The following is a 288,358-nucleotide window of genomic DNA, read 5'->3' on the forward strand; positions in this document are numbered from 1 at the left end:
CCATATTTAGGCACCTGATTTTCAGTAGTGCTGAGAACCCAGCTAAAGTCAATGGAAGCTGCAGCTGTTCATCACTTGTGGAAAGCATTAGGCCCAGATAACCAAATTCATTTTCACTTGTTATGTTGATAGACTTGGGATGTCATGCAGAGAAATCAGGTGTGAGTTGGCATTGGCCATTGGGCCATTAACCTACAGAGACTGAGTTAGTGTTTGCTGAACCTACTGCCTTGTCAGGAAGCGCCACAAACCACATGTGCAAAGAGAAGACCACCATCCCCAGTGGAGGCAAATCACTTTTTTATCTTGTTATTTTTCTCCTATGGGGTATGTTGTTTCCATGGGAAGTCATTGTGTAAATTATTTGTGTGCCTGTTGAAATTATATGCACTGCAGTTCAAGCATCCCCTAAGCCCACTCTATGACTGGCTCTCATTGAATTGCAGATGATTCAAACTGATTTTAATTGGGAATACTTTTCAATTACTCTATTCTTCTGTCTCCTTAACAACTTGTTCCTGCAGGGGTGTAGTGCAGGAAGTGGGGGACATTTACAGTGGAACCCAGAGAAATAAAAACTAGCAAATATGTCACTAGTGTTCAGTCCCTCTGAACAGCAGATACCCATTCAGGGCCAAGTATTGCCAGTTAAAACTCTTGAGTCCAAAACTTTATCTGTTACATCAGAGTAAATCTGGAGTAACTTGACAGAAGTCAGTGGAGTAACTCCCAATTTACACCGAGGGTGGGGGTCAGAGAGCAGGATCAGACCCAGGACTAGCAAAACAGACTTGTGCCACCTCAATCATGTCATGTTTGCTTTCTAGGGAGCAGAGATGTGACAAGTCGCTGGTACCGCTATGCTTTTGACACTTGGAAGCCTCAGGATGAGTCATAAACAAAGCCAGGTAGGAACATTTTGAATCGATAGCCATATGCATCCTATCTCAAGCATCCGCACAGTTGACAGAACACAGCCAATCAGCCACAGATGGGAAGAGCCTTGTCACAGGTAAAGCAGACTGGTTTGCTAAGGATTCATATTTGTATCTCCAGCAAAGACAGCCCCCTGCTGCTTCATCTGCTGTTGATTAGAAACTGAAATGAATGATGAGAATCTGTTTGGCTGATGTCTTAGGAACACTCTGTCCAAACTAACTGAAAATATATTATCCATAAGAAAAAAATCCATATGCCTGTGAGATTTTCCTGCTGGCGCCCACCCTCCATGTTCAGCTCATAATAGAAATAACTTTGGCACAGGCTGTTTCCAGGGGATTAGTGACCCACTGAGCTTAATGGCCCCTGTCATGGCTGTGGTTGAAGTGTATCAATTCCTCCCAGCTGGTCATTAATCCCCAAGAAAAGCCCTGTGCTCTATGGCTTTAAATAACACTCTGCCATAGAACACAATTGAGACCTGTTGTTGCTCCTACATTATCAAGCCCACACATCTCCAGAGCATCCAGACTGGCCTCCCTCTTTCCCAGAGCCTGGAGGTGGGAGACTAGAAGAATAAGACTCTCCCTCCAAGCTGCTATATAGTAGCTAGTATGAGATGTGTGTCCTCACCCCCCCGCTTCCAGGAACAGGGAGGATTGTGTTATTAAAACACAGGACATTCTATTCAGACTCCCAGCCATTAAAATGTACTTTGCTGGTGTATAACTGAGTTTTTTAAAATGCTTGTAGTGGTTTGGTACAAGCACAAAAAATAGCAAAGTTAAGGTATGTACAAAGGCCTCACATAAAGGATTATTTATATAGCGCCTTTCATCCTGAAGGATCCCAAAGAGCTTTGAAGACTTTGTATTTAAAGCACCACTAAAAGAAGCCAACACTGGGATGGAGGGCATTGTGAATGCAGACGACTGGTGCAGTGTGTACTGAACGACAGTGGAAATAAGGGGAAATTTTAGCCAATGAGAGAGACAGACAGTCAGTGCAGTGTAGACAGGACCTTAGGGTTTAAGGCCATATGAGTAAGTGTTGCAATGAATTTAATGTGTGTGTGCACTAGTGCCCTCCACTGAATAAAATCAGAACTACTCAGCTGCATGGATTAGACTCTGTTCTGCTACCATCTGAAGGAGATTCTCCTTTAGCTCAAGTGGGTAGGGACTTTCAGAGCAGAAGGATCTGAGCTCTATTTCCATGGCTCCAAAGTGGCCATGCACTGCAGAATTATGACAACTACTTGAATTCTTATATGGCAACAAGATTTGTCACAATTTGGTGTTACTGTCCTTGTTAATGGCTCTACATCTCATCCTGTGATCCATAATCAGTCAAAACATTCATTCACTTTAGTGGAAATTTTGCCTGAATGAGGATCACAGGACCTGGCCTACAGAGCTTTCTCTCTAAGGTGAGAATGTACTTGGAACAAACGTATCCAAATACATATTAAAGTGTCTTTTAGTGTGTTTGCTAACAAAGGACTTAAAGTGAAGCATTTAAGTGAATAAAGGTGATGGTGTCATCCACCTTCTGAAATAAGGGGCTAGAGCCTCAGCTGGTGTAAATATTCTTTGCTCTATTGCAGTAGTTCTCAAGCTTATTTGATCGGGTCTCCCTTATTTGTGTCTGTAGTCATTTATGTCGTCCGTCCCTCCCACCCCGTACATATACCACCACCCAGTTCTGAAGGCAGCACTGTGCCAATAGCAGCACAGAAGTAAGCGTGGCCATGTGAAAAGTGATATTTGTAAATATCACTTTTCACAGCAGATGTAGTGCCCCATTGCCACCCTTCTGCGCTGCCACCCTGGGGCTGATGGCTGGAGTCCCACCATCTCCAGGTGAGGGCTTGGGAAGGAGCTGGGAGAAGGCAAGCCAAGCCTGGGCTGCCTCCTATTGAAGGATGAGGGTGTGTGAGAGGAGAGCCTGGGCTGTCAGCCCTGGGACATGGGGGCTCCAGCTGTGCCCTTTATCCCCACCTCCTGGTTGTGCACAACCTTTCTGCATGAGCCCCATGACAGACAGAGCTCTTAAAAAAACCACCCCCACGCAGCTTGCCCCTCCCTTGACACTTTCCTGCACCTCCCCTGGGAGGCCAGTCCGTCCCCGTCCCCCCCCCCCAGCTTGAGAACCGCTGCTTCTATTGATATCAGTGTCAGATCCTCAGCTGCTGTAGATCCTTGTAGTTCCTTTGAAGTCAATGGAACCTCACCAATGTACACTACTGAGCACCTGGCCTAATGGGCTTCTTCACAGGATAAACCATATTGGCTTATGACTATAAGGTGGTAGCAAGGTCCAAGGGATAAAGCAAAGGACCCAGGACCTGGGTTTTGCTCCCAGCATTACCAGGTTCCCTTTCTGATCCCAGCCACACGGCTTACCTTCTCTGTGCCTCATTTCCCAGCTGTAACACTGAGATGATACTTCCCCTCCACTGTGAAATGCTTTGAGAGCTAGGGCTGAAACGTGCCGCCGTAATGCTAGGAATGGTGATGATTATTGTCTTAGGCTCAGAATGCAGTGGAAGGATTTCAACGGGCTATTACGAGTGTTAGAATAAAAAATAATAAGGCTGAACCCAAAGGGTTCCGGGCTTGCCCTGGAGGGATGAAGTCGCTCCCACTACGGCTATCGGTGAATTGAAAGGGATCTTTGCTGGGAACTTTGCAAGCTGCCGCATTCAACTTCTCCCTCCCTTCGCACTCTGCACGGAGCCCCCCGGCGGGGTCCAGAGAGCGGCCCCCAGTGGAGCCGGGAGACCAGCGCAGGAGCTGTCCAGCCCAGCTGGTTCTGAAGTGTAAATTTCACCAACTTGCCGCGTGTCTAATTGGGGTGGGGGCGTGGGGGGACGGCCGAGGGAGGGGAACGGAAGCGGAGAGCACAGCCCTGTTCCCCGAGGGTTACGGGGCAGGCTAGGCAGAGGCGCTAAAGCAGAATCTCCCCTCGGTCCAGGCTCAGGGCATCTTCTTGGAGCCGGTTCCGTTTCAAGCCCGGCAAGTGCAGGGCGTGTAGGTGAGGTCAGCGCTGGGCTCCCCCAGACCTCCGCGTACCGGTAGCCGGCACCAATCAAAGCAGCAACCAGAGATCCCCTTGCCAGAGACTTCCCTGCCCACCTGTCCCAGCCCATCCCGTAGGGTCTGCTGCTGCTCTCAGCCCCGCCGGTCCCCCGGCCCGCACTTACCGGACCCGTTCCTGGGAGCCCAGGCGGAGCAGTTCCTTGGGCACTGGGACAGGGAGTTTTCCGAGGCCATCTGGCATCTAGAAGGGGAGCCACGAGGCGAACCTCAGCCGGATTCCTCGCCTTGCCTGGACGCCTGCCCGCTCCCCGGCATCTCTCTGCGGGCCCCGGGGTGTGGGAGAGGGAAGGGGCCGGCGGCAGGCGGGGCAGGGTCTCTTGGGCAAGTTGGCAGGGAGCCGGCCCCGGGGGACTTCAGCGGGCCGCCGGGCTGGGCGGCTGGAGCCGATGTTCCGGGCGCTGCACGGGTCTGGCGGCTGCGGACATGAACTTGGCTGCTCCGGTCCCGGCTCCGGAGAGAGCTGCGGGGGCAGCCGAGCCTGCAGCCCCTAGCGGCGGGCGCCGCGTCAGCCTCCAGCGCCGCTCCCCTGCGCCCGCAGCTGGATCGGCCCCGCATTCACTGCCGCCGCCGCAGCGCTGGCTGCCCGGGAGGAGCGGCGGCCGGGGCTGGTCTCCCGCCCCCTCCCCGGGGCGCTCAGCGCCGCAGCACTGACATCAAAGAGCAGCTGACTCCGGCCGCCACGCACACGCGTTCACACACAGCGGTGTGCTGCGTGGCATTGGCAAGCGGCGCCGCCGAGAGCCGGGGGCGGAGCGGGTCCTGCCCAGGAGACAGCGATCCAGCCAGGCAGCCGCTTCCTTCCACAACGGGACTCTGCCCTGGCAGGCTGGGGGAAGAGGACGCGGGCACAGTGTTCAGCCTGGTGTCCCCTGTGGTAAACCTCGCTGGGCTTTGGATCAGGCGGCGTGGGAGGTATGGGGGGGGGTGAGGAACCAGCTCCCCCATGGGGGATATTTTCTCCATTCTCCTTGTGTATTTCCCCTCTCCCCACACTCCTCCCACTCCCAGGACTGACCCCCAGCTAGGACATGGTCCCAAATACAAGGAAATAGCACAAGGATACCCAAACTTTCCCTTACTGGGTCCCTCTCATCTAGCTGGGATTCCCCCGCCCCCCATTTACCAACTGGAGAAGGGCAGAGTGGTCAGGAGTGCCTGCATCCGAAGAAGTGGGCTGTAGTCCACGAAAGCTTATGCTCTAATAAATTTGTTAGTCTCTAAGGTGCCACAAGTACTCCGGTTCTTTTTGCAGATACAGACTAAAATGGCTGCTACTCTGAAACCTGACATTGGTTCATGACCCTCCCCAGAGATCATGAACCCCAGTAGACAAACCCTAAATTAGCACATGGTGCCACCCCCTATTTCCCCTTCCTGGAGCTGAAATCCTAAAGAGATGGTTCTGCTCAGCCCCTCAGACACGTACATCACTAGCCATGGATTTTGGTGTATTGTCGATGAGCCCCATATGGATTGAGGTTGAGCTCAGCAGTGCTCCCTTGGTTGTAATGAGTCATTTTCTGGCCACCAGTGAGAGTTTGATATGATCCGTTTTTTTCTTTTTGATTGTTCTGCTCTCCTGGCGGCAAACGGGCAATATAGATTTCTCTCTCTCACACACACAAAGTCCTTTTGTCAGTGAGTCAGAGCAAGCACCACTAACAGATTTGAGAGAGTGCTGTGGGCTGTCAAGACACCAGATAAATTACCCACTGAAAAGTGTGTAAACACCAGTTTCATCCTCTGATCCCCCTCACCTTCCTCTGACTCAGGCTGCATGTTTCAGTCCACGTTTGAGATAGTTCTTCTTGTAATCAATTCAACATTTATTATTGAATTATTTATTGATTTGATTCCTGAACCTGGAATTATTTTTTTTAGACTTTAATTTTAGCTTTAGCTCTCTCCATGTACCATTGTGAGGGCTGAGATCAGCGGAGTGGTTGCTTTTCAAAAGTGTTGTGCACCCACATCCTTAGTTGAAGTCAGTGAGAGCTGCAGGGACTCATCTCTTAAAATCAGGCCCTTGGTGTGCACTTCTCATGACTCATACATGGATTGTCATTTCGGCAGAGTTTGACCCTAGCACCGCAGCTTGGCCCTCCAACCACTTAAGTTAAAGGAGTATATCACCATTAGCTGGCAGCAGCAGTAGGCTGTTATCCTCTAGTGGATTAGCCACTAAAAGGGAGATGTGACACTTGCATTGCCGATGTGTTATGCACACAGAAGGACTGGAGGCAGGAAGTGGCAAATTCTCCACTGACGTTTTACTGGTGTAAGTAAGTGGAGAATTTGACCCAAGATGTTTCTCAGCAGTTGGATACCCATGGGATATGAGAATGTGTGGAATCAGTGAAGCTTATGGAAAAGTGACATTGTCCAGAAGGTAGATATGTTTCTTTAAACAGCTTTTTCCAGGCCCAGTTTTAAAGTCTGTCTTACTTTTCCCAGGGGAGGAAGTGGCTTTCTGAACAGACACCAGTTTTTCTACAAAGTGAAAGTTTGACATTTAAGCTTCAGCAGGTTTCCAAAGCAAAGAATTGTTTTGGCACTTACACCTCTAACATTATTGTTCACTTGTGAAACAGTTGCAGCATTAAAGGAAAACTGCAATACAACTTCTCAGATACCTGAGGTATGATAGACCACAATGTCAATATCTCCCAATGCACAAGTGGAATGGGCTTATCTTCCTGTAATCTGGTACTCTGTACTTGGGATTCACTTTATCATCAACATCATAATTTTATGGTATTATTCCACGTTGTATTATTCATAATTTCTCTTAAGGCCTCAGCAACATCGGGACCCTATTGTGCTAAACCCTGTACAAACATACAGTAAAAGGCAATCTCTGCCCCCAATGGATTTATAGTCTAAAGGACAAGCTATAGCAGGTGGATTAAACCAATGGGGAAGAGAGGATGGGATAACAAAACAATCAGATGTGTTAGCATAGACTAGCTGCATGCACAATTCATAGCCCATCAGTAGAAGCAATAGGAGTAATCAACTCACCACCTGCCTGGCCATTGTGAGACAGCAGTTTTCTGTGTGCATTATGCCGGGTTATCTAAATCCGGATCCAGTAGGCAAAACTGCCATTGAAATCAATTGTAGAAATTGGAAATGCAGTATAAGTGTTAAACTAACCACTTTGTCTAATTGCAATGAAAATTGAGTCACTAACCCACAGTGAAAATGTGCCTTACATTAAAAGAGAGAGTAATTAACAACCAAACAGGGGGCTGCCATCTTGCTAGTTTAATGAAGTTGGTTAAGGCACAGGAAATGGAGGAAAGCCATTTGAATGCATAAGAAAGGTGGAGACTTCCAAAGTTGTTGAAAGGCAAATTCTATTACTGGGAAACAAATCTGGTTGCTTTAACAACAGTTTAACACTGAAAGTCTCTTGCATTCCAGTGTTGAGTTGCATTTCCTGTGTCTCTACCTATGTCCCTGTCTTATGCGGTATGAGCAAACCTGCAGCAAGCCCTGGGGGAGATGCTGGCACAATCCACTGTTACAAAACTATTATAACAGTCTCTCCGACCGGTTTTGCAAATGAATTTTTAAATTCATTCTTCCTTAGTAAATATTTACTTAATACCTGGATACTACTCTGATTGGCACTCTATACACTAGCTAAGGGCCTAACCCTGCAAATCCTCATGTACATAATTAGCCCACTGGCATCACTATTCATGCAAGTCGGGGTTTGCAGGATTGTGCTTGATGATATTAATACTAATCACAACCATTTTCCTTTAAACTGATCAAATGAGTACTGTGGGTAAAATTCAGTCCTGTGCAGAAAACCAGCACAAGGGCTATGCACCACTTGCATGTCAAAATCAGACTTATATGGTTCATTGGCCCTCAGTACAGGGTTGCATTTCACCCTGTTTGAGCTGGTGGTATTTTGCAATCTCTGTGTAATATTCATATTTTGCACTTTTACAGCCCCTTCTAGCCAAGAATCTCAAAGCACTGCACAACCATTCATTCATTTAGCCACTCTCACCCCGGGAAGTAGATAAGCATTATCACACACATTTGACAGATGAGACAAGTGAGACGCAGAGAAGTTAAGTAACTTGCACAACGCCATGCAGTGAGTCTGTGGTAGAGCAAAGTGCAAACCCTGTGTTCCTAACTCCAGGTCTGCCCTTAGCTACAATACCATCTTCCCATCTTGTGTTTTTGTGCATTCCTAATGAATTTTTCAGAGTGAATTATGTTTTTTCTCGGCTGCTCAATAAAATAACCTGTATACACACACATATCCGTTTACAAGCATGGATGCTGGCTAACTGGTCACTTCAAACTTCTTTTTATCTGAGATGAATGTCAAACGGGGCATTCATTTGTATCTAGAAAATCACTTCATCTCTCACTGCCACTTTCTTGCCATTGAAATGAAAGATTAGAACTGTCTGGTCAGCCCGTTAGTAATTCTAGTCTCAAACGGCTAATTTGAGGCTTTGGTCTTTATGCCCTGCTTCCCCTGGCTGATTGCAGCGAGCCAAAGGCCAAGGCAAGTGGCTTCTGCAGCTTTCTTTTCCTTGTTAAAGGTTAAAAAATCCGAAGACAAAAGAGCACCGGGCTGCCATGGCTGTAACTGTCTCAGTAAGGTCAGGGATATGGATATGTGCTCAGCAAATGGACACATTCCGCTGTTATGATAAGAAATTCCAGGGTTGTACCAGTATCTTGTATCAACAGCAAGGAGCCCTGAGGGAGGCAGGTATTGCCTCAGGGTAGAATGCTAGTTACTTCTCATTTATAAGAACAGATAGGGCGAGGAGGCAGCTGCAGTTTTAAATGCTGCGAAGTCCGGAAATGAAAATGTTTGGGGTTGAATAGTAACTCATCTACAACTGCGTGCACGAGGCCCGATTTTCCCTTCACTTACCGCACCATACTTCTACTGCCTCCAGTGGATCGACATTCCTGATTTACACCAGTAAGTCCGAGGTGTAATAAGTCCCTGTGCTACATCTGAGCAACTCCCATCAACATCATTTGAAGAGGTGGGTGCAGATCTGAAGGCAGAAATGGGCCCATTGCATATGACATATATCAGCATCACTATTAGTCCACAATACTAGATGCACAAGTTCCCCTTCTCGCTTACCACGGGGCATCCCCATTGACTTTTGATAGCGTCACACCAGTGAGACTTTGAAAGGAGAATTTGGGCCCACAAGTGTAATGTGGACAGGTTAAGGTTACCAGGGTAAACTTAGCCTCTGTATTTCCTATAACTGTAGCCTTATCGTTATGTTAACATGTGGTGGTGTTTTTAGCTTGGAAGTGAAGTGACTAACGTTCAACACTGCTGCAATCAATACCTGCCTCGCTCGGGGCTTATGTCTTGATCCAAGCTCTGTCCTCATGCATCATATGGGGGATTGTCTGCATTCACAGCAGCCTGACATTCAAACCCTACCCTTTGGTGTCCGAGATTTCATGGGAGCAGAGAGCTGCTCTCTCTGTATACCTGCTCATAAAGGGTCACATCAGCAATAAATGCAGCCAGCCATAATATGTCATCACACTTACCTTCTCCCTGAGCAGTGAATACAAATTGCTTGCTGCCTGCTCACTAGCAATAAAACCTGTAATTGATCAGCTGTGTCCTCTTCTTGCATGGGGCAATTGGGGGCCGCATGTTAGGACTTATCAGGTCACATTGCAAGGCCAGCCCTAAGCAGATTAGTGCCCAGCTTGGAATTGTTCCCCCACGTCAGTAAAACAGATTCCTCCATCATTCCCCCTATCCCTGGTTTGCCTCCAATCTACCATTTCCCCCCAGGGCAAACTGACATATCTTTCTTGCCTTCCCTTTGCTAGGGCAAGGAGTCCATCATCAGGCTGGCCTGCCTTTTGCCACCCCCCTGCCCTCCTAGGGATGGAAAAATCCCCAGAGCATCAAATCTTCTGGCCAGCCAGCCAGTTTCAGGGTCTCTGGACAAACCTTCTGGGCATCTTCTGAATCTGTCTGGCCTGTCTATCTCTACTTGCACTCCTGGGATGAGGTACCAGTGTACAGAGGGGTTTCTCATGGGATTGTGTCCTCAGAAGAAATCCTTCCCAAATCATCATACCTGTAACATGGCACCTATGCCCAAATCAACCCCTGCCTATCACAGTTTATAGTTGCCCCTTTGGGTCCCACTGATTTCACAGTAACTTTTAGCTCTTTTAGCTTTAGCTCTCAGAGTGCTTTTCCTTGCTACAACTTGATAGGGGAAGGTAAGTGTCATCCCTGTTTTACCAATGGGGAATGCACAGAGAGAAGAAATGACTTGTCCAAGGACACACAGCAAGTCATTGGCAGTGCTGGAATTCAAAAGTGCCCTAACCACTGGATAGCGCTGCCTCCCAGTGCATGGCCCTGATTCTCCACTATGTCCAAGCTGTGCTCATCTGAGGGTGGCCGCAGGCAGTGGCTTCCTTATCCATGATCACCTGTCTCCAGAGGAAGTTAGAGCAGCAGGTGTCCAAAAGGTCTGGAATGGATCTCACAGCAGAAGAGGATCAGGTGTAGTGATCCCACCCATGCCCTGATCCCAGAACACCTCTGACACAGCCCATCCCAGCCTTTATACTGGGAGGCAGGGAGCGACTGGTATAGTTGCTTCTGCCTGCTTTCCATCAGTAGACAGTTCCCCAACACAAGGGGACAGCTCTGTCAATTTAAGGCCACTTTGCACCACTGACTTGGCATACACTGTCCTTAATAGACCAGAGACTCTAGCCCTGACTCAAGAGCCACACTTTCCTTTATGAAGAGCTGCTCGGCAGTGAGGAAAAACTTAGCCAATTAAATCCAGCTTCTGAAAAGACTTTCTAAGCCGTGCTAGAGGGATAACAAAGCAAAAGCCCTCTCTATAATCCTGCTCTTTCATCTCCCAGGAGCTCCTTCCCGGCCTTTCTTTTTTGTGTGTGTCTCGATCGTGAAGAGAAATGAGAAATAATTTCCACTTAAAAAATCCCAAACAACCAATCTCTGCAAAAGCCAAGCTGGAGGGAGCTGAAAGGATAGAGGTTTTAATGAAGCCTCACTGGGAGCTCTTCCAGCCTGCATCATTAGTCTGAAGGATCCACTTCATGCACACTCACTCAGGGATGATTCAAGCAAAATTGGGGCCCCTTGCAAAGCTATTCAGTTGGGGTCTGATCCAACACCCATTGCGCTGAGTGGAAAGATTCCCAACGGGCTTTGGGTGGGGCCAGTTGCCCAAAGATCAACAGTCATTGTGTGACTTTCTGGCCACCACCTTCCCCAGCTCCTGTGTTGTGTCAGCTGGTAGGGGTGGGCAATTCAGGCCCATGAGGAAAATAGCTCTTGTATCCAAAGCGGGGGAAGCTAAAGAGGGGTAAAATGCAATGTGCCCTAGCCAGGACTGCGATGAAGGGAGAAATGTCCCAGTTCTTCAGGGGACACAAGTTATCTCCCCAGAGCTCCCTGTCAATATGAAGCAGCTGGTGCCTCACACTTTATGGCTCTAAAGCAGCGTTTCTCAAATGCAGCCACCAGTGACTTTTTTGTGGCCACAATAGCCTCCTGGGCAGTGATTAGGGAGGGGGCAAAGCAACGACCCCTCCCCTTCTTATTGCTCCTGTATGCACCTTGGTGTTTGCTGGCGCTGCCAGCAGGGGACAGCGTCCTGCACTGCCTCTGGAGACACATGGGGCACAATGCCGGAGGAACCTTGGACTCCGCAAGGAGCCAGTGAATTCCTGACCCACCTTCCCAGGGCGAAAGGGCTCCGGCCATGAGGCCTTGGGCTTTGGCCATGGGGCGGCGGGGCTCAGCATCCACCTCCCATCGCCCTGGCCCCCGCTGCCTACCCCACATCCAGTGCTTCATTTGTGCCAGGCACCTGTAGGCTTGGCAGGTCATAGCCAAGGCACCTCTGGGCTTGCCGCGTCAGTTACCAGTCCCAGCACAAGCAGCGGGAGGCTTATGTTTAGTAATATCACTTTTCACAGCCTCCCAGCTAGCTAGCAAGTCTGCGCTAGTATATGTGCATATTTTTTTCTAAAGTTAATTAATTATTTTAGGAAAAAGTGTCAGAGCGGCCACCAGCAAGAGTTGGTGGCTGCACTCTGAGGCCACCAAAAGAATTTGTTATGAGCCCCCCTGTTCTAGAGAATGAGCAGCGACTTCCCACTAGCAATCCATCCTGTCCCTGATAGATTGCAGGTTGAACAGCAGTCCCTGACGGGCACCTCCTCCCTGTTTGGCCAGATCTCTCCGTGTTTCCCAGAACCGCTGGCACTTCCACAGGCACTGGCTCTCTCACGCTCCAGGAAAAGGTTAGCGGGCTGGTAGTTCATTCAGTGTCTAATTCAAAGATCATTAGTAGGGACCTGTGAAGGGAGACAATGCCTGGGAAGGGAGAGGGAAGGAAGGGGCATGTAGGAAAGGAACATGAGTGAAGAGAGTGTGGGTGAAGGGGAGAAAGGTGCAGTGGGATGAGTGCACCGAGGATGGAAGCAGAGGAGACAGGAGTGTGATGGATGCTAGTGTGGGAGATGGAACTTGTGAAACAGGTGCATGTCAGCAAGGTCCAGATGGCAGAACTCACTCATCAAGGCTGACGCGTCCAATAATACCCTGTGTCTGTATCTAGTGCCCATATTTCTCTTTGTCTCAAGCCAGCCCAGATACGCAGGTTTCCTGAGCCTGGCAGATAAAGGAAGCAGCTTCATTAATCAGCAGGCCTGGAGAATGGGGGTCACGTGAGGCAGGCGCACTGCGAGTTAATCTACTTTGCTCCAGCATGAAGGATGGAGCTCATTTCAGGCACTAATCTAGTCTGTGTGAATGCTGGACAAAAATAGATTAGCCCCTGCCTGGTTGGCAGAGGAGCTTCCAGAGCACTTGGGACACTGCAAGAGGGTTCTCAATGAGGTGGGACACTCTCCAAAGCCCTGGAATAACCCTGTGAACACTGGGCTAAGTGAGGTGATTCCAGCAGTGCTGAGGTGCAGGGCTGCAGTGGTGAGGGCTGGAGGCACTGTAGTTGCTCTGGACAGAGGCAAGCAGAATTCTGCCTGAGCACTGTGTGGAGCATGCTTTGAGGAGGCTCCTTAAAACTAGTGCCACATGCGCTGGTCCCAGTGCCAGCCACCAGGCGCCAGTGGGGGACAAGGAGTTTGCCCTCCACCCCACATGGATGTGCCTCCTTTTTGGGGTGCACAACTCCCACTGCCATGTTTGCCAGCCCCCTGCTGCTCAGGGAGTGCTAGCTGCAGCATTCTTGCGTCCTCCTCTGTGAGGTGCACTGAGGTGTGTGTGTGTGAGAGTCAGGCATAGTGAATCCATTTATTGGCTCATTGTCTGTGCTTCCATTGACTCCTGTAGTTCCTGGGAGCTCCCTGTCCATGGGTCCATCATCTCCCAACAGTCACTGCAAGCTCCCTCTCTGTGGCTCTGTTGTCTCCTTACAGTCACTGTCCATAGCTCCATTGCCTCCCTACCATCACTGTGGGCTCCCTGTTGGTGCTCTCAGACTCTCCCCTTGGCAGTCTCATGGCCCAAGGAGCTGAGCAGTGTCATGCATTTGTGAAGTGACATTTCAAATGTTTTTGGGATGTGCCCCTGGAACATTAATGAGGCCCCTGGAGTTCCCGAGCTGCTGCCTGGAACCTCCGCGTTGTTCTCCAGTAGCTACAGCGACTCTTGGATGATTTAGGCCACTGCACAGTGTCTCTGACTGTTAGTTCCTCTACAGTCGCTAGGAGAGCTGGTTTCCCAGGTATCTGATCGCAGCCTTTTGCTATACAAAGAGATTGAGCCACACTCATGCCAGAGGATTCCCTTGAGTCTATTATGGTCTGAATGCAAGCTGGGTCTCACTTTCCTGAGCTGACCTATGTGGCAGGCAGTGCCCAAGAATCACTGGACCTCATGAGCCTTCCATTAAAATCGAAGGCACAACTGCCCTCCGCTGCTGTGAGAGCAGGATCAGGTCCACTCAATCTAAACAGGGACTAGAGGAGTTAACAGGTTATTTAGGCCAGTGAGGATAACGCCAGCTGCACATTCCCTGTGGAAGGCCCAGGGAAGAAATTCAGGCCTAATCAAGTGAAACTCCAGCCAAACCACTCCAAGGCCTTTCCCTGGCCTTGTTTCTTATTTAAAGGTGGCCCAGGGGCTGGCTAAGGAAAACCCAGATGGGCACTTTCTCCTTAACTACCTTTGCCATGTATTCCCAGAGCATCCACTCCTGTCCTTGCTTCTCACTTAAAGGTGGCATGGTGCCTGCTCAGGGTAACTCCAGGCATGCCTTCCCCTCAGGGATTCTGAGGGACAGATCTCTCTATTGAAAGTGACTCCGGTGGCATATTTGCTCCCTGCTGGGTGACTGCTGTAGGTTATAATATCTGCTGACACTCAAACAAGCCATGTTTTCATATGATTAATTACTCCTTGCCTCCTAACGGGAGCCGATAAGCCCCCAAAGTGCCTCATGAAAACGGAATCAGGAGTGCAAGCCAGCGGCTTATGGAATAACAAACAGCATAGGGACAGAGCGCGGCTGGCTGCCATGTCGCGGGGTTGGAGCAAGGCACGCTCTTTGTCCCTCCTGCAGACTAATCCGAGTGGAAGGGGAACCCGCCTTTATTATCTGGGCGGCAGATAAATGTCTCTGACCTTCAGTTGATGACTGGTGTGAGTGGATGTGCAGAACCTGCAGGGCTTGTGAACAGACATTTTAGTTTCCCCCTCTCTGCCTCAAGTGCAGAGCCCAACTGACATCAAAGCAACAGAATGTCTAATCCTGTTTTGAATCAGCGCAAGCACATGCAGAGAATGTTAAACAGGGAATCCGGCAGCAGAAAGGAAAAAAAAAAGGATTATCTTTAATTTCCTGAGAGAGCAAGTGAGCAAGGGAGACAGAGAGAGAGAGAGAAAGAAAGGAAAGGAAGAAAGAAAGACATAGGGAGAGGAGGAAGTGACTGTAGAGACAGACTCACAGATGAGTAGCAGGAGGAGAAAACCAGGCAGAAGGGAGCAGGAAAATCAGAGAGAGCCAGAGCACCACAGCAGATGTGTTCTGATTGAAAGGTGAGTGTGAGCAGATAGCTATCTAGAGCAACATGGAGCCAAGTGCTGGAGCATGGGAGGTCCGGTCCTTGCCCAGGGGAGATCCTTCATCAATTACCTGCCAGAGTCCCACGCTCTGAGCTGTAGATCCGCTCAGAATTAATTGCTAATGGGGTTTGATATGTTTGAGCAGAGTTTCAGAGTTTAATTTCTGTTCCCTTGCCCCATGAAGTGCTGTTAATGCCACAGAATTTGTTTCTGTCGTGAGCTCAGTTAGCGCAGGACACTGGCTGGAGTGAAGTAGAGGGGTAGCCCCATATTGTTTCAGTGCATGGTGAGGGGCAGACTGCAGTGTTGGGTAGAGGGATGTTGTTTAGGGTAGGATGGGGGAATGCTTTTGTTTAAAGAGACTTTGGCTGGGCACTGCCTGCCTGAGTGGAGATTCCAAAACCACTGGGAGGTGGATGGGAGCAACTCCCCATCCTTTCCCCATCTTTAGCAGAGATGACTAGCTAGCTAGGTTCTTCTGCTAGTGCCCATGACTGCAATATTGCCACCGATTCCGTACACAGCAACTGCCCAAACTCTGTCCCCTGGTTGGTGTTCAGCAGAGTCCTACAGGGCTTATGCTAATGGAGCTGTCTGGCCACAGGGAAGTAGAAAAGCTGGACTGGGGCGCTGAGGCCTTACAGAGTCCAGGCCTACCACATCTGCTCTTGTCATCCGCACGACCAAGCCTGCGAGCAGGGCTGGAGTGCCCTGGCCTCGGTGAGGAAGGGAGTCACAGCTGCCAGACAGGCCCAAACGCCCATCTTCACTGCAAGCGTTCGACTTCCAGAAGGAACGCATTCCCCGGCTTGGAAGCCTCCGGTACCTTCTCATTCACCTGGAGGGGACAGGGAGCAATCAGGGAGGGAGGGTTGCATCCACATGGAAAGTTTTAAGAAAGGGAAAATTCCTGACATGAGGCCTTCCCTCTGGGATCCAGTTGTTTATTTTTCATAAAAGGGGCTGGATTGACAGCCCCCCTTCCCTGGGGAGCAGAGCCCTCCCACCCCAGCACAGGCAGCAGTACGGCAAGCCACTGCTGCCAAGCCAATGAGCCTCACTGCTGACCTGGAGGGACCTACCCTGGGCACAAAAGGAGAATTAAGTCTCCATGCCTGGAACAGGGTGGCCGGCCCCTGTACGGTATTTCTGTTTAGCATTTTGGTTTGAGCAGGAGCCAGTCTCCCAGCCTGGATGGCCAGACTTGGTCTAACAGGGCTGGTGTTAGGATAGCTGGATAGGTACCATGGTGAAGTTGTGGCTTTGTCTGGACCTTGGGCTCTGAAGCCTAGGGAGGTGGTGGGCTTCATATCCCAAGCTACAACTTCAAAGTGCTGTCTACACTATTGTTTTTAGAGCACCAGCAGAAACCCCATTAAGCCAAGAGAGGAGACTCACTCCCACTAGATCCAAAATGCTTGCAGACTTATCCCAGGGGGCCCGGGCTAGCCAGCCTATTCTGAGGTAGGGCCCTTTTAAGATCAGGTGTTTGGGCCTTGGAGAGAGCATGATCAGCCCCAGCTGGGAAGGGTCTGGTGATTACCCAATGAGCACTTTGATTTCTGGGACGGCTGAAAGAGCTCAGGTAGGAGGGGAGCACCAGACAGCAGGTTGGTGTTTGTAGCAGGAGGGTTGGGGAAAGGTAGATATATGTTGAACTGTATCATTTTAGAGCTTGCTTGTGCAGTTGGTAACTGGTGCCTGAAGAAAGGGCTTGAACAGACTTGGGGCATGGTGTTAACCCTTCCTGTGCTGGGGAGAGGGGGCAGGCTAGCAGTCTATAATGACCCATTTAATCTGGGGCCTCTATGCCCATTAGTGCTTACTACAGAAGAGACTCTTATAAATGCTGTAGCTATAGCATTGTAAATGTATGTGGCACTCTACAAACATGCTCCCTGCCCTGGAGAGCTTATGGGCTCAGGGACCTTTGGACCTCAATAAATGTTTTGAAATTGAGTTCAGGGAAGTGAGAATGAGCCCTAAACCCAATGAAACATATGCATTAGGTAGTGCATGGCAGGAGCAATAGGGAAGGGTGGGGAGAGATGATCTGGGGAGGGGAAGACTGCAGGAGCAGGTAGTGCCTTGGTAACCAAGAAGAGAGACTTTCATTCATGCCTCCCCCCTTCCACCTGAGAAAGTGACAGAGCAGGATGGAGAGAGCCTTGAGTGGAGTGAGGAGGGGGGATGACTAGAGACATGAGTGGAGTGGGATTATGTGGGGACTTGAAGGGAAGGATGAGGAGTTTGATGTGGTAGGAGACAAAGCCACTGAAGGAAAGCTGGCACAGAGCCATGGGAGACAAAGAAGAGGTGACTAGGAGCCAGTGTTAGACCTGCAGGGCCACCCTGTGATAGGGTTTGGGGAACCCAGCCCCACCTGGAGCAGGTCACTGATTGGATGATATGCTGCCCTGGGACACTCAGCAGGAATGTGCTTGGGCCTTGCAGTGGGTTAGGCAGCACTGAGTTTCCTGGCAGGTGTCCTTCATTACCCTTGCAGTTAATGCTGCCACCTGCTAATTGCTCTGGGAGCCTGCTGGAAGGGCCATAGCCCAACACAACCAGTCCCTATTATCCCCTGTTATAGCCCAGAGCGCCTTACAGCCCTGGGCTGTAACATGAGATCAGAGGGACTGGATTCTCCGGTTATAAACTGGGCACTGTTTCTGCTGGGCTAGGGCTGAAAGAAAATCATCCCCTGGATATAAACCTCATCAGTAGCGTTCAACAGAGTAAATTAAAATAGCAAACACCAAGCTGCCGTTTGCCCCCTCCAGGCAGATGAGTCATGGTGTAGATGAGTTTGGATGGAGTTGGAGTTTGTCTTTCTCTCTCATATCAGTGGAGGCAACTTGCGGGAGCACAGGAGTCTCACCCCCTAGGCAGCATCTGGATGGCTCAAGGGGCTGGTTGGGGATGAAGCAAGAGTCCAGCCTGCATAACCCCCCCCCCCCCCCCCCCCGAAAAGCAGTCATTGCATGTAATAGAGTGCAGCCTTGATTCTGGGCAGCAGCTGTAGGGACTTGAGCTTGTTTAATAAGTGAAGCCCAATTATTCAACCTGGGGGCCTAAGGTAGGATGGTTGTCTTCACATTTAGGTGTTCACGGTGTCACTTAAGGCAGGTCCTGAGCCCCCTACATGCAGATCTAGGTGCCCTTGTGGGGCTCTGGGTATCTGGACTTAGGTGCCCAAGTTCAGTAACTGACTCTCAGCCTGCAGATTACTGAATAACTGGGCAAATGTTTAAAACTGTCCCCCTGGCATCAGCAGCTGCAGCCCCCGAGCAGTCACTGTCTGTTCGAGGATAGAGACAGGAGAAATGAAATGAACAGATACACCCCTCTGGCTCACAATGTGCTATACATTCTGCCTACCCTGCTGCCTTCTGCTCAAATACCGTACTCATGTGGCAGGACCCTTCTGCCTGGATTGTTACAGTAGAGTCAGGATGATGGCATTACAGAGACACTCATGCATACAGGAGACTTATAGCTGAGCACTATGTATCTGGGCAGCTAGCTTCTTCCAAGGGCAAAGTGCTTTGCAGACAGTGGGCTATGTGCTGCATGGGGTAGTAAGGTGTGGCTGGAAAAGCACCACAATGTAGGGAGAGAAGCAACATCACTGCATTCTCACCTTGGGCAAAAGCCCCCCAATGCAGTGGTGGCTCTGTGGCATTGGGGGCAAAGGGAAGAGGGTGTCTGCAAGGAACAGCTGCTGCTTTCCATGGCATGTTCCTAGGGAGACTTGTACTAACTAAAATGCTCATTCTGAATGCACAGAGAGTCCACCTGAGCTTGGGCTCCATGGCTCCTGGAGCAGCCAGGCTGTCATGGGGAAGAGAGAGAGAGAGAGAACCAAGGGAACTATGCAGAGCACCTAAGGCTCCTTGTAGATTCCAAGCTGTTGGAGCTATGTGAGTCTCAGGACATCAGGGTATTCTGTTAGCCAATCCTCACTCCCCTCCCTTGGGGGAATGATCCAAAGGAAGCACTGGAATGGTTTCTCCCTTGTATGGAAGCATCTGCCCTATTACTGGTCCTCTTCAATGCGGATGGGAGGTCTGAGGCGGTACAAACTGCCGAGCTATCACTTGCTCTATATCTGTTTCATCAGACCCAGGTGGTGCTGTTGGCTGGCTCTCCAGAGGAAAAAGCTGCCAAGTCAGGGATTAGCCTACTTTTTGTTACTCAAGTTTGCAACTGTAGATTCTTGTTGGAATTTCAGCTGCTGGATGTCCAGACAGCAGCACCCAAATGTAGTTTCATCCATCTGTGCTAGACAAGAAGGTTGCAGCCTTTCCTTCTGAATCTGAACCTCCGGGTTGGGTCACTGTAATATGCCCTGCATGAACTATATCTGGAGACCGCTCAAACTTCAGCTGGTGCAGAAGGTGGCTGCTCAATTACTTATCAGAGCCTCCCACAAGGAGCTTGTTACACCTGTTCTCCAGAGTCTGCACTGGCTCCCAGCTTATTTTCAGGTGCAGTTCAAGGCATTGGGGTTTGATCTGTAAATTCCCGGATGGTTTGATTGCTGTATTTCTAAGGAGCTGCTCTTGTCTGACAGCTGAGATCAGATGGGACATTTGAGTGGCCAGTCCCTGGCCGTGTTCATCTGGGTAGGCTATGCTCAGTGGAGGGCTTTGAGCTCCAAATCCCACTCCCTCAGCTTAGTCACATCGAGACCACATTTAGTAACCTTCAGGCCATATAGCAATGCCTCCTTCCCCAGGCTTTCTCTGAAGCTGTTGAGGAGGGATGAGGGTTTAGTTATGTGGGGAGACCTATGAGAGCTTTGTTGAAGGTGCATCAATTGACTGGCTCTGTGTGCGCCTTTAGGAAGTTAGAATTGTACATGTGCTTAGATGTGCATGACTCAGCACCAGTCTATAAACCTGAGTAAATAAATGTGGCCCTTTAGCCAACTTATCCTCACAGCCACCCACTGGGAGGCAGGGAACCATCTCCTGCCTCTTACAGTGAGCTTGGCTCAGTCTTGGAGCCAGTGATGTCCCAGAGAGGCCTTGCCTCCCACCATTCCTTCACCAAACCAGGAGAGATGTTCCTGCCTGGGATGGTTTATTTTGGAGTTGTGGGGGTTGTCATAAGAATACTGCTGAGGAGGAATCTTCTAATGTTTAGAATGGAAAAGATAAGATTGTACCAAGAGTTGGGAGTGTTTAAAAATAGGGATAACCTTCTGATTTCCCCCAACAGCATCTTCAGGCCACTCCGCTGCCCTCATTTGCCTGGCGCAAGCTGCCCATTGTGCTGGACTATCAGAATCCTCTATTGTTTTCAGAGGTTGGGTATTTCCAGCCAGTGCCCTTAATCTGTCACTTTCACTGAGCGGTGCCTCCACCTCTTAGCCTGGCCCTGGTTATAAGAAAGCATTTTAATTTAAATTTGTTTAAATGAATTCCCCAGCCTCTTCCTTCCACCCGCCCCTCTGCAGCATGCACACCCCTGGGATGCAGGGCTTAAAAATAGCAGCGGCACATCACTGACTAGGTGTTCCTGATGGTCAGACCACTAGACCACACTGCTCCCTACGGTATTTAAACAGAACAAGAGGGAAAGGTGGGGCTTTGACTGAGCTGTGACTGAAAAAAGTATGTTTCCATCATGCTGTTTCATAACATACTTACCATGTTTTGGAAGTCTGTCTATTCTCAGCCTGCCACTAGGTGGAGATAAAAGTTTCAAACTTTCAAAGCCTTGCAATCCATGAGCAAATGAGAGATTTTTAACGGAAAGTTTTGTGCTCTTGGGCCCAGACTGAGAAAGGTATTTAGGTACCTAAATCCCAGTTTTAGGCTCCATTGTGATTCACAAAGCCCTTGTTTGGTTGGTGTCTAATCTTACTTGGTGCCTAAATTTTCAGGGTGAAAGGCACTTTCGTGTCCGCTTCTGAGCATGCGCACTGCGGCCTCATTGCCAGCATTCAGACCATCATCTTTCTCACATGGAAGCCCCAGCGGACTCCACCTAGTGGGGGAAGACAGGTGTTCCCCCATCCAGTAGAAGTGCTCTGAGCACACGTACTGGATTGGGCCCCATTCAAAATCCAGGAGGAGATGGTGCTGGCCCCCATATAATTGTTAACTGAGGGGTTAGAGCACTCAGCTGAGAGATGTGGGGAACTAGGTTCAACCCCACTCTCTGCCTGAAAGAAGGGAGAGGTTTTGAACAAGGGTTTCCCACCTCTCAGAAGAGTGCTCTAACCAGCAAGCTCTGGGATATTCTGATGTGGGAGTTCCCTCAATCTCTTCTGTTGGAGCTGTTCCACTGTGGATAAATAATTAGAGTAATGGGACTGGACTCTGGGTCTCCCACCTGCTGGATGGGATGCCCTAACTCCCTGGCCATAGGATCACTCTTTGGCCCACTGACTATTTAAGGATTTATACCCAGTGGAGCAGCTGCAGCTAGAGAGGTTGAGGGAGCTCCTTGGAAGTGGGAGACCCTGGTTCAAATCCTTTTTCCCCATGGGGGGAGGTGGTATTGACCTTGGGTCTCCCACATCCCACTCTTACCCTTGGGCTAATACTTAGAAGGTGGCTACTACCAACACCGTCTCCTCCATCAACACCATCTCCTTCTCCGGCCATTTTGTGTGGTATGAGGCAGGCACCTCATTCATTCTCTCAAGAAACAACTTAAGCATCTACGGTGCCTGGCTCCAGGAGAAGGGTTCCCAGCTGTGGATCACAAGCAGACAGGCACCCAAGTCTGTGAGAGGGACGGGGCTTAGGACCAACTCCTTGTCTGCACCTGTCACTGAGCAGTTCAGGCAGCTCCCCACCTAACATACTGGCTCTCATGGATTGCATTCTTAGACATCTATCTCTCCCCATGCAGTGTATAGGGAGCCTAGGCAACTTACTCAGGCTTTGTAGATCCCATTGTTATTCCAGAGATTTTCTTGGTGCCTGAAGGTTAGGTGTTGTGATGCCTATGTCCCTTTGTGGGTCTGGCCTTTAGTTTTTAAAGCTCTCTCTTGCTCGCAGCTGGGGCTAACAAAGACGGCTGGGGATGCTCTGGAAGTCCTGCAGGATATTTTGCTCTTGGTCAGCAGGGCTGATTTTTTTTTTCTGACAACAAATAAATCATTTTATTTTGACTATTGGAAACAAATAATGAAGGGATAATCCCAGGAGTGAGATGAAGGAATAAATAGCTGCAGAGACTGATGGAACAGCAAAGATGAAGCGAGGCCTTCAATTGCCCCCCGCCTCCCCCCAAATGTGGGCTCCAGGGACATGGCAAAGGAACAATCATAGCTTGGGAAAAGGGGAAATCTCTGTCTGGTCCTGTGTTGGCATTCCAAAGGGCTGCTGCTTTCTCAGACTTCCAGTGACCTACATGTGAGGGGTAAAATGATCAGTGGATGAGTCAGATTAAAGGCTTGGTTTAAATATGCTGACTGGAGAATGAATTCTGCTCTTGTTTATAGCAATGTTTAATGCCCTGGAGGGGGGCTGTATGCATATGCATACTGAATGGCACTGGAAAGACACATCTGTGTGTCATAGGTCTTGTACTTCTGTGAGTCTCCATTAGTTTCCATGGTAGGGGGCTTTGCTCTTGGAGAAGGAAGATGAGAGTTCTAGCCCCTTGAAGTTCTGAGCTGCACACAGCAACATCTGCAAGGGTGAAGGGGAAGAACAGATCTGTTACAATACGAACTGTGAGTACTGTAGTATATGAACTAAAGTATGTTTTCTGTGTACATCAAGCCAAAATATATTTCCTCAGATAGCAAATTCTCTTTTCTTCTGCCTCCCTCCCTGAAAGGTGCTCTCAAATAACTCCTTGTTTAAAAAGAATACTGTTCCAGTATAATCAATCCCTACCAATAGCCTGCAACAGGAAGGTTGTACTACTCACCTCTAGATGGCAATATTGTTCCAACTAGACAGAGCTTCTCTTTAGTGCAAAAGGGAAAGTCCTTGAGGGAATCTGAGCACTTCTGTCCCATGTACATAGAACTCACTAAGGGCTGGATTTTCAAAGCCGTTGACCCACAGTTCTAGCTGAAGTCAATGGGAGCTGCAGGTGCTCAGCGCCTTTGAAAACCAGGCCCCGGGAAAGGGAGGACTTGGGCTGGGGTGAGCTTTTAGCTGTGCTCCTGCATGTTCCTTCCCCCAAAGTCGCACCAGAAATGCAGCAGTAGAGTTCATTCAGCTCTGATCCACCGCCCAGATTCACTCCAAGGAAAAGAATTTTTAAAAGGAGCTTGGAACCCACTCCAGTGCAGTAGAGGGGGTGATTAGTCAGGCAGAAAAGAGCCCTTTCTCCCCAGCTCTGGACAGGAGATCTGTCCCACTTCCCCAGCCTCTCGGGATAGCTCTGGACAACACACAGCTCTCTTAATTGCTATGAGATATTTAGCTTTGAGAGGAAATTTTGTGCAGGGTTTTTCTTTATTGATCATCATCCCTCTTGGAACCTGTACTGTGGATGCCATGAAAATAAATCAGACATCTTGATGCTTTGTCTGTAGTGCTACAAAGCGCCTACGCTGGAGTCTGGTGTTCTGGGACACCAACAGTTCTTACTAAATGATCAGGAGGGAGAAATATGAGCTTTCCAAGGGTTAAAAAGCTGTGTGGTTTACTGATAGGTAGCGGGACTCTACTGTCTTCTAATCCCGATTCCCAGCCCTGCCACAACAATTGCTGTGTGCCTTCAGGCAAGTAACTTAACCCAAAATTTTCAAATTTAGTTACATAAAACAAAGCACCTAAATACATGGCTTAATGTTCAAAGCTGTCATTGGGAATTGTAGTGGCTCGGTACAGCTGAAAATCAGGCCAAGTGCTTAATTGGCACCCTAGTTTAGAGATTGTTGGCCTTGACTCCTGTGTCTTAGAACTTGTCTTCACACATAAATTGTACCACTTTAACTATACCATTATAATTAATCGCACAACCCTCCTCGTGGGGAGACAGTTATTCCAGTGCAAAGGTGCTTATACCAGTGTAGCTTATTCCTGTATGAGAATAGAAGTAAACTGTACTACTATAAGGTACCGTTACAATCGCTAGCATGGGATTATACCAGTATATCAGTGTAACTATATTGATAGAAAATCACATCCCTGAAGGAAATAGTGACACTGGTACAAAAACTGTGTAGACCAGCCCTTAGTTTCCCATCTACAAAGTGGGCTTATCTGCTTCCCAGGGTGTTGTGAAGCTTAATTAAGATCCTTAAAAGGACAAAGGTACTACATAAATTCGGGGGATTAGTATAAATGTCAATGCGCTTTACAAGCTCTGACAAAATCACATAATGAATAACAAGACCTTTAACTTCATGTCGCTTCCTAGCAAGATTACTTATAGCGCCGCGCTTCAAAATAGCAGCTGTAAAATGTTGACATTTCTAATCAAATGTGCATAATTTTTGTTTTAAGTCAGAACTGCAAAGACAGCGTGTATTTTAGAACTCCAGCTCTTCCTTCTCAGCCAGCCCTGCCATTTTCCTCATTATTCATGTTGCTCAATAAATTATAGTTTGGTGTAATTTTTTAGGGGCTGATCTGGAGAAGTGCTGAGTACTTAGACTCCCACAGAAGCCAACAGGAGCTGTGGGTTGGGCCCTTAGTGAATTAAGCCAATGTATGGGTTTTTAATCTGATTAGCTGTTGATAATCCAGTGGTATCGTGCCGTGAAAGCTGTCCAGTTTTATTAGGCAACCTCCTGTTCTAAGAAACCCTCTGACAAGGCAGTCCTACTGACTACAGTTCTGCTCCACTTTTGTTAGGAAGCGGCCTTCAGTAACTAATTTTTGATGTCGCTTATTTTCGATGGCTCACTGTAGTAAGATGAAAGGTGATTAACTATTACTTGTATAGTGCCAGAGGGACATAGAATGTTTTACAGACAAGGAAGAAGGCAAGGTCTTTGCCCCAAAGAGCTGATGGTCTAAGGCCCCAATCCTGCAAGGAGCACTGCACCCATGTGGAACCCCACCAAATCTCATTTGTGCAGGATCCTAATGCGCAGAGCTTGTTCTGGGATTGAGATTGTGGGTAGGGTGATCAGATAGCAAATGTGAAAAATCAGGACATGGGGTGTGTGTGTGTGTGTGGGGGGGTAATAGGAGCCTATATAAGAAAAAGACCTCAAAATCAGGACTGTCCCTATAAAATTGGGACATCTCGTCACCCTAATTGTGGGACCTGAGCTCTGCATAGGTGGATGCCTGCAGTAAAGGCAACATCTCAGAGGATTGGGGCCTATCCTCCAGCTCACACAAAATCCACAGAGGCTAGTGAGGGAAAGGGACTGCATCACATGTACAAAGAGGGATGTCTCCAGGTGTGATTACAGAGTTTGAAATGCACCTGGGACCCTAAAGTTCTAGACTTGTAAACACCAAAAAGCAGTAAAACAATTGCATCAGTGCATGGCTGGCACTTAACAAATCTCAACCAGTAATGAGCTACTCCAGCAAACCCCCGGTAAAGAATCCAGCGTTGGGAGGGAGGCGCAGGAACTCCTTGGAGCGGAGATCTCACCGGGGCTGCCTACCAGCAGGGACTAAAGTGGCACAGGGAGCACTTCGCTCGCATTGTTTTAAAGCGTTTAAACTGAATCTCAGAACTGAGATGGAAGTTGCAAGGAAACAGAGGAACCGGTTTGCTGTGAAGCTCTTCCCAGCCCTGTAGTTCTCCCTGCTCCCGTAGATAAGCCAGCCGCCCATACACCCTGGGCTCCCTGCAGCTGGAAGGGAATGGCACAGGCTAGTATTTAAGGGCTGGGACGCCTCTCTCGACCTTCCACCAGGCTCTGGCGGGGGAGAAGGCTCCGGTCCCAAAGCGCGCACACCTGGGCACATGCTCCCTGTTGCAGTTACACTAGAGTCTCAGGTAGCACTCTCCACACGCCCCTTCCCTTGCCCAAATCTGGAACCGCATCACCCTGACTGACAGCAGCCCTGGCCCTGCCCAGCTCGTGCAGCCCCCTTCGCTTTTCCAATCAGGAGGGACGGACCGGAGGCTGGGAGGGATTTCCTGCAGGGAGACGGACCGAGCGGGCAAGGGGAGGTGGCTTGCGGGAGAGAGACTTTTCAGAGTTCCTAGGCGCCCTGTGAAACTGACTAGACGGGTCAATTTCAGCAGCGGGGTCGGCGGTGCCCGTGGGAATCCCTAGCAGGCCAGGCAGGGCTCTGAGGACCAAGGGGGATATTGTTGCAGTAGCAGCACAGCTCTGCTTTGCAGTTTCAGCGCCTGGGGACTTGATCCCCTCCTCCCTCTACCCCCCCCCCCCCGAGTCCGGGACTGTAAGAGATCAAAGGCATTTTTGTGTGAAAGTGGAGATCTGCTCTTGGCTTTTATTACACCAGCTCTGCGGGGTGGTGGTGGTGGTGGTGGGAGAACGCTCCCCAGCCGGGGGCAGACGTGGCTGAGAAGGAATTGGATTTGCAACTTTGCCTGTTGGAAACGCAGGGGAGTTCCTGGGGAGGTGAGTTATGGAGAAGAAAGAGCGGGGCGGGAATTGGTGCGGGTTGTTTGCTGCCCGCAGAGAATGACTTTCCCTTATTCCCCCCCTACTGGGTCACTGATGCCTGTGCTGTAGCTTTCAAATTCTTTTAATAGGCTCCGCTCCGCTCGGGTCCCGTTCAGCGTTTTGATCTGAAAATATTTGTTTAAAGCCCCGAGTAAAAAGAGGAGTTCAAATATCCCCTTTGTCAGAGCTGCCTACTAACGTTCTTCTGCCCCAGGTTAATTTTTTCTTTACTCTTTTATAGTTTGAGTCTCTTAAGAGAAGTGCTCCAGGTTGCCTTTTTTTCTCTTTTTCATTAGACTGTTCCTCCCCCTCCTCCTTCCTTTATAATCCCCCCTTTTGGCTTTTGTTGCAAGTTACTCCTTGTGTGGTCTTGGGCAAGTGCCTTGAACATCCCAGCCTCAACTTCCCCATTTGTGGTACGGGGGGTGATTAAGAATACTTGTTTTTGTTTTGGGAGGGGGCCTAGATTTTCCTAGGTCTGTATAGTGCCTGGTAGAGGAGATGCCTCAGCGCTAAGTGTTTACTGTTATGATTGTAGTGTGTTTCCATCGTAGTAACCTTTGCATCAGGTTTTCCCCTTCTGAAGGCAGGGGGTGTGGAGAACTTCCCCAGACTGCCCTTTAGGGTTGGGTTTTTTTTTGTTTGGCTTTTTGTTTTTAAATTGCTGTTCAGCATCTCTACTCCTCCCCTTACATAATTCTACTGTTTCCCCTCCACTCTGAGTTGTTTGAAGGAATATTTCAGATTCCTGGGTTCTCCAGGTGAATTCCTGGGTTGAAAGATTAGCTTTCTCATGTAGGGGGAGGCTTGTTTGCTATCACTGTATACAGCAAATCACATTCCAGACTATTGCCAATAAACACCGACCGGGAGCGAAGGGATAAATACTTCTAGCTCTGGACTACATCTGATACTGCTGCACTCTTTTGAAGCTTGAGAGGTGCAGATTGTTAACCCTTGGTTACACAGAGTTCCTGGTGCCTATTCTGGATCTTGGCAGCGTCTTGGATGAGGTTGGAGGAGTAGCTGGCATTCAGATATGAGCCTGCTTCCTAGTGTAGATTGACTTAAAATCTTCAGTATAAAAAAGTCAAGTGTCAGTGTGTTCGGCTGATATCAAAGTGAAGTTGGGTAAGATGTGCTGAAGCAGACTGAAACCAAACAGCTTTAAGCTGGTGCAGTAACTGAGGTTCCAGGAGATGTTCTATTAACCCAATTCATGTTTGTTTATGGCAAGAAGCAGTGAGGATGGACACAAGCATTAGACTTAAGCCAAGTGGCCGCAACTTGATTATAACGTGAGGATAGAGAGAAACCCCTAAAGCAGCCTGACCTAGCAGCAGTGAAGTGGGGATGTGACCGCCAACCTGAGTTGTGATGCACATCACATTGCAACCCACTTCCAATGTGCAAGTTCAGAACAACCTATCTGCCCAGGGCCTAATCGGCCAGCATAAACCCAAGGCCTGTAATCCCATGTAGGCTACTGCATGGGAAAACCCCAAGCCTCACCATGCAAGTCTGGGCATCCCTGCAAATCCAACCCCTTCAGCACAGAAAGTGAGCTGGCCTCTAACTTGTAGGAAAGGCTGCTGCCCCTGCCCTGGGATTTGGAGACTTGGTGTCTCCAAATATTTCTAAGTGTACCAAGCAGGGAAGAGTCTAACCCCTCTGCCAGGGCAAATACAGATGCCACTAGGCATGAGTTTAGCTGGTAAATTCTACCAGCAAACCAGTTCTCAATTTCTGACAGTCTGTCCAGGTTGAAAAGATCTTCTATTTGCACGATGTGCACCTATAAGGCCTCACAGGCTGAGGTTCAGCATCTCAACACCTGCTGAATGTGCAGATGTCCTTGATGCCTTTCTATGGCCATTTGACAACCATTGGTCTGCATGTGCCTCTCCAAACTGCTCAGACCAAGATGCAACATCTGCTGGGAAGAGATGCCTTGTCACAGCCCAGCCTCCCTTCGCTCCTAGGAGCAGTTCAAGCCCCTTGTCCACAACGAAAGAGTTTCCCCCAAGATGTATGATGACGACTTCAGGAGTAGAGAGAGTTGTTGCCAAAGCTCATAAATCAAGGGCATTGGCTAGTCTCATCCCACACCCTGGTCCGCATTAATCACCTGGGGTCACAAGGGGAACTCAGTGGCAGGGGTATTTGGCAGCGGTGCGGGGAGCAGGAAGAAGCCCAGTTCCACCTGGTAACACCTTTATAGACAGCACCCTGCCAGTGAGAAGCCAATCACAATATTAGTAGTGCCAAGAGTGATTGATGGTGCCCCTCCCCGACAATGTCATTGCCTGGCGGGTGCCACTGTGCCGCCCAGAGGTGTGGCTACCCTCTCAGCCCTATCCTGCAGTCACGCACTGGTGTGTCCCCCTTACCAGGCAATGATCTTAGCTTTCTTGGTTTGCCCTCTTCCCTTTGCAGTGTTTTTCCAAGAGTCCGACTCGGTGCTAATATGTGAGGGTGCAGGAGGCTAGATTTGTCTCTCCCCTGATCTACTTTTCATCACCATTTGTTAGCCTAGGTGGTTATAACATCATATGAAACTTTCATATCATTTTTACAGTTGATTTTAGAATGTGGGTAGATTTGTAGTCCCAGTTATTACAACAGAACCCAACATTATAAACAGCCAAGGATGCTTCTCAGGAGCTTTCAGAAAGGGAGATCTAGGAGAATCCATGGCTCATGTGACTGGTAACAGAAAGTGGAGCCTTGTAGCACTAGTTTGCTGGTTCTAATTTGGTGCTAATGAAGAATTGTAGCTATCTGACAGCAGTTTGGCAGCTTCTGTCAATCTTTCTTATTTTCTCTCTCTCGCACACACTCCTCCCAAGATTTTATGACAGGGTGAAGAGAAGCTGCCAGATGTATGGCTGAAACATGGGAGAAGTCTAGAAATGTACAGAATGCCATTTAAAAAATTTCATGTTTGGATAAATCTAAATTTAGAGATTGGGAGTGGGGAGACTTTTGGCGGGTAGGAATGAGTGTGGTGGGGCCCCCATCCTGTAACATTGGGGGGAGGGGGAACCTCAGTTTCTGAAAGGATGCCCTATGCACTGAGATGGAGACACAGTCCACCAGCAGGGAATTGGCTTGCTGGGAGCTGAATTAAATTTTGATTCTCCTCTGAGTACAGTCACTCTGCCAGCTTGTGCTCAGCTCATTGCCGGAGAATGCTCGTGCGCTAATAACCTTCTTAATGGGTATCTTTTAAATCCCAGTGCACTGGATCTTCCCAGTTAATTCTCAGGGCAGTATCTATGTTTGCAAGGCAGACGGAGAGAGGAAATGTTCGGCAAGGCCAAGGCGGCCTGACTAAAAGTAACGGGCTGAAATGCAGTCCTCCTAAATGTCCAGGGAAAGGGCTGGAAGCTCATCACTGGGATTCTTTAAACCTGCTGGGAGAAAAAGTAGCCGTAGTGAATATAGATTACAGTCCTATCCTGTACTGGCTGGTGGAGTAGTTCTCAGTGAGGCACTCTGATACCGTAGTGATGGCCATATCAGTATCTAGATAGACATTGAAGTCCATCACACTCCAAGAGGGTTGCTATACTTTGCACTTCCATCACACCTAATTACAGCTCCCCTAAGAGAGGGGATTCTTAAAGCCACATAGAGATGTGCACAGAGAGGTTAAGTGACTTGCCCAAGGCCATGCATTGAAACGGTTACAGAACCAAGAGAAGAACCCAAGGGAGTCCAGACTCCCTGTCTCCAGTCCCTAGACCGTGCTCCCACTGTAGTCTGTCTCCCCCACGGCCAGGGCTCTGCTGGAGTCGGGAGGAGGCACAGCACTCAAGTAGTGGTTGAGGAAACATTCTGCCTCCTTGTGTCCTATGCAGGCAGAACACTTCAAGGGCGCCGGGGGGAGCGCACTCCCTGGAGGCTCGTGACCCACCTTTAGAAAGGGTGTAGCGGTAGCGTGCCCAGACAATTGCTGGTGTGCAAAGGGGGGGGGGGCAAGGCTTGTGCCCACACTCTTGCTCCTCCCACTGCTGGCCCCATTCCCTCCTGCATGCATGTGTGCCAGGACAGGGCACTCGTGACCTTCCCAGCGCATCCATGCTGGGGGTCCAATCTGATCTCCTGTTTCTTGTGCCCACCAGGCCAGCCCACAGCACCTACTGTTAGGACGTCTCCAGTACAGGGCCTCTCCCCCTCCGCTCCTGCAGCCCTTTTAACATGAGGATAGTCTGACTTCTGCCAGTACTAAATATAGTCAAACTATTTGTTCTTCGGCGTGGCCACAGAAGCAGTCGCAATGGACTGTTTTAATGAGGCTGATAAGTAAATAGCCTTTGAAACCTGACCCTGCTGTTGATGTTCACAGGTACTGGGAGCACCACTACAACCTCTCCGCTAGGGCTCTGTGACCAAGGTTCTGATCGCCCAGCAGGGGGTCTGCAGCGTGGCTGGCAGAGACGGCACCGAGAGGAATGCCAGCATGAGGGGGATAACCGAGAGAGAGAGGATCTATAACTTCCAGATGGAAAGGAGCACATAATCCCTTTGGGAAGAATTAGGGAATCATCAGCGCAGCTCAGCCTGGCGCGAAGGAAGCAAAACATGACCCTTCGATCTCTGAGAGCTTTACACAAGTTCGGTTAAGAGGCCAGACTCTTCTCAATGCAAACGCTCCCGGCCCCCTCCTCCAAACTGCCTGGCTTTGTCTTGTGGGGCCCTGTTGCTGCTGGGAGTCAGTCCCCAAGCACAGAACTATTTTTTGTTTAAGTGATTGCATGTTCTTTAACCAGACTGCATCCCCACCTCCGTCCCCTTCAAGAGGAAAGTGGCTCCTAGCTGCATTTATCACCATTAACGGAGAGATCTTTTTATAAAGGCTTTTTTTATGTCCCGTGGGATTTTAAAATATTTTTCTTGCTGGGCTTTTCCTCCATTCGAGAGCATTTTGAGGAGTTGCTACGTGCGCGCCCATGGCTTTATGAACCGGAGGGATCTGAGGACCTCTTCCTTTCACTCCCCTACCACTCCGACCTGTCCATGATGGGACGAGAGCAGGAGCTGATCCAGGCTGTGAAAAATGGGGATGTACCTGGTGTGCAGAAACTGGTGGCCAAGGTCAAAGCATCCAAGAGCAGTGAGTACCTTTGCCTCTTAATGCAGCAGCAGGGAGCTGAAGGAACCTGGGCATTGCTGCTTGCTGCATCTCCTGCCAGTTGCTGTGAATTCTACTCTTAGGGCCTTGGTGTGTGAGTCCTTGGGAACAGGGCATGTGAAGCCTGGCATTCGTGCCCTGGAGTGAATCCAGAGCTTGCTGATAATGTAAAAGATGATGCTTCTAGTAGCCTCTGTGTGGGAACCCTGAAATGTGGGGGAAAGATGGGGGGGGGGGGAAGGGTGGCAGAAAATCACCAAAGGAAAGTGAGCACCACAAATGTGGGGCATGCTGGCGCAGAGGGTCCTTCAGTCATTGCCACTTACTTCTGGTCAGATTTATCTTGTGAAAAATTACCATCCAAGCCAGTCAACTGGAACCAATTGTCAGGCCTTGAATTTCAGATTCTTTAAGTCTGGTAATGTTTAACCCTTCAATAGTGCCCGTCTCTTTCCTGTATGCTCTTAAAGGTCAGCTGCAGAACTGAAGTCGGAATGAATTTAAGGCCGTTTCTGTGTGCTTGCACTGACCAGGCTGTGATAAAGGGGGAGACCCCTGTCACTGCAGCAAAGAAACTCATGGGGACTGCTTATGTGCGTTCATTGTTGGCCTGTTGAGTGGGAGCCCAGGGGGCCCCCCCAAGCAGCATTCAAGGGCTGAAAAGATCCTAGATGAAATATGGAAGTGGCAGGGGAAGGAGACACAGGTGAGAGTTGGATTACTGTGTATAAAGGAAAGCAGGATCACTGGGATGGGGAGAGAATTACACAGCCCTATTGAGCACAACCCTCCTTATGGGGAAAAGACATTGAACTACACCCAGGAGAGAGCAGGCGATATTGGTAGGAAACACCATGGTTAGAGTTGTGGGTGGTACATTGTGCCGTCACACCCCAATCATGCGCTGATTCTCCTAAAGATCAGGATACAAGAGATTGTGTCCTCAGTGGACGAGTTCCTGGTTAGGAGCAGGGAAGAAACCCCTGTAAGTTTTTGGGCCAACAAAAGAACAGGGCGTTGATAAGACCTTGTCAGCAGCCCATGTCCCAGACATCCCCATGCAGGATAGTAATTGGAATGAAATAGAGGTGGGTGGGTTTGAATTTTATCCTAAAGCTGGTGCCCCAGGGACAAAGGTTAAGATCTGAACTCCTCAAAAGTGCAGGTTGTCTAGTTCCAGAATCTTGGTTCAGCTCCTTCATTCTTGGGGTTCTTCCGGGAGTAGGTGGGATATGTGAGACAGGTGACACCCAGCGCCTATAGGTGCACCAGAGTGTTGGCTAAGAAGAAGGAAGACTGAGCTATAGGAATAGCTCATATGAGTGTGAGACTCAACAGACGATGGCAGAAGGGTAGTGGGAGGAAAAGTGAACTAACCGGACTAATCAGCTGAGTGGATAAGGAAGCTGTTAGGATGAAGAAGTAAAACAGGGTAGTCTAAAGCACGTGAGATAACTGAGCCACTGGGGAACAGTTGGTGACTCGGGGTGTGTCTGTTTGCAGGGGAAGTTCTGAATATGCCTTATGGCTTTTCCTTTGACTGTAATGGTCTGGGTTGGTAGGGTGCTGAGGGTGAAGAACCATACTCTGGATCTACAAAGCCATCCTGCTAAAATGCTCTTTAAGGCTAATGTTAAGACTCTCCTTTCTTCAACCAGAAGGGATACGGATTTAAGCTGGACTCTGGGCCCAACTGGTGGGGGGAAGAAAGTTAATGTAGGGAAAGAGGGTCCTGGTCCAAGTCCCCAGAGACAGGTGTTCACATCATAAAAATGACCACATTTAATGGTGCTCTTGGGGCTGAATGGGCCAGGGATAGCCAGCAAACCTTTCATCCTGGGAGGTGTCCATCCAGGGCAGGGTTGTGGTGCAGCATAGGGGAAGCTTGCCCTCCTGCGGCCTGTGCTGTGCTTGTGCTATGAATACAGGCATCCTGTTGCCAGGTCTGTCAGGCTGGCACTTCTCATGAGTGCAAAAGAATTCATGTGAAAAGCTTCATAGGAGGAGGAAAGTGTGTGTGTGGGGGGGAATGATTGACTTGGAGAGACTAGGAGCAGCTCTGGGCTGTGTGTTCAGTGCTGGGAAATCTATGTTAGTGAGGCTGGGGATTCTAAAAAGAAGGCGGGGATAAATTCTGCAGGGTGAGACACTGCAAAGCTCTGAGCGGGAGGAGGTAGGGGTTAAACTCTGAAAATCCACAGCGCTGGGGTTACGGAAACAAAACGCTCCCTAGACGGCTGCACCAAATGCAAATTGGAAAGAACTTTCCCAGTCAGTACAAGGAACTAGCCCAGTCCAATGGGAACATCACGCACAAGTCTGCTCACCTGCTTATCGCAAGGCCAGGTGGCACGGGGCAACCTGAATGATACAGGTTTGGCAGAGGGCGGAGAGATACTTTGCTCTCAGGAGGAGGAGGAAACAAGGATCTACAGCTATCTGAGAAAAAACAACGAGGAGTACTTGTGGCACCTTAAAGACTAACACATTTATTTGGGCTTAAGTTTTCGGCAAAAACTTAGGCCCAAATAAATATGTTAGTCTATAAGGTGCTGAAAGTACTCCTCATTGTTTTTGCTGATACAGCTACAACTCTGAAAGCTTTCTGAGAGAGGCTGGTGATGGCTACGAAAGGAGAGCAGGAGCTGACATTAAGAAAGGGCTGAGAATAAGGACAACCCCAGTTTCCATCTCCAGATTAAATACTAAGGAAGAAACTAGTGAAGCCGGAACTGGCACAGCTGGTGTGCTTGGCTTGAAAAGGGAGCCTGATGAGGTGTAACATGCAATGGGGTGAGAATGCCCCCATGCTAGGAGGGGAAGAAGCAAGGCTGGCCTCCTCACCTCCATCCTAGGGCCTTAATCACCTGATGACTCTATCTCACTCAAATGCAATTGGAGAGCGTTCTCTATTGCCTTGCTCTGGCTTTGTCCCCTCCTTGCTGCCCCCAGGGGCTGAACCCCCAGCCAGAGATGGGATCAGTCTATTACATGGTGGCAGGAGAGGTCTGAAGTTTCCCCTGCTGCATGAGGCTCTGTCCCTCCACCAGAAGAGCCTTCTACTCCCAACCCCTTATGATTCATTCTCTCCCTCTCTCTCTCTTTTTGTTAAGATGCCGGGTGAGCAGAATGCTAGCTGCCTTTGTTGCTCATTAAAGCGCCTTTCCATATGACAGGCCGAGATGCTGATTTTTAAAATCCCTCTAAGAGTCCTTCTGCTGTCTCAGTGGATTCGGAGCCGCATCTCTGTGATTAGCCCTCGGGGATCTCCTGTGCCTAAAAAAAGTCGCTGCACGTAACCAAGAATCAAGCGCCAGTCCCGGCAGCGGGAACTTCAGGGACACACAGTTAAATATTCAATGTGCATATTCTTAGGCAGTGCATGGCGTGGAAAATGTTGGTGCACAAATGGGTCAGAGCACCTATTATTTCAAAGCCCTGGGGGCACATGATGATTTTTTTTCTTGGTGGGTGAGAGCCCATTAATCCTGCAGCTCTATGGGGCTGGGGGACATCAGTATGATATTGTAAGGCAGCGGGTGTGGGGGATGCCCATTGCTAGAGCTACTTCTGCAAGCAGGGAGGGGTTCTCTCTCTCTCAAACCATATACCTCCAGGGAGGGCGTGGGCCATTGTCCGTGGACTCTACTGCTGTTGGGGTTGTCACCTGGAGCAGTGGTAGAAGTTTTAATTTCCTTCTCTCTCTCCCCCCCTTCAGTGTCTAAGTGCTGCAGATTTTAATTGAAATTGTTAAACGACCCGTCGCGGCTTTGGCCTTTCTCCCTAGTGATCAATCACTTTCCTGGCTGGACGCGCTCGTTAACAATGAGCCAGTTGGCTGGGCAGGGACCGGCTCAGTAGCCCTAGGGAAAAAAAAGAGGGGGATTGGGGAGGGGGGGGGTCACAAGATTAGATTCCTGGGGGAGGAGACCAGTAGAACAATTGGGGCTGCGGCCATTGTCCCTTGGAAAGGGGGAAGTCTCTCAAGCTGTGCCAGCCGTTATGAGGGGAAGACAGAGTTTAATTCAGCTGTGCCACAAGAGCAGGCTCCTGGATGGAATTTACCAGGGGGATTTGTCGTTCATCCTGAAGAATCGCAAAATGTCTCTAAAGTTTGCATGCTCGCAGCTTTGCTGAAATTTAGCCACTTCTGGGGTGAAGGCAGTCAACTAGTTTCTCCTCTACTTGCATGGAGGAGGAGAAACTTTAGACCAAGCACGCTGGGACAAATCCATACTCTCAGGGAAAGAGCTTTAATATCCATGCAGAGCAGGCAGGATCCTGGATTTTAAGGCAGAGTCCAAGAGAACGGGTATTTCCTGCTTCCAGGTTCCCAGGAGGTCTGTGAGGTTCATTTAATTCATGTATGTAAAGTGCTTTGAGATCCTCAGATGGAAGAGGCTCCAGTCGGGCAAAACAGTATTAACTTGGAAGGATAAAGAGCTACATCAACCCTGTTAGGCTTTGAACCTGATTCTGTGCAGTCTGGATATTTTCAACCTGACGCTGACCTTAGCCATCCACAAAGCATTTCGAGTGGCTTTCTGAGCTCCCAGACCTCGTACGTATCGAGTGTCCTTAGTTAGAAGGCATGATACCTGTATTTTAGCAGGTTATTTGCCATTGTTCTAGTCCAGGGGTTCTCAAACCTTTCTATCATGTAGATTCTGTTCTAATCGAGTACTAGTAAGCTCTCCAGGGCAGGTCTCTGTTTTGTGTTTGAACAGCACCCTGTGCAGTGGGCTCCTGGCCTATGACTGGGGCTTCTCCGGGAATGCAAATAATTCATAATGAGCTTGTCCAGTGGTCTCCTCCCCTTCCAATGGCCACTTCCTCCTCCATTCAGTCACATTAGATCCCTGTGGTAACTATAGCAGTCCCTTGTGTGGAATAGTAATGTTAGACATGTATTTTTAGCCGCTTCTAATGTGATGCAGTAGCTGGAAACAGGCGAGCTAGCACCATGTGACCAGCGAGCTCTGCACGGACCTCACTTTGATAACTGCTTTGCTAGTCTGTCTCTCCAGAATTTCTCAATGGGCTCCTCTCCTGCCTGCTTTCCAGCTGTGGAGAGTTGGCAGGGGTGCAGTGCGGGGCTTACCCCTCTGGCTGCTGGTGCCACCATTCTCTTTCTGCCATTGACAGAATCGCATGGGTAATGCCCCTGTAGAGCGTTAGCTGTCCCACAAGCTATCTAGTCCAGTATCCAGTCCTTGACAGTGGGCGGCGTTAGTTGCTTCAGAGGATGGTTTAAGAACCCTGCTGTAGGCAGATGTGAGGTAAGCTGATCCCGCAACTGGCTATCTCCTAATCCTTAGTAGTTAGTTTGGCTTAAGCTCTGAAGCATGAGGCTTAATATCTCTTCCAGTATTCGTAACTTTAACTATTGTAACTCTGGATGTTCTTGTCATCCATATAAATATCCAGTCTCTCTTTGAATCTTGTTGATTGCGTTTGCCTCAGTGACATCCTGTGGTGGAGAGTTCCGCAGTTTGTATTATGTGGGGGGAAAAAGTATTTATTTTTGTTGGTTTTGAATTTGTCATCTTTTAATCTGGTTGGCTGGCCCTTTGTTCTTGTGTTGTGAGATGGTGAGAACAGATCTACCTTCTTGATCGTGTGCTATTTTATAGATTTTTTGCGCCTCTTATTCGCCTTTCTAAGTGAAGGAATTTCAGTCTCTTCATGTAAGAGTTTCTCTAGGTCCCTAATCCTTCTCATTGCCCATCTCGGATCCCCCTGTAATGCCATATTCTTTTTGCGATGGCGTGACCAGTAAGGCACATGTTATTTCAGAAGAGGCGAAACCATTAATGTGTGTGTCCCTGCTTAAAAGCTAGTCCTCTCCTAGATGGTGTGTGCTGGCTTCCCTGCTCCATGAGCTGGAACAGTCAATTATCTGCTTCCGCTTCGGATTGCAGCTCCATTCACTGCTCCATCAGCCCCATGTGGGAACTCATCCTCTTTCTGTGTGTGGAGGAAGGATGGAAATCATCCGAGTCTACTGCTGCTGAAGCCGCAGAGTCCATAAACTTGGGCCAAGCCATTCTTTCCTATACAGATCCTCTGCCTCTGTCGGGTAACAAAGCAAGAAGTCGCATCTTCCACCGTGGCTTTCTGTTAAATCTGAATCACCCAGGCCATTAGGCAGCCAGGGCAGGATTATTTCCTGTTACGTTATGCTTGGTTTGTGTTTCCTCTAGTCTAGTTTTAAAACCCCGAGGCAGCCTAGTTTCTATTCCTGGGCCTGCCATCGACTCAGTGTGTCACCTTGGGCAAGTTCCTTCACATTCCTAGGCTTCAAGGGTTAGCACCTGACTCCTTAGTAAAGTGCCGAGAGAGCTACAGAAGGAAAGTGTCCTAGAAGTGCTAAGTATTAAGTGACAGAGATTCCACTGCTTACCTTGAGCGTCGATTTAAGAGCCTTCTAAAGTGTATGGCAGTATTACATGGATCCCTGTAAAAACTTCTTGATGTGAGTGAGAAGGAGAGAGATGGCCTGGAAAGGTTTCTGTATGTACATCTCCCTACTCCTAAACCACTGCTTGGAATAGAGTAAACTGTAAGGCGGGGAGACTAATGGTGTGTTTAAAATTATTTAGTCCTCCTCTTCCTCACCCCCGCCCCCTATCCCACGGAGGAGGTCTATTCCAACGCTTGCCTAGGCGTGTGCCAGCCGTCGAGGTCGCTTGGCATTCTCTGTGTTGGGACCTCTGGAATGCCAGCTGCTTCTCGCGGTGGGCAGGGTCCTGCTGACCGAAGGAATGCGTTCCTCACGCCTACTGCATGCTTCCACTTGAGCGGAGAGTTCAGCTATTTGAGCTGGGAACGATTTTTATCCCTCGTTTCCAATCTCTTTACGGGTGGTGGGGGGTGGGGAAGAGAGCAGGAGCAGAGTCTGCAAAAGGAATCAACTTACTGTGAATGTACGGTGTCTGTTCAAAGCCTGCCTCTAACGTTTGTTGTGCTTGGAAAAGGGCCATCCCTGGCCTTGGCTAGTCGGGCCCTGGCTGGGCTGCCTTTGATGGGCCGAACGAACGCTAGCAAAGCTGTGGCTGCACTTGTTAGCACAATCAGAGACGCCTGAAGCAAGTAGGGAGATAAGGGGCCTGCGGGAGGGGAGGTGGTTCTGGGATAGCGCTCCCTTCCTGGGAATTGCCCAGCTCCATGGGGGGAAGCGGGCTGGGATTGGGAATTGCTGCTGTCCCTGTGAAGCCACCAACGTGTCTGTCTGATCTTCCGGGTGGGTGGCCGGGGAGAGCTGTCCTTGTGGCGATCAAGGTGCAGGGGCAGTCTCTGCCCTTTGTAGAGGCAGCTGGAGTTAAGCTTGGTGGGGGGCGGGGGAGGCTGTCAGCCCATGCGCAGGTTTCCCTTTGAGTTAGTGCAAGAATTCAGCTGCCAGCCGCGGAGGGCAGGCGAGGGGCAGCCGCTCGCATTTCGCTTGACCTCTCGTGAGAAGCATCAGAGCGCCTCACTGAACGGGCAGGGCTGCCCCTTGGCGCCAGGCCAGCGCTGCCTATAGCTCCGCAGGAGGAGGAGCGTGTTGCTAGCAGGTTCGCACCAACTGCAGCAAGGCCTTTTGGCAGCCGAGGCCCCATTCGGGTCCTGTACGAACTCCCGAGAAGCAGCCAGCGCTCTCCTCTCCTTGGGTGAGAGACAGGCTCCCTTCCGCAACCTGCTGAACAGGGAGTTGCTTTATTAAACGGGCCAGTGGCCTGGGTGAAAATCTAGCACTTTACTGACTATGGGGCAGCCCTGAGTCAGACCTCTGTGCTCACCTGAGCATAGGCAGGCATTGCTGTGTTTGAGGGAGGATGACTTTACCCCGCATCGTTCTGCAGTGCCCTGCCCTGTATCACCTCCCCCAAATACTCTCTAATGGGTGTTTTTCTGGGTACCTCTGGCAGGCAGGTCTTGGCATTGCTGCTGTTGAAGGGTTGCCCCTCATAGGCGTGTATTGGCATTGCAGTCTCTGGGTTTGCACCCTGAGTGAAAGCTGGGCAGAGCCATCCATGGTTTCTCTTCCCCCCCCCCCCCCCCCCTATCTGGACACAGCCAGTCCCATCTCTTGGCTTCCCTTTCCCAGCAGTGCTTTGCAATACCAAAAAGTTCCTGCAGATAGAAGATGAAGTTCTACTTCTGGCACTGCTCCCAGAGGGTTTGGCTGTCCTTATTCCTTATTATAGCTTAAAACATCCCAGGGCAGAGCTGGGCCACGCTGTACTCAGGGAAGGAGTATTCTGGGGAGCCATACGTGTGCGGGTGGCTGAGTCCGGAGTGTGCCTACCCTGGCACAAGGAGGCTCGTGGAGCTGGATTCTGTGCTTAGGGCAGGGAGGAGATTGTGGGCTTCATTCTGGGCACTACCTCCTGTCCCTTTAAGAGCTGCATTCACACTAGCCTGGTGCAACCCCATTGATCTTCCTGAGTGCCTGCACCAACAGGAGGCAGGGCTCTTGCAGCTGGTGGGAACTACCTTGATGGTGGGTATTTCCTATGCAGCGAGTGCAGGATCTGCTGCTTTGGGGCTAGCTGGAAAGTCGATCTCCTCTTCACTCCCTCCTGCTCGACTGTTAAACTCCCCATCGCCCCTGAATACAGGGTCCCTGGTATGGATGCAGCACTGTGCAGTCGACCGATGGGGGTCTTGCTAATTTGGGCATCTCTAAGCGCCTCCCAGTGGCACTGCCCCAGACATAGGCTAAGCTAGACAAAAACATCCTGCCCCCTTTTCCCCAGGAGCCATATGAGACTACTTGAGCAAACACCTCTGTAAAGAGGGCAGATCCCCAGAGGGCTGCGTTTGAGGAGAGGGCAAAGACACAGGCAAATCCTAAATGCCTCCCCGTGACTCCTCAGTTCGCTGGCAGGCTAAGAGATCCCTGCCACTCTGTTCCGGCGGGCCCTAGAGCAGCAATTGGGATGTGCAGATGACAAGGATGATACTGATCAGGCTGCAAGCTGAACGAACGCTTCGCAGGTGTGCAGCCTGCAGTCTCCAAAGAGTTAACTGCGTTACGGGGCCTGGCACGAGGGCGTAAGGATGCTGTTCTTCTGCATCCACAGTGTGGCCCATAGGACAGTAGAAGAGCTCATTATGCAGCCGTGGGAGCAACCGGAGAAGAGGGAACTTGCTTAGCTCACAAAGGCCAGAAGCCTCCTGTTCTGTCAGGCTTTACTAGGGGCATTCCTCACCTCATCCACACCAGGCTGGGTCAGGGGGTTGGAACTGCGGACGTGGAACTGTCTTGTTTCCTCTGAAACAGTGATGCAGAAGCCGAGAGTACCCTCCTGCACCCACCTGGCCTACCAGGGCAGGGGCAGCTTGGGATCCGGGTGTACGGATCTTGCCGGTTCCAGTGGCTGGCAACATCCCAGCTGTCAGAACAGCAGCCGCCAGTGGCCTAAAGCTTCGCTGCCCGCAAAAGTAACTCCCCTGGCCAAAGCCTATCTCCTAGCAGCTTTCCCAAGGAAACCTCCCTCGCTGAAGTGATTCCTGGGTGGCCGCATGACAGCTTGGAATTTGCTCTGAAAAGAGAGACAATTGCCAGGCTGCAGGGTGGGCAGCGTCTGAGTCTCCAGTGGGCTGGCTCCAGGTGGCTGGGGCCAAACGGACGGAGCCACGGACGCCGGGCTGGCAGCGTGGTGCCAAGACCTGGGAGCTTGGCTGCTGCCCCGTCCCTAGAGCCCTAGTGCTTTGTGCTCTTACCAAACAGATGGGATGGTGTTTGCATTACAAAGCAGCGGGGGAGGGGCTGTCCCTAGCATCTAGCAGTGGGGCCCTGCATGCAGATGGGCAGGCTGCAGTGAAGGGAGTCCGAGGAATCCCAGCTCCCTAGCATGTGCACGATACTGCTGCCCCCATTTGTTCCCAGGTATGATGAAGCTTGGCCACCTCACCCCCCCACCCCTGCCTCAGACAGCTGCGCTGGCTCCTTATTGGTCCAGGGTGGGGATCGAACCCTTCCATAGGTGTGCACCAGCTGACCTCCCCAACCTCCTTTTCTTCCACCTCCCTCTGCTCACCTAGCCCTGGCCTCTTCTCTGTCCCCGCTGTAGGTGCGAGAGCCTTCTCCTCTGCCACAATCCCCATCTAGAGCAGCATTCTTGTACCTGTTCCCCCTGGCTGACCCTTCATTTCTCCTCTTCATTGCTGTGTGGCCCTTAATTCCTCTGCTCCTTTTCCAGCTGCCTTTTAACAAAGCGGGCCTTGAGGGATACGTCTGGGGGGGGATGAAAGGTGCTAGGTCAAGTGAAGGTCTCGGCATCACTTCCACGCCGGGTGTTCCAGCTGGGTCAGACAGTCTGGCCTGCTTGGTTTGGGGGTTTTTGCAGGGAGGCGCTGAGCGACCCTAGCTCCTGGGGGCTGCGCTGAGCTCTTCTCCCAATTAACTTTGGTGGCAACTGTAGCTGCTCAGCACCACGTCCTCTCCCGGGGGTCTAACCTTGAGCATCCTTAACTCAAGGCACACACAATTAGCGGTCACGCTTGAGAACTGGGCCCTAAGGGACTTGCCTAAGGGCGCCCCATGAGCCTGTGTCAGAGCTGCGAGTGGAACCCAGGCCTGCTGACTCGGGCCAGTGGTTCTCCCCTCCCATGCTTGGGGGCCAGGATGAACAGCACTCCTCTTAAGAAGTCGTCATTCTACCCAACGCCCCTCTCGCTCCATGTTGTGTCTCTCTCCTCTGGAATTTTATTTGCATCTCCAGTAATGGACGGGGAGCAGCATGGGACATCCGTGGCCTAATGACTGCCAACAAGGGGCATGGCAAGGCTCAGCCAGAGACCACAGGAGTGGGGATGATGGGCAGCTGTTGAGTACAAAGTCTGACCCTTACTGGGATTAGGGGGAGGGGGTGTGGTGCTGCTGGAAGCCTGAAGTATGGAGGGGTGTTAATGCTGTGGAGCACTGCCTGGCCACGAGATACAATAGCACCTCCCGGGGATCAGTGGTCGGGGGATGGATAACCGGGGGTCATGTACTGGGCTGCGCAGGTGTAACCCACAGACCTTCTGGGTGTGGTGTTCTGCCCTATCTAGTGGCAGTGAGACCACTTAAAAGAGAGAGAGTTAAATGAGTCTGCTCTACAACCTTAGCTAACAGCCTGTTGGCTTTTCGTTCATGCAGTAGAGGCTCGTGCACTAAACTCCAGAGGCCCCGGGTTTGATCCTGACGACCAGGGGTCTGTCGGCGTTACACAGGTACTAAACTACCTGTCCCAAACTTTACCGTGGTGAAAAGACCATTTTATCCCATAAGGCCCTGGGCGACCTTAGGCGTTTTCTGTGGGATCAGTATTATGAAGTATATGATGTCCAGAGCATCGTCTGGGCTCAAAGACAGCGTGAGTTCTATCGCCTGTTACATCCCCTAGTGGGGCAGTGTGGGCCAGATTCTGCTGTCAGTGACACTGGTGTAACTCCCAGCATTTCACATCAGAATCTGGCCCATTCCCTTGCTCTGGCAGAGCGGATGGACATAATGTTCTAATGGGTCTTTTCTAACGCTGGCTCCTATGATCTTTGGATAGGGGCATGGTTATGGAGGAATAGCAGTCACTCCATGCTCATTGAACCTGAGTTTCCATCGTAAGCCTGATTTTTCTGCCCTCCTCAAATGCACCAGAAAAGCCTTATTGGCATCGCAGCTGGCGGGTTGGATTTGGGGTCAGGGTAGAATTTCTGAAGTGACTCAGACACAGAGTTCCTGAAGCGTGACTCTGCTTGGGAAATCCATCCTTGACTCTGCCCTTCTGGGTTCCTAACATCCTTGAAAGGTAATGTTCGCCCAAAGCACTCATCTGTGCCTGCAGCCTTAACTCCACCTTAACAAAGGTGTGTGTGTGTGTGTGTGTGTAAATAAATAGTATTGCCATTGCAGTCTCTCAAGACTACTTCCGCTCAGAGCATGAGGCAGCTTCCACCCTTGGTCTCTCTCCTCTACGTAGATTGTAATATGTTCTGCCTCCTGTTCTCCTCTGGGCTCACTATGCTGCTTTGGGACCGAGAAGTCAAGTCCAGGTAACTGCAGCTAGGAGTTCAACTCAAGCCGTGGCGTCTGCTGTGGCTTCTCTGGGTCTCTCACCTCCTTGCCAGGATGCTGCCCGGTTGGCTGCTGCCCTCTGCTTACTGGGGGAAAAGATGCCACCAGACGGTCAAGAACTGATTTAATTTTTCTTCCCTCTCCCTTGGATTCCTGACCACCGTCCAAGTCTGAAAAGCTCAACCATGCCCCAGAAACGCTATCTAGGGCGCGCCCCAGTGGCATCAGCCTCGTGCTCTGTTGTGCTGGAGACTCCCGCCTTCCAGTTTTCTGTTTGCTCCCCCACCCCGCACCTTCTCCAACAGCTCAGTGGAATCTGCCAAAGGCACCAGCTCACATGGTCCGTGGGCCTGATCCAAATCCCACAGCGCAGTGGAAAGGCTCCTGCTGGCTGGAGCGGGCTCTTGAAGAGTCTGACTGGCAGAAGGCTAGGGAGAGTGGGAGGAACTTGTCCTTGGGAAGGTTGGGGGAGCAGGAGGTCTTGCATTCTTGCACTGCCTCACCTCCACGCGCTCAGGTGGTAGAGCTACGTGGCGCACTCTGCTTGTCCCCATGTGATACCCTAGGAGGTGTTATGAGGCCCAAGACAGCAGGACTCTTCACTGGCTCCCTTCACTCCCCCTTGTCCTCTGTGCTGCTGAGAGGGTCTTGGGGGAGGGGAGGTCTCCTCTCTTGCATCAGGTTCAATTTTATTATTGAATTCCAGTGTCGATTGACGGAACCTCCTGCAGAAGATGGTTTCCATCTGGAACAGAATCTCTGGAACGTGCAAGGCCGGGTCCCCAGCCACACTCTGGGAAGGCCGGGGAAGAGTTAATACACTGAGTTACTTTATATATTCATTTCCATGCTGTGTTTTGTTTTAAAAGAACCCAGCCTGCCATGGCATGGTGCCAGCCCTGGAGCTGCTGGCGGCAAAATGCAGCATACAAGTATGAAAGTGTGTGTGTGGGGGGGAACAAACCACCACTGTCCCCTACTCTCTGAGGGGGTCCTGGCTGGGGGAAGCAGGGACTGTACCCCAAAAGTGCAGAAGACGCATGCCTTCTCACCCTCAAGTCCCCCACATCACATTCCAGCAGGGAGGCAAGGGGTGACCCGCTTGGAGCTGGGGTTCTAATGCAGCGTGGGCCTCGCCTGAGTCTCTAGGCGCCCCAGCAAGTTGCAGGTCTGGAGATGCCCAGCACCTCCCGGCTCCAAGCAATCTAATCTCCTGGCAGAAAGTTTGAGTGTATTGCCGCGATTCAGGGCTTACCGGAAAGCTGAGCAATGCTACAGCTCACGTGTCAGGCACGGTGAGCATGCGAGGTGAGCGTGCGAGGAGCCGTTTGCAGCCGGGGATAAAGGCTTGAGCTGCGAAGAGGCGCTGGAAAGATAAAGGAGCAAGATGTTCCCCTGGGAACGCTCTCTCTGGGTGCATAGTAGGTACGAGGATCCCGCAGGCACCAAAAGATGTCTGGCGTGAGCTGAAGCATGTTCCTTACAGCCCTGCCGGACTCGCTCCCTCGCAACATGGGAGTGTGAAGCCATCCTGTGCAGCCTGTGTATCTTACAAGCTGGTTCTTAGCCTGAGCTCCGACCCCACTGTCTCAACGGGGTCCTCCAGCTGTGCTATAAAGCTTGAACGTCCCTTCTCTGGATGGGCTTTGCCCTGAGGAGCAGTGGCAGCAGCAGCTGCGGAGCAGGTGATAGAACAAATATTGACTGGCGTGTCAGGCCCAGGGCAGCAGAGCACTGCCCGGGGTGTGAAAATTCCCGTGGTTTTGTAATGCTGCCCTTTGCCTCTGCCTGTGGGTGCTGCAAACTCGCAGAAGTTGCATAATGTTGTTTGGCTTCTGCGTCTGCCTTCAAAACAAATCCATAAGCTCACCGTATAAATGTCAGTGTGATCTAGTGAGGAGCTGCCTATGTATGTGTGTGAGGGCAGGCTGGCCTAAAATGACTTCTGAATTCCCTAACCATTTACCATGTACCTCCCCTGGACAGTGCTCAAGCCCCCCGCTTCCCTCTGGCCTGCAAGAAGGGATGCCTATCCAGGGACTTGGGGGGTGTCCATGGACGGCCTCCTGCAGGGCAGGTAGAAGTGTCAGCCTGCAGGCCTGTAGTTGCCATTGTCTCAACCTCCCTCTTGTAGTATCAGAGATGCAAGGCCTATTAGAACAAGGAGAGGCCAGTCTGGCCTTCCAGAAGTGTTCTCCAGTCCCACTGCCTTGCTGTTTCCATCCCTCCATCCTTCATTCTCCTCCATCTCCAGAAGCACAGCTAGGTGTCTCTTGGTTATAGCTCTTGGGTCTGCTTTAGGGCAGACCTTCCAGGCTGAGATAGAGGCAGGCAAGATTCAAAAAGCAGGGGACCATAAATCAGGAGATCTGGAGTCAGTGGCACTGCCACTGACTCACTGTGTCCTTGGTCAAGTCACTTCATTTCTCTGTCTCTTTATAGCACCACTTGTAAAACAGAGGTGCTGCTTAATTCCTCTAAAGCAGCGGTTCTCAACCTTTCCAGAGTACTGTATCCCTTTCAGGAATCTGATTTGTCTTGCTTACCCCCAAGTTTCACCTCACTTAAAAACTACTTGCTTACAAAATCAGACATAAAAATACAAATGTCCTAGCACTGAAAAATTGCTCAATTTCTCATTTTTACCATATAATTATAAAATAAATCAACTGGAATATAAATATTGTACTTACATTTCAGTGTATAGTATCTAGAGCAGTATAAACAAGTCATTGTCGGTATGAAATGTTAGTTTGTACTGACTTCGTAAGTGCTTTTTATGTAGTCTGTTGTAAAACTAGGCAAATATCTATATGAATTGATGTACCCCCTGGAAGACTTCTGTGTACCCCCAGGGGTACGCATTCCCCTGGTTCAGAACCACTGCTGTAAAGCTCCTTAGATCATCCACTGGTAGAAGCTGTTGATGTTACGGGTTGTCATGTTTCTTGCCCAATAAGGGTACGTCTACACTGGAGCTGCAAAGTGTGATTTCAGGTAGACGTAACCCTGCTAGCTTGGATTGAGCTAGTGCACTAAAAATACCAGCGTAGCCGTGGTGGTGCCAGCGGTGGGATGGGCTGGCTGCCCCGAGTACGATCCCACCCAAGACTCTAGGTATGTACTCAGGGCACCTCGCCTACCCTGCCACTTGCACTGCAGTGGCTGCACGGTTATTTTTAGCACAGTTGTTCGATCAGGACACGCGCTGATATGTCTGCTCAAGCTGGAAGTTACATTCCCAGTTCCAGTGTAGCCATAACCAGAGCCTGGTGCCTTCCTGTGTATCCTGCTTCTCTCTCCAGGCCACACCTGTGCTGTCCCCACTCAAGCCCTCTGTCCAGGCCTTGGCTCCCCAGCTACTTTTCTCTCTTTGTGCCACATCTGTTTGTTCACCAGTGCCTCAGCCCCCACCAGTCCCTCTTTCGTTTCAGCCTGTGCATCTAGGACCATTTGCAGCCCCTCGCACGTTTCTTATTCCCCAGTCTTTTGGCTCTTGTGCTGCATCTCCAAGCTTCCTACCCCACCAGCCGGTTACACTATTCGGAGTCATCTGCTCTGCAGAATAACGTGTGTGAGACACACCCACCGCTGAAGGAAATTATTTTAATGTTGGGAGTGTCTCGCTGTCATAGGGACAGAAATAAACTGAGGGTGCAATTTGTCTGGCTAGCAATGTGCATACTCAAATTCTTCCAGCTACAGTCCCATGGGCTGAGTCGTGGCCATGTGACCTAAAGCCCTGCACTTCTGCCCTCAAAAATGGTCCAGAGTTCTTGCACGCATTGGCTAATCATTGCCTAAGAGGGCAAGCGTGAGCCTTGTGACCTAAGGGCACTCGGCACAGGGTAAGGCTCGTGCCACAGCAATTAGGGCAAAGAGATCTTGTAGTTAAGGCAATGAAACTTACTCCATGCCTAGCTCCTGTCTATGATCGTTTGCCCGGGGCATCCATTTTCTTAGGACTGGTCTACACTGGGGGGAGGGATCGATCTAAGATACGCAACTTCAGCTACGCTATTATCTAAGACGGAATTACCTGGGGGTCCACATGGCGCGGGATCGACGGCCACGGCTCCCCCATCGACTGCGCTACCGTCGCTCGATCCGGTGGAGTTCCGGAGTCGACAGGGAGTGCGTTTGGGGATCAATATATCGCGTCTTAACGAGGCGCGATATATCGATCCCCGATAGATCAATTACTACCCGCCGATCCGACGGGTAGTGAAGACGTACCCTTAGCAGGTGTTGATTCTGCTGTGAAAGGGTTAAGTGGATTCTGCAGCCTCACTGGGGCAGGTGGCTTGTCTATCCTATCTGGATATGAGGGAGGTGGGAGTGAATCTGAGGACACATCTGGGGCATGGCGTGATTAGCCCTCGGGGAGGAACCCTGGGCCTAGGTATACCCAATCCTGAGGAGAAAGCGTGAGCTGAACTTGAATGCTGCTGTTAATTTGTTAATAAATCCAAGCCGCAGGAAGGGGGTAAGGTTTGGGAGGGGAGGGGGGTTGTTTTGTTTTTTTACAGCGTGGGGACTTTATTTTAGGGCCAGTTGGGAAAGGCGCCGGCTTCCAGATTGGTTATGGAAATGGACCACCGAACTAAACCCTCAGATCTAGATGCTTTGGGTGAATTTTGGAACTGGGTCAAAAGTCAGGAGCGTCTCTAGCTTTGTCTGTGCTAGTCCCTTTCCAGCAAACCGTGCTTCACCTCGGGTCTTGCCAGAAAAGCTCTACCATCGAGAGCACAGTGAAAATGGGGCGTTAGGGCTTGGCTGGGGTACATATGCAGCCATATTGAGGGGTCTGGTTACAATGGCAGTGTCCCCTGGTATGGTTAAATCTTGCACCTTGCAGTGTAGATGCTACCTGAGACACATCTGCAAGCTGTGCTGAAGCCTAGACTGTCCTACAGCCCCTTGATACTGTAGGCAGCCCCCCTATTACCTCCTTCGCTATGCTCCTTTGCACACAGCCCTGATTTTTAAAGCTCTCTTGCCCAGCTGACCTAGAGTCACTGATGCATACACAGGTCTGGCCCAGTTGCTGGGAAAGGTTTGCCACTGATTGCTATCCATTTGGCAAGGGATAGGATTTCAGAGACCAATGCAGAACAGGCTGCCCCCTGGGGCTGACTCCCCACCCCCAGCATCCTTATTCACATGCAGTGGGATGTTTACCATGCTGGCATTAACCTGCCATCTCCAAAGCTCCATTCAGGATCTGGAGGCAGGATGTGGGGAGGCACCAGAGTCCATCTGCACATGTTCATGCGTGTGTGCAGTGACATGCTCCTTTGAGTTTGCTCTCAGCCCTAGGAAGGGAACACGCCATTTCCTTGTGCACTGCTGGTTCTCTGAGCTAATGCTCTATTTTTCCCTAATAACCTCATAGCTCTGTGTCTCCCAGCATCTGTTTCCATGTCTATATTTAGCAGCACTTGCTGGATCACACATGGAGGGGTGTCTTGGAGGTGCCTTTCTGTTCTCTTTCCTGTTCCCTTCACCCCCAGTCTGGAACCTGGGCAGGGATGTTTCTGGATCCCCACCTCCTTACTCGCATGTTATGTCTGTGCTCCATCCTGGCTTGATCACAAAAGCAAGCCCCTCTGCCTTTTTAGCCGCGCTGGCCTGGAGCCCTGAGAATGCAGGGCTAAGTCAGAGCCAGGCTTCCTCGTCTCCATTGAGTGTTCTCTTAAGTGAATGTTGACTGTCTCCTGCTAGATGGGAGGCGTCACCGGGTCCCTGTAGTGGGGGAAAGGGCCTTTGCTGGTGATCAAGAGAGGGAGCTTTGCCTCCAATCATTTTCCTTGTTATGCTGAGAGCAGGCAGGTGGCTCTGCACGTGCAAGTCGCACATGCTCTTTCCCAGCCTGGGATTGCTGTGACTTTCAGGGCTTGTGCCCTTCAACTCCCTCTTTCTAGAGGGGCCGGTGCAGATCCCAAAAGTGTCTGCTGACAGGGTGGGGGTGCGGGGGCTAGAGAAGCTGAAGGCAACCTTCCCCCGTGGGGCATCTCACTGAGCGTGGGTGCACTCAGCTGCTTATGCCAGAGGAGCCCGGCTGAAGGTCGCTTGTACACAGGACAGCCGTGATTCTGGAGGGAGGGGAGTGAAATAGGCCTAATGAAAGCTGACCCACCTCTGTTGTTCTCCCTTTCCCCCCCTATTCTCTCTCCACTGTCCCACCCCACCTGGGGGGAGAGAATTCTGCAATTTGTTCCACTCGCTAGTCAGCCGGCGGATTTTTCTGTGCTAAGCTCCTGCCCTCTCCGCTGACTCGGGCTTGCCGGGGCCATTCTCAACAAGCACCTTCACTGCTCACTGAATGAGTAAACAGATCGGGTTCCTGGCAGGGGCTCCAGGGGGCTGGCAGGCCTCAGCTTGAGTCCCAGCACTGCTTAGCTGGTTTGGAATGGGCCAGGGCAAAGGATCAGAATGAGGTCCAGGCCCTCTGTACTACCCACCCTTTTGTGTCTGGAACTGAATTGGAAGAACCCAGCCCCAGTAAGAGCGAGCCCGGCACAGGCTTCTGGAAACTGTCTCCATGCAGAGATGGTGGACCTTTCCTATTGGGACAAGGGGTGCTAGAGTGGTTAAACCAGGGGCCTAGGTTCTATTCCTGACTCTGCCACTGACGCACTCAGTGACCTTGGACAAGCCACTTCACCCCCCTCGGTGCTTCTGCTTCTCCTGTGACTCAATGGATCGTGCTGATACAGCTCTGTCAGACCCTTGGAGGAAAGGGTCTGATTTGTGCTGGAGGTTGGAAGAGGAAGATGCAGTTTACTTAATGGATTTCCCTGGAGGCCATTACTCCTCCTGCAGCACTGGGATTCAGGGGACAAATGACCATCTTGGGCCAGAGGAAGGGCAGGGCCCCTCTGCCTTGCTCACTGTAAGCTCCAAGCCTGGGAGCTCTTGCCTTTCTGCAGTTTGGGCTGAACTTGGAAGCTGTACCCCTGGGCCAGGAAGAACCCTCTGGGGTGTGTGGTGCTGTTGTGGTCTGGTAGTGTAAGGGTGGGAAGGAGGACCCAAGGCAAGGTACAGGCACCTTAGGGGATAGGTCCTGGGTGGCAGCATGTCACCAGCTGCTTGCTGGGAGCAGAGGCTGAGTCTTAGCTGCCTGCCACGTTCTGGCAGACGGAGGAGGACTGAGGCACTGTTTCGGCAAAGGCAGGGATTGTCTTTATCTTTGGTGCCAGTCTGGCCATCCTACTGTGCCCCAGTCCCAATTTCATGTGCCCACCTGGCTCTGTCTCCCTAACACAGCTGGCATCTCCAGATGCCTCTTCCTTGTAGTGGCTTTTTACTTTCTCCTTCACACTGGTTGAGATCTGGGGGGTTGTTTTAAAGAGATTCCTTCTTCCTCTTTCCATCTGAACATAGGAACAGACCTTGTGGGTCAGACCAATCGTCCATCTAGCCCAATATCCTGTCTTCCAACAGTGGCCTCTGCCAGATGCTTCAGAGGGAATGAACAAAACAGGGCAATTATTGAGTGATCCATCCCCTGTGGTCCAGTCCCAGCTTCCGGCAGTCAGAGGTTTAGGGACACCCAGAGCATTGAGTTGCATCCCTGACCATCTGGTCTAATAGCCACTGATGGACCTATCCTCCATGAATTTATCTAATTCTTTTTTGAACCCAGTTATACTTTTGGCCTTCACAATATCCCCTGGCAAGTTCCACAGGTTGACTGTGTGTTGTGTGAAGAAGTACTTCCTTGTGTTTGTTTCAAAGCTGCTGTATAATGATTTCATTGGGTGACCCCTGATTCTTGTGTTATGTGAAGAGGTAAATAACACTTCCTTATTCACTTTATCCATACCAGTCATGATTTTATAGTCCTCTATCATATTGCCCCTTAGTCATCTCTTTTTTAAGTTGAACAATCCTAGTCTTTTTTTTAATCTCTCCTATATGGAAGCTGTTCCATACCCCTAATCATTTTTGTTTCTCTTCTCTGTACTTTTTCCAATTCTGTGACCAAAACTGCATTTAGTATTCAAGGCACGGGCATACCATGGATTTCTGTAGTGGCATTATGATATTTTCTGTCTTATTATTAATCTCTTTCCTAATGGTTCCTAACATTGTTAGCTTTTTTGACTGTCACTGTGCATTGAGCAGGTGTTTTCAGAGAACTATCCATGATGACTCCAAGATCTCCTCCTTGAGTGGCAACAGCTAATTTAGACCCCATCATTTTGTACATATAGTTGGGATTACGTTTCCAATTGCATTCCTTTGCATTTATCAACATTGAATTTCATATGCCATTTTGTTTCCCAGTCACCCTCTGTAACTCTTCGCAGTCAGCTTTGGACTTAACTATCTTGAATAATTTAGTATCCTCTGCAAACTTTGCCACTTCGCTGTTTACCCCTTCATTTAAGTGATAGGTTACTACAGCTAGTAGTTCCGCAGTTTCATATTTGTTTCTTCAGAACTCTTGGGTGAATACCATCTGATCCTGGTGACTTATTACTGTTTAATTTATCAATTTGTTCCAAAACCACCTCTGTTGAGCTCTGTCTGGGACAGTTCCTCAGATTTGTCATGTGGAAATAATGGCTCAGGTTTGGGAATCTCCCTCACATGAAGACTGCAGTGAAGACTGACACAAAGAATTCATTTAGCTTTTCCTCAATGGCTCCTTTAGCGCCTTGATCATCCAGTGGCCCCACTGATTGTTTGGCAGGCTTCCTGCTTCTGATGTACTTTTTAAAAAATGCTGTTGGTTTTTGTGCCTTTTGATAGTTGCTTTTCAAATTCTTTTTTGACCTAATTATGCTTTCACACTTGACTTGACAGAGTTTGTTCCTTTCTATTTACCTCAGTAGGATTTGACTTTCAATTTTTAAAGGATATCTTTTTGTCTCTCACCGCCTCTTTTACTCTGTGGTTTAGCCATGGTGGCATTTTTTGGTCTTCTTACTTTTTGTTTTTGTTTTTATTCTGGGTATACATTTAGTTTAAGCCTCTAATATAGTATTTTTAAAAGGTTTCATGCAGCTTGCAGGCATTTCACTTTTGTGACTGTTCCTTTTAATTTCCATTTAACTAGCTTCTTCATTTTTGTGTAGTCCCCCTTTTTGAAGTTTAAATCCTGCCGTGGTGGGTTTCTTTGGTATTTTCCCCTCTACAAGGATGTTAAATTTCATTACATTATGGTCACTATCACTGAGTGGTTCATCTCTTGGACCAGATCCTGTGCGCCATTTAGGACTAAATCAAGATTTGCCTCTCCTTTTTGTGGGTTCCAGGACTAGCTGCTCCAAGAAGCAGCCATTAATGGTGTCTAGAAATTTTATCTCTGAATCCTGTCCTGAGGTGACATGTACCTAGTCAATATGGAGATAGTTGAAATCCCCATTATGCTGAGTTTTCTGTTTTTTCTAGCCTCTAATTTGCAATCACTGGCACCATCCTGGTAAGGTAGTCAGTAGTATATTAATGTGGCTGTGCTCTTATTATTCAAGCATGGAATTTCTATCCATAGAGATTTTATTGTACATTTTGATTCATTTAAGATTTTTACTACATTTGACTCTTTCACATATAGTGCCACTCCCCCACCGCCAAGACCTACTCTGTCTTTCCTATATATTTTGTACCCTAGTATTACCATGTCCCATTAATTATCATCATTCCACAAAGTTTCTGTGATGCCTTTTATATTGATATTTTCATTTAATACCAGGCACTCAAGTTCACCCATGTAGGTATTTAGACTTGCATTTGTATACAAGCCACTTATAAAATCTGTTAACATTTAGTGGTCTGCCTTTACGTGATGTAATTGAAGTGGTCTCTTTTTTGTTTGACTGTTTCTCTTTATCAACTTGTATCCTCCCCTCTTTACTAGGATATAGAGTCTCCTTTAATAAATCTTCTCCTAAGGGATGTGTCTGTCTGAAACATGTGCTCCTCTGCACCTGTCAGCTTTCCCCCAGCCCTTAGTTTAAAAACTCCTTTACGACCTTTTTTCAATTTTACATGCCAGCAATCTGGTTCCGATTTGGTTTAGGTGGAGTCCATCCTTCCTGTATAGGCTCTTCCTTTCCCAAAAGGTTCCCTAGTTCCTAATAAATCTACATCTCTCCTCCAAACACCATTGTCTCATCCATGCATTGAGACCCTGCAGTTCTGCCTGACCCTGCATTTCAGAGAATGCTACCATGGAGTCCTGGACTTTCATCTCTTAGCTAGCACCCTAAATTTGGCCTCCAGGACCCCTCTCTCCTACCTTCCTGCATCTGTATCACCATCCGCACTCCCACATCATCCAGGGACCTGCCTCGCAAGCCAGCCTGCTGATCAGAGTCCTTGCCAGCACTGAGAAGTGCTCCAAAGGAAGAGGGGCTGCAGTGGGTAGCATGGAGGTGATGGGGTGATAGAAATCAACTATCAATCAGTTACTAAACTGTGGAGGAGGGGTTGGCAAACCCAAAGCATTTGGGGGTTTAGTCTCAAGGTAGAGAGAACCCCAAATCCTGAGGGGGTGGTTACTGAGCCACTGATGCCCCTACAGTAGAGTCCATGGTCTGGGCATGGAGCATGGGCGGTGGGAGAGAACATCTCCATTTGTCCAGTTGCTGGTCACCTTCTCCCTATACTCAGGGAACGGGTTCCACTGAGCACGGGACTGTTCTGAGTTGGCATCACTGCCCGACAGTGTCCTGACCCAAACCTGGTTCTGCTCTACCCTGCAGGTCTTGGGCTCTAGCATGGCAAACTCAGCCCCTGGGGCGGGCTGGTGTCTCCACCCAATCTACCTGTCCGGCCCAATCCTCGATCTGGTCTGTCTGATTGATGGAAGATAATGAGAGCAAGATGGAGGCCCAGGTTCCCTCGTGGGCTTTGGTGCCCGTGAACTGACAGAGCCTCCTTTTGAGGAGCCGTAATGTGAGTAGGCCCAGCCATACAAAGGGAGCAAAGGAGTTCCCCGAAATCCAGGCTGGAAGTCAAGAGGGTGAACGCACTCCCCACCCCCACCCCTCCCCATGCATGCATGCACACACGTGTGCGCACGCACATGAGACCTGCAGGTGCCGTCGCGGAGGGGAAGGCACTGAATTAGGGAGAAGGCAACCTCCAATGGCCAGTCTGGTAGTTAGGAGGTGGCCCCGGGCCTGTATCCAACCTGGGATACCTGGCTGAGGTGGAAGGGGAATCCCTGGCCCCCAGTCCCTGCCAAGCCAGAGGTTTCATCATCTTTAGATTAGTGTAATTCAGCCTGTCCCTGTGTCTGACCCAGTGTGTCCACTCTCCTGCTGCACTCTGCTCCCCAGGCAGGTGAGCACGCAGGGAGGCAGCGAGCTGTAGTAGTTGAAACAGCAGATTGGGTGTGAGGGCTCCTGGGTTCTTTTCCTGGTTCTGTCATTGCCTTACAACAGTATCCTTAACCCCTCTGTGCCTCAGTTTACCCACCAGCAAAATGGGGGGAGAGGGGGCTAATAATACAGTGGCCTTAGTGGAGTGCCATGGGGTTTAATAGGTGTTTGGGTGCTGCTCTGAAGGGCTGGGAGGAGCTATAGAAATGCACAATGGTGCTGCTCAGACACACCCTGTTCACTTTGCTCCTCCCCACAGCTGTGTGTGAGTGGGCTGGTGAGCTGTTGGGAATGAATTGGCTCTGAGTTTAGTGTGTGTGTGCACACGCATGTATTGGGGTGCGGGGTTCCTGGCTTCCCCACACACCTAAACCCCCTTTATTGTCCCAACAGGGCCTTGCGCTGATACCTCCAACCTGTCTGTAAATCAGCAACTGTCTATTATGTGGTGTTTGTTTTGCGGTGGGATGGGGGGAGGTGGCTCCCTCTCACCATCACCTCATCCCCAGCTGGTCTCTAGGCAGCTGCTGGCCCTTCCTACAGATGGCCAGCTCAGGACACAGCATATGGAACAGTAAAGCAGAGGCTGGACAATGAGGGGAACCTAATAAAATCTCCTTCCCCCTCCCCAAGAGAGCAGGTGTTTGGCAGGGAGGGAGGAATAGCACGGCCCAGAATAATTGTGGCCAGCACTGCACTGTGCCTTGAAGGTGCCGGCGAGCTGAGTGCAGCGTCCCTCAGGGAGTGTGGGGAGATGAATGGGATTGTGGGGGTGAGGACCCAATCCGTGCAATCAGAAACCAAGAGGGACTGATCCAAAGCCCACTACAGTCACTGGGAGTCTTGCCACTGATTTCAGTGGGCTTAGGGTCAGGTGTTCATGGGGGAAAATGTGGACTTAGGACTCTGGGTCTCTTCCCACCTGGACCTGTGGCGCTGGCACCTCCTTGAATTCTCCTGTCATCTCATCCCCAGCGTGCGTCTGTCCAGCACTTCAGCTCCCCTGTCCCCCCAGTGCACCTCTCCTCACCCTGATAGGCCAGGCTTGCAGGTGTGGGGCTGCACCAAGCTAGGGTTCTGTTCCCCACCGTGAAAATGGATGGATGCTTTGTCGTCCGTCCCCCCCTGCCATCCCCAGATAAGGGAAGGAGGGGTCTGTGGCAGACACTGACTGCAGGCCAATTTAGGACACCCATAAGGAAGTGCAGGAGGGCTGCAGGATTCCTCCCCCAGGAGGGTAGTGAGGCAAACGCTGTCGCTAGGATTCAGAAGGGGCTGACAAACGTTCTGCCCACTACCATCTGCAGCGACGCGCTGTGATATGTTGTACTGATGCGAGTCACGTTATCTGGGGTTTGCTTCGGCTGGCTGTAGCTACAGCCCCAGGGCTAAAGCACCCCACTTTAGGCAAGGGCTCAGATAGTCTCCTGCTTCAAGATCAGGATGGGATCTCCCCCCCCACATACACACGCTCCTGTGTACCTATATACACATTGTATATAGCACTGTCCAATATGCTAGAATGCCAGAGTCAAAGGGCCATTGGTTTTACCTGGCTGACAAAACCCATGTTCTTTCCACAGGCCAAGCCAGACTCTCTCCTTCCCATTTTCAGCTGGAGTGATGAGAACAGAACAAAAGGCAAACTCCTGTCCTCTAATGTGCATGTTCCAGACCCCTGGAGGCAGGGCAGTGAATACCCTGCTGCAGCCAATGGATTTCCAAAGGCTTTGCCCTCCCATCCTGTCTGGAGAGTCTTGCCTCTTCATTACCTGCCTCTGGGATCCCCTCCCCAGCTGCCAGAACTCACGCCTGACTTGCTGGGAGGGGAAGCTCTGGGGGGGGGGGGGGGGTAGTGAAGGTTCCTGTCAGGTCCTGGGCAGCCAACCCTGGCTACGTGCTTGGGCCAGAGGTGGTGCCTGGTAGCTCCTCTGGCTGAGTTCCCAGAAGCGAGGGTGGCGGGGGGACCTGGCTGGTTAAGCTCAGCCCCCTCTGGCTGCGTTCCAGGGGTGGGTTGAGTTTGAGGGGCTGGCTGAGTTCCCAGGGAAGGAGGTACCTGGCATGTTCAGTTGTGGGGGGCTGCCCTTGCTGAGTTTCCCCTAAAGAGCATGAGTGGCAGGGAGGGTGCCTAACCCTGATTGTCTGACTGTTTCTGAACATCCTGGCAGACTAAACATGCTGGCATCACAAAACAGCACAGAGGGAAGGAGCGGGGGGTGGGGGGGAGGGAACATCCCTCTTGGGCTGTCCCGAGGTCTGGTCCAAATTCTGTGCTGTTACACTGGTGTAAATCCAGAGTAACCCCAGTGGAGTCGTTGGTGCTGCTGAGAGCAGGTCCTGGCCCGCATTGTGCTGGGGGAATTCACCAGCTGCAGATAAACCCTGGGGATGATGTGAACTGCATTAATGCTCCAGTCCCACTGGATCTCTGGGAGTCCCCAAGAACTAGCTGGTCCAGCAGTTCCTTTCTCCCTCTGAGGGCTGGGATGTGACTTTTTCCTCTCCAGAGCTCTCTCCTCAGCTGTTCCATCCTGCCTCCACCCCCCGGGCCTGACTTAACCCCAGTGGCAGACATATCCGTATCTCTTAGAACATTGCTGTTACTGCAAATTTCCATTTAATCTCCGACTCCCTTGAGGACTCTTTCCTTCACCGCCTGCCTTACGTCCCCTGGATGTGTGTAGGGAAAACTCAGATTTTGCCCTTTGGTACCTGATCTGTCCCTTTCTCCCCTGCGGGGGGCAATGTAGAGCAGAGAGGTCATTTCTGCTCCTCTTTCACCTGTCTAGGTCCACGGTCCACAACGGGGATGGGAGCAAGAAGCAACAAAAACCACATTTCTCCCTTCTTATTGTTCAGTTCAAGAGCCATTCCTGATCCCTTTTACAAGGGGTAGAGAGAGGGTGTTTTACAAGGCGTATTTTATAGCCCCCTGCCCTTGACACATCTTCTTTGAATCCCTTCTTTGCTGGAAACTCCAGATCCTCCTGTGTCCAATTGAATCCTACCCCAAATTGCTGCCACCCGTCCCCCATAACTGCCAAGGGTGGATTTGAGAGGCAGGAGCCCTCACTGTATACGTCCAATGCCGAATTCCCCAGTGTCTGGGGAGTTTGCATATGGAGTTTTGGTTCAGTTCACGACAGATGGGCAAAATGGCAGAGTTTAATTCCAAGATTCCCTGCCTACTGGAGCTCTTCAGATCTGGGTTTGGTTCAGGCCCCTCACTAACAGGAGCCTGCAATCTGTGCATTGTTTGCCTGAAGTTGGCCATAAAACATAAACTACCTATTGTTTTGCCTTGGTGGCACTAGCCCCAAAGAGAGACAGCAGCCTCTTCCTGGGGGTGGATGTCCTCCTAGGAAGGAAGAGGATCTACATTAATCCTGCCTTTTCCTCTGGGAATCTCTTGATCAACAGCATCACAGTAGTCCGTTCCCATCCCCTGCCCAAATTGGACAGAGTGTGAGTCCTGCAGGACCTTGGCTGCACATTCCTGAGCCAGGCTGGCTGATAGGAGGATAAGCCTGGAGGGGTCAAAGTTCAGGAAAGGCATCTGTGAGGTATTTTTAAACCCCTACAACTTCAGACCCCAGCCATAATGCTGCAGGCTGGGAGCAGTGGTTTGAGGTTAGCCCTCCGTCCCAGACAGCTTGTCATCCCAGGGGCAGTGGCTGCAGAGAGGTGAAAGGGTTTATTTCAGGGGGATTTGCTCTTGATTCTCAGACACTCCAGTACTGGGCAAGGAACTCAATGGAGAAAGAAACTTTAAAAACAACACTCGGCCATCATGTGATCTTGAGCAAGTCCCTGCACTGCTGTGTGCCCTCCCATCCTGTGCGTGTCTGGTCTAGATTGTAAACTATCCAGACTGCCTCACGCTCTATAGCGCCTCGCACACTGGGGACTCCAGATTCTACCGTCATCAAGATCGTGCTCCTAGTCAAAGCACTTGACAGACTAACAAACCCCCGCGCCTCCTGGGAGTTAGGTGAATATCAATGACCCCTATCTCTGATATGGCAAACTGAAGTGCAGAGATTTACCTAAGGCCATATAGCGAGCTAGAGTCAGAGACGCAATTAAAATTTATGGTTCCCAGCTCCTGGACCTGTGCTCAGACTCTCTCGGCTAGACTGTGCCTCTTTCAAGTAACCGCTCCAGGGGGCAGAGTCATCTAGATCAGGGCTCTGGTGCCCTAATGACAGCAGGCCCCTGTGTGATGTGGCAACACAAGCTAATGGAGCCCAGGCAGCCCCCTCTGCCCTTCACCTTTTACTGCTGCGCCTGGGTATTGTGTCATGATACACCCTGAGTTAACATACAGAGTTACAGATCGAAGGGTAAGTCTTAGGCCTTCTTTTGTAGACATTAGTGATGGGGGAATGCCCAGATCTCGCCCTCAGGAAATCTTTCACAACGCTCAGCCTCTGCTCTTCCTTTCATCATTTCATCCCATTGCGCCTAGTAAGGCCTATAAAATGATTCTTCCCCCTCCTTGGGGTAAAACCCCTCCCGTGAGATTTGCAGACTTATGTCCCCGCCCACCTTCCCAAATCATTGCTGAGACAAGCCAGGTTTATTTATCTCTCTTAGCCCTTCCTTGTAAACCAGTCCCTCCAGCCCCCTGATAATCTCTGAAATCACTCCCCTTAGCCAATACTGTTCTGGTAAAGAGGTGCCCAGACCCGCATGCGTGATGACTCCACAGGTGGCTGCAGCAGAACTGTATAGAGAGGGGCTATCCCCTCCCTGCTCTGGGTTGCCTTGCCTCTGTTTATACAGCCCAGTATTACGCTGGCCTTTTCTAAAACCAGTCGTCACATTGCGCACACCTGCCTCATTTGCTGTTGCTCTCCCGGATAGTCCTTTCTCTCAGCATCCTGCTTCCCTGGTTTCTTTTTTCCATTGAATATCTGCCTGCTGAATTATTTCCCCCCAGATGTTGTAGTTTGCAGTTTTCCCCAAATTGAATCTGCTTCTGTTTATTCTCTGCCCATGTTCCTAATCCCTCTAAGTCCCTTTGTATTAATTCTGTGCCCTCCTCAGTGTCCCAAAGCCCTCCCTGTTTTGTGTCATCAGCAGATCACATTAACGTGCTGTTTGCTTGGTCTTGCCTAAATGAAGATAAAATCAGACCTAGCCCCGATCCATGTGGGCACCCCCAGTGCCTCCCCTTTGCCTAGATGTTTTGAGGTTTAGCAAAATACTTTCTTTATGGCCCTTTCCCCAGTTCCTGGGGCAATGTTAATATCCAAGCTGATCTGAGTAACGCTTGAGGCCTCTTGTCGAGACTGGATCAAACGCTTTGCTAATGCCCGGTGCTGCAGGGGGATTGTGGTTCCGTGTTCCTTAGCTATTTGGCGATTTCTTTCTCTTGATGTTTGTCTCATTATTTCACTGGGGGCAGAGGTTGGGCCATGTACAGATCGGTAGCTTTCCCACACCATACATCCAATAAACTGTCCTTTAAGCAGAGCGGGGCCACTGTTGGCAGCAAGGAGCTGAGGTTGGCTACTGGTCCTCCTATCGCACGGATCTCTTCCCACTCCGGGAGGTGTCCTGTCCTTTCGGAAGGATGGGGGAAGTGGAAAAGGGTCCACCTCTTCCCTGTACAAATAAACCTCTGCTGAGTTCATATCCTGGGGAGAGGAATGGCCGGATCCCAGCAGAGCTGGTGACTTCACTCCCCGGTAACGTGTTTCCCCGGCCAGCTGGGAAAGGAGCTTTCATATCTCTGAAGGAACTGCCTGGCTTCCCTACGTAAAGACTTCCCCAGCTGTTTCCGTCTTGGCAGGGGCGGAGGGAGGGTGAGGACAGAAGATTTCAGCCTCCACAGGGAATGGGAGTTCCCTCCTGCTCCTGGTGAGATGTCTCCAGGCAGCCAGCAAACTTGGCTGGGGTGTTTTTCTCTTTTGTGACTTTGTTAGTAAGTCAATAGGGGTTGAATTGCAGGGGTGGGGGCAGGGGCTTCCCCCTTCCACCTGTGTCCTCTTGGTTTGTAGAGGAGTCGTCTTCCACTCCAACCCAGCTGACTCCCAGAGCCTGTTTGGCAATTAAGCCATGACTCTAGCCACCTCATGCAAGTAGAGGAGCCCGTGTGGGGATGTAAAGCTTGCTGTGTGTACTTAATAAGGGATGCCCCCTAGTCTGTCTAGTTGGGCATCTCGCCCACTGCCTGCTGGATCAGACCATTGGTCCATCCTGCTGACACATTGTGAGGGTGCGTTATGCTTCCTATAACGCAACCTCCTGTTGGCTTGCCCAGTGTCTAATGGATCTCTCTCACACACGCACAGCACTGAGTACAGGGATCGCTGCACGAACAGACTGCAGCTTGAGAGGTTGTTTGGGTAAGGAAATCATATTGTCCCCTTTCTAGGGAGAATGGTGCTTGAACATGCTTTGCTGGGAAGATGCTAGCATGGTTTCCCTAGCCAGTGTAGACCAGGCTATAATAGGCAGTGGAGCTAAAGCTGGACATGGTTTGTGGATGTGGGGACCAAAATCCAGGCTGAGGGGTGGGCATGATAGGATGGAGATAAGAGAATTTTGCAATGAAATAGTCCTTGGCAAATCCACTTGTGCAATGGCTCTGCGTTCCATGGTGCAGTCCTGTCCAAGTCCCTGCCCTCTGTCCATTACCAATGCCTTCTGCATTCTCTTCCCTGGAGGAGCTGGTCCTCTGTGCTGTTTCCTTAGCAACTACTATCTCAGTGCAGCCACGCCAGGTCGAGAAGTGAGAGCTGCACATTCCCAGCCGTGCGGATGGGGATGGGGCTTTCCACGTTTGCTTTCCTTTCATTGTTCTGTTGGGTGTTGGTATTTAATGAGCCGTATGTTTGTTTTCCTGCTCCGCTGTTGAGAGTTCTGTGTGGTGGCACCTTGATTCCTATTGGGATCAGGCAAAGAAGGGTGCAGAAGCCTTGCCTCAGGTTGCATTTTAGCCAATGCTGGAGTTGCCCAACGTTTTGGCTTAGTAATCATGATCTTGCATTGCAAATCTCTCCTCTCCTCCCACTGGTCCCTCCCCCCATCTTTATCTGACTTTCCAGAAGGTGCTGATGGAGGCAGAATAGCATGGAACAGCCCTTCAGCATCTGCCTGTTGTTTCTACTTTCTTTTAAAAATGGATTCTATTTGACTGGTTTTCCTGTAAAAGCTAAAGGGGGGGGGGAAATCTCCCAGACCATTCTGTGGTCCCTGCTGCCTTGGGTCCTGAGTCCTGCACGCATACCCCTCTTCCCTGGACTGGGAAGGCTCAGTTCACTGCAAATCATCCCCTCTACTCCAACCCAGGGCCAGCCAAAGGGGGAGGCAAATGTCTTCAGCCTCACAACCCCCTTCCCCTATTCATCCCTGGGGTGCAGCGCACAGATCCCACACTCTGCTGACATGCATCTTAACACAGACTGGCCACGTGGTACATCCTTCCTAGGACAGATTAGGTGCTACTGTAATAGACGCCCCTCCCAAGATGGATTCCCTCACTGTGCTAGATGCTGTACAAACAAGTGAAACCATGACCGTCCCTGCCCCAGACAATTCATGCCTTGTCATTCTAGATTGTAACAGGTGGATGAAAGAGATGGATGGAGCGGGGAACAGTAATGGAGGCCTGTTATGCAGAAATCAGTGGTTAGAGCTGGCCACCAGCCTAACCTGTGATGCCCAAAAAACGCTGTTGTCTGATACTGGAGAGGTGAATTGTAAAGAGGACAAAGGTGTTGGTTTTGGAGGTTGGCTAGGAGTGCTTCCCGTGTGTAAGAGGCAGCGTGTGTGAAAACACAGCGGTGCTCGTAGGAGAATCTGACACCCAGGGGATCAAAGGCAGAAGCATTGACAGAGCAAAGACAGGATCCACCTTGCCATAAGCTACTTGACTTGACAGGCAAGGCAGGATTAATCATGAAGGGCCATAGTTACAGACGAGCTTGTGTCTGATGCAGTGGAGAGAGGTGAAGGGGCGCTGAGAGTCAGGAAGACAAGCCAGGAAGACGAGTGTAGTTGCAGTATTTTGAATGACCGTGAGGGGAACAGCATTGGAACAGTTGTATGAGATTCAAGGTGCAAGATGACAAGGGCTTGGACAAGAACTTTGGCAGCCTATATAGGCGGAAAAGGGTAGATCTTGGAAATGTTATACGCAGGAAGCAGCAGCTAGATTTAGATTTAGCTTGTTGGTATCAGTCCAGAATGTTTGACCTGAATGGGGTTACTCCAGACTGACACCAGCGTAACTGAGATCAGGAGCTGGGCTTGTGCGTGACCGGCTCTGAGCAGCTTGTGGGCACCTGAAGCATATGGTTCTCTGACCCTGCTCAGACACAGCAATAGATGGGAAGGCTGCTGTGTTGTCTGCAGAGCTCCCAGGCCTTGGTACAGTGAGGATAATCTGGGAGGAGATGGCTTGTGATGAAATGGAGGTTCAGTTGCTGGCTGTGGGCTGGTTGAGTCCCTTGTGGTCTCTCATGCATCAGATTCCTCATTCGACAAGGACACTGACTGGAAACCAATGGGATGCTGAGATCCTGCCTCATGCACTGCTCAGACCCGTCTCTCCACATGTGTTTTCCTTGTCTATGCCACTCTGTGCCCTTGAGACCGTTCTGTGTTTCCCTAGAGATCACTACCATGATCTCAAGCCAGCCTCTCAGAAAGGTCTGATGCAGTTAACTGTGTAGCGCAGCAGCTGGCATTGGCTCTGCACCTTATTAGACCCACTCATCAGGGGCTTAGCAGTTGGTTTTGTGGGGGACACATTTGTAGGTGTGGATGGTACAGTTGAGACCACAAACCAAGGCACTGTCCCCTTGTGGTTAGTAAGAATCCCATGGCATTTTCACTGGAGTACGGGTGTTAATCCTGGGGTCTTGGCTAGCTTCCAGTTTGGCTAACTGCACCTAAATTCCCTCAGGGGAAGTTATTCCTCCCTTCGCTTTCCTAAAAGTTGTTGCATTATGGGCATGGAATCCTTTGGAGGCAGCTGCATTTCAGTGATCATTGAAATGACATGGGGTTCAGTCGAGTGGCTAGAGCAGACGACTGGGATTGGGAGACCTGGGGCCTTGTTCCCAGCTCTGTCGCTGACTCACTGTGCAGTCTTGGTCAAGTTGCTTCATTTCTTGGTACCTGAGGTTTTTTCCCATTAATCAAACGGGGATAATCTTTAACTAACCCACAGGGGAGCTGGGAGGCTTAGCTGTTAAAGTGCTCTGAGGTCCTCAGGGGGAAGACACTGGATACACGCAGCATAGTCTATAGTCTGTAAAGCACTTTGGGATGGAAGATGCTACAGAAATGTAAGGGATTCTTCTTACGGAAGGGGACTGGGTGAATGAAAACCACTTAGGGTCGCCTACATTGTAAGTGAAGGTAAGAATACCCATGCTAGCTTTAATCTAACTAGCAGGGTAACAATAATAGTGTAGGTATGTCAGCGTGGGCTAGCAGGTGGAGTACAAGCCTGCCAGTGTGTCACCACATCTACGCTACTGTTGTTACTTGTGCTAGCTAGATTACAGCTAGATTGGGTGTGCCTGTTCGTGCTATGATCACACCTTCCAGTGCAGTGCCAACATACTCTTAGATGACCCCTGTCTTGTCCTGCTCTGTGTCACCTTCTAACGTCCTAAATTCCTCTGACGCTGCAAATCTCTCCTGAGTGACTAAATTCTCCACCCTTCAGAGAGGACAGGCTTTATCCTCCCTGCAATCTAAAACAAATAGTCATTACTGGTATTGCCAGGGAGGTCGCTGCAAGCTCCAAGGCCAAATCAAGGCATGACGCCTCCTCTGGGGTTGTTCCACACAGGTAGGCGGGCTAGGCGATGCATGGTAGGGTTAAGCTGGCCGCCCACAGGGCGAGCTGCACGTAGCTGTAAGTAGTGCCAGCAGCTGTCTTTCTGCCTTTTCGAAGCTGATTAGCTCCTACAGCCAGTTTATTGGCTTATCAGCAGCCTCCCCCTGTTTGTTTTCCCGGAGCTGTGCACAGGTAGTTTGTACTCTCAGACTAAGAGCACATGTTCTTTCCCACACCACCTTTTTACCTCTTCATACCTACCATTGCCACAGGATTGTGGCCCAGCAGCGAAAGAGCTGTGCTGGAGATGCTTGTGTACCGAGTGCTGGGATACATGGAGTGTCTTGCACTGAGGGATCCTGGGACAGAGGGACAGGTCCTATGTCACGGACTCATGTGAAAGGATTGTTTTGTAAGGGTGTGCTTTCCAGAGTTTACCTGGTATGCAGGTAGGCCCCTTGCTGTTGGAGGGCATGTTTTTTTCACTGTGAACCTCATGCAACTCATGGTGAGGGAGGGTCCACACTCATAGAATCACAGAAATGTTGGGCTGGAAGAGACCTCGAGAAGTCATCAAGTGCAGCCCTCTGCCTTGTGGCAGGACCAAACAAACCTTAGACCATGCCTGACAGGTGTTTGTCCAACTGTTCTTAAAAACCTCCTGTAATGGGGATTCAGCCTCCTTTGGAAGTCTATTTCAGAGCCCAACTATCCTTATACATAGAACATTTTTCCTAATATCTAACCTAAATCTCCCTTGCTGCTTCTTGTCCTACCGTCAGTGGATCTGGAGAGCAATTGACTGCTGTCCTCTTTATAACAGCCCTTAACATATTTGAAGACTTACCAGCTTCCCCCTCAGTCGTCTTTTCTCAAACAAGCCCAGTTTTTTTTTTAACTTTTCCTCATAGGTTAAGTTTTCTAAACCTTTTATCATTTTTGTTGCTCTCCTCTGAACTCTCTCCAATTTGTCCACATCTTTCCTAAAGTGCGGCACCCAGAACTGGACACAGCACTCCAGCTGAGGCCTCTCTAGTGCTGAGTAGAGCAGGACAGTTACCTCCGGTGTCTTACATACAACACTCCTGTGAATACACCCCAGAATATTAGCTTTATTCGCAACTGCATCACATTGTTGACTCCTATATCCCCCAGATCCTTTTCAGCAATGCTACCACCTAGCCAGTTATTCCTCATTTTGCAGCTGTGCATTTGATTCCCCACCCCCCAAGTGTAGTACTTTGCACTTGTCTTTATTGAATTTCCTCTTGTTGATTTAAAACCAATTCTCCAATTTCTCAAGGTCATGGTGAGTTATAATCCTGCCCTCCAAAGTGCTTACAACCTGGTGTCATCTGCAAATGTTATAAGCACACTCTCCACTCCATAATCCAAGTCATTAATGAAAATAGACCCAGGACTAACCCCTGTGGGACCCCACTAGATACACCTTCCCAGTTTGACAATAAGTCATTGATAACTACTCTTTGCATACGGTCCTTCAAGCAGTTGTGCACCCACCTTAGACTAGTATTGTCTAGACCACATTTTCCTAGTTTGCTTATGAGAATGTCACGTGGGACTGTGTCAAAGGCCTTACTAAAATCAAGATATATTATGACTACTGCTTCCCCCGCATCCTCTAGGCCAGTGACCCTGTCACAGAAGGAAATTAGGTTGGTTTGGTATGATTTGTTCTTGACAAATCTGGGCTGGCTATTCCTTATAACCCTATTATCCTTCAGGTGCCTACAAATTGATGGGTTAATCATTTTGTTCCAGTATCTTTCCAGGTATCACAGTTAGGCTGACTGGTCTGCTTTGTTTGCCCTTCTCCAGCCCTCTGAGACCTCTTCTGTCCTCCAGGAGTCCTCAAAAACAATTGCTAACTATTCCAAGATTGCTTCAGCTAGTTCCTAAAGTACCTTAGCACAAATTTCATCAGGCCCTGCAGACTTGAATACATTTAATTTATCTCAGTATTCTTTAGCCTGCTCTTTCCCTATTTTGGCTTGCATTCCTTCCCCCTTGTTGTTAATATTAATTGTGTTGAGTATCTGGTCACCATTAATCTTTGTAGTGAAACCTATGGCAAAATAGGAATTGAATAACTCAACCTTCTTGATGTTGTCAGTTATTAGCTATCTTTCCCTGCAAAGTAGATCACTTGCACTTACTTTCCTTCATCAAGTGGAGGAGCACGTTTCATTGAATGTATTTGCTGGAGGCAAAGGATGTACCAGTTGAGCCCCCTTTTTTCAATGTAGCAGGGACTGTTTTCTCAGCACTTGTACATGGCAGAGGGGAGGGCTCACTGAAGGGTCTCACTTCCAAGGGCGCATGTGTGTTGTTCACTACCAGAGGCTAAACATTTATGAGCCACTCTGAGGTCGTCTTTCCCTGATGGATATTGGTTCAAAAGTAGGAATTAACATTCTGTCCAGTTACTCCACAGTGGCTGCTGGCTGGGGAATGAGCCATTGGTCTTGTCCGTCGGTTACACTAGGCAAACTCGGTGAAACTCCCCTAGTCCATACAGTTTCCCTGCTCAGCTCTATTTGGAATTTCTCCCCCCTTGCTAATCTGAGCTCCTTTCCCCTCTCCAGATCTTGTTGGTCAGGCACCAAAGTGGTTGATAGGTTTATAACCTCTGGAAGGCACACCCATGCTCCCATAGGGCACAGTGGGGCTGGAGTTGGGGCAATGCTTCATTTTTGGATCCCATGGCTGCGATGCCAGTCACAGAAATGTACTGTTTCCAAACAGCAGAGCCTTCTGCCCTTTTGAGGCCATATCTAGCTTTCACTAAAGCCCACGTTGGACCTGGCATTAGGCAGTACTTTGCCGAGAATGCAATGGGGGCGGAGGGGGGGAGGGAAAGGGCATCGAGATCCAGTGAATAAAAGAGAGAGAGGTTGGTTTGGCATCAACAACAGGCTGACGGGTGGGGCAGCAAAACGTGATTTCAGAGCCTTTGCAAATGCACTTTGGAATAGTGCAGTTCTACCCAGTTCAAAGTCCGAAATCAGACGTTCCAGCAGAGAGAGATGGGGGTGCGTGTCTGGGTGTAAAGCCTTCATATTCCCACCTTTCAGGAATAGCTAGCAAATGTCTCCTTTAAGACCCCAGGAACTCCAGTGACCCCAAGAGAGCTGGAGTGGGCAGTGAAGGGTTAACTTCTAGGGCAGGTGGCGGGAGTGTAGCGTGACTCACTCCCCTGAGCGTGCCCATACAGCACCAACCGACGGGCTGTCTGTCACGCCCACGCCACGAGTGCTAGGCGAGGACACACCTGTCTTTGGCATCAGCACCATGGGCCAAGTGCCCAGAGGGAGGTAAATAAGAGTTCATGCTGGCACGCCTGCCACAAATACAGGTGAGGTGCCTGCCCTGCCTCTCCCGTCCCCTTCAGCAATCTGCAGCCCTGGACCTGCACGTTCCTACTGCCTTGCTGATGGTCCTGAGACAACAGGCATCTTGTAAACATCAGCTAACAGAGTGCCACAGCACCCCTGGAAGGGAAGGGTCTTATCTCCCCTTTCGGGTGGGAAAGCTCAGGCACAGGGAAGGGCGTTGACTTGGTCGTTGAGGACAGCCAGCACTCTGCAGGATTGGGCCTATCATGCTAATTATGCCTGAGCATCTGCATCCATAGACATCTTCCCCTTCTTCCTGCAACCAGCCAGTGACTATCCTGTGTCTGCAGAATTCCAGTCCCAGCTGTCTGCTCTGTGCCTCCGGGGTAGTCTGAAATTCAGCCAGTGGAAGGCCAATGCAGGGGTCCTTGATTTCAAAAGGGTAAATTTAAAAAAGAAATGAAGGGAATTAGTTAGGGAAGTCGCCTGGACTGAAGAACTCAAGGATCTGAATGTGGAGGAGGGTTGGAATTAATTTGTCAAAAGTGCAGAAACTATCTGGAGCCTGCTTCCCAAGAAAGGGGACAAAATTTGTAGGAAAGGGTTGCAGACCAAACTGGATGAACAAGCATGTCAAAGAGGTTATTAAGAGAGAGTAGAAGGCCAAGAAGGGATGGATCAGCAAAGAAAGCTACCTCTTGGGTGTCAGAAAGTGGGTAAGGAAGACGTGAGAACTGCCAAAAGCCAAGCAGGGTTGGACCTGGCAAAAATAAAAATAAAAATTAAAACCAATAGTAAAAGATTCTTTAGTCATAAGTAAAAAGAAAACAAGGAAAGAAGTGGGACTACTAAGCATTGAGGACAGGATGGAGATTAAAGATTCTCGAGGTATGCCCCAACACCTAGGTATCCCCCAGTTTTTAATAAGGATAATTAGGAGCTTAGGGGCAGTGGCAGGGTGGCTAATGAGAACAAGGATATGGAAGTAGAAATTACCACATCCAATGTGCAAGCCAAATTCAAAAAGCTTATTGGGACCAAAGGAGTGGGCACAGATAATCTCCATCCAAGAATATTAAAGGAGCTGGTACATGAAATTGCAAGCCCAATAGCAATGATTTTTAAAGAATCTGGAAGCTCGGGGGTCATACATATACATATATTTAAGAAAGGAAAAAAACGTGATCTGGGAAACTATATAGGCCCATTAGTTTGACCTCAAAAGATCTTAGAACAAATTTTGAAAGAGAGAGTAATTAAAGACATAGAGGTAAATGGTAATTGAGATAAAATGCAATATGGTTTTACTAAAAGTAGATCGTGCCAGACTAGCCTGATCTCTCTCTCTCTGAGAAAACTGATTTTCCAGACAAAGAAAATGCAGTCAATACAATTCCATGTGGGAATTTATTAGTTACATTGGAGAAAATGGGGATTAATACAAGATTGGAAAAGTGGGTGAGGAACTGGTTAAAGAGACTATTACAACAGCTCATGCTGGAAGGTGAACTGTCAGGCTGGAGGGAAGTTACTAGTGGAGTTCCTCAAGGATGGGTCTTGGCACCAATGTTATTTAACATTTTCATTAATGACCTTAACACAAAAAGTGGGACTGTGGATGAGACACAGTTGGAAGGTATTGCCAAAATGGAGAACTGAAATATCATATAAGAAGATTTGGACGACCTTGGAAACTGAAGTAATAGAAGAAATAGGATGAAATTTAATAGTGCAAAGTGCTAGGCACTTAGGGACAAGCAACAAGAATTTTTGCTATAAGCCGGGGATTTATCAGTTGGAATGACAGAGGAGGAGAAAGACCTGGTGTATTGGTCGATTACAGGGTGACTATGAGCTGCCAGTGTGATGCGGCCATGAAAAAGATTTAATGCAATTCTAGGATGCATCAGGCAAGGTATTTCCAATAGAGATAAGGAAGTGTTATTGCCATTGTATAATGCTCTGGTGAGACCTCATCTGGAATAGTGTGTGCAATTCCGATCTCCCATGTTTAAGAAAGATGAATTCAAACTGGAATAAGTGTAGCGAAGGGCTATTAGGATGATCAGACAAATGGAGAACCTACCTTATTAGAGAAGACTTAAGGAGCTTGGCTTGTTTAGACTAATGAAAAGAAGGTTAGGGGAGATATGATTGCTCTCTGTAAATACATCAGAGGAATAAACACCAGGGAGGGAGAGGAGTTATTTAAGTGAATGGCCAATGTTGGCACAAAAACAAATGGATATCAACTGCCCAAAAACCAGTTTCGCCTTGAAATTTGATGGTCTAACCATCAGAGGACTGACTGGAACAATCTTCAAAGGGGAGTAATAGGGGCACAAAACCTAACTTGTTTCAAAAATGAGCTTGGAAAATTTATGGGGTGTGTGAGATATTAGGAGATTGTCTACAATGGCATATGGCCCATCCATGAGTGCTATTAGCAAATATCTCCAACAGACGGTGATTGGATACTAGATGGGGAGGGCTCTGAGTTAGTACAGAGAATTCTTTCCCAGGTGTCTGGCTGATAGGTCTTGCCCACATGCTCAGGAACTAATACAGGGGTGGGCAAACTTTTTGGCCCGATGGCCACATCTGGATATGGAAATTGTATGGCGGGCCATGAATGCTCACAAAATTGGGGGTTGGGGTGCAGGAGGGGGTGAGGGCTCCATCTGGCCGTGCAGGCTCTAGGGTGGGGCCAGAAATGAGGAGTTCAGGGTGCAAGAGGGGGCTGGGGCAGGGGGTTGGAGTGCGGGGAGGGCAGGGTGAGAGCTCTGGCTGGGGGTGCGGGTGCTGGGGTGGGGCTGGGGATGAGTGATTTAGGGTGCAGGAGGGTGCTCTGGGCTGGAATTGAGGGGTTTGGAGAGCGGGAGGGGGATCAGGGCTGGGGCAGGAGCTTGGGGCGCAGGAGGGAGTCAGGGGTGCAGGCTCCTGGCGGCGCTGACCTCAAGCAGCTCCCAGAAGCAGTGGCATGTCCCTCCTCCGGCTCCTACACATAGGGGCAGCCAGGGGCCTCTGCATGCCTCCCTGTCTGCAGGCGCCTCCCATCCACAGGCGCCCCCCCATCCGCAGGCACCGCCCCTGCAGCTCCCATTGGCTGTGGTTCCTGGCCAATGGGAGCTGTGGGGGCTGTGCTTGGGGCAGGGGCAGCATGTGGAGCACCTGGCTGCCCCTGCCCATAGGAGCTGGAGAGGGGACGTGCCACTGCTTCCAGGAGCTGCACAGAACCACGGCACAGAGCGGGACAAGCCTCGGACCCCACTCCCTGGCGGGAGCTTGCGGGCCGGATTAAAACATCTGAAGGGCCGGATGTGGCCCCCGGGCAATAGTTTGCCCACCCCTGCCTTAAAGTCTTTGAGAAAATCCAAGCCAAGGCTGAGTGCTCTTTGAAAAGGGCACCGTTTCAATGGGCATGTGGGCCCAAAATTTGTAACTAATTGACTGGAGCTCTCTTCCTGGCTGCCTCTGGGCAACAAATGAGATCACAGGTGCTCACCCCACCCAGGCAAGGCAGGAGCGGGAGGACCAACAGCTGTGAGAGATTCAGAGCTAGGGCAGAGCAGGGAGTGTGAGCAGAGTAAAGGAAAATCCTGTCTGAGTATTGCCCTGGGGAAAGAAACGGGGGGAGGGACCCCGGAGCTGGCAGGGGAGATGGGGGCTCAAGGACACACAGAGCACTTGTGACATGGCCAAAAGGTGACGCCAAAGGCAAATGGGTATAAATAACCCCCTGGGATGGGCAAATTCTGGTGTGGTCCTGTGCCTCTGCAGCAAGTGGTTTCCTTAGTGGGGGCAGAGGTTTTCCCCTGAACATCAAGTGAAATTCAGCACAAAGTCCATCTCAATTGTCACAGGGCGGATTCTATCTCAGACTCTCACCATGTCTTTCTCTCACCCATTTCTAACCTCCCTTGGCCCTTTCTCTGCTGCATTTCACCCTCAGGTGCTCTTGGGATGAGGGCTGGAGCACAGGTCCCACTGGTCCTCCTAACACGTTTGGGAAGGTCTGTGGGGAGCAATGAATTTTCAGGTGTCTCCCCCCAGAGGCGGGTGAGTCAAAAGCTCTGGGATTCCCACTGGGTCTCGTCCTGGCTTTCTTTCCTGGACTTGAGCCTGTTCTCTGCTGGAGATGGGAGCCACACGGCATGAGAGAGAGTCTGGCCTGGAGGGTTTTCAGCCCTGGATGACGAGCGTGGGGAAACCAAAGGCAGGCAACTGAGGGCCGTGAGGTCCCTTGGAAAGGTCAAGCAACCACATCACAGGGGCACTGCAGGATGCTCACCAGAGCACACAGCCCACAAGCTCGGCAGATGTTTCCCAGCAAGGGGCCTGCCCAGTCCTGTGGTCTCAGAGGCCGGTGCCACGCCTCCCAAATAGCCGGCTCTGAGCGAGCGCTCTGCATGAGAACCCCACGCTGTGGCTCCCCCCACCACACTCCAAAATATCACCGTGGGAACCGGCCCCTGCATCGCGATGGGGAAATGGACCAAAGGAGAGGTAGGACCAGGCACTGATAAGGACCCCAGAGATGGGAGGGGGAGGCTGGGCCTTGGGGTTTCTCCTCAGAGCCTCTAGCTTGTGACAAATATAAACAGGCTGACAGGGAGGGAGAGAGGCAGAGAGCTGGGTGGGGCGAATGAAGGAAGGGGTGTGTATGGGTGGGGTGGGAGGGAGGAGAGGGGTATTGGAGGGGGCATGGGAGACAGGTATGGGGGGATGGGTGGTGTGTCCACTGCACAAACCTGCAGTGCGTTGCTTGCCCTCAGACACCGAGCACTGCACAATGCGTTGGTGGGATGGGGGTGCGTTTCCCAAATTCAGTACCTCAGTTGCGGCTGTAAACGCTGCCCCTGTAATAGCACATGCAGAAGGCTCCTTGGACGTGCCCATGTCCTGTTTGCCTGTCTCAGGCCTCTCGCAGGGAGAAAGTTTGAAGATGTGGAGATTTTAACAATGTCCCGTTCTTCACCCCTTGTTACCCAGTCCCTATGGCAGAGGCCCCAGGCCAGGTTTGGGGCACAAACCTCTGGAGAGTGGGAATCTGCCCCCTCCTCATCTCCTCTGCTGTTTCCAGTTAAACCCTTAGAATGAAAGGATGTGACGACAAAGCTTCCTGCCCAGGCATTGGTATCAGGGCCTCTCTTCCCTGAGCTGCTATTTAGTGTTTGACTCTGTCTTCAGGTCCCTCCTGAGAACCAGAGCTGGGCCCGGGGCCAAGACCTCCACGCTCCAAGCTGGGGGACGTGACGGCTCCAGGTCAGAACTTGGTGTGTCAGGCCCTTCCCTGCTCTGAGCTCCAGTTCTTCCACAGAGCCTTGAAAAGCAGCCCCTTGGGCTCCATCCCTGGCATAACAGGTACACTTCTCGGCACAGGGACTGCGCCGCCATCTCTGCAAAGCGCCCAGCACTCCGTAAGTGACAGTGAAATCTCCGACTGTAAATCTATTTGGGATCCAGTCTGGTACAAGACCAGCTGTGTTGCATCTCCTCAACCCCTGGTTGTCCCGCTCCTAGGGCTGTACAGGAGGCAGCGATCTTGGGCACTTCTTTATCAGCCTGAGCCTTTGAGCTACACTCCAAGCACTAACATTGTCACCACTAGAGGCAGTGCTCTAAGGGAACGTTGTCTTGCATGACTTCCAGTTAGAGAATTGGATTCACCGGGGAGGGCCCTGACCCACTGCTCTCTCCTCTCTGGGCTGGGATCCCACGCTAATCCTGCTTGGCCGTTAGATTCATGCATTCTATTAGGGCTCTAGGTAATGGGACAGAGTTGAGGAGAGGGTTGTTTTACGAAATCAGGGACGCTCCCACGGCTTTAGTTGTCCATCTCTCCTGACTCTGTTGTGCCAAGAAGCCTTAGTTTCCATGATATGCCTTGATCAGGGGTGCAGAGTGCTTGCCAGGCAGTGATGAATCTCCCCCCCACCCCTTCCTTCCGAATCTGTCAGTGCCGTAGTTTCCCTGAAGCGCCATGCTCTGTCCCAGGATTTCCTAATTCCCTGGAAGGGAAAGCACTAACCTTTTGGAAATGGGAATGAAATCTCCTGTAGCCTGGCTGATTTATGTGGCCAGGGAAGAGGAACCCCTCTGTCCACTGTAAATAATCTTGGCCTGCCGAGTGCTTTGATAAATAGGGTCCCTGTCTCCTGGGGCTGTCCTTGTGCATCAGCTGTTCAAGAGGAGGCCAGCTTTGGTTGTGGATGGCGCAGAGGAGCAGCTGGAGGCCAGAATGGCTTTCAAATGTTAGGCCGACTTCCTGTATTCCTTTTCCCCTCCAATCTCTGACCCTCTTCTGAATTCTCTCTCTTCCCCTCCCTTCTCTATCTCACAACCCCTTTCCCCACCCCCATCTTTTTCTCTCTTCCATCAGTCACACCCTCTCCTCCACAAGGGGCTTTGGAGTCCGAATGCCTGGGTTCTATTCCCAGCTATGCCACTGACTTTCTGTACGATTTAGGGCAAGTAACTTCACCTCTCTGAGCCCTGTAAAATGGGGGTAAATTCTGCACCTACTTCCCGGGAAGGATGTGAGCAGTAATTCATTACTGTCTGGGAGATGCCTTGATCTCCTTGGATGGAAAGTGCTAAAGACGTGCAAGTTATGACCACTTCTTTCTTTTCTCTTCCTCATCTGCTAGACAGTCCTCTGTTAGTACCTCTTGGCTCCTCCCCCTGTGTGGTACCCTGGTTAGGAGCTATCTGGCACTCTGGAATGAAGAACTAATTTGAGGAATTCTCCTCTGTGCCGAGAGTTAAGTCTCAGGAATTCTGCCTTACAGATGTTGACAGCTGCATCCTTGGGGAGGGAGGGGAGAGAAGCTTACCTCATCGCAGCTCTGCTTTTCAGTCCAGGCGTCTCCAGGCCACTTTCCCTTGACAATGCTTCGGTAATGGAATTTCAAGGGGCAGGGGGCTGTTTGAACTGTGATTGCTGCTAACCTTCACAAACAAGTCCACGAGGGCCCCTAGGACCCTCCTGCTTGTGGCAGTGGAGGGAGAGGTACAGCAGTGCTCTGTGAGGAAGGGGCAGTGGCTTCCAGTGTGCAGTCAGTAGGGTGACAAGATGTCCCGATTTTATAGGGACAGTCCCGACGTTCAGGGCTTTTTCTTATATAGGCGCCTATGACCCCCACCCTGTCCCAATTTTTCACATTTGCTGTCTGGTCACCCTCGCAGTCAGTATATTGGATGGACTGTCACATCTGCTTATGCTGCTGCTCCATGGATGCAGGTTTGAATGGGATCCCTTCTGGGCTGCTGTTTGAAGAATGTGGGGGGCTCTGTTGATGTCTCAATGCATCCGGCTTGGCTGAGAGGAAATTGTTTTCTGTAGAGAGTTGGTTGAAAAGTTTGGGGCTGAGGTAAAAAGAGAGTATAATTCTTCTTTCTGGGGAGGTGTTCTCGCTCTTTCACTTCATCACAGCTCCATCTGCTGTCTCATTCGCACCTGGGAGAGCCTCCCATCTAACTTATGCCAAATCCTCCTGCCATTTTAAAAACAAGAAATCAAACCTCCTGACTCACCTATTCTGCTAAATGTTTGAAGTAGCGTCACCGTGCTGTATCTACCTGCACATTACCTGTCCCTGTAGCTCTGTCCTAGACTCACTTGGGCCTTTTGGAGAGTAAGCCCCTTATTCTGTCTTGCTGATAGTGCATGTGACCAATAATCACGTGTTTTTAGAATTCTTAAAGACCCCATCTTTTTAGCAGGCATTTTCCCTTCAGTAAACCCCCCTTCCAACATCAGGCATCAGCCGAAGTGGATGGATATAAACTCCAGAAAGTGGAACTGACCAGTCTAGTTCCTCTGCCTAAACTGCCTATAGGGCAAAAAGTAAACAAACAGCATACATGGTGCAAAGTAAATGATTGGTTGATTGGTGCCACAGAAATGCCCAATCAGCACAGATGTAAAGTTGTTTGACTCATTTAAGATGTTGTTTTCAGTAAAAAACCAAACCAAAAAAAAAGTAAGGGAATTTTTATGTATTATATCTGTAATTTTTATTTTGACCATGCCCTTTTAAAATCCCCAACAGCCTTTCCTGGAACCGTGCCCCCCACCCCTTTAGGAACAATTCCAGAACAGTAAGCTAGACAGCATGAGGGCTATTTGTTACAGAAGCTTGCTGCTTTCCTGACTTCTTCTGTGCCATTAAAGAGCAATTTGCTTTGAGAGTGACTCTGTAAAACTAGCATCGTGGGGTTCCATGTTTTGTCTCTGTGACTCAGATTACATATGGCCAGTTCACATTATTATTATTATTTTATTTTAACTGACAGTTTTGCAAACTCAGCCTGGGATCTGAGAGTCAAGCTGGGCTCTTTTCTCCTCATGCATCATCATCAATTAAAAAAAAGTCCCATGCTAAGTGATGTCCTCAGTGAATCTTGTGCAATCTGATAGCCTTCAACGGCGGTGCACAGGTGTAGCGGATGGGAATTTAGTAAGTAGCTCTCATGATGATGCATGAGTACGACCTGAACCCTTAGCTTTGCTGGCTCTGAAAGGGTAATGGCGGGGGGAGTAAACACTTCTTTTTGTTCTTTAGATCAGCAGTTCTGACTAAACATCCCCAGGGAGCAGGTCCGTTGAGTAAGGAGATGTCATGTCTTTTGAGACACTCTTCAGCATAGAACTGTGCATTAATGTTTGCCTGGTACTTTGAAGATGAAAAATCCCTAGAATAGCTCATTATTCTGATTCCATCTAGACCTCTGCTGTGGGGACTAGTTACGCTAGGCAGAGTCCTCTGCAAACAGCTACTTGAAGACCATTTTGCATTAATTAACCTATTTACAAAACATTTTAAACTGCAATAATTAACACAAAGAAAACTGCAATTACTTGGTTTCCTTTTCATTATAATTCGCATGAGTAAATGAGTCCCTCTCCCATTCTACTCTCTTGTTCCCCTAGCGAGGGTCATCTTTCCTGCCATACAGCACATCTTTATTTCGTATGGCATCTTCCATACAAATTTTACAGAGAAACTGTGAGAGGGAGAAAAAGAGAGATCTTAAGGGATGGAGAGTCAACAGGAGGGAGAAATGCAGGGAGGCTGGCACAGATGTCAGGAATTTCAAGGGAGGAGGTGCTCTCTCCAGCAATGCATGATTGATCCAGCAAATTCTATCCATGCTTTGGCTAATTATTCCACCCTAAATTGAGAGTGGCTGGTTTAGGGCCCAAATTTCCTATATGGATCAACACAGAAACTCCGTAAAATATAAAACACTGGGCATGGGCTTGGATAAATGGCCACTTTGAAAGGGAAATGGACTCTCAGGGAAGTGGCTTGGTGCAGTGAGTGACCCAACCTGACACCCGATTGCAGGGGAACGCAATGGGCAAAAATTGGTCTAGAAATGATTGATTCTCCACACATACACCCATTTAACCACCTTGTCCTCTTCCTTTCATTCTTACTTAGCACATAAATTCCAGAGATTTTAATCTGCTCTCAAACCCCCCAGATGAGAATAAAATACCCCGTGTAGGAGGAAATAATTAATTTGAATTCATCACTGGAGAGAGTTGGGAGCTTAATTCATCAACTGTGTGATGGGGGGCAGGGGTCCTCTTCCTTTATATAGTTCTCCACACCCCAGATTCTCCATGGGGGTGGGCTAGATTAAGGGAATGTGGGAAACAATACAGTTCTACATTCACAACCTGTGACCTCAGCCTCTGCCCTAGTAGTAAAAATGCCAACCATCTGGTCCGTGGGCCATTCCTTGGCAGCGAGGAGCGGGTAAGAAGCTCAGGGGCGGAAGCAAAACGTACCAGCTTGGCACTTTTCAGGCAGTGGACTTTATAAATGGAGCGTCCCCAGAGGGGAACTGAACAGAGGTGCCATCCCGTTGAGTGAAAGAGACAGGATCGCTCCTGCTGCTCCCGCTCTACATAACGGGAGCTTGAGGGGCTGCGGAGATGCTGGAGATGGGGTGTGTTGAGCAGTGGTGGCAGAGGGAACGGAGGAAGAAAGGATTGCTGGGCTAGAGCCAGGTTGGGTACGCGCAGGTCAATGCAGAAGAAGCTGGAGTGAAAGAAGAAGAGACAGGGATGGGTCAGGCGCTGGCTTGCTCGCAGGGAGGTCAGTACTGAGAGGTTGGGGGACAGGCAAGCTCTGTCCTGTCCACATACAGGATGCTCTAGAAAGGGCTGGCCACCCCAGAGCCAGATTTGGGACCCAGGAATCCCCTGGCCAAGGGGGAAGGCTGAACCCAATTTGTAGGAGAGTCTCAAATTTCTCAGGGGACCATGGGGTCTGCCACAGTCTGAGAGAGTGAGGGGACGTGGGGGCTAATATCCATCCCTCCCTGCAGCCACGGATGGTCCGTAGGGAGGATTAGAGAGAGAAATGAAGCATTGTCCTGCAGGCACAGGTAAGCTGCTACGGAAAGAAATGGAGGGTCTAGATCAGGCAGTGACCAGAGTGGGGCCTGTAGGGCGAGCTTGGTGTGTGATTGCTCTGTTTTGCTCAACTGAAAAGGTAAAAATTCAGCCCAGCTTCTCAGTGTTCTCCCTAAAATACAGGCAAGGCAGGGACTGTGGTGTCTCCGGGGAACCCTGCCAAGGTGGGGTATTTCCTCTGGCTACTAGCGGGTTCTTTTAATTCTTCAAACCAGTCATTGACCTCTTCCTATATCCCTCTGGCTAACCGTGCTTGCTGTATCATCGAGCTGACTGTGCAAAGGCGGCAGGTGTGTTCTCCGGGGGTAACAAATGGGCCAGGCAGCATGGGTACAAAAGGCTAGCTGCACCCCAGCTGTGGACATGTTCTCCCACAGACCTGAGTGTTCCCAGAGTTTCTCATCAGAGGGCTGCACGTGTGATCCCTGTCTCAGCTGATGCTTTGTTAGGTCCTCTCTCCTGCTCCAGTGGGATGAGTTCTCCCATGCAGCCTGCGTTCATCATGCAAGGAGCAGTGGTTGTGGGAGTTCTGCGCTGACTGTCTACTCTTCTCTTTACAGAGCTCCTGGGATCAGCCAAGCGACTGAATGTGAATTACCAGGACGCGGACGGGTGAGTGTTTCCCAAACCTTCTCATTCAGTCTCAGTAATATGTTGGCGCATGAGCCGGTGGTGCCTCTGGGCCACTAGCATCCCTGGCTGTACTTGGCTGCTGGTTTAGGGTTGGTTTAACAGTAACAGGACAGCTGATGGGTTTGATGTAGTGTGTCCTCTTGCATTACTGACCAGAGATGCCCATTCTATATACTCTCCAGCTTGTTAAAACCTCCTCCCTGCTTTGAATAACTTTCCAGGGCCAGAGATGGGCACAGTATGGTGCCTGCCAGGAGCAGAGCATTTGGGGTAAAAGCCACTCCTGGAGCCTGGCGGAACTGGCACCGGAGCCCATTAGGAGGAGCGTTAATTCCCAGTGCTCCTCTTCTCCTTGTATGTGTTCTATAGGCTCCCTTGGAAATGACTCTCTAGCCCGACCCTTTATTTATATTCCACCCCCTCTCCAAAATCTTCTGTTAAAAGACAAGCTGAGATTGCTAAACCACAACATACCTGCCTATCTCACCACTTACGAAATCCAAGCACTTCTCAAAAATTATACTGAGTTAAGAAAACCACAAATGTTACACTGTCAATATAATATAAACACGCTGTTCTTATCAAGTGTAAAGATATTTCATCGCCTTCTTAATTCTGGTGGCAGTTTTTTATATATTCTATCTGTTACTTAATTTCAGTACCTGCACGTTTTCTTTTAAGGGACTCTGTTAAATGGGAAACGTGGTCAGTTAGAACGTTTATCAATTGACCACTAGGATTTTTTGGTAAAGTACTTAGGATGGCTGTTTCTTGAGAATGATATAGACGAATAGGAAAAGTGTAACAAGAAATGGTAAGTTATTGATTTTTTTGGTAAAGATGTAGGCAAGGCTGATCGATCTGTGTCAGACCCATTATGAATGTACAGAGGAATGTTCCCTGTTCCAGAAGGGTTTGGTGTGATTGTTTTGAAATTGCTGATGAAAGAATCGTATTTCTTTTGAGTCAGAGAGAAGGTGGAGATGGTATGATGAGTCGCGCGTTTCATCAGACTTGATAAGAAGAGTGTGTGTGTTCTGCTAGGAGAGCAGTGTAAGGTTTATGACATCCTTAACTATACACTTCCTCGCTTGGGGTTTGTAAATGTTGGGGGTAGTGAGGGTTTATTTAGCAATCTTAAGCTGGCTTTTGAAACAAAGATGCGTTGACTCTGGAATTTCCCAGGTTTTTGAGTTTTGTTTTCCTCCTTCCCTTCCTTCTTACTTTTAAACGGAGACAAAGGTTTTGAATTTGACCTCAGTGAGATGGCCAGATCACTCGAGTGTTAAGGGGTGAACAGTGCTGGCCAACGCAGAAGAAGCTCCAGTGGGGGCCTGCTGTGGTCAGGTCACACCTGCAGAGATGTGCCCATTCACTAGGTAGCTAAGCTAGCCCTGCACAGCGTGGCTTGTCTGGACTCTGATTACAAGTGAAAGTTGCTTAGCGCTCAGCAAATGTGAGTGTCCGAGCCAGGACTAGAACCCAGGTCTTTGGATTCCACAGCTAGCGCCTCCTAGCCAAGTCGTCAGCCCACTGTGGTCCCGGCTCTCAGGGCACGCCGCTCTCTCTGGGCCCTGTTCCCTCTGAGACATTCCTACGGATAACGAGACCGTGCAGTGACCCAAGGGGGTATTTCAGAATATTAGGGGATCTAACTCCTCCTGTACCTGGCATGAGCCAGCCCCTACGGTTATGTCTACACAGCCTGTGGCAGCGAGTCTCTGCGCCCGGGTAGATTCAGGCAGCGGTGCTCACACTAGTGCTGTGCAGACGGCGCTTTGAAGTTGCGGCTCAGGCTCGGAAGCCTGGGGACGGGGGAGCTGCTCAGCCTGAGTGTCCGCTTGAGCCACAACTTCAAAGCGCTGTCTGCACAGCTATGCTGAGAGCGCTGGCGTGAACCGGGCTGGGAGTTTTGCTGCTGCGGGCTGTGTAGACGTACCGCATGTGCCTGGGGTGAGGAAGGAGCTTCCCCATGGGCAGGTTACCCCAGTGTTTCTTCCCCTTCATCTGAAGCAGCTGCTGCTGGCTCCCGTTAGAAACGGGATCCTGGACTAGCGGGGCCCCTGGGCTGACCTGCTGCGGGAGTAGCTCCGGGCTGGGATGCACAGAGGCTCCTGCGGTGCGCGGGGCCGCCCCAAGTGAGCTCACCCGCTCTTCGAACGTTGCAGGGGAAAGTTCCGTGCCAGCCCCTGAGCGTTAAGGGAGCGAAGCCTGACTGAGCTCTGAATTCCCATGCCGCTCCCCGTGGGCGCTGAGCCTCCCTTGCTGAGACGCGGCCCTTCACATGAATGAAGCAGCCCGGAGCAGGGGGAGTGCAGGGGAAGGAGGGAGCGCTCTAGACAAACAGGCTTCTTTCACAGCCCTGGAACACAGGGCTCATTCATTCTAGCTGGCCTCACACACTCTGCCATGGGCTTCGGACAGGGGGAGAGCCAGCCATGCTGGCAGTGAGACTGCAAGCGTCGGGGCCAGAGCGGGAGGCGGGGTTAGGCCAAGAGGGAAGTGGGACACACACACACACCACGACCCCCTGAGAATCGCCTGGAAAACCTGTCCCCTGGCAAAACCCCTCAAGTGGTGGGTTTTCTGCCTGCTTGTCCTGCTGCTGCCCAGAGAGCAAAGCTGGCCCCAGCTGGACTCTTCTAATTGCCCCAGCCTTGCTTGTTCCCTCCCTCCTTCCGTCTGTGGAGAGCAAAGGCATTGATCGGGGAAGGGGCGCTCCCACAATAAGACAACTCCTCAGCACCTACTGCACATAGACCTCTTCCCTTGGGATGCAAGGAGGTGTTTTCTCCCCATTTTGCTGTCAGGAAAACTGAGACCCAAGGCTTAGTGTCAGGGACAACAGGATACCAACAGAGTTTGAGCACAGCAGCAGGACCTCTGCCAATGTGCAACGCGGAGTGGGTGCTCTGACCAAGGACGCCTCAGAGACAGGGATTTGGAAGCAGGTGCTTCCCAGGGCGGGGAATTGCTAGGAGTTTAATGAGAGTTGGGCCGGGTCAGGCTGGTCAGCACTGGAGAGCTGCAAATAGAAACAGATGTGGAGGCTGGAGAGAGAAAGCAGTGCTTGGATTGCCTTGGACTGGGAGAGCTTTTCCAGTGGAAAATATGAGGGGGGCAGGATATAGTTTGATATATAGGATCAGGTCAGTCCCTTCTAACTCAAGGCATTTGGCAGAGCGTGGAGAAGCTGCATACCCTCTCAGGAGCTGTGCGCTATGGGCCTTGGTCTAAACTCTTCACAGACAGCAGCAGGAGAGGTGGTGGAGTAAGAGAGCAAGGCCTGGCTGGTGTCACCAGCCATGTACCGAGTGTGCCAGGTCTCAGCACATCTCCCTCAAGGGTCTGGTGCCAGCTTGCTTTGGGGTCTCATGGGACAACCACCAAGTCTCCAGGAGCCAGTGTGAGATGATTGTGGGAGGAAGAGTCCTGCCAGCTACGTCGTGCCAAACTCCGCCATGGCAGAGCCATACTGAACTCAATGGCTTCACACCAGGGCAGGGCTGGCTCCAGCATTTCTGCCGCCCCAAGCAAAAAAAAAAAAAAAAAGCCGCGATCGGCGGCGGCAGTTCAGCGGCAGGTCCTTCGCTCCTAGATGGAGTGAGGGACCTGCTGTCCCCGAATTGCTGCAGGTGCCGCCCCTCTCCCTTGGCCGCCCCAAGCACCTGCTTGTTAAGCTGGTGCCTGGAGCCGGCCCTGCACCAGGGACCTGGTGTATGTAATAAGTGGAGGCTGATAGAGAAGTGGGGTTTGCCCCTGTTCTAGCAGCAATGTGGCCAGGAACTGTGGGAATGCCTGAGCTGTGGAGCAGCCTAGACTGAGACCAGCTGCCGGGAAATGCCGGGGCAGTGGGAAATCGGCTCTAGCCACTTTTGATTTGGAGAGAGGAGAGAAATGGCCACCTTTGCCCCTGTGCGGGGCTGGGTTGGGCTTCGAGGGCATGAAGCCACAGAGTTGGCTGCTTCTGAGACCCTTGTCTTTTGCTGTTCTCAGGTTCTCAGCACTGCACCATGCGGCCCTGGGTGGGAGCCTGGAGCTCATCTCCCTGCTGCTGGAGGCACAGGCCACTGTTGACATAAAGGACAGCAATGGTAAGCACTGGCTCACCTCAGACTGGGGCCCCTAACCGCCCTCCCAGCTGCTCCCCCTTACCTCCAGGAGGGAACAGTGTCTCCGCCAGCCTACCACTTCCCCCTCACTCCCCGTGACTGGGGAGCACCCGTCTGCCTGCGTAAGGTGGACGTGCCCTCTGCCTGCCCCCATCCTGAGGGAGCAGTGCACCTGGGACCCCTCCCATGGGGCAAAGTGCCCGCTGCAGGCCCTGCTTTGACCTCTCATTGCTGCAGTGAGCGGGATTGGGAGACGGCAGCCATAGAGTCATCTCCAGCTCCTCACCCTGGGGAGCTCCATTCACTTTGAGCTGGGGGGCTGATCTGGAGCCTCAGAAGGGGTCAGTGTGGTGCTCGTTCTTCAGGCACCCCCCCCGGGGAGCTCAGCTCCTGGGCTTCGTGAGGCCTAGCTCCTGCCAGCTGCCACCCTGGGGCTCCCACATCGCTAGCGTCGGTCTAGTGCTGAGAGGTGGCCCCTCTTGGCCTCCTCCTGACCTTGCTTCCCCGCAGGGATGCGCCCGCTGCACTACGCTGCCTGGCAGGGGAGGGTGGAGCCGGTCCACCTGCTGCTGCGGGCAGCCGCCTCGGTCAACATGGCGTCACTGGATGGGCAGATCCCGCTGCATCTGTCTGCGCAGTACGGGCACTATGAGGTGGTGAGTAAGGGAGCTTGGGGAGAGCGGTGACAGAGGCTCTGGGAGCCCAGGTGCCCTCAGTAGCACATGTGCCGGGTCCCGAATCTCCTGATGCCCCTCACCCGGATTTCCACTGGCCTACTGGTTTGCAGTGTGGTGACATCGTGTCAGTTAGTGGTGAAGTAGCATTGGGCTGCCTCCAGGCTTCGGCCTGTGATGATACCAAACTGGGAGGGATTGCAACTGCTTTGGAGGACAGGGTCATAATTCAAAATGATCTGGACAAATTGGAGAAATGGTCTGAATTAAACAGGATGAAGTTTAACAAAGACAAATGCAAAGTGCTCCACTTAGGAAGAAAAAAAATCAGTTTCACACATACAGAATGGGAAGAGACTGTCTAGGAAGGAGTACGGCAGAAAGGGATCTAGGGGTTATAGTGGACCACCAGCTAAATATGAGTCAACAGTGTGATGCTGTTGCAAAAAAAGCAAACGTGATTCTGGGATGTATTAACAGGTGTGTTGTGAGCAAGACACGAGAAGTCATTCTTCCGCTCTACTCTGCGCTGGTTAGGCCTCAGCTGGAGTATTGTGTCCAGTTCTGGGCACCGCATTTCAAGAAAGATGTGGAGAAATTGGAAAGGGCCCAGAGAAGAGCAACGAGAATGATTAAAGGTCTTGAGAACATGACCTATGAAGGAAGGCTGAAAGAATTGGGTTTGCTTAGTTTGGAAAAGAGAAGACTGAGAGGGGACATGATAGCAGTTTTCAGGTATCTAAAAGGGTGTCATAAGGAGGAGGGAGAAAACTTGTTCACCTTAGCCTCTAAGGATAGAACAAGAAGCAATGGGCTTAAACTGCAGCAAGGGAGGTCTAGGTTGTACATTAGGAAAAAGTTCCTAACTGTCAGGGTGGTTAAACACTGGAATAAATTGCCTAGGGAGGTTGTGGAATCTCCATCTCTGGAGATATTTAAGAGTAGGTTAGATAAATGTCTATCAGGGATGGCCTAGACAGTATTTGGTCCTGCCATGCGGGCAGGGGACTGGACTTGACCTCTTGAGGTTCCTTCCAGTCCTAGAATCTATGAATCTATGAATCCTCTTGCCCCACAAGAGACCCAGACCCGGGCTTGGGCAGGCGGGACAAACTTTTTGGGGAGGCCCTTGTGCCACTTTCCCACAAACCACCTCTGCCTAGTCTAACCCTGGAGGGGGCTCAGCCCAGCAGTCCTGCCTGGAAGGGGAGATGCAGGCAGGGGGCTGTGGAAATGGGGAAAGGGGGCAGACGCGGTGCTCTTTGACACAGGCACCAGAGAGCACCCCTTAGGCTGCTGTCCCAGCAGGGCCCTGTCCAAGGGAGGGGTGGAGGTAGGAGCCGTAGGGAGAGGGGAACAGTTGAACGGGGGTGTCAGGAGGCTGCTTGCTGGATGGGGCATGATCGCCAGCCTGCCTGCATTGCTGCCTTACCTGTCTGTTACTCCTCCACAGTCAGAAATGCTGCTCCAGCACCAGTCCAACCCGTGTCTCATCAATAAGGCAAAGAAAACGCCCCTGGACCTGGCCTGTGAGTTTGGCCGGCTTAAGGTAAAGGCCGCAGCCTGCCTGCACACTGCGCAGAGCTGCTCTGTTGCACTGTCCCAGTCGTTCCTGACTGAGGCATTGTATTAGGGCCCATGTCTCTTCCCCTTCATAGTAACAATACTACAAGGAACTGGCCAATGCACCACTGCCCTCCACTGGATGGGATCAGAATTCCTCGGTGCATGTCGTAGGCCCTGTGGTGCTAGCCACTGATGGAGGTTCTCCGTTAGCGTCATGTGTTGGGGCAGGAAAATCTGGGTTCTCTCCCTGCCGTGGCTGTGAAGCTCAGTGTGACGGCCAGTGCTTTGTCCTTCGATAGCTCCTTCCACCCCCAGGGGGTTTACACACAGCATGTCCTCCCCTGTGCTGAGGGAGGAGAGTATCATCAGCTCTGTTTACCCACGGGGAAAAACGGAGCTACAGAGAGATGCTAGTGAGCAGAGCCTGGACAGAACCCGAGTCTGCAATGAGCTAGTGGCAGAGCCCGGATAGAACCCGAGTCCTCTGCTCCAAGCATGGGACGCTGCTCCCCAACCCCCATCTTTCCTCTGCTCCCATTTAAGTCCAGGCTGGTGGCGACCAGACAGGCTGAGCCTTCGTAATCTCCACAGGCGCTGAGGGGCAGGCTCTGCACAGCTGTGTTTGCAGGCCTGAGATTCCAACCTGGCAGGGCTCGAGGGATTCCTGTCTCGGCTGCTGGGGACAGGTGCACCGGCTGCTCTGCATTGCTGGGGCGGGAAGTCGTCCCCATCCCCCCCCCCCCCCCCCCCCGGGAGCTCAGCAAGCCGACAGAAACGCACCCATGCCATTCGCTGCTCTCAGGGGGCCTGGCCAGTGCAGCCAGCCCCACGGACTGTTTCGCTCTCACCAGGGGGGCGGCAGGGGGCCGTCTTCATTTCTGTAGTTATAAATAGTGCAGTAAAAACAACCCCGCTCCAGGCTTCTGGGCTGCCCCAAGATACCAATAATTCCCCTTCTGTGTGGGCGTTTCCGGCGGGCCAGGCCAGCGCACGCTTGGGCCCCGGAATCCCTGGCCCTTGGGCCACTGTCTGAAAGGGGTATCACGAGGAAAGCAATTCCTGTCTTTGGTGACTGCTAGGGGCTTCCAGGGGTAGCTGGGCTCTGCCCTTCTCTGATCCCCACCCACTGAGGCTCTCTAAGCACCGGCCATGCACGTGGGGCTGGATCTGGGAGGGGCAGTCCAGGAAGTCCCTTCCTACCCTTTGGAATGGGGCCGGCTGAGCAATCCACTGGCTGCTGCAGAGCTCCCGGGGAGAGTGGCGGGGGACATGGTGTTCATGTGCTCTCGTTTCCATGCTCCCCATCATTCACCCATCTCTCGCCCACCCTAGGTTGCCCAATTGCTGCTGAACAGCCACATGTGTGTTGCGCTCCTGGAGGGTCAGTCCAAAGACACGAGTGACCCCAACTACACCACCCCTCTGCATCTGGCAGCCAAGAACGGGCACAAGGAGATAATCAGGTAACGCACAGCACTCCAGCCACTGGGCTCTCCCTGCCGCAAGCGTCCTAATCTGCACAGGCCCGTAGCAGCGTCCACTGCCGATGCACACTGCCAGACTCCCCTCCTGCCGCTCGATTCCCCAGAGATCCCCACATGCTGCCCTTTGCTTGCCCCAGTCCTAGCCTTGGAGCTCTTTTTCCATGTAGCTTCGGGCCTTCTACCCCAGACCCCCGGCTGCCTGGCTCCCCCCAGACCCCCTGTCCATCACTGATCCCACTGGCTGCCTGGCTCCCCCCAGCCCTGCCCCAGACCCCTGTCCATCACTGGTTCCACTGGCTGCCTGGCTCCCCCCAGCCCTACCCCAGACCCCCTGTCCATCACTGGTCCCACTGGCTCCCTCCAGTTCTCACCATATGCAGTTGGAATTGACATTTGGCTTTGGTATCCGGTGAACCCAAATCACCTCATGATTTTACCCTGGTTGAGACAGATTTACCCTGCCCCACCCCAAGCCCTGGCTCTGCTTGCTGCCCAGCCTCACTGCCCACCCTATCCTCCTGGCTCATAGTACCTACTTGCTCCTTCTGAACCACCACGGCTTATTCCCCCCACCCCGCCCCCAGGCAGCTGCTGAAAGCTGGGATTGAGATCAACAGGCAGACGAAGACGGGCACAGCCCTGCACGAGGCAGCGCTCTACGGCAAGACGGAGGTGGTGCGCCTGCTGCTGGAGGTGAGCTGAAAGGCCCTTGCAGGGAGGAAGGGGGCGGTACCTCAGCTACCAAGTCTGCAGCCCTTAGGAGAGCGATCCACTATAAGAGACAGCAGCTGGAGATGGGGGAGAGAGACGGTGGCTCAGTTCTGGAGGGCGATGGGGGAGGAGAGGGGCAGGGGAAGATGCAGCCTGTGGCCTGACTGCAGTGGCTGGTGGGGGTGAGAACTGTAACAAGATTAACAGGGCAAGAGACAGAACCTCCCTCCATCAGTGCAGCTTCTGGGACTCGATCCTGCCTGGTCCTGCTCCAACTTCCTCTTAGTCCCCCAAACTGCCAGTGATAGGTGGTGAGAGAAGATGGGGGCTCTTCTCCCCCAGGCCTCTGAATGCTGGGTCCCCTGCTCCTCCAGAAGGGGTCTGGCTCTGCTGCAGAGGAGGTGCTGACCTGCCTGTAGGCTGCCTCTCCAGCAGCACTTCTTGTGTGAGGTGTGGCTGCCCAATGGCCCTGGCACTGACAGGGTCTCTGCTGGCTCCCCCACGGCAGGGTGGCGTAGACGTGAACATCCGAAACACCTACAACCAGACGGCCCTGGACATCGTGAACCAGTTCACCACCTCGCATGCCAGCAAGGACATCAAGCAACTCCTGAGAGGTGAGCTGGGTCTAAGCGTAATGCCGGGCTCTGTTCCACGTGCTCTGTAATCCCATGGGCAGAACCAGGAGCCCTGCTGTAGGGAGCTGATTGCCCGGCTCTCACCTGGCATTGGCAGGGAGAAAGCCTTTCAATGGGGGCACGTGTGGCAACATCCCAACCCTCCTCCAAACAGGCCCTCAGCTAACCTGACTTTGAGTGCTCAGGTGAGGGGCTTCAATACTTATATACGCAGGCATTGGGGTGTCGGCTTTGGGGGGATAGCAGGGGACCGAGTTCCTGGCCGTGCTATTAATGTTCTCTCTCCTTCTCTTTTCCTGTCCCCTGCCCTGTTCTCCTGCCCTGTCCCCACACTTCTCCCATGCTCTTTCTTCCCTCTTTCCCTTCTCTTCAGAGGCATCAGGAATCCTGAAAGTCCGAGCTTTAAAGGATTTCTGGAACCTCCACGACCCGACTGCTCTCAACATCCGGGCAGGAGATATCATCACGGTGAGCAATCACCTGCAGCTGCGCAGAGACCATGGCTAATAAACACTGGAGTAGCTGGGAGCTTCCTCACAGCCAGGGACCCTGCATGTTCCCTACAGCACCTCCTGCTGGGAACTGCCCATAGCCAGGGACCCTGCATGTTCCCTACAGCACCTCCTGCTGGGCCTGGCTGGGCGCTGCCCATAGCCAGGGACCTTGCATGTTCCCTACAGCTCCTCCTGCTGGGCCTGGCTGGGCGCTGCCCATAGCCAGGGTTCCTGTATTATGCCATGTCCTGGCTCCTGCTGGCGCTGGGACACCTGTAAGGCGTCTCTCGCTCAGGGGTCTAACACTCTCGTGCCCGGTGCCTCGCGCAGGTCCTGGAGCAGCACTCCGATGGGCGCTGGAAGGGGCACATCCACGACACTCAGAAAGGCACCGATCGGGTCGGCTACTTCCCTCCCTCCATCGTCGAGGTCATCAGCAAGCGGACAGGTCAGTAACACACACACTGCCCTGGAGTGCATGAGGGAGTAAGGGGGACGGGGGGTGCATATCTCTGACCTGGACTTCTCCCACCCTCACTACAACCCACCCGCTCCCTGGACCCAGCCCCTATCCCAGCAGCCAATGGGAAGTGGCAGTGGTGTGGCTCTCTGGCTGACAGCGCCCCCTCTGGCCTGGCGGACTGGGGGCTGGTAGCGCAGCAGAGATGGACAGTGGCTGCAGATGAGCTCAGGTGAGCTGCTCCCAACTAGGGACTGGGATTCAGATGCCCCTTTGTTTACAGCGGGAATGAGTCTGGTGTCAGCGCAGTCCCTGTGGAGGTTGGGTCCAAGTCCCTGCAGCAGCCCACAACTCATCCTAGCACTGGGGCAGCAGAGCTCGCTGCGGGTCAGGACGGTGGAGCTGAGGGGGGTCCCTAGGCATCAGGTCTGGGTTGAGGTGTAGCTGAGTGGGGAGCTCAGAACTGAGCTGCATTAGGACAAGCTGGGGTGCAGTGGCAGGGAGGAGTTACCAGAGCCGGGTATCCTGGGGCCCAGGCCTGGCCTAAGCATTAATATCTGTTCCTAGTGCGCTGAGCCAGGAATGATGGAGCCAGGCCCCGTTTGCAGGGCCTGGGAAACTCTGGTACAGTCCTGGCTCTGCCCCAGGTGTGCCAGCTGCACACTCCCCCACAAGCCCTTCCTCTGCAGAGCCCCCCCAGAGGCACAGTGCTGGGGGTATTTCTGGACCCTGCTATGACTGATGCTGCCCTCTCCCCTTCCACACACTCTGCTCTTACACGAGTGTTTTGTCTTTAAATGCAGGCATGACTCTTCCCCGCATGGTGCCTGCACACCAGCGCCAGGGCATTGCCGCCCCTCCCGGCGGGCTGCAGCCACTCCCAGGTGATGCTCCGCAGCAGGCACCCTACGGCCACCTCACCTTAACCAGGACGGCCCCGGGGCCTGAGAACTCAGGTCGGGGTCGCTGCTCGGGAGGGCTGGACAGGGACTAGTGTCAGGGAGCCCTTCCCGTCGCCATCCCACCCAAGAGATGGAGAAAATCCCCTGCTGGCTCCAAGCGGGAAATTAGAGGAAAGCAGCAGCCTCGGGGAAACCACAGCTCAAGGGACTGTAGAGGTCATTGACCTATAGATACCCCCACATCCAGCCACACACCCCTTCCAGCCCTTTCTCTAGAAACGGGATTGTCCTGTGTGTGCTAAGGAACGGTGAAGCTGAGTGATTCTGTGCCCCAGCGAGGGCTGCGGGTCTTGTGGAGGTTGGGCCCTGTACCAGTGGCAGGCAGAGGAGTCTGGACAGTGCGCCTCTGCCAACGCATGTGGGTCTCTGCACAGGGAACGCCATGCCCTGTGCAGGTGCAGTTCTCTTCCTCTGGTCCCACAGCATCCTCTCGGTGCAGCTTAGTCCAGGCCCGGCCCCAGCGCCAAGGGGCTACCGGGATTGGGAGGTGCTAGCCCCAGGGCGCCAGGCTCCTTCTCCAGTTACATGAGCCCCGATGCCTCTTCTCTCTCCATAACAGCAGGAGACAGGAACAGCGTGGGCAGCGAGGGCAGCATTGGCAGTATTCGCAGTGCCGGCAGCGGGCAGAGCACTGAGGGCACCAATGGGCAGAGCACCAGTATCCTCATCGAGAACGCCACGGTAGGAGGGCAGATACAGAGCGCCCGCTGCTCTGTGTCCAGGCAGCAGAGCAAGTCTCATGGAAGGTTTAAGGTCCAAGGGGGACTGGGTCCACCAGAACCCCAGGGCTACCCTCAACTCCCGCCTCGGCTTTCTGAGCCTTGATTGCCTTGAGCTGCCCCTTGCAGTCCCATGGGTTCATACTGACTCAAGCCCCAGTGCCCCACTCCTACTGTATTCCACCCCACCCATTCTCCTTTTAACCCAGGCTCTCCACCAGTGACTTGGATGTCCCAACCCAGTTTCTCTGAGCTGACGGCTTGGTGGTGGTAGCAGCAGCATACTGAGCGTCAGGGAATGTGTCTATATTGCACATTCTTGTGTCTGAACTGGCGAGACCCTTGCAAGGCCAGACTTGCTAAAACCACCCAGAGGGAGAGGAGCCTTCGGAAACGCAGCCCTGCCACAGGGATGCACAGGGTTTGAGACCATCTCTGACCCCACCACTGGGACCCAGCCAGGGGCACCTCCTGCAGCGAGGGCAAACCCATCTGCAGCTGTTACTGTGCTAGGGGTACAGAGCCGAGTGAGCTCAAGGAGGATCTCCCTCAGACAGGAGTAGTAGGGCCTTTATCCTCTAGCTGTAGCCCCCAAAGAGGCTCCTGGGTACGGTTGACTGCATAGGTTCCCAGGGCCCTGTTCTGTTGCAGGATACACAGACCTCCTGTCAAGAACGAGGCCCCGGGCCAGGGCTCTTACCCCAGGCTGTGCAAGGCAGTCCCAGTGCTGTCACGCCTGTGCCATCCCTTCCTCTCTACCGCTGTGTGAGAATTGCTCAGGGGCTGACCCAATACACCCAGTGCGAAGTCTCAAGTCCAGACCCACCATGTCAGACCCTTCTGATTGTCTCTTCTCTCTTATGAAGCCGCTTCCCCCTGGTGGTGAGGACCTACAACAGCACCTCTTAGGATCAAATAGCCAGAATGGGCAGCTGAACTCCTTGACAGGTAAGCAAAGAGACCACAGGAAGAAACACGGGCCGTATCTTGGAGTAAAGTCAGAGCCGCCCTCTGTCCCCCACTGCCCTTAGAGCTCCGTGCCTGCATACCAGGCTCACCACTCCCAGCAGAGGGGCAGCTACTCCCTCTCAGGCCTCTCTTGGCAAGACAAAGCCCTAGCATGTCCCACTACTGCAGGGTCCAGCACTGGGCACCACAGAGTGGAACACGCCTTGCCCTGCTGCTGCAGGGGATGGCTCTGGCTTGACATTGGAGGGTGCTTGCAGCTTGTTCTCGGCTATGTTTTTCCTTTTACAATAAAATTGTGGCGGAAGGGAGGGGAAGGGCCTGGTCTACGGTTAAGTACAGGAGCAGGGATCAGGATATCTGAGTTCTATTCCCAGCTCTACCCTAATCTTGCTGTAAGACTGTAAGTCACATCTCTTCTGTGAGCTTCTCCCTCTATAAAATGGGGGAGAGATTTGCCTTTCTGCCTCCAAGGGTGTAAGGACAATGCCTTGGCGCCTTCCCCCCTGTGAGATGGCTACGGGAATGCGGTTATCCCTCTTCACACTGAGTCACTGTTTGCATTTGGTATTTTCTGGCCTTAGACAGAAAATGCAGGGGGCTGGGGAGAGCTCAGGAGGGCTTGCTGAATGCCCCCTTGCTGCTGGTCCATGGCCCACTTCCTCTCCAGTAGTGAGGGATGGGAGGGAATACTTCCCCTGCTCTGCTCCCAGCCTGCTCAGGGATGGTATCAGCTGCAAGAGACAAATTGTGTTTTGAGATCAGACAAACCAGGCTGCCGTGCTCACTCTGGGCTGCTGCCAGGTGCGTGGGGTCAGAGCGAGGTGAAGGCTCCGGATCTCTCTGACATGCTTTGGAGGAGTTGGAAGCAGAGAGGGCTTTGAAGAGGGGATAAGACTCATGCTGCAGCACATGGCTGGCAAGCAGGACACCTGGGGTCTGTGCTCTGCCGCTGGCTCACTGGGTGACATTAACATCCCTGCCTTCCTCAATGCAGCAGGGCTGAGAGTTCTGCCCCTGCAGAGGGTTAGTGAATTGTGGAACAAGGTGCTCTGAACTATTCACACTACAGGGCAAAATGTTCAGCTCCTCACAGTCTCTCTCTGCAATGGGGTCTCATCTTCTGGCCCATTCCAGTAACTACCCCCACCCCCTCTCTACTCAGGAACCCTCGGGCGCCAGAACGTGGCCAACTGTAACGCCAGCAACAGGATCTTCTCTCACCAATACCTCCGCCCTGAACAGCTCCTGGAGGGAAAGGTACCTGGGCCCCTGGGAAGGGCTTCAATGCTACAGCTGGGGGTGACTATTTTAGAGCAGGGGTCCAAGCCTGGCCAATCCATGGGTTCATATTTTAAGCAGCTGCTACCTTTGACTCATTGGCATGGGGGAAGCCATGGTGAAATGGCCACCTCTCACATGAGCCCCACCCTCCCGCCATGGGCACAGGTAGCAACAAGGGCTGAAGAACACCACGGCGCATGGGGGCAGAGAAGCAGGGCTGGTATAATACAGCTCTTTCAGGATGCTCTTGCCCTATTCCTTTTATTCCAGCCAGTTTGACAGTACAGGGGTGGGAGTCAACGTCCCTGTCCTAAGGGGACGTGCTGCATTGCACGGAGCAGCCTGGAACGTTTCTGCCCCTCCCCGGCCCATGCAGCCACCGTCATGGGCTGTTCTGTGTCGGCTTCTCTCTCCAGGATGTAGAAGCCATTTACAACTGGCTGAGTGAGTTCCAGCTGGAGTTCTACACAGCCAACTTCCTCAATGCTGGCTATGACGTCCCCACCATCAGCCGCATGACCCCAGAGGTAAGGTCAGGTGGGTTCGGGGACTACTGGTGAGAGCATGGCCACAAAGAATAGGGCAGTGGCAAGGCCCAGCCTCTGCTGCTTGCCTTTTCCAGTGACTGGCACCACACCGTAGACGGTGGCTGCTGGAGGGTCCCAGCCACTCCCTCTCTCTAGCTGGTATTTCTAGAGCATCCATTGCTCTAGTACAAGCACTAACCAGTGCATTGCCCAGGCATTCCCTCCCCACTGCAGTGGGAGCTGCTGACTCCTTGCACTACATCAGCTAACTTTGAGCATCCCCATTAATGAAGGCAACCGGTGTGTTTGTTTTAGGACCTAACAGCCATTGGGGTGACTAAGCCGGGGCACAGAAAGAAAATCTCCACTGAGATTGGACAGCTCAGCATTGCAGAGTGGCTGCCCAATTACATTCCTGTGAGTATTGTGGGCATGTCTTGTCCTTTGCACCAGCACTATGGGTGCCCTGAGTCTGGTTTCAGCCAGATGCTGGGCTCAGTGCCCTGTGAGACTGCACTTTTCCTTGGGGTTGTGGCTGGTACAGGTTCCCACTGCGTGTTAATGAGGCAGCAGGCCCAGCAGACTCCATGCAGGTTTTAACGAGAGTCCACAGTGGGTCATACAGCGTGCGATGGAGGGAAGAGGCTTGAGTGAACTGACAGTGATGGTTACATGATTTCTAACCTTCCCCATGTAACAGCAGCAGGGATGGCCTAGCCTAGGCAGAGCGCTGCTCGCACGGAGCAATCTGGGACACTCCCAGATGTGTGGAAGTGTCTCAAAGGGCAGCAGGGAATGCAATGCCTAGTTCTCTCACAAGGCAGGTGGGAAGCAAATGTATCAGGGAAGAGCCATCCATTGCTGGGATGCTAATGAAATGGTCCCGGTTGCTGTTCTCTGTAGGCCGACCTGATGGAGTGGCTGAGTGCCATTGGGCTGCCCCAGTACCATAAGAAGCTGGTGAGCAACGGCTATGACTCCATCAGCATCGTAACAGACCTGACGTGGGAGGACCTGCAGGAGATTGGCATCAACAAACTGGGTGAGTTGCTGGGAGATGCACAGCAGCCATGAGGGTGGAAAGCAGCTAAATCTGTCAGTCAGGTGTAGAATGGTGGCCTCTATGACGCTGGCCTCTATGACGCTGGCTAAAATCCAGCCCATCCCACGCTAACTGCAAGGTCTGAAGGCATCCTGTGTGCAAAGGTCTCCGTGTAATAGCTAGTGCTCAAGGGTCCGCAGCATTAAAACCACACTTGTCCTGCCTGTGGGCCACGGAAACTGAACTCTCCTTTCACTCCTGTGCCATATGCAGGTCACCAGAAGAAGATCATGCTGGCTGTCAAGAAGCTGACAGACATCCGCAAGAACCTGAACCAAGCCGAAACCAATCCAGCAAGTCGCAAAATCCCTGGGGCCCTGGACATAGTCACCATTGAGTCTGTTGAGAATGGAGAGTCCCAGTCTCCGCACACGCCCAAGATGATAACCTTCCAGGACAGCGAGCTGAGCTATGAGCTCCAAACAGCCATGTCCAACAGCTGCCAGGAAACGCTCCCCATGAAGAACACTCAGGGGATGTCACGGAGTCAGGAGAGCATTGGAGTGCGTTCCAGAGGGTCAGGGCATTCTCAGGACAACATGTTGTCCAGGACCAGCCATTCCCAGGAGAGCCTGGGCAGCGGCAGTGGCAGTGGCAGCAGTGGGCACTCTTCCACACAGCCCCGACAGAAGGAGAACGCTGGCATTCTGCCAGGGAGACCTAACCAAGATAATTACGGGAAGGTTATTATCCAGCTGACTGCCCAAGAGGGACTGAATGGCTACTCCAATGGGTCTGGGGGAAGCCCTCTGAAGGAGAGGAACCTCCCCGAAGGGACCGATCAGTACCAGAGGCCTGTGGTTCCACTGTTACAGCCATCCAATTCTCTACCAGCAGCAACCCCCTGCACCCCACCCCAGACGCCCAATAAGGGCACAGCACCCTACGTCTTCATGTATCCTCACATCTCCTTGAAATCCCCCAGTGTTCCTGAGCAGCCGAAGAACCCAGCACACCTGTACCCCCAGTTCTCCTCTTCCCAGAGGAGCAATCTCCAGTCATCAGCTCAGAAAGCTTTCTCCTATCTCCATTCCCACTGCAGTGGCACGGAATCACCATACGTGTCTCCAAAGCCTGGAGCCACCCTGGGCTCCTGGCAGGCTGGAGAACAGCAAAATGGAGACACCTTCAAGTACAAGAAGCGCTCTCACAGCCTGAACCGCTATGCTCTGTCGGATGGCGAGCATGAGAAGGAGGAGGTACCCACTAGCACCTTGGGCTCCTACGCCACCCTCACCAGGCGCCCGGGACGGAGCCAAGTGCCACGCACCTATCTGCAGTCAGACACCAAGGTCGTTCGCAGCCAGTCCTTTGCCATCCGGGCAAAGAGGAAAGGGCCTCCACCCCCTCCGCCCAAGCGCCTGAGCTCTGTCTCCAGTGCCCAGGCTGTGGAGGCAGAGGGGGAGCAGGATCTGGAATCGGAGAGAAGACCGACTGTTGCCCAAGAGTCGGTGGATGTGGCTCCCTCACCATGGCTGGGCACCAGCGATGCAAGCAGCAGCCAAACAGTGAAGAGCAAAGCTGCAATGCTTGAGGTGCCCACCGTAGGTGGGAGTCCACCAAAGCCTCTTCTGTTACAAAAGCCCCCAACTCCAGATCACGAGCTAGTTTCTAGTACAGGCTCAGATGGTCGGCCCTGTGGAGCCAGGGTCTCTGAAGGCTCCTGCAGCACGAGGCTCTCGGATAATGAGAGAGACGCCTTTGAGAGCAACAGGCCCCGCCGACGCACGTTTAGCGAACCCAGCGTCACCACGACAGAGGCCTTGCAAAGCAGCTTGGAGGACGTCCAGTCTGACACAGAGGAGGAGCTGAGACCTGGCCCAGAGGACTGTGAGATCTCGTCATCGTCCTCTCAGAACAGCTCCAGTGAGTGCATTCCATTTGCAGAAGAAGGCAACTTAACCATCAAACAGCGACCAAAGCCTCCCGGGCACCACAAGGCAGAAGCCACCAGCCTGGACTCTGAGTCCAGTTCCCTGACAGCTGCCAGTGTGGGGCCTCCCTGCTCTTCTGCTGGGAAGGAGCTGGGAGGAACCACAGCGAAAGAGTTGGAGGTGCTGGAATTCAACCTCACCGAGTCTGACACAGTGAAGAGGAGGCCCAGGCACAAGGAGAGGGAGCCACTACAGACTCTGCTAAAAGCGTTCAGCTTGGCTGGCCAGAGCCAGACTCTCGTGAGTCCGCCCCCACAATATGCACAGGCCCAAGCCGTGAGCATCACGGGCCCAGTGCCGGAGCCCGGGGGGAACGGAGACGTTTTTGATGACGACAGTGTGGAATTCAGAATTGCTGAGATTGAGAAGAGCATCCTGTCTCTGGAGAAGGGGATCAAAAAGCCTCCACTTCCTCTGAAGTCAGCCAGCCCTGGGGAGCTGCATGGAGGTGCTGTCCTCCTGAGGACCTCCACTGTAGGGCCAGGTACATGCAACATATCGTTCGTATTCAGAGTGAACTAAAAGCTCCTCCTCGGGGGTGGGGAGGGGGGCGGCAGCTGTCAGCTACACCCCTTCCTAGTATGTGCGTGTAGAGGCGCTTTTAACAGCAGAGGAGCTTACAGTGGCTTTGTCCTAGCTGACTGGGCTGGGTGTCTCCTCTCCCAGAGCCACTGTACCCTGCATGGGGCCAGGACTGAACTAGGTTTTATCTGTTCCCTTCCAGATGCCTCAGCCAAGCACACGTCCGTTGCTTCTACAAAATTGGTCTTTTCGGGGCCAAAAACGATTTATCAGCAAGTCCTGCAGCCCTCCCGGAATACCATTGCCCCCTGGGCAACTGCTGAGGTGGCAGGATCCACGGCTGTTGCCTGCCCATCGAAGCTGGAGATTGGCAACAAGGCAGCCTTGAGCAGCGGGATGCCCATTTTTATGAAGCCTTTGAGTGTCGCTCCGGATGCAGCCCTGGCTCAGCAGAGACTGGAACAAACCAACTCCTCCCTGACAGCTGCGCTGCAGGCTGCGGAGAAAAAAATAACAGCCGAGAAGTTGGACAGGTGAGGGAACAGCCCTGGGGGGAGAGCAGGGCCGAGTGGGTAAGTTATCCCTCAGTCACATAGAGTGCCTAGAAACACTTGGGCCAGGTTCTCTCCGCTTCCTCCACGGCTGGGCCAAGGGCCCATCAACCTCTGTCACAGCACTGTTAAAACGTGGTTCCATTGTGCGGTGGGGCCCATGCAGGCTAGCCCCATTCCTGGGATGTGCACAGGGCAAGGCTTGAGCAGTGGTTGGGTCCAACCTATCCCTTGGTTTGGGGGAAGCACTGGGGTCCCCTTGCACTGTTGGCTTCAGAGGGCACCAAGGCCTTCACTCGTCACATGGCCTTACCCACCCTGCCTTTTTTCTTTCTTTCCCTCTCAGTCACTATGGGGTTACGCACTCGGCTAATAACATCCTGGAAGACATCAGCAACATGTTCGATGACCTGGCTGACCAGCTGGACGCCATGCTGGACTGAGACTTGGTCCCTTGCCACTCATCCCCAGTTGCTGTGCTAATGCCTCTCTGCCCAGGGATCACGACAGCTGCTCTGATCTTTCTCCCTCCTGCACTTTAGGGCTTGGAGTGTGCACCTCCCTCACCTTTCCTGGCCCACTCGAGGCATCCCAATGGACTGGAGACCCAGCAGCCCAGTCACAACCCCAGAGAATTTCCCATATGTCCCTTTGCAGCTGCAGGAGACTAGCACAAGGAAGAAGCAACTACACCTTTCCACCCTCAGCAGAGTTTGAGTGAGTGCAGTAACCCTCACTCCTGTGTCCAGCTCCCCCAAGCTGCTGGCTGCCAAGAGCTCCTCTTCCTCTGACCTCTACACAAAGCTTCCTCAGGGGCCTTTTCCTCACTAGCCCCAGTGCTGAGTCCTGCCTCTTATTATTTAAACCCTGCCAAAAGCATATTGGGGGAGAGGACCTCCTTGGGCAGGCACAGCAGAGCCAAGCACTTAATGCGCAGCCCCGGCAGGGCCTGTCGGCTGCTGAAAGAAGACGGGCACTTGTTGCAGCTTGGCAGCTCTCTGGCTGAGAAGAAACCTGCCTGCTTTATTTGGTGCTTTTTAAGCACGTCACTGTAAGGCAGCGTGTAATCCAAGTGGATTTAAATCCCCACAGCAATGCCGTGGGAGCTGCGCTGGCACAGTCTGTACCCCATAAAAGGAGCAAACAGGCTCAACACTTCACAACAGCTTTGTCAGGAAATTAAGATCTACCTGACCCCCTCCCTAAGCTTCCTGCATGGATTCATTCCTGGTTAAATGGCTCCTAGCCAAAGACGGGGAAGAGCATGGTTTGGGCTAGTCAGTGGCAGTCTGGCTGGAGCATGTTGCTACAGTGGAGGGTGCCCTCTGCTGGCTCTGATTGTAAGAGATCCCTACCCACACCCTCTCCAGTATTGCATATCCAGTCAGTTGGGTAGGAACAGGTTGTTTTTTTGCGGCAAACACGTTCTCTTCTTTCTATGTGACCACTCTAGCCCAACTCCACGCAGGGAGGGAAATAAACCTGGAACAAGACTCAAAGCTGAGTTGGAAGCAAAGGTTTTTTTAAAATGCTAGCAGCATTTGGGGACCTGTGAAGCTGCTTCTTAACCCTACTAAACACTGACCAGCTTCTAGAAGAATGGAGCTAGAAACGACCTCACTGCACTAAGTTAGTTTTAGCTCCCTGACAGCTACTGTAAATAGAAGTTGGATTCACCCACGTCGACAGGGCTGAAGCAACGGACTGGCAGCCTCATTTTTTTCATTCCTAGCAGCAGTTATAGCTGGATTGCTTTAAGAACACATTTTTCTTGAAGGATCTGTATGGGGTCACCTGAAATGCCAAACTAATGAATGCACCAGAGCAATAAAAGGGAAAATTTGCACATTTTGTACTAAGGGGTCATTTGTTGCAAAAACCACCAAGCAAATCTAACTTTTTAAAATTAAAGCTAAATTATGAAAGTGACTGAAGGAAGCAGCAGCCTTCCTCCTCCCCCAGGGAAATTTTCACCTCAAACTATTAAGACTGTTTACAGCCTCAACTCTCCCTGCACTGGAAAGAGAGCAGCCCCTTGTAAAATCCACCCATCCCAGCCCATGCAACTCTCAGCGACTTACTCATTTGTGTGGTAACCATTTGTACCATGATCCCTACTGGCAGGAGGAGATGGAATTCATGCCAACCTGGTTTCTATGTAAAAACAAAACTTGTCAATTGGTAAGGTCGGGCTGTAGACTTGACGCTAACCCATCTTGGCCCTAGCTAGTCAGTATCTTTGTACTTTACGTTGCCTGAAATATGGCCGTGTGTGAAACGGCAAGTGCTACAAAAGTGAACTTTAAAAAATAGCTGCAACCAGTGGCACTTTATAAAAAGGTTTAAAAATAAATCTTTTTAAAAGGGGTTTTCATGTCCCACGAGTTGACTTGGGACTAGTCCAACTTTTTCAATGTTGATAAACTGTAAATGTTTTTTTAAAAGACAAAATGTATATATTTTAAATGTGATTATATATTTACTAACCAGATTTCAAAGTGTCATTATCTAGGGACAGGGATAAGAGAGACACTGGGGTAGAGCTGCATTACTCTGAGCCACCAGAGGGGCAGCAGAATGCTGTTCTTACGGTCAATAACGGAATTAGGTATTTGTTTTTCTCTCAGAGGAATGCTTATTTTTCAAGTTCTAGATCTTTATTTTAAAGATATTGTATGCTGTGTAAATTATGTATGGGCATAACTGTGTCTAACGAACCCCTGTTCCTTGCAGCCAGGGAGCTAGGGAAAAAATAGTCCACATAATCGCCAGACTGACAGATTTTAAACCATCTGGACTGTTTGTGTTAATCATGCGGTTTGTTTTCCACTAACATCAATTAAGACTTAATTCGATTAAACAGTGGGGCTTTTCTCCCCTTTGATAGTTCTGCCTAATTGACTCAGTTGTCTCTTTCGTGTTAATACCATTGTCCACTTGCTCTCCCTGAGGGTGGCTCCAGGGACAAAATCTTGCCATTGACTTCAGTGGGACTAAGATTTGGCCTTACATGTTACCACTGTAGGGTGGTCAAAAGTAAGGGAACTGATGGCACAGAGTAATGGTTAGAGCACTGGGCTGGAAGCCAGAACTCCTGGCTTCTTTTCCTCCATCTAATACTGGCTTATCCTGCAACACTGAAACAAGTCACATCTTCTCTGGGCCTTATCTACATTTTCAAGGCAAGAAAATACTTCCTCCCTAACCCATTTTGAGATCGATGTCCAGCATTGTTACAGTCTTGCTGAGCAATGCATAGACGGTGGCACGAGCCCAACCCTGCTTGGTCTCACTTTTCCCAGTGCCCATTTGACTCAGCTCCAGCCAGTCCTTCACCTTCTCCCTCTTGACTCCAACACCACTAAAATGCTCTTCTCTTTCACCCAGCACCAAAGTGCTTCAGCCATTAACTAACCCTCACAACACAACAGCTGATTGCCCAAGTTCATTACTAGAGTAACTGATTACTGGAGCTGTAGTTGGTACAGTGCTCTGGGACCCAGTGGAACAAGAAATGCTAGGCAAATAGTTATTCTGCAGAACAGAGGCGCACAGATATGAAGCGATTTGCCCAAGGGCAAACTGTGAGTCAGGAGCAGAGCCAGGAATGGAAACCCGAAGTGCCAAGCTCCTTTGACCACACTGCCTCCCACTACAAGATGAATCAGTTTCTCTGTGGGGACCGAGCTACGGAGCCCCTCCCCCACAGAGCATGGAGGCTCTCGCTAGTATCCACTCAGCCAACTGAAAACAAGCTCCCTCTCCCTGCTGCACAGTATCAGACAATCATTTATTGCCATTCATACATTGAGTGCTTGTGGGGTTTTTTTATACAATTTACAAGTTTTAATACAAATCAAAAAAATTTTTTACATACATCCAAAAAATTTTAATTTTCAATATAAAATATACACCATTTAAAAACATTTTGATGTAGGAAATTCCTTTCCAAAGCCGTGCACTCATGCCTTTCCGAAACCCTGGTTGGCTAAGGAGTGTGAGGTGACAAGGCTTGTACAGAGGCAAAGGCGACTACGAAAAAGGCTCAACTCTTCTAACATTTGGCTCCATCTGAGTCTAGCCACGGAGGGAGAGAGTGGCAAGAGGGAAGTATTTTCAGAGTGCTCACCACAGAAAAGGAAATCTACAGGACATGCCCCCTCTAGAAGAGAGACTGGCCAGCTCTGAGCTTTGGCAGCTGCTGCCTTTAAAATCACACTAGAAAACTTCAGGGGAAACAAAAACGAGCTAAGATCTCAGATCCTTGAGAACAGAGCTGTGCAGCTTTAAGTGTGACTCTGGCAGTGGGAGGTTTCATGTTTGTGTCTGACTCCTGTTCAGCTAAGCTTGCAAGTAAAGAGAGGTTTTTCCTACCTGCTAACCCTGCAAATTCACCCTGAGATCTGAAAGTCATGCTTGGTTCTTGCTGTCTCAGGCATCGCCAATTTTGTAACTGGAATTTAGATAAGTGTCTGGCCAAGGCAGAATCCAGCTCACTCTCCTGGAGCTATGTCAGCACTGCAGGCCTAAAAGGAGTAAAAATAATAGAAGGCTTAGTCTAGTCTGTAAAATGAGCATATGTGACTGGCTACAGGAGTATGAAGGGGCTGGTTTTACACGGTCACATTTCAGGCTGGAACCACATAGTACAACCCTGCTTTACCTAATTGCCGTTGATCAGAGTTCCCAGCCATCTAGAGTTGTTATCCCATGCCCCCCTGGCAACTATGAGCTTGGAGATGCAGACTGTAATCTTTTCCCAAGTCCTCTAATTAGCTCCCTCCAGCTGCCCCCTTTAGGCCTTGTCTACACTGGGCAATCGCGTCTACTAGTATGTTTTAACTAACACAATGTTAGACACGATTTTTCCTTCAACCTGGACAAATACAGTTGTGTTCAAATGTCTGAACCCCAGGATTCACCGGAACAGACCAATACATTTTAAAAACATGCTTTGTTCCTGTCTACACTAGCTGCCAAGTCATGTTTAGCATCACACTTATCAGTTCATGTGTCTAACATGGTACAATTTCCCAACACAGCCAAGGCATGTGCTAGACTGTATTGGAAAGGCAGAGCCTCCTTCACTTACTGTATCTGACCAAGTTCATGCTTCCAGTGACAAATTGCTAAGGGCCAGAGCAGAATGCCACCCTCCCATTCACAAAACCATACCCCAGCTATTCCAGTGTATTTACGTTGACAGTGGTGCTCACACACACCCCTATTCTCCCCCCAGTACCTATTGGGAATGTTGCTTAGAGTCGATCATCCTTGGTTTTGTTACTGCTCTCACTGAAACGCAAGGCCTACAAGGGGGAGCAACAGGGAACTGGCTTAGGGTTCTCCACCCTCCCCGTCTGTCAGAAAATGATCAACAGCTACTATTCTGCTCCAGGCCCAAGGTGACATCTGTGTTTTGTGAAGTTACTATGGAAGCACAGATGGAGCCAGGATTTGCCTGACTTGGTCTGGTCTCCAAGCCTGGGAAGGAATAAATTCCATCACTGGCTCAGTATCAGCACTGGGAGTGGTCTGTTAAACAGGCCCACGCATTCCAGTCTGTAGCCAGAGTTAGCACCAGCTCTGTGCAAAGGTGCAAGGTGGCTCCTGCAACCCCAGGCTTCTCTGCATTGGGGCTTTTTACCACTGCTGTAGCCTGCGTCTGTGCAAATGTGCTGTGCTAGTGCACATAATGACTTGCAGCAGTGTGGCGTGGGATAGACAAGCCCTCACATGAAGCTCTCCCCCAGTTCCGAGGGATGCAGCCCATGTGGGAGTTCCCTTGCAATAGGTCAGAAGGTGGGGAAGCAGAATGGCAGAGCTAACCCCTAAAGAACCAATTTTCCTACAACCAGAAGCCATGAGGAAAAACTGCAAGGGCAGTGCTCAAAGGGGGGAATGGAAACATAGCTGTGGGGAGGGGGATATTTCGAAACACTAGTACAAAAGGACATGATCAGAGGGAATTACACTTCTGGGAAGGCAGCCATTTCCCGCCCTGCTTGTCATTCACAATTCCAAGCAGCAGGGAGATCCTGTCGCTGGGCCGGCCTGTAAACACACCTGCTTCCAGGAAAGGCTGGGGGCCCCAGAACTCAGAGTCAGCTGCAGACACTGCCTGGGGCAGGCAGCTTAGTTTAGCCAGATGCATCCCCCAGCCCCTGGTCTCAGACAGTGCCGCCAAAGCAGGATGGTCACAGCGAGGGTGATCTGCATGAGGCTCAGTGAAAGACTAGAAATCCACCATCACACGAGGGAGACCACTGTAAAGCTGCCTTGTTTGGGGCTGGCATTAAGGGACTCTCCCCCGATGCACGAGAGCTGGCCAGGCCAAGAAGATTATGAAAGCTGGACCACTTTGGCTCGGTCCCCAAAGGGCGCTCCCTGCCCTCTGAAGGCAGGCAGGGCTTTGGATCTCATACAGATAGTTGTTAGAAATGCCCCTGGGGGGAGGGGAGCCTCCATCATGAGATTCAAATAGAGACTCTGCTTAAAGACCTGCCTCCATCCCCACTTCCACAGGTTGGGACCCCAGCAGCCGGCATCTGGACCATGCCACTCTCCAGTCGTGCTGCAAGTATGCCCACCGTCCACTAGAGGGCAGGCCTGACTGCAGCCAGAGAAACTAGGAGGCTTCCATGGTGCAGTGTGGGGCAGGGGAGCCGGAGAAAAGCTGCTTCCAATCAGTAGTGCTCACAGAACGGCAGGAGCCTCGGGGCTCTGACCCAGGAGAGCGTCGGGAAGGGCCGCCAAGATAGGGGCTGGGGCGGGCACATATACACAACAACAGCCTTTAACAAAAGGGCAAAACGGCAGAAAGAGGGTTTTCAATGGGGATTATACCAGCAGCCCTGGATTTCCCCCATCAACCCCTCCCTCTCCCAACAGACTCAGCAGCCATGCCGGGGCCCTGATCTGCACAGACACAGCTGATCCTGGAGGAAGAGTCCGCAAGGGGAAATGGCTTCATTTCAATGTCATCGCGGTACTAAAAATAAATAAATAAAAGGAACAGCGGCCTGCAGGGCAGCCAGAGCTCCCGCTCCCCTGGAGCGCTGCAATGGGGTCAGGGGCCTCAAACCTGCTCCTGGACACAGCTTCAGCAGTGGCCTCTCTCTCTAAGGGTCTGTTGCTGCTTGGCTAGGAGCCCTGGCGGGTCCGCGTGTGTAAGGGAAGCCTTGCGAAGCCTCCAGCGCTATCACTCTTGCCGCGCAGGTCAAGGCTGTGCGGGGACGGGGCCATACGTCCCTCGCCCTACGCGGCATCTCCACAGGACTCCTGCTGCCGGGGTTCAAAACGGAGAATTCATCCCCAGTTTGGTTTCAAACTGCAGCTTCTGCCTCTTTTGGTAACGGACCCGCACCCTGGAGAGGGCAGAAAGGAAGAGCAGCATGTTAGGGGAGAGGGGCAAGTCCTGCAGCTCACAGAGCAACCCGCCCTTGAGAATAGGGACGCCCAAGCCACGCGCAGGTCCTCTGTAGCCAGCTGGCCCTACACACTGCAGCAATGCACCCGGTCCCTGCAGCATGCTGCTTACGTAATGGCATGGCAATATATTCCACATTGTTCTCCATCCTGTTTCTTACGCCTCATCTCAGTCCAAGAACCGGCCAGGAGCTGGGGCGGAAGAGGTCGGCAAGCTCCCCTCCCACTGCCCTTCCTTACCGGATTTCGTGGAGTTTGACGATCTCGTTGACAATTACCACGAGGATGAGGGAGTGGAAACCCAAGAGCCATGAGACCAGGGAGATGTGAACATCGCTGAAGGTTAATGGAGAGTCTAAGTTTGTCCACAGCTTCAGATCCAGAGCCGTCTGCATCACCTGACCCAGCAACCTAATTCAATGAATGGAGACAGCAAGGCTCAGACGTGCCCACATGCCTCCTGGGACTAGTGATGTAGGGCTCAGGCCCAAGTATGCCTGTTCCTGCAATATTATACAAGGCATGTGCCCTTCCACTGACAGGATCAAACTAGGACCTGCCCCAGTGTCCTGAATCCCACTCTGCTGAACGTGTTTCCCAACATGCTTAGGGATTTCATAGGAGTCTTTGTACAGACAGTACTGGGGTAAGCGTCTGGAGCTGTCAGGAGCAGGCTGAACCAAAGACAGGCCCTGCCCCTCCCTGCAGTCTGTAATGGCAGCCTCTGCCCCTCCATGTGCTGTTCAGCACACCTGATGATACTCACACAACACCCACAGTTAGGGTCCACCATGTGTTAGTGAAGGGACTTTTCTTCCACAGCGGTTTGGTGCGATGGACGTGGGTGATGGATATAAACACTGAGGAGAGAGATGGACGTGATTTTAGTTGCCACCCCAGATGGACGGGGAGAAGGGCTTTGTCCCCAAGAGCCTCTAGCCTGAACTGAAGTGATACTGGTCTGATGGCCCCACATCCTGCCTTCCCTGCAAGGATCATGAGGCGCTTCCCAAACAGCTTCACCTCAACGCGAAGCAGGCAAGAGTTACCCACAATTTGTTGGTGGAGAAACTGAGGCACAGACCTGCCCAAGGTCACTCAGTGCAGCAGTGTCAGAACCAGGCTTAGAGACTAGTTCTCCCAACTATCTGGGCTCTAAGCACAGGATGACACTGCACTGCTAACATGCAGGAACCAGAATGGGCCCCGAAAGCACGGGGATCAGCACTGAAAAGTTAAGCAAAAGAAGTGGGAGAGGCATAGGTCAGTTAGGGGCTCCCCAACTGAACCCCAGGCCTTCTTCAGAGGCAAGCCACAGCCCGACAGAGACACATTTGGCCAGACACAGAACTTTGTGGAGTGCATGTAATGCTTCGGGGCTCAGAATTCTCCAGATTCAGCAATGACAGCTCTTGCATCTCCTGCCCAGCAGAGGTTACCCACTTGCAACACTCCCTATTTGCATTCTTGCATTATCCTGACTGTAAGGGTTAACAGTACCGATAACGTCACACGCTTTCAGCAGAGCTCCCCAAAGAATAGCTCCACAATGCAGACTGCCTCTCTCAACACAGATATGTGGCCCAGCGATACTACAGGTCCCAGTATGCAATGCTCTTGCCTGCATCAAGCAGCCAGAATGGTTGGCTCAAGATGCAGCACTGCATACTGCAGTCTGTTGTGTCCAGGGATCCTTAAAGAGGAGAGTAGAGGCAATCTGTGCTATTTCATTCAGATTAGATGCAGTTCTTGGGCGCCTGGCAGGATGCTAACTTAGCACTCAGTTGGGCTGTCCTTGTTCTGACAGGGAGCACAACCGTCTATGTCAGGAGCTCGGGAGGAAGCTGAAAGTGAATCACAGAAGTGTACGACTGGAAGGGACCTCAATAGGTCATCTAATACAGTCCCCTGCACTCAAGATAGGACTACATAACTAGACCACCCGACAGGGGTTTGTCTAACCTGTTCTTAAAAACCTCCAATGATGGAGATTCCACAACCTCCCTAGACAATTTGTTCCAGTGCTTAACTACCCAGACAGGAAGCTTTTCCTAATGTCCAGCCTAAACCTCCCTGGCTGCAATTTAAGCCCATTGCATCTTGTCCTGTCCTCAGAGGTTAATGAGAACAATTTTTTCTCCCTCCTCCTTGTAACAACCTTTGATGTACTTGAAAACTGTTATCGTGTCCCCTCTAAGTCTTCTCTTCTCCAGACTAAACAAACCCAATTTTTTCAATCTTTCTTCATAGGTCACGTTTTCTAGACCTTTACTCATTTTTGTTGCTCTACTCTGGACTTTCTCCAATTCGTCCACATCTTTCCTGAAATGTGGCGCCCAGAACTGGATACAGTACTCCAGCTGAGGCCTTATCAGTGCTGAGTAGCGTGGAAGAATTACTTGTCGTGTCTTGCTTTACAACACTCCTGCTAATAAAAGCCAAAGAAGCATATCTTCCCAATAGTAGAGAGACCCAAATCCAGTGGAAACAGAGACTTACCAGTGTGCAAAACAATCAGACCAGCTGTGAGCTTCTGCGCTAAGAGGAGAGCGTTGGAAAACTTTCCAAACCAGTCAGGGGCACCATCAGCATTGCTGGGAAATTAAATTGGTCACAGAGTCATTGCTTTGGACAAAACTTAAAGACACGGGTGTGCTTAATGGTTCAGGCTGCCTCAGCTCCCCAAGTACAGTTACAGGGATGGGCTTCTCCTCCTGGAGCCCTGGGGGAAATAGGTAAGAGACCGCCCCTTCCCAATGTAGGACATGGCGAGCACAGGGGGCTGGAGAGCCAGCCTCCTCCCCATGTAGGGGAGTGGGGGTTCTAAGAATCAGAGGCAGGAAGCCCAGGATCACACTGCACCAGTAGGATTTAGATAGCTTCAGTGTACATTAGGCCACACAGCAGGTAAAACATGCCGGCAGGGCCCTGCCCCAGAGAACTTATAGGCTAGGCTCCAGTGATAGTGGCACAGAACCTGGTGGGGTTTGGGGGCTATTTGGAGGAAGAGGGTTTGACGTACACTACCTGAGAGGCTGCTCCAGCAAAGTGGGTCCATGAGAAAGAGAGGGGAAAGCAGCCCAGAGAAAAACGAAGATGGATCATAGGGAATGCAAGGAGCTGGAGGAGGGTGGAGGACAGCAGGATGAGGTGTGTGCTGCGACAGGGTCTGTTCCTCACCTGTACACCATGATGGAGGAGCAGGCGCTGAGGTTGAGGCTGGTGGTGTTCATCCCTTTGCAGGACTCGTGCAGCGTGAACCCAAAGCAAACAAGGCAGGAGCAGATGGTCAGGCTGAATTTCAGCAGGAAGCAGAGCAGGAAGTAATGCTGAGTCTGCAGACAGGGAGCAGCAAAAGCCAGTCAGTCATTCAGGAGACTGGCCTGGAATCAGAGGCATTTACTCCATTTCAGCCTCTCCTCCCAGCGTTCTACAGTCTCCCCTGCTCCAGCCTCGATGACAGCAGCAAGGGGCTGCACCGCCAGGACCCAGCCAAGACATTGGCAGCCCCTAAAGGGACACAGGCTGCCCGGGCTTCCCTTCATCCTGTCGCCATCAAAGGATGGCGATGATGTGAGTCAAGTCAACGGGACAATGTCCGAACGGGGCAGCTGGAAAGCACATGAGTCCCCGTGACTGCTCCCCAGTCCTAGATAACCTCGGATGGGAAGTGCAGGCTGTTGCCATCCAACGCGCTTCCTACCTTTTTAGGAATGGCGGTTAAATTTTTCCCAGTTGCCATGGACATGACGGAGCTGTGGGGGGGCTTGCCCAGAAGAGAGACACTGGGGAAACAGACAGAGGTTAGTCCCGATGGCGTCTCCAACCACACATCATGTCATCCAAAACAGCAGCCCTAGCACCTGAACTAAAGGAGAAGCAAATCTCACTGCTTCTAGCACTAGCACAGAAAACCTTGGCCAGGCCCCCAGCCACGCAAAGGGCATTTCTACAACATCGTTTGGTTTGCTAAACTCAAAGTGCTCTGACAATATACTTCTATTTTCTTAGCCCTATACCCCAAGCAATCCAGGAAGTGGAAGATTCAAATGGCAAGGGGTAAGCTAACCTCCAGGTGAGTGACTGGGATACATGGTCGTATCAGCAAAAAGAATGAGGAGTACTTGTGGCACCTTAGAGCCTAAAAAGGTATTTGGGCATAAGCTTTCGTGGACTAAAACCCACTTCATCGGATTCATGCAGTGGAAAATACAATAGGAAGATATATCTACACACAGAGAACATGAAAAAATGGGTGTTGCCATACCAACTCTAACAAGACTAATCAATTAAGGTGGGCTATTATCAGCAGGAGAAAAAAAACTTTTGTGATGATAATCAGGATGGCCCATTTCAAACAGTTGACAAGAAGGTCTGAGTAACAGTAGGGGGGAAATTAGCATGGGAAATAGAATACCCCTTCTCGGGGTATTCTATCTGCTATCCAAGATCCATAAACCTGGAAATCCTGGATGCCCCATCATCTCAGGCATTGGCACACGGACAGCAGGATTGTCTGGCTATGTAGACTCTCTCCTCAGGCCCTACGCTACCAGCACTCCTAGCTATTTTCAAGACACCACTGAATTCCTGAGGAAACTACAATTCATTGGTGATCTTCCAGAAAACACCATCCTAGCCACTATGGATGTAGAAGCCCTCTACACCAACATTCCACACAAAGATGGACTACAAGTCATCAGGAACAGTATCCCCAATAATGTCACGGCAAACCTGGTGGCTGAATTTTGTGACTTTGTCCTCACCCATAACTATTTCACATTTGGGAACAATGTATACCTTCAAGTCAGCGGCACTGCTATGGGTACCCGCGTGGCCCCACAGTATGCCAACATTTTTATGGCTGACTTAGAACAACCCTTCCTCAGCTCTCATCCCCTAACGCCCCTACTCTACTTGCGCTACATTGATGACATCTTCATCATCTGGACCCATGGAAAAGAAGCCCTTGAGGAATTCCACCATGATTTCAACAATTTTCATCCCACCATCAACCTCAGCCTGGACCAGTCCACAAAAGAGATCCACTTCCTGGACACTACAGTGCTAATAAGCGGTGGTCACATAAACACCACCCTATACCGGAAACCTACTGACTGCTATTCTTACCTACATGACTCCAGCTTTCATCCAGACCACATCACACGATCCATTGTCTACAGCCAAGCTCTAAGATACAACCGCATTTGCTCCAATCCCTCAGACAGAGACAAACATCTACAAGATCTCTATCAAGAGTTCTTAAAACTACAATACCCATCTGCTGAAGTGAAGAAACAGATTGACAGAGCCAGAAGAAAACCCAGAAATCACCTACTCCAGGACAGGCCCAAAAAAGGAAGTAACAGAACGCTACTAGCCGTCACCTTCAGCCCCCAACTAAAACCTCTCCAGCACATCATCCTTAAGGATAGGTTGTAGATCCTTGATGATCCCTCACTCTCACAGATCTTGGGAGACAGGCCAGTCCTCGCTTACAAACAGCCCCACAACCTGAAGCAAATACTCACCAGCAACCACACACCAAAAACACTAACCCAGGAACCTATCCTTGCAACAAAGCCCGTTGCCAACTCTGTCCACATATCTATTCAAGGGACACCATCATAGGACCTAATCACATCAGCCACACCATCAGAGTCTCGTTCACCTGCACATCTACCAATGTGATATATGCCATCATGTGCCAGCAATGCCCCTCTGCCATGTACATTGGCCAAACCGGACAGTCTCTCCGCAACAGAATAAATGGACACAAATCAGACGTCAAGAATTATAACATTAAAAAACCAGTCGGAGAACACTTCAATCTCCCTGGTCGCTCAATTACAGACCTAAAAGTCGCAATCTTCCAACAAAAAAAAACTTAAACAGACTCTGAGAAACTGCAGAACTGGAATTAATTTGCAAACTGGACACCATTAAATTAGGCATGAATAAAGACTGGGAGTGGATGGGTCATTACACAAAGTAAAAACTATTTCCCATGCTAATTTTTCCCCTACTGTTACTCACACCTTGTCAACTGTTTGAAATAGGCCATCCTGATTATCACCACAAAAGTTTTTTTTCTCCTGCTGATAATAGCCCACCTTAATTGATTAGCCTTGTTAGAGTTGGTGTGGCCACACCCATTTTTTCATGTTCTGTGGGTATATATATCTTCCGACTGTATTTTCCACTGCATGCATCTGATGAAGTGGGTTTTAGTCCACGAAAGCTTATGCCCAAATAAATGTTTAGTCTCTAAGGTGCCACAAATACTCCTCGTTCTTTTTGCTGATACAGACTAACACGGCTACCACTCTGAATGGCCATATCAGGGATACTCAAGCTGCAGCCCCTCTGGCTGTGCCTGATCATGAGTGATCTCCACACTGAGCGCAGCTCCAACCTTCCCAGCCACCAGGGAAGTTGTAAGGACACTGGAAGAGGCAAAATCTTCCTGCCCTCTACCAGCAAGGAGGCGAACTTGGAGGAATAAAGAACAATCACACCCTCTTGCCTCGTCGCTCACAGGAGCAAGAGAAGAAAGGAGAAACATCCCTCATCCCCTTGCACTACCCAGGAGCACAGGAGGAGAGAGGGCATATTTAAAGGGTCATAGAAGCCAGAGCTGAGTAAAGCACCCCTTAGATCATCCATCCCACCCCCTGCCAGAGCAGCATTGTCACTGCAGAGTCTCAGCCACACAGCAGACAGCCATACCACAATTTCCTGACCCCCAAACTATCGTATCAATGTGTGACCTCGTGTCCCGATGACACTGTGACGCTAAACCTCCCAGCATAGTGCCAGGACAGCTCTCCGACACCTTACAGCTCCAACTTTCCCCAAAGACAGCTCTTTCAGCTCCACGAGATGAGCACCACTGCTCTCTGCACGGAGCCACACTAAGAGGAAAGGTGTGCCCTTACCACGTTAACCAACACGCCGTCACGAGCACACGGGAAGTCCTGGGATGGACAAGGCAGTTTTCACGTATGATAGTAGGTTGAGGTGAATATCTGGGGAAGCCTGTTACAAGGGCTCCATAACAAAGGGCAGGGCTAACGAAGCCAAGTCACAGACGAGCATTAACAATCTCTCAACATTTCTCCTTTCAGCCAAGGAGCTCACAGCCCTTTATAGACATCAGTTAGCCCTCACAATGTCCCTGAGAGGCACTGGCAGATATTAGCCCCATTTTGCAGATGGCAAAGCCACAGTAAAGGGAAATGTACCCAGGGAGATGCCCTCAACTCACTCACCTTAGCAGCGGGTAACAGAAACAGGAGAGCCATAGGATGTCCGTGGTGCTCAGAATGGGCGGCAGCTGCACCAGGCAGGACAGGAACTGAACAAAGAACCCCCACAGAGAAAGGCACGATCAGCAACAGGACTGGGAGAGCAACCACAGCCACACTTGCTTCTCCCTGTTCCCCACCCCAATAGCGCAGGGACCGGTTGGATACTGGAGAATCTGGATTGCTTTGGAGATGCGCTGCAAAGCCCTGCCTGCTGCTCTGGACTGCATGGTGGCAAAGGCTAGGGACTGCCTTCTCCGGGAACAGCAGTGCCTACCCAAATCCCCAGGCTACAACACAGGGCAAGAGGGGGCCAAAGAACATTCCCTGCAGGAGGTTAGTTAAAACCCTGCCTAAGCAGAAGGGCAGTCTAGGCCAGGAGGCAACCAGAGTCTTATCATGGCTAGCATAGTAACTGCCCTCATCAAAGAGTGTTCATTAATAGGATTATGTTCAATCAGCAATGTGCGTAACTGAAACAAGTGTACTGGATACACAGGATCCCGACCATAAGAGATGTATAAACCCTGGAGAAAGCCAAACCCCACCCCCTTCCAGGGCTGACCCACCCCATTGGGCTACAGCCTCACATATCCCCCAGCTTTCCTCCCCTAAGCCCCGCGAGGGTCGGGGACTCACCTGAATGACCACCAGAGTCAGCTGGCACTGCAGCAAGAAGAGGAAACACTTGCGGATCCCGTACGTCGCATGCCTGGCCTGCAAGGAAGCACAAGCCCCCACAGGGCAATCACTGGGAGGGTACCTGCTGCAAGGAGCCCAAGGGAAGCTTATACCCACTTGGCATGGAACATCCACGCAGCGACGACCTCGACCTCCCAGGAAATATTTTGGGTGGTTGAGGCAGAGTCTCTGGCCCGTATGGGGAGAGTGGGAGAGGAGTTAAACTTGGTGTGGGGCAAGGGAGAGGGTCTCCAGCCCAGCTATAGAGGATGGTAGGGGTGTAGGTGCAGAATTAAGCCTGGAGCTGAACCTCTGCAAACATCTTTGCCTTTCCAGGTTTAATGCTAACTTTGCAGTGAAGGCTTTTCTGCCTGGAGACCTCCATAGGCACGTTCCTTACTCATTTTACTAAAGTCAGAATCCTGGTGCCACAATGTACTCCCTCCTCCCATTGTCCTGCTGCATCTTTGAGTAGCAAAGCTTTTACACCTGTCAGAGAACTCACTTCGAGGTCTCACCATAGACCCAAGACTATTTGCTATGACATTCTCATGCTGACTGCCTGGCTCTCCCATGTCTGACCTGCTTCACTGGAAAGGGAGAAGTCAGGTAGAATAATATCTCCTCGATGCTGGCCAAGCAAAGGGCAGCTGGGGATCAGCAGAGAGTGCTATGGATGTAGTTCACAAAGGGGCTAAAGAAGCTGAATGGGAGGCCTCACCACTGCTAAAATGGCCACATAAGACTCCGGCTTTGCTCTTCGGGACAGACCGGTAGGATTATTAGGACTGGAGATCTTGAGAGTCAGGCTGTGGTTTTGGATAGACAGACAGACCATCGGCCAACCAAAGGGGGAATGTAGCAGACTCACCTGTTCTATAAGTCGGATGATACTGATGCTCTCTTCCTGGTGGAAGGATAAGGAGCAGGGCAAGCTGTTGAGCTGGCCTGAGAGTTGCAGAGGTGTAAGGTCATCTGAGACTTGTGTCATGTTAGTGCTTGTGGCATAGCCAAAAGTCTCCCAGGAGCAGCGGGATGGATAGAGGGGATTCAACGCTATGCTGCACAGACAACAGTGCAATGGTAAGGCAAGGCACCACCGCATGCGGAGAAAACCATGTGCACACTAAGGATCAAGCACATAAGATGTATATTCACACAATACACATGTTGTAAATACATCACCTAGGGCTCCCTGTGGGAGTTTCGAAAGCGCCCAATGGATTTAGGAGCAAATCCCACCTGCTTTCAATTAACACCAAGGTTTCCAGAAGTGACTAAGGATTTTGGGTACCTCAGTTCTGGGGGCCCAATCTGAGGGCCCAGGTTTGTAAGAGATGGGTGCCCAGCACTTTCTGAAAATCAAGCTCCTTGATGGTGTCTCATGTGATGACCCAAGAACACTCGTCACCTCTGAAACATCTTGGCCTCAGTCTACAATTGATCTGACTCATGATGAGGGGCAGATCAGCCAATGACAAATGCAGTCTAACACACTAAGCCTGATGCTCTAGGAATCTTAGGTCAATCTTTTATTCAAGGCTTGGTCTACACTAAACCCCCAAATCGAACTAAGGTACGCAACTTCAGCTACGTGAATAACGTAGCTGAAGTCGACGTACCTTAGTTCGAACTTACCGCGGTCCAGACCCGGCAGGCAGGCTCCCCCGTCGACTCCGCGTACTCCTCGCGGCGAGCAGGATTACCGGAGTCGACGGGGAGCACTTCTGAGTTCGATTTATCGCGTCCAGACAAGACGCGATAAATCGAACCCAGAAGTTCGATTGCCTGCCGCCGAACCAGCGCGGTAAGTATAGACAAGCCCCAACCGTGCAAGAAGTAATGCCCATCTATTCCTTGGTAATGCAATGGGCTGCAAAATGTGCAAGCGATGTACAATGCACTCCTTGAAATGATCCTTGATACTATAAATGTCCAACGTGGCCTGGGCAAAGCAGACAGGTAGTAATACCGATACATTACTGCCAAAAACGCCTCTCACAGGTTTAACAAGTTTACAGAAACAAAGGAGTAGATAAAATGTTGTAATTTTACCTAGGAGACATCATGGCATATTCATGAAAGGAATTGGTGTGGCAAGAAAATTGATATAAAAACAAGATACATTATTATTTTTCAAACAATTGTAGTCAATTTTACCCTGTATTTGTAGTTTTTAAAACAGGGTGCTCCTAAGTCCTTTAGGCTCTTTTTAAAAGGTATCCCTTCAATCTCCAACAAATACTTAACATGTGCATATCCTCTGGAATACATGGAAATCTGGCCTCGATTTAGATAGAACATTTATATGCAGACATCCAGCTGAGCACGTGCATCTATGTTTGCAGCATTTACACAGAAAGCTCCCCAGTTTTTTGTAAAACACACGTGCAAAAGTAAGCATACATCTCCCAAGGATCAGAGGGGTGGCCGTGTTAGTCTGGATCTGTAAAAAGCGACAAAGAGTCCTGTGGCACCTTATAGACTAACGACGTATTGGAGCATAAGCTTTTGTGGGTGAATACCAACATGCATCTGACGCATCTCCCAAGTGCACAAGTATGGACATTTGCACAGACGAGCCTGACTTGTATAGTGCAGATCAGGTGCTTTTCACACATACCTTTAAAAACGTGGGTCCAACTCCCCTTCCAAATAATTTATTCCCACAAACTAAGCTACACTACTAAATTGATTAGTATCGTTGCCAGGCGACATGAGCAATCACCCCACCCAAAGATAGGTGGTTTCAAAAACCTCTCAAGGCAGAAGAAAAAAAAAAAAAAGGCTGGTGCTAATGGAATACGTCAACTGTGAGCAGTGCGAGCCGCTATTTCCTCACACACGCAACAACCAACCAGTTTGAGGAGTCCAGACCCGGCTTTCCCACCTGATGTCACTCTGCAGGAAGAGGCAGCTGTTCCGCAGGTTGGCAGAGCTCCCCAGACAGCAGGTCACCTCTCCATACTCCTGCATGATCTTGATCATCTCACACATGGCTGCGAGAGAATGACAAAGGGAGACAAAGTCTTACCGTAGCATGTAAAACACTGGCACAGCAGCATTTTAAATCTCCTCTCACTCTGATTTCATTTCTGGAGACAAACAGTTAAACTTGTTAAAGGTTACCAGATCAACACACCTCAAGACTGCTCTTTGGAACTGAGTCCTTCAGACAACAAAGGCTAAGCCCATCAGCTTTCTGACCTTAAAAATATATGATCTGAGGTTAAAAGATATTGCCCTTCACATTTACTAGGAATTCCCCAATGACTTATAAACCAACATCAAGAACAGACCCTCCAAAACAGATCTCAGAAGCCTTATTTTAACTGTCCACACAAACCCCTCTTCTTCCCACACTGTGTTCCCCCACCAGGAAGCTCTATGATCTAGCCTCCAATAAAGGGAAGGCAAAAATCATCCTCTCACTTCACTAAATGTTCTTGCCACTTCAGGACAGGTGTATGCAATCCAATCCTAGCTCAGTCTATGCCTTTGGAAAGAAATAACTGCTCTCCTGGTACCCTACGCACCTGCCCGTGGAGGGAAGGGGTGGAATTTTGATCCAGAGCCATTTGAACCTTTGCCTCCCCTGCATGGGGCACTGTTCCTTGAGCTTACAATTAACATGGACTTGGCTGCAGAGCACAAAGGCCTTGTTAAAAAATGTCTGGGAAATAATTTAAAATAAGGATTTCCCACTTAAATAGCGACTTTCATGCAAGACTGAGTCACTTTACCCACATTCACAAGGAGCATTATCCCCATTTTACAGATGAAGGAACTAAGGCACCAAGGGGGAAGTGATATAAACAAAGTCATGCAGAAAGCTAGTGGCAGTCAGGTAGTCCACTAATACCACTGCCATAGTAGGAAAGGACTTCTAGGAAGTGATTTCTGAGCCATGTAAGCAAATGATCACTGCAAGGGGAGATCAAAGCCTCCAAATTCCTCTGCAGGTTGCTAACACTTATTATTAAGTAATGAGCAGCAGTGTTGTAGATGCTCATTTCTGTAACTCCTATTAAAGCTATCAGCAGGGGGAGTTTCTTAGGGGTTGTGCTCACTATAGCAAGTTAATGGTAAAACTCCCATTGATCTGGTCCTCAGCACATAAGATTGCTATGGAGGCTCGTCCACCCAGAATCCCTCTCCCAGTTTGCTGCAGGGTCTCCCCACCCCTCCACGCTCTCATGACCCACAGCAACTATCTGGAGAAAATATTTGGCAGCTGATATGTGGGACAGGCCCAGCCCAGCGGTCACTTACTCTCTGAGGTGCAATCCGTAAAGAGGGGCACCAGCAAAGGCACATTGTCAATGTTCTGCAGGTGAGGTCTGACCTGGTGGATCCCTCGAGGAAGTTTGGCCTGTAGGGGAAGAACAAAGAGATTAAGGTGGCAGGAGAAAATTGTAAATTAATATCAAGGTGGTGATTATAGCCCCCCCACTGCTGCACTCAAATCTCTGTGGGGCGAGATTCCTGCGATTGCAGGATCGGGCTTAAGTTGCTGTCCACTATAGAGAGAGCTTGGCTTTCTTAAATGAGTGTAAAACACGGCTTCTGCTGAAGCATTACTTTGCAATTCACATGCCGATTGGCCCATGCTCTCCCCCATGATTCACTATTTGCCCTTTGCAGATGCAGCATGATCCAACAGTGGTCAGGGATTTAACTACCGTTTGAGCATCCAGCCAGAACACTAGTTCAGACACTGCATTAGGAAGAGATTGAATCCTTCAATTCAACCTGGAACACCAGCCCAGGACAACCAACTGAGTCAAGAGCGGATGTCAGGCTAGTCCGGCTGCTGGAGCTAGCCTTCCTGGGCAAAAGGGACCACTTTGCACAACGGCTGCCCCACAAGGGGGAGAGACTGGTCAGGGATATGGGAGGAGGGGGGGAATGTTGCTTGATGGAGCAGGAGGGAGAAATTAACATGAAAAAAGGAATGAGAGGGAATAGCTCCAGGGGGAGGATGGGGATATAAACTGAGCCAGTGAGAGAAGGGTACTTCCCCCCCCCCCGTGCGAGTTTTTGCCTGCCTGAAAGCCAGGCTCTTTGGGACTCTCTGCTGTCTCCTAGTGTGTCTGTGGGGTAGGTGGGGAGAAGGAGCAGGTATTTCATCTGCAACCCAGCTGAAATTTAAAAAGATACGTTTTCTTTTTCTAAATAGCGGCCTACTGGAGTGGTTTTAAATGTGTCTCTCTATGAGGCCAGTAGAAGCTACGTGCCATCTCCCAGACTTATGTGAGCCATCAGGCATTTCCCAGTCATTGATCTGCTCTGACAGAGCCTGCTGCAGCCCAAGATTGGGGAAGGGGAAAAGTGTTTTCTGCCAGCACAGACCACCACCCATTATCCACCCCCCCGCCTCCTCCCCACACACACTTGGAGGAGGAAGGGTAGGGAATCCAGACGGAAAGAAAGAAGCCTCGTTTCTCCTCACAGCCTCCTGGGCAGTTCTGTGTATGGTCATCTCAACTCCTAAATCAGCTAGCACTCTTTAAACCTTCTCATGGGAAGGAAGGAAGGAGAGCTTGCAAAGGGGCAAAACTGAACTACTTAGTGCTGGGAGTTGTGCAGGTCCTTAATGTCAAGCTGGGAAGAATCAAGAGACACAACACGAACTAATTAACAAACAAGGATTACGTGAGGGTGGCGCTCCTGGAAAGCACCAAGGTGTTGCTCTTAACCAGAGAGTCACTGTGGCGTGGAGAAGGAAAGATACACTCACCCTGTTGCAGTCCTCCAAGAAGCTTGGGATATCACTGTCTGTTGGCTGAAAGCTGATGAGATCCAAGTGCCCTTCCTCTTCCATCAGCAGCAGGCCCTCCACATCATCTCGAGAGACTGAAGCAGAGAGAAAGGCAGTGGTAAAAATAAGCACAGCCTTGTCTACACTGCACTGTTTCCAGCCATGTGCCCCTGCAACACACACAGCACCTTCACGTGGAACTGTGGAAGCCTGGAAACACAAGCCCTGATTTTCTAGGTTAGCTGCAGTCAGATCCCACTCAACTGTCTCTTAAAATAAAAGGTTTTTAAATGACTAATCTGCTCGGAGGCAGATGCATGAGCCTAGTCTCTTTAATCTTTTGACACATGATAGCTCTTCTGGCTCTGCCGCCTTTCTCCCTGCTCACACTGTCTTCTGGGGAGAGATTGGAGAAATCACATCTAAAGTGAGGAAGAAGAGCAACTTTCAGACAAGAGACAGACCCACAGGATAAGTCCAACATTGCAAAAAAAAAAAAAAAAACCCCGGTGGCATTGAGTCTCAGAGCCCAGGTCAACTGACTGGGGCTTGCGCTATGAGGCTAAAAATAGCCGTGTAGACATTCCTGCTCTGGCTTTGAGACCTACCCCTTCACCAGGTTCCAGAGCCCAAACTCCAGCCTGAGTAGGAACACCTACATTGCTATTTTAGCCCACAGCGCAAGCCTGAGTCAGTTAACCTGGGCTCAAACATGCCCTCAACAGCTACATCAAGGCTGTAGCAAAAATTGGAACTGCAAATGAACAACTCCACGGTAGGCAATTGTGTAGACAATCATGATAGTTACATGCACAAAAGTGTGTGTGCACCCAGCTCCCATGATTCTGCATGGAACTGCAGTAAGTGTGCGCACAAATCAGCAGTTAGATTCCTAAACAGCCACGTGAGTGGCCAATTTACCATGACTGCATGGTACTCACAAGTCATGCACATTCAGGTTTGGGCTCACAGTTCTAACAAGTTAGGACTGGTTTTAGTGGGTTAAGTACAGGTTAAACAGGACTGTCTTGGAAACAGTGAGGAACATTTGAGTGGCTTCCTAAGACCGCAGCAGCCTATTTTCTTCAGGGTTATTAGTGCAGGTTTCACTATGTGATATACATATGCTGAAGGGATAAACTGGACAGCTCATCCTTACCAAATTCCTGGTTTCATCCTTCAATGGGAGCCACCTAGTCACATCCCCTAACTGGCAGCTGTGGCGAGAAGCCACTGAGTCACAGCTGAACTCCACTGCCGGTTAGTAAACCCCAACCAGAGCATCCTATCTTGCTTACCATACACCACATTCGTTAGCTACAGGCAGACACACCCCGCCTCTGAATCATACAGCCACCTTTCCCAGAGGGAAGTTCTCTCACCCTGATTCAGGTCATCATGCAAAGAACCTGCATGGCTGGGACTGGAGGGAGGAATCTCTGACCCGGGCACATCTCCGTTGGGCGTTAAGGATATGTGGCAGTTCCAGCCGGTCTCAAGACCCATCTTCTCAGCAAAGACCTGGGGGAGAGCACACAAGATTTTACAGAGCTGATGCAGGGACCAGTGCTTTGGGGTCAATACATACAGATGCCCCCTGACCAGCATATGCCACGGAGACCATTAGGCAGCTCGGTAGGGGTACTCTCAGACTATATGGGGAGGAACTTCAAGGCAGGGGCCAAGCAAGTTCAGAAAGGGATACAGCAGAGATGTAGCCTACCTTGCTCTTGAGCTCATCTTCCAGGGAAAAGTAGACAAAACGAATGCAGGCACTGACCAGCCCATCAATGAGGCGGACGATGTCAAGTCGGGCCTGGTACTGGGATGAGACCATTCCCATGAAGATCTGACCACTCAGAGCCTGGATACAATCCTCCTTCTCCATCACTTCCCCGATCCCTTCTTCAGGCATGCAAACAACACGCAATCACATTGAGACACAAACACCCACATGTGCGTGCACACACGGACACAGATAACGAGACATGACCACATAGAGACAGGCACCCATATGCACAGAAACATGCAGACACACGTATAGATGAACAGGTGGAAAGACACCCATTTGCCCAATCATACACAGTCACAAAAGGCGTTTTAAACACCCCAACATGCAGCCAAGAACACAGTGCAAAAACACACACAGCACAAAAACACACACAGCATGGGAAGGAAGAAAATAAAATAAAGGATGCTAGTCAGTTACAAGAAAGGGGTGGGAAGGGCACAGTACATGTGCTGCATGATGTACACATATGCATTTTAAGTACATCATACTGTGCTTAAACAACACAGCAAGTCTGGAGGAAGCTGACAGCCATGAAACTGAAGGGGAGTTGATCTCAAGTAATTGGATCAAACACGTTCTCTCTAGGGATGCTGCAGTGACTCCAGAATGACTTGTTAAGGATTTAGACTGACAGGATTCCTTCACCAGATCAGGGTGTGATTAACGTGACCTCGATACAGTACACAGTAAAGGATCCTGGTGTAGCACGAGAAATTGCACAATGAAACATTGTATAAATCGCTAATTATGCCTCCCAACTCCCACGTGAAACCATGTTACCTCATTTTACAGAATGGGGAACTGAGGCACAGAGGGGTTAGCACCGCAATTTTCCAAAGGAATCAAAGGGAATTAGGCACTTCCTGACTCCTTTGAAAAACCCAGCATAAGTAACTTGCATAAGATTGCACAGATGCAAAGCCAGGAACAGAACTTAAAGAGTCCTGAGTCTCAGTCCCCTGCTTTAATAAATTAGACTACCGTCAAGTGTAACTATTGTCTTACAAATTTAGGTAACTTTACGATAGAAATACACTTGCCAGCAGCGTAAGTAATTATTTCCCTTTAAGGGAATGCTTAGATCTCAATTTCCAACCACTGCTTTGGAGAGCAAAGCTGCTACAGCTCCAGACTGATTGGGAATGGGAGACCCAGCTCAGCAACACATCCCACAAGGAGGAGGAGAGAGACATACCATCAGAGCTCCAGCTGTTCCTTCTGCTGCTCTGTTTGATGGGTGTAGTCCCAGGAAGGTCACAGGATGTGAAGATGGCACTCTGTCCAGGGACCTGCACCAGTTCTATGCACTTGCCATTGAGCTGGGAGGACAAGGCACAGTGCATTGGCTTGTAGGCAAAGGCAGAACAATAGCCTGAGAGACATGCTCGCTGGTAGAAATCCAACACTTTCTTCCTATATGGAAGACACAAGATAATAGCAAAAGCTATCAGCGGCATGCTGCCATTCTGACACCAGTATAACCTCTGGGAGCTCTGGGCTGGAGGAAATCAGCAATACAAGTTTCCTGGACCACTCCCTATAAGTTTGTTTCTAACGCTGATCAGAGACTGGTCTAAAGAGACCATTCCTATAGCTTGTATTCTTTGAGCTACAGCCACTAGAGGGAGATCTGAGCGTCTGAGCATCCTGTAAGAGGCAGTGATGCACCCACAGAGGGGTGAACAGACAAACTAATGTAGCATATTTGTGATAGAATTGGAGCTGCCTGTGAGAATTTATGAACACTAAATGTGTTATGTAGCTGTCTGATTATTGCCAGGGGGTTCATTGCATGAGTACTTGGGATTAATTCACCAATAAGGCTGTTTACTTGTGAGTAGGAAGAGTGCAATGGGCCAGATAACACTTCAGCAAACACTGTGGGGACAATGCTGGAACCACTGGCTGTGATGCAGACCTCACGAAACAGGTTTCCCCAGGCAGATCTCAGCCCCTATCAGGGGAGCAGGGAGATCAGAGGACTCATGAGGGTTTAAAGTCACACACTTCTCAAGGGAGAGACAGGGCTTCTGAGTAAATGTGAACCCAGACTTCGGAGGTCAGAGGGATCTGGGGTAAGACAGGCCTTTAGCTCAGACAGATATGCATCCAGACAATTTATTGTTTTAAAAACCCATTTCTCATGTTATGCTGTGCTCCCACTGTTAAGATTAAACAATACATTGTTTTAAGAAGACTGTTTTGGGACACTCTATTCGTCACTGGTCACAGCTCCTGAAGGAAAGAACGGCAGAGAGCTGAATGCAGTTGGACCTGCTGAGCAATCATGGTTGGCACACACCCATACAGGATGCTGTAGCATCACAGGATTCTACCCAGGAAGGCAAAGGCTCAAGGCCTAAAAACTAGAGGGAATGCACTCAGAGAGAAAGGAAGGAATGAGAGATGCAGCTAGCACTGAACCATGACCATATTATATAGATTTGCATGGTGCAGCGACACAAAACCAATGCAAGTTGAACGAAGAACCCCTCCATCACAGTACACCAGTGGTGCAGTTCCAAATACCTGCATTTAAAGGCACATTGTCAACACGCAGTCATTGGAGTAGCTTAAAATTCCATGTTTGTTTTAAATTTGCAGCGGTAACATTAGGCTGGGCCAGAACTACTCAACACAGAGTTTTTAATCAATGCCTTGTAAAAGAAATATTCAAAAAAGTAACAGGTCTTAATGCCTGAAGATAGCCAGACACACTAGCACAGTGGTCCCCAACGTGGTGCCCGCCGGCGCCATGGCACCCGCTGGGGCATCTATGTGCGCCCGCGTACTGGCTGGCGGACAAGCATCCCCCGAAATGCCACCGACAAGCAGCGTCATCCAGAGGCGTCACCACCGAAATGCCGCCAAAGCCTCTGGATGACGCTGTTTGTTGGCGGCATTTTGGCGGCGACGTCTATTGACATTGCCGCTTCTTGGCGGCATTTCAGCGGATGCTCGTCCACCGGCCACGGTCTGCGGTGGCTCATCGTCTGGCGCCTGCCAGACAAAAAAGGTCGGGGACCAACAAAACAAATCAGGACTGATCTGTCAAATGACAAAAGCTGACAATAATGACATGAGGCGCACCAAATCCACCCCGGCAAGATACAACTAATAGCTGGTATGTACCACTCCTTGTATGCAGATATGGGACGTCCCAGAGATAACCGAACAAAATCCTATTGCCACCATCACTGAACTTGCTTAGAATTCTTGGGCACACTTTACAGTAAGGTTTCATTTATAAACAATTTAGAAAGGGTTTATAAATGATGAACAAATGTTTTAATAAATGGTCAGTAAATTGTTAAGAGTCCAACGGGTCAATAGATTGCTTAGAATCATGTAACCCCTTTTAACGATGTGCTTATAACCAACTACAGACAACTCACATTTATAACAGCTATTTATCATTTATAAATGGTGTATAAAGTATTGTTATGTGGAGCCTTAATATAAACATAATTCTCTCCAGTAATTAATTTTAAACCAGCAACTCCTGTATGCCAATGAGGTAAGGCCACCCACCTGTCCGAGCCGGAGAGGGGGTAGATATCAGCACCATCCCAAAAGTCTGTGCAGGCCTCAAGAATGATGTCAGCTGTCCCATGAGAAAGCATCTGCTCAGTGCCTAGGGGAAAAACGGGTAGGTGTCTCACCTGTACATTCCCAACCAAGGGATTGAATTCCAATGGCTCGTTTGACAGTTAAAAACTACAGAGTATCCCACAATAAGACAGAACGTCCTGATCTACCCAATACATCCCCACTGGCCATGTCAAGAGTGTGTCAGTCACTGAACAGAGACTGTTCAAGAGAAGATGATGTAGGTTTGGCTGCTCTTTGCCTGGCTATAAGTTAACTGAGCTAGTGGTAAATTGTGGACCTGGTAGCCAGTTCCAGTACCTCTCCCCTTACACTGCAATGATCTTTCTCCTGCAGAAAAGTGAGGACCAAGTTGCTTCTGTATCCAGTACGCCTCCAAATCAGGGTATAACCAGGAGTAATGGAGCCATGAGATGAAATTAAGTAACGGGAAATTTGAGTTGAATAACAGTGAAAGCCTGTTAATAGACTGGAGCCTATTGGATTGGAGGCAGCATGGACTAGAAAGGGCACAGGACTGGGACACAGGAGACCTGGGTTCTATTCATTGGCCTGGCAAGTCACTTCACCTCCCTGTGCCTCAGATAACGATACTGACCTCCTTTGTAAAGCGCTTTGAGATCTACTGATGAAAAGCACTGGATAAGAGTGAAGTATTATGATTGTCAGCATTATTCCACAGGAGAATTTGGGTGATTAACGGTCATTGCGTGGGGCATTTATAACGAGGCTGGACGAAAGCTCTAGAAGACGTACTGTAGAGGAGAACCCCTCGCACTGACCAGAGGAGGTGCCAAGATTCCTTAATGTCCATGATCTTTTCGATCGTTCCACCTTTTCCAATTCTAGGATACTTTAAGGCTGAACAATAACCTGCAACTCATCCAGCTGGGCCTGGGTGTTCCAGATCATCATGTGATTTTCACTTATCTGGTACAAGACCAGGGCCTGGTAGGTAGATCTAAAGTCAAGGATGGAGGGGCTGCCTTTCCTCCAGAGTTCCTCTCTCATTAGCTCATGTGGAAACATTAACATTATATGCACATAGCTTTCACTGTCAAGGTTAATTTGATTCCCTCCTCCAGCTGCTCTGTGACTGCCCCCAATGGCTTCAAAGCTGATCTAAAGAAAAAAAAAATCACTTCCAAAAAGCGAGTCCAAAGACTCTTGCAGGCATTGCTGCCGAGTGCCGACACTCATGCTAGCCAACAAGGTCAAGAGCCAAGAATATCCGTTCATGCAAATCAGGCAGGGACCTTCATGAATACTTGAGGATTTTCCAAAACATACCAGCTCTCTGCTTTGTACTAAAAATAGACACCACATGCTGAGTTTATCAGCATAACAAATATCTGAATGCAATAGGAGCAGAATGTGAAAGAGGGGACTTGTTAGAGGAACACAATGGACAGCTTGTGTGAGGCTTGGGTTAATTTTACTGTAAAAACTTTATATCCTCCCATAGTGGATGTATGGTCAGATAGCCTCTGCTGTGAACAAAGGGGCAGGAGATGCTAGCTGACCCTGCAAAGTCCCCATGCCTCATATACCGAGTAGGAGCTGGTGGGCAAACACACAGATGCACACCAGCAGCTACATTTCTGCTTTCCATCCCACATAGTTTCTGTTCAACATCAACAGCACCTTGCACAGCCCACCCCACTGTCACTCTGTAGAAGTTAATGCCAGTGACACAGGGCGCGTACCGCTCCAATCTGTGCTGGGGCGGCATTGATTCCAATGTCATTGATGGCACCGTGAGCTAAACTTCCCCCCAGCTGGGATTAGTAAATCACAAGGTTAGTAACAGAAATGGGATTCTGCTAAAACAGGGGCCATTGTTCACTCTGGCTTTTGCCCTACAATCTGCACCTAAGCCACAAACAGACATCCATGTAACACTCACGGCCTACGCCTTACACAAACCACTCGAGGGACCAGAAAAAGAATCTACAAAGACGTACAGATCAGATGCCTCATGGCACAAGGAAACAACTAAAAAACCCCTAGGCTATAACTCTAGGTAAATTAACAACCTGACCTGGGAACATAACCATTAGCTAACGAGCGGTGGGATCGTTTAGAAATGGCTAAGGATGGGTATTAAACACCGTGACTGTTCACTATTTACATGTATGCCCTGCCAAATTACGCTGATTTACAAAGCAAGAGACTCCTTACTAGGCTCCTGGCAGTAAGCTGGGTGAAATCCCTGCTCCCACCTGGCATTGGGGCTGGGAGCCGAGGTGCTCCTGCTGGCTGGCTGTGGCCAATACTGAATCAAGCTGTTTTCTTGTAGGGCTAGAGATAGAGGCTAACTGAGCAGCAGTGAGTCTGCTCAAGTGAGCCAGATCACTCTTTGCATTGGATATGGGCTTGTGTTAAAACTCTTCCTAAACAAGAGATTCCTAACAGTAACCTCAGCCTCCAGCACTGGTGCAGTAATCAAAATAAGATTATGAAAAATTAAGATTTTAAATACAACAAGGGAAGATGGAGGCAGTACAGGCCATTGGGTCATTTCACTCCAGGAGCACGTGAATCCTTAACTCACCTCCCGCTACTGTGAATTTGGGGTGAAATTAACAGGGACGTTATTTCACTAAACGAGACAAGGGAACCTAGAGATGGGTTATGTACCATTTCTGCTAAGGGTACAGAATTTACTACCTGTCCATATTTGGTTTCCTTATGGAGGTCTCGTTATGGTGGAATGAATCTTTGAATCCATACAAGATTTTTAAAGCCAAAAGGGGCCATTATGATTTGGTCTGACCCCCTGCATAACACAATCCAGAGAATTTCACCCAGTAATTCCTGCACCAAGCTCATAACTTCTGGTTGACCTAGAGCACAATTTTAGATAGCCACACAACCTTGATTTAAAGGCTTCAAGTGATGAACAATCAACCACATCTTTTAGTAAATTATTCCAATGGTTAATTACCCTCACTGTTAAAATTCTTCTTACAGTTCACTCTAGACAGCATTATTACGGTCACACACACACACACACTCACACGTCTGAACCCTCTAGGGAAAAAAACTTTTCAAAATTAGGAAATGAAGTTAGAATGATGCAAGATTAAAAGTGTTTCCCTATATTGAGAATCCCAGCAGTCAACTCTGAACAACACATTTCAAAGCCTTTCCTATAAAGACAAGATGGCAGCAACTGGAACAGATATAAAAAAAATCTTCCCAGGTCAAGGTGTAAGATTAACTGCTGGACAGAAGGATATGGTTTACTCCCAGGGACTTTCAATTCTGTATAGTATTGATTTCGCTGGGACAACAAAGTCTGTACATAGACAATCAAGAACCTCTTCTTATTCTGCTTTTCCAGGACACAGGCACACAAGATCATTAATATGTTGGATATAACATTAGCCAGAATCAAATTACAAAGGTTATCCACAATCTTTATGCTTCTGGGCAAGAGCTGGTCACACACTGGGGTCAGGAAGAAATTCCTCCCAACATGTAATAGCACTGCACAGTGAGGTGCATTACCAAGAAATTTACAGCTTCCTCTTTAGCAGTTGGTATTGGCTGCAGGCAGACACAGGATATCAGTCTAGATGGAGCCTTGGTCTATTCTACTCTGGCAATTCCTAGATTGTTTTTGAGACTCGCAAAAGACTCCATTTCCCTCCCCCACTATATCCAACACCTACGCCCGAGAGAAGAGAAGCAGCCTTACTGGTGGTGGTGTCCTTAACAAAAAGGCTGATCATGTGACTTAAAGGCGGTCTCCTCTTGGTGATGGAAGAGAGTTTTCCCAGTACTGTCTCCTTCACCATCTCGTCAGTCGGCAGGCGGTACAAAGCCAAGTGGTTCTCCTGCTTGAAAAGCTCTTTGGCTCCGGGTGTGAAACCTGAAACATGAATGTAAAGGGGAAAAAGATTAAACACAACCCAAAGCAAAATGGAGGAGATCTCACTTTGCTGCTCCACCCCGCCCACTAGCTGCAGTCATTCTGATACCTTCCCAGCAGCAGCATCCACCAGAAACCAAGCCAGTGACATTATGTAGCCCCAGTGTGTGCTAACAGCCAAGCAACAGAGGTTAGACTTACCTAGCTGACTTGCCTGCGTTCTCACTATGTGCGTACAGTAAAACGCTTTGAGATCTACTGATGAGATGTGCTATATAAGAGCCGGATGATATTATTAGTGGAGTCCTTAGCACTCCTGATTCATTTAAGAGAAGCGGAGCAATGCAGAAGAACAAGAGGTCAGAAACGCTAAATGTTAATCCTGGCTCTGCCACTGATTCCTTGCGTGACCTTGGACGAGTCATTTAACTCTCCTGTGCCTCACTCTTAAATGGGGACATTGATACTTATCTACCTCACAAGGGTGGGATGCAGATTATGAAGTACTGAAGATGTGAAGTGCTACATATTATTTACGGCTAACCATTACCAGTTTCTCTGTAATACACAGAAACCTAAACAGTAACACTGACAAAGATACCAGAAGAGCAATTCGTCCATTCTTATTGGTCATTCTTTATCCACTGTGGGGCAAAAAGCTTCTTCATCAGCACTGCTGCTGTCTGTAACACTGAAGGATTTGAACTAGAACTTTACAAAATTTAGCCTGTGTTGGCTGGAAAAACTCTTAGCCATGAATGTAACTCAATGACTCTAGCATCGTGTCTCAACCTGTCAGCGGTGAACTCTCCAATGACACTGGCAACAAGTCTGATGTCAAACCTCCGAGCATTGATCCAAAGAGAGATCAGAGTCAGATCTGCACTCCAGTTTTCCAACTCAAATTCAAAATGATCTGGACAAACTGGAGAAATGGTCCGAGTTAAACAGGATGAAGTTTAACAAAGACAAATGCAAAGTGCTCCACTTAGGAAGAAAAAAATCAGTTTCACACATACAGAATGGGAAGAGACTGTCTAGGAAGGAGTACGGCAGAAAGGGATCTAGGGGTTATAGTTGACCACAAGCTAAATATGAGTCAACAGTGTGATGTTGTTGCAAAAAAAGCAAACATGATTCTGGGATGTATTAACAGGTGTGTTGTGAGCAAGACACAAAAAGTCATTCTTCCGCTCTACTCTGCTGTGGTTAGGCCTCAGCTGGAAGATTGTGTCCAGTTCTGGGCACCACATTTCAAGAAAGATGTGGAGAAATTGGAAAGGGTCCAGAGAAGAGCAACAAGAATGATTAAAGGTCTTGAGAACATGACCTATGAAAGAAGGCTGAAAGAATTGGGTTTGTTTAGTTTGGAAAAGAGAAGACAGAGGGAACATGATAGCAGTTTTCAGGTATCTAAAAGGGTGTCATAAGGAGGAGGGAGAAAACTTGTTCACCTTAGCCTCTAAGGATAGAACAAGAAGCAATGGGCTTAAACTGCAGCAAGGGAGGTCTAGGTTGGACATTAGGAAAAAGTTCCTAACTGTCAGGGTGGTTAAACACTGGAATAAATTACCTAGGGAGGTTGTGGAATCTCCATCTCTGGAGATATTTAAGAGTAGGTTAGATAAAGGTCTATCAGGGATGGTCTAGACAGTATTTGGTCCTGCCATGCGGGCAGGGGACTGGACTCGATGACCTCTCGAGGTCCCTTCCAGTCCTAGAATCTATAAAAAAAAAAAACTAACAAAGGGGTACCATTCTGGTACTCTCCCAGGATTCAGCTGGCTCAGTAAGACTACCATGAAAGCTTGCTCCCATTTCTCAGCTGTCTCCTTGTTTGGTTCTTCCTTACCTATTAGCCTGGCAAACTCACAGAGCCCCCAGGGCACATGGACAGGCAGCACAGCACTGTGGGTCTCCTGGAGGGCAATGTTGCAGAGGTGGTCAGAGAAACGGCATAGGCGCTCTGTCACACTGGCATTGCAGAGGTTGAGCAGCACATTCAAGCCCAGAGGCTTCAGGGAGGTTAGGTGCATCTGCCAGTTGGAGTCATCAAACTGGATACAGGAGGGGTTCTGCTGGTCCTGGGACAGGCTGAGCATTTTGAGGTGGTAGTCACACACGAAGTCTTCAGCCTCACAGGCCAGTCCCTCAGTGTCACCGCCAGCCTGATAAGACATGCAAGAAAATCCTGATTAGTTATAATGGAACGTAGTTGCTAGAGAGGCTCCAATTCCCATCCCAAGTTTAGTATCCCTTAGCAGAAGAGAGAATCCCAGATATAACAGGGAAGATTAACAGGCCGTTGCTTCCTCCACTTATCAAAAATAGCAGCTTCCCTAGTTCCACAATCTGAGATTCTCCAGAGGAGTAAAAACAATGTTTTTTAAAAAGCAACAGAGGGTCCTGTGGCACCTTTGAGACTAACAGAAGTACTGGGAGCATAAGCTTTCGTGGGTAAGAACCTCACTTCTTCAGATGCAAGAATGTTTTTTAAATGGTTCAAATTCTAAGGGAGGAAAATGAATGAGTATGCGATGAGGGAGTGACTACTGTAAAGGGCCCGGGGGCTCTTCCAGGGAGATTAAACTACTTTCTAGTAACACATTTAGAAAAACAAATAGTAAGTTCCTGATCCTTCCCACACTGAAATCTGTGGGAGTTTTACCATTGCCATAGGTGGGAGTATGAACAAGCTCAGAAGATAACCAGGGAAAGAACTGTAGGATTGATCTTAAGATGACAGAAATTTGAGGGATGGGGATGAAGTCTCCTGAGAAGAAGGTGGTGTGTAACATCCCATAAATGCACAAAAATAGATGTGAGAATCCTCATCATAGACACTAGCAACAGGTACCTCCTTTAGTCCTGTCTTTAAAAGAACCAACCCTTCCCAGGGGAAAGGGCCTTCAGTAGAGAGAACGCTTTTCTTCTCTGAAAAGGACATGCAGCCCATGCTGAAGGATGTGCAAGGGGAATGAAGTGAGATTCTTCCCTGATTGCTTCCCCTTACAATTCAGCAACTGAAGCAGGCAACACTAGACAGACACACAGACATCTGCCCCAGCAAAAAGCACATCTTTGTGAGCCCTGCTTAAGCACCAAGCCCATTACCAGTCAAGTGACACGGGCCGGGGTGAGTCTTTTATTGCAGTGTAGACATACCCTTAGGGTCATAATCTGTCACTAGAAGATATTATGCCCAACTCTCCCCTTGCTTACACTGGGGTAGGTCAGGAGTAACGTCACTGAAATCCATGGAGCTACAGTGATGTAAATTCAGAATAACAGAGCACAATCAGTACATATGAGTGGCCAGTATTACCAGTCAATTAGTATTTAATGAAAACGAAACTTGGTTAATTTGACCTTGGGTTTCTTTGTTTTTGACTTCATGAATTATTCACATTCTACTGCTGGTTTTGTGAACGTATTCATTATTATTATTTATTTGTATGATCATAGCACATAGGCCCTATATGTGGAATTATTCTACATCTACCACAAATGAACACTTGGCATGCTATAGGTAAAGTATCCATTACTGATATTCGGTATTCAAGGTCAAAACTGGTCACCTGTTACATGGTTTAGATTCTGGTCCCTAACTGAGTAACTAACATTTTTCATAGAAGACTATGGAATAATGCCTTTCTAATAGACTTCTTTGTCAGTTTCAGTATTTATATATTTTGTTGACTGCTTGGTGATCAAATATTCATGAATAATGAAAAGCAGTAGCAAATCAAATTTGAACCATGTGTTTAAAAAACCGTCTTCATCATTTGACCGGTTCTCTGGGATGCAGACCAAGGATATTAGTCTATTAGTCTAAATCATAAACGATGCAGAGAAAGTGAATAGAGAAGAAGTGTTATTTACCCCTTCACATAACACACAAACCAGGGGTCAATCCAATGAAATTAATAGGTAGCAGGTTTAACACAAATATAAGGAAATACTTCTTCATACAACACACAGTCAGCCTGAGGAACTTGTTGCCAGGGAATGTTGCAAAGGCAAACGTATAACTGGGTTAAAAAACGAAGTAGATAAGTTCATGGAGGGCAGATCCATCAACGGCTATCAGGGGATGCAACCCCATGTTCTGGGTGTCCCTAAGCCTCTGACTGCTAGAAGTTGGGACTGGATGACAGGGGATGGATCACTTGATCAATTGCCCTGTTCTGTTCATTTCCTCCGAAGCACCTGGCACCAGCCACTATTGGAAGATACTGGGCTAGATGGCTGGACTCAGTATGGCCGTTCTCATGTACCACACAGGCACGTGTGCCAGAGATCTGACCCAAACCAGCAGCTAGGCTAGCAGAGAGCTAGAATCACTGGGATGCTGAAGAGGAGGCTCCTCACAACCTGTTCTCTCCTCTACAGCCATCAGTACTACTAACTAAATCCTCAGACTTTGAAGAGGGCCCCTTTAAATGAACAGCTCTCTTACCCCACAGAAAGAGGAGAAATCCAAAGGTGTGGGAGCTAATAGGATTATGGTGCTGGCTGTAGCTTGCTGTGTAGAGTGTCTCTGCCAAGCACTCCTGAGTATAATGTTATTTTGGCTGGAGGGCCATCTTCCCATCCACAAGGCCAGCAAAAGGCACAGAGTACAATGAGATTCAGCTGCTCCTTTCCTTACTTAACTCATACAAATCTGCTAGTTTCCGCCATCCTCTAACGCAAATCAGGGGGTGGGCAGGGTTCTTTCTCCACTTGATGCAGCTTGTCCTACAGCTCAGTGAGAGGCTGACTGCATCCACTTTTGCATACCTTACCTGGGTTGCCTCCTCCTCACCACCCTCCGTGTCTTTGCTGAAGCTCACATTGGACCCCGATGGATGCTTGCTTCTATTGTTTGGCTTTCTGTGGACATGGACGTCAGAAGATTTTGGAGTGTCACTAGACCAGTCGTTCCTCTCCTGTTCATTGGCAATGTGGACCATATCCATCATGGGACCAGAGAGCAGAGCATCCCTCTCATGGGGCTAGAGAGAGAAAGGAGGTGAAGTGATGAGACACTTATGGGATGGAATGGGAAATCCCCACTACTGATTTGCATGATGCCAGGCCTGTTCTACCCTGGGATGGATTTGGATAGCGGGGGTGGGGCAGCCTCTGGCCTCTACTGAACAAGACTGGACAGGATGTTTTTTGGAGGAGCTGGTCCTCAGCATTCCTTAATCATTCAAGCAACTACCCTCTGCTCGAGGAGCCCAACACCTGCTTTTCTACACCACCGCAAGCCCTGCCAGATCATGAACTGAATCAAGTTGCCTGGCAGGTACTGCTAAGGCTGCCAGCCACGCCAGGCTGAAAGCAAAGCATCACTTTGTCGATGACCTAGCCCTCACCTCCTCATCCATCTCTGGGTGGCAGAAGGAGCGCGTGGAGAGTTCATCCGTCAGGTCTTCATGGCTATCATGAGGGGCTTCCACCTTCCCACTGAAGAACAGAACAGTCTCTGGACTGGGATTTGGCCAGGATAGAATCCCCTGCTTGTCTACACAGCAAAGCACCTAAAACACCCCAAGACATCCCGCAACACCCCCCAAAATACAAACACCCAATGAGTTAATGTTTAAAATATATATTCACAGAAACAAACAGCAGAAGGCTCGGGTGGGTTTTCAGATACAAAGTTGGACAAAAGTCCCTTGTTAAGCAACCTCCTGTCTTGAGAGTGCATTCTGAAAGCATGCCCAGGTGTGCTGAGCACAACTTGGTTCATGTGCAGGAGGCAAGTAAAATAGGTACAATACAGACTTGTACACCAAGGCCCAGGGAGATCAAGAGGTTTTTTTAATGTCATTGGCAGAGCTAGGAATAGAACCAGAGCATGGCCGGGGCTTAAGCTACCAGACCACACTGAATGTCCTCTAAACCACTGTCTTTACTAGAAGTGTGCTTCTGGGAGGATAGGTGCCCATTTGGTTCAAAGACAGTTATAATCAGGCTAACGCCCGTGCTGTCATACAAGTGTAATTCATAAAGTGTAAAAAAGCGGAAAACAGATGAGAGCATAAAAATTGGATGGGAAGAGATGTCGAATCCCAGCGATAATAGAACATGGCGATATTCTAAACAAAAAGAGCTCTTAGCCATACACACAGCAGTTTCCATTGCTTCACACTGACTGCAGACATTCTAGGCTTCCGATTGAAAATCCTGGAATCTTATTATATAGATGTATAGCTCTTATATAGCGCTTTTCATCATTAGACATCAAAGCACTTTACAATAGAGGTTATAAAGCCCCTGCAAACCCAGAAGACTAGAACCCCCACAAGACCTTTACTCAGAACGCTGTGAATGGAGCACCTACAGCACTGTTTCTTAGGGGATTTTCACAGCGATTGAAGAGAGCAAGGTGTCCCGTTTAGGTGTCTTCCTTGTGATAACCTAGTGATACTCACAGTGACGGATCCCAGGCTGTGAAGTAAGCTGGAGGTGAAGCTGAGTGTTGGAGACTTGCCTTTTAAAACACACAGAAAGTGGCTCCAGATACAACGTATCATTTCCTGTCAGAGAAGCAGACCACAGGTGACAATTCGCTGGGGAGAGCCTAGGTGAGGAAGGGGGAGGAGGGGTGTGTGAAGTTAACAAACATGCTTATAGGTTTGAGTCAAAGAGACCCTGTGAAACAATCCATTGCCGGGGGACAGGACTTTAAGTGTGAGTAGGTTGAAGTTTTCGAGGGCAAGGGCACTCCCCCGCCTGAATGCAAACAGCAAGTATGTTCTTTGAACAGGGACTCTGGTGGGGCCATCATAGTCTTTCCAGAAAACACAGGTGAGACTTCTGAAGAGGTTTCACCTCAGTTAACTTAGATTCCAAGAGGCAGCACCTTTTCCTAAACAATATGCTCAGATCCTTGAATGAAAGGATTTCGGTGCCCCACCACATGCCTATTAAACCCATTTCCAGATGGGACAACTGAGGTGCAATGACTTACCCAAGGTAGCCCAGGGAGTCAGGAGTCTGGGTTCTATCTCCTGCTAGAACCATTACCTCCTCATCCAATTTAACTAAAAATCAAATCTATGAACAACTGAAGGAAGGTTTGAATGAGGGAAAATATTACAAACTAAACGTGCTGCTGTCACAGACAACCTTAGTCTCCCACAGGAGCACTATCCCAAACAGAGGCTGGATGACAGAAGGCTAACACATATGGGCTCAGCTCTGTAAATCTGGGATCTAGTCCCAGCCTCAGAGCTGTGTGTTTTTTGTTCCCAGCTGAACTGGGTCTGCATTTTGATGTTGAGCTGAAAGCTTTATATCCATTTCTGGATTGCTACTACTTTGCATCACTTCTCCCGTGCTTGAACTCCTCCAGTGCTCAGACACTATGTTGATAGGGGCCATGTACAAACCTAGACAGATTAAATCTCACCATAGCTGTAGTCAGAAATGCAGAACAATATTTAATTTAAAACAAAAAGAAAAGGCCATGTTTAATCCAGACACTTTCTTACAGCCAAGGTCTTCGCACAGAAGCAGAAAAAGGGAGCAGATCCATGCAGCCAGGGAGATGATCTCAAGTCACTACTTTTTAACTGCTCAAGCACTGAAATGCACAGCTCAGCTGAAGGATGAACTGGCATAGGAAGGTAAGAAAACGTTCAGCGAAAGTGATATGAGTGGGAGCTAGCAGTGGCAAGGGGAGAGACTGAGCTTGGTGACATCTGGGATTTTCTAATTAGCCTTGGGAATCCCTCTGCTTCCCCAGGGAAATGGAAATCCTAACGCCAGATTAGGCAAGACAGTATCCTCCTGTTTGATCTGGGTGATATAATTTGCAGAGGGGCTGGATCCAGACAGTTCCTTTGAAAGTTTGCTTGCTCTGATTTGGGAAGCGTTAGTAATGTACACAAGCTTATTAAGAATCTGGTGAAGCAGGATCAGGCTTTCATCCCAAATGACCCACTCTCCTCTCTCCATATTTCACCTCTGCCAGGGCTCCAGTCTTGCTGCTACTTCCCATCTCCCTGTTCACTAGTTTTGATTGGATGAGGGTTGTTTGTTTTTTAAGAAAAGCTAAATTCTGCCCCAGCCTCCTGCTATGTACACGTATTTCTTGACCAGTTATTCCACCTGTGGAGTAACAGCGACCAGGACTTGAAACAGAAGCTTTCTCCAAGACAGGAAAGCTTAGTTTCAAAACCTCACCAAAATTCTAATTCATGGCAACCTGAAGGGTACAAGCTGGACCACCTGTCACATTTAGCTCAACCCTGGCCAGTAGAGCAATTTCTACATGAGAAGGTGTGTGGGAAAGACATCCAACCTGCAAGCAGAGCAAAATAAAGCAGCAAATAAAGAATGCCAGCAGGCCTCTGTCACCAGCAGTGAAGGTTTAGGGACTAGCAGGAGAACACAGAGGGAGAAAGGGAAGGATCTTATCGAGCTCGCAGTGAAGTAGAAAGAGAATGGAAGCCTTGTAAAAAATAGTAACAACAGTACCTGAGAAGATACCATCTCTGTGTAGCTGCTGAGTGTGTCCTCTGAAAACTTAGCCAGCTGTAGCAAGAGAAGAGACCAGTTACTATCAGTGTGCTCAGAAATGGTACATGAGACGCATCCCTCTCTGAATAAAAACAACGAGGAGTATAGTGGCACCTTAAAGACTAACAGATTTATTTGGGCATAAGCTTTCGTGGGTAAAAAACCCACTTCTTCAGATGCACGGAGTGAAAATTACAGATACAGGCATAAATATATATTGGCACATGAAGAGAAGGGAGTTACCTTACAAGTGGAGAACCAGAGAACCTCTCTGATAGTGTTCCTTCTGGGAGATGAAGGGAGGGGCCCTACTCTGTACTGCCATACCAGAAGAGACCAATGCTCCATCAAATCCAGTAACCTGTCCTCCAGTAGTCCATGTTATTATTTATCTGTTAAGCATAAGCACCATGCTTGGTGCTGTACAGGACATGGATGAAGACATGGTCCTTGCCCTGAAAAGCTTACAGACTAAAGAGACAGATTAGACCAGTTAGATGCACCAGGAGGCAGCTCGCTCTTAGGCTGTTATTTTGAGGCAGAAGGAGGCAGTGTTTGAACTGATCTGGACTGGGTGAAAGCAGTGATCTTTAAGAAGGGATTTCAAAGGTGGGCAGCTGTAACATCAGGGACACAGAGGAAGGAGGCAGAATGAAAGGGGCTATAGGATAGGAATGAAATCAGGGATGTAGGCGGGGTGGAATCATGCAGAGCTTGGAAGGGGAGGGAAAATTATAGATGACGATTTCACAACTCAATGTCTTGCATCCAATGAGCAGGATTCTCATCTTGACAGAAAGAGGAACAACTCACAAAACTAAAAAAAAATAGCGATTGCAAGTGTAAATAGAATAAAGTCCCCATCAGTAATACTTGCACTTGGGCCAATTTCACAAACTTAAACAACCCCCATGAGCCAAACAGCTGGGAGAAAATTTACATAGACAAATGTGAGTGATCATTGGGAAGTGTTTAAGAACATTTTAATAAATACCCAAAAGGCCACAATCAAGAAACAAAGGTACACTGGTTAGAAAACCGGCCTAGCTTAGAAGAGAAGTGAAAGCAACAATAAAAAATAAAAACAATACATAACAGATGGAAAAAAGAGGAAACTGACAGCAATGAATAAAACTTAGAAGCTAGAAAATGTAGAAAACATTGATAAGGAAATGAAAGGACACATGAAGAAATCTATAGCCAACAGAGTTACAGACAACAAGGAAAAAGGTTTGGGGTTTTTTTGAGTTAAGCATATCAAGAACAAAAGGAACCATGACAATGGGAATGGTAGAATTGTCAACAATAATGAAGATAAAGAAGATGTGTTCAATAAATATTTCTGTTCTGTATTTGGGAACAAGACAGATGATGTATTCATATCATGTGATAATGATGAAATGCTTTCCATTCCAACATTAACTAAAGAGGATGTTAAACAGCAGCTATCAAAGCCTGACATCTTTTAATCAGCACTTCCAGATAACTTGCAGCCAAGAATTTTAAAAGAGCTGGCCAAGGAACTCTCTGGACCACTAATGTTGATTCTCACTAAGTCTTGGAACACAGGGGAAATTCCAGAACTAGAAGGCTAATGTTGTGCCAATACACCTCTGCTCCGATATAACAAGACCCGATATAACACGAATTCGGATATAACACGGTAAAGCAGTGCTCCAGAGGAGTGGGGCTGCGCACTCCGGCGGATCAAAGCAAGTTCGTTATAACGCGGTTTCACCTATAACGCAGTAAGATTTTTTGGCTCCCAAGGACAGCATTATATCAGGGTAGAGGTGTATTTAAAAACGGTAAATGGGGATGACCCAAGTAATAATAGGCCTCTCAGCCTGACTTCAATCTTGAGCAAAATAATGGAAAGGCTGTGTCACAGGGTAAATGAAGTAGGTCCAGCACGCCTCTGCCAGAGCAGGTGCTCTCATTTTGCCAATTAAGAGGGCGGCGGCAGCACCTGGGGGCTATAAAGGACCAGGGGAGAGAGACATGGCGAGTCAGGGGAATCTGAGAGCACAGACCAGTGGAGCAAAGAAAAAGGGCAGGAGGTGAGAGCTACCAGAGCCAAAAAAACTAACTGTGGTTCCTGAGAGAAGGCTGAAGGCAGGAAAGCAGCAGCAGGAGTTGCTTGATGTCTATCAGAAAGACAGAGCCAAGTGCTGCAGGCAGGAAAGCAGAAGAGGAGCTTACTTGAGAACATCTCCAGGGCTGGACTCAGAGGAACCATGAGAGGGCCAGAGGGAGAGAGGGATGTTCCCCTGATAACGATGATCTCCCAGCAGAGAGGCTGTGGGAGTTCCCACTGGGAAGAGTGGGGTTTTAAGGACTATATACAATGGATGTTGGAAATGGACTGTTTGGGATTTTTCTTGGGAAGCAATTAACTGTGTTTTGGTAATAAACCGGCTCCAAGGAGGGGCATTATTTAAGCAAAAGAGCCTGAAGTGGATTTACTGGAGACTCTGAAAAGGGAAATTGAGGCAGGTGTGCCTGTCATGCCGCAGGAGGCTACTCCAGGCGGGCCATTCTGTGACAGGGTGTTATAGGACTGGAATAATAAAGAATTATGAGGGTAATACAATTAATGCTATCAACAAGGGTTTATGGAAAACAGACCCTGTCTAACTTGATATAATTTTTTGACGAGATTACAAGTTTGGTTGCTAAATATAATCATATTGATTTAATATATTTAGATTTATTTAAGGCATCTGACTTGGTACAGCACAACATTTTTATTAAGGAACTAGAACCAATACAGGCACACATTAAATGGATTAAAAACTGTTTAACTGAAAGGTCTCAAAATGTAACTGTAACCAGGGAATTATCATTGAGTGGGTATTTCCAGTGGGGTCCCACCGGGATTGGTTTTTGGCCCTATGCTATTTAATATTTTTATCAATGACCTGGAAGTAAATGAAGTAATTAGTGATAAAGTTGGTCAATGACACAAAGATTGGGGAGTGCTAAATAATGAAGAGGACAGATCACTGATACAGAGCACTCTGGATCACTTGGTAAACTGGGCACAAGCAAACAATATGCATCCCTATATGACCAAATGTAAAGTCATACATCTAGGAACAAAGAACACATACTTACAGGCTGGGGGACTCTAGCCTGAGAAGCAGTGACTCTGAAAAAGACTTGGACGTCATGCTGGACAACCAGCTGAACATGAGCTCCCAGTGTGACACTGTAGCCAAAAGGGCCAATGCAATCCTTGAATGAATAAACAGGGAATATGGAGTAGGAGCAGGGAGGTTATATTACCCTGTATTTGGTTCTGGTGCAACCGCTGCTGGAATATTGTCTCCAAATCTGGTGTCAACAATTCAAGAAGGATGTTAAAAGTTGGAGAGGGTTTAGAGAAGAACCAAGAAAATAGCCCTTATAGTTAAAGACTCAAGGAACTGTATTTAGCTTATCAAAGAGGAGTAACTTGATCACAGTCTATAAGTACCTACATGTGGAACAGAAATTTGAATGTTCCATTTAGCAAAGGTGTAACAAGAGCCAATCGCCCAAAGGTGAGGCTAGGCAAATCTGAACTAGAAATAAGACACCTTTAAAAAAAAAAAAAGACACTGAGGGTAAATAACTATTGGAACAACATGCCAAAATTTCTGGTGGATTCTCCACTAGCATTTTTAAAAATTACCTTTTAGAAAAACATCCATCTGTATGTTCTACTTCAACCACATCTATGTGACTTAAAGCCAGAATTAATAAAGGAAAATCCTATGTCCTGTCTTATGCAGGAGGTCATATTAGAAGATGACCACAGTGGTCCCTTTTGGCCTTAACATCTATTAGCTTGAACTTGATGGGAAGGGGAAAGAAAACAGAGTTACATGGTCCAGCTGATAGAGAGGAAGAGGGTCTTAACTGCTTTATTCTGAATGGAGTAGAGGGAAGAAAGGTAGGAATGGCGAGGCCAAAGAAGAGGCTGCCCTAGTCAAGACCAGAGTGACGAAGACCTGAACAAGCTTTGACTGTAGGGACATGGAGGAAGGATCATATTTGAGATGTCATGGAGAAAGAACTGGCAGGATTTGGTGAACTGGGAAGAAGAGACAGGAGACAGAAAAGGACACACCCAAGGCATGAGCTGGGCTGGTAGGATGGAGGTGTCAACAGCAATGAAGAAGGGAAGACAAGGAGCTCCTATTTCACCGTGCCAAAGAACCAAGGACAGAAGCTGAGTGATCCTGACAGTGAGCACGCAGAGGGGAAACCACTAAAAGGAGATGGTGAGGGAGCATTTGGATGCAACGGATGCAGTATCTGCCTCATTCTACGCCAGCACCAGGATACAGGTGACTTCCACTGACTTCAGTGTAAGTTCTGCATATCCTGTAGGGAGAAGACTAGGCACCAGGAGAGTATGGAGACACTGAGTCCCAGGGAGGACAAGGAGGTAGTCTGAGCAATTGTGCCAAAAGCAGAAACTTCATAACAGATGTTTGAGAAGCAGATAAGCACACCATAGTGCACCTGGCTAAAACCACATCGGGAGCGGGTAGGTGGGGAGGTTTCCAACATCCATTGAATGATCAGCTTATATCTCAGAAAACTCAGGATCAGAACCCCACCAGCCTCTCCAAGAAAAAATGCTAACCCCTATCTGCCCTTATGGGAAATAATCCTCACCTCCTTAGTCCCTATTCCACTGCAGGGAGCATCCCTGTAATCCAACCCCCAGCAGTTCAAGTGGCAGCTCCCAGACCCCATGGGGAATAACAGCAGTTAAAAGAGGACATCATAACACCCAGCCACTCACATTCACTAAAGGTTCCTTTGTTCTGGCTATTGCATCTCATTTGTCTCAGTTTAGACTCCCACTATAGGGTACAATTGTCCATCAGTTGGCCCACAGAACCTGTCTTAAATGGATCTATTTGACTGTGGAATAAACTCCAAGAGAAGAGCTTAGGCCACCTGAAACTGGGCTGGAGAGAGAACTGGGAACATACTGTTGGGAACAATGCTGTTGCTCCCCAGGGAGATGGGCTAGACATGACCCAACAGAGGTCACCCAACTGTAATTTTTAAGATTCTGTGGATTCACCTGATTAACAGACTGCCCCCGCGTTCCTCTCACAGAGACCATCACCTTCTCTGCCCCTCCCTCCGCACACAATGACCTGACATGGGAAATACCTACCAGCGAGGTGGACGAGGCCATGCTCATCTGGGCCAGGACTTTGGCTTCTCCACAAGCTGTAGCAAGAACCCACAGGACAGGAAAGAGCAGTGGAAGGATGGGCAGCACGCCATTCACCTGAAAAACCACCATAGGTCACCAACTAGAGTCGGCACAGCGATGAAGCTAGAACTGAGGCCAGTCACATGACTTCCTCTTCACCACAGCACAGGGACAGACACGGGGCAATGTCAGGAGCAAAGGATGCAGTTTGCAAAGACCGAAAGTAGTGCAACACACTGAGGAGCCCTGAGGGAAAGACACCCACAATCCATGGGGATTTGCCATAAAAGAGGCAGTCAGCAGTTCACCCCCACTTGCAGTCAGTTTTCACAATGGATTTGGCATTAAACCTTAATATTAAAAAGAAAAAATCCAGGGCAAATAGATTAAACCCCATCGTGATGGGAACACTAGGGATACAGCTGCTGTTCTGCTTACTGTTCAACTGAGTGCTTCACCTGACCTCAGCATGCACAGGGAGAGAAGCAACTCTGAGAAGGCGTGGGAGGTTTGTGTTAAAAGGAAATTAGCTGCAGTGTATGCGTTGGTTAGGAGGGAATGGGGTGGGCACAAGAGACTCTTTTACCTGCAGCTGAAGAAGAGTGTACCGCCAGGAAGCAATTCCAGGAGCAGAGAAAATGAAGCGCACAGCATTGGTGATCAGGAAGCCAGCCTGTTAGTTAAACAGAGGAAATACCCTCAGCAAGCCACCAGTTGGAATGAGAGAGTCTCCACTCCCCTTAACACTGCAAGCCCTGGAAAATCCTGGAGGTCAAAGCTGGTTTGTTACTGCATTACCAAACCTCCCCCCCACAACCTCCTCCATCTCATTGCTACACCTACATACTGACTGTTCAGCACCTTCTCTGCACTTCTCTGAGCTACCCAAACTGAATATAGGGTTAGTGACTAGCTGGAACTTCCCATGAAAGCCCACAGGTTCTTAACTTCTACGGGGATGGTCCTGGCCTGGCAACTTTGGAACAAGATTGGTCATCAACAGCAGTGGCTTGAAAGTCAGACCTACCAATACAATAGGGACGGCATACTTCAGCATCACTGACTGCACTGTGAACCTCTCGTTATCCAGAGCTGTCACGGGACGTGACAAAGCCATGTCCAGACACCACCTGAAACATCAAGACCAGTTAGGAGCCCCAGCCCATGCTACAACAACCAACAGTCCCAAGGCCCTAACATTGCATCTTCCTCCACTAATCTTTTTAGTTTATCTTGATCAGAATAGCTTCATGATGGGAAACTGATCACTGTTTCAGAGACCCAAAGCCAGGCATTCCATACTATTAGCTTTGCACTTGACACTGGAGTAAATATAATGAACTCCCCTTGACTCCTCAGCTGGTTGACCGCAGCTCTCAAACCCCAATTTGCATGTCTGGTCAGAGAACATTCAGGTACCTACATCTCTAGCTGACCAGAAGGGTCACTGATGTTAATGATTAAATCTCAAGGAGAAATGGCACTTGCAGAAAATCCCACCCACTCATAGCGAAAAGATCAATAGTCATATGAAAGAGAATATTTCCCACTCAGTTTCTAAAAATGGGCTTTGCCCCCCTGCTGAACCAGATCAAGTAACAATGAAACACCTGCCTCATGCTATCTGCAGCCCTCTCACTCTTCCTTTCTTTGCTCATCCAAGAATTAGCATTTTACTTAAAATTACACCACCCTAAAACGGAGAGCAACTATCCCTGCAAGTTAGTATTCTCTGCAGATCCAAACCTCTGTGCCCATAATTCAGAGATGATGCCTCTGGTTAGAGAGTTGACAGCTAGCCCTGTCCTTGGTCTCTGAGTTGCAAACACATACTTAAAAAAAATAAAATAAAAAGGAAACTCAGATCCCTATAAAAATGGGGCCAAGTGAAGGGCTTGCTATCAAAAACAGAAATTCTCTGATCTCCTTGCCGCCACCACCACAAATCAGTTTGCAGGTGAGGTGCTAAACCAGCAGTTTGGAGAATATGGCTTTCTGCATCCATCTGACCTAGCAGCTGCTGAGAACCAGTGAAGGAGTCCAGTGAGAGTCTTATAACTCTAGTATTCCCAGATAATGGATAAGAGGTAATATCATCTATCTGAAGCCCCCTGTACCGGACTGGCAAAACTCCACCCCTTCTGATATAAGGCTGCAACAAGAACCAAGCCAGCCTGTACAAGCATGAAAAGCAGTATTTAGCACACCTGACATTGTCAATCACTGGGGTCTTTAGGACACGAAAGAGACGATACAGCTGAGGATTCTGAGGTCCCTTCTTCACTTCACCCCGCGGGGAAGGTGGAGGAGAGAAAGGGGGGAACAAGTCTCCTGGCTCCAGAACAATGTGTTCATCATCCTGTTATCAAATTAAAGAAGAAAAAACAGGCAGACGATCCAAAGGCTGCACAATCAGACAACTCAATGGAAATCTCCTGAAAGGCATTGGTGTTTTAGTACCACAGAAATCTGTTCAACACAGGACACATGTTTCCTACACCGCTTAAACTATCAATGCTTTAAAATTCATTTGCAAAGTTGCTGAACTGAATGTAAAGTAGAATGCAACACCTATTGCATAATGCAACACTTACTCCCCAGCATAACTGTAGCATGTATGCACATTTCACAGGAAAGCATCTACACTATGGTGCTAGTGACATAACTAAGGTGCCACAGCTGTGCAATTGTAGCACCCACAGTGTAGACGTGACCTTAGACAACGAAGAGCATCAAAAGTAACTTTAAAAGCTGAATTTTCCCATGTCTTTCTTGCATAACACATTTCCTCCCACCCCCATCTCTAGTACAAAATATGAAATCCTGCCCACTTGCACCTATTAAAGATCCCTACATGCTTTTGTAAGAGAGGCATGTTATTTCTGATGCCCTGGCCAAATTGTAGTTTTGGTAATTTCTTTCCACTTCTCTAAATTAACTATAATTATTATCTGTGTGGCTTGTGAATGTGGCACTCTTTTTCATTTCTTGTCTGAAACTGGTGTTGCTGTGTTGTGAACAGCTGCTGCATTCCAGCCCAGAAGTAGTTGCATTACAAGCAGAGAAATGATCCATGTAATTCTTTTATCTGCCTCACAGGAATTTGTAAGGCTTAACTTTTAACATCTGTAAAACAACGTGAGCTCCTTGGCTAAGAGCTTCTGAAGAGCATAAAGTATTACTATTATCTTCATCTCTTTGCCCCAGCATCTTTAAATTTTTCTAATCTAAGTGCTCTCTTTGTTCTGTCAAGTGCTCCTGTTTGTACCACCAACTCTGTACATTCGCTAAACAAACCATCCCACAAGTTTCCATTCTATGAGAGCTGCTTTCAGAGCCAGGAGGAAAGCCAGGCCCTGCTGCTTGTTTTGCTACATTGTAAAGGGCAAGCTTCAGTATCCAAACACCATGAAGGAAGGGTTTTCTGAAACAGCAGGCTGTTCATAGTTTGTTCCCAAATAAGAGCTGATCAGTGGATAATTATACCACACATGAGATGTGGCTAAGATGTTGTCCAGGTAACATTCCCACCAGTACTGGCCCCTCCCCATCTTCCAAGATTCCCTGAAGTTATTCTGCAATCTGATGGAGATATGCATAGACTCACAGACTTCAAGGTCAGAAGGGACCGTCAATCAAGCATGATTTTCTAACAGATATGTCTAGATAAGAGACCACTTGCTGTCCTGCAGTGAGAACCTAAACATTTTCTCCTGCTCTTTCTCAGTCAATTTCTTCCTTAGCTTGTAGTTCCAGCCCTCTTAGGCAGTTCATCCACTTTCCACCCATGTATCCTATACAACAACCTTACATTATCAGAGAGCAGAAAGGAGAAGGTGAGAGCAGATAAGCCTTTATTTCTCCATATGAAATGCAGGGTACAGTCCCCTTCTTTTATCAGAAAGGCATATTCTACACTAGAGTTCCATACGGAAATACCGTGTTCATGTTGCGAGTTCTGTCTGCAAAGTGAGTGCAATGAATTCACAGCAAGGAGCAGAGAGGAGTATTTTGCACACGGGTTCATTTAAGATCTTTAGTGACGGTGACTTTCTGCCTAAAAACCATCTTCTGGCACAAAAGCAACACCTACGGTTTCAAAATGGGAAGGTGTCCTACTGAATTATCTAGTCAGATGGTTTAATACAGTTATGATCAGAAGCACAATACACTCCTTTTCTGTCCTGTGGGAGATAAGTAACATTATGCTTTGGCATCATTTGTGTGACTAAGTTGTTGGGGTTTGGGGGTTGGCGGGAGAGCTGTTTATATAAAGCACTTTTAGCTGCACAAATGAAGTGCAAGGTGAAGCTCTTGAGTGTTCCGAAGGTAGGAAGAGATCAAACACAGAATGAGAATACTGTGTTCTCTGGGAATTAGTCACCAATAAGATCATCCTGGGAAACAATCTTTCATAATGGCACAGAAAGAAAACAAGTGAGTTACCTTAATCCCTCTCAGAGAAGCAAAAGACTCCTGCCCCGGTCTCAGAGCGATAACGTCTCCCTCTACTAACAGGCTGACGGGTAGGTTTACGAGATGACCATCCCTGTAGGCCCAGTGGAGGGACCAGGATGGGGCAAAAGGCATGTGAAGGTCGGGGTACATGGAGTCTGGCCACTTCGGCTCTTTGCCATCTTCCAGGGTATCTGAAAGCACAGAGAACAGGAAAGAATGAGGAAGAGCCCGGCTGGAGAAGGGCTGGTGAGCCCGTAGGTATTTACCTTCCACAGAATGATCCCTCCAATGCTAATCCCACACAGTCCTTATGATCTCCTGCCATTTCCTTTATTCCCCCATGGGGGAGGGAAGGTCCCTCATATTTCCCCATCCTGTACAGACAGCTACCAATAGCCAATTTGCAACATACACCAAACGCCAGGTAATGCTGAGATGAACCTATGCAAGACAAAGGCCAAGAGAATGTCCCAAAGGGCCCCAGGCTGAAAATAATTACTCCACCTTCTGCCAGGCATAGGCTCCCCCCAGGCTTGCTGTCCAAACTGGGAGGGTGCTCACTCACAGCTGTTCCCACACACACGTCTCTTGCTGAAAGGGTGCTGCTGTCCCTACGTTCTCCTCTCTTATTGCTTGCTGGAAGGCAGATATTTTTATGAGATGCTCAGAGTCCGACTTACTCCAGCACACAGACATAATGGTCATTTGCCTTACCAGGTTAAGGTACAAAGCATTTGAATTATCGCAGCTCAGCACATCACATCTAAAGAGGGTGGTGCAGAAAGCATGGCTCTCAACAGCCTGCCTCTGTAGGAGATGGAGCAAGACAGGTAATCTAAATACAAGTAATGGAGACACTGAGGTTTGGAGAGAAATCCAACAGAGGGGGAAGCTGTGAGTGCGTGCATGACAACCCAAATGGGAGAGGGCACATAGAGACCTCACCGTTTATCTTGTCGATGATGGTCCGGAGCCTCCTTTCAACCTCTCTGCGCTTCAGCCTCTCTTGTCGTCCAATCAAGAAGAGGTTCAGGAGGAGGAGGAGGAGGAGTGCCAGGGCATTCACAATCTCAGCACCTTGGCTTTGTAAGGCAACAGGAAATAACCAAGAAGCAGAAGAGGCATGTGAGTAAAGGAGCAGAATATGCTCCCCCGCGCACAGATATAGATGCTCACCTACCTGCCCCTTTATTCTTTCATCCCACTGACTCAAGTATTAACATTATTCATAAAGAAAAGCAAAGGCATTAAGCTCATGCTTTGTCTTTAGAACAATTCCACTGGAGAAGTTCGACAAGATCTGCTTTGATCCAGAGATACCCTTATAAAATACAGCCAGGGAATGATGAGGTCCAAGTGGCAGCTCTCTGCACTCTTCCATGAGGCACCCCAACCCCCAGTTCAGTTTCAGGATTATCCCTCTCTATTCCCACATCCCAGGACATCAGGGGGTCTGGTACCACTCTACAAAAAGGAGCTTGTACAGTTCCCGAAGGGAGGCAACCTCATTCCCTCCATCAGATCCATTATGGGATTGTTGAGAAGCGGATGAGCTCCCAAAACGAGTGTTTGTCAGAGACTGGGGGAAGGAGCTGATGGGGACACGATCTGGGCATGAATGAGCCCAGTGATTAAAAAGAATTAGCGACCACAATGTTAAGACAGCCATATGCACTACACATACAGTATAAAACTACCCCCACTCCCCCTCAAATAGCAAAGGATGCTTTGCTCACCTCCCGTGTGGCTGGCTCCCATAGCAGCACAACAGCAGCAGCACTGCCAGCAGCATCAGAGATGCACCCGGCCAATGGAAACAGGAGCAACGGTTACCATGGTACAGGAAACTGCTCCTCCACACCTCCTACAAAGCAAGAGTAGCAGAGAGACTCAGTGTCAGCTAAACACAGATCTAGTCCTTTAAGAAGCATAACATAATGGGAGGACGGTAGAAGTTCACGAAACCACTGGGGAGCGAACATCGTTTGCAAAAACCCTCAAAACAGTCAAGAGCTTCCCACGTCAGTGTTTATCTGAGTGCTAACACACTAGCAGTGGATCAGATGACTGGCTTGGGTGAATGCTCACTGCCTTGCAATGCCCTGGCACAATACAAAGGCGGCTGTGCCAGGATGTCTCATTGTCAGTGATCCAGAGGGGAGAACAGACATTTTTAAAATGGAATTACTACAAATAAGACTCTAGAGCTTTGTATTTAAATGTACAGGACCTCCCAACAGTAGCTGAAGCCTCAGGAGAGTATGTTAAACCTCATAGCCCCATCTGCTCTAAACAACTCCCTATGTGCACTGAGAGAGACAACTTTGGAGCCTCTCTCTACAGAGATCATATTTCAAATACAGGTAAACCCCAAATTTACAAAGCTCTTCGGGGTACAGGGAGAAGGAAAAGGCAGCACACATTCACCTTCCTAATGCTGGAAGGGGCGGGAGGCTGACTAGGTAGGAGTTTCAGCTTTTGCTGCTCCGAGGAATCTCTGAGTTGAAGTTAAGCTCCTAAATTCCAGAACTGCACAGCTGAAAAGGAGCTATAACCTTGAATAGCTCCTAGCATTAGCCCCAAGGAACTTAGAAGCTCCACAAAAGCAGACCCTAACGTAACTGACCTTCAATTAACTCAGAGTTTTAGCTTAACAAGGGTTCGGAAAGCTTGGGGATGCACCATAGGTCCTTTGTGCGATCCATACGGGGAACTGGTCTAATTCAATTTCCAAACTTCAGGGTTTTGAGAGACCGATAGGGAAGGTCAGAACCTACTGTGGGCTTTTTTTTTTTTTTTTGGCCTCACCTTCCATGAAATCACCTTCTTCCTTTCCTTCTGATGCCCCTCCAGCAGTGCTGACAGCTGGTCTCTCAGGATAGTGAGGGCCTTCTTTGTGGTCAGGCCCAAACTTGAGGTCATCTCATCCTGGAGAGCAGAAAACAGTCTGTTTAGTGCTTCACCATCATATTTCTTGGCTTTTTCCTGCTGGCAAAGCACTACATCCCCGAATGCCTTGGAATCATCTACAATTTTCTCACCCTCCCATGAACTTTCGACTGGCCTGCTGGAATAAAAAGCAAAGATGATCGCAGGCAAGAAACACATTGGTGAACACACTAGCTAAATGCTCCATCACAGCAGGAGAACTGAGAGACGAGGTCCAGAAGACAAGAGTGTCTCTGGCTGGCAGAGACTAGGAATGCTACAAAGGGAGCATGCTCGACACCCAGAAGCGAGGGAGGTTTAAACTGATATCACTGTTAGGGATCCCAGGTGATTTGCCAAGAGCAGGTTATGAATTTATCTCCTAACTGGAGCCCTTCAGGTCACCACTCCAATCTAGATCAGGTGCAAGTGTCATAAGCCCTATCTATTGAGTCCCAAATTTGAGACAAAAGCTAAAAACAAGCAGCACAAGATAGACAGTTAGGCTGAAATTTTAATGATGAATACATTGCTTTTCTTTTAATGTTTCATTTTTTTAATAAGTTTACAAATTCTTGCCATATAAATATCAGGAACAAAACAATCACTACAACAGTTAGCTTTTGTTTAGAGACATTATAAAGGAATATAGTCATCAGATCTTTCTATTTAATATGTTACCATATTACAGAGTGAGCATCATTACAAGGCCTATAATATGTTGCTTCTAGTGATTTTATTAAATTATGTAAGTTAAATCTCTATGTACACATATTTAACAGACCAGGACTATCAAATGTTAATATTTACAAAAAAAACAACACAAGTATGCTGGGGTTTTTTATTTTTGTTTTTTTACAGGTGAACGTACTTTGAGCATTGAATAAAAGGTAACCAAATATCTAAGTATCTACCTGCCCTCTTTCTATTTTACTGGGTACATAATTGATGTGTTAATTTTTCCATAATCTCCCTTTAAAAAAAAAAATCATTCCTTAATGGTTGGGCAATTTTTCTTTTTCCAGTGAGAGACTGCCAACAACCGAGCAGCTACTAGGAGATAAGAGATCAATTCTTCTTTTCCCCCCCGTGTGACCATTTCTGCCCTAGAAGGATTACCAAGGGATCATTTGGTAATACAAATTTGTGATATTAGGTTACGGACTGCATCCCAATACTCTCTAACGACCGGACATGTCCACCATACATGCATAAAATCTCCTCTTTAACCACTATTTCTCCCACATTTATCCCCATCCTGTGTGTGTGTGTGTGTGTGTGTGTGTGTGTGTGTGTGTGTGTGTGTATATATATATATACACACACACACACACACACACACACAAAAACCTGAATGGTGAGAGGTAGCTTTGAAACAGTATCTTAAAGAAATTTTATTTTATTGTGCTACAGATTGAGGCTGCTGGTCCTTTTTTCTAGATCAAACCAGATTCTTCTAGGGTAATTTGTCTATCCACCTCCTTTTCCCAGAGTGTTATACATAGACACTTTTTTTTGTTAGAAAAGCTGTCTGCAGAGATCAATATAAATTAGTTATAATTTTTGTTTCCTAATTGATCAGATGTCATCTCTTCTATTAAAATTAGCTTTCTGTATAACAGGTTTCTTAGAAAGTTGAGAAACATAATGCCTCACTTACTCAGAGAGTTGTTATTAATGGTTCCCAATCCTGATGGAAAGGCGTAACGAGTGGGGTACCGCAGGGGTCTGTTTTGGGACCGGCTCTGTTCAATATCTTCATCAACGACTTAGATATTGGCATAGAAAGTACGCTTATTAAGTTTGCGGATGATACCAAACTGGGAGGGATTGCAACTGCTTTGGAGGACAGGGTCATAATTCAAAATGATCTGGACAAATTGGAGAAATGGTCTGAGTTAAACAGGTTGAAGTTTAACAAAGACAAATGCAAAGTGCTCCACTTAGGAAGGAACAATCAGTTTCACACATACAGAATGGGAAGAGACTGTCTAGGAAGGAGTACGGCAGAAAGGGATCTAGGGGTTATAGTGGACCACAAGCTAAATATGAGTCAACAGTGTGATGCTGTTGCAAAAAAAAGCAAACATGATCCTGGGATGTATTAACAGGTGTGTTGTGAGCAAGACACAAGAAGTTATTCTTCTGCTCTATTCTGCTCTGGTTAGGCCTCAGCTGGAAGATTGTGTCCAGTTCTGGACACCACATTTCAAGAAAGATGTGGAGAAATTGGAAAGGGTCCAGAGAAGAGCAACAAGAATGATTAAAGGTCTTGAGAACATGACCTATGAAGGAAGGCTGAAAGAATTGGGTTTGTTTAGTTTGGAAAAGAGAAGACTGAGAGGGGACATGATAGCAGTTTTCAGGTATCTAAAAGGGTGTCATAAGGAGGAGGGAGAAAACTTGTTCACCTTAGCCTCTAAGGATAGAGCCAGAAGCAATGGGTTTAAACTGCAGCAAGGGAGGTCTAGGTTGGACATTAGGAAAAAGTTCCTAACTGTCAGGGTGGTTAAACACTGGAATAAATTGCCTAGGGAGGTTGTGGAATCTCCATCTCTGGAGATATTTAAGAGTAGGTTAGATAAATGTCTATCAGGAATGGTCTAGACAGTATTTGGTCCTGCCATGCGGGCAGGGGACTGGACTCGATGACCTCTCGAGGTCCCTTCCAGTCCTAGAATCTATGAATCTATGACTTGAAAGTACTGGTACAAGGGGGGAGTGGGCCAGTTAAAGTTAATTTTGATCTCTAAATAAGTTAGAAATGTTTTGGGGTTTTTTTTTTTTACTGAATAGCTGGCCCACCATGTGTATTCCATGGCTCTCCCAATCTTCGAAGCGCTCTTGTTCACAATTTGGGTTAAGATCCGGATTATTTGTAATGGGTGTGACTGGCAAGGGAAAGGAACTTATTTTATGTGTAGTTATATCCTAAAAACACAGAGTAGCCTTTGCTAAAGGATGTGCGTAAATTTCTGGAGGATGAGATTTTTTTTTTAATTAATCCACGGTAGTTTAGCAACATTCTTACTGCCACAATTATTTTGTTTAATAAATACCCCATGTTTGGCTGGGTTAGAGCACCCCAAATTCACTACTACTTTGAGCTGGCTGGCTAAGTATACCTCTACCCCGATATAACGCGACCCGATATAACACGAATTCGGATATAACACGGGGGCTGTGCACTCCGGCGGATCAAAGCAAGTTCGATATAACGCGTTTTCACCTATAACACGGTAAGATTTTTTGGCTCCCGAGGACAGCGTTATATTGAGGTAGAGGTGTAGTATCACAGAATATTTGGAACAGCTAATCCATCCTGTTTAATGGGCCTGTATAGAGTATCTGCACTCACTCTTGGGCTTTCCTTATTCCATAAAAATGTTGACATCCTCTATATTCCTCGTAGGGTTTTATCTGGGATAATCCCAGAAAAATCTGGAAACAAGAAAGATATCCTTGGCAGAATGCTCATTTTGGCTGTGGCTATACTTCCCCACCAAGAAATTAAATACTTCCCTCAGCACCCCAGATCTTTGTTCATTTCCTGAAGTAGTGGTTTGACACTAAATCATGAAGCTCTCCTATGTTGTTTGAGATTTGAATTCCCAGGTATCTTATAGAATTTGTTGACCGTTTGTACCCAAATGTTTTCTGGAGGAGAGACTTTTCAGATTCTGGCATTTCAGTATTTGGCATAATTTACTTTAAATCCAGACACTTTCCCAAAGTTCTAGATTTTGTCAGAAACTAATTTGAGAGAAATATTGGTTTAGATAAAAATATTACATCATCTGCATATGACACTATTTTCTGATGTGACCCTGCAAGTTTTATTCCTGTGATGGATTCATCGTTCCTTATCTTCTGTATTAAAGGTTCCATGTCCAGTGCGATAAATGAAGGAGGCAATGGACATCCCTGCCTACTCCCTCTATGTAATTCAAACAAACACCATGAACTCAAACGGCTGCTTCTCGGCTCATGTAAAGAGCAGTTATCCATTTAGGGATCTGGGGGACAAAGTCCACATAGGGCAGGGCTTGAAACAGAAAGGCCCACTATTCTCTCTCTCCTTTCTCTGCGTCTAGTGACAATAAAAGAAACAGATTTTTTTTATTTGGTATTGCGGATGATTCCAAGTCCTCTCTTAATACGGTCTGAGATTTGTCTATCCTTAATGAATTCAGTTTGATCTGGGTTTATATAAACTGAGAGCATAGACTGCAATCGGCTAGCTCGTATTTTTGCTAGAATCTTTATGCCATGATTTAACAGTGATATGGGCCTATAGGAAATGCATACGGTGAGAACTTTTCCATCTTTAGGGAGAATAACCACAATAGCTTTTTTTCATAGATTGCAGAAGTTCCTCCCCTAACAGAATAGTGTTGAAGGTAGCTCTCAAGCGACCCACTAATACCTCCTTAAATACCTTGTAAAATTCAGCTGGAAAGCCAGCAGGTCCTGGAGTTTTACCACTTTCCATACTTGCTATTGCCACTAGGATGTTTTCTTCTGTTATTTCTTTATCTAAAGAGTCTTAAAAATTTTGCTTATCTTTGGAAAGTCTGTTAATTAAAAAAAATCTGGAAGTAACTTCAGAACTTGGAGTATCTGAGGTAGAGAGATTTTTATAAGCAGCAGCAAAAGTAGCACATTTCATTAGGGTGCGTAACTATCTTTTTGCGGACTGTTCTAACTGGTGGAATAATACATTGCTCTTGAATCCCTTTAAGCTATCACTTTTATTTCCTTTTTCAGAAAACTTCTGCTTTGTATACTAAGGGCTTTTTCAGTGCATCTGTCACCAACATATTCAATTTTCCCATATATTTAGTTAATTGTTATAGATGTTTTTGAACCTGTGTTTTTATGCATGTCTTGCAACCTTTTTATCTTCTGCTGTAATTCTATTTTTTCTTGAGCTCTTTCTTTTTTCAGGTGAGAGGCTCTGCTTATCAACTGACCCCTAAATAGTGCTTTACCTGCCTCCTAGAGAAAGCCTCTCTTTATGTTGTCAATATCATTTGTCTGAAAGAACTGAACAATGTCCTTTTTAATTTCTGCAACCCAATCTTTTTCCTGGAGAAAAAGGCAGCTCACTTCCCCACCCCACCCCTCAAAAAAGTGATCACTGGGACCCATCCCAGCTATCAAGTATCACTTTACTGTTGCATGATCTGTTGCCAATTTCTACAGATCGTGTCTGCTTCATTAAGGATTTACAGAATAATATTACATCTATTCTAGTATATAACTGATGAGGGTGTGAATAAAATGTGTAATCTTTTTCCACTGGGTTCAATTCTCTCCATCAAGGTGACAAATTGAGCTGTTGGCACAGAGAAGTCAATGCTGCTCCCGCTTCCCTATCCCCCTGGTCTTTTAAATCAGATTTGTGCCAGTCAGGAATAGATGTGCAATTGAAGTCTCCTCCAAGTACAATTTCCCCTTCCCCGAAGTATTGCAGTATTTTACAGAAGTCCTTTTGGTTGAGAGCATACACTGAGCCCATCATTATTAATTACCCAGCAACTGTGTCCTTCAACAATCTATAACTTCCCTCCTTCTCCTTACATTGAACTTTAACTTGAAAAGGTAAGTGATTATCAAATGTTATGCCCATTCCTCTTTTCTTTAGCTGAAACAAAACATGTCTCTTGAAACCAATTACATCTTTCATGCTCATAATCTGTCCCTCCTGAAAATGAGTATATTGAAGTAAAATAATCTGAGCGGGGGTTTTAAAGTTCTACCAGGGCTTTTTCCCTTTCAATTACATGATGTAGCCCTCTGACATGCAAACATGTCACTTTAAAAGAAAGAACCATTGAGAATAACTATTCAATTTATTTAAACAATTGAAATTATTGTGGTTTTTTAGCTGTTTGATGGCATAACCCCTTGTGTTGTCATTGTCTCTTATTATGTTGCATTCAAAACTGTGTGCCTGAATAGGGTTTGGTTTGGGTTTGTACACTTCCATATCTATTTCTTGTATTAATTCCCCCACCTTCCCAGTTCCCTCCCCTCTTTTGCATTCCCCTTACTTTAAATCCACAAATAAAAACAATGTAACAGGTAAAACTGTCTCCAAGTGACTATGCTTTGCTGAACCCTAAACCCCTGTACTCTCACCACGAACACTTGGGCTGTTTCTCTTGCAATCCAAAGAAGGTGCATTCTCCACCTATGGGACCTCACCCCCCACCCTTAGGGATAGATTACCACCTGATTAATTTGAGTTACAAGGAGGATTTACACAGACCCTCTAAAGACTCCTCCCCACCCCATCCCCCTTTTCTCCGGTCTGCTCCATTCTTGGGATTTCATCCCTTACCCACACCACCAATTCCCCTCTTATTGTCCTTTATTTCCTCTATGTTTTAAAATACAGTACACAGCTTTTACCGATCACCCCAACTAAAGCAAATTTTATACTATTTTCTTTATAACATTGATATAGTTCTGTTCATTCCTAATGACTCCCAAGAAATCCCTTCTGGTTAGTCTCTAGGATATGCCTTAAGTATCCGAGTTCTCTTGTTCAGCTTTACTTCTGCCATTGCCAACCTATTCTCTAGAGTGTTTTGTCTTTTCTTTTTCTTGTTTCATCATTTCCTAAGAGTTTTTTTAGCAGCTTAACTGTAGTTACTACTTCTGGAGAATCTTCGTGTACATCTGAAGTATGGATTTCTATCCCAAGAGACTGGAGTGTATTTTTGCCTTGTCTGAAGACACTTAATATAGAATACTAATTTTGGAAGCTGAATGAGACGTTAAATGGGAATCCCCATCTGTAGCAAAAAATCTGCCCTTCCGAGTGCTGCTGTAATTTCCTTCAGCTCTCTTCTCTTTTTTAAAGTTAGGTCAAAGAGGTCATGGAAAAATTGCAGCTTGTGGCCTTGGAGAATGAGCTCTGAATACATTTTGATTTTTTCATAATTAATTTTTTCTACTAATGATCATGAAATTTCACAATTAGGTCTCTGAATTTATAAGGCCCAGGCAGGGGGAGTGACGTCCTGTGTGCTCTCTCCACTTTTACACCTTTCAAAGAGCTCAGATGCAACAACTCCAGGATCAACATTTTTACCTACTGAATTGGATTGTCTCCTTCCACATTTTCAGGCAGTCCCTTACTTGAGAAGGAACAACATCAGAATCAATTTTCTATCTCATCCGATTTCAGGTAGATCTCTCTCTCTCTCTCTCTGCGCCATCAGTGCCATGCAGCTCTGTTTCCCTCTCACTTACTTCTCTTAGGCCAGTCTCTAGCACAATGACTTGCTCTTCCAAGTCAGCAACTTCCTTCTATACTGCAAGAAGCTTAGTTGTCCGATCCTCTCTCATGGACTGAAACTCAGAGATCATCTCCAGAACGCTGGCTTTGGTAGCCATTTGATTTTCCTCAGCCCTGCTATTTGTGCTTGATTTGCCTGCCATGTGTTCACTTGGAGACAGAGAAGTAGGTATCTCTCTACACTATGACCCAGAAACACTCTCCTTGGTGAGGTACCTTTTAGAATGTTCAGATTTTCTTGGAGAATCTAGCCTCTGAAACACTGTGATCTGGTTGGGGGGTTGTTGTTTTTTGTTTGTTTGTTTTGCAGGAGTTATTAGGTTTTTTGCAGGAGTTTAGTAGGTTTAGGGGTCAATGGAGGCAGATTGCTTTGCTATTACAGTAGAACCTCAGAGTTACAGACACCTCAGGAATGGAGGTTGTCTGTAACTCTGAACAAAGCACAGTTCGGGCTCCAGATTCAGCAGCTGACACTCCAGGCCAGGCTTCCGCAGCAGCTGAGCTCCCTCCTCAGCTCCAGCAGCTTCTTTTCCTGGGTCAGACCAAGTTCTGGGGGGGAGGGGGGTGTTTGTGCCCCTGTGTAAACACTGTATCCCCCTCCCACTGGGGAGGGGGGGTGAAAGCGGTGCAGGCCCCAGCGCTGCTCCCAGGGCCATCCCTAGCCATTTGGGGGGCTGTGTGGGGCCCCAGGTCTCTTCCCCCCCCCCCCAGGGTCTGGGAGGCAGGAGCTGTGGGGGGGTCACTTTCCCCAACCCGAGCGACATGGCTGGGGCAAGGAAAGCGGAGCGGGCTGAGGCTGCGTCGCTCTGCTTCCCGCCGCCAGTGAGTGCGGGGGTCACTGGAGGAAGAGATGGAATGGGGGCGGGCTGGGGGCAGAGCTGAGGAAAGGGTAAGGGGCAGGGCGGAGGAAGTTGTCCGGGGCCCCACACCCTCCTAGAGAAGTCCCTGCCCCTTGAAGTGGGTGCAGCCTGCGGGGGGGCTGGCCGAGGGATAGGGCTGGTTGCTGGGGCTGGTGCTGTCGCGTATGCAGCACACAGCTGCCTAGGGCACCAAGAAAATTGGGGCAATTTGGTGCCCCAAATTTCATGGTGCCCTACGCAGCTGCGTATGCCTAAGGACGGCCCTGGCTTCTCCTGCTCTGCTGGCTCCGGCTGCCAGCCCCAGCATCTTCACCTCTTAGCTGTAAGTGGCTGCCCTGCGCGTGGGGGTGGGGTGGGGATAGGCAGCCCAGATGTGCCTACCTTTAAGATGCAGCACTGTCACAGTACAGTATTTGCTCTTTTTGTGTGTGTGTCTCTCTCTGCTGCTGCATGATTAGTTACTTCTGGTTTCACATGGTGTCCCGTTGATCGGTCAGTCCATAACTCTGGTGTTCGTATCCTTGAAATTTTACTGTATCCCCCCAAAGTTCAGGATTTGGGCAGCCATGTTATTCTGCCTCCTGCAGGTCAGCCCAGGATAAAGAGCTGCAAAGTTAGGACAACAAGAGTCCACAGGAGCAGGTTATAGAAGGTGGCTACTGAAAGAGCAAACAAGTGGCCATTTGATGACCATAATAGAAGTAATGTTACTACCAGACTACTTACTTTCACATACCAATACCGTGTCACGGTTAAGCCTTAAATAATCCCTGGCTGTTTCTATGCATATTCTGGGCAGTGGGTTTATGAAACACTGCTGGATCAGAATACAACTAGGCCCTTGTGGCTTTTCTCCATTAGACTAATAACCACCTCTGTTGAACTGGAAAATTGAACTGGCAGTTTCAGATGAGATCATGAGGTTAGGACCAAAAAGGAATATAAAAATATTAAAGACAAAATGAAGTACAGTGGAGCTTTGGAATCGAAATCCAAGCTGGAGCACTTATAGGAGAGTGGATGCAAACACACTGGTGGTACTGACATGTGTCACGGAACATGGGCTACCCCACACCTTGAAAAAGCTTGAGTGAACTTCACTGTTTAACAAAAGCCAAGGCCTATTTAACACCGGCCAGAACCTGACACAATGCAGGCAAGCACCAAGCAAGCTTCACACCCCCACCTCACCCACTGACACTGCTCTGCCAATTTAGCTCAATCAAGAGCTGCAGCTTCTCCTGCTATTGGAGTCACAAGCTCCTCAGATAGCTGAGCCAATGCAGTTCAATCTCAACCGTTCCTGCTATTCAAGGCCTGCACGCGCGCACACACACACACACACACACACACACCCTCGCTGCAAGTGCACCTCAGTTCTGACGTACACACACTTGCTATTCCAGATCTGGATAGGATTGTGATGTGCATGGATATCTACAGGAAACTAAGGTAGGCTATTAAACGGACTTTCACTGGTGATGCAAACCAGAATTTGAATCTGGGTTTCAAGGGCTGAGAGACGAATGCTCTAACCCGAGCCACACTCTAGAACCCACCCACCTAGCCCCTTTCCTGCTCTCTTTTAGCAGATGAAGTTGCAAAGCATTTTGCAGCAAAATGAAAATCTAAAGCAGAAATTTCTTGCAAGGCAGAGACTGGGATACTGCCTGAACTGCAGCTTTGACAGAGCTAAAAATAATCCTACTATAATTCTCATTTTCCGTGTTGGTGATAGGATTAGAGGAAACAGTTCCGTGTTTCTCTTGGAGGAGGACCAGGTAACATCAACGCAGAGCTAAACATAGGAGTCTGACAAAGATTCCCAGCAGGGAAGAGGGCAGGCAATTTCGCCCGCAATACACAAGCTACTGCACCACTGGAACACTAAACACAGAGAAGGGACTGAGCTTGAGGTGTAGGGCACACTAAGCTTTCCGTCTTTCCATGCCCTAGTAGTTGTTTGGAGTATAGCAATGTACCCAAAGAAGAAGAACAGGAGTACTTGTGGCACCTTAGAGACTAACAAATTTATTAGAGCATAAGCTTTCGTGGACTACAGCCCACTTCTTCGGATGCATATAGAATGGAACATATATTGAGGAGATATATATGCACACATACAGAGAGCATGAACAGGTGGGAGTTGTCTTACCAACTCTGAGAGGCCAATTAATTAAGAGAAAAAAAACTTTTGAAGTGATAATCAAGCTAGGCCAGTACAGACAGTTTGATAATAGGTGTGAGAGTACTTACACGGGGAGATAGAGTCAATGTTTGTAATGGCTCAGCCATTCCCAGTCCTTATTCAAACCGGAGTTGATTGTGTCTAGTTTGCATATCAATTCTAGCTCTGCAGTCTCTCTTTGGAGTCTGTTTTTGAAGTTTTTCTGTTGTAATATAGCCACCCGCAGGTCTGTCACTGAATGACCAGACAGGTTAAAGTGTTCTCCCACTGGTTTTTGAGTATTATGATTCCTGATGTCAGATTTGTGTCCATTAATTCTTTTGCGTAGAGACTGTCCGGTTTGGCCAATGTACATGGCAGAGGGGCATTGCTGGCACATGATGGCATATATCACATTGGTAGATGTGCAGGTGAACGAGCCCCTGATGGTATGGCTGATGTGATTAGGTCCTATGATGATGTCACTTGAATAGATATGTGGACAGAGTTGGCATCGGGGTTTGTTACAAGGATAGGTTCCTGGGTTAGTGGTTTTGTTCAGTGATGTGTGGTTGCTGGTGAGTATTTGCTTTAGGTTGGGGGGTTGTCTGTAAGCGAGGACAGGTCTGTCTCCCAAGATCTGTGAGAGTAAAGGATCATCTTTCAGGATAGGTTGTAGATCTCTGATGATGCGCTGGAGAGGTTTTAGTTGGGGGCTGAAGGTGACAGCTAGTGGTGTTCTGTTATTTTCTTTGTTGGGCCTGTCTTGTAGGAGGTGACTTCTGGGTACTCGTTTGGCTCTGTCAATCTGTTTTTTCACTTCAGCAGGTGGGTATTGTAGTTTTAAGAATGCTTGATAGAGATCTTGTAGGTGCTTGTCTCTATCCGAGGGATTGGAGCAAATGCGGTTATATCTTAGAGCTTGGCTGTAGACAATGGATCGTGTGGTGTGTCCTGGATGGAAGCTGGAGGCATGTAGGTAAGTGTAGCGGTCAGTAGGTTTCCGGTATAGGGTGGTATTGATGTGACCATCGCTTATTAGCACAGTAGTGTCCAGGAAATGGACCGCTTGTGTGGATTGGTCTAGGCTGTGGTTGATGGTGGGATAGAAATTATTGAAATCATGGTGAAATTCCTCAAGGGCTTCTTTTCCATGGGTCCAGATGATGAAGATGTCATCAATGTAGCGCAAGTAGAGTAGGGGCGTTAGGGGACGAGAGCTAAGGAAGCGTTGTTCTAAGTCAGCCATAAAAATGTTGGCATATTGTGGGGCCATGCGGGTACCCATAGCAGTGCCGCTGACTTGAAGGTATATATTGTCCCCAAATGTGAAATAGTTGTGGGTGAGGACAAAATCACAAAGTTCAGCCACCAGGTTAGCTGTGACATTATCAGGGATACTGTTCCTGATAGCTTGTAGTCCATCTTTGTGTGGAATATTGGTGTAGAGGGCTTCTACGTCCATAGTGGCCAGGATGGTGTTTTCTGGAAGATCACCGATGGATTGTAGTTTCCTCAGGAAGTCAGTGGTGTCTCGAAGATAGCTGGGAGTGCTGGTAGCGTAGGGTCTTAGGACAGAGTCTACATAACCAGACAAGCCTGATGTTAGGGTGCCAATGCCTGAGATGATGGGGCGTCCAGGATATCCAGGTTTATGGATCTTGGGTAGCAAATAGAATACCCCTGGTCGGGGTTCTAGGCATGTGTCTGTACGGATTTGTTCCTGTGCTTTGTCAGGGAGTTTTTTTAGCAGATGGTGTAGTTTCTTTAGGTAATCCTCAGTGGGATCAGAGGATAATGGCCTGTAGAATGTGGTGTTAGAGAGCTGTCTAGCAGCCTCCTGGTCATATTCCAATTTATTCATGATGACGACAGCACCTCCTTTGTCAGCCTTTTTGATTATGATGTCAGGGTTGTTTCTGAGGCTGTAGATGGCGTTGTGTTCAGCATGGCTGAGGTTATGTGGCAAGTGATGTTGCTTTTCCACAATTTCAGCCTTTGCACGTTGACGGAAGCAATCTATGTAGAAATCCAGTCTGTTGTTTCGACCGTCCGGAGGAGTCCATGCAGAATCCTTTTTTTTGTAGTGCTGGTAGGGAGGATTCTGTGGGTTAGTATGCTGTTCAGAGGTATGTTGGAAATATTCTTTGAGTCGGAGACGTCGAAAGTAGGATTCTAGGTCACCGCAGAACTGTATCATATTCATGGGTCTGGAGGGACAGCACATCTACCAATGTGATATATGCCATCATGTGCCAGCAATGCCCCTCTGCCATGTACATTGGCCAAACCGGACAGTCTCTAGGCAAAAGAATTAATGGACACAAATCTGACATCAGGAATCAAAATACTCAAAAACCAGTGGGAGAACACTTTAACCTGTCTGGTCATTCAGTGACAGACCTGCGGGTGGCTATATTACAACAGAAAAACTTCAAAAACAGACTCCAAAGAGAGACTGCAGAGCTAGAATTGATATGCAAACTAGACACAATCAACTCCGGTTTGAATAAGGACTGGGAATGGCTGAGCCATTACAAACATTGACTCTATCTCCCCGTGTAAGTACTCTCACACCTATTATCAAACTGTCTGTACTGGCCTAGCTTGATTATCACTTCAAAAGTTTTTTTTCTCTTAATTAATTGGCCTCTCAGAGTTGGTAAGACAACTCCCACCTGTTCATGCTCTCTGTATGTGTGCATATATATCTCCTCAATATATGTTCCATTCTATATGCATCCGAAGAAGTGGGCTGTAGTCCACGAAAGCTTATGCTCTAATAAATTTGTTAGTCTCTAAGGTGCCACAAGTACTCCTGTTCTTCTTTTTGCGGATACAGACTAACACGGCTGTTACTCTGATACCCAAAGAAGGTTGCTCATTCTGCTAGCCACAGGTAAGGACTGACAGCAGCAACTCCTCTACTACACAAAATATAGGACAGCAATAATGACAGGGATTGTCACTGAAAAGCAGTGTGCCTAGACACCACTGAGCTAGTTCCAACAGATATACCAATAGGCTATGGAGGAGACTGGAGTGTGGTACGACTGCACTCCACACCAATGCCTAATACAGACACACGTTCCCAATAAAGAGGAAATGTCATAATGTCACACAGCAGACAAAGGAAGGAGAAGCAGGTATAAAGCTCTAGATGGGTCCCTGAAATACTCATGTGCCCCCTTCAAGCTCTAAATCTTAGAGCTGGAACACCTTCATTCTTTTGCCACGGGGTCACTCTATATCAGGGGCAACCTTTCAGAAGTGGTGTGCCAAGTCTTCATTTATTCACTCTAATTTAAGGTTTCGCGTGCCAGTAATACATTTAAAGGTTTTTAGAAGGTCTCTTTCTATGAGTCTATAATATATAACTAAACTATCGTTGTATGTAAAGTAAATAAGGTTTTTTAAATGTTTAAGAAACTTCATTTAAAATTAAATTAAAATGCAGAGCCCCTCGGACCAGTGGCCAGGACCTGGGCAGTGTGAGTGCCACTGAAAATCAGCTCGCGTGCTGCCTTCGGCATATGTGCCATAGGTTGCCTACCCTTGCTCTATATGAAGTGAAGGGTAGGTGTACAAAAGAAGACTCTTGTGGACAAGGGTAGGAAGCTTAATAAGGTAATGAAGGGAAGGAGAGTTATGATGGGGAAGTGGAGGGGAGAATGCTAAAAGAGGAGAGGGATCACCAAAACAAACATTACCCTATCTGATGGAGACACCTAGAGCACCAAGTAAATAGCAAAAGCATCTAGCACACCACTGGCACATAACACAAGTGACAGGCATTACTTACAGACCCAGACACAACCTTTCAGGATCTCAGGTCAATAACAGGGAAAAAAAGTCCAGGAATGAAGAGGACAAGCAGGGAGAACCATCTTGAGCTCATGGTAAGAACAGTTTTAGGTATAATGCCTGTTCAGTGACCTGGACTGTACAACCCCCCCGACACACACACACACTTCACACTGAATAAACTGGAAGGATGATTTTTTGGTTAAGACATTGGACTGGGACTCAGGAGAGCGGAGATCTGCTGTTGGCTCTGCCACAGACTCTCTCAGTTCTACATCTCTAAAATGGGGATAATAATCCTTTCCTATCTCATAGGGGTGTTGTGAAGATAAATATATTCTTTTATGAGGTACCCAGATACAGCAAAATCAGTCGCTGCACACTCCCATCCAGCCACCCCATTCAGTGATCAGCATCTAAGGAGACAGATTTCAAATACACTAAAGCACACCTTTACATTTTTCATATGGCACAACAGACAGCTCTTCAGCGTCTCAGAGATGGATCTCTTCAGCCTTTCATCACCTGCAGGTGCGCTTCCTTAAGGAGATAGAGGGCTGAGACTCCACTGGTAAAAAAGCAAATGCACCAGTGAGATGGCTAGTCCACGAATAAAAATCTCAAACACTCACTTCTTCAATGACATCTTGAAGACTAACCTGCAGCCACATGGTCATGGGAACATGGACAACTTCTAAATATCCCCTCCATATACAGCATAGGACTCCATCTAAAGAGAGCGAAAACTAGATCCCAGGTTACAACAAAATCAAATACTCACCCCATATCATGCAACTTCATTAGAGCGCTGCACCTTCCCTTTGCCCCTGCATACTTATGTTTAATGGGGAAATGCAACAGAGAAAATAGCCAACTACTTTCTTCATTGACCCAAGAGACCCAGAGAACATGCAAGCATTTGTAAAACACATTGGTGCCTCTCCGGAGCTGACCCCAGCGTTGTCCTATTACTACTCAGTTCACCAGCAATGACAGGAGCCAGGTAAACGAAATGATTACAGCTCTTTGTCACAGGGATGATATTGTGTCTGACCCAGGGTTGTAATCTACAGAGTAGTTATTAAGAAAAAAAACAGTGCAAGAAGAGCAAGGCATTCATGATTTTACTTTCGAAAGGAAACTAACAGGCATATGTGGAGAGAGTGCTGAACAGAAGAGCCAGCTAGTTCATCTTTCCTCTGCTTTCAGTGAATATCTTCAACTTCAAATTACAGGTCAGTTTGGCCACAAACGAGCAGCAGAAAGGGGTAGCTAGATTCAGTTGCTGCCCAGCATAACCAATTCATTGGGGTCTGCAGGAATGAGAGGGGGCTAAGCAGGAGGAGGAAAAGCAATTCAGCACCACAGGATCAGATGGTACAGAAACACCAGCCCTTCCCTGTGTTCTCCAGTCAATAAACCTGCTTGGTTAGATGAGAGGAAATAAGGGAGGAGTTCCGCTGCTGCAATGTGGCTCTCCTCCTGCAAAGCCTGGCAGATCACCAGCTCCTGTCACACCAGGCAACCCACTGTCTCGGGGGCTGCAGCACGCAAGTACAGGCCGATCTATGGGCTGGTTGATGTCTAAGGAGCTGATTATGATCTGCTAGATTCTGTAGGAGAAATGCCTGGCACACTGCATTTCCCCTGGCTCACAGCAAAGGGACTCTCCTTGCCCCCCATAATCTTCCCTGAGGTTCCATCTGACAAACCTCCTGAGAGGGAGGGAAGCCTTCTCTTCCTGTAATGTTTAGTTGCTCCTGTGAATCCCCATCTGGTCATCTCTGTTCCCTTCAGCCTATAGCTGAAGCACCTATAGCTGTGGTCAACTCCAACCTCTTCCTTCGGCACCTGGAGACCCATACATTATACTAGTAGCTGAAAGCCTGAGCTGTCCCATCAGTGTGGCAGTCGGACAATCTGTGCAGACTCCCTCATACAACCAATGAAACTGTCACACACAAATTAGCTGTAGAGTAAGGGTGGTGATTGGTTGAGTTATATTTAATATAACAATGGTCTAAGGCTCTTGGCATGGCATAGATACATGTCTCACTCTAGCTGTACACCACACTGGTATAATCTGTAAAGTCAAAATGGCTAAAATCTTAAAAACTGGAGGGTAACAGACCATGAAACCCAGCGATGACTGAACCTGGTGGTATTTTGAACAGAAAGAGCTCTTAGCCTTGCTTGGATCTGTTTCCATTGCCTACCCTGACTCAACAGACATTCTAGGCTTCAGAGTGATACACAGAGTGACAAATCTGGAAACTTATTATACATATAATATCCTGGGATATGTAGTTCAGCCATATAACACAGCCCATAGAGAATGGGAGTATGAAATATCCAAACTATAGTTCCCATGAGGCACTGTGGCAGCACAGGTGAACACACAGTAATGTTGAATTGACCCAAAAAGAAACGTTTACATTCGGTTTGACTCAATGAAATGTTTCGATTTGGGTTGAACTGAAACAAAACACTTTCATTTCAATTTTCCCAACAGACAATTTTTTCTTCCAAAAAACACAAAGTTTTCCCCACAGAAAATTTTGATTTTTGCAGAAACTGCATTTTCCATTAAAAATGTAAAAACTGATGGAGAGCTCCTGACCAGCTCTAACACACACAGCCATTCAAAAGTGCCATGAAAACAGTTCAGTCTTACCATTATGATGGATGGTATTTTACTTGCTCATTTAAAAATATATATATATATATATATATATATATATATATATATATATATAGGCAAGCAGAATTTTGCCCAGCTCACTGCATGTGTGTGCACGTGGGCAAAGGTATTAAGACACTCTCCCCAACATTTATTTCAACTCTCTTCTCTGATGTATGGAAATTGCCTCTTGGTTGAGCTTACCTGCAATGAGAACAAAATCCCTAGGCTTTCCTAGAACCATTAAAAATTTACATGCTAACACAGGGATGCTGAGAGCCATTGAACCAAACTGTAAACCCTGTATAGAATGGAAACCATTTCAAGTCAGGGAGTGCGACAGCACTCCCCAGTTCCAGCACCTACGTGCCAACATATTTATTTGTTGCACCAAACAATGCTGGGCCAAAAGCACAACAATTTATAATATTTCCCTTCCCATTTGCTTCTGCACATGTCCACTTACAGACCAATCCTGCAAGGTGTGGGATGTCCTCTTTCCCCTTTAGATTCATGGGGAGTTGAGGTAATAGAGTACCTTGCAGGATCAGGTACCTTGCAGGATCAGATAACTATAAATGTCTGTGCAAATACAGACACTTTTTTTAAAAAGAAAGAAAGAGGAACAGAAGACTCATTAGAAACATTGGTCTCTACAGACTGCAACTCCATGTCTAAGACACAGTGAAGCACGGGGCAGCTCATTCTAATACCCCATAGCCTGGCTTTTCCCAATCCTGGATACACACAGTACAATTCATTTATGCAACTCTTTGGTTCAAATCTTTTTCAGATTAAAAGGATGGGAGAGGGAAAATGGGGCAGCAGACTATTTTCCCCGTTTTTTGAAGGCTATTTTGCATGCCTCTAACAGAAACAGGAAGGCCTTTTTTTAATTTAAACACTGACATTTTGCAGGCTATTAATCTATTTCATGGATCAGGCCCTTCTGGTACACAAGGATTAGTCACAGTTTCAAAATCATGTGAGAAGCGGGTACTTTATCAAACACATTTGCATTTAACATTGCAAGTCATATTCTTGGTTAGGAAAGAGACAAGATGGTCTGTTTATTTTGTCCCCATCACAGAGGCAGGTATCACATGCACTACACTGTGCAATTTCCCGGGGGCAACATTTTTTATTACAAACTAGTGATAGCAGAGAGCTATTTTGTTCCTGTTCAAACCCTTCATCAGCACACTAGATCTCCCTGTCTGACTGCAGCTGCTTTGTTAGTGAACAGATTGTATGCAATGGCAAGCCCACTGTACGAGATTATAGGTATATGGTGGGCAAGGCCAATGGACAAGTCAATATGAGAACAAGTTTCACATCACTATCTACATCCCTAATATCTTTCTCATACTCATTCCTCGTGAACACACACACGCTGCTGAAACAAGGTCTGATTCCTGGCTCCTGGCAATATAATGCCTGTTCAGTGACCTGGACTGTAAAACCCCCCAACACACACACATACACTCCACACTGAATAAACAGGAAGGATGATTTTTTGGTTAAGACATTGGACTGGGACTCAGGAGAGCTGAGATCTGCTGTTGGTTCTGCCATAGACTCTCTCAGTTCTACATCTCTAAAATGGGGATAATAATCCTTTCCTATCTCACAAGGGTGTTGCGAAGATAAATACATTCATTTAGGAGGTGCCCAGATACTACAAAAACAACAAGGAGGCAGTGGCACCTTAAAGACTAACACATTTATTTGGGCATAAGCTTTCGTGGGTAAAAAACCATCTGAAGAAGTGAGGTTTTTTTCCCCATGAAAGCTTATGCCCAAATAAATCTTAGTCTTTAAGGTGCCACCAGACTCCCTGTTGTTTTTATGGATACAGACTAACACGGCTACCCCCGATATCAGATACTACAGTGATGAATGCCACAGGAAAGCATAGAGAAAATACATTCTGATCTCTCAATAAAGCACACAGGTCCACAAAACATACCATATCTCTGCAAGGACCATGACTTTCAGCATTTAACAAGCAGGAACAGGTGCTGGAAGGAGCACCGGGTACAGACCTTAACCATACTTTAAGAATCACATGTCATGAATTTGATGGCCTCAGCTTAGCTACTAGTGGTCCCAAATCCAATGAAATAGACAAATACCACAGCAAGCTGCATGTTGGCTCTACCTGGGTGCACATGTGACCCTTAGAAAGCGCTGCCCAGATTAATATAGAGCACAATGGTAAACAGAACTCCCTATACCTTGTCCACCTGCAGGAGCAACTTGAAAAGCAATCTGGACTCCACCCTGTGCTGTAGCAGAGGAGCTCCTATGCCTCGCCCGGTAACTGGGAGAATGCAGGAGCTGTGGGTTGGAAGTTGGCTTTGAGAGGCCCTGCTACTCAGCACTAACAGGGCCCACAGATTGACACTGTGAACCGACTCGACAGCATTAGTGGGGTCTGCAAATCTACAAGAGATCTGGCCAGAGCAGCACTGACAGGGCCTGTAAATCAGAACTGGATCTTGCTGTAAACAGATTCTAATTTAATCCAGATAATGACATTCAAAGAAGTGTTTTTAAAAGCTTGCTTTAAAGCAGGGAGTTAGATGCCAATAGCCGTGATAAACCACTCTGCACCAATAATGCAAAGCCCAACACTTTCCACTCCCTCAATCACATACACACTCTCTCTCTCTCTAGTGGCTATTCAACAAAGAGGGAAGAAACAACTCCCCAGGTAACAGTCCACTTTTCATCTGCACCTTCTCCAGTCTGTCCCTTTGGTCCTGTTTCTAGCAGCAAATCCCTGAACCTAGTTACCTAGATATCTCACAAGGGAGCTTGGAGGATTAGTGAATGTTTGTGCTATGTAATTGTTAACCATTTCTTATTAGCATTTATATATTTACAGTATTTCCCTAAAGCCAGAAAAGAGGCAGAGGTCCAAATTCACTTTGGCCTCCGTGGGAATTGCACCCCTTTACACCACAGCTGAATTTAGTCCAAGAATTGTTAATCCACCTCCCTGGAGCAGGTGATGCTAAGAAATTTTCCAAACTTCGGCACATCTTTCACTACCCTCTTTGTTTCCTCCCTAACTCCCATTCATTAGCTAAGGACTTGTGGACTAAGGCTAGGCACAATCTAGTCTACTGCAAGTCCCACTTTTCAGGGTAGGGGGCTTTTGGCTACTCCAGGGCTAACCATTTAAAAAATACAGATAAACTTGAGTCATTGAACACAGAGGCAGCAATGCAGGACTCAGTAGCTCAGACTGTTTGAGATTCCATTCAGTGGGTTTAAGGTTACAATCTTCAGTTTGATTAAAAGCTTCTTCCCTGTTCCCCCACCCCATACGCTAAAACCCCATCACATCTGAAGCCCCCATTCAGTGCTCCATTTCCTGCCCTAAGATCCTTCCCCAAACCCTCAGGACCCTTCATGCACCATCTGATCAGGAAGGCTGCAGGGGAAAAACAAGCCATCTTGAATTTAAACGTTAAGGGAGAGAAACTTACTTTGCAGCGTTTGCCTTGGTGGGGCATCCACAGATCTGCCTGTTTAAAGAGCATCTGGGCTGAATCCCTGCACCACTTGGAACCTTCAGCAGCAACTTCTAGTACTGCGGCCCTCAGAGAAAGAGAGCAAGAGAGAGGGCGAGAGAACATGCACAGAGCCCAGCGCTGCAGAGAAAGAGACAGGAGCAGCAGAGTGAAGCACCAATCTGCTGATTAATTCAGCCTGTTTCCAGTCACGCTGCAGATCCAGCAAGGAGGCGGTGGATGAGGGGTGGGGGTGAAGCGATGGGGAGGAAAAAACGAAGAAAGTTCATACAGGATCACACCAGATGTCTGTAAGAATGACCCATTCATCAAATGGAGCCGACACAGCCAGATACCTTGTGTGTGTGTGTGTGCATATATGCAGATACATCTGCATATGCAGTAAGGGAGGATACTGACTGATAAGGACATATGGAAAAGCCGATGGCAAACTAGACAGGACAAAATGCTAGCAAATACACTACAGGGGGGAAGCCAGCACTGGCCAGCGTGGTAGACTAGAGAGAGATGGAAAAGATCTATCAAGTTCTATCTCCCCATTAATGTGTTGAGCCTTGGGGCTCAAGCTCAATTTTTTAAAGTTATTATTATTTAAATGATTCAGGAAGGTTACAGGCCTGATTTGCCAAGCTGAGCTGATGTTTCTCTCTCCCTCGCTCTTGTTCCCAGCAGGGCATCCCAGCAGCACTCAGGATGCAGAGAGTGGCAGGTGCCCCTCTAAGCATCAAATATTCATAGAGAGCGCCTTGGGAGCTCAAACAGAAGGTGCAGTGCAGGTTATTAATAGCAGCGCATTGTGCCTGAGGCTTGCCACTTACTGAGACCTGGGTCATTGACCACACAGGAGCTCATGGAGGGCATGAGATTAGTGGAGACAGAGAGCACATACAAGAAGCCCGGGGTGGAACTGGAAAAACACTACAGGGGAATGGACAAATGGATCTTTGGGATGATAAGAAGGAGCCTATCCCATTGCCTCACTCTAATCCTGTTATGCAGATGCTCCCCTCTATGGGATAACTTAATCATTACATATTTGGGGCAGGGACTGTGACCCGTAAGTATTTGTACAACTTCTATTTCAAGGGGCTCTGATCCTAATTGAAAGAAAAATATTTAACAATTACTGTACTACCATTCAAGATAGGAAGGACCCTGAATCTGGGGTTAGGACGGGGCACCCACACGTCACCAAACCAATGGCCATGTTGACAGCTTAACAAAATCCTGAGAGTCGTACCTAACTGTGTAAAATGGAGCAGATTGCAACCACCCACCTCTTGAATACACAGCAGCCACCTCTGCAGAGTAAGAGTTTTACATGTAGTGTAGCTTGGCTACTCGATAAAGCTGGAGCATTGCATGCTAGCATCAGCACTCTCCACTGGCCACAGCTTCATGTTCACAAGAAGGGTGACCACAGGCTGCACAGTAGAGCTCTGCTTAAACCCATGATTGACCAAATGTGTTGCCCTCTGTGTCAGTCACAGGCCTCAGTAATGACTGAACCTTGGTTTGTTGACTTTTTTCTGAGCTCCATATGCCTAAATCAGTATGTGATTCTCAGAGCACCACAATGCCATTGCCACACAGTCATCATGATATATACCCAAAAGGTAGCATGTAATAGATCACTGGAAAACTAATAACTCACTGAGCATTAATACTGTTGCATGATGGATGTACTGTAAACCCACAAAGGACTTAATAGATGTGTGCTGCAAATGTGTTCTTAAACTGTATTTGGCAAGCAGTGTCCAAGCCAGACTTGTTCCAGACAAAGAAACGTGGTTCCGCCTAATTGAATGTGAATGTGTCTCTGTTGTAAATTAGGCAAAGTATGACCATACAAAGAAAAGCACATTTACGTACAAGGTAAACAAAACCATCGAGAGAGCAAGTGAGGAAAGACGACTACTTAATCTTGATGGGGGATGGAGACTGCACCCCCAGGAAGCCTTCCTGCCTCTTGAAGCAGGGTCAATGAACTTTGGGAAGATATCACGGTGTCTACCCCTCAACAGGAGAGAGAAGCTTTGTCTGAGCCTACTTTTAAAATGTTTACTGGACTCTAAAAAGAAAGGGGAGAGAACCCCATAGTTATCCATTGAGGGACTAAAATGACCAGAGCTCTTGAAACCACAGAACATTGGATCCTTCACTCAAGTGGGTGGGGGATTGAAGTCTCTGGGAACTGAGTATAGTAAGAAACCTGCTTAGGCAAAGATTGTAATTTGCTGAAATTAAGTTTTAGTTTTAGAAGCATATTTTTATTATTGTTTGCTTGTAACTCTTTCTATATTTATTCCTTATACTTGGTATCATTTAAACCTGTGACTTCTTTTTTTAATAAACTTGTTTTACTTTTATTATAAAACAATTCAGTGCTTTGATTAAAACAGAGTGTTTGTCAAACCCAGGTTAAATTAATGAGTTGCTGGTTACTGTCTCTTCAAAGAAGCAGCAAACTTAGTAGCTTCTCTGAGTGTTCCAGGAGAGTGCTGGAACATTGCAGGACAGAAATAGGGGGTGGAGGCGGAGGGTGTTGGGGTCACCCTGCAAAAGTAACTCTGTGGTGGAAGCCAGGGTGTGACCTGCATGGTTGTAGGCTGGCTGTTGGCATCAGATCAGTGCCACAGCAGCATAGCATTTAAGGGACCCAGGATTGCACGGCAGACAAAGTGTCACGAGCATCAGCAAAGTCCTCCATTTCAAATCTTAAGTGCAGAGACCCTGGGTCCCACATTAAGAACCAAATCTACAGGCAGAGACCCAGGTGATCACATAGTATCACCAGTTCTAAGGGCTCTTCTCTCTACACTTGTGCTGAGCCACATATTTGTATGTAACCTTATAAATACCTACGGCCAAAGTTGAAGGAAAGCAGAGAGTGTATCTAATGTCATTGCAAGAGAGAGAGAGAGTGGAGTGGGGGTGTAAGAAGAGACAGCCTGTATCTCTCTCCAGGCATTTTGTTTCCTAGATGATATCATCTTAAACTGCACAATTCTCTCTTCCATCCTCTTTTCTGCACAGTTCCTAGTAAGTAAACAGTTAAACCCTATTGCTTAGTGTTGAGTCAGAACCTTAAAATGTCAAAGAGAGGGAAAAAACTATTTTATCTTGCTTAGGTCTTAACTTTTTCCCAACTCTGTTTGGCTTCAGCCTGGCTCCAACACCCCAGTCTTCAGTAGCAAACCCAAGATAATGGAAATAAATTAATTCTACTATTCTTGTTGTACCATATTTTCTAGAGATCACTATCCTATGGTATGCTACACAGGACAACCATCCATGATACACAAGCATCCCTCCCTTGTTGGATTGACGTCAAAGATGTTAGCAGTTAGCATCACAAGTTGTATCTGGTTGTGTATTGTGACGAAGTTCCTCCTCTACCTTGGTGGGTCCTGCGCTTATTGGCGGATTTGCTCACCTCACAGATTCACCCTGTGGGTCGGGAAACAGTCCAGAGACCTTCCCCTCTGGTAGAAGCTACCGTCCAGGTCAACTCCTCCTGTGTTTGATCAGGAGTTGGGAGGTTTGGGGGGAACCCAGGCCTGCCCTCTACTCCGGGTTCCAGCCCAGGGCCCTGTGAACTGTAGCTGTTCAGAGTGCCTCCTGGAACAGCTGCGCGACAGCTACAACTCCCTGGGCTACTTCCCCATGGCCTCCTCCCAACACCTTCTTTATCCTCACCACCGGACCTTCCTCCTGATGTCTGATAACGCTTGTACTTCTCAGTCCTCCAGCAGTACGCCTACTCACTCTCAGCTTCTTGCACACCTCTTGCTCCCAGCTCCTCGCGTGCACTTCTCCTCTCCTCTGGCTCCCCCTGGTCTGACTGGAGTGAGTCCTTTTATAGCATCAGAGAGGCCTTAATTAGAGTCAGGTGCTTAACTGCCTCACCTGACTCTTAGCAGGTTAATTGGAGTCAGGTGTTCCCATTAGCCTGGAGCAGCCCCTGCTCTGATCACTCAGGGAACAGAAAACTGCTTATCCAGTGGCCAGTATATCTCCCTTCTACTACTCTGCTGTTCCCAACTGGTCTGGGTCTATCACAGTATCTAGCCTCGAAAAACAGAGTGTATCTTCAAAGAAACAGTAGCTGCGACAATCAAATCTGAGGATAAACTAGGTGTTGGAATAGAGGATAGGGAGTAAAGGCAGATTCAGTTTGGGACACAGGGAGAGAGAAGCCGGTAGAATAAAGATTGATTTGAGGAGAAGACGCGGTACTATAGAAGCTGCAGAGCAGGGAAGGGAAGACGAGAGGTATAGCTGAAGATTCAAAGAGAATAACCACTGGTCAGTACATAAGGGACATACGAGACAGGAGCCATATAGGCTGCTTTGAGGAGAGAAAGTAGAAAGACGGGGTATGGGACATACCGGGCGGGAAGGGAAATGATCTGGCTCAGGGGATTGGTAACTTTTACTTTCAAGTTCAAGTTCTCCCCCATGCCCCACAGCTCCCATTGGCCGGGAAGCCGGACCCGCTGCTGGCCACTTCTGGGGCGCAGCGCGGTGTCGGAACAGGTAGGCATTATTCTGACTTAGCTGTGCAGCACTGCCGATGGGACTTTTAACGTCCTGGTCAGCAGTGCTGACCAGAACTGCTGGGTCGCGGAGCAAGGTGACCCAGTGCCTTACATGCCGTGACCCAGTATTGGGTCACAACCTGAACTTTGAAAAACACTGCAGTAGAACCTCAAGGTTACGAGCACCAGTTACACAAACTGACTGGTCAACCCACACCTCATAAGTACACAATCAGGAAGCAGAAGAGACACAAAAAAAGCAAACGCAGTACAGTACTGTACTGTGTTAAATGTAAACTACTAAAAAAATAAATGGAACGTTTAAAAAAGATTTGGCGAGATAAGGAAACAGTTTCTGTGTTTGTTTCATTTAAATTAAGATGACTAAAAGCAGCATTGTTCTTCTGCACAATAAATTTTCAAAGCTGTGTTAAGTCAATGTTCAGTTGTAAAATTTTGAAAGAACCACAACGTTTTTTCCAGAGTTACGAACGTTTCAGGGTTACAAACAACCTCCATTCCCAAGGTGTTCGTAACTCCGAGGTTCTACTGTAGTACTTTTCCTCAGGAGATCTCAAAGTGCTTTACAAAGGAAGTCCATATTATTATCCCATTTTACAGCTGAGGAAACTGAGGCACAGAAAAGTGCAGTGACTTGCCCAAGGTCACCTAGCAGGCCAGCAGCAGAGCCAGGAAGATATCCCAGGTCTCCTCAGTCCCAGTTTGTTGCTCTAACCACGAGACCATATTACCGGCAACCTAACCTCGTTACCATTGATCAGTTCTTCATAACCCCTTGTGTAAAAATAAGTAGGGCCCTGACAGCACAAGTCTCTCTGAAACTGCCATCAAGTGTTCCATTTGTGATGTGAAGACCCCAAGGAGCAGTGATGGAAACTGAACTCCCCTCTGCTCACTAGAACTAGTCCCTCCAGGTCAGGTCTGAAGCACATTGGCAGGGCAGTGAGGAGGCAGGGAAGAGTTTGCTCTTTGTGCTGGTACACACATTGTAGATCTTGGAGGGAAAAAGCTGGTACCTTTCACCAACATTAGCTTTCACCTTTAAAAGGCATAGAAAATTAACAAAAACTAAAAGTCAGGCAGAAAGGGGAGACAGACTGGGAAAACTGCATATTTGATTTAAGAGATTTTGGGTACCACTCCTGGGTTACTCTCTGCCTTGCTCTGCAGTGCATCTTTCATTTTAATTGCAATTGAAAATATAAATAAGGGTTTGGTTTTTTTTAAATCCCAGTTTCTACAACCAGTACTTTTAAACGGGGGAAGAGAGGATTTTTAACAACTCAGAAGAACCACCTAGAGTTTCAGTGAAGCAAGGTCTCTTAATGCTGATGAGAATCTGTCAGTGGAGTGCACTCCAGCAATAGTAGAAGCAGCAGCCATTCAAAACTATGTTACACCACCATTTGCTCTGCTCATGGCCTGGCAATTTGATATGCTTGTCCTACCTTGGGCAATGAACAATGTCACAGGCAGGAGAAAAAGAGGACAGGGCAGTATGGAGATTGGCGAGATGCAAAAGTTCACACCACACAGGATGGGGTATAGGATCAGCAGCTAAGGACAATGCTCCCAAACACAAGTGATGTCAACAAGAAAGGGCCAGGTAAGTTACCATGCAGAAGATAGGGTCAGTCCTAGATTCTGGTTTCTTGTTCTCTAGTCCAGTAAGAATAGCTGTGTAGCACAGACTTTCAGCCCTTGAAGGGAATCAATCAACAGAAACTCTGCAGATCAACCAAGGGTTTCAACAGAATCCAGTTCAGCTCTCATTGGACTGGCTGGATTCTGTCAGGGGTAGAAACCAAGAGCATGAAAGACCCCGGGGAGAAATTAGGAGTCCGTTGATCAATCCTGGCACTTTATCAGCCATATAGGGCTCTTTCACAACTTTAAGCTCCTTGGCTTGGTGTGGTGAAAGGAGAAGAACTATTTCCTGCAGTAACAGGTGTGCATTCTGGAGGCAGTAGCAAGGAAGGGCTTACATAAAAAACAATTACCTACCATTTGTAAATGTTGTTCTTCAAGATGTCCATTCCAATTAGATGTGCGCACGCCACATGCCTGGCAGCCGGAAGGTTTGCCCCAGCAGTACCCATTAGGTCGGACCGGGCACCCCCTTGGGTCACTGTGATGTTCCCCTCTGGTGTTATCTGGATCGGTGATCTGCTAGGTCACTCCAATCCTTGACTCTGGGAGCCAGCCTTACCTTGCTCTGCTGTGAGAACCCCCACTCCTGGGCTGCTCACACACAGCGTCCGGCATATAAGCTGCTCCACTTGTAAGGCAACTCCCTTCTCTTCTTGTGCCAATACATATTTATGCCTGTATCTGTAATTTTCACTCCATGCATCTGAAGAAGTGGGTTTTCTACCCACAAAAGCTTATGCCCAAATAAATCTGTTAGTCTTTAAGGTGCCACCAGACTCCACGTTGTTTCAATGCCCTTACAAACTTTGATGCTTCTCACCACAGGCTGGCTGGCTGCTCTTCAGCCAGACTCTCCCCTTGCTTCAGTTGCTTGGTGTGATGTCCGTAGATGTAGGTGGAAGAGAGAGAGCGAGATAGCATGGCAAATATCTCTCCCTTTGATCATGTCCTTTCTTCCCTCTTGGCTTTGCCCCCCAACCTTCAGAGTCAGGTGAGCATTACCTCATCACAGTTCCAAACTGACCAAAGGAAAGGGGGTGACTCCCTCAAGAGTCTAACAGATTCTTTTGTTGCTGCCTAGGCCAGCACCCTTTGTTCCTGTGAGGCTGGGCTGGGTTGGGTTTGTCCCATAACTGCCCTGATGAGGTGTGAACTGCCTCTCTGCTCTTGGAGAGTTTTTGCCTGGGCTTATTTTAAGCCATGAAGATACATTTTCAGCCTCATAACTACATAGATGAAATTATTACCTATAACCTTACTATAACATTACTGTAACAATTACTAGAACATCACTATAACAACCATGCTCAGTGCATCATGAGCCTTCCAAAGACACCCAACATGACAAACTTTGCATTGGATCCCACACAATCATTTTATAAAGATGAACACGGGGGTGCAGTGTGTTCCCCTGAGGTACAGAGGGTCACAGTCGCGCCTTCATGGCACTCAATATAGGGCTCTGCCAACTCGCTGCCACTTCAGCTCCTTTTTGCCAGATTGCTCCAACAGAGGGGTAGGCAGGTGATATTGGAATGGACATGAGCAACACATCTTGAAGAACAGTTATGAAAGGCAGGTAACCGTTTTTTCTTCTTCGAGTGATTGCTCATGTCAATTCCAATTAGGTGATTACCAAGCCTAAGTTTTGGAGGCAGGGTCGGAGCTCAAAGGTTCGCAGACTGAAGCACCGCCCTACCAAAGTCTGCATTGTCTCTAGCCTGCTGTGTAATAGCATAATATGAGATAAAAGAATGTATAGACGACCAAATCGCAGCTCTGCAGACCTCTTGTGTCAGAACATGGGTGCCTTGTGGAGTGGGCCGGTACTTTCGCCAGATCGTAGCAAGCCCTGATACAGGACGTGATCCATGATGAAATCCTTTGGGAGGAGACTGGGAGCCCTTTCTTTCTGTCTGCTACTGCAATAAACAGCTGAACAGACTTCCAGAACAGTTTCGTTCGCTCGATATAGAACACTAGTGCCTGAACATCCAACAAACGAGGTTTTTGCTCCACGCTGCTTGAGTGCAGCTTAAGGTAGAAAACCGGGAGAAAGATATCCTGGTTAACATGAAACTGGGAGACAACCTTAGTGAGAAAAGCTGGATGTGGCCTGAGCTGAACTTTGTCCATATAGAATAATGTGTAAGAAGGCTCGGATGTTAGGGCCTTGAGCTCAGACACCCTCCTGGCTGACGTTATTGGTACCAGAAATGCCACCTTATATGAGAGGTACAGCAGAGAACATGTTTCCAGTGGTTCAAAAGGTGGCCCCATTAGTCTGGAAAGGACCAGATTATGGTCCCAGGCTGGGACCAGCTGTCGAACATGAGGGTACAACCTGTCAAGGCCTTTAAGGAAATGACTGACCATGTGGTTGGCAAAGACCAACCAGCCCTCCATGCCTGGATGGAAGGCAGAAATGGTGGTCAAGTGAAACTTTATTAACAACATGGAAAGCCCTTGCTGCTTCAGGTGGCAAATCAAGAGCTACGAGCATTCCAGCTAACCGTCACAGGTGGTAAGAAGGAACTGAAGTGGTGGTGGGTCAGCAGAGCCCTATAATTCAGCGCCATGAAGGTGCAACCCCAGGGGGCGCCCGGACCAACCCAACGGGTACTGCTAGGGGAAAAACCTTCCGGCTGCCGTGCATACAGCGCGTACACCTAATTGGAATTGACATGAGCAATCACTTGAACTATTGTGACCTATTCTAAGATTTGAATGACAAGAGACTCAAGTAAAACTCCTGAGTTCCAATAATCAAATAGCAGTGGTACTATCAAGAACGTCACTTGTGTCAAAACTAGATATGGACACTCTGAAGCTCAGCATGCTCATTTGCACAGATAGCAGCACTCAAAGTGGACTTCTAGAGCTCAGTTGTTCCGTAGCAGTGCTAGTCTTGGAGCCTGAGAGTAGCCTGAAAGGCTGTGGCATAGCTGCACATAATTGCTTCTTGTCTTAAACTGATTAATACCAGAGCAGTCCAGAGCGCCATGAACAACAGAACAAATAGATGATTACTTTAATTGTAACATTACCTCCACAGTCTTAGCAATTTAAACTGAAAGCATCGCAGTTCAACAAGGTCCTCACGCAAAATATATTAGGGAGATCACAGATGCAGGCATGGGCAAGCCTAGCTTCTCGTGGTCTCATACAAAGTAACAGCACAACTCCAGCTAAGAAAATGTACACCAATCTCAAGCCAAATAGTGAGGGATGCTTCGCACTTCCTGTGCCACTTGTGTTTCTATGTTAATGTTGTAGAGCAGTGGTTCTCAAACTTTTTTGTTCACGGATCACTTGAAAATTGCTGAGGGTCTCGGTGGACCACTTAATGATCTTTCCAAATGTTGTTTGTACCGTTAGCTAACTAATGTAAAGTGCTTTGGATAAAAGCGCTCTATACAAAAACCTTAATAATAATAAATTTTTTTTGTTCTACAAATAAAAGCACACAACTCATATTTTAATATCAGTGGTCCTACCTTTCTAATGCGATGGATGTGCTCTCTCTCCCACGCCATGGCAGCCCCTGAGCTGGGCCTGGGAAGGAGGGGGGTCTCTCCCCTGCCACAGCAGCCACAGAGCTGAGGCTGGGAAGGAGAGCTGTCTCTCCCCAGCAGCCGCAGCCCTGGAGCTGGGGAAAATAGCCTCTTTCTCTGGCCACCGCAGCCCTGCACATCCCAAATTCACCCCACCCCCTCTTCTCACTCCACTGCCCCCGCCCACCTACCCCCTATTCCCCCCAAGGCCACCACCTAACCTTACACGTGCATCTTCTCCAGGGTCCAGGCACCTAAGTAGTGGAGCCACGCCTGCACGGCTCCACTAATTAGGTGGGTGGCCCTTCATTCTCTCGTGTACGGCCGCCCAGGCGTGCCCCTTAGAGGGAACTATCCATGGACCACCTGAATGGAGCTCGCAGACCACCACAGTTTGAGAACCTCTGTTGTAGAGAAAGTCCGTCTCTCAAGCTATTATCTAACAAGGTAATCTGCACTAATAAGCAAAAGGCAGCCAGCGTGCTGAAGACTGCAGAATATGCTCAGCAAGGGAAATGGCTGCATGGAGAGTAAAATGGAGGTACAGTAGTTAATGTGATCTGGCAATGAAAAAGCTACAATGGTTGGGGAGGGAGGCAAGAGAGGGGAGCGAGCAAAGAGGGTGAAGTATAAGCATTTTTTCTCACCAGTGCTGGTCTAGAGCAGTTGTACACATGACCTTCTCCAGCTTTGGTCTCAAACACAATCTCTCACCCAGACCAGGCCCCAGAATAGGGCATGTACCTATTCACTCTCTCGAGTGACAAACACATTTGATACTCAAGTGGCTACAGAAATTCATGCATAGAATAAGTGGCCAATCGAGTAGTCTCTGCTGCTCTCTCTATTTCTTCTTATCATCATCATCATCATCTCAGATTTCACCTCAAGGAGGGAGCAGTGCATATAAGGCCAATAATCTTCCATGAACCACTGCAAATATCCCTTTAAAGCTCCCGGCTGCACCTACCCACCACCGGAGGCCTCTCTCTCCCTTCTTTCTTTAGGATTGGAAACAAACTAGGTAACAAGAGGCTGGTTACACACAGATGAGAAGGGATCTCTATGGCCCATTCAACCCTACACTCTTCTAACGAGTCCCAACCAAGGGTGCCAACTGAGATATGAGTCCATCCAGACTGCAAAGAGTTACAAAAGGATCATAAAATTGGGTGACTGGGCAACAAAATGGCAAAAGAAATTAAATGTTGATAAATGCAAAGTAATGCATATTGGAAAACATAATCCCAACTATACATACAAAATGAGGAGGCCTAAATTAGCAGTTACTACTTAAGAAAGATCTTGGAATCATCATGGATAGTTTTCTGAAAACATCTGCTCAGTGTGCAGCAGCAGCAGACAAAAAAGCTAACAATGTTAGGAACCATTAGGAGATAGATAGATAGTAAGACAGAAAATATCATAATGCCACAATATAAATCCATGGTACACCCACATCTTGAATACTGAGTGCAGTTCTGGTCTCCCCATCTCAAAAAAGATCTATTAGAACTGGAAAAAGTACAAAGAAGGGCAACAAAAGTGATTAGGAATATGGAACAATTTCCATATGAGGAGAGGTTAAGAAGACTGGGACAGTTCAGTTTAGAAAAGACTACCAAGGGGAGATATGATAGAGGTCTATAAAATCATGAATGGTGTGGAGAAAGTGAATAAGGAAATGTTATTTATCCCTTCATATAACACAAGAACTAAAGGTCACCCGATGAAATTAATAGGCAGTAAGCTTAAAACAAACAAAAGGAAGCACTTCTTCAGACAATGGACAGTCAACTTGTGGAACTTATTGCTAGGGGATGTTGTGAAGGCCAAAAGTATAACTAGGTTAAAAAAAGAATTAGATAAGTTCATGGAGGATGGGTCCATCAATCGCTGTTAGCCAGGATGGTCAAGGACACAATCCCATGCTCTGGATGTCCCTGAACTTCTGACTGCTGGAAGCTGGGACTGTTCTGTTCACTCCCTCTGAAGCATCTGTCACCAGCCACTGTTGAAAGACAGGACATGGGCTAGATGGACCATTGGTCTGACCCAGTAAGGCCATTCTTATGTTCATTTGTCCACTACGAACCAAACTGAGATAATCAACTCATTTCACACAATCATCCAGTCTGTCAGTGGTAGTAACTTTTGGCCCCTGCCAAATCTGAGCTGTATGCAAACCGATGACCTAGAAGCAAACGGCTCTGCATCTCACTGCCTGGTTTCTCACACTGGTAGTCTCCCAAAACAAGAGTAAACATCCATTAAACTCAGAATGCAACCCATGAGCTGACAAAGAGATGAGAACATCATTTCCTTGATAGTCCTCTACTCAACAGGCCTATTAATTCCACAGAAGATCATTAGCCCTACTCATATTGCACGCCAACCACACAGGACAGAAAATACGAGGCTGCTGGTATGAACTGGATATCCTCCTGGTATCGCTGGGTTATCCAATGGTGGACTTTAGTTATAAGGGACAAGCAAACATGTCCCTTTGACTATGCAGGAGAAAGATCTTCCAGCTTTAGCAACAACTGCGGATTACTTACATGCTAATGTGAAACATGCACAGAGAAGCAAACCAACTAGGACTTTAGAATCAATATGCTTAAGATGTGATCTCCTTTCTGGGGAACCTACCTGACACTGCTCCTTCAGGTCCATGGCTGCACGGTTCTGTAAGCATGCCCAACACAATGTAACTACCCCTTCGGGGGAGAACCTCTCCTAGGTGTGTATGACGCTTGGTTACTCTGTTATCGTAACACCATCTGCGGAAACAAAAAGGGCAAGAGTCAGATTTTCCTCCACACTCTCTTTAAGACAAGTGTATAATGAAGCTGATAGACTTCAAATGAAAGGAAAGGGGTGTATGAGAGAGAAACCTGGAGTAGAATGTGGTTCTAAATTGTGCCCCATTAGTTTGCAGTCCCCCGCCCCAAGTGGGCTTTATCAGTTTAACTTTCAAAAAAGCTGTCAGCACTAGATGAATTAAATTCCCTGTAGAGCAAAATAAATGCAGCAGCCTTGACATATATCCTGGCACACATCCAGGAGAACTGCCAAACACTGCCCCTAGCAAGAAGCTAGATTCCACCAGGTGTTCCGAAGACAGCAGGCTGAAATGCCAGCCAGCAGACGTGTGATCGGACCAGGCTGTCACCAGCAGCCATTTGTCTTGCTATTTTTATCTAACCGGGGCTCTGTCCAGCTAATCTCTAATGGAGCCTGCAGTAATGACTCTTCCATTTGCTGAAACACCACATCAGATCCTCTTTGACAAGGCTATACTACAGGGCTAAGCTCAAATCTGACCCATCATTAAACGGGCGAGAAGGCCTAAAGAATGGCTCCAGACCATCAGCAAATTTTATTTTAGCAAAACTGGGATTAACAGAGCTATAGCAGGAGACAGCTCTGGAACTCATTTTCCCCCTTGCTCTGACATAGCCTGAATTGGTTGACCTTCAGGGCACACAGCAAGACTCATCTGTTATTTTGGACTTTACAGGGAGGGGACTAGTTGAAGGAATTTGGTAGTTCATTGCACGGTATTATATTTAAGAGGGGATCATTTTCAATATTAAATGAGTTGAGATAGTAAAAGGGGCTATATGATGAAGTGGCCTTGGGCAGCAGAGAGTCGTTTGGAGATAAGGGTTAACGACTCTTGTATTTTTAATAGTTATGTAGAGTCAGAGCTTGGACAGATGCTTCTAATAAACAGGAGGCACACAGTTCAACAAACTGACCCATACCAGGTCTGTATTTACTAAACTGAAACAAAACCCTGTGAAGGGGTCTAGGCTGGATGTGGTCACCAGACTTTCCACCTTACCCTAGTCTGTAGGTTAGCCTATTTTTCACAGCAGATGGATTCTGCTGATCGTCTCCCAGCTCCCTGCAATCTTTGTGCATGGCGCTGTTCTCTATGACAGCAGTGTAACTAGATTCATTTGAGCACAAAAGGAACCCTCAGCTCCCTTAGAAAGCAATGTTCCCCCTGTGACTATGACCATGCACGTGTATGTGTTATTAGGTGAGAGGCAGACACCAACAATTTGGTCAACTTAATGTACCCTCTCTACATATACAATACTCCTGGGGGAATTCTGCATCACTGCGCATGTGCAGAATTCATGGCCCCCGCAGATTTCTTTGCTTCCCTGCAGAAAAATGACTTCTGACAGGGAAGCAAAAGGAAGCCGCAAGAGCAGTCATGCTTCCCCTCCCCGGCAGTGCAGGAAGGTCGGTTTGGGCAGCCGGTAGAGACGTAAATAACCGCCAGGGGGGGAGGGAGGGGGAATGAGCAGTCATGCATGTGAGAGACAGAGACACCCTGTCCCTCTCGCTCGCTATTGCGGCACACTCGGCATGGAGGGGCAGGGCTTTGGGGTGTTTCTGAAGAGGTAGGCGTGGGGCAGGCTCTGTCGCCTCAGGCAGAGCAGAATGTAGCAGCCTGCCTGCTTAGTGAATTGTTCCCATTGTTCTTAGCAAATTCCCCCAGGAGTATAAAACAGGTGTAAAAATTTTAAGTCTCCTTTACATTACCAGAGTGGTGTAAAGGAGCCTTATTGTAAAGGACAGTATGGCCTTATAAATGCTTATGGTGTTTTAGTGATTAGAATTGATCTAAATTTTTGGACTGAAAACATTTCCTATCAAAATGTGCTCCATGAACTGTTTGCTACTAACCTTTTTGGAAATGGTCAGCAGCCAGTATAAATTTTGAGTTTGAGTCTCCAGCCCTCACTTGCTCTTCAGTTGCCTATGATGTAACACTGAGCATATGGCTGCATACATTTGTTGACTAATAACTAGAACTAAAGGATCAGAGGGGTAGCCGTGTTAGTCTGAATCTGTAAAAAGCAACAGAGGGTCCTGTGGCACCTTTAAGACTAACAGAAGTATTGGGAGCATAAGCTTTCGTGGGTAAGACCCTCACTTCTTCAGATGCAAGTAATGGAAATTTCCAGAGGCAGGTATAAATCAGTATGGAGATAACGAGGTTAGTTCAATCAGGGAGGGTGAGGTGCTCTGCTAGCAGTTGAGGTGTGAACACCAAGGGAGGAGAAACTGCTTCTGTAGTTGGATAGCCATTCACAGTCTTTGTTTAATCCTGATCTGATGGTGTCTGTGAATGGCTATCCAACTACAGAAGCAGTTTCTCCTCCCTTGGTGTTCACACCTCAACTGCTAGCAGAGCACCTCACCCTCCCTGATTGAATTAACCTCGTTATCTCCATACTGATTTATACCTGCCTCTGGAAATTTCCATTACTTGCATCTGAAGAAGTGAGGGTCTTACCCACGAAAGCTTATGCTCCCAATACTTCTGTTAGTCTTAAAGGTGCCACAGGACCCTCTGTTGCTTTTTATAGAAGTAAAGGGTCAATACTAGCTACATTACTATTAGACAGAGGGGATCTTCTCCAATGCTCCCCATGCCCATTCTCCATTCATTGTGTTGTAGTTTAAATAAATTACCAAAATAATTGAAACCAGCATTATTGCATTATTTTGATAAAAAATATGCAGAATTTTGCAGAATTTTAAGATATTGTGCACAGAATTTTTAATGTTTTGGTGCAGAATTCCCCCAGGAGTAATATGCACCCCATACATCATTTGAAAATGCTATGTCTACTTTAAGACAAGGTATGATGTGAAGCTGTCAAGTGGTGCAATTACCACAGAAACGGAGATAAAACAATGACACCACATTAAAATGACCACTTTGAAATATTTCCATTTGTTTCTGTTTAATGACTATATTATTTCAAAACATAACATTGGATTTCTTTGTGACCTCAAAGCATCACAACAACAATCTAAAGGAGAACAAATCTAATAATAAATTTGTACAGATATCACTGAAATGTAATAGAGCTGGTAACATTTCTAGTCATCATCATCATCATCTTGTTCATCATGCTGAGAGTGTGTGGGTTATCATAATCTTCATTGCCTTAGCACATACACATTCTATGCAGGGAAGTCTGTTGACTACAAACACAGTTGATTGTGCAGTGACCCCTACAGGTACAGGCAGAAATAAGATCTTCTAGAAGCTCAGATGCCCTGCGGCCCTTGGAGAATACCGGAAATAGTTCACAGTCGTGCTGGAACAATTTTTATAGTGGGATTGCTGAGAGCCATTGAACCAAACTGTAAATCCTGTATATAATGGAATCCATGTCAAGCCAGGGGATGGGGCAGCCCCCACCACCCCACCCCCAGCACTCTTAGTTCCAGCACCTATGGTAGTTCATCCACATTTTTCCATCCATGTTGCAATGACGATCCAATATCTGGTTTGTCTATGTGCTAAAACATCCAAATAGTTGTTTGCCAGGGTGTTCTTTTGACATATTCTTCAAAACTGTCCTCATATGGTCGGCGTTTGGCCAGCGACTTGTTCTTTTTGTTGGATAGATTGAGACACAAGCAATTCAGGTCTCTGTGACTCTTTTTCTCTCTCACTCTGGTCATACAGCAGTACTACAGACTTCCTTGCAAAAAATGCAGTTTGTGTCACTCTCCCCCCATCAGGAAAGATTTCTGAAGCGGTAAGCTCCCTTTGTTTTGATTACATTAAACACAGACTTCCCCCCCCCCCCCCATACCAAATAGGGATGACACAGAGTTACACCCTATTAATTAGTGTACAGCAAGAAGTATGTTGCAGAAGTCAGTCTGAGGTGTGTAACAAATTGTGTGCACAGGTATGAAATGACACTTATCTGTTGTACTGGTAGTGGTGCCTATTTCAATCAACACATTATCATTTTTGGAAAGCAGTGAACAGCAAGCACCAAAACTTCAAGTGACCTAATTACTATGGTTCCTTTGACACCAAGAGACCCAAAACCCATACTGGCACATACAATATGCAGAAGCATCCTTGTGTCCACTTTTTCTTCAGTACTGTACAAGTCTTGGGCTTCTTCAACACCTACTGGTGATGGACTTCACTACTTCGCTCTCAGGTACATTTTGAACCATATATTCACAGAGAAATTTTACAAGCGACTGCTGGCTGAATGCCACGTTTAGAAACTTTTTCCATGGAGGCACAGGGGACCCAATCAATCAACTGGTATTTCTTGCATCCAATCTTAGATCCTATCCAGCACTGTCTTTCTGCAATTTTTAGAGTTACTGCTGTCATACCTGTCAAAGACTTTGATTACAAATTAACTTTGTCAAACCATTTTAGGATCTGCCTCAAGGACTCAGCAGCCAATTCATCAAATGTGTGGAATTTGTCTCCAGCCATCATTTGTACGACAGCCATGGCATTTCTGATGTACGCTGTGATTTCCTTCTTGCATACTCTTAGCTCGTGGATTCTTTCATCTTGAGCTTCCAGATGATGCCCTAATACAGCTGTGTCTATTCTTCTCATTGTTCCGTCACCATGAAAGAGGGACATAAGCATAGGTCCTACAGGGTGACTAAGAACAGTTGCCATTGAAACATCATCTCTGCATCTTGCTAAGGACAGGGCTCTGCAGAAAACAATTTCTGGACTGATAGCTGCTGTGATTGTCCCTCCCCGGCAGACAAATTTGGTCTTCTTGGCCATGTCAGCAAATGATCATGTCAGATTTCTTGACGGGGCTGAAGAAGCTACGTGTCCCATCAGAATTAAGAGAATCTCTCACATCTCTCCAATTGTTCTTCACCAACATCTGCTATTTTCAGTAGACTCTTGTACATCTGATGTTACATGCAGTCCAGAGAACATTGTTAAGCACCTCTGGATGGTGATTCAGGGTCAAATGGGTGTGTCATATTGTTGATGATATGGTTGGTAAAAGTTGTAACATGCTCTTCAACCCTCTTCAGTGCAGAGGCAAGGACTTGTCTGTGGGACTTTATTGTCACTACTTCTTGTTAGACAACTTCTTTTCCTCAGTTTTTGTATATTCGTAATACAAAGCTGTGGATTGTCATCTCTAACACTAATGACCTTTACATAAGTGTCACTAAATTAAAAACCTAGTTCCTAGAATATTTCAAAAGCTAGTACTGCATATGTAGGCAATTACAAATTAAAACCTTCTCCCAGGAAGACTAGAGCTACACTGTATGTACAGAAGCTTACAAATGGAGAAGCATTACATTAGGAATTCATGTACATTTATATCTACCCACTGCAGTAGAAACTATGGGCATGCAAACTACTGCTATTAGTGCACAACGTTCAGTGAGAGACTACTCTGGTCAGCAAATTTCAGCTGAAAATATAGAAAACTATTATAATCACTTGTGAGATACTTTGCCATTTAAGAATATGCAATGTGAAAATATTTCATGTTAATATATTGCAAAATGTTGATATACAGCATTTTTGCTTAGTCATTTCTAAAAAAAACTTGCCCATGCAAAACCAATAAAAATCTTTTAGTACATTGTAATTTGGTAGCTCTGACCAATAACCACCACAATAAGGTGTTGAAATTAACTTAAACAGTAAAAACTGTAGTCACAGTCGTGTGGCAGTGTGTTTCTGGAACTGTGCAAAAAATAACACTCATTTTGAGAACCATTGTTTCACCTCACCTACAGGCTTACAGCACCACTTGACAGCTCCACATGATACCTCATCTAAATGTACATAAAATAAGCTTTCAAATGATACATGATTTGGGTTGTGTAGGGTGGGTACCTTAACCTCCAAAAATATGGCCCTTTGTGGAGAACTGCCACACGCCCAAGTGTCAGATATAAGCATTTCCGTTCATGCGGATATCTGCATTTGAGGTTACACATACTCAGTTCATTTGCTAGGGATGAACTGTTCAGAGTACATAGGACAAAAACCATCTGTAGTTACTTTTGCTGTCTCTACCTTCTGGCTGGCACATCACCAGAATTAGCTAGCAGTCTGGACTCAGCCTGTTTTCTGTTTTGTGACCCTCACAGGCAAAGAGACAGTATGGGAATGATGCTATCTTCTACAATTGCTCAATCAACTATGTCAGACCAATTAGCAAGTGCAATGAAAAGATCACAGAATGTTACTGGAGTGTAGCAGACAAAGAGGGGCTGGGAATGAGAAGGAGGCACATGTACCTTAGTATGCCCCTATATAGCAAAATAGCGCCTTGATATCTTGCCCTTAACTCAGGGATCACTTCAGCACAAGGCAAAGGGAGAGAGGATGGACTTTTAAAATGAAGGGAAATGGCAATTCAGAGAAGGGTTTGAGAAAGCTCCAGGATTCTTCTTCCTATTAGCCCAAATAGGAGACTCATGGCCTTGACTAGCAAGGACACACTCAGATACCTGGAGGCCCAAGCCACAAAAGCAGAAAGTGAAGAAAACATCCTGAATGTTGTCTGTGCTGATCCAGTGTAGCCCAGATCATTAGCAGCGGTGGCTCTGCTCTGCTCTCCCTTCCAGTACCATTTGAACAGAAGGAGGTCATGAAGGGAGACAGCTGTGCAGGTGACAGCCTTGCTCAGCACTGCGGTGACATTCCGTTTCAGGCAGCAAACTGAAATGTGATCTTGAAGGCAAAACATGCCACTCGTCAAAGTTCAAAACACATTGTCCAGCATGTGTAGGAGTGTCACACTAAGATCAGTGCAAGCATCTATAGTGTCAGGGTGCAGGGAGGGGGACTCTCAACAGTGAAGTTAGGCCTTGGCTACACCGGCAATTCACAGCGCTGCACTTGCTGCGCTCAGGGGTGTGAAAAAACACCCCCTCTGAGCGCAGCGAGTGCAGCGCTGTAAAGCGCCAGTGTAATCAGCGCCTGCAGCACTGCACACTCGCTCGCAGTGCTGCAAGCTATTCCCCTCGGAGAGGTGGAGTACTTGCAGCGCTGCGAGAGAGCTCTCGCAGTGCTGGCGGCGCAATTACACTTGCGTTTTACAGCGCTGCACTCGCTGCGCTCAGAGGGGGTGTTTTTTCACACCCCTGAGCGCAGCAAGTGCAGCGCTGTGAATTGCCAGTGTAGCCAAGGCCTTAGACACACACAGATTGGTTGGAAAGAGTGGATACTCTTTACCTACATAAATCTAAATGGCTAGCAAAAACAATGAACAACGATTCTGAATGATATCTCCATAGCTATCTAATCATCCCGTAAAGGGAGATCTAGACACATAGGGTTTCCCCAAAGTCTGATTGGAACTGAAGTGAACCTCATCATCAATTTAATTTTTCTCTCCCCCAACTTAAGGTGACAAAAATGGTTAGGTCCTAAACACTTTGACAGTGGAGCAATGAAGCCGCATCCTTTTTGGACCACTCCGGATACACACAGCAAGCCGATCTTTTCACAGCAGAACCACACTTTAAAGAGTTTGTTCACTAGCTAACAGTAGATAAGCTATGATATTTATATGACGAAGACAACTGAAACCACAGACAAAGTCTGCCTTCTCTGGCTAGATCAGTACTTGAGTCACCTAAAATATAATTTGCCTGCATATAAAGCCCTTGTTTTTCAAATACATATTCTATTATCAAACAATCCCCAATTTGTTTGCAACATTTATGTGGTATCCACTAAAAACAATTAGCATAGTACTGGGGAGGGAGGGATCATGATACAAATAGTAAATATGGCTTCACAGAATTAGGGGTTCCCACACTTCGTAGCGTCTGTAGGCCAAGCTCACTGCACATACCAGGAGTTCCTTGCATTTCTGCATTTATCCCACGGGCCCCCTGTGTGCCATTCTCCCATCCCCTTCTATTTCAGGGATTCCCTGCAACTCCTGCCCCAGCCCTTCCAGCACATGCCACTAGTTCTGTGGCCTAGACCCTCAAAAGTATTTAGGTTTATAACTTCCATTGGTTTCAGAGGAAGTTAGGCACCTAAATACTTTTGAGGATCTGGGCCTGGGTCCCCCTACCATTCCCTCTCTGGCACATGCCAGGGGCTCTGTGTCTCCCTCTATCTCCCCGGTGACAGGTCTGGAAGAGGTTAACTTGCGGTGAGAGATCCAGTTAGCTCCTTCCCAGATGCACTTGTACAGACTATTAGGCATGGGTGCAGGATGTAGAAAGGGAGGAAGAAGGGGAGAAAAGTAGATAGGCTTCTTCAGTGGGTGAGCTGGAAGCCTTAGTTGAGACAAGGGCCCGGTGAGCTGTAGTCTGCTTGAAACCTGGAGTAAGGGAAGGAGCACATCAGCCCCTAGATTGTGGGATTGATTGAGACACAGAAACCTGTGGTTACACAGGAGAAAAGTCTAAAGCAGCAGAGGCATGCCTGCAATTAGGTGGCTGCCGGCTGTGTCCAGCTAGGCTGATGTTTGGTTTTTTTATACACTTCTGTTGGACTCTCGTAATGGATTCTGTGGCCCTGAAAAGGGCTGGACTCTGTAAAGTGGTCTGGCTGGAGGGAAGGTCACTCCTACAGCCAGAATAGGCCAAAGGACATTGGGGAAAACTGAGGCAGTGTTGATGCATCAATACACCTGGCCAAAAGGGACTATACTGGAGTGACAACTTTGGTATGGATGGGAGGGAGTATGTAGCAGAGTCCCACATTCTAGGGTCTCCATATGCACCCCCATTCCCTCTTCCCATACCAGGGTCCCCTACTTCCTCCCATGCCAGGGCCTCTGTACTCCCATTCCCACCTTCCCTCCAGGGACTCTGTTTGCCCCCCCCCTTCCTGATACCAGGACCCCCCAGGCCAGGGGCTCTGTGTACTCCCCTCCCCCACTTTCCCCTGACCCCCTCAATATTACTATTTATCTTCTTTCTGTCTGGGAAATAAGTCATGCACTGTGCCAACATTTTAAACTCCATTGGGAGGACAAGCAGAGATGAGATATGGGTATTATACTGGATGTTGTTAATGGGTACCATCAACTTGATTTTTGAACAGTAGACAATTACAAAGGTGTCTGAAGCTATGACTCTGCTAAGCAGATGACGGAAACTGCATCCCCCGCTATTTCATCCCTTCTGGTTTTCAGATTTCCCAAAAAAAAAACCCCACATCAATAGGGTTCTACCTATTGATGCCTAGAACATTCTCTGGAATTCTGGAACTGATTGTATGTAGCATTCAAAAGTTATTGCATTACACCACGCAGAGAAATGCCATCAGACTGAGTGAAAAGCCTTGCAAGCTCAGTCAAATAATATAGCCAGCGTAACTGCGGTCTTTAACGTTCAGTTGTTCTCTTGATACATTACTTAGGTCAGCAGCAATGAGGTAATGTTCCATGTAGGGCCAGTTCTGTGACAAGTCCGCAGAATTGAGCCAATAATTACCTAGAGGAACATAGGGAGATTCATAGTTTTATTTCAGAATATTTTCTCTTTATTTCAATTTATAATAATGCATCCATCCACTGCTTTGGCCTTGTGCACATTCAATATGAAACAACAATCAGACCCAGTGTCCAACAAACTGAACCCTTCCAAATGCAAAACAAAACTTTTCCACTACCCTCAACTGACCCCTCCTGCCAAGAAAAAGCCTGGAGAAAAAGTGAGACTTGTAGCTTGACCTGAAGGTCAACAAGTTTCTATCAGCTAAGCAGCATTTGAAACACCTGCCTGAACATCAGATGCTGAGACTCTGGAGGGATCCATCTGAATATTAAAATAACCATCTTTAGAATTAAACATGGTCTCCCCACATTTGGGCATTTATAAAGTATATTTCTTAAATCTGAGTTTTCATATATTAGTAATCATAGTCTGCATTTGTCAAGCATCTCTCATCCAAGAATTTCAAAGTACTGCAGAAACATTAACTGATTAAGCCTCACAACACTCTTTTGATGTATTTAGGTTATATAATCCAACAATTAAAAACAACACACTGTGATACATTATACAAGATGTACGATGGCAGCAGCTGATTAGGAAGATCAGACAATTACACTATCAATGCACCTGGAAAAAAATTATGCTTCAAAAGCATCCCATGTTACAAATATTCCAGGAGGAGAAAAAATATTCCTGGCTACAGTTTTCCCTGGAGTGTTCAGTTCCTAATGCTTTCACTTTATTTAAGTAGAATTCCCAATCTGTATTACATCTACAAAGAAGACGGAGAGAGTCTGAACATCTCATTGCCAGAAATTAATCCCACAAGAAGAGAATTCTGATATATCACCTAGCATAGAAACATTGGGAAAACACATAAGAGAAAAAACAGCTGCGCCTTAGAAAGAATGGCTTGGATTAACACTTTTTTTTTTATTAGCAATGCCATAGGGTCTTCCTAGTCACCAGTATTTAGCATCTAGCAGATAATCTGCAACACTCTGTGTTTACTGATAGCTGGGCTTCATGGAGCGCTTAAAAGTGGCATTGTTAATTTTGTTAATGCCCAGCAAGTGTGTACAGTAATTAGAGCAGATGAACTGGCAGTCTGACTATCGGATTCTATTTCTGCCTCTAATTCACTGTTTGATCTTGGACAAACCATAACATCTTTACCGTAGTGTCCCTACTTTATAGATCAGGCTAATACTTACCTACTTCACAGGTGAGCTGTGTGGTATAGTTCATTAACATCTCTAAGGTTGGGGAGATCCTCTGAAAGAAGTTACCATCTAAACGTGAAGTAGTGTTGCTTAAAAACTGACAACAGAAGAGGATTCAAGAAATATTCCCTTGGTATTTCCACTGTTCTGTGGCTGTAGATGAGTCCCGGACTTGTCTACAAGGGATGTTACTGTGGGGCAACCAGAGTATGAATCTACAGTGTGCTAGACTGGCACACAGAAAGGACCTATGTGGATATACCTATAGGTCTGTAGCATGCTTTGACATGTAACATGAAATTTTAGTGCACTGTAGCAATGTCCACACAGGATGTTACCAGGCTGTAAATCAGTGTGCAGTAGATTCAGACCTTGGCTTTCTGTGCAATAACATCTCATGTAGACAAGCCCTCAGCTTATTCCATGGAAGTTCACTTTTCCTGCTAACGGAAGAAGAGACTCATTCTGCCTTGAAATCAGTGAGGAAAGCACTGGATTTTGAAACTCAAGGTATGTCTACAGCTGTGCTGTGGTAGTTCTATAGTGTAGATGCTTCCTACATTGACAGAAGGGGTTTTTCCATCAATATAGTTAATTGGAAGAATTCTTCCATTAGTCTTGCTGTGGCTACAGCAGGGGCTAGGTCAACCTAACTACAGTGCTCATGGCATGAAAATTTTCACAGCCCTGACCAATGTGACTATGTCAATCTAATTTGTAAGTGTAAACCTGGCCCCAATTTGAAATTAATTTCAATATACTTTTTTAAACATTTGCTACTAAAATTAGTTCTTTCCATTTTACTTGTATTTCTTTCTTATTTTCAGAGGGTTTCCTAACAAGAAATGCACATCTGACCCCCTTCCTTTCTGGTTCAGCACAATAGTCTCAGACCAGAACATTGCCCCTAAAGGAGTGGGGGTGGGAGTCTAAGGTAGGAGTCAAGCAGCAAGGATAGAGAACGGGAATCTGGGAGAGAGGTCTGGTCTGGAAAAGCTCCCTCAAGTAAACAGTCCTTAATCATAAAGTGATGGGATTACTTCCAAGACATAGGTTTAGCAGGAGCAGGCCCTATGCATTTGAAAAAAAATACACCTTTCATTCTAATTTTTTCCCAGTTAGTGAAGTAGTAATTGCCAGATGGATCAGGCCAGTGGTCTATCTAGTCTGATCCAGTATCCTGCCTGGCAGGACCAGCTGCTTTAGAGGAAGGTACAATAAGTCTGAACTAAGCAATTACAGACTAACCTGCCCATAAAGGGAGATTCTTCCTAACACCTGTAATTTACAGATTGGCTCATGCCTTGATACAGGAGGATTTACATCCCTTCCAAAAAATGTTTTAAATGACAACTTTAACATAAAGATGGCCAATCTTTATTAAATACTAGTAAGCTCTTGATGGGTGAAAGTTGTCTTACAGTTTAAATTATTTAAAATGTGTCAGCTGGAGCATGGAAGTCTTGCCACTGACTTGAATGGACTCTGTATGAGGTCCCTGATAGCTTATTTTAGGTGAGGCCTAACAATAGGCAATAGGTTATAATACATTAGTAGTAGTTTTATCAACAAAGTCAACCAGAGGCTTAAGCGATGGGTGCATGCTTTTATAAATACAAAAACTAAAGATATCAGGTGCAGATGAATAAAGTCAATCTAATTGTCAGGGATGCAGCAACCATACTAGGGTTATTATACTGAAAACAACTATTTCCCATCTTGCTAAAATATAAGATTTAAAACAATAATAAAATGTTTCAGAAGGAAAAAGTCTATTACTTTCATTCCTTTGGCAAAGAAAATTAAAAAGCTAGATTTTTGGAGGTTTCCTTTGTCTATTCTATTCCAGGTGCTTATACACCCCCCTGAGCCCACCATATAGGGAAGTAACATGTCCTAGTATTCAGTCTGAGACAAAGTAAAAAAACAACCTAATATTTACAGCACTGTGGGGCCCAGTTCTGAAAAGTGATGAGAGCGCTCTTGTCCCATCGGCTTCAACAGTAGCAGTGAGTCTTCAGCAGCTTCCTAGGATGATGCCCCAAACGAGCAAACATAATACTAAAACATTTCACAGTATATGTATACAAGGATGGATAGTACCAAAGAAGTGAAAGACGATATCCAACATCATGATGCCCAGATGCTATGGTAATGGGGACCTTATAAGTCCCTCAATAGATAAACACTGGGGGAAGGGGAAGTGGAGATAAGATTGCAAGTGGCGATTGCAAGCTGTATTCAGAGGTTCTTTTGCCAAATTCATCTTGCTTGCCTAGACTGGCCCCACTGATATAAGATGAGCTGACACTCTTTAGTACCAGCCTAAAAACAAGGGTGCTGCATGCATAACTACGTTTTGTTACAGACACAGACCAATTCTCCTTGCAATAGTTACCACCTGCAGGTATTTAACAACTGCAATGTCTGTGGGATTTTGTTCTCTAAGAGTTCCCCAGAAGCAAATATCAAAGGAACACCACCAATTAACTCAAGTTTCTCATAAGTTCAAAACAAAGTATAGCCCTTCTGTGCGAAGGACTGAATGGTGCTGGTCAATCCAATCACTTGGACATTATTGCAACAAGTTTGCATGCGGGATCTACAGTCTAGATCAGCAGTCTCCAAAGTGGGGTGCGTGCACCCTAGGGAGTGCGCAAGAGGATCCTTGGGGGTGCACGGTAATTCGGGCGGGAGTCTGAGCGGCTTTTTTTTTTTGCTTCAGCAAAAATGGTAGAGCCGGTGCGGCGGGGATGCGTGCTCAAAAATTTTTTACTGATAGGGGTGCGCGATCAAAAAGTTTGGAGACCACTGGTCTAGATTCTCACACTACCAATTGGCAAAGATGGGCAAAGTTACAGGGCTGACTCATTGTAGTGTGTGGAGAGGAGATAGTAATGCATGCCTCACCTTCTCATGACCCATCTACCCCAGCTCACCTTGAAAGACATCCTCCCCCATTCACACAGGAGTATTCTGGACAAAGAGCCAAGATTCCACATTTACTGGACAAGTAATCATCGCCACCCAGCGCTAACAAATCCCTGGGCATGTGCTTCTTACATGTCTGGATACTGCGTGAGAACATTATACAGCCTAGACCAAAACCTCAACTACACAGAAAAGAAAAAACAAACAGTAATGCTGTCTAGAGATGACAGCGAGGAGAGTCTGGACTCCTTGGTTCTATTCCCAGCTCTGCCATTGACCTGCTGCGTGACCTATGCCAAGACAATTAACCTGTCTGTTTCCTCATTTGTAAAAATGGGAATAATACCTACCCCAAAAGGGGTGCTGTGAGGCTTGTGTGTCTGTAAAGTGGTTTGATATGAAACAGACTAAAGACATGTGAAGCATTCATGTACAGAACACAAAGTATTTTATAGAAAAATAAGTATGCCAACTATGAATACTTGGCTGATATCACTAATTAGAACACAGTCAATGCAGTAATGCAACAAGTGAGTCAGATGAAGGCTACTGTACTTTGGCAGGCACTATAGTTCAAGGAAGTTCAGCAGCTATTAAGGAATAATGTATGTTATTTTAAATAAATGTAAAAACATCCATCTTGAAGGAGCCCGAAGTGTTTTATAAATTATATACACAACTCCTGTCTGTGCAATTCAGCCACATGGGGGATGGAGGGTGTCAGAAATCCTACAGACAGCACCCTGTACAACTGCATAGGGGCTAAGAGAAAGAATTTTGAACAAGCACACCAGGGCAATTTCCTACTCTTACTAAAAGCATCATGCAAATGTAATGCCATGCAGAACAGGCATCTCCCTTGGAAAGATGAATCAATGAGTTTCTACGATTCAAACCTGCAGCCACCCTTCCATGGACAAATCTTGGCCGTTTGAAGAGAGGTTCTCATTTTAGTGCAGGTGATCGTAAAGCAGTTATTTATAAGCTCTCCCTGCTAGGAAGCATTTTATAGTGAGTTTTAATGAGATATTTAAAGCCTACAAGATGTTTTTTAAATCTCCTCTGATGCTTGTATATATTATCGCTTCCCTCCAGCCCTCTCTGGTCTATTTCGATTATAAACTCGTCAGGGCAGGGGGCTCTCTCATTCTATATTTGTACAATGCCCAACATAGTGCTCTGATCACTGTTGGGTCCATTGATGCTATAATAAATAATACGAAATTAAATTTCCTCAGCTGGAAGAAAGCCTCTGCAGGGAGTTTATTTCAATAACACAATGGACGCAACATGCAGCCTCAGAACTAGAAAGATCAAATCCTTTAAAAGAATGGAAATTCAATGCAGTTAAACAGTGGAAATGAACTGCAAGATGATGCAAAACAAGAAAGGGCTGCATGAGTGTAGGAGAGCTAAACTGGGGAAAAATAGCAACTGAGACACAGTGCAGACCCTCTTCCCCATTAGGGTTTACTGGAACACCAGGGCAAGCTGGATAAGGGAGTATCTATACTTTGAGCCAATCCCTAATAGCTTTGTCCACAGCTGAGAATTGCACCACTGCAACATGCAATAATGTAAATGAAGCAGTGCAAGTTGCCAAAGTGCACCATACATGCTAGCTATCCTCTTTCAGGTCCACTGTGTCCCTGCAGCACTTCCTGCACTCCTGCAGTTACACTGCATTGATACCCATTCCAGAGTTCCAAGCGCAGCTTCCCATCCAGCTTTCTGTCAAAAGAGAAATATCACTTCTCTTCCAAGTCCTGGAGAACAGAGCCTTGATTAGAGAGTTCAGTGAAGACACTACAGGCCTGTGCTAGGAAGACTAATTGCACCAGGGCAGCTGAAATGGCAGTGCTTTCAGTCTGTTGCAACAGAGCAGAAGAACCCAGGCGAGCTGCAACTGCAGAGGCTTTGCTCAAAACAAGTGCAGCTGAAACGGTGCTGGAAAAATTGTGCAGCATTGGAAGAAAGCTCATGTGTGGATGCAAAATGTGGTACAAGTATTGAAGGTGCTTGCAAAGGTAAAGTTCTCTAGTGTAATCATGTGTCACGAAACACCACTGCAGTAGTGCCAAACCTAAGCATTGAAAAATAATTTGTAAGGCTCACACACACACACAAAAAGAGACAGACTTTTAAAAATAACAATATATATTGAGGGTTCTCTCTCATTTTCATTTTTCTGGTTTTTGAAACTTTATGGTATACCTGAGTAACATTTTTCAACCATACCAGCAAAAAAATTTACTCTTTTAACTAAAGCAGGGGTTCTCAAACTGGGGGCTGGGACCCCTCAGGGGCTTGCAAGGTTATTACATGGGAGGTCATGAGCTGTCAACCTCCAGCCCAAACCCTGCTTTGCATCCAGCATTTATAATGGTGTTAAATATACAAAAACATGTTTTTAATTTATAAGGGGGGGGGTCGCACTCAGAGGCTTGCTGCGTGAAAGGGGTCACCAATGCAAAAGTTTGATAATGACTGCATTAAAGCAAAACTTGATGTAATCACATGACTCCAGAAGCTGGGGATTTAACAAAATACCCAATAGTAGGGGACTTGCAATAACAGAGTGAAATAGGGTGGTGATGCTGCACGCTGCCAGTCCTGCAAACCACCTCAATGAGGAGAGACGCTCACAGCTTTATAGATAAAACCTCCAGGTCTCGGGGCTAGGGGATAAAGATGGGGGAGGGGAATACAGGCAAACTGTGGCTAATCCCCACAATGTGACACCCAGGCAGCTCCCAACCTGGCAACCCCTTCTCCAGTCCCCTAGGTCACAGGAAGCCCAGTAAGGTAGCGAGAAGTGAACACAGCCGAACTAGAACTAGCCCCCCCGCCCCCGGGGAGAGCAGCTTCCACCCCCGCAGCCCCAGCTCCCAGGGAGTCCAGTGGGGAGGGAAGGGGAATCTCCTCTGTGCTGCTCCCTGGCCAGGTCGGTCAACTCGCTGCCTGCACGCTACTTACCGGCCTTCCCTGAACTCTTCCCTGTCCCCGCTCGGGCGCGCTGAGCAGCTCCTCAGGGCGCCCCGCCAGCGCCTCACACCACCTACTCCAACAGCGCTAGAACCGCCATCTTTGTTACTGGCAAATACACCTTTTTTTTTTTCAAGGTCCCAGGCGTGCGACTTCAGGCACGTCTCAAGACGCCGTCGTCTGGTTGGTCAGATCCCGCCCGGGCTGCGGTAGGCCGCACTGTGATAGGCCCGATGCGGATAAAGCAAGACGATGTACATCCGCCCTTTCTTCAAGCTGGTCTGTGCTGAAGCTGTCTGGTGCTGGTAAAGCTTTGGGCTGCTGCCCATGGATTGCAACTGGAGCAGCTCGTTGAGCATCACGTAGGAGTTTGTGCGTGCTCTGGAGAACTGCAGGGCAGAGCCCCGGGCCCTAAAGGCTGCCACCTCCTGCGCTTATTGCAAGAGGCAGCATTGCGGCTGCCGCCAATGTGCAGGAGGCACTATAATGCCACAACACCGTGACAGGGCCAGGACAATATCCCATGGGGAGTGAACACCCCACAAACGGGTTCTTCAGAGCGGGGAGCGTGTCCTGCGCCTTGCACAGAGCTGAGCATATTGTCAACTCGTAGCAAGTTAAAGTAGCAAGCACCACTTTGTGGGTCATTCACACAAGGTCATCAAATCGTTGCATATGGAGGGTGACACCTACAGATGTATCTCTGCAACATCCTCATTGCTGAGTCTAGAGAGCAAAGGAGGTCCCTGCTAAGGGGACTGCAAAGGGAGATGAATCTAGAGGCGAAAGAATAAAGGTGGAGAGTGGGGCACAGAGAAGAAACGAGAAAGCACTGCAGGTTTGAAAAACAAGGGAAATCAAGCCAAGTCAGAAAAAAAAATCAAGTCCATCTAAATGGAAACCTAAAGAATGAGGATTTTTAAAAGGAAATGGAGGAAGTGAGGGGCAGGGAGAGAGACAGTATATTTTATTTAGCTTTTGAATTTGTGATGGGTTGGCTGTTTTTAAAACAAACACATTCTCTCTCTCTCTCTCTCTCTCTCTTTTTAAATGTCCTCAGCCGCCATTATCCCCTCTTTTGATTCCACTTCATGTTTTTGAAAGGCTAATGGGGATGTTCTCAAGTCTGAAAATAAAATTGGAACAATCCTGCAAATATCAAAGCCAGGTTGATGTGGTGATTTATAGTATTATTTATTACAGTAGAATCCTGATTTACTGAACCTTCATAATTGAAGCCTTCTTTCTGAACTACAAATGTGTTGGCCATTAAGCAAGGAGTTTGAGACAGGAATATGGTAAATTATAAGCGGCCAAGCTTCAGTTCTGCGGAACACCTAACTTCTATAGTGTTGGAGTTAAATACCTGCAGATCTTAAGAGTTCCACAGAAGTTTAACTTCAGCACACTTGAGTTTAGGCACCTGGCTGTAAATTGGAAGGCTGATGAATGAGGCCTGTAAACTCAAATTTTTCTGAACCCCTAGTTACCCAAACCAATTTGGTGGAGCCCAAGCAGTTAGGAAAACAATCGGGATTCTACTGTACTTACATGGCATCATAAATGCACGTAGTGCTTTAGATGCAAATAAAATTCAGATTTCTGAATATTTTACAATGTAGATTATACATAACATCAGGAAATGACAAGCAAAGGGAAGTGAAGAGGGTATAGGAGGACAAGAGCTGTAACAGTGTAAGATAATGAGATGTACTTAATGCTACATGTGCATCTTTTTAGTTCCTCTTTCGATTTTTTTAAATAAATTAAGTACATTTAAGTTGTAGATATTTTCTAAATAAAGGTCAGGTTGAAAGTAGATACTGAGCAGGGGACCAGAGTCAGGGCTTTGGGGTTCTAATCCTGCCTCAGAGACTGATTCACTGTGTGATCTTGGACAATTCACTAATAGGCCTTATCCCACAAACACTCCATATATAGAATTTTTATTGATGTCAACAGGAATTCTGCACTCAGAGGGGTTAATGGATTGGACTGTTAATGTCTCTGTGCCTCAGTTTCCCCATATATAAAATAAGTCTAATAATATCCAGCACTTGGGGTTGTTTGGAGACTGAACCGAATAATGTTTTTAAAGCATTTTGAGATTATTGGATGAACGGCATTATGGAAATACAATATTATTATTATAAGGATGGTCTGAAGAGCAGGAACCCACAGGAATTAAACCCACCTGTAATTTCTGAAGGATTAAGAAAGACATTCAAAGAAAGGGCACTTCATTCCTACCTATTCCTGAATTGGGATAGAGAAGGAAAACTGAATAGAAAATACCTAATCAAGAATCATTGTCAACTGAGATTAAAAGAAAATCATGCCAATTGTTTAGAGTACTTGAAAACCCACAGAACACAGACCTGTTCTGCAATGGGATACACTGATTTATTTGTGGCTTAGCTTTAAAACTATTTCCTGATTTTTATCTTTATTTTGTAAAAATACTATAATATTCTAGAATAGTGGTCTCAAATTTTATGGCTTATAATAGTGGTTTTAGATGATTGCTCTAGAACATTGCAATATTTATATAGGGGTATAGAACAGGATGGCTAAGCAAGTTACTGTAACTTTCCAAATTAGCTGCTAAAACTATTTACAAAATGCTTTTTCTTTTCTTTTTGTTATTGACTCACTTCATACAGGCCTGCAGCGCCATTGTGGTAGGGAAGATGTGCATGTAATAGGAATTAGTGGTAATTGTTTCATTATTGCAAGCCGATATGCACAGTCTGAAAATATTGTATTCATGCTCCTAGTGCCTTTGGTGTAGGGATACACTATCTCCTCTTGGGATGATAACATATGTGCTGATAGAGCTACAGCTCAATTTGCAGTAAGCTTCCGCCTTCTGAATGGTTTGCAATAGGCGACAGTTCCAAGGGAACTATTTGACCTCTCTGCATGTGCCTTTCAGTCAGCCCCAGTCAGAATGTGCTGCTGCTGGTAGTGCTGAAATGAGAATTTGAGTGGGAGCACTTTAAAGCAGGTACTGTATGCAAAATGTCCTTTCCTTTTCTCTTTTACTGTGTCTGGAGCTCTGTAGCAAGGCATTGAAGAGGTTTTTAATCAAATGTTTGATTGTGTAGCATGTATAAGCAATAAGGCAAAATAATTTAAAATAACTTAAAACTGGTAGAGGGGAATTCTTACATTAAAAAAATAATTAATTGCTCTGGCTAATTTTTTCTATATGTTTTATGTCAGATGTTAGAAAATGACAATATTTTGAAGTTTGTATGATGATGAGAGAAATTAAATGAAAAAGTGATTGGAAAGGGGTTACTTAAAAAAAATATACACGAGTTGACTAATACCATCTAAGGGTGATGGTGGGCAGCACTTGGAATATTCATTTCATCTGGGCAACACTGATTACAGGGTGTTGTGTTTTTTTCCCAATTATATTTAACTTAATGTATATTTATATAGAAGGTACATATACATATTACATGCTCCATATTAGATGTGTATTCTGCTTTTTCATGGCTTTACTAAAAAACAGAATCTGCTTTGTTTTTCTCATGAAAGGAAATTGAACTGACTATTCCAAGCTGTACTGAAAGTGACAGACGATTAAACTGGGTAAAAGGAGGAAAGCAGAGGCCCTTTTGTACTAAAGAAAGGGAGATGGCACACTCTAGCTATACCCAATTCCCTTTTACAGGTTCTTCCAGAGTTATAAATAGCTCCTTTAGGGGCTAGCCAACTCTTGTTTCATTGTTTTGTTTCCTAACGTCAGCAATGGCTAACTCTTATTGTGCATTCTGGGTCCCAGGTATAGCAATACTGGCCACAAGGTTCTCATTTTTACAGCAATCATGTCCTTTCTTCTCTTTGTGACCATAGAAACACACGTAGTAAGGCAGAGAATCTGCCTTTATTACATTCTTCCCAGCTCTCACGGCTTCATTGCAAGGCTCCTGATTTATTTATTTATTTTCTGATTTAGAGGCCTGTCTGAGTTTTGTTTTCTGGCCTGTTAAATTCAGAACAATCCTGTTTATTGCAGGTGATGTTTAAACTGCTTTACAAGCACTCTTGACATCTGTAACTGTTACATTTGAGGAGCATAATCTTGGCAGATTGGCTGCTCTGTCTGGTTCACAAGTACCAACATTTGTTTACTACACTTGGATGGACCCATTAAAAAAACAGACTGTGGTAATGACTTAGATTTCCTAAGGGAGAGAGTAGTCTAATGGTTAGAACAATGAACTAGAAGTCAGGAATTTTGGATTCTATTGCCAGTTTGGACACTGACTTAGTGTAAGACATTGGGCAAGTCCCTTAACCTTTCTTTGCTTCAATTTCCCATTTGTAGAATAATAATACTTGCAGGGACAATATCAGGTTAAATCTCTCTCTCTCACACACACACACACACACTCTCTCTCTCTCTCTCTCTCTCTCTCCGCCCTTATATGTGTTACTACTAATTTAGATTATTAAAAACTGAAAGAATTTTAAACATCTCATTTGTAGGTCATCAATTGTGCAATCTGTTTATTACTTTGCTTTTCTCCGCATGGACAGTGGAAACAGACTAGTCACTTTCTTTTTTCTGTCTAGCAGTTTCCATTGTCTGGTTCTCTTGCATTAGCATAATCCTGCAATGCATAGGCTGCAGATACTGCAGGGGAATGTTTAAATCCAGACCCCAAAATCTGTTTGAATTTAATTTAAAAAAAATCATGGTAATATCTTTATTAATATTAGGTTTTGTAAAATGTTATTTGTACAAAAACTAAGCTTGGGGCCTAAATTACTCAATGGTGACCTTTCATTAATTATTGTTTTTTAAAATTCAGGGGGCTACAGAAGGGCAACATATTGGTGCTACATAACGCGTGTGTTCTATTATAAAAACAGCATCCCCAAGTTTGCACATGGCCTCATCCTGAGAGACACGGAGAACATACAATTTACATAGATTTCAGTGGGAAATAGGGGTACTTAGTGACTCTCGGAACTAGGCTGAAAGTGTACGGGAAATACGCAGTATTTTCTATGGCGTGAGGGATATTTGATGAGACACCTGCAGCTCTGGACAATTTTTAAAAAGTAGATTCTCATTTAAGGACCAAATGAGCCATTAATAGAAGGGCTTCAGATTGGGACATGTAGGCTGTAAGAGCTTGATTTTCATGCTGATGCTAGCTCAGGGATTGAAGTGGGAGGGAAGAGGCAAAAAAGATGATGTTCTTGCAACAAGAATCTCTGCTATCTCATTCCCAGCATTCCCTATTTGCTGTGCCTACATTCCCAGCATTCCCATATTTGCCTCACCCAGTTTATTTCTTCTTCTCCTGTAGACACAGAGGTATAAGGCGGGTCACAGCTTCTCCTATAGCTGCCAGAATAATGTTATGGCATGAAACTTTTAGCTTACTAGAAAAATTATCTGGGGTATATCAAAGGATTATCCACACCCACTCTACATTCTGCACAGCAGTTTGCCTGAATCATTTTCTTGGGAAAAATACATCTTTCTTCTTCAGTTTCTTCAAAGAGTTTATTACATGCAAATCCTGGTTATCAGAAACCAGTCTATATATGATTTGGATGATCTGATATATGGAAATATGCTCCCCAAACTCAGAATGTCGTTTAAAAAAAAGTTGTTTTGAAATCTGGAAGTGTCTTCTGAGCCAGATAATTGGCATTTACATGTATTTTATAATTTGTATAGCACCAGGTGCTTTTAAGAGACTCCACTCTAGCTGACTCAAGGCCACAGTCTCTGCTTTAAGGACCCTTACCCATTAAGCCACTCACGCTACAATTTCTGTGGGTGACAGGTTCTGACTTGTGAGGAGACTGGCAGCAATATTATGGATGAGGGTGAAGATTATAGAAAGGAGATTTTTGGAGGGCTCTAGCAGAGGAGTAAAGTGCTTCCCTCCTCTGTCTGTGGGAGGACATTTTATAGATTAAAACACTTGTGAGATAGATATTACCCCCATTTTACAGATGAGATGAGGAAACTAAAGCAGAAAATTCAAGTGACTTACCCAGGGCCACAGAGGGTATGTCTGCACTGCAATTAAACACCCTCAATTAGCCCATGTCAGCTAACTCAGGCTCACGGGGCTCAGGCTATAGAGCTATTGAATGCAGTGTAGATATTTGGGCTCGGTTTGGAGCTTGGGCTCTGGGGCCCTTCCCCCTCATGGAGTCCAGGCTCCAGCTCAAGCCCAAATGTTTATGCTGCAATTAAACAACCTTGTAGCCCAAGCCCAACTCAGCTGACACAGGCCAACCATGGCTGATTAACTGCAGTATAGAGAGAGAATTTAGTGGTGGAGCTGGATTAGAAATCACAAGTTCCTGGCAGCCATTCCTGTGTTTAGCTTCATAAGACCTCTCCATATCTCCAGATATGAAATATACATACTTCTCAACTAACATATACTTCATTCTATAGGAAGATCCAAGATGATGCAGAGCTTAGTTCCCCATACCTACTGAGATTTAATATGTTGCCACACAATAAGAGCAGTAATTTTAAACATATAAACCACAGAAGCCCAAGGTAGAAAAGACTATTAAGATAATCCAAACCATTCCCCTTCCAAAGTAGAATATAGTCCCCTGATGAAGGTTGCATCAGATATTGAACTATTCCTGTACTTTAAATACACATCAATGGTAGAAGATTAAAAACTACTTTTCATCAGCCATTTTCTTCCTCCTCTCTCTAATTGCAGTCTAGGTAGAAAACTAAATTTTGCTCTCATCTCCCATTCTTGTAACTTTCTTTAGGGAAGTTTTCATTGAGCCCATATGGTGCAGAACAGAATTAATCAATTAATATGATTAATATGATATGATTGCTCTCTTTAAATATATCAGAGGAATAAATACCAGGGAGGGAGAGGAATTATTCCAGCTCAGTACTAATGTGGACACGAGAACGAATGGATATAAACTGGCCGTGGGGAAGTTTAGGCTTGAAATTAGACGAAGGTTTCTGACCGTCAGAGGGGTGAAATATTGGAACAGCTTTCCGAGGGAAACGGTGGGGGCGAAGGACCTGTCTGGTTTTAAGATTAAGCTAGATAAGTTTATGGAGGGAATGGTTTAATGGGATAACATGATTTTAGTCAAAGGAACAGCGTGCCATCGCTGGTAAATAGTATAATGGCCAATGAGGGTCTGGCTGGAGAATCTTGCCAACATGCTCGGGGTTCTACTGATCGCCATATTTGGGGTCGGGAAGGAATTTTCCTCCAGGGTAGATTGGCAGAGGCCCTGGAGGTTTTTCGCCTTCCTCCGCAGCATGGGGCAGGGATCGCTAGCTGGAGGATTCTCTGCTAATTGAAGTCTCTAAACCACAGGATTTGGGGACTTCAACAGCAGAGTCAAGGGAAAGGGGTAGGGACGGCTTTGTGGCCTGCATCATGCGGGAGGTCAGACTAGATGATCATAATGGTCCCTTCTGACCTTAAAGTCTATGAGTCTATAATTTAACAGTTCTGTGGGCCACTGAGTTCCTGTCTATGTTATGACTGAAACAATCTAGTTTAGGGTTTCAACAAGTTTTATTTTACATAAACCATGTCAGAAAGCCATGCTATAGACAGCTTAGAGGGGGAAGTCTAGTTGGCTAGCAATTCTCAGGGGAAATCGCTGCACTGGCCAAGTAAACTACGCTAGCACCCTTTCATCTTTGATATAATCTGTGGCTAAAGGACCCTGGAAGATGCTGGAGGTACTCTGTCGAGAGATCAGAAGCCTTCAAGACAATTCAGCTGTGACATAAATGGTGATGTGAGTTACATGTCAATGTAAGTTGCAAAGCAGTGTAATTTGCATGTTAGCATTTAGGAGGAGAGTGGTGTGCAAAAACAAGTGTAACTTGTACCAGCTTGGTATCCTATGGAGGCCAAATACAGCCCCTGACATAAGCATGTAAAGTTCCATTGTAATCACTGAGATTTCTAACTGCTTACATCAAGTCTGAATTTGGCTCCAGGAGCATTGAGTATGGTCTGGGCATAGTTAAAGTGCAAGAGTACAAATACAGATGCAGGTGCACATGTGGGGTGCTGTTTTATGATACATGCCCGTTAGCTGCTTTTCTTGTTACAACTCCTTTAATTACCTAGGCCCTCATTTTGAAAATCTGCTGAATGCCAAGTCAATGCATTCACCACTTACACACTTTTTCTGATGGACTTACTTGCAGTCACATCAGTTACTTGTGAGCATCCCCATTGACTTGTTATATTCATAATTGTAATTAATGGAATGATTGGGCTGCAGATGTGTAACTTGCACCACTGCTTCTGACAGTGCTGATTTTGGCCCAGAGATTTCCCTGCTTCACCTGTTTATTCCTTGCTATATCCCTATCCTCTCCTGGGTAGTATTAAAGCAAGTAATGGTAACCCTCACCATAACTAAGGCAGAAAAACACTTTTTGTTATATTCACACTTGTCCTGAACATTTGTCCTTTGGGATGTAGTATTCAGTGTACGGGCTCTGCCTAAAGTTGTTGGTTTTTTGTTTTGTTTTTTGAAAGCTTGATTAAAATCCCTTCAGCTGTTTTCAAGTTACATGTGTGTGTGGGGAGGGGAGGGGGGGAAGAATTCCAACAGTAAAAAGTATTTTAACCACCATTTCATTTTAAAATGTGGTTATAGTAAAAAATGGCTGAGGCTTGAAACTGGTATGGATGTAGGGCTCATTGAGGACTGGTGCCTTTGCCGAGATAAGGAAAAATGTGTTCAAAATTTAAAAAGCAACAAGCAACTAAAAATCATTTTTGAGCATAGTCTTTCAATATTTGTGAAGACAGTTGTAGCAGCGCTAAATGTAGAGGCAACAGGAAGGAACTGTAGGGCAACCACTCAAAGTTTTGTCCTAGAACTACAGTAAATGGCAATAGAATAAATGTTCTATCTCCCAGAGTTCTTCCCAGTTAAATCTGTCTTTGATTATTGCTGATAGTTCCTACCACCTATAGCCAATAGCCTGCTTCCCATAATTATTTGTATTAGAGTAGCACCTAGAGGCCCCAACTAAAATCAGTTGCACAGGAACTATACAAACATGAGATAGTCCCTGCCTTCAAGAGCTTACAATTTAAATAGACAAGACAAAGAATGGGAGGAGAAACAGATGTACAGAGCAGTGAAGTGACTTGCCCAAGTTCACAAAACATGTCACTGGCAGAGATAGGAGTAGAATCCAGCTCTCTTACTCCCAAGTCCAATGCCCTATCCAGACAGAGCAAGTTTTTCCCTAACTACTTCTCATTTTACAGTGCCAGTTTGCAGACAGCTGATCTTGCTCCAGACAATGCTAGTGATCTCCTTTTCCATCTTACCAAGCAGCAAGAATCAGGGTTCCACATTCAACCTTAAATGACTTTTCCAGGTCAGTTTTGTGTATTTATCTGGCTGCAGCCCTGCTACTCTACTTGGTGATCTGACAGCCCCAATGGGATGTTGCTTCTTGCAACATCACCACTGCAAGATTCTACAACCATAACCTTGTTAATTATTTTTTTGCTGATAATGCATGAGGTAGAACACACTCTAGCTTCCTCTTTCAGAGATGTATCAGTTCCATAGGTCTAAAGGCCTATGTTTGGTAGTAGAGGGAACAGACATATCCGTTCCTTAGGTCTAAAAGTCTAGGGTTGTCATTAGATGGAACAGATAGGAGTAAAAGACACACAGACAGCAAATATGTGGGTTATTAATTTTTTTTTTTAAGAAGCACATTTATATTTCTGACTACACCTCCCTTTAATTCCAATGCTTTCCCCACCACTGTGGCAGACAAAGACTCCCAGCTGCTGCCTTATTTGAGGCTGAGGCCTCTGGGCTCCAATTCAAGCTATGCCACTTTTGAGCTAGCTTCTAACACTGGCTTGGAAGTTTAATGAGTCGCTCTCTCTCAGCAAGATGGAGTAACAGGCCATTTTCCCACTAATTTAAAACAAAACAAAGAAAGCGGGTCTAGAATATCTTGCTAGTTAGTTGTAGCCAGTCACATTAGCATTCCACAGAAGTAGTATGTTTAGTGTGCTCAGCAGCACTGATGTAGTGGCAAAACTCAGGAGCATGAACTGTACATCTTCTGTAGTACGCTATGGAGATACTTTCTGAGGGACCGGGTAAATTAAGAAAGGCCCTAGGCTAAATTCATGAATTTACTGCAACTCTAGAGAAAGTTAACCTTTGAATGACGTGCAGCATGAGTTCCAACTTCTAGTACTTTAGGAAAAGTTGCATCCCAGTCCTCCCTACATCCAGAATCATTACATTATATAGTAGTGAACCTGGCAGCTCTGGGTCTAAAAGCATAAGCCTCTATCGCTGGAGAGAAAGGACCACTTCAAAGGCAGAAGCAGACTCAAAAACCACAATCTGTGGTCTAGGCCTACAGAGGGACAAAGCCACACTGTGTTAGGTTGGGTTACAATTGTGTCTTCTGAAATCCTGAAGTGTAGTAGTAACCAATAGGTAGGGTCCTACCAAATTCACGGCCATAAAAAACGCATCACGGACCATGAAATCTGTCCCCTCCCCCCCCGTGAAATCTGATATTTTGTGTGCTTTTACCCTATACTATACAGATTTCACAGGGGAGACCAGCATTTCTCAAATTGGAGGTCCTGACCCAAAGGGGAGTTGCAGGGGGGTCACAAGGTTATTTTAGGGGGATCATGGTATTGCCACCTTACTTCTGTGCTGCCTTCAGAGCTGGGCGGCCGGAGAGTGGTGGCTGTTGGCCAGGCGCCCAGCTCTGAAGGCAGTGCCCCACAAGCAGCAGCACAGAAGTCAGAGCGGCAATACCATACCATGCTTGCTTCTGCGCTGCTGCTGGTGGCAGCTCTGCCTTCAAAGCTGGGCTCCCGGCCAGCAGCCACCGCTCTCCAGCCGCTCAGCTCTGAAGACAACACTGCCGCCTGCAGCAGTGCAGAAGTAAAGATAGGAGTACCACAACCCTCCCTACAATAACCTTGCGACACCCCCCCCCCCCACACACACACACACTCCTTTTGGGGTCAGGACCCCTATAATGACAACACCCTGAAATTTCAAATGTTAATAACTGAAATAATGAAATTTACAATTTTTAAAACCCTATGTTTGTGAAATTGACCAAAATGAACCATGAATTTGGTAGGGCCCTAGCAATAGGTCTCATATATTAACAGACTTAGGACAAACACATTGTGTCAAAAGAACACTAATGCTATCTTTATGACTTGTGTCTACAGTAACAATGTATCAACATATCACCTATGCTACCATTATACCGTATGTCATCAGTAACAATGTTGACCTTGCTCAGTAACATTGTGTCAACATTCCAAATAGTAATTTTAAGCCTGAAATAACTGTTTATACAAAAATATGTTTCACCTTTCAACAAACATTCTTCCAATCTATTCATAGCAAAGAATCACACATTTAATTTTATACCCCCGACTGTTCTAGGACATTTTAAAAAGGGATCCAAAGGAAATGTCAGACATTAGACAAATTTTACTCAGATGGCAGTTCTTAAAATAGTCATAACTAATTGAGATTACACTTTATCATGACAAACTACCATAGACTATTCAAGCAATTCATAAACTACAATAAAATTCTGAAAACTGATCCTTTAGACACAGTCACAGACTCTCCTTTTTACTCATTAAGGTTGGGCCAAGATTTCCATTTTAACTGTAGCAGCACTCTCTCTCTTCCCCACTGTAGTTACAAGAGAATACTAAACTACCTAAAGCCAAAACAAAAAACACCACCATCCATTGACTAGTATGTATACTGTTAGTACCTACTCAGTTACAGTATAGGATAAACAAATACCAAAGCAATTCCTTTATCAACAGCACCTTCCTTACAATCCTCTGACTTCCTACTAACTCTTCTTACTACAGGTTTGCCCTCTTATAAGACCCCCCCCCCAGGCCTTTTTGGAGCAAAGGCAAGCAGCTGCACCCCTAAAGCAACCATTTTACAACTGACAGCTGTTGGCTATATCTACCTCTTTTTCCAGCTAGTTAATACCTGCTATATTTTTTTCCTTTTCTATAACTGATATGGCATCTTGTCACAAGATTCCCAAATTGCCACTTTGAGATCACACATGAAACCAGAGACTTTATAGTGTGCTCTAGTGCCTAATGTTGGGGACTGAGAACTAGGGCTCTTGGATTCTATTCCCTGATTGTGGCACTGACTCATTATATGATCTTGGATGTCACTTAACCTCTAGGACTGCTTTATATGTAAAATGCGGGATAATAATTGCAACAACATTTGGAATACCCTCAACCTCCATAACATTCATTCCACTCACCTCTCCAGTTCAGCGTTTGAATAATTCCCAATTAAAAGCCTGTGTGTGGTAGGGGGAAGGTGTGAGTCCAACCTAGACCAAGAGGAAATTAAAGCCCTTGAAGGATAGTGTTGTTCTGAGGGGGGAATTGTCTTTCCATTGATTTAAGGCACAAACCTTCATCTCCAAATAATCCCAGAATTTGTCTCCAACTGCTCAAACATTTAGAATTGACACATTAGCAGACTGGATCTTTGCAGAAGCACAACTGAGGAGGAAAACATCCATGATCCATTTTAGGAGGCATATTTTGATATGCTAGCCTACTCTTTCATGTATGGATCTGTAATCTTTCCAGTATATTCACAGGGAGACCAACAGACCTACAGGTGTAAAAAGGCCAATGCTGTCCAGCCTCATTGTAAACTCAGAATATATGACTTTCTGTGATACATAATCATTAAAAATACAAATTAAAACATTCAATATCTATTCCAACACTGGAGAGGGACTTGAATGAAAAACTTGCACCCAGGGCACCCTGACATTTGGGTAAACCTAGGTCTGAATGCTGCAGCATGGGCTCATCTCTAGTTAATACCATGTATGCCACACCTAGAACCCACATTCACAGACCTGGAATCCTGAAAAAAAGTCCTCTCTATTTGGTCTCTAGTTAATAACTACCTCCAAAAACTGATTGATAAGGACTTGAGGGCTGCCTCCGTGCACCAGGACCATGGGAGTAGGAGTACAGCTGTAGAAAAGCTTCTGTTTTTAAAAGGAGCCTTCTCATTTGACAGCAAGAGAAAAACTAACTCTTCTAAAAAGGGTTGGCTTTGTCAAGGACTCCAAGCCAGACTTTTACCTAGGCAACTGCTTCAAGGTATACTGTAATTAATTTTTTTAAAATTATATTACCCCCCCAAAAAAGCAAGCAGAGAGAGAAAGAATTCTGCCCTCTTGTGCATATGCATCATGAAGCACTCTTTAATTTCATGATCACATTCAATTTTTCCATGAGACCCCTGCTTCACTAAATGCACAAGATGGATGGTACTCACTGAATGGATAGCTATACAATGTTTCTTTTTGTCCTCATAATTCAATGTGTTGCTCATATCTTATTTACTACACACCATCCCACCTCTGCTGTGAATATGATATTATTAATGTTCTCATTGGCTTTTCTATAGTTTCTAAATGCTTCACCAACTGTAATGAATTTATCTCCACAACTCCACTGTGAGAGAAATATTACCCCCATTTTATAGATATGGAACTGAGGCACAGAGGGATTAAGGCCAACATTTGCAAAAGTCCCCACTAATGCTGTATGCCCCATTTGAAACAGCTAGAGCCTTATTATTCAGAGTACTTAGCATTTTTGTGGTGTTTTATAATAAACATTCATTGTTCAAAACATTGTACGGACATTAACTATTAAATCTTCAGAACACCCCTGGAAGATGTGTGGATAAATATTATTAATCCCCTTTACAGAGGGGGACACTAGGACAGAAGGGTGAGGTGACTTGACCACACCAGTCTCTGAATCACACCCCTGGTTTCTTCTGCTTCACCAAATAAAATTCAGGCTCCTTATCCTCTACAGCTCTGACCCCCTCTACCTGCCAGGTTGTCTCTTCCCAACTTGTATCCTCCCCACGCTTCTGCCAAGGACACCGGTTTTATTCACCAGTTTGTCAGCTTCTCATGGGAAGTCTCTGTGCCTTTTTCCAGGCTGCCCCTTCTGCCTGGAGAGTGCTGCCACTGCCCTCTGTAGGGCCCCTGCTTTTTCCCCCCTCCTTCAAATCTCTCCTCACAACCCATTTCTGCTGTGATGCCTGTGAGAAATCTACCAGTAGATGATGGCTGAGATGAGGGTCAGATAGGGAGAACTGGCATTTAATCTGTAATAAAAATGCAAATACATATCTCTATTAAACCTGTCTGACTGTATCCCTCTCGCCACCCTTCGTGGGCCACTTGTCTTGAGCCTGTCAGCTCCTCAGGATAGGGACCAACTGTGTCTGTACCATGTCCAGCACAATAAGGCCCTGCCTTATTGGAGACTCTATAGCCTACTGCACTGGGTCGGGCAAGGTCTTGCGCAGGCGTACTGGTATCAGCAGCGTCAGTAACGCAGCCGATGTTGCGCTTGCGCACTGACATGTACCGCGCTAGTACCACACACCTCAAGGCTAGCAGAGCTAGACCAGCAAAGCAGCGCGCATGCGGGCTTGTGGACAAGTGCCCTCCCGCCGCGGGTGGCGAGCCAGGCTGCGCATGCGTTGTGGCCCTGACAGCGCTAGACCCTCCCGGTGCTGGGGGCAGTCTCGCGAGAGCTCCTGGGAGGGCTGTAGCGGAAGCTGGAGGGGCGCTCGGGCGAAGCTGGGATCGGCGGGGCCGCTCGGAGCGGAGCCCCAGCGCCACACGGTGAGTGGGACGGGGAGGCCCTGCCGGGGGGCGCCGGCACGCGGGGCTCGGACGGGCCCCGTGGCGCCGCTTTCAGAGCCACCCGCCTGGCCGTGGACTCCGGATCGGGGGCAGAGGCGTTTCCCAGGGCCTCCGCCCCCCGACCGGGTGTGGGAGGTCAAGGCCCCGGCCCCCAGGGACCCTGCTGCTGCCCCGTGCCCCCCAGGGACCCTGCCGCTGCCCCCCGGCTCCTAGGGCCGTTGCCTCACGCATATGACCGCCCTGTCACTGGTCCCCTGAAACCCTTAGCGTTTTGGGAACCGGACACTTCTTCTCCAGGAGTTGACCCATTCCCAGTGCCGTGCCCGGCGGGGGCAGGGGGGAGGCTGACATCATAGGGCCATGCCTCTGGGCATTTCCGCCGTGGCTCACCTCCTTAGTCCCAGAGCTGCGGGCCTTATGCCTCTGCAGCTCCTGTCATTTCTTAATTGCAGCTAGAAGCTTCTCATTGGAGCAGGGATTTAATTGAAAGCAGCAAGGTTGGTCCAACCCAAGTAATAGATGCAAATACTGTCCTGGGTTTTTTTTTTTTCATCTCCTAGTTCCAGGTGAATTACCGGAAAGATGAACCCTACTGCCAGTTCAGTACTCTTCTGAGGGTGGAACTGGTTTGAGAGGGAAATCATGGGCCAGTTTCCCTATAGCAATTTGTAGGCTTGCTAAGTGTTGTAGTTTGCCTTATCTTATGTTGGGTGCATGGGCCCATTTTTGATATTCAGTTGGGACTCAATGTGATTTCAGGCCAGTTCTGATGATAAAATGTTATGGGAAGGTTTTTGGTCTGGAAGGTGTGAATGTTTACCACTTCTGATAGAGTCCATAAACTCCTGCTTCACATATGGTCTTTGGGGTGGAGGTAGGGAGAGGTATTTCAGATTTTTCTCTTTGTCCATGTGGTATTGGTTTTTTTTTGGGGGGGGGAGAAGAAGGGGTGTTGTGGTGTTTTGTCACTTCCTGGTTGAGGTCTGTGGGTGTGGTTTTTTCATACAGTTTTAAGAAACAGGTCATACACCTTGTCTTAAGTAAATTGTTTGTGAAACTCCTAGAAGTGGAGGAAGTCACACAGAGGTCTCAATTATGGAGTAAGGTAAATAATGTAACATACTCAGGAAATAAAAGAGCAAAATATAGAGAAGGGGAATTCATCCCCTGTTTGGGAAATGATTGAACACTTAACAGCCAGGGAGCAAAGATTGGGAGTGGGGAACATCTCCGCTTTCTCCTACAAACAAATTGCTACCTGTATTCACTCATTTCTAAGCAAACCTCTTGGCAGTCAAAATTTTGCACAAAACATATGGTTATTGAATCACTTTCATTTTGTCTCTTAAGATGACATCATCTTGTATTAAAGCATTTTAGAATACCTGGTGATTTTGAAATAGTTATTTTGCACTTGATTTAAGAAGTAATGTCAATGGGGGGAAAATGAGGAAGCTATAGAAAAAAGAGGATCTGTCACAAGTGCCCTCCCGCTGAGGATGGCAGGAAAGGCTGTGTATGCATTGTGGCCCTGACAGCGCTAGTCCCTGCTAGTGCTGGGGGCAGTCTTGCAAGAGCTGCTGTTAGGGCTGTACCGGAAGCCAGAGGAGCTCTCAGGAGAAGCTGGGATCACTAGGGCTGCTTGGAGTGGAGTCCCCCTGGTGAGCCGGAGGAGAGACAGGGAGGATCACCTGTTGAAGTGAACACATGTGTGATGGGGTCTATCGAAAAAGCAATCTAAGAGCATATAAATGGCTATACTGGGTCAGACCAATGGTCCATCTAACATGATATCCTGTCTTCTGACAGTGGCCCATGCCAGGTACTTCAGAGGGAATGAAGAGAATAAGGCAATGTATCAAGTGATCCCAGCTTCTAGTAGTCAGTGAAAAACAGGAAGCTTATTTAAGGCTGAAAATCTGGTGGTGATCAGTTCTCTGACAAAGCATTCTTGGGACAATTGAAATACCAAGGAAGAGAGTTAGGGAATGATTGATAGATAGAGGTCTATAAAATCATGACTGATGTGGAGAAAGTACATAAGGAAGTGCTATTAACTCCTCATAACACAAGAATTGGGGGTCACCAAATGAAATTAGCAGGCAGTAGGCTTAAAACAAACAAAAGGAACTATTTTTTCACACAACACACAGTCAACCTGTGGAACTCCTTGTCAGAGGATATTGTGAAGGCCAAGACTATAACAGGGTTCAAAAAAGAACTAGATAAATTCATTGAGGATAGGTCCATCAATGGCTACTAGCTAGGATGGGCAGGGATGGTGTCCTTAGCCTCTGTTTGCCAGAAGCTAAGAATGGGTGACAGGAGATGGATCACTTAATGATTACCTGTTCTGTTCATTCCCTCTGTGCACCTGGCATTGGCCACTGTCAGAAGACAGGATACTGGACTAGATGGACCTTTGGTCTGACCCAGTGTGGCCATTCTTATGTTCTTATAGATTGGGGTATCATCTCTACCTGTGAACATCTTTGCATTTTTAGATTTAAAATTGAACTTACACACTACCTTGCTGTATTTAGCTCATACTGTTCTACCTACTTATTTAATAAAAAGCGACAAAGAGTCCTGTGGCACCTTATAGACTCACAGACGTATTGGAGCATTACAGATCCAGACTAACATGGCTACCCCTCTGATACTTGCCACTTATTTGGGCAACTGAGATGAATGCACAGCCTCACCCCTTTCACCTGTTTCATTCTACCCCTGTTGTTTGAGGAGTGTGTGTGTGTGCGTGTCTGTCTTCCAAGATGATACAACCTCCTCCACCACTCTCACTTTCCTTCCCTAGAAGTAGACTTCCTCTACTGTTTATCAGAATATGGGGCCAAATCCAGTTCACAATTATTAGGTGCTCCCACTAGACCTCATTTCTCTCCCTCCCTCCCCTTCTCTCCCACCCTCCTCAGCTATCTATGTTTCTGTTCCTGCCCTTGCTGTTTCCTAGGACAGCAAGAATGGGGAGTAAAACCAAGGAAGCTCTCTTAGAACTATTTGCTGCTGCAGGAGCAGCATAAAAAATCCTACCTTCCCTTGTGGTATTTCAAAAGTGCAGCAGAGGGACTCATAGGAGTTTTGATTGCTGCTAAGATACAGTGGGCTTGGTGCATTGTAAATACTTACATTCCAACCCAGATTTAAACTTCATATTCCTAATAAGAAGTTACCTTTCTTTCTATTCTCTGCCTTCCTCCCTGCCCCCCAAACATTCTGGCTTTAATTGAGAGAGTGAGTGAAATCTCTTGCCCTACCCTAAAATAAGGTGAGATATAAGAAACATTTTAGTGGTATAAATCTTTGGTAAGATTTTAGTCACTTTTCCTATTAGGCCATCTGTTAATTTTAGTAACATGTATTCTTGTGTTGGTTGTACTTTTATCTTTCTCTGCTGATGGAATTAAAGTAAACTCTAGTCTTTGCAAAATGTCTGTCATCTCTGCTGGTGCCAGTACCTGGTCTATAGCAAATACCCACAACCACACTTAGTTGGTGGTGTGGCAAAGACTATCACAAGCCACTTCCTAAGCAAGTCTGGCTTTTATCTGCATTGAGTTTATATATATATATATATATATATATATATATATATATATATATATATATATATATATTTTGGAGGGGTGTGTGTGTGTGTGGTTTTTTTATTTATGAATTATTTTCCTGGTTCAACCTGATTGTGACTGACAGATGATTTCACTCACTTTAGTTGTTTTCTGGGGTTCCTGATGCCGTGATACATTGTCTGTTGGGCAAAATACATAATTACACTACCTTACTTGATAGTAATGGTGAGGAGCAAAGGTTTCTTGAGTGACTTTGACATACGATGCATGTTCTAATTTTTCTCTCTGGTGATATTCACTACATAATCATCTTTATACAAATTTATAAAAAAAAACCCTTCTCTAATTTCCTTGTAGCTGTTATGCCTGATATTCAGATAAATCTGACTACCTAGTCATGAATGCTAGGTAGCAAAAACTTGTTCTAGGTAGCAACTAGCAATTGCTAATTAGTGTGGCTGCCTAGAGACCTCTTTCATTTGAGTTCTGTCATTCAAAATAAAGGTAGTGTCACCTTGCAACAGTCAACATGTATGTTATATGCAATGTAGTTGTAGCTGTGTCAATCCCAGGGTATAGGCAAGGTGGGTGAGATAATATCGTCTATTGGACCAATTTCTGTTGATGAGAGAGACAAGCTTTCAAGCCATACAGAGCTATTTTTCAGGTCTGGGAAAGGTACTCCAAGTGTGTCAGCTACATGCAAGATGTAATAGATTGTTTAGCATAAGAAGTTAGCACATAGTTTAAGGCAGTGGTTCTGAATCAGGGGAACGCATACCCCTGGTGGGTACGTAGAGGTCTTCCGGGTGTACATCAACTCATCTAGATATTTGCTTAGTTTTAGAACAGGCTACATAAAAAGCACTAGTGAAGTCAGTAGAAACAGTAGACAGTGACTTGTTTATACTGCTCTATATACTATACACAGAAATGTAAGCACAATATTTATATTCCAATTGATTTATTTTAAACTATATAGTAGCAATGAGAAAGTAAGCAATTTTACAGTAATAGTGTGCTGACACACTTTTGGTATTTTTATGTCTGGTTTTTAAGCAAGTCGTTTTTAAGTGAGGTGAAACTTAGGGGTACGCAAGACAAATCAGACTCCTGAAATGGGTACAGTAGTCTAGAATGGTTGAGAGCCACTGCCTTAGAATAATGGTTCTCAACTTTTTCCTTTTCAGGCAAATATCTAGATGAGTTGTTGTACCCCCTGGAAGACCTCTGCGTACCCCCAGGGGTATGGATACCCCTGGTTGAGAACCGCTGCCTTTGAATAGGTCCTAACTACTTACGCTAAACAATCTGTTCCATCTTGCATTTAGCTGTGACGCTAAGGCAGCATTTCTCAAATGTGGCTACCAGGGGCTTTTCTTGTGGCCACAGCCTCCTGGACAGTGATTGGGGCAGAGGCGGGCAAAGCAGCAGCCCCTCCCCTGAGACCGCTAGGAGGGGTTGGGCCCTGCCCCACTTTGGAGCCACAAACACTAGTGGAACAGACAGTCAGTGTGAGTTCCCCACCTTCCCAGGGGCGGTGGGGCTCAGACTTCTGGCTTCCGCCCTGGGATGGCAGGTGGCAAGCTCCAGCCGTGTGGCGGTGGGCTCTGGCCATAGGTTCTGTCTGCGGGGCTTTGTCTGCACAGTGGCGTGCTCCTTCCCCCGGCTGCTGGGCTTTGGGGTCTGGCGCCGGCACCAGGCTCACCACCCTCCTCATCGCCGCTGGCTCCCGCTACTTCCCTACCCACTTCCTCATCCAAGGCTTAATTTGTCCCTCTGCTTGCCAGGGCTGAGTAAGACTGCTGTGAAAAAGATTTGTATGTTTGTTAACAAATTTGCTGCTGTGAAAAGTGATATTAACTAGCTGGGAGGCAGTGAAAAGTGATATTAACAAACATACAAATATCACTTTTCACAGAAGCAGACTTACTAGCTAGCAAGTCTAAAAAAAAAATGCAACCAAAAAAAGCAAAAGAAACAACAAAAAAAGACAAAAACATACAAAGCACCTTATTTGTGTTTCTACTCTGTTTAGGTCCAGTAAAGAATAGCAATGATTGTATGTTATTTTTATTACTGAGTCTGCAAAAAACCCAAACGCCTACATAAACAAATTATTTATGATTTATTATTATGATTCTGAGGCTACCAAAAAAATTGTTGAGAACCCCTGCGCTAAGGGACCATAGAATTATAGAACTGGAAGGGACCTCGAGAGGTCATCTAGTCCAGTCCCCTGCACTCAAGGCAGGACTAAGTATTATCTGTAGACCATCCCTGATAGGTGTTTGTCCAACCTGCTCTTAAAAATCACCAATTATGGAGATTCTACAACCTCCCTAGTCAATTTATTCCAGTGCTTAACTACTCCAACCGGAAGTTTTTCCTAATGTCCACTCAAAGTAGAGCGGCCTGTTAACACCTCTGTAGTCATAGGATAAAAAAGGGGGGTTAGTGGGTTATAGATGGTTTTAATGAGCCATAAATCCAGTGTCTCTGTTCAGTCCATGTTTTTTAGTGTCTAGCAAAGTTATGACTTTAACCTCCCTGGCTCGTCTTTTGCAAGTGTTGTGCTGGTTTCCATTGAGAATGAGGACTGATAGATCAGATACAGACTGATCGCTTTTTGAGAAGTGTTCACCCACAGATGATAGGATGTTTTTGTCTTTCCTGTGAGTTCATTCGAGAATGTAGTTATTGTCTGGTTTCACCCAGATAATTGTTGGGCATTTAGTGCACTGAATGAGAGATACCACATATTGTGGTAGGCATGTATAGGATCCATGCATCTTGAAAGATTTGTGGGGGTGGAGCGTAATGATTGTTGTACTAGTGGGGATATGTCTGCAGCTTTTGTATCTGTTGTTCTGGCGGGGGCTGGTGCCACTTTGAGTTGGTGTGGTTTTCCTGTGGGGAGCTTGCTTCTGATGATGAGCTTGGAGAAGTTGGGGGAGGGGGTATTTGAACGCCAGAAGTGAGGGTTCAGGAAAGATTTTTGTTCACGTTGGGGTTCCCATCAATTATGGGTTGTAGTCTGATACCAAATATGGGTTCCATCGTGGGGTGGTAGATGACAACTAGGAGTGAGCAGTCAAATGGGATTTAATTTCTTATTGAACCAGGTTCTCGTGGAGTATTTGGGAATGGGCCAGAGACCAAGAAAAAGGTGTGCACATTTTAAGGGGCATCAGTCCATTTGGTTTGCTTTTTGATGGGTTGGTGTGTCAAAAGGTCTTAGGCCAGGTGTGCACTAGAAACTTTTGCTGATATAGAAAATGTTGCTTAGGCATGTGATCTTGCTGCTTGTGGGGGTTTTCTAATGACACTTTTAAATGGAAAACTTTTTGTAGGGTGGAGTAGGCTAATTTGCTTTGATTCTGACCTGTGATAGGAAAATTATTATGCCCTTGGGTGTAGGGATGTAAATAGTGGTTTTAAAAAAAAAAAAGTAACCATGTAACCATTTTATGCGGGGTCCTGTTGCTGGGGCGCAGGCACAGGGATGCTGGCCGCCGCGCCCCGGGGCAGCAACAGAGTCCTGGGCTCCGGCTGGCAGCAGAGTTTAATTGTTAAGCACCAGTCTTAACGGTTTCAGTTATCAGTTAACCGGTTAAACTTTTACATCCTTACTTGGGTGTAGTCCCAGCTATATATACGCTGGTCACTCATGTCTGTCTTTTCTTCTATGTTTTCACAGAATGCATAGGCACTGGCTTCCTTCGGGCGAGGGGTGTTCAACCCCCCCCCCGCTCCGTCCCCACTCCATCCCTTCTCCCAAGTGCCTGCCCCCACCCCACCTCTTCCTGCCCAGTTCCGTCCCCTCCCTGAGCGTGTCCAGTCCCCGCTCCTCCCCCTTCCTCCCAGTGCCTCCTGGACACCGTGAAATAGCTGATTGTGGTGGGCAGGAGGCACTGGGGAGTAGATGGGGATCTGGCTGCCAGTGGGTGCTAAGCACTTGATAACTTTTTCCCCTCAAATGAACTTGCACAGGAAAATGGTAAAAGACAAAAAACACCATACCACAGATCGGTGAACAGTTCATAAAGCAATCACTCTCTATCTTATCTCAGTCCTCATCCTCAAAGGAAACCTACACAACACCTTCAAAGATGAGCCTGGGAGTGTAAATTCATAACTTTGCTAGATGCTAAAAATCATGGACTGAACAGAAACACTGAATCTATGGCTCGTTACAACAATCTGTAACCCACTAAACCCTCCACCCCAGCCTATTTTTTTTTTCCTTCACCCCATGACTAGAGAAGTGTTAACCGGGTACTTCTCCTTGAATGGTCCCTTGAAATACATTAATTGCTTATGCTAAACTATCTTTTTGAGCTTGTACGGAGAGTGTACAGATAAATACCTTTCCCAGACCTGAAGAAGAGCTCAGTGTAACTCACAAGCTTGTCTCTCTCACCAACAAAAGTCAGGAGCACTGGAACAATTTTTATCATGGGGGTGCTGAGACCATTGAACCAAACTATAAATCCTGTATGTAATGGAAACCACTTAAAGCCAGGGGGTGCAGCAGCAACCCTAGTTTCAGCACCTATGACAAAAGTTGATCCATACTACCTCACCCACCTTCTCTCTAATATCCTGGGGCCAACATGGCTACACCCCTGCATCCATCTCATCTGAGCAGAGAAGGTTTTGCTCTCTGTCAGAGTGATGCCTGAAAAGGGGTGTGTGCGCGGGCTGCTCTTAAGGGGGAGCCTTAGTGTCACCTGCGGGATCAGAGCATCAAGGCAGGGTGCCCCCCGCCCGTGTGCTATCTGTGTGTTTCCCCCCCCAGCAGCCTCCCCACAGCCTGAGGTGCAGCCGGAGTATGGAGCCGCATGTCAGGAAGGGCGCTGTGGGAAGTGCCTGCTCTTGCTGTGGCTTGGTGGAGTGGGACTTGCTGGGGGCTTACGGGCTGGGTTAGTTCCCCGTCCTCCCCGCACGTTGGAGTGGGGGAGGCTGCGCTGTGTCCTCTGCACTGCAGACCTCGCTGCTGCTATTGGCCACAGCGTGTGTCACTCGGTGCTTCCTGGCTGAGCCCCGAACTGAGAAGGAAGCGGCCGAAAGAGGAAGCGGCAGCCGGGTCTGGGTCGGGAGGAGGGAGAGGCGCAGGGCGCGGCCCCTGCCATCCATCCGTGCCACGGTTCCCCTAATGATCAGTCTCTTCCTCCTCCTCCTCCAATAGGGCAGATCGTCCCTGGCTCTCCCTTGCATGTGGTAGACGGAGCCAGAGTCCCTGCAGCAGCCGGACAGAGGGAGGGCTGAGCCGGGAGCCCCCGGAGGAGGAGAGGAGGCTTCAGGGAGAGCTCCCTTCCCACCCCCCCGCACTGCTGTACGCTGAGCAGCCCCAGCATGGAAGCCGTCGCCAAATACGATTTCAAAGCCACTGCAGACGATGAGCTGAGCTTCAAACGGGGGGATGTCCTCAAGGTAAGTGCAGGGGAAGGGATCAGCGATACCTCCTCCTTTCCACTCTTTTCCCGAGATAGTCGGTCCCCAGCATCCTTTGAGTCTCCACCCCTTCCCCCCATTCGCCCCCATATCCTCTCCTGTCTCCCCCCCCCCCACCCCTTTGATTGCAAAGGACACAGTTTACAATTTTTGTGTTTATTCAGTTTATAATCAACAGCACCTTCCATCTTTTCAGGCTGTTTAACAGCTGAGAGCTAGCTATACCATAGACAGTATCAAGTAAATGTGAAGTACTGAACATATATTATTAATTGAATTATTTTCTACAAGATAAACCTTGAAAGTAATTGACACCAATGTAGTGTTTCTTTCCTTTGCCTCCTTTTTTATTATTAGATAATCTTTTGTCACCACACTTGTCAAATATTGATACTGAATTTTATCTTCTGTGTTGATAAACTTCAGTGATAAATCTGCAACACTGAGTATTTAATGGAACTCTGGAGCTGTAAGTGAATGCCTTGGGTGGATTAGATAGGTTTTGTGTGTAGATCCTTTGAGCTGTGGTCAAGTGAAAAATTCTCAATCTACCAAAGGCCTTTGAGCCCCTCCAGCTTGGCAGCATAAAGTTATCTGTTCGCTTTTTAAAAATATTTATATGCCTAAAACTGAAAAAGGATCCAAAAATAACAAATGAAGAATGTGTCCAACAAAAACAGAATGTGTATTTTATAACAGATTATAGTGCATGGTTTTTAGAAAGATTCTAAACTACACTTCCTTCAAAATAACTAAAAAAAGTCTAGTGTTGTATTGTTCGCATAAGTTATTTTTTTTTGTAGTTAATATCTCCATGTTTGTTATCAATATAAAACAAGATGGATCTTTTTTCTTCCAAGCAATTGAGACTTTAGCAGTTTAGCTTTAAAAAGTTTACGTCCAGATCTTTACTCTCCAAAATGACCTTCAGGTAGAAGGTTGATAATTAAAAACACACTCATTAAAGCCCCAATCCCACAAAGATTTAAGCACATAAGTAACTTTGTGCATGTAAATATTCTTCACTGGGACTGTTTACCTGCATAAAGTTACAAACATGTTTAATTTTTTCTGAGCTGGGGCCTAAGAAATAGCAGCTCATTCAAGGAGTGGTGAAGAGTAGGCTCTTTTACAGGCCAACTTTAGTGTGATTCTTTTGCAAAACTGGAATTTGAATACTTAATTGATAGACATGCATGTATTGTGCAGTCACCTTAGTATTTTTATCATAAACCATGCTTTCTCGAGTGTATTAGAGAAATGGACTGAAATTTAGTTTAGTGTCTTAGAAAACCAGTTTCTTACATATTTTAGGTGGGAGGGCAATCAATTCAATTAAATGTATGGTGGTTACAAAAAAATCCATTTGGGGGTGGTTCTCTTGCAGTTATGTAAACCAAAATGGCTTTGACTTGACTATATCTGCTCCTGCACATTCACATGTCTCTTACCCACAAATTGCATTAGAATTTATACACCTTAATTACCTTATTTACCACATGTTACTGCAATAGCTGCAGCCATTGTTGCTGCAACTGTGTGCTCAGAATAGTGTCAGCTTTAACCTTTTTAGATGTTAAATTTTAGACCCATTGTGGAAGTGTAAGCATCAGATTTGTAAATGTTTACACTGAGCCTAATTTTTAAATCTGCTAACCTGAGCTATAGGCTGTTGGTTTGTGTTTAGTATCTTGCCTTGGCTTTGTGTACTATATTTGAAACAGCACAATTCAGGTTAAAAAATGTAGAAAAATCTGTAAGACTTGTAGAAAATGCTGACCAAGAAGGAAAACTGAAGTGCACATGTACTGTACTTAAATATTTTTTTAGTTTGAAATGTACTTTTGGTTATTTTAATCTGGTCCAGTCTAGATGTTTGGGGTTGGTTAAGAGTATGAAAAAATGGCTGACATAGAGAGAACTACCACATGTTCAAAAGGTGCTTCCTTCTGTAACAACAACACCATAGTGAAGAGATGAAGCAGGATATTTTTAAAGAGGTTTTTTTTGTCTAAACTAGAAAAATTAGTACCTATATTACAACTGCTGATATTGGTACTATACTAATGTATACAGGACTCAGGCACTCTTACTACCATCTCATGATTATTATTTTTGTCAGATTGTGGCAAAAATCTGAGCCTTATGTACACTCTTGCTACCACATATTCTGGCAATAGTCCAGCTGCATATGAGTACTAATTTTTCTAGCATAAGCAAGGCTGACATTGAGAGTGTCCTTGCAACCCTCAAACTATATCTCAGATACCTTTTTATATTCTGACGTGACCTTAATGATTCTGTTACTGGAAAGGTGATACTCACTAAACTTTAAGGAAGTGTTTGCCTGTAGTTTCCTGGTTTTAAGTTCATTTCTTTATACAACACTTGAATGTAAATGTGAACATGAACAATACTCAGCACTATTATAATAAATAATTTAGCCTTGCAGTGCTTTTGTATAGGGGTGAAAACTATTTTCATTCACAGAGAGTAAACTGAGGCTCAGAGAAGTTGACTTGCTCATGGTACACAAAAACCCAGGAATAGAACCCAAGAGCCCTGGCTTCCTGGTGTTCAGAACTATTGTTCAGGAAAAAAATTCCCAGGTGCCAGCAGCAGTATGAGATTGTGCAAGTCACTTCACTCAGAACAGTGTTTGTGGCACATCTGGAGTGAAGACATTCAGAGTGACTAGTACATCTGAGCTGTGGAAGTAACTTGTGCTAAGCACGCTAAATCTGTTAGCACATCTCTCTTGATTGAGAGATCTCTGATAATCTCACCAGATCCTGGCTGAACTCCCCCTTTCCCCATTGTCATGGCTAGTAGCGATCTATCCTGAAACTAGGTCAATCTTAAGTGCATATAAATGAGTAAGACCTTCTGAGGGGAATAAACAGTAATACATGGTGCAAATCAAATGCACTCCCAGAAGAAGGTATTTCTCACTCTTCACATTTCTCTGTTTTACAAACTTGGGATTGTTGAGAAAAATTACATATTCTGCAAGCAAATACATACCTCTTTTCTTACATCTTTCCGTGACTTGCCATAATTAGATACTTACTTTGAAGCAATGGTGAACATCACCCTCTGATGGCATGTGTGACTTAGAATGCTGTAGAGAGAACTGTGAAAGCTTTGTACCATGTTAAGGAATGAAGCTAAATCTAAAATTCTTAATTAATGCTGCTCGTACTTTCATTATGCTCTCTGTGAGGAGGGAAGGGAAAGATGCATATTGTCTAACTTCATCTAATTTCAGCAGATAACTTGCCTATGATGTCATGGTACCATTACTGCAGTATACCCACATATTCTGGACTTGATTGAATAGCATTTGAACTGTAGCCATTAAGCTGCTTGTTAGTAATCTTGTGGCTATGCTCCAAAAGTGAGTGAAGATAATTGACTTTTGACTTGCAACTCTGTAAAACAGCTGAGTGAAGAGGAAAAGTGCTTGGCCTTTTCCTTTGTAGGCACTGTATGATAAAAATCTTGTATGATTTTGTAACTGTGGCAGTTCACTGGATTCTCAGTCTTTTGTCAGATGATTCTACAGCAGTGCATGGTATTACCGTGCAGGAGATTCAAGTTGACATCTATCTCTAGACTTGATCTTTGGGCAAATGGAGCTTGGAATTTATTCAGTCTGCCCCAGAAAAAGGAAGGGGTGCTATTTCCACACTGTGTCCATCCAGTGTCCCTTATGATTTGCTTCTCAGTCATTGACTGTGGCTCTATGCAAGACCACCTTTCTGTCCAGATTCTGGATATTGCTGTATGAAAAAGGGTGTTGGTAAATGGCATTCTCTGAAAAAAAGTGAAGAAAACTGGAAGGTTCATGGTTCTTCCCTTCCCCACCCCCCGCCCCCCCCCCCCAAAAAAACACATTCTGATCCAAGAGGGTCCCAGTTCTAAATGCACTGATCTGGCTATTTTATGCTTTGTGTTTGGATGTGCATCATGATGCATAGACTTCTCTGCTTTCTCTTCACATGCTCTCTGGTGTCATTGGGGCCAGTTACTCTCAATCTGTGCCTATGTTCACTGAGTCTAGGTCTTAAATTCCTGAGAAACTGTAATGTATTTCTGGTGGCTTCTGGTTTTGTTGGCCTGTGTGCCAGCTGGCAAGTATCCAGACCTAAAGTGTGCTGATACTTGCTTTTGGTTTGGCAGTAGGGTGGGGAGAGGAGAAGAAATTGTCTAAAGATTCCACTAGCCAAAGCTAGGCTCTTTTCTCCTCCTCACCCTGTTTAAAATGTACAGCTACTACAATAATTATGTTTTATTTCAAACATATAAAAATCTCCATAGGCATCAATCCTATACAGTTTCATATATTAAAAACCCACACAATAACACAAAAGCACTGATCATCCTGATCCATTTCCTCTCCTGAATCCAGAAAGAACCCCCCCCCCCCCAAAAAAAAAAAAAAAAAAAAGAGGTTTGTGGCATGCCTGGGAGGTTAACAAGTCCGGAGATCCTTCAGAAGATCAGTGTTCTGTTCCCTGTAGATGTCAGTGTAGTTCATGGGCAGCTTATTGCAAGAATTTTAAAAGTATCGGATGTAAATACCCCCGACAGTATATGTAAGAGTCTTCTACTTTTGAGTTGCACTTTGCTGTTTTTCTTGAGTCCTCAACGGGCGATTACATTTTTCAATAACTTCTTTGTTGCACCTAAATCAACTTAACTACGGTTAGTGTTTTCTCATTTCTGCAGTGTTTAGACTTGGGTTATTTTAATTGAGTTATCAAGGCTTCTTCCTATTCTGAACAGTGATATCAGTCCATCGTTTGGGCTCCACCACTGCCTACTCTTCATGTGATTTTTTTTTTCCCTCCCCCCCCCCCCCCCCCCCGATTCATTCTCTTTCCCTTCAGACTTCAACAGGATTGAGAGTTTCCAAATTGTAGTGCTGAGACTGCATTTTCAGTTCCTGCATGAAAACCATTTTTGGGCCTGACTACAGAGTAACATGTTTGTGTACAGGAGGGGTGAGATGAGCAAGGGTGGCAGGTCCTCCATCTATACTTCCTTCTCCCAAACCTTCAGTGACCTCACCTGTGTTTGCTTTTATGTAGTGGTGTTTGTACTGGCAAGCAGAAACAGATGGCTTGCTAGGGGGAGTTTTAAGGACAATGGTCCCATGTTTTATTTGAAATTCTTTGTTTTTGATTATTGAGAGAACTATATCCTGCCCTTGTAGGGGGGTGGACTCAATGATCTAGTGAGTCTTTCCTCTCTCTCTATCATCTGTGGTACTGTATAATTTTAGCTCACAGAAAACTGCTTTCTTAGTCAACAGAACAGGACATTAGCTGTAAGCAGTGGGGTTTGGAGTGAATCAGATACAACTGATGTCTGCATTAGGTGTGTGAAAGTCCATTGTGTAGGTGTACTTGAGGTATGTTGCTTGATGGTTGTGGGAGAAAATTGGGGTTTGACTTAAACACCTTAGATAGCAGCTGTCATTGAAGTAGGGAGACCAAATAGGCCAATATTGTGGTCTGATATGAGGAAGCAAAGCTGTTAGCAAGCCACTGAAAACCTGTAAAGCTGTTAAACTGAGAACTGTAGTAATTGTGGGGTGGGGAGGTGGGAGAGGGGGGTTGAGATGGTGACATTTGAAGGAATATCTTCTGAAGACACAGAATGTTTTTATTGTAATAGACTGGTAGATCAATATTTTAAAGTTAGCCTGATGTCTTGTACTGCATTGAATACTAAATAGTTATTTTTAGTATGGACTTATTCCCAAAGATTGTTACCTACACCTCCCTATGGGCACATACTAGAAAAAGTAGTTAGCGAACATACTCTTAAGTTTCTGGCCCTGTACAGGACCACTTGCATTAGTAAAGGAGGCTTTTTAAACTTGAGTGACTTTACAAAAAAGTCTAACATGTACAAAAACTGGAGTATATGATCTTGTTGGGGACAGTCTCAGAAGAGGTGGCATTATTTATTTAATGTTGCTTCCCTCAGAAACCTTCGTAGCAAGGATGAAATTAAAGTATGGTATATTCCAGGTTGAAAGTGTAAAGCAGTGGTCTCCAACCTTTTTCCTCTTTCAGATGCCAGACGACGAGCCACGGAGGACCATGGCGGCGGACGAGCATCCGCCGAAATGCTGCCGACAAGTGGCAATGTCAATAGGTGTCGCCGCCGAGAAGCAGCATCATCCAGAGGCATCACCGCCTAAATGCCGCCAAAAATCGATGGCATTTCAGCGGCGACACCTCTGGATGACGCTGCTTCTCGGCGGCATTTCGGCGGATGCTCATCCGATGGCCAGTACACGGGTGCACTTAGACGCCCCAGCGGGCACCATGGCGCCCGCAGGCACCACGTTGGGGACCCCTGGGGTAAACCAGTCTTTGCCAGCATCCAGAGCAGGAGGAATAATGCATTCCTCCTTGAAAATGGCTTCTTTGTTTCTTTATTTGGTAGCCGGCTGTGGTCTCCTTCCAGGACTGTCACTGAAAGCAGAACAGATAAACTTCCTTCTGTGCTGGTCTGTACCCAAAACACTGTAGATTTAAATCTGTGTAATTCAGGATGGCAGTTATCTCTCTTTGGCTACATGGTGCCAGATGAGCTATTGATGAAAACTAGTGACAGTCAGCTTTTAACTTTATAATATGCAGAACTGTGTACACTACTATAATTTATACCGATGATCATTCCTGGGCTGTAATCTATCAGCCAAATCTAGCAGGAGCCATATGGCTATGTTGGCTGGCTTGGTCACAAGGCCCAACCTGTCCCATAGCTGTTTGTCATCTCAACTTCTTAAATTGATCTTTCTGTACAAAAATAAGCACCCACAAAACAGCTTTTGCCTCTTTCAATGATCTGATATGCCTTATTCAACATATGTGTCAAGCTGCTACAAAGGGTGGTGTGTCTGTGTGATTTTATTAATTGGCCAAGTGAGGTTCTGCACTCTACACTGTGGCAGTTCTCCATTTTGTTATGCAATAACCTCTGAAAATCCAAAATTTCAAGAAATGTTCTAGGCATCAATTTCAGTGACAACTAAAATCACCATTTGGTCACTCATGATAAAGGAGTGAGCCAGTGACCGCACAGATAGATGCCTGTGGAAGGAAAGCAGTCACTCTATATAGGGGTGAGGCAGTCATCTGAGGGTGAGGGATAGCTGGGCCCTATGTGCCCATATCTCTGCTCAAAACCCTCTTGATTGTGGTGAAAAACAGAAAAGCCTAATTTCTCCAATTTTTGGGGTTTTTTTTCCACCGAAATCAAGAGGGTTTTGAGCAGAGTGGGAGGTGTAAGTAGCCTTTGCAAAAGAGTCTGACTTCTGACAAATGCTTTTCAGAGTAGCATCTTCATTATACCACCAGTGTCTGCTCATCACTGAAAGTTGCATTATATCTCTAACAGTAATAATCTTTACTCTATTTGCTCTCTGGGATTGGAGACTTATTATAAGCATTGCATCAGACTAGAAGGTGGAAGTCTTGCCCAGTGGTCAGGTTCATCTCAATGACTTAGGTTCATGTGAAGTTCTTGCAGTTTTTGTTGTGTGGAGTGACACCTTCTGTGTTTTTTAGTCAGTACTGCGTGCAGCAGAGGTGCAGGATATTCGGTACTGTTGCAGCATTTGTATCAGGTCATCTCTTGGAAGTATCAAAGGAGGTGTGCTAAAAGAGAATAGGACAAGATGAGTGGGTGCTACTTGAGTGCCACCCACAATCTCCCCTTCAGTACAGAGCAGTTCTGGTGTAAGGAAGCCACCCCTAGTCAAAGGAAGAGCAATGGCAACCATAACAGGTCAAACAAAGGAGGCTTCTCAGGACTCCCATGTGAACTGAGCTTGGAAAGACTTGGTACAGAGAATCCCTTTCAAAGCGTGAACAGCCAGCTCTTCATTGACACGCTAATGTTTGAATATGTTGATATAACAACTGTGCACTGAGATCTGGACAGGACATTTGCATATTGGCTCCATGTGTGGCATTTTTACTAACTGGCAGCTCAGCTGCTAGCCAGTAAAGACTAGTCATGATTTGTGACCCCTCCCCCAAATAAATAAAATAAAGTGACCCGGCACCCAGTTCTGTGTTTTCCCTGATGGATTTATTTTTAACTGTAAAATTAAATCTCCGGTAGTAATCCTCTCTTGTGGTGTCTAAAAGGCCCAGAATTCTTGTGAATTGTCTGGGATTTTATATTAAGATAACTGACTTCATGCTCTTTACATTTTATATTCAGTTTGTTCTGTTGATTTAGCAGTGCACAAGACTGGGTGAATTGCATGCCTTCTGCATTTCTTCACAGATCAGCAAACTGATACTGCATTAAATGTGGTGCACAAGTTCTTATCTACCGCTTTAGCCCACAACCGTTTTTGCTCTTTAGTTTCCTCTGCTGGCTCTGCAGTAGTGGTTAGCATTATCGCCAAAGTTGGGCTAACATCAGTGAGTGGTGTACACATGAGGAAGTAAATAAAGCCATGTTCATTTGAAGTTTCATTATAAACTTGGGAAAGAGGGAATCAAAATGAGAGAAGAGGAACTTTTTCTTGGGGGTGTGGGAAGAAGAGAGGAAAAAGGAAGTTGCACTTTCAAGATTTTTTTTTTATCTGGAGAGTAAAGAAATAACTAGTTTCATATTTTATTTTAAATGCTGCTATTCCACTTAAAATGAGTATTGACCATCCCAATATAATGTTCCAAGCTTCAACCTCCCTTTTTGTCAGGCTGTATTTAAGCATTTCTGCTTCAGTCCCAGGCCCTGTTACATGCTTAATGGCTTGATCATTGCCCTGGTCTACACTGGCGGTGGGGGGAGGGTGTGTGTGTGGAAATCAATCTAAGTTAAGTCTAAGTCGACGTGCTTAGATCGATTTACCGTGGTGTCTTCACCACGGTGAGTCGACTGCTGCTCCTCCCCCGTCGACTCCGCCTGCACCTCTCACAGCTAGACTAGATGCGATAAATTGATCCCCGCTGTATCAATTGCTGCCCGCCAATCCAGCGGGTAGCGTAGACGTACCCTTACAAACTGCTGAGCTCCTTCAACTTCTGTTGAAGCGGTCTTGTCACATCTTGCAAGATCACGTCTTAAGTGGGGAAGAGAGTGGGTGCTCAATAGACTAACGCTTGATGTAGCATGACCTCGTTACCGTGTTGTTGGTGGAGCTGCCCAACTAGATAAGACAATTCCAGTGAATTATTTGAAAGAAAAACTCCACTGATTTTTGTATGGGACATAATCTAAACGCATGGAAAGGTACAATTGACCTCTTTCAATAGGGCACAAGAAGTATACTGAGTCTTCAAAACTGTATGTGATAGGAATATAAAGCCTTTAAAAAATCTTAAATCAAGAAGCTGTAATACTCTGATTTAGTTTGTAGATACATCTGACACTTGCATTTTAATTTCAGAGTTCATAATTTTCCTCTGCTTGGAGATGTTTTTCCCCATTTCAAAGGCAGAACCAATCAGTTCATCTTTAGACCTACTTGGGGAGGAGGTTAAGGCGACAGCTGGAATAAGTACAAAGTTTTAGGGTCTCCCTCTATGGCTAGAAAACAGACTATCAACTCCTCCCTAGCAATAATTGTATAAATAATCCTGAAGTTCGGTGCTAACCTGTATAAATAAAATATGGAAGGGAACATATATGCTGGTACCTGCTAAATTTGGTTTGCTTCTGTGTATCCAGGTCAGCACGCACACAGTGTCATTGTGAACTGCATGTTCATATAGCAGCAGCAGCTAGAGCTCTGTGCAGAGAGGAGAAAGCATTTCTTTCAGTTCAGCTGAACTATAATTATATTGTTATTCTCTAAAATCCTCTTATTTTAAATCATTTGTCTCTGGAATTTACATTTTCTTCAGTTTTCTGAACTAGGTCTTGCTCTAACTTGTACCAAAACTTTACAGGTTTAAATGTATGTGTGTGTGTGGGGGGGAAACAAGCGGCTCAGTTATGCAAAAGTTCCCCTGGGGGTTTGGGGAGAGGGGGAATACTTCATGAGCTATGTATGACCCAGCAGGTTCCACTAATCATAGCAGCTAGGTTCATGCAGACGACTTGTGGTCTGAGCGAGTCAGCTCTTTGGTTTGCATGATCAGCACCAAATTCTAGCCATGCCACTCTAGCTGAGGTTGAGTAGGTTTTTCCATTATCCTTCTGTACAGTCAGATTTCAGATATGATACGCTTATGGGAGCTCTACTTCTTGGACATGATAAATACGAAACTGGCATTTTAACAACTTCAGTCTGCTTTTCAGTTATTGCTGTTTACCTGTGGAGTATGGTCTAGTTGAGTAAAATAATTATTGATTAGAGATGCTGAAAATAGCTGTTCAGATCTGATTAACTGAGTAGTTAAATTTCAGACATATGCCTTGATACTGGAAATCAATTCACTTATCAGAAAGGAGTTAAAATTGGTTTTATTGGATTGTGGAAATCCTATATATCATCTTCCTCCCACCCCCATAGCTTCTCTGGAAAAATCTCACAAAATGACTTGCGGGATTGTACCTTTGTTTCCATGGATCACTGATACTGTACAGTTCTAGTCGGTTTCATCTGGTCTTAATAGTGCTGCTGGAGAAACCACTGTCTAAGCACATCCTGACGGCACTCTGTGAAAGACTAACAGATGGACGGTAGAGAGTGACAAGCATATACCAAAGCTATGGATAGGGAAGAGAGCCAGAGAAGTACAGAGAGGGAAATGGGAAGGAAGTGCTCTCGGTAATGGGGCCTGATAGCTGAAACTCACTTTTAAGTACTCTCTGATACCTTCCCTAACCTAACATCCAAATACTCACCTCCGAAAAAATCAAATGTGTATCAGCTTTCCTTGTTTGGTCAGAGTATCTGAACATCTCTGTGTAAATTTTATATAGCTGAAACTTTTCCTTTGTCTTTTAAATATTGTTTTTAGTGCTTATGAAAAATGCCACACTGAGTTGGAAACTTAGTCTCAGAACAGGTACAGCACAGATCACCAGTGCAGGCTTCCCTTTGCCCCTTTCATCTACACATACTTTGCTCCACTCAGGCCCCTACACTATTGGTAGTAAAATTGGGTTTTGCCAGAACACAATTTAGCCAAGCATAGTGATCAGGGATCAAATAATGTTTAAGCTGATAATTGTTTTTAAATTCAGTGTAAATGCAGTGGCCCTCTCTATTTTGACCAACTGACCTGGGTTTAAACAGTCGGAAGCAATTCTAAACTGTTTTGAAAAACTGTTTTTTACTCCCATTGCAAAGGAAAGCCAGTATGCCTTAGCCTCATCCTGGAGAAGACCACTTCTAGGCTTACTCACCCAGCCCATTCAGTCCTTATTCCCTTCCGAGACTGCCAAGAAGGATGCAGATTATGATTTATAATTAGGCTTGGCAGAATTCATTTTTTATTATAATTTCAGCAGGTATCAATGTTTGTGTTTAAGCTTTTTTCAGTTTTTATTGATTTTTTTTTTAATTACTTTTCACAGTAGCAGGCAGTTATGGGAGAGCAGGGGTCAGACAACTATTTAAGGACTGACATTGAGAATCCAAAAGCGAAGCTTTATGAATGCCACATAGTTGTCTGCAGTTCTAACTCCGCTAATGCCAGAGCTGGCTGTTTCAGCAGAGCTGTAAATACCTGCTTTATACAGCATTCATTATAGACATTGTTAAGATGGGACTCTTCTCTAGCAGCATTTTTCTTACTTTGCCTAGCTGTACATTTCTATTAGCGATGGAAATCTTTTTTTCATCTCTTTGCATGGGTCTGGTGAAATCAACATTTAGAGATTATAAATAGGTTTGGAAGGATTAGATTTTTATGTCTTCTAGGAACTGGAGGACTGAGACCCTCAACTCTCTCCATGTAGGCCCCCACAAGAAAGGTTATTAGGTTTGATCTTCCTGACCTGGGCTTTATTTATACCAGAGATCTAGAAGGGAAATGGACTATCTACCATTACTGATCCTTTGAGCCTTCCAATCTCTTCAGTTATGTTCTATTCCAAATTTTGTTTGAAAAATTTTGAACACTGCCAAGCATGCCCCTCACAAAGTCACCACACTTTGTGTCCTGGAGTGGACATTCCCTCAGAGCCCACTCTTTTCCCTAATCTTTCCAGCAGTTGCCTTCACTCAACCTATTACAATAAAAGTAATATTAAAAAAAAAAGAACCAGCACACACAATATAACACCATAACTTTACTTCCTTCTCTCCCCTTTGCCATCCTCCATTCTTGCATTGTGTCATGCCAAACCTCTTTTGTGTTGGGATCATGTTTCCAATCGCTGTACAGCACCATACACAACTGTGGTGCTATTTAAATTACAAATAATAATAAGACATCCTGCAAAGTTAAGGGATATTAACACTTATATGATTCGACTCGTTGTCTGTGTTGAGAGTAGTTGAATTGTCTTTCCCTCCCTCAAAGCTGAAAGGCCTTAAATGACAGAGGGCACACACATTAATCTACAGCTCCTAAAGTCTTCAGTATAATAGCTACTACTACAGATTTTTTCTGTCTGCTAGCAGTGAAGAACTGGATTCCAATCTTTTCACTCTTTAATATACTGTCCAGTTTTGTAGATCATTCTAGGAACAGTTTACACCTGAATGTGCAACCTATAGTGAAATGAATTTATGTGCAGTTTTCGTGATGAAGAGTAAAAAAAGAGCTCTTCACATTTTGTTTATAATTGTTGTTGCTACATTGTTTTTTAACTAGTGCATTTGTAGAGGTGAGTAACCCAGGAATCTGAGGAGATCCATAGCCAGATAACCCACATGAAACCTAGATGGTTGAAACTTGCTGGAAACCACTCTGGGTTGTCTCACTAGTTAGGGGAATAATCTGCCCTCTGCATAGGGCTTGACTCTTTGTTCTGTTTCATCTCTGTGATTAAATGGTGGTCTGAGGTGAAGACTGCTCTTCTTCCTTTTATAGCCTTCCCAGAAGAGCTCAGCTTCCAAACAGCTGTTTGAAACTCAGCTTAATTGGATAGCTGTATTTCCAAGGAGGTTTATGGCTGCATATTAGCAATATTGCTATAAACCACCTGGGACCAGCTGGCATTCTGTTGTCGTGTCATATGGCTCTCTAATGTCAGATCCCTATGTTAGTGATTTAGTGGCATGAATTTGTGCTTGTTGGAATTTTGAGAGCTCAATCTTTGTGAAAATAACTCCACCGCAGATTTGGAGAATGATTTGTAAAAGTATCCATGTGACACTGGGTCTACATCTTCTATTTTGTTGTGCAGGAGCTATTAATTATGAAGCCCTATCCCCAAGGCCTAGAGAGGCTCACAGGTCAGACCATTGATCTCCTGATTGGAATCTGCCAATAGGGAAGAGTTTAGTGTTGCTGAGACTTACAATGGAAATACTGTGCTCCTATAAGGTGTTTGGGAGCTTAAAATTAGTCTGTGATCAAAAACTATGCCCTAGGGTGTCAGTGACCTGCATTATCATATCCCTTCCAGGCTGTTGCACTGCAGCCATAAAAAGTTCTATTCTTGTGTTTAATTTGTTCTTGACCTGGAACAGTTCTGCTAATTTGGGAAGCTAATTAGAAGTTGGGTTTTAGTTAGCCCTGACCTTTTTTTTTTTTTTTTTTTTTTTTTTCTCCATAAAAATTTGTTTCCTCAACTGTCTGACTTAAGATTCTGGGGTTTGTTGCTGCTCTCCTGCATTTAGTGCCTACATATCTGCATTGTTTGTGTAAGGACACTCTGATGTTGCCCACACACTTCAGTGAGTTTAGGGACCAAGAAAGAAATTACTTTTCTTTTAAAAGTGTATGGTACTATCAGTAACGTGAGACTTAAAATAATTCATTTTTAATTGTTGAGGTACAGTATAATTAACTACATGTGTGAAACCAGAATAGACAATCAGTCTTCTCTGTCTCTTGGTGGAAAGAATGCTCTTCTTAATTTAAAAATACGCTATGGTATGCCATATCCTTCTATATCCATTTCTAATGGTGTGACACCTAAATACAAGCATTTTATCTTTTATCTTCCCCCAACCCCCATAACAGTGAGCTGCAATGATTGCTATTGGCTCCATCAGTTGGATGCTCTGAATGTTAATTGCCTGATTTAATATTAACTTAGTGTAATAAAATTCCATATAAACGTTTTCTTCTTTATAGAGAATTTGTTCACATCCAGTTCTGTTTATTACCCTTAGAAGTGAAAGAGGAACTCTAGCCTAGCGGAAACTTTCAGAGGCATCTGCTTTAACATGTAGGTGTCACCAGTTTCAGCCCGCCTCACCTCCCCCCATGTTGCATAATTCAGAAGATCCTTTACTGTAAACCTCCGCCATTGTGAATTAAAAAAAATCAAGCTTGGTCTATATGTGGAAATTTTAGCCCTTGCTGCTTCCTGGTAAGGACAGGGACTGGGAAAACTATTCTGACATTGGAGGTAGTACACACCTGAATATTGCTGTATGGGCAGAGTTATTACTGTGTAATGGGATCATGTCTCCTCCAGCAGCGGTCCCACAATGCCCAGCGGTGATCACTCTGGGTACAATTGTGAACTCTACTGCTTAGGCATCACAAAGACTGGCAGCCACCCCTTCCTCCTCAAAATATCCTGCATATTTTTGAAATGCCTTTTCCTGACTGCCCAGGTTGGCAAACACACCTAGTGGCTCTCTTGTTGTGTGCAGCTGCCCAGCCAACCATGCCAGCTACCTGTTGCAGACATGCTCCTGCCTGGAGTGGAGAGTCCTGGGTTTATATGGGTATAGATATGGACCAGTCATAGAAACATGGACATCTACGAAGGGGTATGATGGGGATCAGCAGCAGTGATGCAAGAAAGTGAAGGAGCTGTGACAAGCATACTGCAAGGCTGGGTAGGCCAACAGTTGAACTGGTGCAAAGCTACAGACCTGCCTCTTTTACGATGAGCTGCATGCCATACATGGCAGAGAGTCCACCAGCACCCTGCAGACCACTGTGGATACCTCAGGTGGAGCCAGAGACTCAGACTCCTACCGTGAACAGTGAGGAAGAGGAGAGAGGCCTTGGGCGGGTGCCTGGCTATGCCATGAGCCAGGACCTCTTTGAGACTCTACCTCAATCTAGCCAATACCACCAGGCAAGCCCAACACAGGGGAGGGGACCTCTAGTAAGTGTGTGCATGCTTTTTTCATTGTTTTACACGTACGAGAAGAGGTAGTGATACCACAAACAGAGGTAGCTATCTGCTTTTTTTGTTCCTCTGTATGATTCTGTTGGGATGAGGGGAGGTTACATAGGGATACCCTTCGTATCCTCCTGAGAGATCTCAATGAAACTGTCATGGAGATACTCTGCAATCCTCTCCCAAGAGTTTCTACAGATGGCCATCTTATTTCTTCCTCTATGGCAGGACACTTTCCCATGCCACTCTGCGATGAGTTTGGCTGGCACTATTGTAGTAAACAAGAGAGTGGCGTATGGACCTAGGTGGCTTTGGAACGCCAGCCGCAGCTGTGCCTTTTGTGACCCTCAGGAGTGAGAGAGCAGCTAAAATCACCACCACCTCTGGAACATAGTGCCAGTACTCTGTGTTGTTGCGCTATACTTGTACCAATAGAAATAGGGACGGAATTGTTTCATGCAATTGAAAATGTTAATACCCTCTTTTCTCTCCCCCACATCCTTTGGCATGTGATACTCACCATGACTGGGGCTGGAGAGCAGTGCTGTGCAGAGGCGCTCCACAGCTGAAGTGACAATAAGCCTATCTTATTTAAATAAATAAATAAATAAATATATAGGAATAGAGTTTTGAAACTTTCACTTTCCATTGTAACTGTAAGTACGATACAACTGTCTGTTTTATGTGTAGCTGCTGACATTGGGGCCTTGAGGGATGCCCCCTCCACACCCGCAGAACACCTGAGCCTGATGCGAAGGAGAAGGGAACATACTAAGGAGAATATGTTCAAGTAGATCCTGCAAGGCACTGATGCATCAGACCACAAACAAAGGGCCTGGCAGGCCCACATAGCAGACAGCATGGAGAGGGATAGAGATGATGGGAGAAAAAGAGAGAGAGAGACCCAAGAATCCCATCAGGAGAAGGAAAGGGAGATGCACCAGGACACAATGGGGCTTCTCTGGCAGCAAACAGAAATGCTGCAGGTTCTTACTGATCTATAGGTCCATGGACTCGCCACCCTGTGCAGTCCCTGGAGAACTCCCTACTCTTCCCCCCCCCCCCCCCCAATGATCCATGGCATCATGGGTCACATACCTACTGTAATCACTGCACACCGAGGAACAGTAAGGACAACTACAACTTCACATACGCTGACCTACAAGAGATGGTTGGTGTATATGTAGCCAAAATGGGCTGCATTTGTGCACTGAGATGGACAGAACTGTTTGCGGCCTTTCTGCATTTAATGTTTGGTTCAGTTAATTTGTTAAACGTTTGTATTGTATTTTCCTTTTTTATTTGCAAATTGGTTTGTTTACTGCTTTTGTCCATCAATAAAATTATATTTTTTGAAAATAAATTAGTTCGCTACACCTACTGGATAGCAGTATGCAAACCACCCAGTACTTGTAAGTGTACAGAGCTCATAGATTCAAGAAAACACCCAGTCATGTGTAAATGTACAGCATATGCATAGTTTCGCCGTGAGACAGTGTAATAGTTACAAATGTACAGCAAAACAGGATAATTCATAGGTTCATTATAAGACAGTGTTATATGTATAAATGTACAAAATTACTAACAGCCCACAAACCTTCAGGATAGGAGCACAGAAAAGACCGCACATTTCTCGGGCCCAGAAGCAGTGCTTCATCATCTGAAGCTGCTCTGTGAATGTCACCAACAACCTTGAATAGTTTGTCACGATGTCCCTTAACAATGTATCCTCCAAAGAAATCCTTATGTCCCCCATTGTTCTGATTCTTCCTGCAGCTCTGATGATACTGGAGAATTTGTGTGTCCTGTGTTTGCAACGTTCATGAGAATAGTACAGAGCTATGTGGGTTCCATGGTTCTGTAAGAGATGGTAGACTCTGAACATTGCCTCGTGGGTTTGTGAGATTTAAAAAAAAGTGTTGGGATATGGATGTCATTGTGGGATGGAGAAAGCTGCATGTTGGGAACTTGAATCCTAGTTCCTAGAGATCCCTGAGTGAGTTATTTCTATCCCACTATATGTTACAAAAACTTCCCAAGTGGCAGCATGGTGCACTGCCCTTTGCATTAACACGAACACTACTAGTGTGTACACACAACGCTAACACAAGCAGCCAACTATGCACATACATCAGTGATACGCTCACTTTGGCAGCTATACGCCTATGTAACTTGCATCAACCAAGGTTTGTACGGTAGACATGGCTTTACTGTTGACATAAATGCAGTATTTAAACTTACACTGTGTTTGACCTCTGTAGGTAGACCATGTTCATCACTGTTTGGGGAGGTGGTTTTACTGCGTCGCCATAACCAGACACTTACATCAGCGGGAGAGAAACTTGAGTGTAGACCTGTGCATCAATAGGTTGATGTAAGGTGGCTTATGCTGACCCAACTTCATAGTATAAACTAGGCCTAAATCTCTAGAGAGGGAGGATAACAGCATAAGAAGCATCTCGTTCCCTGAGGTCTAAGGTCCTTCCTTTCCTTCTCCCGTGGCACCTTTAAAATCATTACTAGTTTCTTTCCTGGAGTGTGTTTAGGCCAGTTAGCTTTCATAACTTCCTTTGTTTTAAAGGGAATAATCTCAAATCTTAAGTATCCTTGTTGGACATCCAGTTTGTTTTTTATGGTTGTGCCATCTCTCCTTTTCCCCCTCTTCTTGCCTTGGTCGAAAATCCAGATCCAAGTGTATTGTTCTCTAGGCTGCAGAGAAAGGTGCATGTTTTACAGGTTGGGTCCTCCTGTGTTTGCTTGGAAGCTGTGGAGTTTTTGCTGTTCGTAGTGAGGTGGCTGTTACCACCCCATGTTTTCCTTATCTTTTACTCTTGTATGCACAGAAGCATGTCTGCTTCGCAGTACATGCTATTGGTTCTCCAGCAGGAATGGAATCACAGCCCACTGACGTCCTGGGAAAAGGAGTGATTTCTTACGATTTTACATGTGTGTTCTGCTTCCTGAATAATTATTTTATGTAGATTAGATTGATTCCCTACTTCTGAGGCCCTGTATAATTTATAGCAAGCTAGACCTAAATTCTGCTGCAAGATCTCAGGGTTTTCCAGCAGATTCTTGTAGCAAACTAGAAACTTCTGTCGCAGCTTCATTTAAATTTAAAATGGAAACTTATGAAATATTAAAAATGAATATTACAGTAACCCTGTTTGTTTTTGTTCTTTACAATTTATGCTGTACCCCCCACTCACAAATGCCTTTAGCATATCAAAATCTGAATCGACAACATACCTGCATCATGGAAGCCATGTGGGGAGGAAAGCTGGAGATTGTGGCAATTGGAGAAGCATGTGAGGCAGTTACATCTGTACATACAGCTGAATTCACACCCCAGCCCTCTGGGCATATGTTTAAGCTCTAGAGAGTAGGATACAGGTAGTCACCAATATCAAACAATTCATAAACTCTGCATAGATTCCCTAAACCATAAGAAGAATAAATACGTTGGCTTGATTTTTGTTACCAATATTGAAATTTAAATTGTCCTCTTTAGGTTGAGAGTTAAGAATCCCATTGAAATGAAATGAGCAGTTCATGTCTCAGAGTTTGTGTTTCAGGCTCTCTGCAGATTCATGAAGATAACTGCTTCATCAGCATATGCTCAGTTTGTGTTTTCAAGCTTTTCTTTGAATTCATAAGGGCTAGAAACATTTCTTACACCAAAGATTTAGATTCTGGAGCACAGTTCTGTAGTAAGAGGTAGATTTTTGCAGTAAGTTCTTTAGCTGCAAAATACATAGAGGCCTGGCTTCTGACCAGCATCCTTAATTGTGCCCTTTCTTGGTCTCATCCCTTGACTTTGCTGACATTTTCCAACACTTAAGAATTCTTCCTGGAGTGTTTTTGGAACTTAAGAATTGGGAGGTAAAGAATTACATTTTAGAGTCTGTATTCCTCATGCTGGGTCTTGTTCTGTTAGCAGAATGTTGCAGTGAAAATGGCTGAATGTGCTAAGTAAAATGAAGCACATGCTGTGTATCTCTTATGACACCCTCTAACAGTGGCTTGAGATGTGTGGAAGAATGGACCGTATGTGAACCTTCATTGAACTTCAGACTGTTACCGCGTCCCCAGCATCCTGTAAATAAGTGTGACTAACTGGCTTGCAGCTTTGTAGCTCCACCCATCTGTTAAAGCCCTGGCACAAGAATATAGCAACATGCCATCTGATTCCTTTAAAAATATTTCCCCATTGGAACACTTGTTTATTCCCTTCGTTGCTCCCTCGTGCAGTATAACGTTGGCAGAAAAGCCACTGATACTAATTTAGATAGTGTACAGTTAACCTTCTAACTTCTTCCTGGTTGTAGCCACTTACACATTTCATAGAATATGCAACCCATGCTCCATCTATGGAGCCAGTGTTCTATAGCTGGTTATGAATGCATACCCCTTGAGCTCCCCACAGAGACCTGTAGTCCCCTCTTGTTTTGTTAGTTGCATACAGCGATCATTAGTTACGTTTGTAATCTAAGGATGAGATAAATGGATTGTCATCTTAGAACTCTGGTTCTACAAGGCCAATATTTGTAGGGGGTTCTAAACAACCCTAGCTTTGCTTGCAAAGATTTGGGAAATCTCTTGTGCTGTGTCTGCATCATGCAGATGTGGCATTGGACTTAAAAGATACTTGGTGATCTATGACTTGATCCCACTTGTAAGTGTCTTCATGTTTGAGTGTATGCCTTGGTGAAGAGTAAGTGCAAATAGCTGGACAGTTACTAGGTAACACAGACCGGAACTTTGCTTTAACTGTTGTGCATATTCTGAAGAACAGTCAGAAAAAGTGGTTATACGTTTCCTTTTCTCCAACTTGAGACATTGCTAGACCTAAGTCAGCAAATCACTACTTTAATTGAAATATTTCTGTTTCAGGCAACTCCTATGAACAGTTACCTCACAGAATGGAAACAAAACAAGAAGTTCTGATCTGATAAGTATAACTGAAGTTCCTCATTGGCACATCTACTTTCAGTATGTCTCAGATGGATTACACACAAGCACACACTGGAAAGCTGAGTTCTTATGTCACACTGAGAGGGAGCTGTGTTAGTAATATGCATGAACTTGTCCTACTTCAGGAGGACTCTGGCTACCCAAAGGAAAAGTGTTTCATGAATTTTATTCATGAGCCTTGTCCACACTACATCATGTAACAGCTCCCTTTGTGGTCTGAAGGAGAGAAGACTGAGGTGGGACATAACTGTCTTCAATTACGTAAAAGATGGTTATAAAGAAGAGGGTGATAAATCGTTCTCTTTAACTTCTAAGCCTGTTAATTCTTGTCCTGTCCTCAAATTGCAGCAAGGAAGATTTAGGTTAGACATTAGGAAAAACTTCCTAACTGTAAGCGTAGTTAAGTAGTGGAACAAATTACCTAGGGAGGTTGTGGAATCTCCGTCATTTGGAGGTTTTTAAGAACAGGTTAGACAAACCCCTATCAGGGATAGTCTAGATACTTAGTCCTGCCTTAGCGCAGGGGACTGTACTGGATAACCTAATGAGGTCCCTTCCAGTCCTACATTTCTATGATTCTATGGCTGGCTCTAAATGTGGGTTTGTTCACGCATGGCATCGTTAAAACTCTGTTGGAAATAATAACAGCAAGCAATGGGTTGCTCCTGCCAGATGCCTAACTTGGTACATGGCTATCTTCCTCCAGTCAGTTTAGCAAAGTATTATGTGGACAGGATCTTCTGACCAAGACTGTGAAACTGGTTTGACCAGTCCTTATTCCTCCCAGCAGTCCTTGTGGTAGAACATCCCAAAGTGCATTGCCTCACGAGCTGTACTTACTGCTCTGCATGTCTTCCCCTACTGAGGGAGTGGGGGATAACTGCCTAGTGATCCTCAGACTGAGGCTCAGGAACCGCAAGTGGCTCTTTGCAACACATGATATTAAAGCGCTGTGTGATTTTAATTAACCAATTAAAGTTAGTAAAAACATCCTGAATGGTTAATATGTTAACCATTTGTAGAATACTCAGTCAGTCATTCTGCTGTGAGAATAATAAGTATAAAAATAGTAAATGAAACAACTCACACTACGGTGGCTCTTTTGGGTAATGTTGATTCCTAATGTGGCTCCTGAGGGGTGAGCATCACTGGCCTAGAATGCAGAAGCAAACATGTTGAGGCCGTGGAGTAGGTATGGCCATGCAAATATGGTTATGATGGCAGAAAAGCTGCTATATGGATACAAACCAAATTGTATTGCTTGTGGCTATGCCTGCAATCAGTTACAAAATCATGGTTATGGCTATAATGTGAACAGGCTCTTTGTCAGCCAAGATAGTTTTGTGACATACTGTGCAGTTGCTTGCTAAGAGCATATCTATATAAATCGCTAATATGTTTTAAATTGTGGTGACAGCAATGTTCATTTACCAGTCCAATCAGAAAGATTACATCTTGTGGGGCTCTTTAAATTCTGTAGAACTAGTTTAAAATGTTGATAAAATGTATAATGAACTACAAAGGTCACACGCATCACAAGTTGTGATTGAAAGTGGGCTGGCTATAGCTCTCTTGCTGACCTACATATTACGTGGTTTTTCATAGAAGCAGCTATGGCTTGTTAACTCATTGTTAAAAACTTTTTCCAATAGCGTTGTTCAACCATTGGTCCCATTTGTTTTAAGCCCATAAGCAATGAATGAGCTTAAGTATTTATTTACCACTGGTTTCTCTGAACAATTTTGTTTAGTCTTATGCCATCCTAGTGATTATAGCTAGAGCTTTAATATAATCTTGCTTTTCTTTCCTTCTCCTTCCTCTATTATAACGTGCTCTATAACTGACAGCCAGATATATTCCAGTGTGGGAGTTGTCTGGCTACCTTCAGTGATCACTCAGCTAACTTTTTATCCTGAGGTCATTCTATACGAGATTTTTGCTGAAAAAACTTTCAGCCTTTTCCATGAGTTTGTTACGTACCACTTTATTTTGCTGCCTTCAGCAAAGACCCTAAAAATGGCTCATTCATGCAAGAAAACCAGTTGATACCTGCTCTATCTGGCTGTTTTACATCATTGCTGGCCACGGATACGAGTTCACTAGTGATCACCAGTAATCTATTACTACATGTCTACTTTGTAGTGAAAATTGATAAGCAGATAATTTCTAATTTTGTAAAGTCATGTCTGTCTTTCTCCTATTGTTTCCAATTAAAGCATCAGGAAGAGGTCTAGTAGAGCTGCAGTAGAATGCAATCTCTACCTATGCCCCTGGCATTCTCCAATATTTGAAATTGCCAATTCTGCTGCGACACAACTAACAAGAAATGTATCGTGTGGTGCTGGTGATACCTACTTCCACCAGCCTGTTGAAAGTGGTCAGAATAGGCAAGGATCTAGCAAAATATTGATTTACTCTGAAGTAAACCTTGAAAAGCTGCCTATTCTAGGAAATTGGCCTCCTGTTATCTCTGATTTCATGCTTTCCATCTGTCTTGAAATGAAGAGATTAGGACTGATCCTAGCTATGTGTGCGAGGCAGATTAGGATAATCTCATTTTTCTGATCTCATTACGGTTAGTCTTCTGGATTTGAAAATTCCCTCTATTTAACCCTTTCTTCAACAGCAACAAAAATGGTGTAAAATGGTAATTATGGGGCATGGTGTGCTGTTTTCTCCTGGAGCAAGCAGTTACTTCCCCTCTTCAATTTCCAAACAAACTCATATTTAGAGGTGAAAAACCTATTCAAATTCTAGTTATCCAGCAGGCCGTGTAAGGGTGATTCACAGTTTACTCATTTGAGTTCTAAAAGATGAATTGTCACCCAAAATGGTGCAGCAAACAGCTAAGGGATGTTAAAGGGATAGATTAACATTTCAACATACTAACACTTTTCTATAATTTTAATTTCTATGTTCAGAATATTTATATCAAATATGACCCCTTCTGAAAATCAGATCCCTGTGGAACAATATTAAATTTAGATCTAAAATAAGTGATGTACCTAGAGATTTATAGTTTGGAGAGATGCCGGTACTAGTTCATGATAGACCAGAAATTTCAGATTAGCTTTTTGGGTAGAATGGTAACTTAATTTGCCAATCCTCGTCCAAATCGTTGAGGAAAATTCTGAGGCCCTGTAGACTTCAAAGTGGAGCGGCCTGTGGTTTCGTTTCGATATGACCTGATCCACTGACTTGTCAATTCCTGACATGTTTCCTGCTGGCACTTAAGATATGTAGGTAAACGTTCTATGCTCTGGAAAAATTGGCTGAAGTTTGAGCACGCAGTCCCTATTTTTCCATTCCTGGCGCAAAAGTGCATTGACATTACTGGGAGGTTTGCTTTAGCTGACTGCAGAAGGTTAAATTATGGTGCTTGTATTTGTGACCGAAAAAAGGATTAGTGTATGCCTTAGACTAGCATGTCTTACTGTAAACACACTCTAGTGCAAATTTTGTCAGGTGGACTCAGGTTTACAAGAGGCCTTTGTCTCTAACCTGTGAAGGAAGCGCTGTTCTTCCTGGACAATCCCAAACATAGGTTATGAAACAAACTCTTTCACTTGATTGGGCCTGTGTACGTAAGGAAGGTAATATGATAAAATGAGGATTAGCTGGCAGCTGCTACACTTGATAGTTGTGGGTAGAGTCTGGTTCCTTGATGGCTTTAAAAGTGCGTTTCACTGTAACTTATATTGGAACACTTGCATGGGGCATTTGAGATTATATTGTACCATAATGCTAGACTTCCAGATCAATGAATGTTGGGCATGTCTTTTGAGAGAGTTTAAACAGTGCCTTTGTCTTTTTCATGGTAACTTATTGCAGTATGCGGGCAGTCAACACAAGGCATATAATCTGAAATATTAAATACTGTTGAATTTTAGGACAACCCTCCCAACCTTGTGGCATTTAACACACAGGCTTGGCAGGAGGGATGAGAACAAGGTTTTTTTCCCCTTCCTTTTTTTTTTTCCTGGCTCTCTCCTCACTTCTCATAGGCCATGCCCATGGTAATGAAGGCAAGACTATAGTATGGTCTTGCCTAGGTTGATCCCACATCATTATCTGCCTGGAGCACGTTGGTTGCGGGACTCTTTAATTAGGATTTGTTGCCATTCATCAACACAGCTGAGTAGACTGCCCTCACTACATTCCTGTTGCTGCTGGCCTAGGGAGCAAGAGAGTAGGAATTTAATTGGGTTTTCCCGACAGCAGAACAGGGTTCTCCTGTTGTCACTGGGACAGCCCATTATTTTCATTACTTAAATTATTTTTCTCACTGTTTAGAATAATTCCTTAGAAACACAAAACTGGTGTTTGTTTCCTTAGCAAAAAACATTGCCTCAATTGTGCATTCACACTAGGTGGTGATGGTTGTTTTGCTTGTGAGAGCTGCGTGGCAGTCAATGTTGTTTTAATATATACTTTTTTAGATAACTGAAGTATTTGTTTAATGAGTGGTAGGAAATTGCAAAGACTAAAGAATTGCATTATCTGGTCTGGTCTAGTGATAGCATATCTGTTCCATCTGGGGGGTTCCTGGAGGGTGGGGGTGAAATGGGATGGAGCGAAGGGGAGTTTACAGGAGACACTTCTCCAACAAATTTTTTTGGGTCTGCAAGCAGTTATAAAGGATGGCTGAGACTAACAAATTCAGGGGTTTCATTGTCTTTGGTGTTATCATAGTTCAAGGCAGCTACACCAGTATTCCTCCCTCCTGGCTCCTCATCTGTCGCCTCTCTTGGATGGAGACCCGTGTGTGTCTCTCCTTACTGGGTTTTTTTCAGGCTGCAAAGTTCCCTGCCTACACTGTGATATGCCCAACAAACCAGATGGCCTAAAAGGCTCATGTCTGAACTTTTGCTTACTCCTTGAAAGCTATGAACTACACAATTGCCAGCAATTCTGAGTTACCACACAGGTCTTTCTAAGCAAGCACATTTATTAAGGTGAAATGAAAGCATTAGATAAAACATACTAAACAAAAATTAAGGTCACCCCCATCTCCAGCAGGGGGCTTCTGGCAGATGTCAGTCTTTTCAATCCTTCCCTAAGGATTGGGGGGCCCCCCCGCTCTTGGCCAAAGATTCTGTCCGTTTGCTGGATCAGAAACGAGGCCCTGATTTTAGGACTGTTGGATAAATAATCTGACTTTGAACTTTTTTTGTCTGTTGGTTTCTGGAGAATCCAGTTTGAACTAGTATATGCAAGCATCTCCCAGTGGCTCTCTGGAAGAGTTACAACCTGAGTAAATTTGTCTAATCACTCCCAACTCTTCTTAGTTCTGGAGGGCTGTGGTCACCCTCCCCCATGAAATTACATACAATCCCTGGCCCACAATGGTACATAGACTTAATACAGCAAGCTCTCCCAAAGACATTTCAGGTCATTACCATATCTGTGACAGGTGTCACTAAAAATCAGTGGGTCAAAATCCTGCCTCTCAAAAAGAGAAAATAATCTAAACAAGCATGATAAACCCATGCTGTAGTCAGTACAAAACTGCAGAAGAGTTTTTAATCAGGTGTCTTGCCTTGCTTCCAGAGGTAGGAGATGATCTGCAATCAGCCTGGATAGGGAGCAGTCCCTGCAGATGATGGATTTAGTAATCCATCAAATTCTAGTAAAAGGAGGTTTGGAGGTTCATTTTACAAGAAGCAGGAGGCAAGTAATGACTGATTTGCAGAATTGCTTGTTTTTAAAGCAGTCAGGACAGATTTTGCAGCCAGAAGATCCACGTCATTTATTCAGAAATTTATTTTGCATAAAACAGACAGAGGTTTTTTTCTGCAGTATGTTAATTGTGGTTTAAAGTCTATTCTCGTTACTCCGGGTCTCTGCTGCCAGTGCATTAGGTCAGATTAATAAAGATCTGCCCCCTTCCCAGTGCTCATCTGTGTCCTGTTACTCTCCATTAGTTTTCCTGTTAATCTTCTGGCTGAATGCCCAAGCTATTCCTGTGGTCCCAAAGAGTGCAGATACAATTGCTTCTGTACTTCTTGACAGCAATAGTGAATCATGGGTTCTCTGTCCAAAGTGTTAATTCTTGACTTAGGAACTTCTTACCTATTCAATGCATGGATCTCACTCAGCAGGGATCTCAAGTAAAATCCCCTTTTGATTATTTAAGAAAAAGAAGAGATTGTTATTTGCCATCCTCGCCTCAGTCAAAAAGGGAGATGTCAGCCAGTTTTTATTCCCTTAATTGGGAAGGGGACGAAAATGCAATGGGGCTTGGGGGGGATTTTAGAGAGAGACTGGAGTTCAGGGGATATAGCTGAAATTGTGATAGTTGTTCTCAGGGTGGTAGCCGTGTAACTCTGTATCAGCAAAAAGAATGAGGAGGACTTGTGGCACCTTAGAGACTAACAAATGTATTTGTCCATAAGCTTTCGTGGGCTAAAACCCACTTCATCGGACACACACACCCACCCACCCACACCATGGAGTGCTAAAGCTGTAAATCCTGTTTGGTGTTTACAAAAAATGGCAGTCTTCCAATTCATTGGTCAGAATTATTGGAGTTCTCAGCTGGGGTAATTTGATTAGTGACAACATTTAGGGCAGCTGTCTCTAGGTAACGAAATGTGGGCTTTTCCTTACTTTCATATGTAATCATGCATACAGTGTACTCTAGGGACTGACAAAAAATACACGTAAATGTATAAGAAATTCAAAAAGATCTAGTGTACATAAATGTTACCTGAAAGGATATGGCAGTCCGTCATTATATGACTATATCAAAACCCTCTTCTCTGATTGACTAGAGTCTCACTATTCATGCACTGGTATTAATAAAGTCTAGTTTTTACCACTTCAACATATAGCCCTAGTTTTCTCCATCTGTGTGGGTCTGTAATGCATGATCAAGTGGATTGGCCTTATTTACTGTGCCTGCCAATGAGGAGGTGATTAGAGAAACAAACCTGCCTAAGGACTTGAGGGCAGGCATGTCACTTGGATTATAAAGCAAAAAAAAAAAAAGGCTTTATCAGTCTACCATCCATTATTGTAATGAACTCAGTGGCCCTGAACTCTGCAGCTGTCCTGTGTGTGAGGCCAATGTTTTCATCATTCATGCTCTAGAGACCTTCAGTGTCTGTCTCCAGGATCAGGATTAAAGCTTAGCCCAGCCTGGCTGGCTGACCTGAGAAGTATCTTCTCTTCCTATCTCGGCAATTAGAGGTCATGATTTTCAGAAACATGTGACTGAATTGAACATCTCTTTCTATATATAGAGTTTGAAAAATTGCCTTGACATTTATTCACCCAAGGACTAAGACTATCAGCCCAGAGGAACTGTATGTGGGAGCCCTGATTAATCAGTTCCATCCCCTCCAAAGAGTAAAAAACAATTCTCTATTCTTCCCCCCACATCCATCAGTAAATTAATTTGGGGCTCCCACTACCTCTTTGCGTGGCTCTGTCACTGTTGCCACCCTCCTAGACATTCAGGAAACCATCTGCTTCCTAGTTTTCTTTCATGTAGTCTGTTCTCCTCCTTTTTCTCCTTCTCTTGAAGAAAAAATAGCAACTATGACGTTCTGCTTCCCTGCTCCTTCCCTCACAAACTATTGCTACCTCGTCCACCATATTCCCTCTTTTCTGTTAGAGGAACAGCAACACTTTGGACCATTCTGCTGCTTCCCCTTCCCCTCAGAGCAGCCAGAGACTTCTCTGCCCCATTCAGCTCACCGCCTGGGCAAAATCTATGCTGTTCCTGTGAAAGCAGAACTATTAAGTTGATTGCATAAATTGATATTTTTGGAGCCTTAGACAAGGGTCCCTTGTATTTTAAGGGCTGCAGAATTGTGTTTCAGCCTCTCTGCCTTTTTTTTTTTTTTTTTTTTTTAAGTTAACGTGAACGGAGTTTGAACTGATGGGTGCATTGAATCTTCCTGAGTCTGCAGATCACATTGAACAAATGCTTAGAACGTCAGTATTTTTAGCTATGAATGGAAGGTCTCGTCTGTTTTATCCAAAAAGAGTGATCAGCCATCAAAAGGAAGGACCTCTATAGCCTGTTGTATAGGTGTTGCCATTGCTGAATTCTGTAACCATGATCCCCTTCTAATTGTGATCATTGTAGCTGACACAGCTGCCAGAGTTATGGCGAAGTCCAGGGCTTGGCCACCAGATGATTCTCCATCACAAATTTGTTGATCTCCTCTCTAGAAAGGTTAGACAACTGCTCTGTGAATTTTGCCACAGAGCCCCAATTTTGAAAGTTATGTTTTGAGAGCAATGCCTGTTGATTTGTTATCCTCATTTGTAAGGAGGAGGTCAAATAAATATTCCTGCCCATGAGATCCAACCTCTTTATCCTTGGGCATGGATTTGTTCCTCCCTTGACATAATCTCTCATTGGTCACCATCATGACAAGCAAGTTAGGAGCAGGATACATATATAAGCACTCAAATCCCTCAGTAGAGATGTAGTAATGCTTGTCCATATGCTTTGCTACAGGTGCCACAGAAGCTAGGGTGTTCCACAGAGTTCTGGCTATTTCCAATAAATGCCTCATTGACCAGGAGAGCTACTCTCCCTGGGGACAAGGACTGGAGAATAGCCACTAATTTGTGCAGGTTTTCCTGCATATCTTCAGTCTGGATAGAAGGTTGGCGTCAGCCTTGGGTGAAAAGTTCTTGATGTGCCCAGAAATCCTCCAGCACTGGAGAGAGAGCATCTGGTCCTATGGCATTGTCCAGTGGCAAGGAGGATGAAGGACAATAAATCACTGGATATTCTTTGTGCAACACTGTACAATGGCTTCAGGCTGTACCTGTGCTGAGGTGGCATCCTTCATCTGACTATGCAACATGGGTGGCTGTGCCAGGGATTGGTTAGGTGATTTTACCTAGAGTGGGTTGAAGATCAGGAGCTAAAGGAATGAGGAGTGCCCTGTGGATTCCAAGGCCACCGTGGATATGCGTAAAGCATCAATGTATAGGCCACAAACCTCTGTGCCTACTGTTATCCGTGCTGATCCCGGTATCAGTCAGTATAGCCAGGGGACGATTTAAGAGGCAAAAGACACGAGTGCCAGTCCTGTGGGTACTGCCAGGTGAATTTCTCGGGCTTTGGCGCACTGGGTGCGCGCATACCTGAGTAGAATATCTTAATTCACATCCACATCTTAAACAACAGTTACAAAACAGGTAAGTAACAGTCTTTTCCCTGGAGAGTGAAGTGTGTAAGGGCTAATAATTATTTTAGATAAATGCATTTGAAATGTACTTTTTGTTTTAATCCTGTATCAGGTAGTTTGGGTCCATCACACCTTTGGAATAAGAAGGAAATGTATCTCAGTCCCTATGTTCCTTTGTGCTTTTCAGTCTTGGAAGAGGACTTTTGGGGGTGTTACATTAGAGGTTTGGGGCACCCAGGATGAGATTTTGAAGGAGTGGTTTGCTTTGGAGGCTAACATCCTGTTCCTCTTCACTAAAATGGAAGCCAAGTTTCATTTTTCCTCTAATCGCAAGACTACTTCTGTGCATGAAATAGTGTGGTTTAGTGAACGGAGTGTGCGTCCAGCAGTTGGGAACTCCAGAGTTCTAATCCTGGCTGTTCCACTTGCTGTGTGACTTTGGGCAAATCATTAACCTTTGTTTCTTCCTCCATTTTATACGATGGAGATATTTACCACAGATGTTAAGGAACATTGTTTGTAAAGTACTACAAATGCTAAATCCTAGGGTCATAAAAGAGGAGCAACAGTAATGTGGTAAATCAATGAAATCTTCCTAGTTTTTCAGGGCAAAATGAGGACTGGACTCCCCAGGTTATAAATCTAGTATCACAACCTTGCTGTGACTCGTGAACCATAGTGTTTTTTTCTTCCACAGGTATCTGTTTTTTAGCTTTTCTAATTCAGACCTGCTTAATTTGTAGTGTGGTGTAGTAATAGGGCAAGCTTTGAGTTTGAATTGTCACAACAGTTAGTATGTACTGATCATGTCCCTGTCCTCCACTATTTTTTTCCAGCTGTCCTATTTCTGACATATCATTTAGTAATGGTGCTTGCGACAGAGCCAGCATGATTACTTTTGCTGAATGGAAATTGCAAAATTGAGAAGATCCCACTTCTTGCAAAATGCCACAGGATCACTGTTAGACTTCTGCAAAGTCTCTTCTATGAACTTAAAAGGAACTGTAAAACACACTCACTGGAATGTGTTTGATAGCCTCTTTTTTATTTTCTGGCAATGACTTTCAACCTCCATTCCTCAGAAGTTCTGCCAAGAGCTTTTATAAAGGCCTTGCAATTTCATTAAAGGCTGCTCTGAGAAGTTATGGTCAGAGTTGTATTTGTCTAAATGTTCTAAAAACATACAACAGCAAACGTGTATTTCGTGCTCCTAAACTTAAACGGAAAGCTGGAGGCAACTTGAACAGACTAGGAGGGACAGCAGCTTTTAAGACTATGATGTAAGCGGCAGATCTGGGAATAGAACCAGGAGAATTGACTTTACCCTGACCACTAGATAACACTACTTCTCATTTTGACACATGTTTTTGGATTGCATCAGAAGTGACTGTAGATTTTATTAAATGTTCAGTTAAGTGAATCTCATCTAAATGAATAGAATTAGTTGGTATATCACAGTCAGGCCAAGTCTAAACTACAAAGTTTTGTCAGCATAGCTGTGTCCAGGGTATGAAAAAATTCAAATTTGATTTTTTTTAAACAATTTCTGTGGCTAATATCAGTTTGCTTTTACGCAGATATATTTTTTTTTTAGATTTTTCACCTAAATTTCAGTTATGTAAAATTATGGGTTTTAAGCATTTTTAATTTTTGTAATCAATATTAATTTTCACAATTGCAGGAAATTATGGGGGAAGTCAGACTATTTAATTATAGGAAATGTTGAGATTCAAAAAGTTAAACCTTTGTAAACCGTTAAAACATAAATTGTCAACATCACTTGTCAGTATACAAAGTAAATATCCTTTAAATCAGCAAATCATACCTGTTTTTACTATTCATTTGATAGTCTACTTGTAACAAGCCTAATTCAAAAGTCTAAATCACTGGATTTTGAGTCTAGTAAATTCTCAAGCAGCATTTTTCTTTCTTTTGCCTTTCTGTAAATTTTTATTATTATCAATGGAAATATTTTGTCATCAGTTTGTGTGTACGCGGTGAAATCGATATTTACTGACATTTATTGATAATCCTTCCAAGCCTATCTGTAGCTGACATAGCTATGCCAGCAAAACCCCCAGTGCAGGCACAGCTGTGCCAACGGAGTGCTGCTGTTGGCATACTTAATCCTGTATTGCCAGAGCCTGCGTAGTGTAGACTAACCCTCAGTATAGTCCTCTTGAGCCTTGGTCTAGAATAGACCTGTACTTTATTCAGACTCAGTGAAGCCTGTCCATGCTCTTCAGTGAGTAAGTAGGGACGAGGGAAGAGATATTCACAGGGTCTAAGAATTTGTATTTATGGTTCAGTTTAATTGCTTCATTGATAGTTTCTCTTTAGGGGGCCTGCTTAAACAGGGGTGATTTGTCTGTCAAGTTAATGAAACTTCAGCATAGGGAAACGTGTTAGACAAATGGCCATCTGAGCAGGACCTGAGTAAATTAATCCACTCAGCATAACAGCAAACTGGAGAAGTGCTGCGTTCTTCAATAGTTCCCCAATTAAATGTGGATTGGGTTTGAGATTAAGGAAGGATGTTTGTGTTCTCTTTCTGTAATAGCATCCTGACCGATGTAGTTAGTTATAAAAGGCAGCTAGTTCTGGGCTTCAGTCAGAGTAAACTAGTTTGCGATGGAGGAAAACACTGTTCCCCTTCCTCTTTTTAAGCAACTGTTCTTGAGAGCAGAGCTATGGGATTTAATTCATATGAGAGCCAAGCTATGGAGTTAGATCTACGATAAAGATCTTTTTATACCATATATCGGATTGAATCACTGTAATGAAAGTGCAGTCTGTTTACTGCACTTTGGAACTACTGAACAGTCATTACTCCTTTGGTCCTAAAATCATAGGAACTAAAATGGTGAGTTTTTATGCTTGGTAACATTATCTGGGGTGCCTGTCTTGAAGCTCATTTTTGGATTTCCTCAGTATGTTAATGGTACTTTTGGGAGTCGTTAAGGTGGAAGGAGGCCCAACCAGAGAGAATGTATTGGCTACAACTACTTCAAACTCCATAAAGCTATTCTTATTATGGCCTATTAGTAGTTCGACATTTTAACTTGTATTGCTAGCACTCACTCTGACTACATGTACACTAGCCTTTCCATACAATTTCTTGTTATCAGTAGTTCAGCTCCACCTACAGTAGTCACAGTGAGAGGAGTAGCATAAATGAAACTATTGCAATCTCTCACATTTCTATCACTGTGCCTATCCTTTAAAAGGAGTCTAGACAACACAACAGTAAAAACGTTGGCACTTGATCTAGGCTTACCTATGTCTATGGTAGCAACAGTGGGAAACTTTAGTGAAAAGTTAGTGTAGATGAGGCCTGTGGCTAAACTTGTGGAGTGTTACTCAGTATGTCTTTTGTACTACTATACAACTTGATTTAGTATAGTGGCTTTTATGGTGGTGTTTGCTTTACAAAGCTAAATACAGTTAGAAAAAAGCCAAAGAGAACAATCAAGGTGTGTAGGTTGGGGAGAAAGAGAATCATCTATCTTTTTAGATGAGTTCAGAAAATAGTCCAGATGGTAGGAGCTACAGAGAAGTGGAGGCCCTATCAGTGAAGGGATAGAAGGCTGGTGCTAGGGAGGGGCATAGTAGGAAGACTTGGGAGGGTTAGCTTGGGCAAATTCATGTAGGATTTTAAAAACAAAGGTAGTTTTGAACTGGAACCTTGAGCACTGATTGCCTGACATGTTCCTGACTGATTCTTCGACGCTTACTGCATTTCTTACGCTACCTAATGTTAGGCACTGTGCTGTAGGTTTCCTGTCCACCATAATTCTTATTCTGTTTTTGTCCAGAATTTTGCAATTTAAATGATGGAATAGTACTTGCAACTTGCCTCTAATTTACGTTACAAAGCTATCTTTCCCTCTCATCATTTCTTTGATGGTTTGGGATATTATTTTAGTATATCTGTAAGCATTCCTACAGCACAATACTGTAGTGATAGGTATGAATTGGTGTGACAGGCTCAGGGAGAGCCTTTTTCCCGTTTAGGCAGTGTGAAGAGAGAATCATGGGTCCTGGCATGATTCGTTTCTGTGACTTCCACTGTTTTGTATGTTTATGGTAACTTTCAGCTTTGTTTTATATTTCGCTGCTGACCAATATAATGCCCTCCTTCAGAGACTGAGAGAAACGGCTAGTTTCCTTCTGAGGAGAGAGGAAAATGTCCATGGATAACACAGTATAATCAAGAAAAGTACTTGAGAATGTACAGGACAAAACCAGTTCTCCTTGGCTCTAGTTGAAAGGGTTTAAACTTCCTGACTCTTGCTGCAGTGAATGGTGTCAATATGAGAACCCAACAATGTGTATGCCACGTTGAAGTAATAAGTCAAGACTTCAGCCAAACCTTCCAGCAGAAAGCAGGGTTGAAGTACAGGGCTACCCCTGTCCACTTTTCAGATTGGTTGTTGTGTGAGCCTCTCCTGTTAGTTACTTTAGCATGGGCCTGATTTTTTTTTTTTTTTTTAAGGGACAAGACTGGGGAAAGTATTTATACGGAGGTATGGGCAGCAGGAAATCTGGGGTGGAAAATGACAAACCTTTGAACCTTTTTCATGTCATTTGACACGAGGAGTTGAGATGTTAAGCTATGCTACTTGATTGTTGACTGCGGCTTGATAGGAAATGTATTTACACTCATTATTTGATGGCTGTTTCAAGCCTGCATTTTTCACAACCTCTGCATTTGTCTGGATGTTGCTCTGCTAGCAATAATAGATACACAGTTGTTCTTGTTACGCAGCTGTGTCCAAGAAGCTCAGTGCATCAGCTCCTGGTCTGTAAAATGGAGATATTTCCCTATCTTCGCCCTCACACGCACACACATGGGGTGTGGTGAGGATAAATTGTTTGAGATGCAAAGAAAAGCCAAAAAATACGAAATTTAGGAAGTTGGGTATTCCTGAACCAGCCTCCTCTTCTCAGCTGTTTAACTGTATTCTTTAATGTCTAACATTTGACCTGGTGTAGTTAGAATGAGCTGGAGTGAAATTATGACATGGGGGACATAAACCAAGAGAAGGGGAACTTGCTCTGTGGTTTATAGCCTGATTTGTCTTGCTCGTGTTAGAATGCTGGCTTTTTTGATGTACAGGTTACCCTGCGCTATGCTAAGGTGCTGTTTCCTTAACATATCCCTCTGCGCTGTCCTCTTACTGCCATTCCTAAATGCTGAGAGTGTGAGATACTTGGTGTGAAGGGTTTAGGCTACATGCCTTGCTATGTCAATAGGATCCTCAACGGAAGGACAAGGAGGGCAGCCGTGATATGTACTTAAATGGTTTTCCATTGCCAGTCAGGGTCTGTCTAGGCTCCTTATACAAAGCCAGCAAAAGGAGCAATCTCAGGCTTTGTCTACATTACACAGCCATGTCGCTAAAAGTCAGGTAGTGTAAACGCTGTTTGTCGGCACTTTTGCCGACAAAGTACTTCCTCCCCCTATGAGCGGGGTTATCGTTGTAGACAGGAGAGCGCTCCTGCTGACTACAAGCTGTTTACACTGCTACTTGCCGCGGCAAAACTTTTGTCGGGGGAGGGAGGATTTTTTAAGCACCTGTGAACAACAAAAGTTTTGTTGTTTTTAAAATTAGGTTAATTGAGTATGAAAATGAATGCTATAATCAATAAATGTTTCCTGAATTATGTTAAATTTTATCCTATCTCTAAACTAATGTTCAGTATACTGCAGAATGTTGTACTGAAAATTCATAACCCTGTAATAGAAGTTGGCAGGGGAAGCTGGGGGTTTTAGAAGTTGGGCAAGGGACTGCCCTGGAGTTTCCAGCACCGAAGAGACTCTAACTGGGTAGAAATTCTAGCTATCAATAGTTAATGATGACACTGGAATTTTCATGAGGTAACAAAGTTCATTATGATAAACTACGCAGAATTGTTTCAGGCTGGCTGCAGATTCAGGAAGTGATTGCATTCAGTTAATGGTTGGAAGGTTTTCTTCTCAGGCATTTTTTTTTTTTTTTTTTTAAGGAAGCTGAGATACTGAAGTAAAAGTACTTACCCCTTGTAAGTACTCTCACACTTATTATCAAACTGTCTGTACTCGGCTAGCTTGATTATCACTTCAAAAGTTTTTTTTCTCTTAATTAATTGGCCTCTCAGAGTTGGTAAGACAACTCCCACCTGTTTATGCTCTCTGTATGTGTGTATATATATCTCCTCAATATATGTTCCATTCTATATGCATCCGAAGAAGTGGGCTGTAGTCCACGAAAGCTTATGCTCTAATAAATTTGTTAGTCTCTAAGGTGCCACAAGTACTCCTGTTCTTCTTTTTTTGAAGTAAAAAGCTGCAGCTAGGGAGGATTTTGAGTAAGTTCTACACTAATGGAATTGTGGAGTACACAGGGCTGTTTATAGCACAAAAATACAATATACTGCAAGACTGTGCATTATAATGTTCAAGTTGCAGCTGCTGTCTTCTTCCCTGTCACTTTGCAGAGCTACCTTTTAAGAGGGGTGGTGCCACAAGAATGAGTCATGGAATCAACATACAGTTCTCAAGATGTACATAAAGCAGAAAACATTTGGTACATAAACAGCTTTGTCCTGAGCCTACTGATCAACCTTGATGTGGTTTTTCACCCTGTTGCTGCCAACATTATTTTAACAGTAGTTACCACAAATTGCCAGCCTGTTCTATTAAGTTACCTTTTTTTTCACATTTGTGACACCTAGCAACGAAAACATTCTCACCACTCTTCCCCTCCACCACTTTGTATATCAGTACAAGCCACCCCGATATGGCTAAAATTGCAGTTGTACTCTAATAGTCACATTTGTGGGCATCCCCACTCCCCAACCAGTATATCTGAATGTGGGTGTCAGTCTGGTAATTAAGATCATTCCAATTTTTACAGTTGCTAGAGGGTCGTAGTTCTCCCATTCACAGTTTCTGCAGGCACCTCAGAACATATACCTTGTGTTTTGAACCTGTCAGGAAGAGGATAATGTTCAGTTTGCCAGAAAGATTCTGTGATGGGTCCCTGCGGTGCAACCTGGAACTTTGGTACCGCTGAACCGTCTGTCTTCCCGACCTGGGCTCCCTCTCACACTGTGATGCTGTGACAAGCTGCAGACCCCTCCAGGTCCTGCACTCACACAACCATTTACTGGCAGGGACACATCCAGCTTTCACTAGCCACTCATAACCAACGATAGAGAGGCTCCAGCCAACTCCCCACAGCTCCCCAGTGTAGGACCCCAGAGCTATACCACCCTGCCCTCCTTAAAAGCCTGATCAGTGTAAGTTTGTTACCCAGTCCGCTCCTCCCTCAACGTGGAGAAGACATATGTAGGTTTTTGTTAACTGATCTAAGATTTTTTCATGCACTTCACTCAAACCACTGTTTTTAGGTGAAATATAAAACAAACAGATTTAACTACCAAAAGATAGATTTTAAGTGATTATTAACAGTAAGTGTACAGATCAAAGTAGATTACCTAAGAAATAAAACAAAATTGCAATCCAAGTTCTATAAATTAGACAGGATTTGAATCAAGCAGTGTCTCACCCTGATGGTACAAACAGTCCACCAATCTTCCATATACAGGCTGGAATTCCTCCTTTCCCACCTGGGACCACCTGGCCAGTCCAGTCTTTGTTCCTGAGGTGTTTCCAGGTGTTGAGTTGTGGGGGAATGAGGCCAAGTAATGTCACTTCCCCCTTTTATAGCTTCTTGTCCCAAACAAAGCCCCCAGCACAGTTAGTGGACAAGTACAGGCACAAGATGGAATCCAGTGTCAGATGAGCTAGTCACATGCCCATTCATGCTTCCATGAGTCATACCAGGGGCCATTACCCATATTCTGGCTAGAACATCCATAGGAAAGTCCATCAGGTGGGGATAAGCTTCTTCCATAGTCCATTGTGTTAATTGATGGGCCATCAACTTGAATAGTCCATTCACAATGTGCTGGCTAGACTGGATGTATAGTTACCACAGGAGCAAACACATTTGAAATACGGGTATATAGTCAGTATTCATAATGTCAAATACAAAAATGATACATGCATACAAATAGGATAATGGTATTCAGTAAACCATAACTTTTCCCTTGACCCCCTCACATGACCTATTTTGTACAAGATTTGTTGTGATTCTATAACAGTGGTGAATATGGGGGTGCCAGGGTGTTGCTTTGGGGTACAAAGCATCACAGGTTCCTTTCTGCAATTTCTTAAATTATTGGAAATATTCACAGGGTGTAGGACTGGGAATATCTTGAATATTTTCTTCAAGCTGGTGTAGCAAAAGCTTCGTCAATGCTACCTTGCTGAGCAGCCATTCAGCAATGCCTCTTCTCTGTTTCCATGGGTACAGATGGGCTTTTGCTGATAAGTTGATCTATTATGGAACTAGGAAAGTGACAGGTAGTAGTTGAGCCACTATTACTGTAACACAGGGCTGACTACGGACTCAGACCATCACATGGCAGTATTTTGTATTCAAATGTAATGGCTAAAAATATCCCTCCTCTTCCTTCCTCTTACGCACAAATGCTCCAATGTAAAAGGAACATGGTTTTTAATTTCTCATTTGACTACATCAATAGCAGATTTGGGATTTGGCTGCAAAAGAAACTCAAATTCATGTTTAACCCATACAGAGAGCAGGAATTCTCAATGCATTTCAGTGAGGATTACAGGGTTTGGGCTTCCACATTTCTGCAGGCTCCCAAAACCATCTTCATCTAGAGCAGCAAAGCTTACGAAATTTTGTTTAATACTTTCATTTGGAGGATTTAGCTCTTTCTGTATGCCCTTCAGATTACTAGCTTGTACAATTGGTTGAAGTTGGGAAGCACTGTTACTGTACTTTACAGCATTCTGGTGAAAAAGTCTGAAAATTTTGTGGCAGCTTCAGTGAAATTTTAAAAATTAAGGTTTTTTTTAATAAATGGGATATAAAAATAATGCTTGGGATTATGGGATAAGTAGGTTTGTCAGATTTTTCTCCTAAAATTTTCAGCAGCAAAATAGGTAACTGACGCTTTAATTGTTACCATTTGGTTTCCAAGTTCACCCCATTGAGATTGGGCCTGTTCCTTCTCCTCAGAGCTGTTGTTTCAGGCTGTCTGCAGTCTCAGGAGAGACAACACTCTTTTAGTTTACATTTTTATTGTTGTATTCACATCCATGAATATTAAAAGTGTGGGGATTTTTTTAGATAAAAGCTGAAATTTTGCAGCATGCTTCTGTAGTAAGGGGTAGATTCCATGGCTGCAGAATTGTGGGATAAATTGGGCCTAGCTAAAAGAGCTGTTATCCGTTGAACTAATTATGTGGCTTCTGGCTCTCTTTGACAGCTCCACTGCCATCTACTAAATCATTTTTAAAATATTCCTTTATTTAACTCCTGCTTTGCGTTTTTCATTGCATCTCATGGCCTTTGGAGTCATATCACTGCATAGACTAAGGATCGACAGGTCTCCCATCCTTTTGAAGTCAAAGCCCAGTTTCCTTTGATTGCTATCACTAATGCATCCCTTAGCAATGCCTCCATCCTGGCATTTGGCTCTGGGCCAAATGTTAATGAGTACCCACAGGCATATAGAGTTTGGATCTCCATATCTAAGCATATCTCTAGAGCCAAGATCAAGCTCATTCAAATCATGTATGGTTTCATTGTTTTTGCAAATTTTTTAATGCATCCTTACAGTTTTGGAAGTATTTCTTAATACTGAGCTATGATCCACCTATAAGTCTTCACTTTTATTCTAGAGGAGGGAAGAGGAGTCAGTTATGTTCCCTCAGCTACACACAATAAAAATTCAAAAAATCCAGCGTAAAGGGATCTTAATGCAGGAGCTTCTCAAAGGTTTGATTTGTGTGATAGATTCTATGGTAAAAAAAGAAACGGCACATTCCCAAAAAGTAAATATTCACTCATGGCATTCAGCATGTGCAGAACGCTATCAAATACACCAATATAATCAAATGCAAACATGCTGCAAGTCAGCCTGCTGATGACTGCCAAGATATATAGCAACTGGAGCCTAACAAACACTAAAGCACAATACTTGCAAAACAAAGGAGTAGCTGCACAAAAGGTAGTCAAAAGAAAGATCCTTTAAAATTAAATTGTCTGAATGCACTTTCATTATATTTTTTTATTTTTCTTGAGTCTGCGTCATAGAAGGTACAATGCTTTCTGTGATACTCTTGGAGAGGACAGATGCTCCATGGCTGCTCGATGCCTATCTAATGAGTAGTTTGGTCTGGGTTGTAGTGTTGGCATTAAGGAAGAAATGGCCCTTAGATGATCATCCATTATTATTAGAGAACTGTTATTCATTTGCTAAAATCAGTCATAGTTATTCAGATTTTACTGTTGTCTACTTTACTAGGGCCCAGTTCAATCCAGAGTGGGGTTTCCTTCTTATCCAGATCTAGCTATTGGAGTGGCGTAGGTTCTGATATTAAAAGCCACACAGTCATCCGCTACAAGGGCCTTGCTGAGGCATGTGCTAATAGCTTTACTTTGTGTAATTCTGCTTCCCCCTTTTCCTCCCACCCCTCCAAAAAAAAAAAGGTGATTAGATGGCCAAAACTTCAGAAGTGGAAATAATTGCTAGTGAAAACAGGTTTTTCCTGAGAGGATTTCTCCATTATAGAGATGGCTGTAAATCAACACAGATGTAACTTGTGAACTGTTTCAGAGTGAACAGGAGTACTTGTGGCACCTTAGGCCTGGTCTACACTAGGCGTTTATGTCGAAGTTAGCGCCGTTAAATCGAATTAACCCTGCACCCGTCCACACTGCGATGCTATTTAGTTCGACATAGAGGTCTCTTTAATTCGACTTCTGTACTCCTCCCCGACGAGGGGAGTAGCGCTAAATTCGACATGGCCATGTCGAATTAGGCTAGGTGTGGATGGAAATCGACGCTAATAGCTCCGGGAGCTATCCCACAGTGCACCACTCTGTTGACGCTCTGGACAGCAGTGCGAGCTCGGATGCTCTGACCAGCCACACAGGAAAAGCCCCGGGAAAATTTGAATTTGAATTCCTTTTCCTGTCTGGCCAGTTTGAATCTCATTTCCTGTCTGGACATCGTGGCGAGCACAGCAGCACTGGCAACGATGCAGAGCTCTCCAGCAGTGATGGCCGTGCAGTCTGGGAATAGAAAGAGAGCCCCAGCATGGACTGATCGTGAAGTCTTGGATCTCATCGCTGTGTGGGGCGATGAGTCCGTGCTTTCCGAGCTGCGATCCAAAAGAAGGAATGCAAAGATCTACGAGAAGATCTCTAAAGACATGGCAGAGAGAGGATACAGCCGGGATGCAACGCAGTGCCGCGTGAAAATCAAGGAGCTGAGACAAGGCTACCAGAAGACCAAAGAGGCAAACGGACGCTCCGGATCCCATCCCCAGACATCCCGTTTCTACGAGGCACTGCATTCCATCCTCGGTGCTGCCGCCACCACTACCCCACCAGTGACCGTGGACTCTGAGGATGGGATACTGTCCACGGCCGGTTCCTCAGACATGTTAGGGGACGGGGAAGATGAGGAAGGAGATGAGGAGGGCGAGGCAGTTGGCAGCTCTCACAACGCTGATTTCCCCGACAGCCAGGATCTCTTCATCACCCTTACAGAGATCCCCTACGAAGCGTCCCCAGCCATTACCCCGGACACAGAATCTGGTGAAGGATCAGCCAGTAAGTGTTGTAAACATCTAAACATTTATTTTTAACAAAACAGGAATATTAACAATTAAAAGAATGGGTTGTTCATGATTAGTGTGCCCTAGGCGCTTAACGGTTTAGTAAGGGGCAGTGCAAGTTTTGAAAAGAAATCTAGCAATGTCCGGTTTTCAGTGATTGTCCTGCACAAGCCGCTCTACTGTGTATTCCCTGCTACTGCAGCTACAGTAAAATGCGGTCTATATGTGCGGGGATAGAGCAGTAATCCTCCTGGGACATCTCGATGAAGCTCTCCTGGAGGTAACTTGAAAGCCGTTGCATGAGGTTCTTGGGGAGAGCGGCCTTATTGGGTCCTCCGAAGTACGACACGTTGCCGCGCCACGAGATTATCAGGTACTCGGGGATCATTGCTCTGCACAGCAGGGCGGCATACGGCCCTGGTCTTTGGAGGCTTTCCCGGAGCATTCTCTCTTTGTCGCTCTCGGAGATCCTCATCAGGGTGATGTCGGCCATGGTGACCTGCTTTTAATTAGGTAGGGGAATGTTAGTGTTGGGACTGCTTTCCCGTTCCTTTACAGAACTGTCACCGCTGGTTTGCAGCCACGCGGTGGAGGCGGGAGAGGGGCAGCCGAAAGGGATCATTCCCGGGGACAGCCGCGAGGGGGTGGGACAGGGGCAGAGTTCCCGCTTGCCGGATTGCTGGCAGCAGGGACTGACATTGATTTAAATGTGAAATGAGGCCAGTGGTAATATAAAAGTTTTAAACTGCCACAAGTGTACGGCTTACCATGTCTGCCTGCAACAGAAATTCCGTTGTGCTGCCTCGCTTCTCAAATGTGCTGTTCAAGACCCCAGGCACAGAATGCGAAGGCCGAGAATTCGACCTTGTGCTGAGTGCGCATGTGAAAGGTGCTGTGCATGGTCTTGTTCACAGAGAAAGACTATGTTCTTTGTTCACAACTACATTTATCTTTCAGAGGAATTCACTCCCTTTTTCCCATTTCCACAGCCCCGTCTGCGACTGTCTCACAACCTAGCCTGGAATCACACTCCCAGAGGCTAGCGCGGATTAGGCGTAGGAAGAAGAGGACACGGGAGGACATGTTCTCTGAGCTTATGGCCTCTTCCCAAGCCCAGGCAGCACAGCAGACCCAGTGGCGGGAGAACTTGACCCGAATGCACCAAGCCAACATGGATCGGGAGGAGAGGTGGCGGCAGGAAGACCAGCAGGCGACTCAAACGCTGCTTGGACTACTGAGGGAGCAAACGGACACGCTCCGGCGCCTTGTGGATGTTCTGCAGGAACGGAGGCAGGAGGACAGAGCCCCGCTGCTGTCCATCTCTAACCGCCCTCCCCCGCCACCAAGTCCCATACCCACCTCACCCAAAGTGCAAAGAAGGAGAGGCGGCAGAGTCCCTGCTAACTCTCACTCCACCCCTGCAGAGAGCTCTAGTAGCAGAAGGCTCTCATTTCCCAAAATTTGAAAAGTTCTTTCCTTCCCGCCTGACACAAGCCCACGTCCAAGTTTCACCTCCCAATGCCATGTGTAGTTGATAATAAAAAATTCGTTTCTGTTAACTACTGTTTCAATCATGTTCTTTTGGAGGAGGAGGGGAAAGGGGGTTGGAAATTGGACAGGACAGTCTCCTTTGGCAGGGTACATAGTCGGGGGCAGGCACAGCAGCAGGGCACATACACAGTGCAGTGATGCAGTGACTAGTTGCCCCGGTTAGTCTGGGAGGTTGTTTTGATGTAATGTTGGGGGGGGTGGGTTGCTCTGTGACTTTGTGGCGGGGGAGGGCAGTTACAGATCTTAAGCGCCGGTCCTTAGACAGGATCACAGAGCCACACAGCATGGGATCTGTAACCGTCCTCCCCCTGCCACAAAGTCAAATAGACCTCCCATACACACAGTCCCGATCAGGAGGGGTGACAGGCTCCGTTGAAACAAGCATCCCACCGCAGCGGAGCCTGTCAATCCTTGAGTTTAGAAGCTGCATTCGCATCACAACACTAGACCCGCCCCGCACCACAGTCTGCGTCCCAGTTATAAAAAATTCCCGCTAAAACAGTATTAAAGAAAACGGTGTGCTTTAACAAAGTAGAACTATTTTTATTTCGACACGTGTGTTGGAGGGGGGGTGAAGGGGGTATGTAACTGGATAGGATAGTCAACATTACCTGGGTAAAGAAACGGGGGCAGGTTTAGCTTCTCAGTACACAAACTATAAAATCACAGGTTACCCTGCTCACTCAGGAACTTTGCTTTCAAAGCCTCCCGGATGCACAGCGCGTCCCGCTGGTCTCTTCTAATCGCCCGGCTGTCTGGCTGTGAGTAATCACCAGCCAGGCTATTTTCGTCAACCTCCCACCCCGCCATAAAGGTCTCCCCCTTGCTCTCACAGAGATTGTGGAGCACACAGCAAGCTGCTATAACAATGGGGATATTGGTTTCGCTGAGATCACAGCGAGTCAGTAAGCTTCTCCATCTCCCCTTGAGACGGCCAAAAGCACACTCCACCACCATTCTGCACTTGCTCAGCCGGTAGTTGAAGAGTTCTTTTTCAGTGTCCAGGGCGCCAGTATAGGGCTTCATGAGCCAGGGCATTAGCGGGTAGGCTGGGTCCCCGAGGATGACTATAGGCATCTCCACATCCCCAACAGTTATTTTGTGGTCCGGGAAGTAAATACCTTGTTGCAGCCGTCTAAACAGACCAGAGTTCCTGAAAACACGAGCGTCATGAACCTTGCCCGGCCATCCCACGTAGATGTTGGTAAAACGTCCCCTGTGGTCCACCAGTGCTTGCAGCACCATGGAAAAGTAGCCCTTTCGGTTAATGTACTGGGTGGCCTGGTGGTCCGGTGCCAGGATAGGGATGTGAGTTCCATCTATGGCCCCACCGCAGTTTGGGAATCCCATCGCTGCGAAGCCATCTATGATCGCCTCCACGTTTCCCAGGGTCACTACCTTTGGCAGCAGTACATCAACGATTGCCTTCGCTACTTGCATCACAACAACCCCCACGGTAGATTTGCCCACCCCAAACTGGTTCGCGACTGACCGGTAGCTGTCTGGCGTTGCAAGCTTCCACAGGGCTATGGCCACTCGCTTCTGTACACTCAGTGCAGCTCGCAACCGGGTGTCACTGCGCTTCAGGGCAGGGGACAGCAACTCACAAAGTTCCAGGAAAGTTCCCTTCCGCATGCGAAAGTTTCGCAGCCACTGGGATTCATCCCAGACCTGCAGCACTATGCGGTCCCACCACTCAGTGCTTGTTTCCCGTGCCCAGAATCGCCGTTCCACGGCATCAACATGACCCATTGCCACTGTGATGTCCTCGGCGCTGGGTCGCCTGCTTTCTGACAGGTCTGTGCTACTCTCAGACTTCAGGACATCACCGCGGTGCCGTAGCCTCCTTGCCTGACTTTTCTGCATCTGCCTCAGGGAAACCTTTATGATAAGCTGCGAGACGTTGAGAGCGGCCACAACTGCAGCGATGGTCGCAGCGGGCTCCATGCTCGGAGTACAGTGGCGTCCGCGCTGTCAATGACTGGAAAAGCGCGCGAACTGTTTTCCCGCCGGCGCTTTCAGGGAGGGAGGGCGGGAGTGATGGACGGATGACGACAGTTTCCCAAAAGCACCCTCGACTCATTTTGTTACCCAGAAGGCATTGCCGGCTACACCCAGAATTCCAATGGGCAGAGGGGACTGCGGGAACTGTGGGATAGCTGACCACAGTGCACCGCTTCGAATGTCGACGCTATCACCGTTAGTGTGGACGCACAAAGTCGAATTACTGTCCTTAGTGTGGACACACACGTTCGACTTTGCAATATCGATTACAAAAATTCGATGCAAGTAAAATCGAACTACTCTCGTAGTGTAGACAAGGCCTTAGAGACTAACAAATTTATTAGAGCATAAGCTTTCGTGGACTACAGCCTACTTCTTCTGTATGCATCCGAAGAAGTGGACTGTAGTCCACGAAAGCTTATGCTCTAATAAATTTGTTAGTCTTTAAGGTGCCACAAGTACTCCTGTTCTTTTTGCGGATACAGACTAACACGGCTACCACTCTGAAACAGGTTTCAGAGCAGCAGCCGTGTTAGTCTGTATCCGCAAAAAGAACAGGAGTACTTGTGGCACCTTAAAGACTAAGTACTCCTGTTCTTTTTGCGGATACAGACTAACACGGCTACCACTCTGAAACAGGTTTCAGAGCAGCAGCCGTGTTAGTCTGTATCCGCAAAAAGAACAGGAGTACTTGTGGCACCTTAAAGACTAAGTACTCCTGTTCTTTTTGCGGATACAGACTAACACGGCTGCTGCTCTGAAACCTGTTTCAGAGTGGTAGCCGTGTTAGTCTGTATCAGCAAAAAGAACGAGGAGTACTTCAAGGAGTACTAGTGGCACCTTAGAGACTAACAAATTTATTTAAGCATAAGATTTCTTTGACTAAAACCCAGCCCATGAAAGCTTATGCTTTAAGTAAATTTGTTAGTCTCTAAGGTGCCACAAGTACTCGTTTTTTTCTTGTGAACTGTGTAACTGCTTTGTGGGTGCAGCAATAGACCTTATTTTTCACACATTTAGAGTCTAATAGTAGCATGGTCCTGTTCCTTCTTTTGCCTTTCCTCATCTTCATCTACCAAGGCAGCCTGCTGGTCCCTAGGTGCTTTTGTTATAAAGGACCAAAGCCATCTCTGAATTTTTAATCTTCTAGATTGACAGCTTTTTGTTAGTTACTCATCCAGGAGAAAATATCTCTAGAGTGGTGACTTGGGAGGGAATAAATAAGCTTGTGGGAGGTTGGCCAAAAAGCACACCTTTACAACAAAAATAAAGATGCCCCTCGTGCTCTCTACTGTCCTTCATTAATACAGCTTCATTCCTTATGACTTTCTGATCTTGTACTCATTTTGAAGTGTCGTCATAGTCAGAAAAGTGCATATTAAAAATGGGTACCTTCATATTCCTACATCTGCTTGTAATGTGCCAGAGTTCCATTGACTCACTTTATGGATGTACGTCTTGTCTGCACTAGCGAACTTTACCAAAAAAATTCACCACTGCTGCTCCCTGTTCATCTGGGTTTATTTAATGGTAAAAACACCTGAAGCTGCCAGTCTTGTTTATACTTGGGCTCCCAACAGTGCTACAATATAAGCACTACTTAAAACCCTGTGGCTCCAGTACAACCACAGGAGAGAGAGATTATCATCAGAATTGCCAAGTAAATTCTGAATGAATAATTATCAGTGGTAAAAGGAAGAATACAGCTTGTTTCTCAGATCTCAGGTTGAATTTGCAGTGGTGGCAATTAACCAAATACTCTCTGGATTTATAAACTGAACTTAGAAGTTGCTGAGAATAAATATGGAACCTACAGACTATGGCTCTGGCTACACTAGAGAGCATACAGCGGTGCAGCTGCTGAGCTTCTGCAAGCTGTCTAGTGTAGCTCTCTAAGACGACGAGAGAGAGTTCTCCCGTTGAGTTAATCCACCCCCAACGAGCAGTGGCAGCTATGTCAGTGAGAAGAGCTCTCCCGCTGACATAGCACTGTCCACTTTGGCGCTTAAATCAGCATAAGTTATGTCTCAGAGAGGTGGTTAATTCACACCCCTGAGCGACAGAACTTATGTCTACTTAAGCTGTATTGTAGCCATACCCTATGACTTTCCTACTAAACCACCCAACTTCAACATTGAAGTTTCAAATGATTTCAAATGACTTTTTTCCCTTCACCCTGCCTGTCATAGCTTTCAAAGTGCATGGGGTGCAGTGGAGCAGAATAGCAGATACGCATTTCAAGAAATGTGCATCATAAGAGCACCCCGGCTTCCTAAGCACAATTCTGTCCGTTCTGCTATATACTGAAATATGGTAAATGGTTTCATTGTTTTTGTTTCCTGCAGGTTTTGAATGAAGAATGCGATCAGAACTGGTACAAGGCAGAACTCAATGGGAAGGATGGCTTCATTCCCAAGAACTACATAGAAATGAAACCACATCCGTAAGTGGAGCATCACTGATCCCCTTCCCTCACTCTGCCTTGTTTTCATTTGCCCTTGAAGTAATAGGGAGAGCTGCTGAGCACATTGTAATGAGTGTAGGACCTTAGTCACTGGCACAGTCCTATGGACTTATAAAGGGGTTACTACTGGCTGCTGCACCCAGAACAGCCCTATTGTGATGAATCTTAATTGCACAGCTTCTACAGTTTGCAGTAGTGGGACTTTCTCCTGCACACCTCTTGAGGAGCAAGGGGAAAGGGTGTCCTGGTGGAATCCAACTAAATAAATTGCCTGGAAATTTCACAATTTTGTCAAATCTGGCAGCCAGAAGAGCTTCAGAGTCTTCGCGTAGCTCCTTATGTATTGTTCTATATTTTTTGGTAAAAATAGGAGATTATTTAAAAACCAACCCTATATTAAGAGACTGTCAAAGTTGTATGGTTAAGCACTGCAAAAATCAGAAATGCCATGTGTTTGACCTTAATTCTGCCCTATATGTGTTTGATACTTTGCAACATAGATTTTAACAGAGTAAGCGTGAAAATTTAAGTGAAGTAGCCTCTCAACCCATGTCCTTCCTCAAATACTGAAGAACAAGAACATGGGAACAGTACTGTTCCATGACTCTGGCTGGCCTCTTGATCATTTCTTTTCAGACACTTTTTTGCATCGCATCTCGTTCTCGGGTTATACTGAAATTCTAGCTAGTTGAAGTGTTTGACAGGAAAGCAGTAGCTCTGTGCAGTGCAACTCTGAAGAGTAAAGAATCTTCTGGGCAGTCCAACAAAAGCTGTCACCGGGGTTTCTATCAGTAACTGTAACGCGGCAGTTCACAAATACTGTTGGTGCTACTTTTGTCAATAGTTGGCTTCAGTATTTAAATAATAAAGAAGAAATTGCTATTAAATATTGAACAGGAATTATTTCTGTGAGGCCTGCCTTCCAAACAGAAGGATGAAGATTCTCCCAGGCAGTGCGCTAAGAATGTGGCGAGGAACATAGCATTAGTGGTAGATTCATCTAGGTAGGAAACATGGCAAGAGGTCAGTCAAGACCTGTGAAGGGTCTCTAAAACCGTTTAAAGCCTCGCCTACGCCGGGGGAATTTTGTAGAAATTTTCCACTGTTAATGCTTGTTCAGCTCTGCTGGTGTCAGTAGTGTTGGGAGCCCTGAAGTAGCTGGTCTGCTAGTGATTTTAAGCACTGTCAATTATATTTCTTCTGAGCAAGTTTAGATGAATATTTAAATTGCTGACAGAAGCCAGTGCCCCATGGGCTCCCATCATTAGCTCCATGCATAAGCAAACAAGTATTCGCGATCTTGGAAAACTTTCCCATTTCCCTAGTGTGGTGCAGACTTAACTGTGGTACAGGGCTGCAAGTGTAAATAGATTAGCAGCATAGGTGCTGGAATTAGGGGTGCTGGAGGTGCTGCCGCCACCCTGGCTTGAAGTGGTTTCCTTTATATACAGGATTTATAGTTTGGTTCAATGGCTCTCATCACCCCTACTATAAAAATTGTTCCAGCACCCCTAATTAGCAGCTCATATAAACAGCAAGTTGCAAGCAACTGAACAGGGACTTGAAAGTGCTAGGTTCTTTTGTAGGACCAGCATCTCAAAGGCAATGTTGTGAGTGAGCAGTATGGAGACTACTTCAGTCAAGAGGGGTTGGAAACTAAGGAGCTATCTATAGAACTTGAAATAATTTTCAATTTAAGACCTGTCATGGGGGGTGGGCTTTAAATCGTAAATCCAATAGCTAGCCTTCAAATGTAATGTGGTGTTTTCCCCAGATAACATGGTGCAAAACTTCCAATTTGCTTCACAATTATTAACAAATGAAGCCTGAAAGAAAAGAATTAGTCCTCCAGTTGCAAAATTCAGAAACCCTTTTAAAACAAAGTTAATCTGTAATTTACACCAATTAATACAATAGAGAGAGGTGAGATACTCAGTGAAGAGTAGCCGGAAGCTCTGGGAGGGAGACTTCCTGCTAAGCTCAGCTCTGCATTTCATTGGCAAGGCTTGCTTTTTGGGGTTGCTTTCATGGTGTGGTTTGTGTTAGACTTTTGGCCTGTACGTCTTCAGTGCTTGTGCATGCATACTGGGTTGTTCGCAGAATATCTCTTCACAAACATTGTGACTTTTCTGTGTGGAGGAAACACAGCCAAGCTAAATGATTGCAATGAGTGAGGCCAGAAGAACTGCCAAATTGCTGCTTGCACAACCAAGAAACTAGTCTGTATGCCTGGTGAACTTGGTATTTTACCTATCAGTGCATCCACCTCCAGCCTTGCAACATCAGCAGTAAATTCTGGATTTGTTTTTGCAGTCCTGACTGGACAACTTCACCCAACATAACATTTGTCTCCAACTAGCTTTGTAATTAACAGATCTAACCATTCAGAAGGAAATAGTGGAAACCATTGGAATAGTGTGGCTGCTTTCTTTGGTTTAAAATGTTTGGGTATTCTGAGGATTTTGCTAGTTTTTGACCCAACCTATGGAAAAGATTTGTGTGCAATATTCATAAAGCCAGAAAATGTATGTTGTCTTGGATGTGTGCTCCTGAGCAATCTGATATGTTTCCTTAAACACAAATTTCCTCTCTTATTTTTTGAATGTGAAGAATGCCTGAAAAGTTTGTGTTTTTCTGATTTGTTTTTACATTAAAAATTCAGGTCTTCTCTATCCTGAGAACTCTATGATGACTAGGGAGCTAGTAGAATTATGACCTCACAAGAGACAAAGCTGAGCCATTGCAAAGAGGATTTTTAATAAATCTCTCCACCCCCCATTTAACTCAAATGCCTGGGAAATTATTAGAAAATGCCTCTGCTGAGGATTCAAAATTGTTCCTCTTCAATAATCGGAGATATTTCTTAATGTACATTTGAAATCTCTAATGAGTCAGCAAAACCAAGGAAAACTAATCTTGATATTTCTGATTCAAACCAGCAAAAAAGAAAAAAAAAACACAAACAAACAAACAAAAAAACCTCCCTGGGAAAATCTTTCCAGTTTCCTTTATGCACCAGAGGAGCAAAAAAAATGCACAAAAACATTTTTTACCTTTTGCAGGTCAACTTTAACGTGGTGATAAAATGTCAATCATACCTGAGTAATTGAGAATTAGACAGAACAAAGCAATCAAACAATAGCGAAAATCATAAGCAGAAACTATGGAAGGAATCCTCAAATTCTTAATCTAAAACTTGCAAAATGCAGTATTAGGATAAAGTAAAATGTAATGCTTCTTCATCTTTACTATGACCAAAAAGCAAAAATGTGGGAAACAGAACCCCCCTATCAATATCTTCACACACTGAGTTCTGAAGGAGTCCCAGATAACGGTTTCTCACAATTGATTTTGAAAAAAATGCAACACACTGATGTGATGGTGATAGGAGCTCCCTCTGCTGGCTCTGTGGCAATGAAGTGCTGATTTCAATGAGGTTATTGCAAAAACAAGGAAGTATTCAGTTCTGGTAGCTCCTTTGCTATTGGATACAGGGTGGGGGTGGGAATTAGCCTGTCCTTTCTGTTTGGAAAAAAGCTGACACACACACTCACACACAACTTACAGTAAAGTAATATACATGTAGTTGATGAGTGATGTCTGGGATTTGTAATAGAGAATGTTTCCTCCAATCTGAAAACTCTCCATAAATGGAACTACTTGGAGCGAAATTAATATTTTCTTCACAAGGTTTCAGTGGTGGAAACAATTTTCAGACACGCTGCCTATAGCAAAAATATCCCTGTAAACATATCAGGTGTCCTTTACATCAATGATGTCATTGATATACTGTGCATTGTATCAGACAGACACCATAGGCAGATGGTGAGAGGAGTTGGGGCTGCCAGTTATAGAAGAATCTGCTCATGGTGTGGTGAAGTCTCTCTTCCTCTAGATCATGCCTGATCCTGGAGAGCAGAAACTATTGTTCCATCTCTGAGAATTTCACCCAAAAAAAATCCACTAAATAAAGGCCAGTCCTTACAGATCTCTGTGTCCTCCCTGCAAAAGGAGCCCTCGGTATGGTAATGGAAAGGAAGTTCTTTGGAATGGAGCCCTTGCTGTTTAGCCATGAAATGGGCCCCCAACAGGAATGCCCTTATGCTCATGGATTGTGGCAGTGAGTGTCTCTTGACCCAGTTTGAGAGAACCTATCACTCAGCATTTTAGCCATTCTGTCTCTAACTGAAGATAGCTCTGGTTTTCCCAACACAGCACGTGCCCAACATCCCAAACCCAGTTTGTTTTTGCTATTCTTGGACTGGAGTCTGGATTAGAAACCTGTGATCGATGAGCTGTGGGCAGCACCTAACAGACTAGGCCTGTGATTTAATTTCACCCTGGCACAGGAACAGCCAGCTACGGACTGAATGCAGTCACTTTGCTCACTGCAGTTCTGTATGAATTATTCATAATCACCTGATCCAGAACAGACTGGAAATTGTTCTTTGGCACAAAATGCATTTTCCATTTGTGCAGTAGTGGTGCGGAGCCCCTATTAAGGCGTGAAAAGCTCCTGATTCAATAATTCACAGCTATAATGTGAAGTGTAGCCTTTGAAGAAACCTGTGGGTGAAGTCTGCATTTCAATGTATTTAATAGCGGAAGAAATCTTGTTGCTTTCCCTTAAGTGCTACTAAAGTGACAGTTGTTCCTTCCTGTTAAAAATCATAAAATTTCTTTGCTTAATCCAGTATAATCTATTGTGACCCAAGACCCCCTTAATGCCAACTGGCAAGGGAGTTACAGGAATACACTGATTCTGGTGGGTATGTTCTGGTTCACCAAAGAATGTCATGTGAAGTCTTAATGACAGCCGGACTCACATTGATCATTAATAGCGTTGTGAAATGTATGTACAGATACTCAGGATATAGATACTGAAAATATGTTTTAAAGTCTGTATCAAGGCAGAGGTGAAAAACAGGCCTTCCTTCAGACAGGAGGTAAGAAATGTATCTCTGGAATGTAAATTAAGCATTGTAAACCAATGCAGTGGATGCCCGTTGATGTACAATGTGAGATGTTAGTGAAGTCAACAGGGAAGCAGCACACAGGAAAAGCAAGCCATGGGTGGTTATCCTCTTTGAGTACAGAAATGAACTTGGGAGGGTGGGTATATGTCAGAAATGAAGAAGACACCTCATCCTGCACATAGAAAGAGATGGGCAGTGCGTTGCCATTCATGAAAACAGGATCTCAGATAGCCTTGGTTGAAAACACTTCTAAAGAGTTTGGGTGAGAGAAATTCTTTTTGACAGTAGGGTAACCTGGAAGTTTTGTCTCTAGAGAGCATGTTACAATTTTGTTTTATGTGTAACCATTTGTTTCCAATATTCTTATTCAGTGTCTCCTGAGTCTCTAGGCTTGGATGATCAACTTATTTTTGTTTTCACATAAATATATCTCAGTGCGGTGGTTTTAAGCTAAGTGCTGGTCTTGAGCTGAATCTTAAACTGATGTATATACTGTTCCTTTGGAAACAGGAAGCCTGCTAGTTCTGTGAGTAGCCAACGTCGGTGGATATCACAAGGGAACGCTTCAAAGGGACTTGGGGTCTGGGGTACATCTTCTGTTAACCTGCAAGGCAAAGGAAGGGCTGGCATTGCCCAGAAGAGTGTGCTTGAGGGGCTGACAGGGTGGTGGTGTTTGAGCTGATAGCAACCTAAGCACAAGCAAGACTCCTCCTCACTGGTGGCAGGGAGTGACAAGGTGACTCACCTGTCCTTGGAACCCCAAGAACCATCACATCTGTCTTCCAAAGTGTCTGCTTTGCAAGTCAGTACAGAGGCACTGCATTTTTTCTTAGCAAACTCAAGTAATAAAAGAGCGTGTATAATTACTTTCCATTGACCATCTTCAGTTGCCAATAGTGAAACAAATCCAGCTGTACATGAACAAAGTTCCGTAATGATGGGCCACATACATGCAGATTTCTTGGTAGTCATTGGTTAAACTGTGTATGTGCAACATGGAGAAGTAGAACTTTGTATCTTCTGCTTCAGAAACACGGGCCTCTGCACCTGGAGTTGTAGAGGAAGATTTCTGTTAGCATTTGGCTGGCCCAAAAAGGGGAGCTGTTTAGTCTATTGTTTTTGTTTGGTGTTTGTTAAAGCTATGGGACCTGGTTACCAAAATACTCTCCAGAACCATTCTGTAGCCTTTAGATTTATCCAAGCAACTGGACAGATTCAACATCATCCAGGTGGGGCACCGTGCTATACATTTTCCTACCGTAGTTTCTCTTTCTGCTCTTATTGTAAATTCTACAATTTCAGTGATTTCATTTACAGACATACCGAGTCATCCCAGTATAGTAGAAAAAGGTTAGTACAAAGCCCCTCCTGGTGGAACCATGGTGGCCGTTGCTCTCAAGATGAGGGGGCATGGTACTTGTGCCGGTAAAGGTTCTGTAGAGTAGTATCAGGGTGCAGCTCAATTCATTACCATTCTTTTGAAATCACTTCACAGCTATTGGGAGCATAAGCTTTCGTGGGTAAGAACCTCACTTCTTCAGATGCAAGTCATCTTGCATCTGAAGAAGTGAGGTTCTTACCCATGAAAGCTTATGCTCCCAATACTTCTGTTAGTCTTAAAGGTGCCACAGGACCCTCTGTTGCTTTTTACAGATTCAGACTAACACGGCTACCCCTCTGATACTTCACAGCTATGTACATTTCCAATCCTGATTTTTCCATGGGGAGGGGACTGACTTTAATTCTCATATTTCTTCTTCCACAGATGGTTTTTTGGGAAAATCCCCCGAGCAAAGGCTGAGGAGATGTTAGGCAAACAGAGACACGATGGTGCCTTTCTCATCAGGGAGAGTGAGAGTGCTCCTGGGGACTTCTCTCTCTCAGTCAAGTGAGTATTGCTCTGTAGCATCCAGTGGGCTAATTAGGACACCCCTTGTGTGATAAAAGTACAAATGATTATTCCTATTTTTCACCTCTGACACTATTTCCCACATGTGTAGTAGCAATTCTCTTCCAGTGACGTGCACCTGTGCTATCTTTTGTAACCATAAATATGGGTGCTCTATCCTACTAAGAGTCACATTGCTGAGCTGATGGTAACAAGATATTGTCCTGTTCTGTGTGAAACGATGTAATGGCTCAGTGGTGAGAGCAGGGGAATGGGACACCATGACTCAATGGATTCTGAAGAATGATGATGATCATGTACTGTTTTTCCCTCTTCCTGCTCTTCTCATTTACTATTCTGAGGCTCTAATTCTTTCCACCTTCTGCTCTCGCTATCTGGCTGGTTGAGAGACACTTTCAAATATGCAGTTTTTCATAACTCTGTGGGAGGCACATATTTTGGGAATATCCTTGTTCTTCAGCATAGAGATGTGGAATTGTAAAAATGGAGTGTGCTTCCCATCTCTTGTCAGTAGATTCCATGTTGTCACAGACCTCACGATTTCATTTTGAAAATGTAGCTGGGTTGCAATGAGCTATTATTACTTAATATTTTTATTACAGTAGCATCTAGAGATGCTTATTTAAATCACTTTAACAGTAGCTCCTATGTCAGTCTTGCATATACCCTCACAAGCTGTGAGATCCCCAAGAGGCTGCTGTGAAATAGAATGGAAATGTTACAAGCTTTAACAATATGGGATATGTACTTAAATGAACAAACTCTTGTCCTTTAGCAGTTGACGCCCTTCTTCCCCTCCACTTACAGTCGCACACCCTTTGCCTGGCAGAGCTGAGCAAGATATCCCTGGAACCTAAGCGTCATATTTTGATTATCCAGCTGAGGTTGCTACAGAATACAGAGTTTTCCATGCCCATCAAGCACAGTACCTCATCAGTGTTTTCAGCTCTTTCCTTCTGTGATTAAATTCTGGACTTCATATATGGCAGCATAGAATTCTTCCATCATGCTGGCTTGTTTTAGCAGTGCATTTATATTCTGCCTTTGGCACAATAATCAGATACGCTGGAATACACAAAAGGATATATGAATGACCAGAAACAAGATGTAAATGGAACCTTTATTCCTGGAAGCTTATTCTTTACAAAACTAACAAATTGAGTCTAAATACTGGGAAACCACAGATAATCTCTGCCTGCCTAGTATCTCAGTGATAGCTCACCTACTGATATATTTCTCAGTTTTGGGATTTTTCTGCTGATTAGCTCTTCTGAAAGGGCTTACTAAAACCTTATCTGCAGGATCTGAAGTGGAAAGAAACTGACTGAGAAAGGGAGACTTGAAGCATTAGCCATGAAATACTTGCTGCAGATTTGACATTTGCTCATAGCAACAGTAGACTGTACGTCTCCAGGTATTGAAAGACTGTAAACACCAAATGAGAACTGCTGCTTGCATTTTTAATTTCTTGGCGCTATAAAGGGAAAATGTTATAATTCTGTCTACATGTACCTCTCTACTGGTAGCCTGTTTTGATCTCCCCTTCCTTCAGAAGAAAATGTATTGGAAGCAAGAGACAGAGGCTTTTATTAAATATCAAAACTTCTGTCTAGTTGCATACCAAAAGATGTAGTTAAAGTTGAGTTAAGGATGCTGCTGTGTAAGTCTATACGAGTGTTTGGGTTGTTTTGTTTTTTCTTGTTGTACTAACAGGCTTTGTGTGAGGAGATTTTAATTGAGCACTTTGTTCTGAAGTTTGAGTTTGGGATTTTGAAGTCGATCACCCAGAAGGGATGGGAAACAGAAGGTGCTGTTGTGCAGCAGCTACCTTAACTCCCTCTTAACAAAGTATTTTATAAGTACGTTTCTTTTGTTTTTAAACCTGTGAGAACCTCCAGCCAGCCTGGCTCATTCACATCTCTATCAACAGAATGGGTTTACTCTCTCATGGCTGGGATTTCAAGCCTTAGTAGACAATGTTAGACATTCTTTGAGTCTTGGGGAGTTCAACTCGGGTGCTTCAGAAACAGCCAGCACCAGAAAAAGCCTGCATGCATGGCAGTTCTCAAGTCATCTCTTTACTTTGACAAAATGCCTAATCACTACTGATAAAAAAGGATGTTACACCATGCACAACATGGACCCATGGCCTCTACAACCCAAACATCCCACGGGATCTCCCCAGGACTACAGGTGACTATGGTGTACATATGTATGATGCACATAAATATATAATGTGCATGCACATAAAATGCCATCGTTGGTGGGGAGCGGTATCTTAGGAACCTCTTGACCAAATTTACACCACACATCTTGATGGATTTTAGAGAGATTTGAAAATTTGGCTTTAAAGCAAAACCTTGTTGCAACCTTAAGTATGGAGTATCTAGTAACTCCATAGTATTCCTTTAACAGGTCCTGTCTTCTGTAGCTTCTTTTTCACCCTTCTCTGTCAGTGCATAAAATGGTAATACCTTCTACAGTCTTAGCTGTGCTGATAAAGAGACCATTATCAGCTGTTTATCTGGAATCATTTTGAAAGAAGCAGTTTTTCATTCCTGTCCCTAGCAGTAAAACCTAAATCTTCTGCTGTCTTAATGTTCAGCTCTTTCACTCCTGCCTGTAATATGCGTAGGGGATGTTCTGGAAAGGATGAGGTGGCACTTTATTTCTATAAACGTGGGTTCAATTTGGCTCATATTGTGAGTGGATTGACTCTGGTTTCAAGATGACATTCTTCCAGCCCCATACACTTTCTAAGTCGACTATCTTTGTTCAGGTGGGATAACAGCCATTGCTATAGGTCAGGACTGAGTGCCTTGGTATAGCTATATGGAAGGAGTCTGCATTCCACCTGCCACTCTATTTGCCTCTCCAGCCAGTATTTTAATTCCCTCTTTCATGAATGCTGTCGTCACAAGCTTTGTTTTTTATAGTATTTATACTTTCAAAACACCCCAGACACTGATCATCTCTCTGATCCCTTCTTCCCTGTGCAGGGTCCGAGGAAGTGCAAAAGCTACTTTCCACCAATCCTTAGCCTGCACAGATGACAGTGGGTTAGTGTATCTCCAGAATCATTTGAGACCTAGATTCACAGTGATTAAGAAAGGAAACTTTATGCTATTTATGCTTGGAATTGTCTTCCTAGGTTTAATCGGTTTCCATTCATGTCCTTCTAGGAAGAGAGACTCTGTATGACTGATACATACAATCTGTCTTCTCTCCCTCTCCCACATCCCAGGTTTGGAAATGATGTGCAGCACTTCAAGGTGCTCCGAGATGGGGCTGGCAAGTATTTCCTCTGGGTGGTGAAGTTCAATTCTCTGAACGAGCTGGTAGATTATCACAGATCCACTTCTGTCTCCAGGAACCAGCAGATATTCCTTCGGGACATTGAGCAGGTGCCACAGGTAAGATGGTGGGAGAGAGGAGCATTGCCACTATAACCAAAATGGAGAGCTCTGACAGCAGCCCAGGGTCTGAAGGATTGCTTGAATTTTAAATAGGAAGATATGGGGAGAGAGAAGTTAACCCTTTAACTTTCCCTCTCTGATGTAGAATTATCTGATTCTACAATTCTGAGCCATGGATTCTGCAGACTAATTGTATTGAAAAATAAATGCAGCCCATGTGCCTTCTTTTGGATGGGCTTTGTACCACTATAAAAAACTTGTAAATCCCCTTCTATTCTGGCAAAGGATGTCCCTATGACTTTTTGATCATCCAGTTCACATCTTTAAGAATGATTTGGGATTATGCCTATCCTTCAATACATAAAGCACCATAGTGAGTCCATCTGTTCATTCCCACCAGTAGATATGGTCTTAATCATATGTTATATTCCCTTCCCCCTGCTACTTTCATGGGATTTTGATTTCTGTTTGAATTTGTTTTTAGCCAGCAGTGCCCTCAGCAATACACTGCATACCATCAATATCTTAATGCACATTCCTCTTCAGAGGCACACTGTAGAGAATGGTTAAGGATATTGGCATATGGAACTTCTCTCCTCTAGGTTGCTGGTTTGAATCTAGTCCAAACTGGTAGTGACTAAAGTTATGGTCTAATGGTTATTGGTTTTAGTTCAGCTCCCAGGCACACCAAAATACCATCACAGTTGGCAATTGGTCTCTGTTGGGCTCTGCAGGAAGATCATCTGACCATTCGATGTGGCCCCTCCAGTCCAGGCTTGAGACATGCTGGAAAGGCTGAGGGGGAAACTTAGGGTATGTCTAAACTAGAGCGTGAAGTCATGAATTCCAGCTCAAGGCGATATACTCACACTAGCTCTGATTACCTAGCGTTTTAAAAATGGAAATAAAGCTGCAGTGGCACAAGCAGCAGGAGGGGCTTGCTGCCCCAAGTATGATCCTGTCTGAGTCCAGAGGTATGGACTTGGGGCAGCTAGCCCCTCTCGCAGCTTGTCCTACCGTGGGTACACATCTATTTTTAGCATGCTGGCGCAATCAGAGCTAGTGTGGGTATGTCTCCTCAAGCTAGCATTTACACCTTCCAGCCCTAGTGCAGACATACCCTTATGCTGCTCTGTTCATGCTCTACCTCGTCTATAGATAAACAGGACATCAAGGCTATTGGACCAGTATTAAATTAACCATATCAAAAAACACATAGCTGAAAAATACAGAAAACATGAAAATAAAAGTACCTCCTAACACCATAAGCTCATTTTTAAAATGAAGCTTTAGTTTTCATAAACACAGTATACAGATTTGCAGAAAACAGATTGGATAAAGCAGCAAAGAGGCCTGTGGCACCTTATAGACTAACAGACGTATTGGAGCATGAGCTTTCGTGGGTGAACACCCACTTCATCGGATGTAGAGACCAACACCAACAAAATCTTCACCAAGCATTCTCAGAACTACGATACCCGCAAGAGGAAATAAGGAAACAGATCAACACAGCCAGACATGTACCCAGAAGCCTACTGCAAGACAAGCCCAAGAAAGAAACCAACAGAACTCCACTGGCCATCACATACAGTCCCCAGCTAAAACCTCTCCAATGTATCAGTGATCTACAACCCATCCTGGACAACAATCCCTCATTTTCACAGGCCTTGGGTGGCAGGCCAGTCCTCGCCCACAGACAACCCGCCAACCTGAAGCATGTTCTCACCAGTAACTACACACCGCACCATAGTAACTCTAACTCAGGAACCAATCCATGCAACAAACCTCAATGTCAACTCTGCCCACATATCTACACCAGCGACACCATCACAGGACCTAACCAGTTCAGCCACACCATCACCGGTTCATTCACCTGCACGTCCACCAATGTAATATATGCCATCATATGCCAGCAATACCCCTCTGCTATGTACATCAGCCAAACTGGACAGTCCCTACGTAAAAGGATAAATGGACACATCAAATATTAGGAATGGCAATATACAAAAACCTGTAGGAGAACACTTCAACCTCCCTGGACACACAATAGCAGATTTAAAGGTAGCCATCCTGCAGCAAAAAAAAATTCAGGACCAGACTTCAAAGAGAAACTGCTGAGCTTCAGTTCATCTGCAAATTTGACACCATCAGCTCAGGATTAAACAAAGACTGAATGGCTAGCCAACTACAAAAGCAGTTTCTCCTCCCTTGGTGTTCACACCTCAACTGCTAGAAGAGGGCCTCATCCTCTCTGATTGAACTAACCTCGTTATCTCTAGCCTGACTCACTCTTGCTTGCATATTTATACCTGCCTCTGGAAATTTCCAGTACATGCATCCGAAGAAGTGGGTATTCACCCACGAAAGCTCATGCTCCAATACGTCTGTTAGTCTATAAGGTGCCACAGGACTCTTTGCTGCTTTTACAGATCCAGACTAACACGGCTACCCCTTTGATACTTGAGATTGGATAAAGTCTGTCCAAAAAAAATTCACTCAACATGAATGACTGGTGGTTAGAAAACTTTAGATGGAAGCATTTAAAATTTCAGTGTGGTCCAACGGTCATTGTTTAGGGGAAAAATTAAGTGTCACGGTATAGGGTTGGTTAAGAATACTCATTGAACGTTGTGATCTGTGTGGGAAGCAAACTGAGGAAGAATAAGAGTAATGAAGCTGTTAAAACACAGAAAGGAAATGGAGAAGGACAAGGATACAGAGGTGAAGGGAATATCTAGTGGAGACCCAGTAGCGTATACAATATGGGCCTCTGATAAGACATGGTCACAAAAAGGCGCAAGAGACTCCACCTTGTTGAGTTTTACTGTAACTCATTCATTTAATTAATTTGATCATTTTCAAAGGCCTTGTGTATTCTAAACTTATCCTTTGAGCATCTTGTCACAGTTGATGAAAGAGGCAATTTGCAGAGAAATGAAACAGCCCAAATATTTACTAGTGGCACCTGAACTCTGTTGCAGAGCTAGAATGCAGCCTGTGAAACGGGGACAGTGAGAGATTTGTATGCTGTGAATGACACTCACTCTTGGTTTTTTCCCCATGCAGCAACCCACATACGTTCAGGCCCTTTTCGATTTCGACCCCCAGGAGGAAGGTGAACTCGGCTTCCGCCGTGGAGACTTTATCCAGGTCCTCGACAATTCTGATCCCAACTGGTGGAAAGGAGCCTGTCACGGACAGACGGGCATGTTTCCACGCAACTACGTGACCCCAGTGAACCGGAACATCTAGAGATAAATATTAGAGATTATTTAAAGAAACCAGAGAAACAGTAAATACACATACAGAGTCTAACTACAGCCAGTGATCTAAAATCGCAAGATGGTAAAACCTGAATCACTTCTTACCACAAAGTGATCTTCCTTCACTCAGTATGGAACTTTGGGGGCGGGAGGGAGAGTTCAACTTACATGCCAAAATTTACCTTTAAATTAAAAAAATTAACAGATTTCCTCAGCTGCTCCTGGGTTGTCCCTTTCATTCACTCTTCCTTTTCCCCCCTCCTCTGTCCATCAGTGCATGAAGTTTTAATGCCATATAAAGTCCTAGCCATGCTGATAAAGGAAAAGGGAGAAACTCTGCTGGTATTTTCTCTCTATGCAAACAGTCTTCATTTGACATGGAGGGACTTGAGAGAAGAACCAAATCCACTGTCCTGCCTTTAAAAAAACAAAACTGCTTTTTTGCCTTCAGCATTCAGCTCTTTTTGGTTGGGAAAAGATGGTGTTTTCTTTATTTTTCCTTCTCCTTAGCCACTCTCCCCTCTGAGGCTCAAGAGCTTCATAGCAGAGTGAAGGAGACAAACTTTTTTTCACAAGTCACAGAGCTGCTCTGAGAAATTCCAAACTACAATCAGTCTGTTCTCTTTTATTTTGGTGACAGCTTTTTTTCTTAAAGGTGTACGGTTGAGCACAGTCTGTAATTTTTTTCCATAGTGCCTTTTCCCTTATTTCCTTTTTTTATTATTTTTAAGTTAAAAGGACAGTCCAGAGGTTTTTTTCTTTATACGTGTAAATATTTTTAGGGGGGGGGGGAAGGGGTAGTTTTATCAATGAATATAAAAAGACATCTACAAAAAAGATGGAGCTTTAATATTTGTATTACCGTCTGACTTTCTTTATTCCAAGGAAAAATACAAGGCATATACAGTGTTGTAAGTGGCAGCACAGGCTGCTCAGAGGTGGGGAGCTGCAGCCAGGAGCCTCAGGAAAAAGGGGAGAGTAGGATTGCCTCATAGAAATGTAGGATTGGAAAGGACGTCAATAGGTCATCTAGTCCAGTCCCCTGCACTGAGCCAGGACTAAGTATTATGGGAAACGGGCAAATGTATTTGGGGGTGAAGGTGGGTGATGTTCTATCAAAGTACCATGGTGGGAGAGAATAGTGCTGAGGTGTCCGACGAAATGTACATTCCTCTTGACAGGAAGCTTTATATTACAGGGAAACCTCAAGAAATAGTACTTGAGTACACTTCAAGGTATTAGTGAATGTCCACACATACGCATGTAATCAAGAGTCTGGCTCCCTTTAGGCTGGGGTAGGGAATATTTGCAATCATGTCTTGTTCTTGAAAAGAGGGGGCGGCATCACTGTTCTCCACTTTCTCCCTACCCCCTCCTCCTCATGCCAGTGTTACACAATTTAAGAAGTTGATTCTTACTTTTCAATCCTGGTTCACAGCAGGCTGTGTGGTGACTGCATTCCCCCTTCCCCCACCACAGTGGCATTCGTTAATGCCATCAGCCCCTCTGCCAGAGCAGTTTGACATTGATTTGGACAAAAAGGAGATAAATCAAACTGCAGAGCTTTGTGCCAATCTTCAGTTATATTGTTTCCTCTTGGCAGCCCTGTGGCTGAACCCTTCACCCCAACGATGAACCCCAAAACTGCAACAGAGATCTCCTGCCCAAGCGGAGACGTTCCTGTATTGGCGGGTGCCTTTTTTGTACTAAGTGTTACAAATATTTTATTCCTGAGATGGACTCTGCCTTACACTTCATTTCTCCAGCAGATGAAAGAGAGAGCTACCCTGTAGAGTATTACTTTCTCTCCCTGTCCTTGCTAGCTGTCATTCACTTTGTCTTCTTTCTAAAAATGATTGGAAAAGGAATCTATGGCATTCTACACCTGGACCATTTGATTGTTTCCTTATTTTGAAATTGGTGTATATCATACAGCCTTATGTCTTGTGTGTACATATATTAAAAAAAATCAGTGTTTAAATAAAAAGGCCTATGTACTTAATCCTTTAACTCTGCAGCAGCATTTGGTAGATAGTAATTAACTGTGAATAATAAATATCCAATGAATTCTTCACTTTAGCATCTGTCTGTTATTTCCATTAACTGAGCAAAACATCAGCCAGTCAAACTAATTTATAACATGTAACTCAGTGGGAAGGAGGAGATAAGTTAGTCCTTCATCCTACCGAGATAGATAAATTGAGAACTGCATAGGTTAGCATGCATGGCCTTCTGGGTTCAGATAAAAATCCTGTCTGCTGCTTGCAGACATTAAAGATCCTTTGTCCATTATCTGAACGGTAGATGGAGCCTAGTTGTTTCCTTGTTCCTTGCTCAAAACTTTTTATTGATCTCCACAAATGGGCATGAATTGCTGACCCATAGTAAGGAACCGGTTGTGGAAGATCCGCTGGTGTATCCGATCTGACTTCTGACTGATAGCCTCCAAGTAGTTTATTGCTGCTCTTTTACTGAAGGACAAAGTCAGGGGGGATGCTGGAATCTGACTTGTGAGAACAGCAACTGTGTTTCCAACTGACAAATGAGTGATTATTTATTTTCCTGCTCGATTTGCACCTTGGCCTAGCTGCCTTTATGGATTACATCCAATGGTATGAGTTGGTTCCAAACGCACTTTCAAATGGACCAGAATGGCTTACCTGGATCACGATAATAAGCTGTATTAATTCAATGGTGGAAATGGTCCTTGAAAACCTGTCTGCATCAATATCAATTGTATGACTTCTCTCCAACCCTTTGCTCTGTGTAGATTATGTCCCTCCATAGTAGGATTTAAAGCATAATAATTGAAAGGCTGACTGACATATAAGCTTCTTTGAATTGTCAAAGATAATTCTTGTTTGGTTAGGAAGTCTTTCACCACATCTGTTCTGGAGCCTGCTGTCTCTGGCAATAGCTAAATTATCCAGTGAGAATTTTTTCATTGTTTTTCCTGAGTTGTGCCAAGTCAGTACCCCAACCAAACTTGCAATGATTTGCCTTGTGGGTTTGAGTTGGACATCGTTTATAATGTTGAACTGGGACACCTTCACATTCTCAGTGCTCTTTATCTTCTATTGAAAGTTTAGAAAAATTCCTTATGACTTGTAAAGGAAGCAAAACACATTTGTTGCCATTTTGTATGGTTGTGTAATATTAATGATGGTGCTTGGTTCTTGTTTTTGGCCAAAATCCCTTCTGAGTAAGTCATGTATCTCTTTAAGGTTCTCTCTCCCACATGCACATACAACCACCACCATGGGTGCACACATACACCCCCTTCTCCTGACAATGCAAATGTCAAAATTAAGATTAAAGGTCTCCTTCCCCTTTCTCCTCTTTCACACCCCACACCCCCAGTCTCTACATACCTGACTGTCCTCCTACCTGATACTAGCAAAGCAAAAGCAATATGGCCAAAATGTCCAGACCTGGCAGTCTGCCAGCTTATATATAAAAGGCCTTTTAATATCCATTGAATATCTACTGCCACCACAGCAACCAAGCAACTGCTTCGGCTGCTGATGCTATATGTAAGGATTGTTTGAACAGGAGTTGTAGGCACAGAACAAAGTAATGTGATGGGGCATACATTAAAAATGCAGCTGATGCGTGTTATATTTAACAATATATTTTGACTCCTTGGAGAAATGATCAGCTTCTAAATAAAACCACAATGATCCTAATTCTGCATTTAAAAAAAAAACTAGCACTTCTCTCAAGACTCGGAAAGTCTGATTTCAGTATTTCCCTTTATTTTAACAAGTTTAAAAAAAATAATAATTATGAGCTGGCCATGCTAGAAGGTGAGTGAATTAAGTGACTGAATATTTGCTGCCAAACCAGCATGACTAATCAATAACTTGCCACTGTGAGTAGTACATAATGTTAAAGGTGCAGTTCTTAGTGACACTCAGGCTTTGTACATACTACCATGAGAAAGGGAGGAGCTATGTGCAGAATTAAGTGCCAGAAACTCTTATTTTAATACTAGTTCTGCCATGGACTCCTAAATGGCCCTGTGAGAGTCATTTTAATCTGCTTCCATTTCTCCACCTGTGAATTGGGAATAACCCATCTTCAAGGGTTGAAGACTATTTAAAGTACAATCTGCACAGTGAATACATTTGCTTTATCACTCTTACCATTAATTTAGAAAACTAAAACCACAAGCTCATGGAAAACCAGCTGGGCAGAAGGAGTTAGGGGGTGGGTTAGAGAATCCTGTCTTTTAATGAAATGGTGTTGCTCTGTCAGGTGCTGGTGGGCCAGTGCTTTATTCTATGCTCTGCTTGGTTGGAGCGGCTCTCCTGGACTGATTAGTGTTGAGTAATAAAATACCATTGGGAGAAAAGGTAGAAAGAAAGTAATCATAGAGCTAGACTAATATGGTTCTGTGCTCTAACATCCACATAATAATCTGGGAATTGTTTACACAGTTGGTCTGTGCCTTCTATAATGGTTTACTATCTCTTGCCTGTCTGCATGGTGGCTAGCAGATGGTAGGTGTGCTGGGAGAAGAGAAAAAAAAGGAGGGGGGGGGGGCACACAATCCTTGTGAATCTTGGGTTTGAACACAAACCCACCACAAAACAAATGTATTCCCCCATTGTTCTACAGGCCATCTACCTGAGACTTCCCCTCAGTTGAGTGATTTGATCCTCTATAGCAAATGCCTGGCCC

At 46.4% G+C, this 288,358-nt stretch overlaps 5 protein-coding genes across 22 annotated transcripts in view; 3 read left to right on the forward strand and 2 right to left on the reverse strand.

Annotated features, from left to right (window-relative positions):
* LOC101939109 (melanin-concentrating hormone receptor 1-like) overlaps positions 1-4,600 on the reverse strand; it is a 10,011-nt gene extending 5,411 nt beyond the window's left edge. The window contains exon 1 of the mRNA XM_005297487.5: positions 4,145-4,600. Coding sequence (XP_005297544.1) covers positions 4,145-4,214 — 70 coding nt within the window. The 5' untranslated portion in view covers positions 4,215-4,600. The remainder of the gene's footprint in view (positions 1-4,144) is intronic.
* A 21,657-nt stretch (positions 4,601-26,257) lies between these two features.
* Positions 26,258-101,028, forward strand: CASKIN2 (CASK interacting protein 2). Of its 9 annotated transcripts, XM_008163912.4 has the most exons (21): positions 26,258-26,641; positions 31,038-31,805; positions 79,353-79,404; positions 83,422-83,519; positions 84,048-84,193; positions 85,665-85,760; positions 87,110-87,240; positions 87,846-87,954; positions 88,481-88,589; positions 88,984-89,078; positions 89,435-89,552; positions 90,368-90,448; positions 91,086-91,207; positions 92,112-92,193; positions 93,377-93,471; positions 93,912-94,022; positions 94,338-94,439; positions 94,926-95,064; positions 95,338-97,542; positions 97,783-98,113; positions 98,478-101,028. In XM_008163912.4, exons 2-21 carry the CDS (start codon positions 31,709-31,711, stop codon positions 98,572-98,574), a joined length of 4,416 nt encoding a protein of 1,471 aa, XP_008162134.2. In that variant the 5' UTR covers positions 26,258-26,641; positions 31,038-31,708; the 3' UTR covers positions 98,575-101,028. The 9 variants fall into 9 exon arrangements, with proteins under 9 accessions (XP_008162134.2, XP_065418826.1, XP_065418828.1 ...); XM_065562754.1 differs by lacking the exon at positions 84,048-84,193 and having other exon boundaries at positions 26,275-26,641; XM_065562749.1 differs by lacking the exon at positions 26,258-26,641 and having other exon boundaries at positions 31,572-31,805; positions 91,089-91,207.
* An 874-nt stretch (positions 101,029-101,902) lies between these two features.
* TMEM94 (transmembrane protein 94) lies at positions 101,903-199,372 on the reverse strand. 9 transcript variants are annotated; one of them, XM_005297481.5, is made up of 33 exons: positions 199,233-199,372; positions 182,494-182,624; positions 170,031-170,195; positions 149,594-149,713; positions 148,522-148,649; positions 147,731-147,867; positions 146,774-146,976; positions 144,535-144,686; positions 143,355-143,457; positions 142,914-143,000; positions 142,286-142,402; positions 137,062-137,118; positions 135,012-135,116; positions 133,950-134,114; positions 133,374-133,583; positions 130,439-130,754; positions 128,413-128,586; positions 124,632-124,734; positions 122,296-122,513; positions 121,032-121,213; positions 120,691-120,829; positions 119,288-119,403; positions 117,820-117,919; positions 116,438-116,546; positions 114,419-114,608; positions 113,506-113,583; positions 112,831-112,916; positions 109,263-109,344; positions 108,740-108,894; positions 108,059-108,153; positions 106,326-106,419; positions 105,800-105,970; positions 101,903-105,498 (listed from the first exon to the last, which is right to left on the reverse strand). In XM_005297481.5, the coding sequence occupies exons 2-33, from the start codon at positions 182,515-182,517 to the stop codon at positions 105,426-105,428; spliced, it is 4,254 nt and encodes a 1,417-aa protein (XP_005297538.1). In that variant the 5' UTR covers positions 182,518-182,624; positions 199,233-199,372; the 3' UTR covers positions 101,903-105,425. The 9 variants fall into 9 exon arrangements, 8 of the variants coding, with proteins under 8 accessions (XP_005297538.1, XP_005297539.1, XP_065418829.1 ...); XR_010591758.1 differs by lacking the exon at positions 109,263-109,344; XM_005297482.5 differs by lacking the exon at positions 170,031-170,195.
* Positions 199,373-202,152: 2,780 nt separating this feature from the next.
* On the forward strand, positions 202,153-285,749 carry GRB2 (growth factor receptor bound protein 2). 2 transcript variants are annotated; one of them, XM_008163918.4, is made up of 6 exons: positions 202,153-202,248; positions 222,805-223,049; positions 269,993-270,090; positions 276,853-276,975; positions 280,241-280,409; positions 283,479-285,749. In XM_008163918.4, exons 2-6 carry the CDS (start codon positions 222,972-222,974, stop codon positions 283,662-283,664), a joined length of 654 nt encoding a protein of 217 aa, XP_008162140.1. In that variant the 5' UTR covers positions 202,153-202,248; positions 222,805-222,971; the 3' UTR covers positions 283,665-285,749. The 2 variants fall into 2 exon arrangements, with proteins under 2 accessions (XP_008162140.1, XP_005297536.1); XM_005297479.5 differs by lacking the exon at positions 202,153-202,248 and adding an exon at positions 213,755-214,005.
* Positions 263,387-265,651, forward strand: LOC135974496 (uncharacterized). The gene is made up of 2 exons (XM_065562761.1): positions 263,387-264,087; positions 265,082-265,651. Exons 1-2 carry the CDS (start codon positions 263,511-263,513, stop codon positions 265,555-265,557), a joined length of 1,053 nt encoding a protein of 350 aa, XP_065418833.1. The 5' UTR covers positions 263,387-263,510; the 3' UTR covers positions 265,558-265,651.
* Positions 285,750-288,358: the final 2,609 nt, after the last annotated feature.

This window comes from Chrysemys picta, chromosome 12, assembly GCF_011386835.1.
Source record: "Chrysemys picta bellii isolate R12L10 chromosome 12, ASM1138683v2, whole genome shotgun sequence".
NCBI lineage: Eukaryota > Metazoa > Chordata > Testudines > Emydidae > Chrysemys > Chrysemys picta.

Coding starts and splice junctions, on each gene's coding strand:
- LOC135974496 (XM_065562761.1), top strand. CDS start 263,511: ATGCAGAGCTCTCCAGCAGTGATGGCCGTGCAGTCTGGGAATAGAAAG. Junction 264,088..265,081: donor ATCTGGTGAAGGATCAGCCA/GTAAGTGTTGTA, acceptor CCATTTCCACAG/CCCCGTCTGCGACTGTCTCA.
- CASKIN2 (XM_008163912.4), top strand. CDS start 31,709: ATGATGGGACGAGAGCAGGAGCTGATCCAGGCTGTGAAAAATGGGGAT. Junction 79,405..83,421: donor AATTACCAGGACGCGGACGG/GTGAGTGTTTCC, acceptor TGCTGTTCTCAG/GTTCTCAGCACTGCACCATG. Junction 94,440..94,925: donor GGCTGCCCAATTACATTCCT/GTGAGTATTGTG, acceptor TGTTCTCTGTAG/GCCGACCTGATGGAGTGGCT.
- GRB2 (XM_008163918.4), top strand. CDS start 222,972: ATGGAAGCCGTCGCCAAATACGATTTCAAAGCCACTGCAGACGATGAG. Junction 223,050..269,992: donor AACGGGGGGATGTCCTCAAG/GTAAGTGCAGGG, acceptor TGTTTCCTGCAG/GTTTTGAATGAAGAATGCGA. Junction 276,976..280,240: donor GACTTCTCTCTCTCAGTCAA/GTGAGTATTGCT, acceptor CCCACATCCCAG/GTTTGGAAATGATGTGCAGC.
- TMEM94 (XM_005297481.5), bottom strand. CDS start 182,517: ATGGACCTGAAGGAGCAGTGTCAG. Junction 149,714..170,030: donor ACCAAGGCAAACGCTGCAAA/GTAAGTTTCTCT, acceptor TCTGCTCTCCAG/GATGAGATGACCTCAAGTTT. Junction 147,868..148,521: donor GGGAGCCAGCCACACGGGAG/GTGAGCAAAGCA, acceptor TGCCTTACAAAG/CCAAGGTGCTGAGATTGTGA.